General features: G+C 47.5%; 1 long non-coding RNA gene across 2 annotated transcripts; it reads left to right on the top strand.

Moving 5' to 3' along the window:
• Nucleotides 1-123093: 123093 nt before the first annotated feature.
• Nucleotides 123094-267050, top strand: LOC122202731. Of its 2 annotated transcripts, XR_006194850.1 has the most exons (7): nucleotides 123094-123332; nucleotides 155701-155795; nucleotides 256828-256926; nucleotides 257464-257506; nucleotides 263850-263994; nucleotides 265328-265440; nucleotides 266419-267050. It is a non-coding gene; the product is annotated as an uncharacterized LOC122202731 (long non-coding RNA). The 2 variants fall into 2 exon arrangements; XR_006194849.1 differs by lacking the exon at nucleotides 266419-267050 and having other exon boundaries at nucleotides 123096-123332; nucleotides 265328-265693.
• Nucleotides 267051-267403: the final 353 nt, after the last annotated feature.

Below are 267403 nucleotides of genomic sequence, written 5' to 3'. Positions count from 1 at the left end.
TTTATTTTTGAGACCGAGTGGGGGGGGGGTGGGGTGGGGGCAAGGAGAGAGAGGGAGACGCAGAATATGGGGCAGGCTCCAGGCTCTGAGCTGTCAGCACAGATCCTGACGTGGGGCTTGAACTCATGAACCGTGAGATCATGATCTGAGCTGAAGTCAGAGGCTTACCGGACTGAGCCACCCAGGCCCCCCCAGTTTTATTTTCCTTCTCATTCTCATTCTTCATCTGCTAGTGTTATGCTGATTTATATATTTGTTAAACCTATTCCTATCATTTTGATGTTATGACAAGGTAACAAATGATGAAATTAAGCAACGCCTTCATGGTTTTTGCTAGGAAAAAGCCAGAGGTAGTATAAAGAGGACAATGAATATATGTAGAAGCTTTAGATCCAGACTCCAAGCTCGGCCCAGCATTAACTGAGTGATCTTGGGAAGTAACTCAAGTCCTCTGAGCCTTAGTTTCCTTATTTGAAAATTAGGAATTATTAGAACCTATATTGTGGGATTATTGTGCGAATCAGAGATGATATTTAAAATTTATATAAGAGGGTGCTATAAATAGTATTTTTATCATTAATAATGTTCACTGATATTATGTATTATTATTCCTGCACTAAGATGCAGAAGTCTCTAACAATTACAATGTATCACCTTACTTTTGAACATTAAAGTGAATGACTTTCAAAAGACATGCATCAAAGATCATTTCATAATTTTCTAATAATAAATATCTTCTCATCTTACTTAAAATGGGTTTCTTCTTAAAGCAGTGAGTAGCTTTTAAGAAGTTTTTTTTTTTTTTGGCATTCTTTTTTTTTTTACATCCAAGTTAGTTAGCATCTAGTGCAACAATGATTTCAGGAGGAGATTCCTTAGTGCCCCTTACCCATTTAGCCCATCCCCCCTCCACACCCCCTCCAGTGACCCTCTGTTTGTTCTCCATATTTAAGAATCTCTTCTGTTTTGTCCCCCTCCCTGTTTTTATATTATTTTTGTTTCCCTTCCCTTATGTTCATCTGTTTTGTTTCTTAAAGTCCTCATATGAGTGAAGTCATATGATTTTTGTCTTTCTCTGACTAATTTCGCTTAGCATAATACCCTCTAGTTCCATCTACGTAGTTGCGAATGGCAAGATTTCATTCTTTTTGATTGCTGAGTAATACTCCATTGTATCTATCTATCTATCTATCTATAGATAGATAGATAGATAGATATAGATCACATTTTCTTTATCCAGTCATCCACCGATGGACATTTGGGCTCTTTCCATACTTTGGCTATTGTTGATAGTGCTGCTATAAACATGGGGGTGCCTGTGTCCCTTCAAAACAGCACACCTGTATCCCGTGGAGAAATGCCTAGTTGTGCAATTGCTGGGTCGTAGGGTAGTTCTATTTTTAGTTTTTTGAGGACTCTCCATACTGGTTTCCAGAGTGGCCGCACCAGCTTGCATTCCCACCAACAATGCAAAAGAGATCCTCTTTCTCCGCATCCTCACCAACATCTGTTGTTGCCTGAGTTGATAATGTGAGCCATTCTGACAGGTGTGGTATCTCATTGTGGTTTGAATTTGTATTTCCCAGATGATGAACGATGTTGAGCATCTTTTCATACATCTGTTAGCCATCTGGATGTCTTCTTTGGAGAAGTGTCTCTTCATGTCTTTTGCCCATTTCTTCACTGGATTATTTGTTTTTTGGGTGTTGAATTTGGTAAGTTCTTTATAGATTTTGGATACTAACCCTTTATCTGATATGTCATTTGCAAATATCTTCTCCCATTCTGTCGGTTGCCTTTTAGTTTTGCTGATTGTTTTCTCTGTGCAGAAGCTTTTTATCTTGATGAGGTCCCAATAGTTCATTTTTTGCCTTTGTTTCCCTTGCCTCTGGAGACGTGTTGAGTAAGAAGTTGCTGCGGCCAAGATCAAAGAGGTTTTTTCCTGCTTTCTCCTCGAGGATTTTGATGGTTTCCTGTCTTACATTTAGGTCTTTCATCCACTTTGAGTTTATTTTTGTGTATGGTGTAAGAAAGTGGTCCAGGTTCATTTTTTGCCTGTCACTGTTCAGTTTTCCCAGCACCACTTGCTGAAGAGACTGTCTTTATTCCACTGAATATTTTTCTTGCTTTGTCAAAGATTAGTTGGCCATACGCTTGTGGGTCCGTTTCTGGGTTCTCTATTTTGTTCCATTGATCTGAGTGTCTGTTTTTGTGCCAGTACCATACTGTCTTGATGATTACAGCTTTGTAGTATAGCTTGAAGTCTGGGATTGTGATGCCTCCTGCTTTAGTTTTCTTTTTCAAGATTGCTTTGGCTATTCGGGGTCTTTTCTGGTTCCATACAAATTTTAGGATTATTTGTTCTAGCTCTCTGAAGAATGCTGGTGTTACTTTGATAGGGATTGCATTGAATATGTAGATTGCTTTGGGTGGTATCGACATTTTAACAATATTTGTTCTTCCTATCCAGGAGCATGGAATCTTTTTCCATTTTTTTGTGTCTTCAATTTCTTTCATAAGCTTTCTATAGTTTTCAGTGTTTAGATTTTTCACCTCTTTGGTTATATCTATTCCTAGGTATTTTATGGTTTTTGGTGCATTGTAAATGGGATCGATTCCTTGATTTCTCTTTCTGTTGCTTCATTGCTGGTGTATAGGAATGCAACTGATTTCTGTGCATTGATTTTATATCAAGCAACTTTGCTGAATTCATGAATCAGTTCTAGCAGTCTTTTGGTGGAATCTTTAGGGTTTTCCATATAGAGTATCATGTCGTCTGTGAAGAGTGAAAGTTTGACCTCCTCCTGGCCGATTTGGATCCCTTTTATTTCTTTGTGTTGTCTGATTGCAGAGGCGAAGACTTCCAATACTATGTTGAATAACAGTGGCGAGAGTGGACATCCGTGTCTTGTTCCTGACCTTAGGGGGAAAGCTCTCAGTTTTTCCCCACTGAGGATGATATTAGCATTGGGTCTTTCTTATATGGCTTTTATGATCTCGAGGTATGCTCCTTCTATCCCTACTTTCTTGAGGGTTTTTATCAAGAAGGGATGTTGTATTTTGTCTACATCTACTGAGAGACTCATGTGATTCTTGTCCTTTCTTTTATTGATAACGATGAATCACATTGATTGTTTTGTGGATATTGAACAAGCCCTGCATCCCAGGTATAAATCCCACTTGGTCGTGGTGAATAATTTTCTAATGTATTACTGGATCTGGTTGGCTAATATCTTATTGAGGATTCTTGCATCTGTGTTCATCAGGGAAATTGGTCTACAGTTCTCCTTTTTAGTGGGGTCTTTGTCTGGTTTTGGAATCAAGGTAATGCTGGCTTCATAGAAAGAGTTTGGAAGTTTTCCTTCCATTTCCATGTTTTGGAACAGCTTCAAGAGAATAGGTGTTAACTCTTCCTTAAATGTTTGGTAGAATTCCCCTGGAAATCCATCTGGCCCTGGACTCTTGTTTTTGGGGAGACTTTGATTACTAATTCTATTTCTTTACTGGTTATGGGTCTGTTCAGATTTTCTATTTCTTCTGTTTCAGTTTTGGTAGTGTATATGTATGGAGTTTGTCCATTTCTTCCAGATTGCCCATTTTATTGGCATATAGTTTCTCATAATATTCTCTTATTATTGTTTAGGTAACAGGCCCTGCTCATCGTTTCATGTCTGTATGTTGGCTGCTCTTTGAGATAGTTGCCACCCGTACTCAGCTAGTACCCAGGAGTTTGCATGGTATAAAACGTGGCTGCCCCTTGGCAAAGACCGTGGATGGGCTGCCTTCTCTCCTATGGTGTTGTGAGCATGATAGCAATGTATTTGACAAATCTACCATAACACAAGAAGTTGAATGGAAAATTAATGGTTTGGGTTCCTTGAAGAGGTGACAGAGCATGGAACCAAGAGCACAGAGAACTTGATTTGGACTGAAACAAGAGGAGACCTTATTTTCCAAGAGAAGATTGGAGGGATGGACGCACAGGTTGATAAATTTTCTTGGTTTAGCAGGAGGGAATTGATGGATTTCAAGCTGATGGCCTCAGTTTCCTCAATGACTTAGGACGCAAGACTAAAGAGATGGGACAGTAGGATTTAGGTCTTCAGAATATGGAAATGGCTTGGATTTACAACTGAGAGGAATGGGAAACACAGAAAGTTAGGTGGTCAGCTCTGGGAATCCAACAGAGCGTAGAAGACTTGAATTGCTTGCGGTAGTGCAATTTTATCCAGAAGTGGACGTTGCCTGTTGTGTCTCCCAGAGTGGAAAAGAAAAAAGTTCAATTCTGTTGTTCTACATTATTCTAATTTGTCTTAAGCAGAACTTTTCTGGGACATCTGGATGACTCAGTGGGTTAAGTATCTGACTCTTGATTGCAGCTCAGGTCACGATCTCACAGTTCATGAGTTGGTTCAGGAGTTTGAGCCCCGCATCAGGCTCTGTGCTGACAGCATGGAGCCTGCTTGGGGTTCTCTTTCTCCCTTTCTGTCTGTTCTTCCCCACTCTCTCAATCTCTTTCTCTCTCAAAATAAATATATAAAATTTAAAAAACGTAGAGCTTTTCTAATCCATCCATTATATTAAAGAATACGGTATTTTTCCCAGATTATTCATAGGATTTCTAAAATAGTCATTCCACTTTTAAGATTGCATGATGTCAAATATAGTATTTTAAGTTACATCTATAATGTTTTTAAAAAAGGTTCCTAAAGAAGATGGCTTTCTGATGCAGAAACAATAAAGAAAGGAAAAGGGTAAATACTATGGGGGGAAGGGTAGACTGTCTGTGTAAGCATAGAAAGTATCGATTAAAAAAATGGTTTCTGGGGGCGCCTGGGTGGCTCAGTCAGTTAAGCGACTGACTCTTGGTTATGGCTCAGGTCCTGATCTCAGGGTTCATGAGTTCAAGCCTGCATCAGGCTCCGTGCTGACAGTGTGGAGCCTGCTTGGTATTCTCTCCCTCTCTCTGCCCCTCCTCCATTTGTGCTGTCTCTTCCGCTCTCAAAATAAATAAATAAACTTAAAAAAAATTTAAACCGTGGTTTCTGAAATTAGGCTTTCTGGTTTTCAAATTCCAGCTGCATCACTTAATATCTGTGAGATCTGGAGCAAGTTAAACTGTTGCCTCAACTGAGGATAATATCTATATCATAGGGTTGTTGATAGGATTAAATGAAGCAGTTTACATAAAGATGTGCTATAGTTCCTGGCCCCAAATCAGTATGTAATGTTTACTGAGCACAATTAAGATGTTTCTTATTGTCGCTTTTCCTTTAGCCAAGTAAACTGACAATGGCCAGCTTGTCATAGATCTTTGTGATCTCACAACTACATTAAGCAACTAACTTCGTGCCTGTGCCAAGAAAGCTTTAACTCTCGTATCTTACTGCCCTGCTGTTTCACTTTTCCTTTCCTGGTCATTGATTTAGTGCTTATTTGTTTTTTATTGCAGTAGAAATAGCCAAGAGAAGAAGGGACCATATGTATGGATGGGGCTGGTACGATCCATGCTTCAACAGCAGTCCCTTCAACCTTGCTTGAATGTGGAGGTTCGATAGACCACCAGACTCCAGAGATAAACTACCTTGGCTTGAAAGGAATGCTATCATCACTGATAGCTGAGCACTATGTTGTTCACCAGCATATGAAAGCTACGCTGAATTGTTTAACAACGTTGTGTTTCAACTGATGAGTAGAAAACTTCAATGAACCATGCACAATAATAGAGGTGACCTTTTATTTTACATTCTCTATTATACCTTGCTATGGGAGTTATTTTGCAGTGACAAAAGTTCCCGTCTAGTGTCTTGACACATCTTAAGATTTTGATATTGGAAATTCTTCCTTCCCATCGAATGTTGGTTCTATATCCATTGAACTATTTTAAGTGTTTAAATTGCCAGTATTCTTTTTGTGCTTTGCTATTCACTTTCTGGTCCTGGTCTACAAGGATTTTCCTGTACATGCCAGTACTGTTGTTCAGAGACATCATTTCCTTGAGAAGTCCCCTCCAAAATGTCTTGTTATCCCATCACAAAGATGAATAATGTGTTCTAAATCCTGGTAAAAATTTCTCCTCTTCCTTGTGTTTTTCAAGAACAAGCATAGACAACGGCAATAATTTAAACATCTTATTTTTACCCGAAATGTTAGCTTTCCAAAATGGGAAGATCTCTTTGAGTGATTAGATCTTTAAGATAATTGGTTAGCTGACTTTAAAGCCATTGTTATTTCCTTATTCCCAAGAACAGAGAACTTTCAGAGAAAAGTTTATTAGTTCTTCTTTAATATATTAATAAGTTTCACGTTGTCTCACTGGCCCACACATGAACCAATCTTTCAGGTTTTGTCACTGTTTTCTTGTAACATAAACCCGTATTTCTTGGGTTGGGTTGCTTTGCCTATACTGTGTATCAGTAGGTGTTTCTAAGCTAGGAAAGCAGTGTAGGCATCTATGAACTCACATACTTGGTGGCAGCATTTTTAGTAAACAGGATAACTGCTCCAACTGAAGCAACCATTATGGTTCCATAAACAACACCCGTCATTCCCCCGCCTTTTTTGTCTTATATCTTGCACTGCCTTGTCTGATTCTGTACTCTAGGAGATAAAGCAGTTATTGCTAAATCATTCATTAGTTAATACCTTAGATGCAAGAGCCATGGTGAAAACTTGGTTGATTCTCAGATATTCATGCCTTGCATTAAGTAGACTGTCAGCAATTATTTGTTAAAAGGGTATAAGTATGAATGAATAAATGACATAGAGCAGACAGTATGGGAAGGTGAAATGTGGTAATAATATTGCTTTGTATTTATGCAATATAATTACCTTCCCAGCTATCCATGACATTGTGGATGTGGAAATCAAAACAAAGGTTAGGTGCCTTGTCTAAAGTCGTCTCATCTAACTAGTACTTAGTAGAACCAGTTCTGGAATGTTTCAGTGGAAAGAGCCATCTTTGTGTTTCTTTTCCTGACACCTACCCCATTCCTTACAAATGAACAGTGACCTCAAAAAGTGTCATTTGTAGGTGGGGCTAAAAGTATAAATATTGCATATAACGCTATAATAGTTACTATTAGTAAACCACTCAACATTCATTCTGCCTTTTTTCTTGGAATCAATGTGTGTACGTGTTCACCTTCAAGGAAGGTCACTCTGTCCCCACTTAAGGGAAGAGTCCTGATTGGTTTACACCAATCCTGGTAACTATATTGTTCTTGCCAGTTTTGGTTAAATAAAGAGCATGTCAGGTACCTGGGTGGCTTAGTCATTAGGTATCCGAATCTGACTTCAACTCAGATCATGATCTCACGGTTTGTGAGTCTGAGTCCCTCATGGGGGTGATCTCGAGCCATGCTTTGGGTGAGCTCATGCCCCACTTCAGGTGAACCCTGCTTCTCTCTCCCTCCCTCTCTCTCTCTGCCTCTCATAGGATTCTGTCTTTCTCTCTCCCTCTTTTTCTCTGCCCCTCACTCACTTGTGCCCTCTCTCTCTCTCTCTCTCTTTAAAAAAAAAAAAAAAAAAAAAGAACATGTCACTCAATTCTAGGCACTGAGATATGAAGGACCATCTACTGAGCAGTTTCTGAGAAAGTTGTTTTGGTTCTAAAAAAGATGAGTGATGGGGCAATAAACACTCAACACTTTATAGGATCAGTGGATTGGAGATCCTAATGACTCAAAGGAGTATTGCAGTTGGCACAGTTCAATATTCTGGAAGGAAAGGAGATGGTATTCAGTGAATGAAATGCCTAAAATGGGTATTTCAAAGATGGTGGAGTACTTCTTATTGATTAAATGAGACAGTTTAGAATATAAGATTAAGAAAACTTAGCCAAGGCAAGTTATAGAATACAATTCTTTTAGAATTAAGGAGATACAAACAAAGAAAAAAAAAAACAGGCCAAGAAATCCCGACTCAAAATTTTTCCTCCGGTTCCAAATTTCTGTTCCTGCAGGATTTAAGCCCCAGTAGATCCTCACCTTCTAAAAGTCTATGCACTTCTCCCTCTATGCACCTCAAATCCCAGCTCACTCAACAACTATTCCATGAAACTTATTTAAAAAAATTTATTTTACACCAACATTTTGTTTTTGATAGATTGGACTGATGGTTCGCAAAGACGAAAGAGATGGACAGCACCGAGATGCCAATAATTTTAAATATAATCTTAAAAAAAACCTTCATTCTTAAAGTGAGTGAGAACAGTATACATAAGGAAGAGGCAACTGCCCTGGTCATTGTCACACGCAGATGTAATGACGGGACCTGCCGCGGGCATCTTGCAAGCAGACAGGAGCCAGCTTGCAGACAAGACCAACACAGCAAGATGACACGGCCGAATGTGGACCCGAGCCCTTCGTGATACTGTGGAGCTGATCAAGTAACCCAGGAGTGTGCTTGCCGTGGGCGTCCTGGCGTCTAAGGTAATACCCATCTTTACTGTTTAAACTACCCTTTGTCTCATTATTCTCCGCAGAAAGTCTCCTAGTTGGTATAAGTGCCCATTAAGCCTCATTAGCCCCTTAGGTTAAACGTCCTGTTGTGCCTTTCTTGATCTTGCTGAAGTCACCTCTTGAGAATAAAAGCAAATCCCAGATGGTGACTTTCTGATCCCAGCTCCTTAGACCGAGGTCTCTCACTCAGAATGATCATGGTTTAGGAAGCATGAGAAGCACAGGGAAGAAGAGGAGGTGTGTGGGCGGTGACGGTAATCTGGGTCAGACAAGGTGAAGTGTGAAGGCTAAGCAGGAGATACAATTGAACCTCACAGAGAAGGCAACTCTCCCAAGCACAGCCCTAGAAAGCCAGTCCTAGGGACTTAGGAGCCACATCTCTGGGGAGAGTGGTGGAATCCACGTTACCGTACTGGCATCACTTAGATCCATGCTTTTCCCTCAAGGGGAGGAATCGTTGTTCATAGGATATCAGAGGACTCTTGTCATGCTTGTCTTCTTCAGAACCAGACCCAGTTATAAGGTGTTTCATGATGACATCACAGTCTAAAAATGAGAGGCTTGGTTTCAGTTTTTCCTGTAAATACCCAAGAGGCTCATGGCATTGGTCTCTCTCAGCTGGACACAAGTCTTAAGCGAATGGCCTAAACATCCAGTCTGGGGCTGTTCTCTCCCATGACCTTAATTAAGCCTTTTTTGAACATCTTCATAAAGACATGGTAATATTCTATTTGTTATATGAGAGCTGTTCATGTGGATTAAGCAGTAAATCTAACAAATAGGCTATTCTTTCTCTGATGGCACAGAGGTATTTATTTATTTTTATGTTTTAGGCATTTAAGGAAAAAATTAATTCCTGGATATGTTAAATTGAGTTTGAGGGAAAAAGTAACAATAATAAGGATTAGAGCAGAAATAGAGAATGAAAAAACAATACAATCAATGAAACCAAAAACTGTTTCTTTGGAAAGATGAACAAATTGACAAACCTTTAGTTAGATTAAGAAAGTAAAAAAAGAATACTTAAACTACTAAAATCAGAAGTGAACGAGGAGATATTACTACTGACTACGGCAATAAAAAAAACAGCATAAGAGAATACTAGGAATAGCTGTATACCAAATAAATTGTACATCCTGGAGGAAATGGACAAATGCCTAGAAACACTCAAACTACCAAAACTGGCTCAAGAAGAAATAGAAAATCGGAAAAGACCTTTAATAAGAAGATTAGATCAACAATCAAAAATCTCCCAACAAAAAACCAAAACCAAAAGCAAAACAGAACAAAAAAGTCTCCCAACAAAGAAAGGCCTATTAAATGAATAGAAGAGGAAAAAATACTTCTCAATTCCTTCCTTGAGGCTGGCATTACCCTGATATCAAAGTCTGACAAGACACTACAAGAAAAGAAAACTACAGACCACTATCCTTTACAAATATAGACACCAAAATCCTCAACAGATGCTAGCAAATGAAATTCAGCAGCATATAAAAAGGATTATACACCACGGCCAAGGGGGGATTTAGGCAATAGTGGTTCAGCATACAAAATCAATCACTACATTAATAGAACGAAGGTTGGGGAGAGCCACATGGTCATCTCAATTGATGTGGAAAAAGCACTTGAGGCGCCTGGTTGGCTCAGTCGGTTGAGCGTCTGACTTGAGCTCGGGTCATGATCTCACAGTTTTGGGTTCCAGCCCTGCATGGGGCTCTGTGCTGACAGCTCGGAACCTGGAGCCTGCTTCCGATTCTGTGTCTCCCTCTCTCTCTGCCCCTCCCCCACTCATGCTCTGTCTCCCTCTCCCTCTCTCTCTCTCTCTCTCTCTCTCTCTCTCTCTCTCTGTCTCTCTCTCAAATAAAAATGTTAAAAGAAAAAGCACTTGATGACATCCAACATCCCTTCATGATACAAATATTCAGTAAACTAGGAATAGAAGAGAACCTTCTCAGCATGATAAAGGCTGTATATAAAAAACCTACAGCTAACATCATACCCAATGGGAAAGGATAGAAAGCTTTTCCTCTAATCCTGGGAACAAGACAAGAATGCCTGTTTTTGCCACTTCTGTTCAACATAGTGTTGGCAGTTCCAGAGCAATTAGACAAGAAAAAAGAAATAAAGTACACCCAAATTGGAAATGAAGAAGAAAAACTGCCTATATCACAGATTATATAAATGTAGAAAACATTAAGAATTCATGCAAATATGCATACATACTCCCCCACATACTCCTTTTAGAGCTAATTAATGAATTCAGCAAAATTGAAGGCTACAAAATGACACAGAAATCAACTGAATTTTTATATACTAGCAATGGAAAATCTGAAAAGGAAATTAAGACAATTCCATTTGCAATAACAGCCAAAAGAATGAAATACTTAGGAATAAATTTAACCAATGAGAGGCACAAAACTTCTATACTGAAAACTATAAAACATTGCTTAAAGAATTAGAGAAACCGATGGGGTTAAGATTGCAAAGCAGCATGGAGCCTTTAAGTTTGTCTTATTCCTGAAACTCAGATCACCACCAAATCACTTTGAACACATAGGAAATTGATCTGAGGATTAAAACAACAGTCTGCATAGCGTGAGCCGCAGAACTCGGTACGTACACAGTGTGGAGAGGTAAACTGAGGGAGGCAAAAGTCATGGAAGATAGGGAGCTATTTTCACAGAGAGAGAAAGAGAAAGGGAGAGAGTGAGGCATATGGAGATCATGCAAGAAAAGCACCGTCCCCCCTCCCCAAAAGTAGCTGGAGAGAAAGAGTGAAAACACTCACAGGGGACTGAACAAGAAATCTATTCCTAAACCACTGATGGGAAGAAAGGAGAGAGTTTCCATATCACCAGGATTCTACAAACAGTGGAACACAGAGTCTGAAGTTTTGGAGCTCAGTGCCTGGTGCTGTTCTAGTGAGGAAGTAGGGTGAATCCCCAGGAGCAGGCAGCAGGGTCTAAGAGGTCCACGTGCCACACAGGAGAAGTGGTTCCCCTGCTAGGAGGGCATTTGGTAGAGGCCCTATGGCCTCCCCACAGGCAAAGGTTCTAGCGGACCCTAGAGAGCACCCACGTTTGCTGGTATTGGGACAAAGACACCAGAGTGTGGTGAAAACTGGCGCTGGCTGTGTATTGTGGTTTGCCATTAATCTCTGCCACTGCAGGATCCCACAAATGTTTTCTGGGGCAAGCTTGCACCGGCCATTGCTCAGTGATACCCTCCCCCAGAGAGTTGGGGGTCCAACCCACAGGAGTCTCTGAAGTGTGGGGTTTTGAAACACAACCCGATCTGAGGCAAAACTCTGGAGGGAAGTGCTCCCTGGCAGGGGGATGGCTTGGACATAGACAGGGTAAGGGCGGGAGTGGATGGAAGCCTGAGACAAAGGAGGGATGTGTGATTGCGGGTCAATGAGACCACAAAGTTCCTGTGCCAGAGGCAGGGGAACCAGGTGAAGCCATTTCCACCTTTCCAGTGCATGCACATACATGCCACACTGATTCCACCCCAGTAAGCAGTGCCACCCAGTGGAGAACAGAGCCGTTACACCAAATTGTGCCCAACTGCACCCTCCAAGCACATCCCACACAAGACCAGCACAAATCACTCCACCTGCTTAGTATGCGGACTATAGAGGGCTTCATAGTGTCAGTTTTAGGGGAAACTGGATGTAACTTCATTTGGGTTTCATTCTGTTTGCTGGTTAGCTTACTTGTTTGTTTCCTTTGCTTTTGTTTTTGCTTAAATTGTTTTCTTTCTTCTTTCTTTTCTTTCTCTTTCTTGAATATAGAAAGAAAATTTTGTTTTTATTTTTTAATTTTATTTTTTAAGTTTTTTATTATATTTCATTTTCTTTTTTTATTTTATTCTGTTTTATTATATACATTTTAAAAAATTTCTTACCCTTTTTTTCTTTCCTTTCCCTTTTTACTCTGTTCTATCAAACTTCTTTCAACAAGCAGACTAAACCACACCTAGGATCTAGCCTCCTTTATTTGATTTTTTGTGTTTTTTTTATTTAAAATTTTCTTTTTATTAATGTTTTTCTTCCCCTCAAATGACAAAATGAAGGAATTCACTCCAAAAGAAAGAACAGGAAGAAATGACAGCCAGGGACTTAACACAGACATAAGTAAGATGTCTGAACTAGAACTTAAAACCATGATGATAAGAATACTAGCTGGGGTTGAAAAAAAGCAAAGAAGACACCAGAGAATCCCTTTCGGCAGAGATAAAAATAAAACCTAGATAGGCAGAAATTAAAAAGGCTATAATCAAGATGCAATCTCAAATGTATGCCACGATGGCAAAGATGGATGAAGCAGAGCAGGGAATCAGCGATATAGAAGATAAAATTATGGAAAATAATGAAGCAGAAAAAAAAAAACAAAGGCAAAGGATCATGATACAAGACTTAGAGAACTCAGTGACTTATTAAAAAGGAATAACATCTGAATCAAAGGAGTCCCAGAAGATGAAGAGGACAGAACGTTTATGTGAGCAAAGTATAGCAGAAAACTCCCCTAATCTGGGGAAGGACACAGACATCAAGATCCAAGAAGCACAGAGAACTCCCATTAGATTCAATAAAAACCAAACATCACCAATGCATATCATAGTCAAATTCACCAAATACACAGACAAGGAAAGAATGATGAAAGCAGCAAGGGGAGAAAAGTCCTTAATGTATGAGGGAAGACAGATCAGGTTTGCAGCAGACCTATCCACAGAAACTTGGCAGGCCAGAAAGGAGTGGCAGGATATATTCAACATGCTGAATTAGAAAAATATGCAGCCAAGAATTCTTTATACAGCAAGGCTGTCATTCAAAATAGAAGGAGAGAAAAAGAGTTTCCCAGGCAAACAAAACTAAAGGAGTTTGTGACCACTAAACCGGCCCTGTAAGAAATTTTAAGGGGGACTTTTTGAGTAGAGAAAAGATCAAACAAAATGAGAAAGAGCAATAGCAACAAAGTCTAGAAAGGACCAGAGAACACCACCAGAAACACCCAACTCTACAGGCAACACAGTGGCACTAAGTTCATATCTTTCAGTACTCACCCTAAATGTCAGTGGACTTAAATGTTCCAATCAAAAGACATAGAGTATCAGAATGGATAAAAAATCAAGTACCATCTACATGCTGCTTACAAGAGACTCATTTTAGACCTAAAGACACCTGCAGATTGAAAGTAAGGGGATGGAGAACCATCTATCATGACAATGGTTGTCAAAGAAAAGCTGGAGTAGCCATACTTATATCAGACAAACTAGATTTTAAAATAAAGATTGTAACAATAAATGAAGAAGGTCATTATATCATAATTAAGGTGTCTATCCACCAAGAAGATGTAACAATTGTAAATATTTATGCTGCCAATGTGGGATCACACAAATATATAAACCAATTAAACACAAACATAAAGAAAGTCATTGATGATAATATCATAATAGTAGGGGACTTTAAGACACCACTTACAACAGTGGACAGATCATTGAAGCAGAAAATCAACAAGGAAACATTCTCTTTGAATGACACGCTGAACTGGATGGACTTAACAGATATGTTCAGAATGTTTCATCCTAAAGCACCAAGTACACATTCTTCTTAAGTGTACATGAAACATTCTCCAGAACAGATCACAAAATGGGTCACAAATCAGCTCTCAACACGTACAAAAAGATCGAGATCATACCTTGCATATTTTCAGACCACAACCCAGAAATGGACCCACAAACATATTGGCAAACTAATCTTTCATAAAGCAGAAAATAATATCCAATGGAAAAAAAGACAGTCTCTTCAGCAGATGGTGTTGGGAAAACTGGACAGCAATATACAGAAGAATGAACCTGGACCACTTTTTACACCATACACAAAAATAAGCTCCAAATGGATGAAAGACCTAAATTGGAGACAGGAAACCATAAAAATCCTAGATGAGAAAACAGGCAACAACCTCTTTGACCTCAGCTGCAGCAACTTCTTACTTGACATGTCTCCAGAGGCAAGAGAAAAATAAATTAGAGGCAAAAGCAAAAAATAAACTATTGGGACCCATCGAGATAAAAACTTCTGCACAGTGAAGGAAACAACCGACAAGAATGGGAGAAGGCAGCCGACAGAATGGGAGAAGATGTTTGCAAATGACATATCAGATAAAGGGTTAGTATCCAAAATCAATAAGGAACTTATCAAACTCAACACCAAAAAACCCAAATAATCCAGTGAAGAAATGGGCAAAAGACATGAATAGACACTTTTCCAAAGAAGAAATCCAGATGGCCAAGAGACACATGAAAATATGCTCAACATCACTCATCATCAGGGAAATACAAATCAAAACCACAACGAGATACCACCTCATACCTGTCAGAATGGCTAAAGTTAACTCAGGCAACAACAGGTGTAGGCAAAGATGTGGAGAAAGAGGAACTCTTTTGCACTGTTGGTGGGCATGCAAACTGGTGCAGCCACTCTGGAAAATAATATGGAGGTTCCTCAAAAAGTTAAAAATGGAACTATGCTACAACCCAGCAATTGCACTTCTAGGTATTTATCCAAGAGATACAGGAATGTTGTTTTGAAGGGACACGTGCACCCCAATGTTTACAGCAGCACTATTGACAACAGCCAAAGTATGGAAAGAGCCCAAATGTCCATCAATAGATGAGTGGATAAAGAGTATGTGGTATATATACACAATGAGATATTACTTGGTGGTCAACAAGAATGAAATCCCTTCATTTGCAACAACATGAATGGAACTAGAGTGTATTATGCTAAGCAAAATAAGTCAGAGAAAGACAAATATATGATTTCACTCATATGTGGAACTTAAGAAACAAAATAGATGAACATAGGGGAAGGGAAACAAAAATAAGATAAAAACAGAGACAAACCATGAGAAACTCTTAAATGCAGAGAACAAACTGAGGATTGCTAGTGGGGTGTTGGGTGGGGGGATGGTCTGAATGGGCGATGGACATTGAGGAGGGCACTTGTTGGGATGAGCACTGGGTGTTGTACGTAAGTGATGAATCATTAAATTCTATTCCTGAAATATGTTAACTAACTTGGATTTAAATTTTACAAAAAGAATAAAGTAAAAAAAAAAACAAACTAGAGAAACCTAAATAAATGGAAAGGCATCATGTGTTCATAGATTTGGAAGACTTAGTATTGTTAAGATGACAATATTACCCAGAGTGATATGCATATTTGGTGCAGTCACTATCAAAGTCCCAACAATCCTTTTGCAGAAATGGAGAAGCCCGTCCTAAATTCTGGGTCAAGGGACCCAGAATAGCCAAAACAATCTGAAAAAGAACAGAGTTATAGCACTCACACTTCCTAGTATCAATACTTACTACAAAGCTATCATACTCCAAACCATGTGACCCTGGCATAAGGAAGACATACAAACCAATGGACTCGAGAGAACTGAGAACTCAGAAATAACCCTCAAATCTATGATCAATTGATTTTCGGGAAAGTAGCTAAGACCATTCAGTGAGGAAAGGACAGTCCTTTACCAAATGGTGCTGGGGTATCCACATTCAAAAGTATGAAGTTGGACCCTTTCTTTGCACCATGTACAAATATGAACTCAAAATGGATCAAAGACCTAAATTTAAAAGCTATAAAATTTAAAAATTAAACACTATAAAACTCTTAGAGAAAAAACATAGGAAAAAGTCTTTATGAACTGAGGTTTGGCAATGGTTTCTTAAATATGAAACCAAAATTACAAGTGACAAAGAATAGATAATTTGGACTTCGTCAAAATTAAAAACTTTTGTACAAAAAGAGCACCTTTAAGAGAATAAAAAGACAACCCGTTGAATGGGAGAAAATACTTGCTAACCCTAACCCTAAGGGACAAATATCCAAAATATGTAGAGAATCCTTTAACTCAACAAGAATACAAAGGACTTAATTTTTTAAATGGGCAAAGGACTTGCATAGACATTTCCCTCCCAAAAGATATACAGATGGCCAATAAGCATGTGAAAAGATGCAAATCAAAACCACAATGAGATATCACTTCACACCTATTAGAATGGCTAAAATTAACACAAACTAGGGTTGGTTAAAATGTGGAGAAAGTAGAGCTCTAGTCCATCACTTGTGGGTGTGGGGAAATAGGTTTGAGAATTCCTTATACTTACATAAATGTGTTAAGAAAGTTTAGGGCAGAAAGTCACTGCCACAAGGTGAAAGTGCCCGAGGTTACCTAGCGAGATATTGTAATGGGATCATGGGTAACCTGTTATATCACCTGCAGGAAATTACTTTCCATCTGATGCCAATATACTATTGTGCTTTGATCACAAACTCCTCTTGCCCCCCAGATCCTTTGCTTCCTACACACACAAGTTAATGATTACTGTCTGATTGTTTTCTGAACGTTCACCACGTGTGTAAGGTCTTGTTTTCTTCACATTCACCACATGGGTAATATCTTGAGAGCCCAATAAATACAGAGATGAAACCCCTCTTCAGGGCTCTTGTCTCCTCCTGGACATTTGCCTCTGTCGTATTCAATTCTGCATCTATTCTCTTGATGGACAAGAGAGAACTCCAGACTCATAGTCTGTGACAGTGGGAATGTGAAATGGAACAGCTGCTGTGGAAAACAGTTTGGCAATTCCTCAAAAAGTTAAACATCGGATTACCTTATCATCCAGCAATTCCATTCCTAGGTATGTATCCAGAAACAAGGACTTAAACCGATACTGACATCACAATATTCATAGCAGCATTAGTCATAATAGTCAAAAGGGGAAAACAACCCAAATGTCATCAACAGATAGATGGGTAAACAAATGTGGTATTATATATACAACAGAATATTATTCAGCAATAAAAAGAACAAAGTACTTACACATGCTACAACATATTGGATCCTGAAAACATTATGTTAAATAAAACAAACTAGAAGGAAAGGACAACTATCATAATGTACCACTTAAATATCTAAAACAGGCAAATTCATAGAGACAGAAGTAGATTCAAGATTTCTAGGGGCTGGGAGGAGGAGGGAATGGCAGTTAGTGTTTAATGGGTACAGGGTTTCTGTTTGGGGCGATGAGAGGGTTTTAGAGATAGATAGTGGTGATGGTTACATGACATTGTAAGTAATAATAATAATAATGCCATTAAATTGTACACTTAAAAATGTTTAAAATGGCAAAATTTATGTTTTGTATATATATAGAGAAACATATACATTTTCTGATATATATAGAAACATATACATTTTCTTACAATATCGATTATATATATATATATATATATATATATATATATATAATCACAATAAAAAAAGTTTGGGGATGCCTCGGTAGCTCAGTTGGTTAAGCATCTGACTTCGGCTCAGGTCATGATCTCACGGCTCGTGAGTTCGAGCCCTGTGTCAGGCTTTGTGCCAACAGCTCAGAGCCTGGAGCCTGCTTCATATTCTGTTTCCCTCTCTCTCTATCTCTTCCCCAGTCATGCTCTCTCTCTTGTCTCTCAAAAATAAACAAACATTAAAAAAAAAAAAAAAAGCTTGTCTTTTAAGTTGGTGAGTACATTGTTTGGGAGTACGAAATAACTCACCCAGAGGACAAATATCATAATAGCTGTTTGCTTCTCGATTTATCCTGATTACACAGAATACATATTTGCCGTGAAATTGTAGTATGCTATTGTATCAAAACATTGATAATTAACCAAAATAGAAAAAATATATTGAATCAGCAATGGCATTATTTTTATCAACTGGTTGCATCTAAAGAAAAGCAAACTTTATTAGTGAAAAATGAGAAAATAGAAAGTTTTGTGTATATTCTGGGGAAATTTAAGGGCAGTTTCCAGAAGGTTAAATAGCCTGATTTATTTTATTTTATTTTATTTTATTTTATTTTATTTTATTTTATTTTATTATAATTTACTTATTTTTTTAATTTACATCCAAGTTAGCATATAGTGCAACAGTGATTTCAGGAGTAGATTCCTTAATGCCCCTTACCCATTTAGCCCATCCCCTCTCTCACAACCCCTCCAGCAACCCTCTGTTTATTCTCTATATTTAGAGTCTCTTATGCTTTGTCTCCTCCTTTTTTTATATAATTTTTGCTTCCTTTCCCTTATGTTCATCTGTTTTGTACCTTAAATTCCTCCTATGAGTGAAGTCATAGGATATTTCTGTTTCTCTGACTAACTTTGCTCATTGTAATACCCTCTAGTTTCATCCATGTAGTTGCAAATGGCAAGATTTCATTCTTTTTGGTTGCCGAGTAATACTCCATTGTGTGTATATATATGTATGTACACATATATATGTATATGTATATATATACATATACATATATATATATATGCATGCCACGTCTTCTTTGTCCATTCATCCATCGATGGACATTTGGGCTCTTTCCATACTTTGGCTATTGTCGATAGTGCTGCTGTAAACACTGGGGTACGTGTGAAATGGCCCGATTATTTTAAATGACTGTGATAGTCTAAATAATAGCCCCAATCATATCCACATCCAAATCCCCGGAACCTGTAAATATGTTACCTTACACGGCAAGAGGGACTTTGCAGTTGTGGTTAAGTTAAGGGAAGATTGTCCTGAATTATCTGGTGTAACCAGGTAATCACAAGGGTCCTTCTAAGTGGAGGCAGGAGGGTCAGAGTGAAGAAAGATGAGATGAGACAACGGCCATGGCAGAGAAGGTGATGTGATGGCAGACACAGAGGCCAGAGTGATGCGGGGCCACACGCCAAGGAATGTGGGTGGCCTCTAGAAGCCAGCCAGAACAGGCAAGGAAGTGGGTCCTCCCTCTAGAACCTCCGCAAGGAAAGCTGCCCGTGGATCCATTTACACTTCTGATCCCTAGACCTGTACGATAATAAACTTGTGTTATTTTAAGCCACTAAGTGTGTCATAATTTGTTACAGCAGCCACACGATTAGTACGAGGACAGATTTTACTTCCAAAGTCATTGTTGCTTTTTCAAGGAACAGTTTTATCACAAGCACAATTTTTATATCACTCAGTTAAGATCATGGGTTTAGGAAGGACTGTTACCCTTGTTGAAGATAGTCCTGGAGATAATTCTACCATTTACAGTGCATTTGCCAACAAAGCATTGTGCTAAAAGCTTTGCATGCTTTATTTTAAAAGTCCTTACCACCTTTTCAGGTAGGTACTATTATCTCCTTTTATAGATGAGAAAAAAGTCTCTCACAAGGTAAAATTATTTAAGATCATACAGTAGTGGTGTAACTGAGCGTGCACTAAAAGAGAATAGACAGGAGCTCAGCTTTTTCTGCTTCTGGTGTAGATTAAAGACAGTTGTTACCAGTAAGGGAATGGAAGTCTGGGAGAAGAGAAAGAAGATGGAAAGAGATGTTGGGTTGGGCAGTTCCATGAATTCAGCATAGCATGGCTGTGGTTCACACGGGGAGATTAGGAAAGCAGGAAGCAACCAGCCGTATGTTGGGCATTTGAAAGTCAAATATTCACATACCTTAGATGTTCTCAAAAGAAAGATCCATTTTCTTACAATTTCTAGAAATAGAATGTTCTTGGTATTAAAACTACATAATGACATCGTTACATGGTACATTAGGCACAAGTGTTACTTGTTGAAGCTTTTTGTAATTGTTGCTGTTCATGTAATTGGAATATATATGTTTTGCAAACAACAGAAAACCTAGAGGACCTTCTTTGTTGTTGTTTTTTTTAGTGTAATTAATTGTCAAATTGGCTAACATACAGTGTGTACAGTGTGCTCTTGGTTTTGGAGGTATATTCCCGTGGTTCATTGCTTACATGCAACATCCAGTGCTCATCCCAACAAGTGCTGTCCTCAGTGCCCGTCATCCGTTTTCCCTTCTCCCCCACCCCTCCATCCACCCTCAGTTTGTTCTCTGTATCTAAGAGTCTCTTATGGTTTGCCTCCCTCCCTCTCTGTAACGATTATTCCCCTTCCCCTCCCCCATGGTCTTCTGTTAAGTTTCTCAAGATCCATATATGATTGAAAACATGTGATATCTGTCTTTCTCCAACTGACTTATTTCACTTAGCATAATACCTTCCACTTCCATCCACATTGCTGCAAATGGCATGATTTCATTCTTTCTCGCTGCCAAGTAGTATTCCATTGTATGTATAAACCTCATCTTCTTTATCCATTTATCAGTTGATGGACATTTGATAGTTCTGCTATAAACATTGGGGTACATGTGCCCCTATGAATCAGCAATCCTGTATTCTTTGGATAAATTCCTAGTAGTGCCATTATTGGGTCGTAGGGTAGACCTATTTTTAATTTTTTGAGGAACCTTCACACTGTTTTTCAGAGCGGCTGCACCAGCTTGTATTCCCACCAACAATGCAAGAGGGTTCCCGTTTCTACACACCCTCACCAACATTTGTTTTTTCCTGAATTGTTAATTTTAGCCACTCTCACTGGTGTGAGGTAGTATCTCAATGTGGTTTTGATTTGTATTTCCCTGATGAGGAGTGTCATTGAGCATCTTTTCATGTGTCTGTTGGCATCTAGATGTCTTCTTTGGAAGTTTCTATACATGTCTTCTGCCCATTTCTTCACTGGATTATTTGTTTTTCAGGTGTTGAGTTTGGTAAGTTCTTTATGGATTTTGGATATGAACCCTTTATCTGATACATCATTTGCAAATATCTTTTCCCCTTCCATCGGTTGCCTTTTAGTATTGTTGATTGTTTCCTTTGCAGTGCAGAAGCTTTTTATCTTGATGAGATCCCAATAGTTCATTTTTGCTTTTAATTCCCTTGCCTCTGGAGACATGTTGAATAAGAAATTGCTGCGGCTGAGGTCAAAGAGGTTGTTGCCTGCTTTCTCCTCTAGGGTTTTGATGGTTTCCTGTCTCACATATCCATTTTGAGTTTATTTTTGTGTATGGTGTAAGAAAAGTGGTCTAGTTTCATTTTACTGCATGTTGCTGTCCAGTTCTCTCAACACCATTTGCTAAAGAGACTGTCTTTTTTTTCCATTGGATACTCTTTCCTGCTTTGTCAAAGATGAGTTGGCCATACATTTGTGGGTCCAGTTCTGGGTTCTCTATTCTATTCCATTGGTCTATGTGTCTGTTTTTGTGCCAATACCATGCTGTATTAATGACTACAGTGTTGTAGTAGAGGCTAAAGTCTGGGATTGTGATGCCCCCGCTTTGGTTTTCTTCTTCAATATTACTTTGGTTATTCGGGGTCTTTTGTGGTTCCATACAAATTTTAGGATTGTTTATTCTAGCTTTGAGAAGAATGTTGGTGCAATTTTGATTGGGATTACATTGAATGTGTAGATTGCTTTGGGTAGTATTGACATTTTAACAATATCTATTCTTCTAATCCATGAGCATGGAATGTTTTTCCATTTCTTTGTGTCTTCTTCAGTTTCCTTCATAAGTTTTCTATAGTTTTCAGCATACAGATCTTTTACATCTTTGGTTAGGTTTATTCCCAGGTATTTTATGGTTTTTGGTGCAATTGTAAATGAGACTGATTTCTTGATTTCTCTATTTGTTGCTTCATTATTGGTGTTTAGAAATGCAACCAATTTCTGTACATAGATTTTGTACCCTGCGACTTTGCTGAATTCATGTATCAGTTCTAGCAGACTTTTGGTGGAGTCTTTTGGGTTTTCCATGTAGAGTATCACGTCCTCTGGAAAAAGTGAAACTTTGACTTCATCTTTGCCAATTTCGATGCCATTTATTTCATTTTGTTGTCTGATTGCTGATGCTAGGAATTCCAACACTATGTTAAACAACAGTAGTGAGAGTGGACATCCCTGTTGTGTTTCTGATCTCAGGGGGAAAGCTGTCCATTTTTCCCCATGAAGATGTTATTAGCTGTGGACTTTTCATAAATGGCTTTTATAATGTTTAAGTATGTTCCTTCTATCCCGACTTTCTATCCCGTTTTTATTAAGAAAGGATGCTGTGTTTTGTCAAATGCTTTTTCTGAATCTATTGACAGGATCATATGGTTCTTATCTGTTCTTTTATTAACGTGATGTATCACATTGATTGATTTGCAAATATTGAACCAGCCCTGCAGCCCAGGAATGAATCCCACTTGATCATGGTGAATAATTCTTTTTACATGCTGTTAAATTCGATTTGCTACTGTCTTGTTGAGAATTTTTGCATCCATTGCATCAGGGGTATTGGCCTGTAATTCTCCTTTTTGTGGAGTCTCTGTCTGATTTCGGAATCAAGGTAATGCTGACCTTGTAGAATGAGTTTGGAAGTTTTCCATCTGTTTCTATTTTTTGTAGCAGCTTGAGAAGGATAGGTATTAACTACTTTAAATGTCTGGTAGAATTCTCCTGGGAAGTCATCTGACCTAGGACTCTTATTTGTTGGGAGATTTTGATAACTGATTCAATTTCTTCACTAGTTATGGGTCTGTTCAAATTTTCTATTTCTTCCCATTTGAGTCTTGGTAGTGTGTGGGTGTCTAGGAATTTGTCCATTTCTTCCAGGTTGTCCAGTTTGTTGGCATATAATTTTTCATAGTATTATCTGATAATTGCTTGTTTTTCTGAAGGATTGGTTGTGGTAAGCCCATTTTTATTCATGATTTTATGTGTTTGGGTTAGAGGATATTCTTGGAAGTGAGAAGCAGTGATGCTTATAATGCTGCTTTATATATGAATACAATGAAACATTTTTTTAACAAATTCAAAAATTTTAAAGAGAGTGGATAAAAAATATTTGATGATTTGGGATGTAGATGAGGGATGGCTGGCTGCACGTGCACACACACACACACATATATATATGTATGTATATGTGTATATATATATATGTATGTATATGTATATATGTATGTATGCATTTTCTAAATTTTATTTTTTTTAATTTATATTCAAATTAATTAGCATATAGTGCAACAATGATTTCAGGAGTAGATTCCTTAATGCCCCTTACCCATTTAGCACATTCCCCCCTCCCACAACCCCTCCAGTAACCCTCTGTTCTCCATATTTAAGAGTCTCTTCTGTTTTGTCCCCTTCCCTGTTTTTATATTATTTTTGCTTCCCTTTCCTTATGTTTATCTGTTTTGTCTCTTAAAATCTTCATGTGAGTGAAGTCATATGATATATATAAAGACATATGTCTTTCTCTGACTAATTTCACTTAGCATAATACCATCCACATAGTTGCAAATGGCACGATTTTATTCTTTTTGATTGCCGAGTAATACTCCATTGTGTATCTATATTACATCTTCTTTATCCATTCATCCATTGATAGACACTTGGGCTCTTTCCATACTTTGGCTATTGTTGATAGTGCTGCTATAAATATTGGGGTGCATATGTCCTTTGAAACAGCACACCTGTATCCCTTGGATAAATACCTAATAGTGCAATTGCTGGGATGTAGGGTAGTTCTATTTTTAATTTTTTGAGGAACCTCCATACTGTTTTCCAGAGTGGCTGCACCGGCTTGCATTCCCACCAACAATGCAAAAGAGATCCTCTCTCTCCACATCCTCGCCAACATCTGTTGTTACCTGAGTTGTTAATGTGAGCCATTCTGACAGGAGTAAGGTGGTATCTCATTGTGGTTTTGATTTGCATTTCCCTGATGATGAGTGATGTGGAGCATTTTTTCATGCGTCGGTTGGCCATCTGGATGTCTTCTTTGGAGAAGTGTCTATTCATGTCTTTTGCCCATTGCTTCACTGGATTATTTGTTTTTTGGGTGTTGAGTTTGATAAGTTCTTTATAGATTTTGGATACTAACCCTTTATCTAATATGTTGTTTGCAAATATCTTCTCCCATTCTGTCAGTTGCCTTTTAGTTTTGCTGATTGTTTCCTTCGCTGTGCAGAAGCTTTTTATTTTGATGAGGTCCCGATAGTTCATTTTTGCTTTTGTTTCCCTTTCCTCCGGAGACACGTTGAGTAAGAAGTTGCTGTGACCACGATCAAAGAGGTTTTTGCCTGCTTTCTCCTCAAGGATTTTGATGGCTTCTCTTCTTACATTTAGGTCTTTCATCCATTTTGAGTTTATTTTTTTGTGTATGGTGTAAGAAAGCGGTCTAGGTTCATTCTTCTGCATGTCGCTGTCCAGTTTTCCAGCACCACTTGCTGAAGAGACTGTCTTTATTCCATTGGATATTCCTTCCTGCTTTGTCAAAGATTAGTTGGCCATACATTTGTGGGTCCATTTCTAGGTTCTATATTCTGCTCCATTGATCTGAGTGTCTCTTCTTATGCCATGTTTGTTTGTTTGTTTTAAAGAAAAAGGCCCTTTCTTGATTCTTAAAGTTTGGACTGTTGACTCCAATGGAGTTTCTGCCCTCAGGTCAAATCCCAGGGATAAGAAGAATTGTGAGGCATCTGACCAAACAAAGAAAAGATAAAGTTATTATAGGATTTGGGGTAAGAGTAGAATTTGAGGGACATCTAAATGAAGCAGCATTTGGGTAGACTGAAAGCAGATCAGAGGTCGACATCAGGTCTGAGAAGGATCCACAGTCCTATTTCCATGGAAACTACAAAGTTAAGATAGATGCAGAGTGGTATATCCAGAACCCCCTTATCTTAAGCTCTGTACCTGGGTTGGGAATCTAATTTGATTCTCTGTGTCAAAGTGTCTTAGAATCTCCAGACAGAGTGGGATATTTTATTCTTAATGTAAAGTTTCAAATACCAAAGCTTCTAATAGTCTATAGTTTTAGAGAACAGAGTTTTTTTTAACAAGTCAGAAGACAGTAATCACTCAACAAAGACGTTGTTATGACACTTGTCCTTGGGAGAAATAGCATGTTCTTGGGAGAAGTTGCTTCCTGTAAACTTTGTGGCTGGCTTTATCCATGTATAGTATTCCAGCCAGGTAAGTGATGGAAGTGATTTTCACTATCTAAGCCCCTGCTAATGCTTAGCATAAAAGAGATAACCAGCCACGAGAGTGGAAAAGAACTTCCCAGGCAGGAAAGGGCAAGTGTGAAGGTTATGAACTGGAAAAGATCTTAACACATTCAAGAACCTATAAGCTAATACAATAGTAACACAGCAAATAATTAGAAATGAGATGGGAGAGATAGGCAGGGGTCAGATCTTGCAGGACGCTGTTAGCTTTATTAAGGATTTTGCATTGTATCAATGAGCAAAGAAACCATTAAAGGGATCTAATCGGAGAAATTACCTAACCTTGTCTTTCTAAGACGGAGAATGCATAGTGGAGGCAACTGGTGGAAGCTGGTGAAGACAGTGGTTTTTATTCAGGTGACAGCAGTAAAGGACACATATGGAGAGATTCGAGATCTGGGGAGAGCTAAGCTAAAAGGTCTTAGTGAGAGTTTGAATGTGTAGAAAAGGAAGAGGGAGGAGTTAGGAATAGTTTCCAAGTTCTGGCTGGAATATCCGAGTGGAAGGTGGTGTCATTAACAAAGATGTGGAAGGACGGGCTTCAAGGCAGTATTGACATGGCAGAGCGAGCACAGCTCTCTCTGTCTTCCATGTGTGTGACGTTCAAGTCAGGATGGCACGAAGGCACTTGGATGTATGCATTTGGGGCTCAGAAGAGACGTTCAAGTTGTTGATAAATATAGTCTTAAGCGTCTCTATTTGAGGCCATGAAAAAAAGAAAGTAATGTTTGTTTGTTTGTTTGTTTGTTTGTTTGTTTAAAAAGAGAGAGATTCAGGACAAAGCTTGGAAAAACTACCAAATCCAGAGTTGGTCAGAAGGAGAAGAGCCAGGAAGGATGTTCTAGCATCATGAAAATGGCCAAATTCATTTATCAAAAGCTTACTTTGATGCTTTGGTACTATCTCAACTGTACCTGTCATTGGTTTCTTAGATGAATAAAAAATTGAGACAGATCCTGACCCAGCTTCTGTTTCTATCCACTGTTCCACATTATCTGTATTCATTTTTACTTAGGCATTTCCTTTCCTGAAATTCCTGTGACTAAAGCCAGTACAGGTTTATTTATTTGTGAAGAGCTTGAAAAAATGCAGGCATGCATGTGACATGTTATCACAGCACCAAAGAGATGGTTTAAATTTTATTTTAATTGTATGTTCTACCTACAGCATTTACCTGGGAATCCCCAGATGCAATATATATTTTTCACGCTTCTGATCCTGTGCTCATGCTGTTCCCTCTGATTTGAACGCCCTATCTTCCCTGTTTTTGACCAACCAAGTCGTACTGAACTCCTACAACCCAGCCCCAGTGCCATTCTCTTCTCTGAGCTGTTTGCTGTTCTAACAGGCAGAATGAAGCACTCCCCCTCTATACCCCTCCCATCTTCAGCTTATCCTATCAGTAGAGACCTTGTCATATTTCATTTTGACAAGTATAGACAGGTATAGATCTCTCTGTCACTCTCATTAGACTGTGAGGCTCTTAAAGGAAGCAACCATATGTTACTCAACTTGACATCTGTGATACTGAGAACAACGCTCCTTGAATTTAGTCGCATGTAGTTGGGGGTGACATGGCAAAAGATACCGTGGATGTACCTCTTTCAAGTTCAGATAAATGTTGTGACATATGCAAACAAAATATTCAGCTGAGTTTTTAACTTTAAATCCTATTTTGGCTTGTACAGCATGTAAGTTACATATATATATGCATACTTCTCCAGGGCTTGGAACATGCTGTTTCCTGCCTGCCATATGCCTCTCTCTTTCCGCTCCCACAATTCCACCGCACCTTCCAATTTTAGTTTCAACCAAACTTCATCAAAGAAACTTTCAACGAACGTCTCTCTCCACCTCCAGGTAGCTTGCTCAGGTTGTGAGGTCTGCTGCCACCCTACACTCTCATTTTTATTTAAAAAAAAAAATTCTTTTATCTGTTTATTAATTTTTTTAAATTTAAATTCAAATTAGTTAACATGCGGTGTAGTCTTGGCTTCAGGAGTAGAACCCAGTGATTCATCTCTTACATAGGACCCCCAATGCTCATCCCGAAAAGTACCCTCCTTAATGCCCATCACCCATTTAACCCCCCCCCACCAACCTCCCCTCCAGCAACCCTCAGTTTATATTGAGAGAGAGAGAGAGAGAGAGCGCAGGTGCACTAAGGGGGGAGGGGCAGAGAGGGAGAGAAAGAGAATCCCAACAGGCTTTGCTCAGCGCAGAGCCCAATTCAGGGTTTAATCCCACGAACCACGAGAACATGACCTGAGCCGAAATCAAGAGTCAGAAGCACAACTGACTGAGCCACCCAGGCACCCCTGCACTCTCATCTTTAACACACTTCATCTTTTAGTTACGCAGTGAATATTGCTTTATCTCTAAGACTGAAAACTCCAAGAGGGTAGGGAGAAAATCTCTATCTTTTTTTTCCCCTGTGAGGCAGGGAGGGAGGGCAGATTTCTAAATTTTTTTGAAAGTGGACGAAAGAAACCAAATAAAATAACAAGCTCCCTGTACCATCACTCAGCCGTAGTAATCATGAACTCATAGCCAGTGCTATCTCTGCTGCACCCCTACCCATCCCCCACACCTTTATATTATCTTGAAGGAAGTCTCAGACATCATATGATTTTATTTGCAAATATTTCAGTATGTTTGAGAAAGCACTCCTTTTTATAACATAACCACAATGCTACTGTCACACCTAGAAATGAATTAAACAGCTTTAATATCATCAAGTATCCCGGAAGAATTTAAATTTCTAATTATCTCATCATTTTTAAAATGTGCTTTCTGGACTCTGGATATAAACAAGGTTCAACATCTTGAACTTAGTTCATAGTCCAAAGACATTAGCTTTTTAGCTTTTTTAAGCTACAGAGTCACCCTCTTTTTTTTTCTTTTTCTTTTTTTTTTATTAAAAAATTTTTTTGTGTGTTTATTCATTTTTGAAAGGCAGAGAGAGACAGAGCACAAGCAGTGGTGGGGCGGAGAGAGAGGGGGACACAGAATCTGAAGCAGACTCCAGGCTCTGAGCTGTCAGCACAAAGCCTGACACGGGGGCTCAAACTCACAGACCTCGAGATCATGACCTGAGCTGAAGTCAACCGACTGAGCCACCCAGGCGCCCCTTTTTTCCTTTTTGTTTCATATATTTGTACTTGTAGTGTAAACACTACTTTTTTTTTTAAACAAGTTAAAAAAAGATTTGGGTATATGCCCAAATCTTAATCCAGTCCTGGTCATAGTATTTATTTTGGTAAATATGGTATTTGATGAGTGGATGGATGGTTAAAAATGGGGTTCATGAATGAGAAATCCAGAGAAGAGATACCAAAAGAAGTAAAACTTAATAGCAGTCTGATTTCTATGATCTCATATTTCTGTAGTCTCCTCTGAATGTTGAAACTTATTTGATATACAACAAATACATGATTTTGAGGTAAATAGTATCATTCTTTGAAAATATCTAAGAATTTAATTCACCTTTGAATTCTTGTGTCACTTCATTTTAACTACTTCTGCTGGATAAAAATGGCCATTCAAGCAACAGAATGAAGGCAGCCTAAAAAGGGTTTTTATTGTTTAATAAAATTTACTAACCCCCCCCCCCCACTTAAGAAACTGTCATTAGTAGACCATGCAGCCCCCATTTTACTATTGTTGGATGTATCAACTGCTCATGCAGGGCCTGATGAGAACACTGCAGCCTTTAATGCAATCAGATTCCTTGGTAAGGCATCATATCTTCTTACCAGGTGCTGACACTACAGAAAGGGGAAAGGAAGCCCAACAGGGACTCAACATAGACAACGATATTATTGAAAACAGAGCAACTACTGGAAGAAGGAATTCTCAGTCAACAACAGAGAAACCTGAAACAAAAGTTCAACTTAACGCTTAGTTCACATTGTTAAAAACAAGACAACAGGACCAAAATGGAGTCACTTATGGTAAGCCCATGTCATCACACCAAGACTTAATTACAGTTTTGATCTCCCCCAGAAATGGAATCTTAAACCAATGAGTCACTAATCACCTGATAGCACTAGTGAAGAAGTCTGCCTGAGAGACTCCTCTGATCCCCTAAAGAAAAGTGACTGTGCCCCAGCCAGTCCACTTCCTGCTAGTATAACTTTCTTGTTACTGCTCCCTTCCAGCTATAAAAGTCTTTTATTTTGTACAGCCTCTCACAGCTCTTCCCTGTCTGCTAAACAGGATGCTGCCCATTTCGTGAATCACTGAATAAAGCCAAGAAGATCTTTAAAATTTAAAATTTACTCAGTTGAATTTTGTTTCTTAACAACATTAACTAATGAGCACAGAAATGAAACTATTTTCCCGGAGATAATATCAACAGTACCTTTAAAGTTTATTATTATAACATGTTATAAAGTGAGAAGTAAAAGTCTTCCTCTCTGGAGCCACCCCCATTCAGATTTCCAGAGGTAAAGCCACTGTTTCTTATATATCCAGCCATTTGCTATTAGAAGGCAAACGTGTGTCTCTGTATATATCCATATGTGTGTATGTATATATCCATGTATGCATGTACACACATATGTATACACATGTGTATATACATGTATATACATGGATGCATGGATATATACACACATATGGACATACATGTATATATGTACACACGTGTTTATACATACACACAGGATCAAACTAAACTAATTCTCCTTTACCATATTATTATTTTTTATCCATAAATGTATCATAGGTATTTTTCCATGGGAACATGTATAGTCTCATTCTTTTCAATGGTTCCATAGCATTTCGTCGTGTCTGGTTGTACCATAATTTATTTCACCAGTCCCCTCACGATGGCGTTTAGACGTGTTTCTGTTACACACCACCTCCTTTCCCGGTACACGATGCTGCCGTGGTCAGACCTACTGTGTGTAAACTTATGTGTAGGGTGAGTTCCTGAAAGTGAATTTCTAGGCTAAAAGATGTTGTGCTGTCAACAGATGTCACCCAGTGGTTCTCTGAAGATGCTATGCCAGTTCACACGACCACCACAGCTTATGAGACTGCTTTATTTCCCCTCCCTCTGGCCAACACTGAGCACCATCCATCTTTCTAAGTTTTGCCTGTTTGAACGATGAAAAATGGTTTCCCGCTGCTGCCTTTTGTTTTGTTCACAAGTGTCAGCGTGGGGAAAATCTTAGTGACTGAGAAAACCATACACCGCTAAGTAGGGTGCAAGAACAGAATGTGTTACAGTGGAACCACCAGTGTGAACCATAAAAAGAAATCTTTTGTTTAAATTATGTATTATTTATTTATAAATATTTATTCTGGAGAGAGAGAAAGAGAGCAGGGGAGGAGCAGAGAAAGAGGGAGACAGAGAATCTGAAGCAGACTCCACACGGTCAGCACAGAGCCTGATGTGGGGCTTGAACTCAGGAACCGTGAGATCGCGACCAGAGCCAAAATCAAGAGTCAGACCCTTAACCAATCGAGCCACCCAGGCGCCCCGGAAGAATTCTCTGTTGTGGTAGTTCTGAGCACCACAGAAACAGCCCTTTTGCTCACCACCACCGCTTATGTTACACATAAGCTGCAGCTCATATCCGGATCTGTAACATCATTCTCTACTAGAAGAAACCAAGGCACCTGAGGATATTTAATTTAATATCCCAGGGCAGGAAGCAATCAGGAGGCATCCAGAAATTCCTATGTTGTTGTTGTTGATGTTGTTTTTCTAGGAAGACAGGGTGTTCTCAAGATCTTTAGAGGCAATTCTAAAAAGCCAAGAGGCAATTTAAGGGGGTTCCTTATCACCTAGTTAGGCCAATTTGATCATAAAAAATTATAATAATTATGTCGAATTGGAACTCATTGAGTTTTTAAAGGACCAAGAGTTTATAAAACTAATGTGCAAAAGGAAAATTTATACAAGGTATAAAAATGATCATTGTAATACATAAAAAAGTAAATAAATTATGTTTAGCCTTATTTTAGTAAGTAGGATATTGTTTATTATACAATATATAATTTAATGTTAATTAGATCTATTTTTATTAAGTTTATCCATTCACAAGGAAGAGGTTAAGTTCCTGCTTCTGTCTGTATGGACAGAGAGGGTGAACCAATGTTTATGAATTTTTTCCAACAGTTCTGAAAAAAAAAAACTGTATCGAGGAAGGGCTGATCAACAAGGAGGGTCTCTCTGGGGAACAGGAGGTAATAGCTGATTAGCACCTCTAGGCATACACAGTAATCATGTAAACGAGAGTCCAATGGTGTGTTTGAAGATGTGCTTCGAGATGACAAATTGGACACATGCCCCCCCAAAACCTAACTGCATACACTCATTTTCCCATCTTGCGGGTAATATAACATTTAACTGACCCTATAATTATAATGAGGTACCGATAAGACATACATAAGTTTCTAGTGACACCAACAGACTATGTCAATATATCATTATGAAAGGATAAAAATTAGGTGCTGCCAGCCCACAGAGCCCCTCAATTCCAGTAAAAACACCAAGTTTTCTAAAATTTAAATCTATGCGTATGAAATGTATTAAGGATAGCGTGGCAGGCTGAATAATGATTTCTCAAGATGCCCATGTCCTAATCCTCCAGATTCTGTGAATTTCACCTGGTATGGCAAAAGGGATTTTGCAGAAGGATTAAGAACCTTAAGATGGGAGACCGTTCTGGATGTTCTGAATAGGCTGATGTCAGCACAGCACTCCTTGTGTAGGATGGTCAAAGGCGGAGTCCAAGCCAGAGGAGAAGGTGGTGGGATGCTGGGAGCAGAAAATGGAGCATTGTGCTTTCCAGACAGAGGCAGGGGCCGCAGACAGAGGAATACGGGAGCCACCAGAAGCTGAAAAAAGTCAAGGAAATGGATTCTCTTGTCAGCACCTCCAGAAAGAACCTGCCCTGACGATGCCTTGATGTTAGCTCCTTGTGAAAGTGATTTCAGACTTCTGAAGTCCAGAACTGGCGGGGAACAAATTTTTGTTGTTTTGAACCACTAAGTTTGTGACAATTTGTTACAGCCTCAATAAGGAACTAACAGATAGGTTTTGGGGAAAAAAAATCCCATGATGTGATAGGTGAAACTCGGTAATAAAAATCTAATTACAAGTGGTACAAATGTGAATTACCTGCTCATGGGTCTCCTGTTCTGATCCCAGTTCAACCCCTCCTCCGAAAAATTTCAATCCCGTCAGCAACGCAGGAGTCGCCACCTTCGCTTGACCGAGATGGCATTCTTTTCCTCTTGGGTCATGGAAGATCACTAGAACCCAAGATGCGCAAGAAATAAAGAAATAGATTGGTGGTCGACACAGATGAGCACAGAGGGAAGGCTATGTGAAGATCCGCAGAGAAGACAGCCATCAGCAAACCAGAGAGTCCCTAGAAGAAACCAGCACAGCTAACCCCTTGGTCTTGAACTTCCAGCCTCCAGATCTGTGAGAAGAGACATTTCTGTTGTTTAAGCAGCATCGAAAAAGAAAGTACGCTGGGTCCTTAAAGTACCTAGTCAGTGGTATGTTTTATGGCAATCCTGGCAAATGAATATAAGTATCTATTGAAAATTAATGTTTATTAAATCATGAAACGATTACCATTCCTCTAAATATCTCTTACTACTTATATAATGATACATTAAAGCATAAGGATTCAAGAAATATTTTTTCTGCTGCAAACTTAACATTTCAACTTATTATTTTTTTTAATGTTTATTTGTTTATTTTGACAAGGAGAAAGAGTGTGTGAATAGACAAGGGGCAGAGCGAGAGGGAGAGAGCTACCAAGCAGGGGCTTGAACTCACAAACCGTGAGATCCTGACCTGAGCCGAACTCAAGGGTAGGATGCTTAACCGACTGAGCCACCCAGGCTGCCCCCTAACTTAACATTTCAAACCATTTAAAGTCACAAACACGATGTGTTACATTACACCTTAAGAGGCAAAAAGAGGGGGCGTCTGGGTGGCTCAGTCGGTTAAGCGACCGACTTCGGCTCAGGTCACGATCTTGCGGTCTGTGAGTTCGAGCCCCGCGTCGGGCTCTGTGCTGACTGCTCAGAGCCTGGAGCCTGTTTCAGATTCTGTGTCTCCCTCTCTCTCTGACCCTTCCCCGTTCATGCTCTGTCTCTCTCTGTCTCAAAAATAAATAAACGTTAAAAAAAAATTAAAAAAAAAAAGAAGCAAAAAGAGGAAGAATACACAAAGATTACCTATTTGAGAACAAAAGTATTTTCAAGAATGATTATATCACAGAATTAATGTTTGTCTTATTATTGCTCATATTCCCATTCTTATTAATTTCTCAAGATCAAAGTTTTCCTCATCTTGGCGCCTTTGGTCCACCATCGTGATGTGTGTGGTTACGTGTTCCTCGCCATGTCTCCTCACGAGACTTTCAGGATCAAGCGATTCCTGGCCAGGAAACAAATACAGAATCGTCCGAGTGGATTCAGATGAAAACTGGTGAGGTACAACTCCAAGACGAGGTATTGGAGAAGACCCAAGCTGGGTCGATAAGGGATCACACGTGAGATGGCACACGTATTTATGCTGCATGCAAGTCGCCTGCTCGCGTCCTATCACTCTCTGAACATCACTACTACCTGAACAGTAGATAGACACGTTTTTATCGGCAAAGTGATTTTGTTCTGCTTCTATGCTTCTGCACCAGTAGGTTGGTTCAGTAATAAACAGGTGAGACCTTTGGTTGAAAAAAAGATTTTTTTGCCTATCTTGGGTTCTAGTAGTCTTAAGAAATTCCATACACATAAAGTCTTCTGACTCTCTTCTTCATTTTTGTTAATGTTTCATTGATTACGTTTTAAAATTTGTGTGTTGGCTTTGTGCTACAAGGCATTTCCTTCATTATTTTTCCACGTAATTAATTTTTTTCCTGTAGTGCTTTTATTCCCCCCAGGTTTTCTACCGAATTTTTGAAATTTGAAATCATGTATTAAGTTTCAGGAATTATTTTGTGCTCTCTAATTCTTTCTCCCTGAGAGTTCTTGTTACATTTCGGTTGGAGAGCTCTTCTGTTTCTTCTGTTATTTCCGTATCAATGTGAGTCATCTGAGTGTCAAGTCAAAATCCTTTTTTTCAAACTGTTAGGTTCTCTTAAATGAGCAGAGATGCCTTTAACACAGAACACTCCATGAAAAATACTGTAGAGGTATTCTTCTCTCCTAACTGGCAGCAAATTGATTTATAAGATAGGAGCTCTCATGAGAAGTGTGATAAGGATACACCCTCTGTTCTCAAGTTTCTCTAGGGCGTTTCTCTCTTTCATGTCTCACTCCTTCCACTCTCTCACTTCTAGTCCCTAGAATCACCTTCAAATAACGTGTCTGGTCGCAGGTCCTCCTTGTTGAATGCTGTGCTTTAGGGTAAACCCAAACTAAGACACTTACCACATATTAAATTCGATTCTGAACAAGAAGTAATAGTGGGAACATTTTTGGTTAAAAACAGTCTTCTCCAGCTTCCCTCAAACTACACCCTCAAGGCAGCTGCATATTGCATGCAGATATGAGTCTGTTATCACCTTCTCATGAGCTTTCATAGTGAGATGACCTGGGCTGGAGATGTTCCTGTTCCGTGGCCCCTGTAGTGAGTGTATGTGATAGGATGTAATGCCTAAACTAGGAAGCTTATTTTAAAAGTTCTCTCATAATTTTTATTATCACCTTTAAAATGATATGGAAAACCTAGATAATGTGTCACTTTTGTTCAGTCTACCTCGAGCTGCACATCTGGTAAATTGACTGATTTCAGTAGCAGGTCTAGATGGATGGAAAGATCAGGCACAGATCCCACCTGGACAAGTAAGAGTCAATTCACTTGGAGGACACAGAGGGAAGTCAACACAACTAAAATACGTGGTCAGCTTTCCAAAACAGACCCAAGACATGCAGCTTCCTGGTCCCAAATGCCTCCCCAGAGGATGTATACTTGCAGATGATAACGCCTGTTTAGTGAGGGTCCTATAAGATGTTCTGGAAGCAGAGAAGTCTCCTCAAGTGTAGTGTCACATACATACACGTACGTACGTATGTATGTACATACATACGATGCAAAATGTAATTGCAGGGTGCAGGGTCTTTAGGCATGAACAAAGCCCTCCTCCATCACTCTCACTTTCTCCGGTCTAGTACAGGTGGAACTCACCCCTGGGGAAACACAGCAAGGGTCAGTTTTCCAGGCCTTTCCAAGAGGCATTTGGGCAAGTAGTTAGACCAACTATAGGGCTTGGCTTGAATGGGTTTTCATAGCAGCCTGCATTTACCTCTGTAGTGCTTAGCACGAGTAGACGTTAAGCTCTGTGAGCGCAGGGGTTTTTATGTTTTGTGCATTGCTGTATCTCCAGTGCCCAGGACAATGCCTGACACATGATAGAACCTCAATAAATATTTGTTGATAAATAAATGAATGAGTTAGAGATTATATATCTAATGCCTCTGTCCTTCCCTAGATCATAAACTCTACAAAATGAGGGATCTCTTACCTTGTTCACTTCTGTATCTAACAGTGCACCTAACATAGTACCTGCTTCACAAAAGATGTTGCATAAATTGTTGATAAGTTAGTGAATGTCTGCGTGAATGAAATTTGGTAAAACCCATTCAGCTAAGATTGAACTAAAAAATAATTACATATTCTTGTCTCAAGACCCCCTTGAAGGTAAACATCTTGGGCTAAATAATCATTCAGTAATATGTCTTCTCAGCTTCTGGGACAAAACGTTTTGTTTACCTCAACACTTTATCTCAACTGTTTATCTCAGTCTTGCCTTTCCAGAGAAAATGATTTTCTCTCTTGGATTATTCCAAAATACGTAGGAATATACATGTTTCCTTTCTGCCTCCTCCTTTTATAGATTAGTGTTGACTTTAAAATTTTTTATTGATAGTTTAAAATTTATAATGGGAAGGAAAATACTGACAAGGTCTCTGGCTCTGGTAATAAGTATTACCGATAACTCAAAAAATAAAGCTTTTCTACATTACATCAAAATTCATCTCTTGGAAAATGATACAATATGGTTGACCGGAGATGAGGTAATTTTTCAATTCATTTGGTTGATGCATATTTCATGATCATAATATTCCTAAAATTAAATCTGGATACATAACAACTTGGAGCACCTTAATGCTGAGCCTTATTACTTGGGTGAGTCCCTTTTTATCAAACTGGAACTGTAAAAGTATTAAATATCATTTATGCTCAAGATGTAACACATCAATGGCTTACTTTCTGTCATTGATTTTCATAATACATCCTTCATGAAAAATATTACCAAAAGTGTTTACCACAAAAGTGAGTGAAACTTGAAGACAGGGAAAATTAATAGAATTAAAAAGAAAGTACTCAGAGGATGGGAGCCATTGATTCAAAAAGACTAGATAAAGGATTTATAGAAGCATCTTATAATGTTCAATTATTGGATCTTGGTAAAAATTCATTCTGCCTATGTATAAAGAAGTGGTTGAATTATTCACAAAGAAATAGTCTGAGATATGAGTGAAGTTGGAGGTCAATATGGGCATTCCAGGGCAAGAGTATTAAGTCCTCTAGAGGAGAAGTGCAGGGTAGTTTCACAGAGAAGAGCCAGAGTATACTTCATTGTTGTTGAGGACTTCCTGTAAAATAGATTGCATTTATGATCCTATCTCTCACCTCCGAAACATGCCAAAGATATACAGAGCATATATTATGAGTATAAATTTCCAAAGAGTGGGGAGCCTGGGTGACTCAGTCAGTTAAGCATCCAACTCTTGGTTTTGGCTTGGGTGATGATCTCACGGTTCATGAGTTTGAGCCCTGCATCAGGCTCTGCGCTGTTGGTACAGAGCCTGCTCGGGACTCTCTCTCCCTCTCTCTCTGCCCCTCCCCCACGTGCACTCTCTCTCTCTAAATAAATAAACTTTTGAAAAATTTATAAATTTCAAAAGAGAGGGATACTACAACCCCTTTAGTAACCCGTAGGTGTATCCGACTTTTCTCTTGTCTTCATTACACTTCTGAAATGTCTTGAATTCCTGTTCTCCTTATCCTTTCATTGCCGCGGACCCCATCACCTTCCCCAGAGACTATGCAGGTAGCTTCCTAAATGGGGTCCTTGTACCCAGGTCTTCCTCTCTTCAGTATGTCTTCTATCTTGCTGCTCTTTACGTCCCTAAGTAAATAGCAAATCATGCAACCACCTACTTACAAATGTTTTATGGCACACCACTGTTTATTTTCTTAAAGTCCCAAAATGCTTAATTCATCTTTTTTTTTTTTTAATTTTTTTTTCAACGTTTTTTATTTATTTTTGGGACAGAGAGAGACAGAGCATGAACGGGGGAGGGGCAGAGAGAGAGGGAGACACAGAATCGGAAGCAGGCTCCAGGCTCCGAGCCATCAGCCCAGAGCCTAACGCGGGGCTCGAACTCATGGACCGCGAGATCGTGACCTGGCTGATGTCGGACGCTTAACCGACTGCGCCACCCAGGCGCCCTGCTTAATTCATCTTTTGATCTGACCTAGCCAACTCTTCCAGCTTCACTCAGTAACCGACACCGCCCCCTGCCAAGGTTGAAAGAGGCAACATTCCTTAAACACATGACGTGTCATGTTGTCATGTTGTCAAGGCATTACCACTCCTTCCACCAGAAACGCCCTCCTTCCAACTCCTTCCTCTCTTCTTTGCTTGCAGAGATTTGGCTGTTCTTTCACAGCATCTTAAATGTCATCTCCTCTGTGAAGCTTTCTCAGGTCCCCATCCTCAAAAGGGACCGTTATTTCTTCTTGACAGTGATGACTCTTAGTTTAAATTCTATCAGAGCACTTAGCAGTGTGAATGTAAATGAGAAATAGCCTCTGTAACTCTTGGGTTGAATAAGGAATGCAACAGAATCATAGGTTTATTACCTTTTTATGTATGAGAGGAGAAGAAGGACATTATGAAGCTCTTCATGCTTAGCTAAGCTTTCATGCGTAGAAATATTGCAAGCATTTATCCTTTTTAGAAAAGAGAGATCAATTTAAGTGTTGTTCCTCGAGCAAGAAATTATTACAGAAGCCAGGCAGTCAGAATGACAGAATTCTAGTAATTATAAGGTTCTTTTCACAGGATATAGCAATACACTCAGCAGTCCAGGTGTCTTTGAAAGACTTTTCTGTTAAACCAAAGAAGATTAGAATAAGATTACATAGTTTTTATGCAAGTGTTCACATTGGGTAAGAGACTAAGAGTGATAATTTTGTGAATGGCCTGAATTCTCTACTTTATCACAACTGGCTTTACAGTATGGAATGATATATGTTCTTCTGCACATCTAAGGGAATATTTTCTTCTCTTTCTGAGATCGTTTATTTTAAGACTTATTTTTATTATATTTTATTTTTATTTATTTTTAGAGAGAAAAAGAGAAAGTGCATGCATATGCAAGCGAGCTGGGGGTGGGGCAGAGGAGAGGGAGAGAGAGCATCCCAAGCAGTTCCTGCGCTGTTAGCACAGAGCCCGACGTGGGACTCTATCTCACAACTGTGAGATCATGACCTGAGCTGAAATCAAGAGTCGAATGCTTAACTAACTGAGCCACCCAGGTGCCCCTCTTTCTGAGATTCTTATCACAAGAGGCATTCTCAAAGCTATTTGATTAGAGAATAGAGTATGCTTGAGAGTCTTAAACTTTACAGTATGGCAAAGAAAAGAGCAGGGCAGATGTTTGACAAATGGAATATAATGTTTGACAAATGGAACATCTGTTCCCTATGGAGTTAGAACTCAGTAAAGATTTGTCCTTAACATTGTTTAACCTTGTACTTCCATCCCTAGCATAAAGAGGCTGTTTGAATATTTGAATTGACTGAAATGTACCCTTGTTTGTCAAAGGGGAAGGAAAATATAATCATCCTGTTATTCAAGTCTCCAATGCAGTACATGATTTACAGAGAGCAGTTCAAACACTGATCCAAAGTGAGTATATAGCACATTTTCCTATGATTTGCCAGGAACTCAGGGAACAGAATTCAAGAGACTTCATTCTAACTCTGTTAATGTTTTCCTCTTAGTTCAGCAGGATTTATCATGTTCAAGAAGATGCTAGATTAAAGAGTAAAAAGCGGCCAATCTATGCATTCAGATTTCTTTATTCCTTTGTGAACACTGCCTTTCTTTGGCACCCACATATACCCGCTGAGTTCAGGGAACTTGCTTGAGTCTGGAGCCTCCCAATTTAGAATCTTTACCAGCCCAAGGTAGCATCCCAAACCTAAACTCTTTTTATGTATCAGAACTTACTGATTTTTTTCCAGTTTTCCCAGGGTTCTGCCAGCTGACTGCCTAGTATGATCAGTTGAGCAAATGCTGCTGTTTATCTCAGGTAACATTTGCGTTTGTGCTGAGGTCCATTAAATGATTCACGTGGGACATGTCAGGATCAGTAGAGACATTTTATGTTGGCGGGGCAGGGGGTGGGGGGAAGATGTCCTGGGATCCTTAAAATCTCAGCTTCTTAGTCTCCTCTTTAGTCTGGACTTGCTTGAAATTTCCATCAACTCAAGGCCTGAAGAGGAAACATCTTTCCCTTTTCTTAGAATTTCTTTTTGTAGGCATCAGCAGCAATGATGGAGTCCCTGTAATCTTTTTTTCATCAACCACACATAGGTAGCTCATACGTCGACTTTCCACTGTAAACACTCCCATGATCAGGCTGTGAAGGGCCTGGTTACTGTCAGCACTTAGCAAGCTCAACCCAGTCAGCCCCCAGACATCAGCTCCAAAAAATAATTTATAGGTGACAAGGCAGCAGGGGAAGTGAATCCAATCTGGAAATTTTCTATTTCCATTGTGAGAACACCCCTGGACAAATAATGTAACAGTACTCTGCACTTACAGGAGGGGGCCGTCCGGTATGAAACTCCATTATCTCAGCAAGTTACACACGAATAGTGCAGATGGATAGATGGTCCTTTAATGATGGCTGAATCCTACCTTCCAAACCATACACAGTCTACACGGAATGTGGGGGTGAGAGAGGTCCTTCGTTCTCTTCAACCTGCCCTTGAAGGGCAGCTGCTATAGTCTCTGAAGGTCCCTCATTCCCTTCGTACCATTCCCATCCTCCCTCCCCTCTCTTCACAGCCCCTGAGATCCTTAAAGCTAGTGATTCTCCATGTATACTCTGCGTTAGAATCTCCTAAGAAGTTTTCCAAAGGTATGGATACTACGCCCCACTCCCAGAGGGTCTGATTCATTTGGTCTGGGATGAGGTCTGGGACATGCTTTTTCTCCTCCTCCTTCTCCTTCTCCCTTTTCCTCCTTCTCCTCCTTCTCCAATCTCCTGTCTCCCTTCTCCTTCTCCTCCTTCTCCCATCTCCCGTCTCCTTTCTCCTTCTCCTCCTTCTCCTCCTTCTCCTCCTTCTCCTCCTTCTCCTCCTTCTCCTCCTTCTCCTCCTTCTCCTCCTCTCCTCCTTCTCCTCCTTCTCCTCCTCCTCCTCCTCTCCTCCTCCTCCTCTCCTCCTTCTCCTCCTCCTCCTCCTTTTCCTTCTCCTTCTCTCCCTTCTTCTATTTCTTTTTTTCCCCTTAAAAGTACCCCAGGGCAGTGCACAGTCCAGTTTGAGAACAGTCACCTCTTCTGTTCCTCTCACCCAGGGTTTCCCTCTTTCTCCAGTGAACCCTCCAATCACTCGATTCTATCAGGGGCCTCTCTGGGTAGAGTGAGAGTCACTGGAAACTGGGAGTGGATTTCTCGTTTTAACTAGACAGAACTGCTCTTGCCATTTCTTCTCCTCATTTTTATGCTGGAACAGCCACTCTCTCCTCCACCACTTTGAATTATTCGCCCAAATGTGCCCTTTTATTACTCTTGTTCCGTGCATGTAGGCAATAGCCTTTGAATTTGATCCTGCACCAACTTGACACGCATCTTTCTGGGCCAAGAAAACCTGCCTTCATTTAGCCCTTTGTAATTATCCCAGGGATTTCAACAAGGTACCATTGACTTTCTACTCTATAATTAAGAAATGGAAGGGCCAGCAGCAATACGAAGTTTGCTTGTTTATATGTTTATACATGCCTGAATTTTAATTACTATCTTTGTAGCCTTTGGATTGGCCCTTCAAATCAGAGTTTAATTTGTAAATGCTTTTCTGATGCTCTCCAGATGTCCCCACTAAGTCGTCAGCAGCATCCTTTTGGAATCTAAAAAATGGAGGCATTTCTTCAGCTCTAATCTTACCTTTGTGGTCGTTACTGCTGAATGCTTCCTGCTGCTTTCATTTGCTGAATTTAACTTAAATCCAAGCTGGGTTTCGTTTTAGCCCTGCCGTCCGAATCAAGCCCGGGCTAATCTGTTGAAGTAGTGTCCTACTGGCTCAAGAAGAGAATTGCTAGACGCAAGCTGGAAAAACAGAACACTCGTGTTCATTGTAGCCATCAGGAAGAGGCTCTTTTCTATTTGCTTTCTATCATAAAGTAATATACTATATCTTGGGCCAAAGCTTTAAATTAAAATAAAATAAAACCCTCTGAGTTTTACATTTGGAAATCCACAACTGAGTCTGCTGGGATAGGTTTTGGGGACAGGTGGTGGAGGAAATCCTGTGGCTGGTCCTAAGTGGCTTTGGGCCAGCTACTTTGCCTCTCTAAGCCTTGGTTTCCTCATCTGTAAAACGGGCTAATATTAGCTCTCTTGCAGGATTGTTGGGACAGATAAGTGAGATAAGGAATACTTGGCATTTAGTAAGATAAATAAGTAGAAACTAATGTTCTTGTTTATATCCAGAAATAACAACGTGTGAGTTCATAGCAAAAACTTTACAATATATGCACCTGTCCTATACATCAAAGGCATTTTTGCCTAAAAGCACAAAGCTCCAAATACTAGTACAGTTCTAAAACCCAAGCCGCAAAACAAAAGCAAGGGAACATGTCCATATAGCTCTGACCTTTTATCTGTTTCTGGGAGATACCCAATCTCCTTCTCACCTCACGAGTGTGATTTCCTTTCTCTTCAGCCTGGAAAGCTCTTACTCAAGCTGTTCAGATGGCTGACTTCTCATCTTTTAGGTGTCAGCTTAATGTCACCTCCTGAGACAGGCCCTTCCTGATCACCTCAGCTAAATAAGGCTCTCCCTTCCACTAGCCCCTGTTAGAGTGCCTGTTTATTTCCTTCAGGGACCCTGTTGCAACCTGTATTGCTTTCCTTGTTTGTTGACTGGTTTGCTATCAGCCTCTCCCACTAAGACCGAGGGCCATGTCGGTGCTATGGAACATTGAAGAGCCACTCCCTAGGACCAGTCGAATGGCCAATAAATACTTGTTGAAACAATCAACTAATAAACATTGTCCAAGTCCCCCATTTCATAGATGAAGAAGCTGAGGTTAAAACATGATGAATGGCACTGAAATTGTAGGAAAGCCAAACCTCTAAGAGTCATTCGAGGGCCCTTGCCAGGGTGTTAAATCCTGTGTCCCAGACAGTGCCACCATTATATCCATTACCTCTCCCTTTCTCGACTCGTACTCTGCCCACTTGATCCAGTGCCCTTGGGATCCACTCCAGACTCGTTCTCTGGGTTCCTGCTGGTATACATCAGCCAGATCCTGCAGCTCCTTTGCCTCACGTTCCTCTCTTCCCTTAGCAAACCCTGCACGTCTGCATTTGACTCATACTAAAATGTGATCCTAGAACTGGCTGGTGGCCAGGAGAGAAGGGGGCGAATTCTGAGCAGGGCCAGCATTATTTGGTAAGATACTCGATTCATTGGAACCTTCTGTACACTTGTCAAGCAAGGAGAAGTTCTTCTATCTTCCAACAAGGGAGTGGGCCACCTCTGTAGGTCCAGAGGGCTTGGGGAAAACTGGGTGATTAAGGTCCTTGAGTATCTAACAGGGTCCGTGCTCCATGCCTCACAGCCCCTCTCCTTTCCTGTGGGGCCCCAACTCTGTCAAAGGGATTTGCCAAGGCAGAGGATTCACCTTCTCTGAAGTTCTGCCACTCTTCATGAAGGCTCACCTCTGGTTTCAGGTCCGTCATCCCTCTGGTTGCCAGTGAAGAGGGCCTCTTTGAGAGCTGCCGGTGAGGCCCTTTGACTCCCACATTTGGGTTTCAGTTGGTGCTTGATAAAACTGCTCCTGTCATCTACACTGCTCAGTACATCAGGAAAGATGTAAAAATCAATGCCAAACAACGTCTTAATCTATCCATTATGTGCCTTTACCAGGAACACTCTGAGCAGTTCTAGGAGAATGCCTCCCCTTGAAAGAATAAAGATCTATGATGTGAAAAATAAAATATTCGTCATTGTAAATTTGTTAATGAGAAATGATGAAGAGAGATGTGTACTTAGGGTCTAAGACCCCCTAGACGAATTGAATGAAGATTATAGGCTACAGAGGAGAGCTCCGGAGACGGGGTTTAACAATGAAAGGAATATGAATTGTTTTAGAGATACCATGACTTGAAACTATGGGAAATGTGTCCACCAGAAGACAAGGACGGACACGAATGAAATACGTTGCTTTCAGGATGACAAATGTCCAATTCAGAGAATATCTCCATCCAGAACAAGGAAACTGCTTGACCTGAAGATGGCTTCCTGGAAGACTGGAGGTCCGGGGCCTTTTATCTCAAAGGAGCTGGGAGAGATAGCTCCAGAGTTAGATTAAATGTAGGTGTCAGGATGACTTAGATGAAATGAAACTGAGAGTCATACCTATAAAACTCCTAAGTGCATATTAATTTTCACCAAGCTAATGTGAAGGATGAGGTAATGTTTGCAATGATCTGTGCTTTACTTGCAACCACGGAATGTGGTACGTTGTGTATTCTGGGCTGGACCCTTGAGGCTACGAGGCTAACAACGTTGGGAAGAGGGGAAGGTTGGAGAGAAAGGGACGTGGGAAGTCCTAAAGTTTGGGGATCTTTGGTTGCATGCTGGGATGTGCATGAAGTAATGAGCATTGGTGTTAAGAGCATGGAGCTTCACAGGGCCATCAGCACTCAGCACTAGATAGGTGCCCGTCGCAAGAGCTCACTGAGGGTTTCCGCCCCGACACAACAGCAGGACAATTGTCATGCTCAGAATAGCTTTCCTTCTGCACTTAAGGGGATCTTTTATGGAAGAAGATTCTGAAGGAGAGGCAAAAGAGAAAAGATTATGTCTTGGATGTTTGGAAGGAGAACTCCAGCCAACATCCCACAAAGCCCTGTGCAATCTCAGTACCACCAGCCTCTACGCCAGTGGTGGAAAGTTACCTAAGGGGTGGGAGCAGCTCAGGCTACTAGTTTAAGGTATTATCATCACTATCTCTCTCTTTTTTAAATTTTTAAAAATGTTTTATTGTTTTTGAGGCGGGGGGAGGGGCAGAGAGAGAGGGACACATGGAATCCAGAGCAGGATCCAGGCTCTGAGTTGTCAGCACAGAGCCCGACACGAGGCTCAAACCCATGAGCGGTGAGATCCTGACCTGAGCTGAAGTTGGACGCTCGACCGACTGAGCCGCCCAGGTGCCCCCACTATGATCTTTATTTCCTCTTATCCGCAGGCATCCTGGGAAGGACAGTCGTGGCCACCATCCTCCACCTAAGCGAAATGACGAGGGCGATTGGAACTGGCTTTGTGGACAGCCCGTATGCTGGGACTCACCGATGAGAAAGGTAGAGATCTGAGGGCGTGATCGAAATCTAGACAGCTGCGGAGAGAGTACACAAGGAGACACCCCCTTCTGCTTACCAAACCCTGGAATAATGAGACGAAGGGGCATCCCTAGAAGTTTGAAAAAAATGTTTGAGTATATGAAATGAGAGCAGTAAACTTAGAAACTCCTTACTCCAAGTAGTAGTGCAGGCTGGAAATATCTAGAAGTCTGTATTTACTTAGACTGTGAGGAAAGTGCTGGGAATGAAGTCACGAGGCTTATTGTCCGAACGGGAAGATAAATGTGAAACAATCCCCAAAGTAATTAGCTTAGTTTTGGGAAATCAGAAAAAGTAAATAAAAAAAAAAAAACCATGGTGATAAGAAAGAAAGTCTTTTTAAAATATAACAACATCCCGAATACGTAAATACTGATTTCCTTATTAAAGGTTTTACTGCCTTCAGTTTTCTCTGCACTTTCCAGGCTTACCAGAAATAAGATGTGTGTGAACTTTTCAGATTGAAAACATGCTTCAATATAGATTTATCGCTTATCATGTCCCTTTCTTCCCTGAGAATGGTGATTATCAGGCAAGGAATTTAGGACAAAGGAGTTAGAAAATATTTATGAGACTAAGGAACAAAACTCCTATTCCAATTTCAAGGTTTCTTTTAAAAATTTTTTTTTAATTAAAAATTTTTTAATGTTTATTTATTTTTGAGAGAGAGAGACAGAGTATGAGTGGGGGAGAGATAGAGATAGAGGGAGACAGAGAATTGGAGCAGACTCCAGGCTCAGAGCTGTCAGCACAGAGCCTGCTGCGGGTCTTGAACTTATGGACCTCGAGATCATGACCTGAGCCAAAGTCAGAGGCTTCCCGGACTGAGCCACCCAAGCACCCCATATATGTATGTTGTTTAATTTACATCCAAGTGAGTTAACATATAGTGTAATAATGATTTCAGGAGTAGAATTTAGTGATTCATCACTTACATATAACACCCAATGCTTATCCCAACCAATGCCCTCCTTAATGCCGGTCACCCATTTACCCCATCGCCCCCACCCCACTAACACCCCTCCAGCAACCCTCAGTTTGATCTCTGTATTTAAGAGTCTCATGGGGCGCTTGGGTGGCTCAGTTGGTTGAGCGTCCATCTTCTGCTTAGGTCATTATCTCATGGTTAGTGAGTTTGAGGCCTGCATCAGGCTCCATGCTGTCAGCACAGAACCCACTTTGGATCTTCTGTCCCTCTCTATCTCTCTGCCCCTCTCCCACCCATTCTCTCTCTCTCTCTCTCTCTCCCCCCCACCTCAAAAATAAATAAACATTAAAAGAGTCTCTTAGGGTTTGCCTCCCTCTCTGTTTTTATCTTACTTTTGCTCCCTTTCCCCTATGTTCATTTGTTTTGCTTCGTAAGTTCCACATATGAGTGAAATCATATGATACTTGTCTTTCTCTGCCAGATTTATTTCACTTAGCATAATATCCTCTAGTTCCATCCACATTGTTGCAAATGGCAAGATTTCATTCTTTTTGATGCCGAGTAATACACACACACACACACACACACACACACATATATATATATATATATATATATATATATATATATATATACACACACACACACACACACACATACATACATACCACATCTTCTTTATCCATTCATCAGTTGATGGACATTTGGGCTCTTTCCATACTTTGGCTAATGTTGATAGTGATGCTATAAACCCTGGGGTGCATGTGCCCCTTCGAATCAGCATTTTTGTATCCTTTAGGTAAATCCCTAGTGATGCAATTGCTGGGTGATAGGGTAGTTTCCATTTTTAATTTTTTGAGGAACCTCTATACTATTTTCCAGAGGGGCTGCACCATTTTTCATTCCCACCAACAGTGCAAAAGGGTTCCTTTTTCCACATCCTTGGAAACATCTGTTTTTTCTAAGGTGTTAATTGTAGCCATTCTGACAGGTATGAGGTGTTATTTCATTTTGTTTTGGATTTGTATTTCCTAGATGATGAACGATGTTGAGCATCTTTTCATGCGTCTGTTAGCCATCTGGATGTCTTCTTTGGAGAAGTGTCTATTCATGTTTTTTGCCCATTTCTTCACTAGATTATTCCTTTTTTTGGTGTTGAGTTTGATACTAACCCTTTATCTGATATGTCATTTGCAAATATCTTCTCCCATTCTGTTGGTTGCCTTTTAGTTTTGCTGATTGTTCCCTTTTCTGTGCAGAAGCTTTTTATCTTGATGAGGTCCCGATAGTTCATTTTTGCTTTTGTTTCTCTTGCCTCTGCAAACATGTCAAGTAAGAAGTTGCTGCGGCTGAGGTCAAAGAGGTTGTTGCCTGTTTTCTCCTCTAGAATTTTGATGGTTTTCTGTCTGACATTTAGGTCTTTCATCCATTTTGAGGTTATTTTTGTGTATGGTGTAAGAAAGTGGTCCAGATTCATTCTTCTGCATGTCTCTGTCCAATTTTCCCAATACCACTTGCTGTGGAGACTGTCTTTTTTCCATCAGATATTCTTTCCTGCTTTGTCAAAGATTAGTTGGCCATATATTTATGGGTCCATTTCTGGGTTCTCTATTCTGTTCCACTGATCTGAGTGTCTGTTTTAGTGCCAGTACCATACTGTCTTGATGATTACAGCTTTGTAATACATCCTGAAGCCCGGAATTATGATGCCTCCCACTTTGGTTTTCTTTTTTAGGACTGCATTGGCTATTCGGGGTCTTTTCTGGTTCCATACACATTTTAGGATTGTTTGTTCTAGTTCTGTGAAGAATGCTGGTGTTATTTTGATAGGATTGCATTGAATACTTACATTGCTTTGGGTAGTATTGACTTTTTTTTTTTTCAGAGGGAGGGCACAAGTGAGTGAGGGGAGAGAGAGAGAGACAGAGAGACAGAGAGAGACAGAGAGAGATGGAGAGAATCCCATGAGTGGCAGAGGGAAAGAAAAAGATGGAGAGAGAAGTGGGGCTCCAGCTCACCTGATACAGGGCTCAAACTCAAAAACTGTGAGATCATGACCTGAGCCAGATGCTTAACCAACTGAGCCACCCAGGTGCCCCTATTATCGACATTTTAGCAATATTTATTCTTCCAGTCCATGAGCATGGGATGTTTTTACATTTCTTTGTGTCCTCTTCAGTTTTTTTCATAAGATTTCTATAGTTTTCAGTGTATAGATCTTTTACCTCTTTGGTTAGGTTTATTCCTAAGTATTTTATGGTTTTCGGTGCAGTTGAAAATGGGATCGATTCCTTGATTTCCCTTTCTGCTGCTTCATTATTAGTGTATAGAAATGCAACTGATTTCTGTACATTGAATTATGTCCTGTGACTTTGCTGAATTCATGGGTCCGTTCTAGTAGTTTTTTGCTACAGTTGTTTGGTTTTCCATGTGCAGTATCATGTTGTCTGCGAAGAGTAGAAGTTTGACTTCCTCCTTGCCTATCTGGATGCCTTTTATTTCTTGTTTTTTTTTTTCAATATATGAAATTTATTGTCAAATTGGTTTCCATACAACACCCAACGCTCATCCCAAAAGGTGCCCTCCTCAATGCACATCACCCACCCTCCCCTCCCTCCCACCCCCCATCAACCCTCAGTTTGTTCTCCGTTTTTAAGGGTCTCTTGGATGCTTTTATTTCTTTGTGTTGTCTGATTGCTGAGGCTAGGACTTCCAATATTATGTCGAATAACAGTGGTGAGAGTGGACATCCCTGTCTTGTTCCTGAGCTTAGGGGGAAAGTTCTCAGTTTTTCCCCATTGAGGATGATATTAGCGGTGGGTCTTTTGTATGTGGCCGTTATGATCTTGAGGTATGATCCTTCTATCTCTACTTTCCTGAGGTTTTTTATCAAGAAAGGATGCTGTATTTTGTCAAATGCTTTTTCTGCATCTATTGAGAGGATCACATGGATTTTATTCTTTCTTTTATTAACGTGGTATATCACGTTGATTGAATTTGCAGATACTGAACCAACCCTGCATCCCAGGAATAAATTCCACTTGATCGTGGTGGAATTATTTTAACATAGTGTTGGATCCGGTTGGCTAGTATCTTGTTGAGAATTTTGCATCCATGTTCATCAGGGAAACTGGTCTTCAGTCCTCCTTTTTTAGTGGGGTCTTTGTTTGGTTTTGGAATCAAGGTAATGCTGGCCTCGTAGAATGAGTTTGGAAGTTTTCCTTCCATTTCCATTTTTGGAACAGCTTCAAAAGAATAGGTGTTAACTCTTCTTTAAATGTTTGGTAGAATTCCCCTGGAAAGCCATCCAGCCCTGGACTCTGGTTTGTTGGGATCAAGGCTTCATTATAAGCGTTTAAACACAGTTAATGATGAGTTAGTGCTGTCTATAAAACCAAAGATGCTGCTTACTTGGCTAGACCCAATCAATATATGTTTACTGTTCTTTTAGCTTTGCTTCATGTACACAGGCACTTTATTTCTTACAAGAAATCAATGTCTGGAACCAAAAAAATAACTGTGAAATGGTTTTATTTGAATCAGCCTTTTCTCATTATTGAACATTTCATATGAATAAATTAATCTTTATGCACATGATGATGACCTATCTGAAATAGCTTCCCAATTCTTTAAAATGTCAAAGGCATTTCCTAGCATAAAAAATACTAAAGGCATTTTGCTATCACATGGTTTATTAGTAGACTGGGAAAATCAATCTTATCCTAAGCAAAAGCAGAAATATTATTAGCTGAATCAAGAAAAGTGTGACATTTTGCCCGTGAACTCTTTTTCTTCCAATAATGTATCTATTTTGGGAAATCATAAGACTGGAGCAAGACAAAAATGTGGGAGGATATTAGGCTTCTCTAACTAGCTATTGTTAAGTGTTAGGAAATGAATGTAGCTTTTATCTGTGACTTTTTCAAGATCCATATGAAAAGAAAGTAATATGTGAAATAAAAATGCTATGCCCATTATTAATAGCAACCGTCCGTCTTACAGAGAGTGACTAGGAGTGTCACTCATGGCAGTTAGTTAGGGGAGAGACCGGATGTACCTGGCTCCCCCTCCGGTGCTCGCTTCCTGTTCTCGCTCTAAACCGCACGCAGTGTGCAGCACACCACCTGCGGACGCCCCAAAGGTTCTGCTGGGAGCCCAAGAATGTGAAAAATTTAAGGGGAGCCTGGGTGGCTCTGTCAGTTAAGCATCCGACTTTGGCTCATGATCTCGTGGTCCGTGAGTTCGAGCCCCACGCTGGGTGCTGTGCTGACAACTCGGAGCCTGGAGCCTGTTTCAGATTCTGTGTCTCCCTTGCTCTCTGCCCCTCCCCCACTCACACTCTGTCTCTCTCTCTCTCAAAAATAAGTAAACATTTTAAAAAATGTGGAAAACTTAAGGGCTGATGCCCCCAATTCGCCCCTCACCCTCAAACTTGCTTCGCCTCTAGTTCTAGGATAAATGAGTTTATTTTGAGCCTTAATTCGCTAGGACAGAAGGCCTTCTGTTTTTGTTTTCTCACGCTGAACATATTTACCAAGTTTCTTGTGTTGGAGAGCCTGACCCTATTGCATACTGCCTTTCTGTCCCAGCAAAAGAGCTTTTCCATTGTGGAGGGAGCTGTCGTGCCACATTTCATACAGCGTCGGGGACAATTCTGAGCGTCTGGGATTTGTTTCCGTAGGTGTTCGGCTTTGTGTGTGTGCTTGCTTGCATGCACGTAGAAAACAGAAAATCTAGATTCAAAGAAAAGTGCTGACAGTGTTTAAAGTGCCTCTTTCTGAGGACTGAGATTGCTTTCAGTATGTTCCTCTTTATTTTCTGGAGGTTTTGCAGTAAGCATACCGTATTTCATGGTGAGGGGGAAAAAAAGCTATTTCCCTCAAAATGATTGAGCATTTTGTATGAGCATAGTACTGTGCTAAGTAATCTGGGAAGTAAAAAGAACAGACTTCCTTCCACTTAAAGCCTTTAACAAGACATAAATCAGTTGATGTACTATGTGATCGTCTTTTTATTGCCTGTTCCGTGTCAGATAACTCATTTTACTTCATGCGCTCTATTCTCCCTTAATCCAGTCATACAGAAAATGTGTAAGTTCACTTGATGGTACGTTATTATTCAGTAATTTCAGATGATGTTGGTGACAAACGTGGCAATACATATTTTATAGTAGCAGATCACAAACACAAGATAAACACGGGCAGAAAAAAAGGTATGCGTAACACAGAAAGCAGTCTAGATAGTGATAATTGTTTCCTACCTTTTAAATTGACTATTAAGAGCATGTATCCTTCTCATAATGAGAGAAAAATTAACTTTTAATGATTTTAATAAATTGATCACCCAAGAACAATTTTGTCCTAGCTTTGGGGCACTGGTACACAGTGTGATGGACATTTAGTGAAAAGGGAGACCAGGGGCGCCCGGGTTGGTTGAAAAGGGAGACCAGGGGCGCCAGTTGGTTGAGTGTCTGACCCTTGATTTCACTCAGGTCACGATCAGGGTTGTGGGATTGAGCCCCCAGTCGGGCTCCATACTCAGTGTGGATAATAAATAATTTTATTTCTCTAAAATAAAATTTAAAAAATTTAAAAATTAAAAAAATAAAAGAGAAACCTGTGTGAGACAGTGAAGCCGGAAGAGGCTTCACAAAGCAACATAGGGTGCGGTCCCTGGGTGGCTCAGTTGGTTAAGCGTCGACTTGGTTAAGCATCTGACTTCAGCTTAAGTCATGATCTCAGGGTTTGTGAGTTCAAGCCCCGCATCAGGCTCTGTGCTGACAGCTAGGAGCCTGGAGCCTGTTTCGGATTCTGTGTCTCCCTCTCTCTCTGCCCCTCCCCCACTCACATTCTGTCTCTCTCTCTCAAAAATAAATAAACATTAAAATAAAAATTAAACCGGGGAGTGTTATGCTAAGTGAAATAAGTCATACAGAGAAAGACAGATACCATATGTTTTCACTCTTATATGGATCCTGAGAAACTTAACAGAAGACCATGGGGGAGGGGAAGGAAAAAAAAAGTTAGAGAGGGAGGGAGCCACACCATAAGAGACTCTTAAAAACTGAGTATAGACTGAGGGTTGATGGGGGGTTGGAGGGAGGGGAAAGTGGGTGATGGGCATTGAGGAGGGCACCTGTTGGGATGAGCACTGGGTGTTGTATGGAGACCAGTTTGACAATAAATTTCATTAAAAAATAATAATTTAAAAAAATAAATAAAAAATAAAAATTTAAAAAGCAACATAGGGCTCCCTGAGTACTTCAGAGGAAGGGTGAGATTCCAGAAGGATACGGAGAGAGGAGATCCTAGAAAGAGCTTGCACAACAGCAATTAGACCTGGGCCGTCTGTGAAATAGGATAATAGCAACTTGCGCATACAGTGGCTGTTTGGATTAAGCAAGGTGGTGCACCCATCATCATCTGGGCAAGAGACACTCAGGAAATATTAGCCAGCATGATGATGGTGACAGTGAGGAGAGAGAGGAGAGGGACTCGAGAGAGAGTCCAAAAGAATGAACGGCAAACCTGGTGATAGTCTGCTTCCTTGAATGGAAATAAGAATGCCAAATCGTTGGAGAATAGGAAGCTGGAGGCACCGTAAGGATGTCCTGAAGGAAAGGGACGGAGCAGCAAGAAACTGAAAGCAGTTTCATCCCCAGGACGGAAGGCCATCGGGACTGCTCGTTCTCTCCAGGACTTCGTACGGGCGCCAGGCCTGGGGGTAAGAATGTTTCATCTGGCGCCGGATGTAGTCGTGACCCGGTATGGAATGCAGGTGGATGACTGTGCAGATGCCAAATACTATGTCGTGTGTGCTTGCTCTTGTTAGACAATTTGCAAAAATAAAAGAGGCTTGAGCCAAGGGACTGATGCTTCAGCTCCTGGAGAGTCTTGGCCCCCTGCTTTTCCAGTTTTTTTTTTTTAGTTTTCTTTTTTCTTTTTTAAAATTTACATCCAAGTTAGTTAGCATCTAGGGCAATAATGATTTCAGGAGTAGATTCCTTACTGCCCCTTCCCCATTTAGCCCATCCCTCTTCCCACACCCCCTCCCGTAACCCTCAGTTTGTTCTCCATATTTATGAGTCTCTTCTCTTTTGTCCCCCTCCCTGTTTTTATATTATTTTTGTTTCCCTTCCCTTATGTTCATCTGTTTTGTCTCTTGAAGTCCTCATAGGAGTGAAGTCATAGGATTTTTGTCTTTCTCTGACTAATTTCACTTAGCATAATGCCCTCCAGTTCCATCCACAGCTTTTACAGTTCTCACCGCACCTTTGGGACCTGTCTCTCTACACCAAATAGACCTTTGTTTTTTCTTCTCTCGGATATCAGAAGGAACGCGCCCGAGCCAGAACCGTAGCTGGTGTGCAGGGAAAGTAATGGGTCAAGTTTCGGACATTTGGTATTAAAATTTTAGTGGGATATTTATCGAATAGTAGTAAATAACTATGAAATCTTGTGGGGGTGCCTGGACCACAGGGTTAGATCTGGGAACGGTCTGCACAAAAGCAAGCATTGGTTTTGGTTGCCTTGAGCCTTGGTGTGGTTTAAGGTAGGAGAGGGGACGAGAAGCCAGCTCAGGAGGCAGAGGGAGAGTGGTCAGCGGGATGCAGAATACAGCAAGATGGAGCCGGCACCAGGGACGCAGGAGAGGCAAGATGGTCTCTAATGTCCTCCACTGTTCAGGCAGAGGAGTCTGGGGGGAGTTGAGTCGATGCGAGAGAAGCCACCAGCCCTACACTAATTGTGCCACCACCGCGTCCTGCCACCCCTGTTCTTGCATCCAGTTGCAGGACCCGGTGATGGAACCTCTGTTCACTTTGCTGGTCTGCTCAAAGGGATGCCCTGACTGGGAACTTGATCGCTGAAGGCCAAATGCTGGGGGCCATTACATCACTTACCCCTGAAGCACTGTATGTAGGTCAGCAGTTAGATTCGAGAGAAGAAGTTCAGAGTCACTTAGGCAGGAGGCCTCGCGAGTCAACCGAATACGAATGAGGGAAACGTAGAGCTCAATTCTCAAAGAAGCAAACGGAAGCCTCCATCCAGGTCTTTTCCCTTTCCACTGCTTTGTCGTTTAGGGATTGAGAAGCTGAGTTGGGTAAAAGGTTGTGTAGAAAATGAAAAAGGAAGCTAGAGACGTGGTGGAGAGACAGGATCTTCTATAGCCCCCAAAGCCCAGCCGCGGTACTGTTTTTCAGGCACTTTCCCTGTCCCAGACACTCTGCTGACTTTTCAGACACTAACTGATGTGACCCTCACAGAAGCCCCGAGGCGGTAGTCTCATCAGCCTAATCGCTGCTGAGGAGGCAGGTGAGGGGCCCAGCGGCTTGCTCAAGGTCTCCTAACGGGAGCAGCCCAGGCAGCACGTGTGTCGGGGGGGCGGTCCTGCCGCATACAGTGGCTCTCTCACTGTGCCTCACCGCCTCTCGGTGCCGTGGCCTCAAAACCACCTCAAAAGGAAACCACCTGCCTCCTGGGAAGCGGAGAATGATCCGCAAGATGGCTGCCACCAAAAAGTATGAAAGTTAAAAATTAGCCAGAAATAAGAGGAATAAACTACTGACACAGTAGTGGATTACTCTCAAAAGTATTATGCTCAATGACATATCTGATAGAAGGTTAGTATCCCAAACATATAAACCACTTATCAAACTCAATACCCCCAAAATGAATAATCCAATTAAGAAATGGACAGAAGGCATGAGTAGGCATTTCTCCAAAGAAGACATACAGATGGCCAACAGACCCATGAAAAGATGTTCAAAATCACTCATCAGGGAAATACAGATCAAGACCACACTGAGATATCACCTCACACCTGTCAGAGTGGCTAAAATCAACAACTCAAGAGACAACGGGTGTTGGCAAGGATACGGAGAAAGGGGAACTGTCGTGCCCTGTTGGTAGGAATGCAGACTGGTGCAGCCACTCTGGAAAGCAGTATGGAGGCTCCTCAAAAAATTAAAAATAGAATTACCTTATGATCCAGTAATTGCACTATTAGGTATTTGCTCCCAAAATACAAAAATACTAATTCAAAGGGATACGTGCACCCTGATGTTTATAGCAGCATTATCTGCCATAGCCAAGTTATGGAAATGGCCCAAGTGTCCACTGACTGATGAATGGATAAAGAAGAAATTATGTATATAATGGAATATTACTTGGCCATGAAAAGAATGAAATCTTGCTATTTCTGGCGATGTGGATGGAGCAGGAGAGTATTATGCTAAGTGAAATGAATCAGTCGGAGAAAGACAAATACCACAGGATTTCACTCCCGTGGAATTTAAGAAACAAAACAAACAAGCGTAATGGGAAAAAAGCGAGAAGTAAGCCAAGAAACAAACTCTTAACTGTGGAGAATAAACCGATGGTCACCAGAGGGCAGGGGGTGGGGTGCTGATTTGCTGTAACGAGCACCGGGTGATGTATGGAAGTGTTGAATCACTGTTTGTACACCTGAAAGTAATATTACACTGTATGTTAACTAGCTGGAATTTAAATTAAAAAAAAAATTTTAAGTATTATGCTAAGTGAAATAAGCCAGACACAGAAGACGTCACATAGGATCCCATTTATGTAAATTCTTGAAAGGCAAATTCTAGAAAAAGCAAGACGATAATGACAGAAAGCAGGATCGCTGGTTGCCTGGGGCTGGAAGGGGACTAGGGAACCGACTTTTTAAAAAGAAAGAACTTTTTATCATGATGGAAAATTCTACATCATGGGTGTCATGGGGGTAACTCGACTTTGTCAAAGCCCATGCAACTGTGCAGCTGAAATGGGTGAATTTTATTGTGTTAAGATATGTGTCAATCAAACGCACCACAAAAAGTTCCATTTCTTTTCGTGAATGTTCTCAAAGAAGTGTTACCTTTAAGTTTTGTGTTTATTAAGTGTTGTCTGTTTTAGTAAAGAAGAATGTTTTCATAACGGAGAATTATCATTTGGAAACTACAGTGGTGCTTCTGGGGGCAATTTACAATCAAAAGTGATCAAGTGAACACAGCAAGAGCAGACTAACCGCACACAAATGTAACTGTCTACGGTCTCCTGGTGGCAGCAATGTAGGATTTCACTTGATGAATTCATTCAGCAAATGTTCATTGTGTCGAACAATTTAAAGCTGCCATTTTTGTAGGTCAAACCTGGTCATCTGTTAGCAATTCCAAATGGTTCAGTCTAATAGAAAGCACCTTCTGTGTGCTCAGGTAATATCCTGGGAGCTGCGGGGGATATAGTGTTACGTGAGAAGGACCAAAGTTCCAGCCTTGCATTCTTGCTTGCATTTCTGGTCGCCCAAGACATGAATGAGCAGAGAGACAAGATAACAAAATCATTCCAAACTGTGATAGAAAGAAGGACGAAATGATTGGCCCCTCACTTGGGGTGAGGCGAAGGCCACTTTGGAAAAGATCAGAAAAGCTGAGATCATGACATGGAACATCAGGGGAAGGTCGGTTTAGGTAAAAGGAACAGCAAGGTGAGCGACCTTAAGGTGGGGTGGGCACACACGGGGGCTGGGCTGAGTGAGGAGTTGTTATTACTGTAGTTCGAAAAGGAAGCAGAAGTGAACCCTGCAGGGCCTCGAGGGCTTGGAGAAGGAGGATGGGTTCTATTCAGATTTGGGGAAAGTCACGGACGGACAGCCTTTTACCAAAAGGGCTAAGGTGATGCAGTTTGTGTTTTAAAATAGAGCTTTGCGGGCAAAGGAAATAAACATGCCATACCTCGATTGTGGTGGTTACAGGACTGTCTACATTTGTCGCAAGTCACTGAATGTAAACGATAAAAGGTGAATTAATTGGTGAGCTTTACTCTATGTCGATTACACCTTCATAAACCTAGCCCCCCAAAATAAGACAACTCTGAGCTCAAGCACTAAGAATGGTTTCTCTGGAAAATGTTTATGGGAGGGGTTTTGGGTTTGGGATTGTTTGTTTTTGGTGACATTGTTTCTTGATCACTTTGCCCCCTTAAACTCTGCGCATGTATGATTTTTAGTAGAAGATCACATTTAGAAAAGAGAACTCTGGCTACTGGATGGAGAAAAGATAATAAGACAGAGTCAAAGATCATAGACACACAGGGAGGCTGTTTAGGGGACTGTGGCAAGAGATCATCGTGGCTGAGCCTGGGGTGGTGACGGTAAAAGCAGGCGATGGAGAGAGCATAAACAGTCTAGTTCCGCTGGATTGGATGTGGGCAGAGGGAATAAGGAAATGGAAACGGAGGACGACTTTTAGGGTGGGGATGTCAGCACGGATGAGGCAGGGTTGGCAAGAGGGAGCCGTTCAATCAAGGTTTTTGGACTTTTAAATATTTTGAAATGCCTATTGTTTATCTGAGTGAAGGTGTGAAGAAGGCACTTGGCCATATGAGCCCGCAGCAGAGGGAAGAGAGGACAGGGCTCGGGCTCATCAGTGCCCCGTGGTATCTCCAGCCCTGGGCCTGGTCGAGGTCAAAGGACAAGGGAAAGGCTGGAAATAGAGCAAAGCAGAGGGCCCTGGAGCACTCCAGATTTGGAGCTTGGGTAGCAAGGCGGAGATAGCCGGGCAGGGGAGCACTACATGGCCCGCTCCCAAGAAGGGTGTATATTTAACCCTTTGAGTGTTGAATGTGTGCATCTGTGCGGGCTGCCACACAAAATACCAGAGACCGGGGGGCTTAAACAACAGACACTTCTGTCCTCAGAGTTTGAAGGCTGGGATTCTCAGATCAGGGTGCCAGTGTGGTAGGTTCCTGGTGAGATCTTTCTTCCTGGCTTGCAGATGGCTGCCTTCTTCCTGTGTCCTCCCATGGTGCAGACAGACAGGCAGACGGGAGAGAGACACAGAGAGAGAATGAAGAGTAAGTGAGAGATTTCTCCCTCTTATGAGGCCAAAGTCCTCTCAGATTAGGGCCCTGCTCTTCTGAGCTCATTTAACCTTAATTATCTCTCAAGGACCTTACCTCCAGGTACAGTCACAGTGGAGGTTAGGGCTTCAATATATGAACCGGGGGAGGAGACACAGTTCAGTCCGCAGACACCTGTACGTGGACATCATGGTGACCTAGAGTACAAACCATGGCCACAGTCTTGTCACGTGGCCAAACTGCAAAATGATGACCTCGCTGTGAGCCTCCAGCTGTTGCAACAGTGCAGTGGCCCATCATCCAAAGCCTCCCCGCCCTCCACAGCATGCTTGTAATAAGTGAGGACACTAATGACAACAACAACATTGATGATGACATTTGTTGTTTGACCACTGTGTGTCCGGTACTGTTGTCATAAGCACTTTGGCAATTGAGTAGCTCAGCCTATCCTCACAAGCCTTTGAGGTAGATATTTTATTTACAGCCAAGGGGGCACAGGCCCCAAGAAGTTAAATAACTTGCTCAAGGTCACAATGTTAATAAGTGGCAGGAAAGGGCTCCACGTCCTGCCGCCTGGCTTTAACCGTCTGGGCTATTCACCACTGTTCTAGCTCTGACTTTAAGGGTCCGCTTAACATTTACTTAGATTCCATGGAGTCACTGGGGCTGGGTTTAGCAAGTATCTTCTCGTGTTCAGCTCTGTCATCTCTGAGAGTTCAACATGTGGCAAAATTCAGATCAAAGAAGTCACTGGGCATTTTGATGTCAGAAACCACAAGGCCATTAAATTTCATGGGGGATATATTCGTGTCCTAGGGCTTCTGTAATAAAGTCCCTGAAACTGGATGGTTGGGAGTCTGAACTCAAGGTGTCAGCAGACGCATGTTCCTCTGAAATCTGTAGGGGAATCCTTCCTATCTTCTTAGCATCTGGTAATTTGCCAACAACCCACATTGGCCACTTAGCCAACACTGACACAGAGTACACGTGTAAGAAGGTGTTTCTTGACTTGTGGCTACGCAACTCCAGTCTCTGCCTTTATTGTCACATGGCAGTCTTCGCATGATGCCTTCATATAAGGACATCAGTCATACTGAATTAAGAGCCCACCCTTCTCCAGAATGACCTCATCCTTTTTATTGAGATAGAATTGACATATAACATCATATTAGTTTCAGGTATACAACATGATCAAATATTTGAATATGCTGAGAAACGATCACCATGACAGATCCGGTTAACATCCATACCATACATGGTGACAATTTTTTTCCCCTTATGATGAGAACCCTTAAGATTTGCCTTCTCAGCAACTTTCAAATATACAATACAGTCTTATTAACTATAATCACCAGCACGGTGATTACATCCCCATGACTTATTTATTTTATAACTGGAAGTTATACCTTTTGATTCCTTTCACCCATTTCACCCATCCCCCATTCCATTGCCTCTGGTGACCCACCAGTCTGTTCTCTGTATCAGTTCAGGTTTATTTGTTTTTTTTATTTTTCAGATTCACATATAAGTGAGATCATACATACATATACATATACATATACATATACATATACATATACCTGTAAATATTTTCCTTATTCGTTTCCTTTCCACATTTCACATCTTCTTTATCCATTCGCCCATCAGTGGACACTTAGCTTGCTTCAATACTTGAGCTGTTATAAATTGCTGGATCATATAGTATTTCTATTTTTCTTTTTCTGAGGAACCTCTGTACTATATTCCACAGTGGCCGCACCAATTTACATTCCCACCAGCAAGACACAAATGTTCCCTTTTCTCCACATCCTCACCAATATTTGTTATTTCTAGTCCTTTTGATAATAGTCATTCTAATAGGTACCAGGTGATATATCATCGTGTCAATTTGTATTTTCCTGATGATTAGTGAAGTCGAACACCTTTTCTTGTATGTGTTAGCCATCTGTATGTCTTCTTTGGAAAAAATGTTTATTCAGATCCTCTGCCCATTTTTAAGTTGGATTGTTTGGGATTTTTTTTTTTTTTTTTTTGCTATTGAATTGTATGAATCCTTTATATATTTTATAAATTAACCCCTTGTCAGATATATGATTTGCAAATATTTTCTCCCATGTGGTTGTTGCCTTCTCATTTTGTTGGTGGTCTTCTTTGCTGTGCAGAAGCTTTTTAGTTTAATATAGTTCCACTTGTTTATTTTTGCTTTTGTTCCTCTGCTTTTAGTGTCAGATCCAAACAATCATCGACAAAATTGACATCAAGGAGCTTTACCACCTATGTTTTCCTCTGGGGGTCTTATGGCTTCAGGTCGTATGTTCAAGTCTTTAATATATTTTGAGTTAATTTCTGTGTGTCGTGTAAGGTAGTCTAGTTTCATTCTTCTGCAGGTGGCCGTCCAGTTTCCCAACAGCATTTTTTGAAGAGACTGTCCTTTCCCCGTTGTATATGTTGGGTACTTTGTTGTAAATTAACTGACCACATATGCATGAGTTTATTTCTGGGCTCTCTATTCTGTTTCATTGACCTATGTGTGTCTGGCTTTATGCCAATACCGCACTGTTTTGATGACTATAGTTTTGCAATATAGTTTAAAATCTAGAAGCATGATGCCTCTAGCTTTCCTTCTTTCTCAAGACTGCTGTGGCTAGTTAGGGTCTTTTGTGGTTCCAAACAAATTTTGGGATTTTTGTTCTATTTCTGTGAAAAATGCCATGGAAATTTTGATAGGGATTGCATTAAATGTGTAGATTGCTTTGGGTAGTATAGACATTTTAACAATATTAATGATTCCAATCCATGAGCACAGAGTATCTTTCCATTTATTTGTGGTATGACTTCATCTTAATTTAACTGATTACATCTTTAACAGCCCTATTTCCAAATAAGGTCACATTCTGAATATTGGGAGTTAGGACTTCAACATTTCTCTCTCTCTCTCTCTCTCTCTCTCTCTCTCTCACTCACTCACTCTCTCTCTTTTGGTGGGAGTTACATAATTCAACCCAAACAGGGGCTATGTAGATAGAGTTTAAAATCTTAAGAATAAGTATCTCTCTGCAAATCTTTAATGCACAATCCCCACTTTCTCAATCTAACATCCCTAGAAAAACTTCCTGACAGCAAAGTTCCTTCCTCAGGCTTAAGGATTCTCAGTACCAGATGTTAAGTCCTCTAGAAAATCTGCAAATGGCAGAGGAAAAATGCAAAGAAAAAATAAAGTTCTCAAGTGCAACTAGCTTCTACTCTAAATTAAAGCAACGTCAGAATTTTTTCCAAGTCCTCTGACTTCAAAAATACCAACAAACACTGTTCATAGTGTTGGGTTCTATCATTTCTCTTAATTTTTTACATTCTGGAAGTTGAACTATAAAGCCACATGCTAATTACATAACAGTATTCTCTGTTAATAAGTGTTTTGAGCAGTTTTGCCACCTCAAAGTAATCCAATGAAGATTTAACGTAGGGTGGCCTTTCAAATGAACACAGAAAAGATGGATTGTTTAATAAATGGTACAGGGACACTTGGCTAACCATTTGGGAAAAAGTAAAGTTAGATGCCTACTTCATACATTAAACTTACATAAAATTGAATTATAGAAAATTTTTCATTTTTTTATTTAACTTTCCTAAAAGTTTATTTATTTATTTCTGGGGGAGAGAGAGAGAGAGAGAGAGAGAGAGAGAGAGAGAGAGAGAGAGAGAGAGAGAGAATCCCAAGCAGGCTGTGCACTGCCAGCACAGAGCCTGACCCTGGAACCGTGAGATCGTGACCTGAGCTGAAACCAAGAGCCAGACGCTTAACTGATGGAGTCACCCAGGTGCCCAGAATTATAGATGAATTTTTAAAATTACACAAGGTAAATCACAAAATAACTGAGAAAATAGAAGGGACTATTCACTATATTTTGAATTGGAAAGTTTTGCTAATTATAAGCGCCAAGAGATAATCCATAAAAATGGGGCACCTGGGTGGCTCCGTTAAGCATCCAACTTCCGCTCACCTCACAGTCTCACAGTTGGTGAGTCTGAGCCCCACATCAGGCTCTCTGCTGTCAGCAAAGAGCCTGCTTCAGATCCTCGGTTCCCCCTCTTTCTGCCCCTCCCTCGCTCTTTCTCTCTATCAAAAATAAATAAACAACTACTAAAAAAGATATAATCCACAAAAAGAGATATGAATCAGTTTAAATACATAAAAGTGTAAAACTTACTTGTGTATATAAAAAACAGCATAACAACATGGGGGAGAAGGTATGTACTGTATATGACGGATACGTTTATATTTTTCGTGCAAAAACACAAATTGCTAACAAATTCATTCTCCAAAAAAAGATAGCAGAATTTTAAAAAGCAACCCACAGAAGAAGAAATACAGCCATTAAACATATGAAAAGATGCTTGTTCTCATTTAAGACCAGTTACATAGGATCTCTAAGGCTTCTTTCATTCAGTGCGAACACAGCATGATTCTGAATATAGAGTATTCATTTGGTACATTTTTGCATAGATTTGCTCTTGAACTCACCTTCCAGTGCAGAATATTTTAATCTCCAATACAAAGTTTAATAAAATCACTTACATCTCATTTACCATATTTCTGTTAGAAAAATCTGGATCTTTTCAAACCCAACGTTATTAGAATCTCTTGGTTGCGTAAGCCGAAATGCCAATTCAAACTTGCTTAAGAAAAAGATTCAGCAGATGTCTACCACCTCCACACGTTCCTACACCCTTAATCTCCCTGTGTTTTGAAACTCCAAATGAGCTTTCTCCAAAATGTAAGGGCAAATTGACCTAATTCTTCTCTCCCTCTGAGTGGAGGGCGGTCAACTTCTCACACTTAACAAGTAGAACAGCTTTGAGTAGAAAAGGCCTGAGGGCCTGCCATGGCCTCCAGAGATTTACCAGTAATTTAACCTTTCATATCTGGAAGTTTCTAGAAGAGAATCCCCTTCCTGGCTAAAACCCTAATTGCATCTCTCTGAAGCACCTTAGAGACAACAACCATGTGTTTAGAATGACTTCAGTCAGGCCATGTGAACCAATAAATTACATTGTTCACTTATTCGCTTGCCTTGGGTTTCCATCCTTTAAGGCCAGATGGCTCTAACTTAGGGTACTTCTCTGTGGTTCATCCTGTCCCTTATCTTCTGAGCTACTGTCCTCGACTCTCTTGGGAGTGTGACTCTGCGTGTGTGTGTTGGGGGTGGGGGGTTGTGTGTGTGTGCATACTTAAGGGTTTTCAAACGGTTTCAATAACAACAAAGAAGCTGGTTGGTTGTTTCAAAAATTCATTTCTCACTTCCAAAGAAGTGAGATATATTTCAAACACACGCACACACTTCATTTCTGTCGGGCCCGATGATCCATGGATTCACACGGACACTGTCCATTCCTTTCCTTTCTGGTGTTCAGTATAGACACTGCCCTGGTCAGGGGTGGGAGCAGCTCAGCTGGGTGCTTCCGCCTCAGACTCTCCCTTGAGGCTGCAGTCGGTAGCGCCAGGACTGCAGTCCTCTGGAGGTTTAACCCCACGGAAGGGTTTCCTTCCGGGCTCATTTCCACGGCTGCTGGCGGTCCTCAGTTCCTCACTACCTGCGTTTCCACAGGCTGCCTCACCACATGGCCGCCAGTTCCCCCAGTGGGAGCAAGGTGAGAACAAAGAGTAAGCATTCACCGGCGAGACAGAAGCCACAGTCTTTTAGAAACCTAATTGCAGAAGTGCCATTCCATCATTTCTGTCACATCCATGTTTTAGAGATGACTCACGAAGTCTAGCCTGCACCCAGGAAAGGGGAATTAAGCCCCTTTAGGGAGGAGTATCAAAGAATTTGTGCGTATATTTTTAAAACTACCACACGGTATTGGAGGTAAACCGACTTCCCCAGAGAATCTGAGTCCTTTCTAAAGTACCATGATCCTTTGCCAAAGGCTTGCCTCAGGAGTGCTAAGATGGGAAGGAGGGTAAATGAGAGAACCCAGTAGGGGTGGGGAGGGAAGATCCAGGCAGAGGACAGATCCCCCTGTCATGCACCTGCATCACAACACACCTGAAGCCACCTGTAACAGTTTTAAGTAAGAAAAGGGCTAAGAACCTTAACCTTCTACAATGGGAATCAGAGAGCCCCTAATACCACAATTCGACAAGGCAGAAGTGAAACACAGACATGGGGTTATAGTAGGTGGGAGAGTGGCAAGCATGTGATTGCCTACAGTTGCAAAGCAACCTCATCTGGCCAGCGGCATAAACAGGAAGGTGGTGGGCTTTTAATTCCAGAAAAAGTGCAGTTCCAGAGGAGTGGACATGACCTCAGCTCAGCTGCTCACTCCCTCCATCACCTGGGACCCTGGGGGGTAGAGTCCTGCCTCATTTTCATCCATGTCCTCCGTTCCTTAAGTACCCCAACCTACCAGAACTGCCCTCCGAATTCCCTCAACAGTATTTATACGTAGCACTCAGTGGGTGGTTAACCAAATATGTTCTGATCAACGGTTTTATTTTTTAATGGTTTTAACATCACAATTATTTTGTCATTTGTGAACGCCATTTACAGGCAGCTCCCGTCTTTAGGTGCTTTGAGTTCATGACTTTTTCACTAGACCAGTGGTTCTCAACCTTGGCTACACATTAGAATCAACTAGAAATTTCTTCCCATTCCAGGATTTGATGCAAATTAAAAGAGAATAGTGAACCAGTTTCAATAACTAAGAGTTAACAGATTTTGCTAAGTAATATTTCCTTAGTGGGAAGCTAAGATTGAAAATCATCATTTCAGAATCTCTCTACTCAAAGTGTGCCCTGTGTACCAACAGCAACCTTATCACCTGTGAGCTTCTTAGAAATGCAGAATTTCAGGCTTCACCTCTGAATCAGAATCTGCATTTTAACAAGGTTCCCCGGGTGGGTGGTTCATACGCACATAAAAGTTTTTGTTTTGTTTTTTATCCATTCATTTTATTATGAAAGATTTCACTCAAATAGGAAAACATATAAATAAACCTCCACGTGGCTGACATTTTCCCCATATCTTAAGATGAAGACTACAATGAAAAGCACAAAGAAACAATTGAGACACCACCCCCCCCCCACACACACACTTTGTGGTCTTTCTGGAATCTGTTCCTCTGCTTTCCATCCCAGAGCTGAGGTTGTTCTGAAATCTCCTATCCAAGTTTTTACATCTTCATTGCCTCTTTTCCTATTGCTCTGTGCTTCTGAACATTACATCTGCATTATTTTTCTATAATTACTAATTTGTGTGTTCATTTCACATTCTGTGTAGGGAGTATCCATTCTGACAGGTGTAATTCAAATTCATTTATTCAACTGTAGTGTCATATTGCATTTGTGAATATACCACCCACTGTGTCATATATTATGCATTTTAAATTAACTGCCCCCAAATTCAAATAGTTTTCCATTTTCACTGTTACTGTGTTGAAATAAACATTTTATCCTGGTTTCTTTGTGCACTTGTGAAAGTGTGTCTACAGGGCATGTATCTGCAAGTAGATTTCAACGTTAACAATTTTATTAAACCCTACTCCAAAACCACTGTGCTAATAAATAAAACCACCACATCCCAACATCCTGACCAGCACTTAACATTGTCCACGTTTTTTTTTTCCCCTGATTTGGAATAAGTGATGATTGATTTGTGTTTCTGTGGTTATAAGTATGATTGATAAATATGTGTTGGTTTAGTTGTCCGTTAACTTTTGCTTTTCTGTCAAATAATCAAATTCTTTGTCCATTTTTTAACATGTAATTATCTAAAGCTAAAAAATTTCATCTAAGTAGTGATTTGTCTGTATTACGCAAATTTTTATATGTTGTGTTTTCATTTTTATTTGGTTAAAAACAATGTCTAATAGGGGCACCTGGCTGGCCCAGTCAGTGGCTTTTTTTTTTTTTAGTATTTATTTTAATGTTTATTATATTTGAAAGAGAGAGAGACAGAGTGCAAGCCTGGGAGGTGCAGAGAGAGGGGAAGACACAGAATCGGAAGCAGGCTCAAGGCTCTGAGCTGTCAGCACAGAGCTCAAAGTGGGGCTGGAACTCACGAACTGTGAGATCATGACCTGAGCTGAAGCTGGGTGCTTAACTGACTCAGCCACCCAGGAGCCCCTTTTTGTATACCTTCTTTGAAAAAAAAAACGTATTTAGGTCCTTTATCTGTTTCTTAATGGGGTTATTTGATTTTTTGCAATTGAGTTTATGAGTTCCTTATATCTTTTGGATATTAACCCCTTATTCAATATATAGTTTGCAAATATTTTCTCCCATTCTGTAGGTTGCGTTTGAATTCTGTTAATTGTTTGCTGTGTGGAAACCTTGTAGTTTGATGCGATTCCACTTGCCTATTTTTGCTGTTGTTGCCTTTGCTTTTGGTGTCATATCAAAAAAATCATAGCCCAGACCAAGGTCAAGCAGCTTTTTCTCTATGCTTTCTTTCAGAAGTCTTGTGCTTCAGATTTTACATTTAAGTCTGTAATCCATTTTCAGTTGCTATTTGCATATGGTGTGAGGTGAGGATCCAATATTATCCTTCTGCATGTGGATACCCAGTTTTTCTAATACCACTTTTTGAAGAGACTATCCAGCTTTGTAATACATTTTGAAATCAGAAAGTCTGTCGGTTTGCAAGCTCCTCAGGAGCTTTCCAGGTACTGGTACTCATACCCTGAGTACTCATCATCTGAAACTGGTACTCATACTCAGAGGCCAGGGAGAGACCAAAGGCAGACCACTGCAGATGGATAAGGTGGCAGGTTTTCATGAGCAAGAGAACTTACATAGGAGGCTTGTCTTGGGAGTTACAAGATGAGTAGATCTCTGCACCTACTCACCGGATCTCAGGTGTTTATGTAGAGGCTGTAACTGGGTTCAGTCACAAACACCATCCACATGATCTCAGCATCACACCCACTATCTCAACGCTCTGTCATTGAGGCAACCTCAAATGATAGTTGGGATCCCTAGTTCGTGGCCCCAGACTCCCTTGGCCGTTGCCTTGAGCAGTGTTGAAAACATACAGAACACGCCTTTACTACACTAACCAAGTCGCTGCACTTCAGAGGCAGTCTGGCATCCTTGACAACGTGTCATTCCACCAGGGCACTGCAGTGGTCACTCTTGATTAAAAGTCCTCCAAAACCCTCAAATTCCTACAGAGCCTTGTACCTCTTTCACATTGTTAGGGGTGGGATGGGCTTGCACCTTATCAATCATGGCTTCTGGGACAACAGGGGCCTTAGCAATGAAATAATTCCCAAAAACTTATGGCAGTGCCTGGACCTTGAATTTTCTGTGGGCTCACTGTTCGCCACCCCGCGCCCCCCCCCCACCCCCGCCCACAGATGTTCCAGGAAAGCTTGCAGGGTGTCCTGCAGCAGAGGCAAACCTTCACATGTTAACATTAGATCATCAGTGCAATGGGCCCATTTCACTGCTACGGGGAAGGGGGACAAGGACAGATGACATAGGGTAGGGTTGTGCAGGTAACCTTGGGGAAGCACTTGAAAAGTTTATTATTGTCCCTCCCATGTGAAAGCAAATTGATCTTAGTTATCAGAAACCTGACAAAGTCTTTCCTGTGAATTTTCTCGAAGCCTTTTTCAGGAACAATTTTTTTTACCAAAGGATCAGAGGAAACCAATATCTATATGCAAACAACAAAAGACTTTTTTTAAAAGGCCATAGTTAAATATCTGATGAGAGTTCATTATAATGCAATTATTCTTCTTGCTCAAGATCACCTTGTATATTTGGGGTCTTTTGGTTACATATCAATCCTATGATTTTTTTTTTTCTTTTATCGTAAAGAATGCCTTTGGGATTTTGCTAGGGATTGCATTTAATCTGTAGATGACATTGGGTAATATGGACATTTCATGAGTACTAATTCTTCCAAGGCATGAACACAGGATATCTTTGCATTTGTCTGTGACCTTTAATTTCCTTCCTCAGTGTTTTATAATTTTCAGTGTACAGGTCTTTCACCTCTTTGGTTAAGTTTATCCCTAAGTATTTTATTCTTTTGTTACTGCTGTGAATAAAATTGTTTTCTTAATTTCCTTTTCAGATAGTTTACTGTTTGTGTTTAGAAATGTGGCTGAGTTTTGTGTATTGATTTTTGTATCCTGCAATGTTACTGAACTCACTTATTAGTTCTAACAGGGTTTTTTTGTTATTGAGTCTTTTGGGTTGTATACTATATGGTCATGTCATCTGCAGAAATAATTTTACTTCTTCCTTTCTGATTTGGATGTCTTTTATTTTCATTTTCTTGCTTCATTGCTCTCGCGAGGACTTCCAGCACTGTGTTGAACAGAAGTGGTAAGAGTGGGTGGGCATCCTTGCTTTGTACCTGATCCCAGAGGGAAAGGTTTCTGTTTTCCTCTGTAGATTACGATGTTAGCTGTGGGCTTCTCGTAGATGTTCTTTATAGTATTGAGGAAAGCTCTTCCTACACCTATTTTGTTGAGAATTTTAAACATGAATTGATATTGAACTTTGTCAGATGCTTTTTCTGCGTCTATTGAGATGATCATATACGCTTTTACTTTCATTTTGTTATTGCGGTGTATCATGTTGATTCATTTGCATATGTTGAACCATCCCTTGCATCCCAGGGATAAGTCCCATTTGGTCATGGTGTTTGGTCTTTCTAATGTGCTGTTTAATTTTATTTGCTAGACTTTTGTTGAGGATTTTGCATTTATGCTCATCAGGGATATTTGCCTGTCATCTTCGTTTCTTGGATTGTCTTTGTTTGGTTTGAATATTAGGATGATGCTGGCCTCATAAAATTAGTTTGGAAATGTTCCCTCTTCTTCCAGTTTTTGGAAAAATTTGGGAAGGATGGGTATTAATTCTTCTTTGAATGTTTGGCAGAATTCACGTGTGATGCCCCATCTGATTTAGGCCTTGTCTTTATTGGGACGTTTTTCACTATTGAGTTAATCTCCTTATTTGTTATTGGTCTATTCAGGGTTTACATTTCTTCTTTTTTGTTCAAAAGTGTATTTAAATTCTAGTTAGTTAACATACGGTGAAATATTGGTTTCAGCAGTAAAATTCAGTGATTTGTCACTTACATACAACACCCAATGCTCATCATAACAGGCACCTTCCTTGATCCCCATCACCTATCTAGCCCATCTCCCAACCACCTCCCTCCATCTACCCTCAGTTTATTTTCTATCTTTAAGAGTCTCTCACGGTTTGTTTCCCTCTCTCTTTTTCCCCCTCCCATATGTTCATTTGTTTTGTTTCTTAAAGTCCACATGAGTGAAATCATACGGTATTTGTCTTTCTCTGACTGACTTATTTTGCTTAGCATAATACTTTCTAGTTCCATTCACGTTGTTGCAAATGGCAAGATTTGATTTTTTTGATGGCTCAGTAATATTCCAGTGTGTGTGTGTGTGTGTGTGTGTGTGTGTGTGTGTGTGTGTGTATCACTTCTTTATCCATTCACCAGTTGACAGACATTTGGGCTCTCTCCAAAGCTTGGCTATTGTTGATAGCCGTGTACCCCTTCAAATCTGTATTTTTGTACCTTTTGGGTAAATACCTAGTAGTGCAATTGCTGGATCATAGGGTAGTTCTATTTTTAACTTTTTGAGGAGCCTCCATACTGTTTTCCACAGTGGCTGCACCAGCTTGCATTCCCACCAGCAGTGCCAAAGAGATCCTCTTTCTCCGCATCCTCGCCAACATCTGTTGTTGCCGGAGTTGTTAATGTTAGCTATTCTGACAGGTGTGAGGTGGTATCTCACCGTGGTTTTGATTTGTATTTCCCTGATGATGAGTGATGTTGAGCATCTTTTCATGTGTCTGTTAGCCATCTGGATGTCTTCTTTGGAAAAATGTCTATTTGTGTCTTCTGCCCATTTCTTAACTGGACTATTTGTTTTTTGGGTGTTGAGTTTGATAAGTTCTTTATAGATTTTGGATACTGACGCTTTATCTGATATGTCATTTGTAATTATTTTCTACCATTCCATAAGCTGTTTTTAGTTTTGTTGATTGTTTCCTTTGCTGGGCAGAAGCTTTTTATTTTGATGAGGTCCCAACAGTTTATTTTTGCTTTTGTTTCCCTTGCCTCTGGAGATGTGTCTAGTAAGAAGTTGCTCTGGCCAAGGTCAAAGAGGTTACTTCCTGTGTTCTTCTCTAGAATTTTGATGGTTTCCTGTCTTACATTTAGGTCTTTCATCCATTTTTAGTTTATTTTTGTATGTGGTGTAAGAAAGTGGTCCAGTTTCATTTTTCTGCATGTTGCCATCCAGTTTTCCCAACACCATTTGTTGAAGAGACTGTCTTACTTCCATTGGATATTTTTTCCTGCCTTGTCAAAGATTAGTTGCCCATATGGTTGTGAGTCCACTTCTGGGTTTCCTATTCAGTTCCATTCATCTATATGTCTGTTTTTGTGCCAGCACCATACTGTCTTGATGACTACAGATTTGTAACATAGCTTAAAATCCAGAATCATGATGCCTCCAGTTTTGTTTTTCTTTTTCAGGATTGCTTTGGCTATTCAGGGTGTTTTGTGGTTCCATACAAACTTTAGGATTGTTTGTTCTAGCTCTGTGAAAAATGCTGGTGGTATTTTGATGGAGACTGCCTTAAATGTGTAGATTGCTTTGGGTAGTACAGACATTTTAACAATGTTTGTTCTTGCAATCTGTGAGGATGGAATGCTTTTCCATTTCTTTGTGTTCTTTTCAATCTCTTGCATAAAAGTTTTATAGTTTTCGGAGTACAGATCGTTTACCTCTTTGGTTAGGTTTATTCCAAGGTATCTAATTGTTTTTGGTGCAGTTGCAAATGGGATTGATTCCTTGATTTCTTTTTCTACTGGTTTGTTATTGGGGTACAGAAATGCAACCAATTTCTGTACATTGATTTTATATCCTATGACTTTGCTGAATTTATGTAGTAGTTCTAGTGACTTTTTGGTGGAATCTTCCAGGTTTTCTATATAGAGTATCGTGATCTGCACATAGTGAAAGTTTGACTTCTTCCTTGTCATGGTGGATGCCTTTTATTTATTTTTGTTATTTGATTGCTGAGGTTAAGATTTCCAAAACTATGTTAAATAGTAATGGTGGGAGTGGACATCCTTGTCTTGTTCTTGCCCATCGGGGAATGCTTTCAATTCATCCACAGTGAGGATGATATTAGCTGTGGGTCTTTCATATATGACTTCTATGATGTTGAGGTATGTTCCTCTGTCCCTACTTTGTTGAGGGTTTTTATTAAGAATAGATGCTATATTTTGTCAAATGCTTATTTTACATTTATTGAAAGGATCATATGGTTCTTCTCCTTTCTTTTATTAATGTGGTGTATCACTTTGATTGATTTGTGGATATTGAACCAGTCCTGGAGTCCAGGGATAAACCCCACTTGATCGTGGTGAATAATTCTTTTAATGTACTGTTGAATTCTATATGGTGTGTCTTGGTTTTTTTAATTTTTATTAAAAAAATTTTTTTAACGTTTATTTATTATTGAGAGAGAGAGAGAGCGCGCGCGCACACACACACACACACACACACACACACACACACACACGCATGAGTGGGGGAGGGGCAGAGAAAGAGAGGAAGACGGAATCTGAAGTAGGCTCCAGGCTCTGAGCTGTCAGCACAGAGCCTGACGCGGGGCTTGAATTCACGAACTGTGAGATCGTGACCTGAGCCGAAGTTGGATGCTTAACCGACTGAGCCACCCAGGCGCCCCTAATTTTTATTTAAGTGAGAGGAACACGCAAACGTGTGAGCAGGGGAAGGGGCAGAGGGAGAGAGAGAAACTTAAGCAGGCTTCACACTCAGCATGGAGCTCGATGCAAGGCTCGATCCCTCGACCCTATGGGATCATGTCCTGAGCCAAAATTAAGAGTCAGACACTCAACCAGCTGAGCTATCCAGGCACCCCATCGATTTGCTGGTTTCTTGTTGAGAATTTTTGCATTTACGTTCATCAGGGATGTTGACCTGTAATTCTCCTTTTTTAGTGGGTTCTTTGTCTGGTTTCAGAATCAAGGTAATGCTGACCTTATAGAATGAGTTTGGAAGTTTTCCTTCTGTTTCTATTTTTTGGAACAGTTTGAGAAGAATAGGTACTAACTGTTCTTTAGATGTCTGGTAGAATTCCCCCTAGGAAGCCATCTGGCCCTGGACTTTTGTTTGTTGGGAGATTTTTTATTACTGTTTGAATTTCTTTTCTGGTTATGGGTATGTTCAAATTTTCTATTTCTTCCTGTTTCATTTTCATAGTTTGTATGTTTCTAGGAATTTATCATTTCTTTCAGGGTACCCAGTTTGTTGGCATATAATTTTTCATAATATTCTCTTATAATTGTCTTTCTGTGGTGTTGGGTGTGATCTCTCCCCTTTCATATGTGATTTTATCCATTTGAGTCCTTTCTCTTTTATTTTTGATAAATCCGGCTAGGGGTTTATCAATTTTGTTAATTCTTTCAAAGAACCAGCTCTTAGTTTCATTGATCTGTTATATTGTGGGTTTTTTTTGTATTTGTTTCTATATCATTTATTTCTGATGTAATCTTTATTATTTCTCTTCTGCTCGTTTTAGGTTTTATTTGTTGTTCCTTTTCTAGCTCCTTTAGGTATAAGGTTAGGTTGTGCATTTAAAACCTTTCTTGCTTCTTGAGGTAGGCCTGAATTGCAATATACTTCCTTCTTAGGACTGCCTTTGCTGCATCCCAAAGGGTTTGGACTGTCATGCTTTCATTTTCATTTGCTTCCATGTACTTTTACATTTCCTCTTTAATTTCCTGGTTAACCCATTCATTCTTTAGTAGGATGTTCTTTACTCCAAGTATTTGTAGTCTTTCCAAATTTTTTCTTGTGGTAGGTTTCATAGCGTTGTGGTCTGAAAATATGTGTGGTATTATCTCAATCTTTTGGTACTTGTTGATGGCTGATTTGTGACCCAGTATGTGATGTATTCTCGAGAATATTCTGTGTGCACTTGTATTCTGCTGATTTAGGGTGGAATGTTCTGAATATATTTAAGTCCATCCAGTCCAGTGTGTCATTCAAAGTGGTTGTTTCCTTGTTGATTTTCTGCTTAAGTGATCTGTCCATTGTTGTAAGTGGGATGTTAAAGTCCCCTACTATTATTGTATCATTGTCAGTGAGATAAGTTTGTTATTGTTTTATATATTTGGGTTCTTCTAAGTTGGGGGCATAAATATTTATGATTGTTATATCTTCTTGATGGATAGACCCCTAAATTATGATACAATGCCTTCTTCATCTCTTGTTACAGTCTTTGGTTTAAAATCTAGTTTGTCTGATATAAGTATGGCTACTCTGGCTTTCTTTGGTGTGCATTAGCATGACAGATGTTTCTCCATCCCCTCATTTTCAATCTGCAGTTGTTTTTAGGTCTAAAATAGTCTCTTGTGGGCAGCATATAGATGGGTCTTTTTTTTTTTTTTTTTTTTTTTTATCCATTCTGATACCCTATCTCTTTTGACTTGAGCATTTAATCCACTTACATTCAGGGTGATTGTTGAAATCTGAGTTTAGTGCCTTGTGTTACCTATAAAGTTGGTATTTCTGGTGAAGTCCTCTAGTCCTTTCTAGTCTTTGTTGCTTTTGGTCTTTTTTCCCCCCACTGAAAGAGTCTCCCTTAATATTTCATGCAGGGCTGGTTTAGTGGTCACGAACCCCTTTAGTTTTTGTTTGTCTGAGAAACTCTTTATCTCTCCTTTTCTGAACGGCAGCCTTGCTGGATAGAGTATTCTTGGCTGCATATTTTTCCCACTCAACATTCCCATGTTGAATATATCCTGCCACTGAATTCTGGCTAGCAAGTTTCTGTGGATGGATCTTCTGCAAGTCTGATGTCTTCCCTTTTAGGTTAAGGACTTTTATTCCTTTGATGCTTCCAAGATTCTTTCCTTATCTGAGTATTTTGTGAATTTGACTATGATATGCCTTGGTGATGGCCGCCTTTTGTTGAATTTAATGGGAGTTCTCTGTGCTTGGATTTTCATGTCTATATCCTTTCCCAGATTAAGGATGTTTTCAGCTATAATTTGCTCACATAAACCTTCTGTCCCTTTATCTCTCTTCATCTTCTGGGACTCCTATGATATGAATGTTATTCCACTTTAATAAGTCGTTGGTTCTCTAAGTCTGCCTTCATGATCCATGACTTTTGTTTCCCTCTTTTTTTCAGCTTCATTATTTTCCATAATTTTATCTTTTATATCACTGATTCATTCCTCTGATTCATCCATCCTCACTGTAATGGCATCTATTTGGGTTTGCATCTTGGTTATAGCATTTTTAATTTTGGCCTGACTAGATTTTAGCTCTTATATCTCTGCAGTAAGGGAGTCTCTAGTGTCTTCTATGTTTTTTTTTTCAAGTCTAGCTAGAATCCTTATAATTGTTGTTTTAAATTCTAGTTCAGACATCTCACTTATATCCATATTGATTAGATCCCTGGCTGTCGTTTCTTCTTGTTCTTTCTTTTGGAGTGAATTCCTCCATCTTGTCATTTTGGAGGAAAAAATAATAAAATAAAATAAAAAATTTTTAACTAAAAAAATCAAATAAAGGAAGCTAGATCCTAGGTGTGTTTTGGTCTGCTTGTTAAGAGAAGCTTTATAGAAAAAAAAGAAGAAAAAAAGAGAAAAAATTTAAAATTAAATAAATGAAGTGAAATGAAATAAAACAAGATTAAAAAATTTGCTCTTTCTGGGGCGCCTGGGTGGCGCAGTCGGTTAAGCGTCCGACTTCAGCCAGGTCACGATCTCGCGGTCCGTGCGTTCGAGCCCCGCGTCGGGCTCTGGGCTGATGGCTCGGAGCCTGGAGCCTGTTTCCGATTCTGTGTCTCCCTCTCTCTCTGCCCCTCCCCCGTTCATGCTCTGTCTCTCTCTGTCCCAAAAATAAATAAAAACGTTGAAAAAAAAAAATTTAAAAAAATTAAAAAAAAAAAAAATTTGCTCTTTCTATATCCAAGAAAAAAACCAAAAACAAAATTAGAAGCAAAAGAAACAAAAAACACAAAGGAAGCCAGATCCAGTTTTCCCAACAGCTGAAACTTTGCAGCAGTCTATGGTCATTAGACTAAGCTTGTGGAAGGGATTTGTGCTGGTCTTTTGGGGGAGGGGCCTGCTGCTCTGATTCTCAGGCAGATTGCCCTAGTAGAGATGTGCCTAGAGGGTGCAGGGGGTGGGCATTATGTAACAGCTCTGTTCTCCACTTGATGGCACTATTTAGCTAACTGAGGGTGATCTGTGCTTGTGGGCTAATGGTGAAAATGGCTTCACCCCAGTCTCTAGTCTCTGGAGCAGGAAGTTCATGCTCTCACAGACACATGATCAATCACCCCTCTTGTGTCCCCAGCTTCTGTCAGCTCCCTACCTTCCTCCTGTCTGTGTCTGAGCTATCCCTTACCAGGTGGTGCTGCCCTCCTGAATTTTATCTCAGGATTGGCCATGTTTCAAAACCCCACACTACAGAGGCCCCAATGGCTTGGACCCATGCTCATCCTCTGGGGGAGGGTTTTGCCTTGCTGTGGCTGGTACTGGCTTCTCCCAGAAAATGGTCGCCGACCCAGCACTGAGTTTATGGTAAATCACAACACATGGCCAGTGTCAGGGTTTGCTGCCCTCAGCCAGCATCTTTGTTTCTATATGGGTGAACATAGTGGCTTGATGATGCCCACCGGGTCTTTTGTCCTTGGAGAGACTGTATCATCTCTACCAAAGGCACTCCAAGCAGGAGAACCTCTTCTCCCCTTGTGACCCAGGGGATCTTCAGACTGCACTGCTGGCTTCAGGGTTCCACCTTGCTTCCTCACCAGAGCACCTCCAGGTACTGAGCTCTGAAACTTCAGACTCTGTGCTGTGCCTTTTGTAACAAACTGACAGTAGTAGAACCTTCTTTTTTGCCCTGTCAAATGGTTTTGGGGAACAATTTTCTTGTACAGAACGTTGCATGTGTTTTCACTCTTTCTCTTTTTCCCTCTAGCTACTTTCAGGGAAAGTGTTATTCCTGCTTGAACTCCATGCACTGCTCACTCTCTGCCTCTCTCTTTCTCTGTTCTGTGGAAAGGGCTCCCTCCCCTCCTCGGCACCTTGGCTCTTCTCTCCCACAATTCACCTCTTCATACCCCGTACCTGCCATGTTCTTTCCCTTAAATTATGCAGATTGTTCTGTTAATCCTCAGATTGATTTCCAGGTGTTCAAAGTGGTTTGATGTTGATCTAGCTGTGTTCCAGGGATGAGATAAGACCAGGGTCCCCTTACTACTCTGCCATCTTAACTCTTCCCTACTATTTCTTCTTGGTTCAGTTTCCGTAGGTTGTATGTTTCTGGGAATTTGTCCATTCCTTTCACATTATCCAATTTAGTGGTGTATAATTGTTCATAATAGTCCTTTATGATCCTTTTTATTTCTGAGGCATCCATTGTTATGTCTCACCTTTCATTTGTGATTTTGAGTCTTTTTCTCTTTTTTTTTCTTAGTCTAGCTAAGGGTTTGTCTATTTTGTTTAAAAGACCAACTCTTAGTTTTGTTGATTTTTTTTCCTATTGTTTTTCAATTCTCTAATTTATTTCTGTCTAGTATTTATTATTTCATTCTATCTGCTAACTTGGGCTTATTTGTTGTTCTTCTTGAGGTATAAACTTAGGTTGTTCATTTAGTAACCTTTCTTCTTTTTTAATGTAGGTGCTTATTATTATAAACTTCCATTTTTGTACTAGTTTTGCTGCATCTCATAAGTTTTGTTTTGTTGTGTTTTCATTTTTGTTTGTCTCAAGATATCTTTTAAATTAACTTTTGATATCCTCTTTGATCCAAAGGTTGTTCAAGAGTGTGTTGTTTAGTTTCCATGTATTTGTGAATTTTCCTTTTTTTGTTTTTTTTTTTGGCTGCCATTCATTTCTAGTTATTCCATTATAGTCAGAAAAGATATTTTGGGGGGTACCTGGGTGGCTCAGTCGGTTGGGCGTCCAACTTCAGCTCGGGTCATGATCTCGTTGTCTGTGAGTTCAGGCCCTGCATTGGGCTCTGTGGTGACAGCTCAGAGCCTGGAGTCTGCTTCAGATTCTGTGTCTCCCTCTCTCTCTGCCCCTCCCCCATGCATACTCTGTCTCTCTCTCTCTGTCAAAAATAAATAAACATTTAAAAAAAATTTTTTTTAAATAAAAGATATTTGGGATAATTTTCATCTTAAATTTTTAAGACTGTGCTATGACTTAACATGTGATCTATCCTGGAGAATGCTCCATGTGTGCTTGGGCAGAATATGTGTTCTTCTGTTGTTGTGTGGAACATTCTGTTTCTGTTAGGTCCATTTGGTATATAGTGTTGTTCAAATCACCTGTTACTTTTTAAATTGTCTATCTGAATGGTCTATCCATTGTTGAAAATGGTGTACTGAAATCATCTACTAGCCTGATATTACTGTCAATTTCCCTTCAGATCTGTCATTGTTTGCTTTATATATTTAGATGCTCTGATGTTGGGTGTGCATATATTTGTTATTGTATTTTTCTTTTGTATTGGACTTTTATCATTACATAATGACTTTATTTGTCTCTAGAGACAGTTTTTGACTTAAAGTTTATTTTGTCTCAGTATAGCCACCTCTGCTTTCTTTTGGTTTCCATTTGCATGAAGTATCTTTTTCCATCCCTTCGCTTTCAGCCAATGTGTGTCTTTAAATCTAGAGTGAGTATCTTGTAGACATTTTCACAATGGTTCTTGGGTTTTAATTCATTAAGCTGCTGTATCCCTTTTGATTTGGGACTTTAATCCATTTACATTTAAAGTAATTTTTTTAATGTTTATTTATTTTTGAGACAGAGAGAGACAGAGCATGAATGGGGGAGGGTCACAGAGAAAGGGAGACACAGAATCTGAAACAGGCTCCAGGTTCTGAGCCGTCAGCACAGAGCCCGACGTGGGGCTTGAACTCATGGACCGCGAGATCATGATCTGAGCCGAAGTCGGACGCTTAACTGACTGAGCCACCCAGGCGCCCCTAAAGTAACTTTTTAAAATGTTTATTTATTTTGAGGAGAGAAAGCATGTGCGTGCAAGCAAGTGGGAGAGGAACAGAGAGAGGGACAGAATCCCAAGCAGGCTCCAAGATGCCAGCCCAGAGCCTGATGCAGGGCTTGAGTTCCTGACATGAGATGATAACCTGAGCCAAAGTCAAGAATCAGGCTCAACTGGCTCAGCCACTCAGGCACTCTTAAAGTGATTATTGATATGTGAGGACTTACTTTTGCCATTTTGTTAATTTTTTTTCTATTTTGCATTTGCTTTGTCTCTTTGCTCCTCTCTTGCTGTCTTCCTTTGTCTTCTAATGAATTTTTGTAGTGATTTGAAAATCTTTTGTGTATCTATCATAGTTTTTTTTCTTTGTAATTAGTTTGAAGATTGCATAAAATATCTTTTGGTTATAACCATCTATTTTAGTTTGCATAAACATTAATTTTGATTGCATACAAAAACGCTACATTTTCAATCCCCTTCCCCATCTTTATGTCCTTGGAGTCAGCCTTTACTTCTTTTTATACTGTGTATACATTAACACATTTTTATTTTTTAATCTTTATATTAGTTAAAATAATTTATTATAACCCTTACTGTGTTTCATTATTTTTCATTTGTCTATATATGTACCTTTACCAGTTAGATTCATGCTTTTATATGCTTTTGTATTGCTGTTTAGCATGTTTTTTGCTTCAAGTTGAAGAATTCCTTTAAGCATTTCTTGTAAGACAAATATAATAGCAGTTTTTGTCTGGAAAGATGCTACCTCTCCTTCAATTTTAATGGAAAATTCTCCTGGTATAGTATTCTTGGTTGGCAATTTTTTTCTTTCAGTGCTTTGAATATATGGTCCTACTCTCTTCTGGCCTGCAAGGTGTCTGCTGAGAAGTCCACTCAGTCGTAATGCAGTGGGGTGAGGATGCTTTTATATGTGATGAGTCTTTTTTCTCTTGCTGTTTTCAGAATTCTCTCTTTGTCGTATCTTGACATTTTGGATATACAGTATCATGGTGTAGTCTTTTTATAATGATCCTGTTTAGAATCATTTGAAGTTCATGAATCTGGAATCCATTTCCAAAGTGTTGCCTAGCTGGTTAGTCAGTAGAGCATGTGATTCTTGGTCTTAGAATCCATATCCCTCCCAAAATTTGAAACAATTGCAGCCATTTTCTTTTTTTTTTTTTTAAATTTTTTTTTTTTAACGTTTATTTATTTTTGAGACAGAGAGAGACAGAGCATGAACAGGGGAGGGTCAGAGAGAGAGAGGGAGACACAGAATCTGAAACAGGCTCCGGGCTCTGAGCCGTCAGCACAGAGCCGGACGCGGGGCTTGAACTCAGGGACCGCGAGATCATGACCTGAGCTGAAGTCGGCCGTCTAACCGACTGAGCCACCCAGGCGCCCCCAGCCATTTTCTTTAAATGAATTTTTTGCCCCTTTCTCTCTCCCTCTTCTCCTGGGACTGGCATAAAAGATATATATATTTATTCATTTGATGGTGTCTTGTAAATCTGATAGGCTTTTCTCACTCTTACTATTTTTTTTCTTTTTCCTCCTCTTACTGGGTAACTTCAAATTATCTGTCTTTGAGTTTGTAGATTCTTTCTCCTCCTTCATTGAATCTGTTGTTGAAGTTTTCTGCTGTATTTTTCATTTTATTCACTGTATTCTTCATATCCAGAATTTCTATTTGGTACTATTTTGTGATTTCTATCTCTTTTGAACTTCTCGTTTTGTTCATGTAGTGTTTTTCTGATTTTTTTGAACTTTCTGTGTTTTCTTGTGGCTTGCTGAACTTCTTTAAAACAACTATTTTGAATTGTTTGTAGATATCTATTTCTTTGGGGTTGGCTACTGGAGACTTAGTCTGTTCCTTTTGGTTTTTATTTCCTTGATTATTTTTGTGTTCCTTAGAAGGAACTACAGCCTCGCATTGATCTCTGCACATTTGAAGGAACAGTCACCTCTTCCAGATTTTCTGGACTGGTTTCAGTGGGGGAAAAACTTCTTCACCTTTGCATGGGTGTGAGGAAGCCAGCTAAGTAGGGTGTGGCAGCTCTGCTTCAGGGAGCACAGTGGTGTCGACCCCAAGAAGCTCTGTCAGCTGAGGCCAACATCAGCAAAGAGTGGGGGTCCTCAGTGGCAAAGGTTGTAAGTGTCCACAGCAGTGGTGAGCATTGCTGGTATCCTCCATGGCAAAGGCTGCTGGGGTCCACTTGCTTAACTTTTCCCCTGCAGGAGGTTGTGACCAAGGGTATTCCTCTTGGTGCTGAGAGGTACTGGGCTGGGGGAATGGGGTAACATAGGTAAGATGCTTCCTATACTTTTCTATGTAGCCATCCTCTGTTTTTGTGCTCCATTGAGTTGCTGCTGCTTTTTATTTGTACTCCAGAGGTCTCTCAGAACTATTTTCGTGGTGGGTAGTTCATAAATCATTGTTTTTGTAGGGAGACCAGGGCTGGGATCTCCTCATCTGCCATCTTGCTGATCATTAAATGATGTCCCCGTTAAAGTTCAAGAAGCATTAATTTAGGCCTTCCCCTTACCTGTCTCTTATCACTCTGCATAATTTTGAGCTTCCTAGCTAGTGGCAGATGAGGGTACTGGCAGATTACAGCCTCAAAGTCCAACCAGGATCAGTGGGACATATTCACTTATTCATTCCACAAATATCTTTTCAGATGGGAGACTCATGTCTATGGTTGCACACACTGTCTACTGCAAAGACTGTCACATCTAAGGAAATGCCATTCCCATCGTACATTTGTGATTTTCTTGCTACAGTTTTCTAGCAGATGGCAGTACAGTATCTTGTTCTAACAAAATCAATACATGTAACAAATTTCCGCCAGGTGGACATAAAGTGTCTTGAGGAAGGGGTAGCATTTTCTATTCAAGTGTGCCCTGTGGGTGAGAGGTCCTGTGAATGAGAGCAAGGACCTGGACCTGGGGGAACAGCTGCAAATCAGAGAAGCCAACCGATTAAAGAAATATTTTTCATTTAATATGATTCTTGTTAGTTTTTGTGCAAAGTAATGCTTTTTAAAATTTAGTATATATGGCATACTTTATTCCCATTGCATAAGACATCACCTATGACTTTACTGTCTAATACTATTACATCTTGTCTTTTTCCCTTCATCTTGGAGCACGAGCCCTAATTACAATGCTTTCTATGGGGAAGATTTTAGCCACTTTCAAGTTTTGCGCTTTGTGGCATAGTATACAAATACACTTTGTAACAAAAGTGAGAGGAATATGGTTTTTCTGAATATTTCATAATTCCTATCGCCAAGTGCCTTGGACATGGACAGTATAAACTCAATCAATGTTTTTTTTTATATTTTCAATTATTAAAATACAGCTTTCTCTTTTTAAGTTCTTGGCCCCTAATGGGATTCTCCGACCTGGTTGCACGTTGTGGTGCTGAGGTGCCGTGTTGAGTGGTCTGTGAACCAGGATCATAGGCATCACCTGAGCTTGTTAGAAAATCAGACTCTTGGGCTCCACTCCAAACCCACTGAATCCGAATCCTCAGGTGATTCTCGGGCATCTGAGAATCACCGTCCAGGCCTTGCTGGCTTGGGGAGCAACCTCAGGTCATCTCAACAATTTGAACCAAAGTTCACGAGGTCATTGGCACCCAGCTACCTAACACCAGACCACAGCCCCTTTCCAAACACACACCCAGTGTCTCCGAGGGGGTATTCACAAGTGTAGACTCAGCGCCGGGGTGGTGACTTGACTTCTCCCTCAACATCCCCCCAGAATGGTCTTTGGTAATGATGCTTATTTTGAAGTTACATCAAAGAGAGTGGGGAGGAATGCATTTGTTCACCTTTGCAATTTCTGACTGAAGATGCTTTTAGTGTAATCCCTGCCTATTTGTTTCCCTTTGTGTTTCTTCCTGTCCCTCACATGCCTCCAATCTTATCTCAGAATCCCAAGAAGAGTCAAGGAGGAGACCCAGCAGCCCAGGGTTAGAAGAAATGATTATGCCCCTGTGTGCAATGATAGATACCACCACAGAAGGCAACACGCCTGCTCTCCCACCCCCTCCCAATGGGATGTGGACATCACTATCCCTCTTGACCATTGTGCCAGCGGCCACTTTGCTACACCTCCAACCTTGCTGATGTGGCTCACCCTGGGCCACTGCTGGCCCAAACCCCCCTCTGACCACTGTCCTCATGGTTAGTCCCATCTACTTTGGACCTTGGCCATGACTTTCACTGTTTTAGATTGCTATGTGGAGGTCTCCAAGGTCACTACCTACATTGTGGTTCTTAAGCCAAATGCTTATGCCCACGTAGTTGCTGGTGTCCTCAGGTAATCCAGGGCAATGCTCTGGGCCACTACTAGGTGTCCCTTTGAACTTTCTGTCTTCCATGCTGGCATCTCCAGTCTTCTTCACGCTGCAGATACATGTCTTCCCAGAAAGGCAAATGGGAGAGGACATGAACTTAAGCAGAAATTAGACAAAGGCAAAGGGCTTGGGAGCAGGGATAATTTCCCTGAGAGTTTCCCAGGAAATGGAGCGTCCTGGTTATACTCAAGCATGGAGCAGATAGTAGACTAGAAAAAGCAGAGTAACAGGAGTTAGAAAACATAGTGTCTTGTCCTCATTCCCTGTGTGACCTGGGGAAAGTCACTCTCAGACTCCCAATTTCCCCCTTTACAAAACGAGGGTAAAAAATATTTGCATAACCCATCTCCAAGCTCTGGTTAAGTTCAATGGAGTAATATTTGGAAAGCGGCTTTGAAATATGTAAGATGTATTCTTGTATAAATAATATACAGCATCATGATAAGAAAAACGGTGGCCTGTGCCCAAAATTGGCCTTAGAAATATCACACTTGGCCACCTGATAGGACTTGTGAGTTTTTGCTGTATATTATAAGGTCAAGAGTAAACTTGAAAACCAATAGTACGTTAGAAAGCAATACATGGCTGATACCTTATGGGGGAAACTGAGGACATAGAGAAAGAAAAAGGTGTTTATTACGGGGGGCGGGGAAGCATCCTGTTCTAAAAAATACAATAACAGAATATCCACATTTTATTTTCTCAAACATCTACGCATTTGTTCAGACCCTAAGTGCAGGAGGTTCTTGCATTTCATCATGTACCTTTCAGTCTACATAGATTTGTGGTAAAGTGAGTACGATATATACAGTATAATGGCTTTGTTGAGTTGGTTACATTAGCCGAAGGCATTTTTCAGTCTGTCATTACAGTTCATTTCCCAACATTTCTTAGCTGTATTGACTCTTTCATCAATTCCTCTTCAGCTCTGCCAGTCACCATTCCTTTCCTCTGATCCCTTTTCAATTTCCTATCGAAAGCATTCCAAAATAATCACTGTAAAAGTTGGAGAGAGATGATGCACCTCTTTCAGTGGCTATGAACCTTGCAGACTCATTCTCAGCACCTAGAGCACGGAGCGGAAATTCATAACTCGAGAGTGCCTTGGTGCTTAAGCATGCAGAACAGATGTTTCCTTTCCCGAGTTTTCCAATTTATTATACCTGATGTCTCTATCCGTGTGGGGGCTTGCTGCTTTGGGGACCAGGCCTTCCCACTTCCCCCAGCGAGCCGATGTCCGCAAATGGGGGCCATTGAATCAGCTTCTCTTTACCTCCAGAGAGGAGGTTTTTGAATGCTGTTTGTTATCATACAAGCACATGGGAGGGAGGGAAAGGGTCACACTCCTGTACTTCCCACCTCTGCACATGCCATTCCCCTACCTGGAATGCACTGAGGTGGATTCACCTGCCCCGGCAGGCACAGCCTGCCACATTTCACATTTCACAGGCACAATTTCTCATCTTTTGTGAAATTGATGAAGGCAACTTAGAGCGATCGCGCTGTCTCCAAAAGGCTCAGCGGTATCTGTTGGTGTCATCATTTTCTGTGTCATCATCAGCAACACAGAAGAGAGAAAGGTGGTGCTGAGCAGGGAAGTAATATTATCTCCACCTCTCCCTGTTGTATAGCAGGTCCCGTGCTCACAGACACTGTTCTTTTTGCTCGTTGCCACGTCTCACAATGGCTGGAACAGTGCCTTTCGTACGATCGATGTTTTAAAAAAGATTACTAGGTGACATAAAATAGCCTTCTCATGGGGCGCCTGGGTGGCTCGGTCGGTTGGGCGTCCGACTTCAGCTCAGGTCACGATCTCGCGGTCCGTGGGTTCGAGCCCCGCATCGGGCTCTGGGCTGATGGCTCAGAGCCTGGAGCCTGCTTCTGATTCTGTGTCTCCCTCTCTCTCTGCCCCCTCCCCCGTTCGTGCTCTGTCTCTCTCTGTCTCAAAAATAAATAAACATTAAAAAAATTTAAAAAAAAAATAGCCTTCTCACTAGCAAACCTAACTTTGCCCTTGCATTAGGGCTAAAAGGGAGGGAGAAGAAGAAATGAAAAAATGGACATCAATCCTGAAAGTTACGGGGGCAAAGGAAGGTGAAGAGAAAAGTTGGCATTGTCAGAATAGCACAAAAAGATGAAGCACATAATCTTCAGGTCTGAAGGTCGAGTTTCTCTTCTGGTCTAGACGTTCACACACCTCGGCTTCTCTTACGCCTCTTTCCTCCCTACAAGGATTCTCCAAACAACCCTGAATAAATCTTCTAATTTCACATGCTTAAGAATGTCCAAACCAGTGAATCTCAGCCACGGCCAATGGAGGGTGGGGTGGGCAACTGACATAACCCTGAGTGGAAAGCAATTTGTCGGCGATATCAGGGGTTCCAACAATATTCGTACCCATCATCTCAGTAATTCCACTTCCGGTCCATGCTGATGAAAAAAATCCCAAATCTGAACAAAGATGTATGCCCCTAAAGTTTTCACTACAGCTTTCTCTGTCCAGAAATAGGAACACTCCCACAGCAGGGGAAGAGGTGCCTAAATAATAACACAAGCCCCCTGCTGGAATGTTTATTAAAAAGTTATTTTAAATTGTGTTTTATAGGCATTTCAGCCTGTTCTGTTAAAATCGGCACACAATAAAGTTGACTTTTTGTGTACACAGTCCTGTGAATTCTGGCATCTATACAGATTGGTGTACCCACCAACAAGATCAAGGTAAGAAACAGTTCCACCCTCCCCAAACACTGCCTTTGCCATTCCTGTGTCGTGCGTCCTGCCCTCACCCCCAAAGTCCTGGCAGCCGGGACTCCATGCTCTGAAGCTGTTTTCTGTGCTTACAGTTTTGTCTTTTCAGGAGCATTTCAAAGAAATGGAATCATCAGTCATGCGTTGATCTTTGGGGACTGGCTCCTTTTGCTTAGCATGTCTTTGGGGCTCACCAACACCCTCGTGCGTGTCCATAGCTCTTTTCTTTTTCGTCGCTGAGTGGTATTCCGCCGTATGCTGGTTTGGCCATTTACCCACTGCGGGGCATCTGGGTTGTTGCCAGTGTTTGGTGATGCACGGGGCCGCCATATACACTCGTGTGCAGGATTTTGTGCGCCCGTCACTGTTTATTTCCCTAGGAGTAGGATGTCTGGGTCATGTGATGTTAACCGTATAAGAGATGATCAACCTGTTTTTTCAAAAGCACGAAGGCAAAGAGCTTTTGTTATGAATGAGACAGTAGGAAACGAAATTGTATGCACAGCATAAGAATAGGAAGAAGTTGGAAGGAAGTACATCATACTGGTAGAAAGTGGCTGTGTTGATGTTAAGCCTACTTAAGTCGGCAGGCTTGTCTTTCCTCTTTTCTTCGTAAACTGTGTGGTTCCTGATGTCGCCAAGCCGTGAGTAAAAACATCGCGTTGACACACGAATTTGCAATCACTGGAACCCCAGTGCTCAGAGGCCCCACCCCTCTGCTGACTGTACACATCCAGTCGTGTCCAGAGAAGCCCTTGCTGGTTTTCTCTTGTAAGAGCAGAGCCACAGAGTCAGAACAGCTCCACGGATCTCTGAAGCTGGTCTGCCTGATGCTTGAGGCTCTGCTCCCTGACCCTGTGTTGCCCATCATGCTGTGCTTCTTGCAGCTTCTTCAGAACCACACCCTCTGGTGTTCTCTTTCACCTTGGCCACCCGGAGAGCTCCCGCCTCTTCTCTGATGGCTCCTGGTGGCACCCGTCCTGGCATTGTCCACAGGCACAGGGAGGCGAGGCAGGGGTGGGAAGGACACATCCACGACTGCTCCTTCTGACTGCTGTCTCGCTGCCACCGCAGACTGCAGCCTCACCCACGGTGTTTTCTGTCAGGAGCTGATGACTGTCCCCTATTTCGGCCTCCAGGAGAAGCCCAAGGCTACCAGGCAGGTCTGCTTTTGAGTGAAGCCTGCTGTGGGCCTGGGGCAAGTGCCCTGCCACAGGACCCCTCACCCCTGCTGGAATCACCAGACACACTCAGGGTCCAGCAGGTGGCGGCGGCCGGGCACTCTCAGTGCACACAGCAGACCTCCAGGGGGCAGTGTGGCCTCACACCCAGGCTGGTCTGTGCGCACTTCCCTTCACTCTGTCCTGACCCCGCCAAATGACCCCGCACCAGTGTTTTCCAAGTGCGCACTACCTTCATAATCAGAAAACTAGTAAATCCCTAATACGCTAAAGACAGCAGGGAGCTATTTCAACGTCAAAATAACCAAAACGCTCACTCATGGAAGGCATTGCCTAAAAGGTAAAAATAGCCTCTGTTGCCAGTCTACTTTCTAGATCATCGCCTTCTCTGTTAACCGTGCTTATGCCTCAGAGCCCGAAGTTGTGTGTCCTTTAGTTAGCTTGCGAGATCATATGGCTCTTGGTTTTGATTTTCCATATTTCAGATAGCACTGGCCATGTGTTTGTTGGTTTTTAAGATTTTAATTTTTTAGTAACCTCTACACCCACCGGTGGGGCTGGAACCCATCGACCCCAAGATCAAGAGTCGCGTGCTCTACCGACCGAGCCAGCCGAGCGCCCCTGACCACTTGTTTTTTCCTAAAATAATTTCAGTAGCATTTGCTAAGTTTCTCAGCGGAAACGGGGTAACTCCTCTTCCCTCTCTGTTGTATGGAAATAGCAGAGAACTAATGAGACAGATATTAGTCTTAGTCCATAGAACACCTACATATAAATGCAAACTGTTCTAGGGGCTCCTGGGTGGCTCAGTCGGTTAAACGTCCGACTTCAGCTCAGGTCACGATCTCGCGGTCCGTGAGTTCGAACCCCGCGTCGGGCTCTGGGCTGATGGCTCAGAGCTTGGAGCCTGCTTCCGATTCTGTGTCTCCCTCTCTCTCTGCCCCTGCCCCGTTCATGCTCTCTCTGTCTCAAAAATAAATAAAACGTTAAAAAAAAATTTTTTTTTTAAATGCAAACTGTTCTAAGAAGTGGGAAGATGCTGCTGCCAGTTTATACGTCCGAGGGCAGGAGTTTTGCGTCTTTTGAGTTGGGCTTTTGGACCTGGGCCAGAGCACCCGTTCTCTCTCTCCCTGTGAGGCCCCCTAGTGAGAAGGGGGTGTGCAGACCTGTCCGATGTGTGGCCAGGGAGAAACAGTCTGTCCGGATTTATGAGTTGGAAATAAAGATTACCAAGCTGTGCCAGATTCTTAGATGGAAACCCACCCCAGCAGAAGAAAACTTTGCTCATTCACCAGATATCTAGCAAGTGCCCTGTAGTTACCAAACACTATTCCAGCTGCTAGGGATAAAGTAAAAACCTGCACAGACAGAATTCCTTTTCTCACGGAGTTCACATTTTGCGCACGGGGCGGGAGATAGCCACAAGGAAAAATAAGTATAAAGAGGATCATCTTGAGGGTTAAAAGAGGGTAGAGGCTGACTTGTGGGGGCCCCTTTACACTGGGGGTTTGCAGAAGTCCTCTTTGAGGAATGGTAATGAAGTGGAGATCTCAATGATAAAGAGATGGCCTTGAGAAGATGGGGGTGGGGTTGGGGGAACTGTCTAGAGAAAGGAACACCAGGTATACAAAGGCCAGAACTAACTGAGTGGGTTCAGGAAACAAAAGAAGGCAAGAGTGGCTGGAATATAGCCGCCAAGGCTGAAGATCAAGTCAGAAAGTTAGGTAAAAGTCTGGTTAAGTCATAGTCTTGTAGCCCGAGGTAAGGAATTTGAATTTTATTTTACTGCAGTGAAGGATGCGTAAGATTTCAGACAGAGGAGTGAAATGATCTGTACAGGTTTTTAAAAATCACTCTGGGGGCGTCTGGGTGGCTCAGTCGGTTAAGCGTCCGACTTTGACTCAGGTCATGATCTCGTGGTTCACGAGTTCAAGCCCTGCAGCAGGCTCTGTGCTGGGGCTCTGTGCTCTGTGCTCTCAGAGCCTGGAGCCTGCTTCGGATTCTGTCTCCTTCTCTCTCTGCCCCTCCCCATCTTGTGCTCTGTCTCTCTCTCTCAAAAATAAATAAAACGTTAAAAAAATAATAAAAAGTATTAAAACCACTCTGACTGCCATGAGGAGGGCGACAGGGAGCATCTAGGCAGCGGTCACAACCACCAAGGCCAGCGATCATGAAGGTATAGACCAGGCATGTAGCAGTGGAGATGGGGGGAAGGGGACGGAGTTACTACATCTTCTGGAGATGGAGTTGTTGAGATTAGTTGATTTATTAGACGTACACGGTGGCGGGATGGTGGGTGGAGGGGAGGGGTGTGGTTCCAAGGACTGCGTCTTCTTCTAGCTTTTTATTCGGAACAACTAAAAAAGAGGTAGTTGTGGACTGAGGAGAGCATATTGCGGGGAGGAAATTGATGGTGTTGAAGATGTGGGCGTACACACCAGGCCCGCGGGGGACTTGAGGCCTGTCCCTCGGCACAGCTGGCTGGGAGGGCGACCTGAGCAAGCGGTCTGGCCCAGAGCTGTATCTGGAAGGGGCCGTCCGGGGCCGGGTTGGAGATCTAAGGTCAGCAACCTGTCACACCAACTGAGAAATGTCTGTGCGGGTGATTGATACCTCAGCATTCAGGAGTAGCTTCTCCAAGTGGCTAAGTTCCAAGTACGCAGCCCCCACTCATTTGCTCCCCACTCCTTGGCAGAGCCTTCTGATGTCGTTAAACTACTGAAAAGCTGTATTTTACATATACTCACGCGAATTGAGAACACACCTGTAATGTGGATTCTAAATATTCATTGAAAAATGTTTTAATGTGTATTTATTTTTGAGAGAGAGACAGAGCATGAGCAGGGGAGGGGCAGAGAGAGAGAGGGAGACAGAGGCACCCCTCTAAATATTTATTTTAATATTTCAACATTACCGGAACTTAAATATTCTGAAGCTTTGGGTTTCCATAGAGAGCGCACATGTGTTTAAAAATAAGTCTGAGATGGGGGTGCCTGGGTGGCTCAGTCAGTTGAGTGTCTGACTTCAGCTCACGTCATGATGTCGCAGTTTGTGGGTTCGAGCCCCGCGTCGGGCTCCGTGCTGACGGCCCGGAGCCTGGAGCCTGCTTCGGATTCTGTGGCTCCCTCTCTCTCTGCCCCTCCGCTGCTCACGCTCTGTCTCTCAAAAATAAATAAATGTTAAAAAAAATAATAAAAAATAAAATAATTCTGAGATGAAGGTTAAAAAACGGTAAAGCTGTAAACAGCTCTTACAGGCATAATATTTTCACTCCTCGATACCTTAAAATGTAAATAAATGCTTTATCTTGTCTGACTCTAAAGCTGGAGGATTTTGAGTATTTTGAAGAGATTTGAATTGATATGTTTACTCACAGAGATCCTGAGTAATCATAGTCCCTAATCATACTCACCCCTGTTTCATTATTGTGAGTGGTTTTGTTAATCATCAAAAAGATCCTTTTAGCAGAAAAGAGCTACCACAGCTTTGGGCTCCTTTTGGGGAATTAGACCTTCCCACTTTGTCAAGCTCTTTCCATATTGGTGTCTGTAGGGAGGGTCCTATTCTCCCAGGAGCTGAGGGGTCTGTAGTTATGCGCCTGAAGGGGTGGAAGGTTCAGGAACATGAGGGTTGGACCCAGCAACCAGAACCTTACAACATATCGGAAATTGCCCCAAGTCAATACCCAGGGGGTGCGTGTCTGGGCTCACCTTCATCTCCTGCTTCTTTCCCCAGGGTTGGCCTGTCATGGGGGAGGGAACTGTGGAAAGTGACTGAATGGTGAAATTTGGAAGTATATTCTTAGTCCTGCATTCCGTTTGAGCAGCCTGAGCATGGCGTGAGGAAACCCTTCTTATGAAATATGCGTTAAGTACAGAACATCGCTGAGAAGCTCTGATCAAGGACCGTCCCATATGACCACGGTCTCCGGGGCTCCCTGCTAACTGGTCCCCGTTAATCTCTCTACCTTTGCTCCCAACCGTTCTCTGTGCCCTAGGCGCTCTGGCCTGCCTCCCTGTTTTTACTCAAAACCAGACATGCTTTACCTTGGGGCCTCTGCATACGCTGGTTGTCTGCCTAGACCACTCTCTCCCTGTATCTGTGCACCTTCTTCCCTTACATCCTTTAAATCTTGGCCCCAACATCACTTTTGAAACCCTGCCTACCCATACAAACCCCCTTTAATAGTGCAAACTTCCCTCCGCCATCCACACTCGCCTTCCCCGTTATGCAGCTGTTTTCTTTTCAACGCATCGATCACCTTCTTACATGTTACATCATGTACTTATGTGTCATATTTATTGTTTGTCGTCTAGACCCTCCCATTCGAACACAGTTCCACAAAAGCTGGGGTGTTTGATTCTCTGTTTGTTCACTGCTGACTCCCCTGGGCCTGCAGGAGTGGCTGACACATAGTAGGTTTGTGATAATCATTGTAGGTGAAATGGCAGAACATAGCACAGCCCTTCCGGCACTGCCTGCCTGCTGCCAGTCCGTGCTCGGTGTGACAGCACTTGGCCTCAACCCCAGCCCCTGCTCGACCCCCACTTAGCGTCCACGCCACCCCTGCTCCCCGTGACCCCGCCCTGCCACACAACTCCTCAGCTTGTCTGCGGCTGAAAGCCTTCAAGTCCCAAAGCCCTCCTCACCCTTGGCTTGCTCCCTGCCTCTGGCTCCCGTCCGAATCCCTGCAGGTGCCTCCTTTTTTTTCCGCTCGGCCACACTCCCCTGGGAAACCAGGCTGTGTCCCCAGTCTCCCCCAGCCCACCCCTGCCTCATTCCCCTGCAAAGACGAACTCTTTCTCCTGGGAAGATTTTTCTGCCGGCCATTAGAGAGGAGTGGGCCTGGGATAATAAAAACAACCAACAAGCAATTTAAAAAGTCGTGCATTCTTATAAAATTTTCACAGTTGGGGGCACCTGGGTGGTTCAGTCGGTTAAGCATCTGACTTCAGTTTAGGTTGCGATCTTGCGGTTAGTGAGTTCAAACCCTGCGTCGGGCTCTGTGCTGACAGCTCAGAGCCTGGAGCCTGCTTCAGATTCTGCGTCTCCTTCTCTCTCTGCTCCTCCCCCACTTGTGCTCTGTCAACTCCCTCTCTCTCTCTCTCTCTCAAAAATAAATAAACATTAGAAAAAATTTTCACAGTTATGTTTCTTGACTCATTTTGTGAGATGTTTACATAGAATCATCAGTTTTCCTTATTTACATTTTGGAGAAAAATATTTTCTTTTTTTTTTTTTTTTTTTAATTTTTTTTTCAACGTTTTTTATTTATTTTTGGGACAGAGAGAGACAGAACATGAATGGGGGAGGGGCAGAGAGAGAGGGAGACACAGAATCGGAAACAGGCTCCAGGCTCCGAGCCATCAGCCCAGAGCCCGACGCGGGGCTCGAACTCACGGACCGCGAGATCGTGACCTGGCTGAAGTCGGACGCTCAACCGACTGCGCCACCCAGGCGCCCCGAGAAAAATATTTTCAAGATTTAGCAGTTATATAAAATTGTAATAAAAACATTCATTGAGCAAGTACTACATATTTGGTGCCATAATGCGTCTCTGTACAAATTACCTGATTTAATCCTCACCCCAACTCAGTGAGGTTGATCCTTTCAGTCTCATTTTATAGAGGAGAAAACTGAGGCCCAGAGAAGTCACACCGTTCCCCAGGTTACACAGCAAGCTTTATCATGTAGTTATCAACCACTGTAAAATATCTCTGATACAGGAGAGAGGCTGAGAGGTAGGTGCTCTTTTCTAAAACTTCCTTTATTTTCAGCGGCTGGTGCCATATGTTGATCCGTTGAACAAATATTTTATTAAGTATCTTCAATGTGACAGGTCGTGGTCTAGTCACTGGGGAGACAGAGGTGGGCAAAACAAACAAGGCCCTTGCATTCCTAGAACGTACGTTTTCTTTTTAAAATCCAGTTCCTGGCAATATGTATCAATAGACCTTAAAATCCAGATTTCCTCCTCTGTCTGAAAAGAGAGCATTCTTGTGAAACCCTTTGTAAGCCAAAAGGGCCTAAAGCAAAGAAACAATTACCATTTACTGAAAGTGAAACTTTTCTTCAGCTTAGCCAAAAAACGTGAACACTAGATGTTGGTCTTTTTAAAAAGGGAAGGGACATAAAGCAAACTTTTGGATAGCAAGGAAAACCTGTCGATGTGAACTGTAACCAGGAATCTCATTTCTAAAACTGAAAGTAATCTCAAATAGGTACAAATAATTTGATAGATGTTTACCAGAGCACGATTTGTAAAGGAAACAACAGATATGTCCAATAGCAGGGAAATGATTAGGTCAACGGTGGTACATCCAGACACTGGAATATAATAGTCATTCATGACAAGGTTTTCAGAAGTTTCTATATTATGAACAAATGCTTAAATCATAATGTTAAATCAGAAAAGCAAGCTAGAAAACAATGTGTTTAGGATGCTCTTACATATGTAAAATAATATGTATGGGACATTATTTCGATACATTTGGGTAAATAATAAATATGAATATGAAATAATATGAATATTATGAAACAAATATGAAATTAGCACGTTTGTAGGTCAAAGGGATCAAATATCAGCAATTTCACAATGTAAAAAACACCCAAAAGCAAATAAGCCAAAATATTAACAGTGACTACTTCTCGATGGTGAGGTTCATCAGCAATTTTCATTCCCTTCCTTACACTTCTCGGCATTTTTCAGCTTTCACAATATACATACATGACTTTTCTAGTAAAAACGTTATTGTAGGGGTGCCTCAGGTGGCTCAGTCAGTGAAGTGTCTGACATCCGTTCCAGTCACTATCTCCCGGTTTGTGAGTTCGAGCCTCGCGTCAGGCTCTGTGCTGACAGCCCGGAGCCTGCTTCCGATTCTGCGTCTCCCTCTCTCTGCCCCTCCCGGGCTCGCACTCTGTCTCTCAAAGATGAATAAACATTAAAAAATAAAAACATTATTGTAAAACCAAAAGAGAGCAAATGTTTCCCTTTCGGCCACTGAACGAAATCGTAATGCCAAACACACCGTGGCCCGGTACCTGCAAACCCTCGTGTCGGTCACTGCAACAAACGGAGGGGTGGACTGTAACTCCGTTTTATGCCCGGGGCACATACGACAACAGAGATCCGGCCCAGAACGGTATTTCAGGACAGCGGTCTGAAGCAGGGAGCTGACGCACACAACACAGATAGCAGACTGTCCACGCTTCATGGTCATGGGAAACGACTATTTCATGCTGACTGCCTTGGAAACAGGTTCCTAGGACCCGCCTCATAACATCTCCAAGAAAGCCACCTGAATTTCTCATTTACCATCTCAAGCCTCCAAAGCATTTTTGAAAGAAAAAAAAAAAAAGTATGTATTTAGAACCAAAAGAAAAATATGTTATAAAGTTTTAGGTCTTGAGGACAATGGGGACAAATTTGATATGGTGGAAGGAGGGTGTCTTTTTTTGTGGGGATGACCCGAAATTACTTATCAATCCTTCATCAGTCGGTGCTGCTTTACAATCCCGTCTGTTAAAGTAGGAACGCTGGGAAATTAAATGTTTAAGGAAAATAGGCCATCCTTTTCAAAATTCATTATAACTTCTCCTTTTATGCCTATACTTTGAACTCTGTAAATTATACGCAATATACATTTTAGTGAGTGCCAGCTGCTACGTGGAGACTAGGTATAGCCTAGTGAACAAGAGAGACAGACACACATACAAATACATGCAAAATTATCCATTGTGCGAAGTGAGATCAAAGCAAAGAACAGGATGCTGTAAGAAAGATTGGGGGGCGGGGGCTGCGCCTGGATGGTCTAGTCAGCTCAGGTCATGATCTCACGGTTTGGCGAGTTCGAGCCCCGTGTGGGGCTCTGTGCTGACAGCTCGGAGCCTGGAGCCCGTTTCGGATTCTGTGTCTCCCTCTCTCTCTGCCCCTCCCTGCCCCTCCCCAACTCTGACTCTCTCTCTCTCTCTCTCTCTCTCTCTCTCTCTCTCAAAAAAAAGTAAACATTAAAAAAAAGAGAAAGAAAGAAAGAAAGAAAGAAAGAAAGAAAGAAAGAAAGAAAGAAAGTAAAAGAATTAGACCGGGAAGAACTCAGAATCTAGCACAGGACGGTCTCTCCGAGGAAGGGACACTCAAGCAGGAGGATGGGGAAAGGAAAAGCTTCCCGGTGCATTAAGAAGAGAGGTAGGAAGGCCATGACCCAATGAAAAAGAGCTAGAGGTTTTGAAGGAAGGTGAGTCTGCCTAGAATTTTCTTGAGGAAGGCAGAGAGTCATCAAATGGTATTGGTGGCTAAGCCTGGGCCCCTGACCAAGGAGTGTACGGGTCCTGCTCAGGTTTTTTCCAAAGTAGAAGAGAAATCTGCTCAAGTGTTTTAAACAGAGAATGGTATAACTAGATAGGCATATTTAAAACATCATTCCAGGGGCACCTGGGTGGCTCAGTGGGTTAAACTTCCGACTTCGGCTCAGGTCACGATCTCACGGTTTGTGAGTTCGAGCCCTGCGTCGGGCTCTGGGCTGACAGCTCGGAGCCTGGAGCCTGGAGAGGCAGAGAGAGAGGGAGACACAGAATCCGAAGCAGGCTCCGGGCTGAGCCCCACGTGGGGCTCGAACTCATGAACCATGAGATCGTGACCCGAGCTGAAGTCAGACACTTACCTGACTGAGCCACCCAGGCGCCCCCATTGTTTTGTTTTTAAAAACCCACCTCGTGTCTGTGTGGAGAAGGGACTGAAGAGGAGAGCAGTGGTGTGGAAAGGTCAGCGAAGAACCTTCGCTGGAGACCCACTGAGTGGCAGTGGAGCCCCAATCAGGGTCGCGGGCGAATGCAGGGCACTTACTGCCGTGTGAAAGAACGGGGCCTCCTGGGAGGGAGTTCTCAGGACCCTCTGACCCCCCGCCCCTTTGCTCTGGGCCCTTTGACAGTCCTGTGAAGCCCACAGGCTCCTCCATCCATGTGTCAGGGAGACGACAACCTACTTTTGCTCTCTAGGCGTTTTCCACTGGCTCTGAAAATTCAACTGACACAAGACAGGTTAACAGGAGAAAAGCACACACGCTCATTCAATATGAATTTTGTGTGACACGGGAGCCATCAGAAGGGATGGAGACCCAAAGAAGCAGCTCGAATTGAACACTTACATACTGAGGTTGACAAAGGGTAGTAGCTTGTGAAAATGTGGCAAGGAAGGGGGCTGGGCCGGGGCAGTTCCTAGTGGGGAAGGAGCTCCGAAGATAAGGCTGAGTTGTTTGTGTGGTTTCTCTTGACTTCGGCTTTCGGTCCCTGGTGACCAAAGTGTTACTTTTCTCCTGGTACAGGCAGGACCTCTTCCATTTCGGAGGAAGAAAAGGGGGAAGTCAGACACTCCTTCTTCTTTAAAAAAAAAAAAAAATTAATGTTTATTTTTGAGAGGGAGAGACAGAGACAGAGCACCAGCAGGGGAGGGGCAGGGAGAGAGGGAGACACAGAATCTGAAGCAGGCTTCAGGCTCCGAGCTGTCAGCCCAGAGCCTGACGTGGAGCTCGAACTCACGAACTTCGAGATCACGACCTGAGCGCAAGTCGGACGCTTAACCAGCTGAGCCACCCAGGCGCCCCCAGAGACTCCTTCTTGCACTTCTGAAGTGCCTTGAGCTAAAAACAACCCTTATACCAAAGCCGCATATTTTGGAGTGACCTATCCTGCCAACCTTTGCATACATAAAATGAGATGTATGGGATGACTGAGAAACCAATTATATCAAAATACAGTTATCAGAATATGAAGAACAAATTTTCATAGAGTAAAATATGTCTTTATTAACGTATTAAGTGACAAGATCCAGCAGTCTAATAACTACCGTAATGTCGAAATGGGGATGAGCATATATAATATTTCAAGATATCTGCAACAGCTCTGATGTGAAAATATCGGTGACTTGGTGACTGCCACAGCCCGGGTTCCCTCAAAGGCAGAATCTAAGCTGGAGACTGGCGTTCAGGAGGGTCACTAGTGAGTGTACCTGGGGTGGGAGGGGGGAAGGGAAGGGAAGGGAAGAGGAGGGAGGAAAGGAAAAGGAACGGAAGTCCAGAGCTATCTTGAATCAGAGGAGGGGCCAAGCCCTACGTGTCCCAGCATTGATCGATCATTGGATAGAAGCAGTCCCAGGGAATCTGGTGACTCAGGGTGAGGTGACTCCCCACAGCTAAAGCCATCCCCAAGAGGCTGATGGCTGAGGCACTCTGCCAACAGTTTTCCAAGCACCGGGGGGGGGGGGGGGGGGTCGGGGGGAGAAATCTTTGCTCCTGGGAGAGAACCCGAGCAGCACGTCCTAACGTGCATCACAGTTGCTATGGTGCTTTGTGGTCTACGTTCATTCCCAAGGAAAATCATGAATTTCAGTCAAACGTTAGTGAAAATGAACATACCAATTTTTATACTCCTTCCAAGTTCACGGGACCCCACACGAACCACAGGTGAGGACCAATTTCAAATGAGAAGCGAGCCCCGTAGTCAGAGGCACCGGTCAGCCTCCGTTGTTCCGTGAAACAGAGTGAGGCTGTCTTCTGCTGAAGGCAATAAGGACCCTGTTTTCCAGAGCGAGAATAATGCCCATTCACGAAGAAAGTCGGACGCAAGAGAGTCCCCAGTCCCAGAGAGAAAGACACAGAGACGGATGTAGCTGCCTGAGTTTGTCTCAGAGTTCCAGATTTTAGTCCCCCATGACAGCAAATCACACCTCCAGGTCTTGGCGTCCAAGAAAACCCCCGTAGGTTTTTAAGGGCTTAATTTTCTTTTAGAGCAGTTTTTGGTTCACAGCAAAATTGAAAGGAAGGTATTGAGATCTTCCATAAATACCCTGCCCGCCACATGCCCGGCCTCCGCCATTATCAACATCACTCACCAGAGCGGTCCGTTTGTTACAGTTGATGAGCCTACGTTGCCAAATCCTAACCACCCAAAGCTCATAGTTTGCATGATGGTTCACGCTTGGGGTTGTACATTCTGTAGCCTTGGACAAATGTATAATGACATATATCCATCATTACGGTGTCATACAGGATGTTTTCAATTCCCTAAAAATCCTCTGTGCTCCCCTGATCATCCCTCCCCACTAACTGTTGATCTTTTTACTGTCTTCATAGTTTCGCCTTTTCTGGCGTGTCATATAGTTGGAATCATACAGTATGTAGCCTTTCCAGATTGCCTTCTTTCCCTTGGTAGTGTGCATTTAAGATTCCTCCATGTACTGGGGTACCCGGGGGCTCCGTCGGCTGAGCATCTGACTTCGGCTCAGGTCATGATCTCCCAGTTTGTGGGTTTGAGCTCCGCATCGGGCTCTGTGCTGACAGGTCAGAGCCTGGAGCCTGCTTCGGATTCTGTGTCTCCCTCTCTCTCTGCTCCTCCCCATCCCTGCCCTGTTTGTGCTCTCTCTCTCTCTCTCTCAAAAATAAGCATTAAAAAAACTTGTTTAAAGGATTCCTCCACGTGTTTTTTAAAAACAGTATTTTTTTAAATGTTTATTTATTTTTGACAGAGAGAGACAGAACATGAGCGGGGGAGGGGCAGAGAGAGAGGGAGACACAGAATACGAAGCAGGTTCCAGGCTCTGAGTTGGCAGCACAGAGTCCGAGGCGGGGCTCGAACTCACCGCAAGGTCATGACCTTAGCCGAATTCGAATGCTTAACCGTCTGAGCCACCCAGGCGCCCCCCTCCGTGTGTTTTCATGGCTTGGTAGCTGCTCTCTTTTTAGCATCCCTGTATCTTTATAATGAATTTTTCCCTCTAGTTTAAGTAGATGTCTGCTGCTTCCAAGGTAAAGTGCCCTGTAGAAGACAAAGAGATACTTTTGACAGCTCCCCACTTTCCCAGTTCTTGGAATCTGCAGGAATTCGGCCCGAGCAACATCTAGCAACAAATGTGGAGTCAGGAATCGGTCAAGCATCTGCCGGCACCCAGGTGTGTCAAGAAGGCTCAGATCTCCACGAAAACATTGGCTTTCTCGTTGGAGGTCCTTGCCATGTTCTGTAACCGCTTCCGAAAACAGCTTCGACGTTTTGATGATCGCCATGCTTTAAAACGGGAAGAAAAGTAACCATTATAGTTTCTAATCTGACGGAGCAAGGCAGGCAATCATGAAATGGCATTCATCTAGATAGCAGTCTATGTTTTTAAAATCCAAAGGCTGTCGATAATGTGATCTGTATCCTTTGCTATTATGATGACATATAGCATATAAAACATTAAGCCTGTCTAATATTTAATTCATTTCAATCGTACCAGTCTGTCAAGATACAATAAATCAACAAAGAAGTCTACCAACAGCTCCACCCCCAAATATTCCCTATTGAACAGCCCTTAGCTTTTTCTCTGTATTCATGAAACTTGAAAAATGCCCCTAAATTAGCATAGCTATTCACACATTATTTCCAGCACCAACAAAGAAATGCCATTGTAACAGTTGCTGAGTACATTTTTATGCAAAATTGATGTTAGTGACAGATTTTCAAGCATGTAATTTGTCTCCACACGTGTGTCATTTTATTTGTAAAAACTCCGGGGACAAAAAACCGGAGTTTCAAGAAATTTATTTTGTCTCCCGGCAGGTTAGAATTGATGTAAAATAATCGACCGGTAGAATTGTGTGCTGGCCTCTTACACTCAGAGTTATGGTATTGTTATAGAGCGGAAACGAAAGACATTTCCTCCCGGATCCCCTTTCTCTCTAGTATGAGGCGAAGCCCCCTCCCCCCACCTCCACCTCTAGGAAGAAGTGAAGAACGGGCATGCCAAATGACACACACTTGGGTCTTCATTTCATTATTTGATGGGATGAAGTAACACCTCATAAATGGGATCGAGTTCCTTACCAAAACATCACGCTGCCAACCCACTTCTCCCCCTGCAGCCTTTGAAAAGAGACTATTATAAATAAACAGCGGAGTCGCCTGATTGTAGGGTCTGAGGGGGAATGCCTTCCATGGCCCGCTTTTAGCCTCCCCCAGCAGACACCCAGTTCCTTCCCAACATTTCAACCCCAGACTCTGTCCTTGGCACCAAAGACCTAATAAGCACTAAATAATGTCCCTTGAGGGACTCACTGTCAAGTATGAAAAAAGATTATTCAGGAAACAAAGGGTTAAAACTTTTAGTGGTTGTGACCGCACAAGAGTGTGGTGTAGGCAGCCTCTGGCCAAAGAGGACAGGGCCGCCATCTTTGGCCAGAGGAATGGGAGAAAGGAGGTGCAGAACCCAAGGGCATGTAGTTGGTGAAAAAGAAAGCAGGAAGTAGGGCAACAATGAGTTGTCCAACTTCCCTTGATTGTGTACTCTCTCTTGTGAAGAGAACAACAGTCCCTCACGCCAATCAAAATGTGTTTGCTCTTGAGGCAGCTTTTCTCGGTGTCTTGAGGGGAGCTAGGAGACCAGGGGGTGCTCGGGCCATTTAATTCATGCCTCTGCCAGAGCTTTAGCCAGAGATCTGGAAGTCTACAAGCTCTTTCCTTTTGTGCTGGAAACAAACTTGTTGTAAACTTTTGGAAACTTTACATTGACTGTATACTATATCGTTTACTGATTTCTTCACCGGTCAAATGGGAATAACAAGGCTTTCTGTCTCACAGCGTTGTTGTAAAGTTAAAGTTTATAGATACAGATATATAAACTTACAATGGGGCTTGTAGATAGTAAACTCTCTTATGTGTTAGTGATTTTGTTATAACTGACTTTAATTTTAGTTTTAAACCATCACAATTACTGTGTGGTGGAATGTTCCATCAGTCTACGTCTGCAGTGAGCGTTGTGTTCATGTTTGCATTAATGAACACTACGGGGACCGACATTTCTGCACCACGTTCCTTACAGCCCACATAGTGGGTTTTATCACCATTACCGATGCACTAGTCATGCCCATGTCAAAACTCTTCTTCCTTTGCTCGGCTGAAGGTATCGATCTCCAAAGCATATTCTACTGTGGTGCTTTTCAAACTTCTTGTCTATGAAATTAATGTAAAGGGTCTAAACCAGCATTTTGAAAAAAGCGATATAGAAAGGAGAAGTCAGATTGCATCACACGTAGTACGTAAGTTGTGTTTTGTGCAACTTCGGGTTCGTTCCGCGTGTCCATACGTCCAGGGTCGCATTCTCTGTACGGGGTCGCAGTCAAAGAGCTTTGAAAGCCACGGACTCGATGACCTGTTAGTATCTGATATCAGGGCCCAGGTTGGCCTCCTACTCAAGGCAGCACTTTTATTAAGTCCTTTCAACCCCTGGACCTTAATAGCCTCGTCTGTAAAATGAGGGAAGGTCTCTTTCAAACTCTACTTAGTATGTGAAGGAAAAGAAGCCAGACACAAAAAGACAGACATACTGTGTGATTCCACTTATATGAGGTATAAGAGGCAAGACACGTACAACTCATGTAAGTGTACCTAGAATAGGCCAGTTCCTAGAGACGGAAAGGAGACTAGTGGTTCAAGGGGCTCTGACTGAAGATGGGTGGGGCGGTTGTTGTGTAGTGGGTAGAGAATTTCTGTTTGGGATGATGAACAGGCTCTGGAAACGGATTATGGTGACAGTTACTATTACACATGTCCTTTATGTGACTTAATGTACACTTAAAAATGGTAAGTCTTCTGTCATGTGTATTTTACCACAATAAAAGAATGTCCACACGCCCTATTCACCCCCTACTTCGTAGAGAAGTGTCCAGAGACAAGTCAAGCTTTCTAAGCCCCATGTTTCTGGTACTCAGGAGTCATTGCTCTAAAAGCACCATGATTTATGGAGTTTCTTTTTCCTAGATTTTTCAAGGGTCTTTCCTTGGGCTGCCTGGGTGGCTTAGTCAGTTAAGTTTCCAACTTTGGCTCAGGTCATGATCTCGCAGTTCGTGAGTTAGAACCCAACGTCGGGCTCTGTGCTGGCAGCTCGGAGCCTGGAGGCTGCTTCAGATTCTGTGTCTCCCTCTCTCTCTCTCTCTGCCCCTCCCCCTTTCATGCTCTGTTTCTCACTCTCAAAAATAAATAAACTTAAAAACAAATAAATAAAGGGTCTCTCCTCTCCGTCTCTTGTTTGACATTACATCTGCTTTTGTCCCACTCTCATGATGCTTCCCTGCTCCGAGCCCCAATGTCCCCTCTTTCTCTCCTAAAGATCACCCAAGTCCTGCTTTGTTCTCGAGTTTCTACACCAAAGCTTTTCAAATTTCTGATTCAGGGGCAGGGCCCAAGAGTCTGCATTTTTTTTTAATTAAAAAAATTTTTTAAAATATTTATTCATTTCTGACAGAGAGAGAGATAGACAGACAGAGTGCAAGCAGGGGAGGGTCAGAGAGAGAGGGAGACACAGAGGCTCCAGGCTCCAGGCTCCGAGCTGTCAGCACAGAGCCTGATATGGGGCTCGAGCTCACGAACTGCGAGATGGTGACCTGAGCCGAAGTCAGGCGTTCAACCAACTGAGCCACCCAGGTGCCCCAAGAGTCTGCATTTCTAACATTCCCTCAGGTGACAGCAGCACGGCTGCCCCGGCTGCACACTCGAGTCACCTGCAGACCTCCCCCCACATACATACAGCCCCCTTCTCAGACCTCAGCTGCCCTTGTTCTTCACACATGGCTTCTGCTAGGACTGCTCTGGTCCCCTTGCCTCTCTCCACACACAGTGTGATCCTCCCTGCCTTTGTCGGCTCATTCCTTCTGCCTGGAACACTCTTTTCTCGGTCACCTGAATGTCTCACCACTTACTTCCCACACGTCTTTGCTTCCTTCTCCGTGTGGCCTTCCCTGACCATCCTGTTTGACACTCACCCCCAGCACCCCCCCTTTCCGGCTCGCCTTTTCTCTCTCATACTCATCCCCGTCAGCATGCTTTGTATCCCTCTTTTCAGTGGACCCCTGGCTCTTTCCCTCCGTCAGACTACACGTCCATGAGAACAGAGACCCTGGTCTGTTTTTATCCCCCGATCCCTCCCCAGCACCTAGCACGTAGTCCCTGGCACGTAACATGCATTTTTTTTTTAAGAATTCAATTATTTATTACCTTTTAACTTCTCCTTTTTTTGTAGGCTAAGCCCCTAAAACCCAAACGCTTGGGTTGTTTTCTCAGCCTTGTCTGTAGGCTGAGCTCGCTTGTAACCGTGTGTGACGGCCGGTGCTGGGCTTTCTGATCTCCTCATTCATTTCTACGCCGTCCTTCCTGGCGACTTTGCTCCTGGACCCTTCCTTTTCTGCCTGTGGACAGTGCAGCCTCCTCTGGGAGGAATGAGCCCATTTAAGGTTCTCATCTGCAGTAAGGCGGCTTACTGGGTAGATGGTCTCCAGACCCTGGAGATACTTAGTGCGCAATCCCGGCCAGAACGACGTAACAGACCGGACGGGGACTTTGAAAGTCTGAATCTATTGGCCAGCACACAATTCAGAAATACCAGATGGGGCTGGGTGTGAACAAAGGCATTTATCGCTCACGGCTCTGGAAGGCGACATCCCAGGCACCATCAGATTCCGTGTGTGCTGGGGACCTGCTTCCTGGTTCACAGACAACTGTGTCTCCTCTGGCTCTCCATGGCAGAAGCCGCTAACACAGCTCTCTGGAGTCTCTTGTATAAGGGCTCGGATCCCACTCTTGAGAACCCCTCCCTCATGGCCTAATCACCTCCCAAGGCCTTACCTCCTCGCGGCCTCATGTTGTGCGTTAGGACTCTTACCCAGAAATTTGAGGGGGCTCAGATACGTGTGGTCCACAACATGACTAACGACTAATGGATTTATCGGTATCTTCCCCTATCTCGGTCTGGGATCCGGGGAGAGAATTTTGTCTAGTTGACCAGGAATTCTATAAAACAGGTAGGAGATTCTGGTATAAAGTTTTCTCTTCCTGCTCACTAAGGATCTGTCTCAGGAAGTCGTTTGTGGAGCAAGGACGATTGTGAAATTCTTCCTCTCTCTCCTTTTTAAGGAAACTGGGGAAACCCCTCAGCCCAGTGTGGCCAGGAGGATGGGTCTCTGTTGGGATATTTTCTGGTCTGCTATTCTCCCCCGGTCATTCTTACTTTCGTGTTACGGACATGATCCAGGCTGGCGTTTCCCACCTGCCGGGGGCCGCCCGTCCCTGCCCGCTCCCAGCTCACTCTCTGGAGGGCCTGTGCTCTGAGAGGTGCCAGCCGCCCTCCTTCTCTGCCTCGCCCTCGAGCACGTCCTCTGTGGCTCTGCACTACCCTTGTTGTACTTGGGCTACTCCTGGCGTTGGGGGTAGGGGTTCACAGTGACTTCCAGACTGGGTACAGAGGAGTGTTCTCTGCTGGAGGTGGGGGACGGCTGGGGGGCTCAGTCGCTTGAGCAGGACTCTTGATTTCAGTTCCGGTCATGATCTCACAGTTTGTGAGTTCAAACCCCACGTCGGGCCGGGGATCCTCTCTCTCCCTCTCTCTCTGCTCCTCTCCCCTGCTCATGTTTTCTCCCTCTCAAAATAAATAAACTTAAAACAAAAAATGGAAATGTTCTCTGCTGGGCAGGGGAGATGCCTGGGGGGTGGAGGGTCTGAGGGCACTGCACGGATATCTCCTTTAGGAAGGACTGAGTCTCCTTAGGATTTCTTCTCCCAGCTGCTGGGAGATGCCTCGGCTGAAGAGTCCCTGGCCCAAGGTCGTGCCTGCTGGAGGCCCGCGTCCCGTAGCTGACAGACTAGGGGCATGAAGATTCCGCCCTCCAGCCCTTAGTCAGGTCACCACTGAAGGCTCAGCCCATTTTCAAAACTCCCCCCAGGATCCGCGGAGGCTTTATTTGACAATGAGTCTCACGTGGACTTCTGTCTGCCCCGTGGGTTGAGTCCCCTGCCCTGCCCTCCCACCCTCCACCCTCCATCTCAGAGCTGGCTCCCTGGGGACCTCAGCGCCGCATTCCTGCCATTACACATCCTCCGCCATCTCTCAGCGAGAGCCTCTCGTGTCTCGTGAGGGATCCTCCTCCCACAGCTTCCCCGGCAAGAGTCCTGGGAAACGGAGGGTCTGGGCAGCTACTCCAGAAAGAGACTCGGGCAGAGGGGAAGCAAGGCCAAGTTCAGTGTGGGACCAGGGGCTTGAGCTCTGGGGAGTGGTCTCAGGTGGCAATCCGTGGGCTAGAACCAAGGCGGAGGTGGGGGTGGAAATAGCAATATTAATCTTGGGGCCCAGAAAGACAGGAGGGGAGAGGGTGAGGTTGGAGGGGGGCGATTTGGAGTCCAGAGGTCTGGTCAGTGGTTAGATATAGAGACAACCAATTAGTCAAGTTAGACAACATTTACACACACACACACACACACACACACACACACACACACACACACACCCTGCTACCTTGGGAGAAAGCAATGAGCTTAAGGAACACTATACATTTGAATTAGTTCCCCTTTCCAAGCCATTACTCTGCAGAATGACAGATAACTTTCTTATTAAAAATTCCCCGATAGATTACTCGAACTCGTTCTCCGTCACACCCATTACATACGGGCAACACATCTCCAGGAAACCCAGTGGAAACACAAGCTATAAATAGGACATCTATATTTATGAGTGCAGGAAAGAAGTGTCAGCCAATGTCAGGAAGCAAGAAGAGGGGTGGCAAGGTCCCGGAGAAGGGGCAGTGAGAGGGGAGTCCTGTGACTCTGCTCAGTTCCTTCAGGCCTAGAAAATTCGCATTTTGGGTAAGTTCAGTAGAGGCCGCTGCTCCGGTAGAGAGGAGAAAAATCATCTCGTTTCCTTGGATGCAATCTGTCCCGTTTACGATTCCGAACCGGTCGAATGTTTGCGTATACAATTCTGACGCCCTGTCCTCACGTGTGCATATGCATCCAGAGTGTAGCATTTACAGCAAATGCTAGTGGGGGCCTCTTCAATGGTCACCTTCCCAGGTCATTCTTAGTTCATGCAGTGGCTTGTCACCTACAAGGATCTTGATTTCTCTCTTGCTGTTTCCTCCCAGGACAAGAGGCTTTTGAGTGAGCCCCACAGTAATGGCCGTCACCATCACCTGCTCTGTCCCCTGTGCTTGTGAGCGCTGAGCACCACATCCAGAAATGCCGTGGTTAGTGCTTTGTCTGCCTCCATGTGTTATAGATGCGTGTTATGTATTGTATAATAAAGTATATATGTATATTTATAGACCTTATTATGTATATCGTATATAGATGCCATAGTATTATGAATAATAATACACAGGCAGGAAATAAAGTCAGTCAATCCCTAAAAGGCTGCTGTTTTAGTTTACTAAGGCTGCTGTAACAAATTACCATAGACTGGGTGGCCTTAACGGTAGAATTGTGGCCCAGGAGGGTTTGGCTCCTGGGGAGAGCCCTCTTCCTGGCTTGGTAACGAGCTGCCGTCTCGCTGTGTCCTCGCATGAAGGAGACATAGAAATCTTTCTCTCTTCCTCTTCTTTATTTTTTTAAGTTTATTTATTCACTTGCTTTTGAGAGAGAGCGAGAGGAGGGGAAGGGCAGAGAGAGAGAGGGAGAGAGGGAATCCCAAGCAGGTTCTGCGCCGACAGCGTGTGGGGCTCGAACTCACGAACCGTGAGATCATGACCTGAGCTGAAATCAAGAGTCAGATGCTCGTCTGACTGAACCACCCCGAGCGCCCCTCTCTCTTCCTCTTCTTGTAAGGCTCCCAATCCTATCGGATTAGGGCTCCCCCTAAGCCCTCGTTTAACCTTATTACCTCCCAAATGCCCTGTTTCCAAGTATAGTCGCTTTGGGGGTTAGAACTTCAACATACAAATTTTGGGAGACACAGTTCAATCCGTAGCAACTGCTAAATACAAAGGGGCTAAATACCTAGATGTGCCAATTATGGCAAAACACAAGCACCGTCACATATGTCCGTCAGGTGCAACACCCGTTATCCATTAGTCTAATAGTAACATGTTAAAAAAAAAAACAAACAAACACCAAAACCCTTGTGTTTCTTTCTAGAACGACGGAAGATTCTCAGCCACCAGGTAGTTTCCAAAGAAAAATTTTTTTTTCCTTTTTTGTTTTCCAACTTTCAAAAAAATTTCAGACCTACAGACAAGTGGAAAGAATAATACACACATTTACATCCTTGCCATTTTGGCACATTCCCTCACATCCCAGTCACAGCCTCTCAGCTTGGGATGTAACTCAAAGGCCATTTGAGTCACCCATCACCTCTGACACACACTCAGTCTAGACGGGCCATCCGGCCTCCGCTTCTAGATCTCTGGTGATGGGGAACTAGACTCTTTGAGCCAGCCCCTTCTGTTTTTAGAGGCCTCTGCTTGTGTCTGAGTTTATGCTTAGAATAAACTGAGATCTGGCCCTCCGTGGCTTCCTCAGTTGCGCTTTATTTAACTCTAGCCAGACAGACTAATTCTAGTTCCCTTCTCATGTGACAGCCTGAAAATGTTTGACGGGAGCGGAGCTCCTGGCCTCTTCCTTACTGGGAGGGAAAACGGTCCACCCCGATGCCTTATTTGGAGCCGTAAGGAGTCCTTACTTGCTTGGGTAGGGGGTACACGCATTCACACACAGTCACTCGAAGTTGACTAGACAATGAGGCTTCCTTATCTCCTCTAACGGGTGGGATTTTCCACGTTGGGCCTGCCAGGTAACTGAGTCTCTTTGGGGTATGCAGACATTGGGAGTCCCCAAGACCACCCTCAGTTTCAATAATTCACCCCAAGATTCACAGAACTCAGTGAGCGCTGTTTGACTCACAATTATGGTTCATTACAGCAAAGGGTTACAGAGTAAAGGTGGCCACGGGAAGCAATGCCTGAAGCCAAGGCCCAGAGCGTTCCAAGCACAGAGCTTCTGGTGTCTTCCCCCGGTTGAGAGTCTGACGGCACTGCCTCCTCCCGGCACCGAGTGTGACCATAGGCAGAGGGTTGCCGGGCAGGGGAGCTCACTCGAGGCTCGGGGTCCGGAGTTTTCCCTGGGGCTCCGTCGCGCAGCTCTGGTCGACCGCCTGCACGACGTCAGCTTCCGGCCCCTGCAGAGGCTGGGCTGATAGGGTGGCCCAGAGCCCCCTCACGAATCACACTGTTAGAACGGGCGACGCTAAGGCTCCCAGATGGACAAAGACACTCTTATCAGGCAGGACATTCCAAGGGCTCAGAGATTATCTCCCAGGACAAAGGCCAGACTTCTTTCCGGGCGGAATTCACTTTCCCACCAAGGGCGGATGAGTCATCTTTCCTGTTTCTTCCCCGCCCGTTTCCACCGGTCTGCAGTCCTCTGCCGGCAGGCGTGTGGGCCGGCAGACCCCACAGTGACACGGTGCACGGGGCTGCCCCGTCCCTGCCTCCGCTTTGGGGTGGCTGACCCTACCAGGCCTCCCCAAGGTCAGCGTGGCTCGCTCCGACTCACCCCACCGGCTCTGCTGGGCCCGCAGATCCCGCCAGTCTAGGCGGCCCTCTCTCCCTGTCTCCTGGCCTAGGCATCTGCCCTTCAGCCTTGAGGTCGGGTCACCTCACACCTCACGGCAGAGGCCCTACCTTAGCAGGCCCTGAGGCCACCGGTTCTGTCACCTACCTTGTGGTCTCCCACAGGAGGCCGTGGGAGCTTCTGGGGCCCTTCCGTGCCCCTCATCAGCCAGCCAGCGCAGGCTTGGGAGGGGGCGCACCGGCCCCCCCTCTGCTGAACGGTGCCCCCATCTGTCCATCTCCGCCGTGCTGTGGTGTCCCAGGGAGCTCTCTGCTTGGCGTTCTCTGCTCAGAAGGACTGGGCCACTGTCCCCTTTGCTTCCCTCTTTCCCCCTCTTCCAGACTGTGCCCCGGGCAGGACAGGCCCCCTTGGTTGTCTTTTTGCCTTCTTGCCTTCGGTTATTTTCCCCACCGCCCACCGCCCACCGCCCACCGGGCCAGAAGGAAGGACTTCCTTTACGTGGGGTTTTCCTCTCTCCTGGTCGAGGATTCCCTCGGGCTCTGCTACCTGAGTGGCTGCGGGGGAAGTAGACTTACAACTTAAAAGAAAGAAAACTATTTTCAAAACATTACCTATATTACACCTGTGTAAAGAGCTGGACAGCCGTGAAAGCCTGGGGCCCACAGAGAGCGGGGAAGCCGTCCTCTCTCACCCTCCTTCCCGCCTTCCTCAGGGCTGAAGGGCCCACAGAAGCTGAACAACTTCAAGGGCGTGGGTTTGGAAATGGAAGGGGTTCGCGATTCCCTAGCCTGTCAATTTCCACGGCAATGCGGATAGCTGCCATTTACGTCAACACGAGATGCCCTGTGTTGTGCTAACGTTAGCCCTCCCCAAAGCCCGATCATCACCCCCATCTTGCTGACGAGAAAACCGAGGCTCGGGGAAGTCATTTGTCCCACGTCTCACAGCTGGTGAGTGCTGTGTGCAGGGGTTTAAACCCAGCACCATCTGACTGCGGAGATCTGCACTAATTAACCATTCCCCTCAACTGCCTTTCGGTGAGGCTTTTCCCGTTTCTGGCTTCCTCCTTACTGCCTTACGAAGGCATTCGGTAAAGCACAACTTTATGCTTAGTTGCATGCACTGTTTTGCAAACTTCCAAGGATTCCCCTGATGATAGAGTGGTGGCATTTAAAACCCGCTCGGGGGTTGGCAAGCATCCCCCCACATCCTGCTGGGATTACTGAGGGAATCAGCCGCTTGGGACTCTACCTTCCTAATCGGCTCTTAAGGGAACTTGTAATGAACCTAATTGGAAGCATTACTTGATTCCCTGCAGGATTATTTTACATAAACCAGCAGCAGGAAAGGTACTAAAATCAATAAATGAGAGAGAGAGAGAGAGAGAGTTGAAAATGTACAGCTAAAGTCAGGATGGCAGGCTGCAGGTAGGACACTGACCTTGTAGCTCAGGAGGACAGTCTGGGGCACCTTTTAAAAAAAATGTTTATTTATTTTTGAGAGAGAGTGTGTGTGCCTACGCAAGCAGGAGAGGGGCAGAGAAGAGAGAATCCCAGGCAGGCTTCATGCTGTCAGTGCAGAGCCCAGTGTGGGGCTCGAACTCATGAACCATGAGATCATGACCTGAGCCGAAATGCAGTCGGACGCTTAACCGACTGAGCCACGCAGGCGGCCCTTGTGTACCTTGCGATAACCTGCTATAGGTGCAAAAGAAATTTATGACTTGGATATGGGAACTCTGGACACGGGTTTTTCCTTTCAACATTTGATAAGCTAAGTTGTGGGAATTTCTGTGCGTGTTGATTAAAAAAGTGCGGGGCACTTGGCTATGCGACCGTGATCTTGACTGTCCTGGGGCTTCATTCGGTTATTCACTCACCCATTAAAGAGTTGAGCTGGGCCTGAAGGGTTGGGGAGGATTGTGACAGGTGGAGATGTTGGGGCTGGACACGGGTGGCGTCAATAGTGAGACGAGACCTAAGGATGGGGACATCCGGCTTCTGTTTGGGGCAGGAAGGGTTGTCTCCTGCAGCCAGAATTTCAGAAGGAGGAAAGAAAGAGAGAGATAAAGCCAGAAGACTAGACCAGGATCAAATTGCGTAAAATGATGATTGCTAAGGGCCCAGGAGCAGCGCTCAGTGGGAGCCCCCAGCAGCCCCAGAAAGGCAAAACAGCGGAGGCTCTGCGCGTGGGCGGGAGGCCCTTCCGTCAGCCCCTGCCTCCTGGCGCTCCCACCATGTGAGTCTTGCCGGTCCCTCCTGGTGAGTTTCCACCGTCCACCAGAGGGGTATGTTTGGTCTTCTCCTTCTCTCTCCCCCTTCGTGACGAGTCTTGACAATGTCTTTTCGTTCACTGGTTTGGGTTAACACTTCTGGGGAGGTGATTCTCAGACAGCAATGTTGTGGGGGTCATGGGAGCGGTGGCCAGATGCCCGCCACAAGGGATGACTCAGAAGCACAGGGGGTGACCGGCAGTGGAGAGAGGACAGAGGACGTGGGTCTTCAAACCGTCCTGGGGTCGGCAGTCTAGGAGGAAGCCAAGCCTGGAGGAGGGTGTGAAGTCACGGGGCGCTACGAGGAGGTGATTCATGTCTGTCCCAAGTTAGGGAGAAGGCACCAAGAGTTGAAATGTAGTAAATGACCAGGTTAAAAGTCTTGGCCAAATAGCCTGCAGCTACTCAAAATCAACTCCCTTAATACCTCGCACATCCGAAGGTCTCTGCCTCTGAGGGATAAGAGATGCTCAGTTCCTTCTAAGATAGCATTTTCTTAAAGCAGAAACAATACAAACCTGAAACCCATTTCGTCATGGGCTTAAGAAGTCGTTCGTCCGGAAGTTCCGTCTGTGTGAAATCAAATGTGCGAGTGACTGAATTGTTAAGCGAGCTTTTCCTCCCATCGGTGTCTAATCCGTGTCTCAGTGCCTCCATGGAGTCTCTGAGCTCCGGGGCCCCTCGTTTCTGACTCGTTCATTCCAGGCGGTGGCCTGAGTAGCAACTTTCTTTCTCTTTTTAAAAATATGGAGACCAGTCTGTTTTCATTTTTAATATTCTGAATTCATTTCTTGTCCTTTTGGCACAACAGGGCATTTGTATAATAATTTCTTTGTTTCTCTTTAAGAAGCAAGTATATGTAATGGGTATTTTTTTTTTTTTTCCAGGCCACGCTGACCAGGAGTCTAAACAAATCCACTGACTCAATGTTTTTCTAACTCACTTTCTTCAGGGTTTGACTGTTCCTTTTTAAGGGCAACAGTCACCATTATTATTATTATTTTAAGAATATAAAGATAAGCCTTAAACTATAAATATCTTTGGGAGGGGGTTCATCAAAAAATGAACATCCCTTTTAAGGCACGAATAAACAACATCTAACAGATCCCTTTCTAAAGGGAAGATTTGAAAGGGGGGGATACCAGCTGGGAAAAGGAGAGGAGGAGTAGAAAGGGAGGCTTATAGCACCTGAGTGGCTCCCAGAAAACTGGGGAACCACAAACCAATCTAGAACCACTTCCCGGTTTTGCTCAGGGCTGTCCGAGTTAAAGATTCACCTTAAAATCAGGTGCGTTGCTCTCCGTTTTCCTTTCTTTAAGTTTGAAATCCAAGTTGGATATCTTCACTAAGTGGGATGCTCTTTTGTTTTCACTGTTGTACACGGACAAAGCTCTATAAATGGTCTGCCAGTGAATTGGAATAAATTGAGTTTAAACTGATTTTTAGGGATATTATAAAATGTGTTGACTGCTTTGAAAAGAACAAAAGCAACTCTGAACAATGGCTGTTAGAAGCAGCCGAGATGGTGGAAAATTGCTTTATTGCTTTATTTAAAAAAACACAACACTCATTGACAAAGAAATGTTTCCTTTCAAAAATGGAAACTCTATCATAGATGTAGTGCTATGCACAGCTAGTTGTTCCTAAAATATACTGAACTGTTAGCAAATTCATTAATTAGGGTCCTGTATGTAGCAACATCTGTTTAAAGTGACACTTCTTCTATTCTTCACTGCGTATTTCATAAGATGCACACTTCTGTCCTTTCATTGCACAAGCATGGAATCAATTACAGTCTTGAAATTCCCCACCAGAGGTCTAATTTAGGTGACTGCTGAGACAAACGTGCTTCAGAACTCAGCCACAACGGAATCCTGAGTTTGTAACAGAGACTCCTTACAGCAGGATACTATCTCGGGTGATAGGTACTGGAATGACCCGTATCTCCAGGCAACTGGGGTCTTCTCACAGACCCTAGGCGGAGACTGAGTGCTAACAGAACTGACGCAGTGCGGCTCACCTGACGTTTAACAGAATGTTTTGATTGGCCTGTTTCCAGAGGACCAATGATCCAAACACCTGCTATGCTAATTGTTGTGGGGCACCTTGGACAGTAAGTACAATCACCCGTGTAAATAAAGCCTGTTTGTCGACCCTGGCCACAAGTATTTTAAAGCTAATGCCTAAATTCCTCCCTCAAAGGTTCTGATTTAATTGGTCTGGGATGCAGCCTGGACCTGGGATTTTTTTATAGGCTCCCGTGTAGTTGAAAGAAGCAGCCAAGGTTGTGAATTTCAAAGGCTGATAGCTTCACAGATCTGGCCGTGACTCCATAGCAGCTGGCAGTTTCCTCTTATGCCTAATGATTCCATTTCAGGTAGCCAGAGAGTGGTGATGTTTTCATAGGAAATAGATACCCAGATTTGAACCCTCCTTGGCCTCGCTGAAATGTGTATTTGTGAGAGTGGCCTCCCCGGCCTGAGTACTTTTTATATCTCCTCAGGTGGTTCTGAGATACAGCCAGGCTTGCAGATTCCTGCTTTGGAAGGTCTCTAGACTCAGCCAGGAGACACTCTTTCAACGAGGATAGCTGAAGAAGCTACGTGTGATTATGCATCAAAGCATTTCATTTAAAAATTGAATTTTTAGGGGTGCCTGGGTGGCTCGGTCGGTTAAGCGTCCGACTTCGGCTCAGGTCATGATCTCACGGTCCGTGGGTTCGAGCCCCGCGTCGGGCTCTGTGCTGACCGCACAGAGCCTGGAGCCTGTTTCAGATTCTGTGTCTCCCTCTCTCTGTGACCCTCCCCCATTCATGCTCTGTCTCTCTCTGTCTCAAAAATAAATAAACATTAAAAAAAATTAAAAAAAAAATGGAATTTTTAGTAACAGTTCGATTATCATTGCTATGACACATCTAATCGGTTCTAGTTAGACTAGGCTTCTCGGTCTAACTTACAGTACCTGGGAGTATAGCCTAGTACCTCGGCAAATTGTACCGAGGTAAAAGAAAAGTGGCATTATGAATGTATTTGGATTTATGTTTTTAAATTTTTTTGTTTTTTTATATTAAATATAATTTATTGTCGAATCGGTTTCCATACGACACTCAGTGCTCATCCCAACAGGTGCCCTCCTCCATGCGCATCACCCACTTTCGAATGTATTTGGATTTAACAATTTTCTTACCTAAACATCGAAAGTCTGTCACCAGTACCAGAATTTCTTTTCAGTGGTTGTAGGGTGTACTTTTTTCGGGTTACTCTAGGCTGCTCATCTGAGTGCAATTGTTACTTCCCTGGTTAGAATCCACCCTTTGTTATTACTGAGGACTTCCTCCTTGGTGTCTCCCCTACTGGAGAAATTACTATTTTTTCTCAACTGAGGCTATACCTCACCTGCTCTTCTGCGCCTTTGGTCCTGACCATTCTTTCGGTGTTGGGGTAGAGGGCCCTTCATGGTCTTTTCATTGTCGCCCCGTCTGCAGTTAGACTTCTCTTTCAGTTAACTCCCTTTTGATTTGTGGCTCAATTTCATTCATAGCCTGCTCTTGGTTAAGACGGTGATTCATTATTGAAGGATTGCAGACTATCTTTACTTCTAAATTTGTTTCCAGATGCTTCTTATGGAAGCAAACTGTGCTTTGGAAAACATCGATTGCTCAAAGTTGTCATTCATTGCTGAGGCTACAGCTCTTTTTTGGTATGGGTAACAGTCAGGAGCAAAGAACCTTGTGCATAAAACGCACCGTTTGGATGAAGGAATAGCAAATATTTAAGGCCAACAATTTTTTTCTAAGATCGTAAACCTTCTACATCCATTATTCTACATTATATTACCTAGTTCTTCAGTATTCTTTCTTTCTTCCAGTAGACATTTTGTAAGAGCTTGGACAAGATGCAACGGATCTAGATGTCGGGGGGGGGGGGGTCAAAGGTGGATAAAATGCAGCCTAACTTGACAATAAGGATCGTGTCTTGGATTATGTCTCATGTGTAGAGGATCAATGGATGTTTTTGAGTGATGAATGATAAACAGCAAAGCAAGAACATGAAATGGTGAAAAATGGCCACCTCCATTTTGGATGATATCAAGGTTCAGAAAGACCTCTTAAAAATTGAACTTCTGTTTGGGGAAAGATGGAGTAGACTTACTTTTTCCTATTCCTGCAACGAAGTACAACTAAAACCCCTGGATATTACATATAAAATAAACATGAGCCTCCGAAAGGTTGAAAGTAGAAAGTAGACCGAAGGCACAACAAGGTAGTTGGTCACCTGGCTTATCTTTTATCCCATACATTCCATCCCTGGAGGTGAAGAAGCTGGCATCCCAGAAATGCCAATGAGCCCAGACATATAGAGCCCCAATGAAATAAAGCCCCTGCTCTCTTTAGCCAAAAAAAACTAGAAAAGAGGCAAATAGAATTCAGCAACATATATGATAATTCTATAGCATGGCCAGGTGGGGGTTATCCCAGTGATACAAGGCTGATTCAGTATTTGAAAATTAGGCTACATAATTTATCATATTAATAGACTTATGAAAAAAACACAAATAATCGTATCAATCAATGGATGCAGAAAGATTTTGACAAACTTAACAGCCATGTCATGATTTAAAAAAAAAAAAATCAGACATTATACTTACTGGTGAGATCAGGAATTGAGTCAGGGTGTCCACTGTCACCATTCTTATTCAGCATATTACTGGAAGTTCTAGCCAGTGCAATAAGACAGGAAAAAGAAATAAAAAGCATACAGATGAGAGAGGAAAAAATAAAATGATCCCTATTTGTAGATTACATGATTGTCTACATAGAAAATCCCAAGGAATCTGGGAAAAAACTCCTATAGCTAATAAGTGAGCTCAAAAGAAAAAGAAAAAACCCACCATACCAGATGGACACACAAATATCAACTGTATTTCTATATATTAGCAATGAGCATATGGCCACTGAAATTAAAAATGTATTACTCTTTGTAATCATTCAAAAAAAGGAGAATACTCCGATGTAAAAATCTATATGTAAAACATCTACAGGACTTGTAAGCTGACAATTAAGTAACGTTGATGAACGATATCAAAGAAGATCTCAATAAATGGAAAGAGGTCATAGATTGGAAGACCCAATATAGTAAAGATATCAATTCTCCCAAATTAACATACAGTTTTAATGCGATTCCTATAAAATCCCTGTAAGATTTTTTTATAGGTATGGACAACATTATTCTAAAATTCATACGGAAAAGCAAAGGAAATACAATAGCTGAAACAATTTGAAAAGGAAGAGTGAAGTGAAAGGAACCAGTCTAACTAGTTTCAAGACTTATTATGTAGCTACTATAGTCAAGACTCTATGATACTGTCTGAGGAAGTAGAAATGTAGACTGAGAGAACAGAACAGAAAACCCAGAGTTCGGCTCACACAGATATGCACAACTGATGTTTTGACACAGGTGCAAAAGAAATCCAATGGAGAAAAGAGTGCCTTCTCAACAAATGGTATTGAGCAGTCCATAGGCAAAAGAGTGAAACCTGACGTGAGACTCATACTTTATACAAAAATTGACTCAAAATGATTCATAGATTTAACTGTAAAACACAAAACTATCAAACTTTTAGTAAAACACAGAGGAGACAATCTTAGTGACCTAAGACTAGGCAAACAGTTCTTAGGCTTGACCCCAAAAGTATGATTTCTAACAGGAAAAACGGACACATTGGACTTCATCACCATTACAGACTTTTTGCCCTACAAAAGACTCCGTTAAGAGGATGAAAAAACAAGTTCACAAGTGAGAAAACTTGTTTTCTAACAAGCAGACAAAAACATATTCAGCCTCATTAGCCATTAGGGAAATACAAATGAAAACCACAACAAGATATTGCCACACACCTATCAAAGTGGCTTAAATACAAAATAGTGACATTACATGCTGCTGAGAATGAGGACGAGCTGGGCTACTCACACGTTGCTGGTGGGAATGTAAAAAGGTGAGCCACTCTGGAAAAGGTTTGATAGGTTCTTTATGTCTGATAGTTCCTACAGGTTACTACCATACAACCTAGCAATGACACCACTGGGCATTAATCCCACAGAAACATGTACACAAATGTTTGTAACAGCTCTATTCATCATCTCCAAGTGCTGGAAACAACCCAGATGTCCTTCGGTGTATGAACAGTTAAACACACTGTGGAACGCCCATACCAGGCGATATCACCACTCAGCACAAAAGGGAGCAAATTGTTGATACGTGCAACAATGTGTATGAATCGCTAGGCAACTATGCTTACAGGGAAAAAATGCAATCCCAAAGGGTTAAATACTATATTTTTCCATTTAAATAACATTGTTGAAGTGGTAAGATTCTAGAAGCAGAGAATAGTGAGAACAGCGGTCAGTAGGAGTCAAGGAGTTGGGGAATATGAGGGAGTGGACATTGGTATAAAACGGCAGCTGGAGGGATCTTGACGATGCTAAAAATATTCTGTATCCTGACTGTATCAATGTCAATATCCTGCTTGCCATGCTGCACTCTAGTTTTGCAAGATGTTGTCATTGAAGAAAACTGGACAAAGCGTACATGAGATCACCCTGTATGGTTTCTTACGCATTCATGTGAATCTACAGTTCTTTCAAGATTAAAAAGTTTAATAATCGTAATTAAAAAATCCAAATCTTGGGGTGCCTGGGTGGCTCAGTCGGTTAAGCGTCCAACTTCGGCTCAGGTCACGATCTCACGGTTTGTGGGTTTGAGCCCCATGTTGGGCCTTGTGCTGACAGCTCAGAGCCTGGAGCCTGCTTCGGATTCTGTGTCTCCCTCTCTCTCTGCCCCTCCCCTGCTCGTGCTCTGTCTCTCTCTTCCTCTCAAAACGGAATAAACGTTAAAAATTTTTTTAAAAAGCTTCACCATTATGGTACGGTAAACTCAAAATGCTTCATGGTGCTTGATGAAGACTTGTCTGGTCTGGCCCAGTGATTTCCGACCCTGGCAGCTTGTGAGAATTACGTATGAAGCTTATAAAGAATACTGATGCCTGAGCATTACTCCAGCTAATTAGATCAGGATCTCTGTGGGGTAACTAGATAATTAGTATTTTCTTTGATCACCGGTCACTACAGACCATAGGCTCCATGAAGCCTGTTTTTGCTCTCCATTGTAGGGCTAGCTCCTCAGTGTCTGTCCCCTGGGACATGCTCAGTTCATATATGCAAAATCAGAGGTGCTCGGTACACATGTGCGGTGAGAGGTGCCGGGTACACGTGTGCAGGGTGAGAGGTGCTCAGTACTTATATACGAGGGGGGAGGTGCTCAGAATGTATATGGGAGGTGAGAGGTGCTCAGTACTTATATGCGAGGTGGGAGGTGCTCAGTATGTATATGGGAGGTGAGAGGTGCTCAGTAGGTACATGCAGGGTGGGAGGTGCTCAGTACATACATGCAGCGTGGGAGGTGCTCAGTACTTACAAGCGAAGTGGGAGGTGCTCAGTACTTATATGCAAGGTGGGAGGTGCTCAGTATGTATATGGGAGGTGAGAGGTGCTCAGTAGGTACATGCAGGGTGGGAGGTGCTCAGTACTTAAATGCGAGGTGGGAGGTGCTCAGGACATATATGCAAGGTGGGAGGTGCTTAGTACATACATGCGGGGTGGGAGGTGCTCAGGATGTATATGGGAGGTGAGAGGTGCTCAGTACTTACATGCGAGGTGGGAGGTGCTCAGTACTTGTATGAAAGGTGGGAGGTGCTCAGTATGTACATGCAGGATGGGAGGTGCTCAGTACTTATAGGCGAGGTGGGAGGTGCTCAGTACATACATGCGAGGTGGGAGGTGCTCAGTACGTACGTGCGGTGTGGGAGGTGCTCAGTAGGTACATGCGAGGTGGGAGGTGCTCCGTACCCACATGTGAAGTGAATGAGTAGAGGGCAAGTAGAAGGGTCCTCCTCCCCTCTTTTGCTGCCTCCCTGAACCCATGAAAGAAGAGAAAGAGGGGATAAGGTGCCTTCTCTGGTGTCCTTTTCATCCCTCCAGCGCGTCGTTACAAAATTGCGTTAGGGTCACAGCACAGCTCCAAGAGAGATCCACCCCATATCTGGAAATGATGACGGTGCCTCCTTCTTCACAATCAACAAATTCAATGAAAGTGAGACAGAAGCTGACAAGGAGGCTGAAATGACACATCATCTTACTCATGCAGGAATAACAGAAAACATTTTAAATGCAGCTAAAAAAAAAAAAAAATCAAGTCACTGACAAAGAAATGAAAACAATTTGCTGAGTTTTGTCCTTTTCATTTCCCCCTCCCACGAAGCCTCCTCAAGTCCAGACGCGATCATTGATTATGTATGTCCTGCCTCCTTTACCTCCGTGGTCTCCTTAAATCATTCTCCAAACCCAGCCCCTCTCCTGCTCTCTCTCTCTCTCTCTCAAAAATAAACATTAAAAAAAAAAAAAAAAAAAAAAAAAGAATTATCTGGCCCCAAACATCCACAGAGCTGAGGTTAAGAAACCCTGGTCCAGATCTGGCTGTGCAGGATTTAGTAATTCTTATGTCAGATCTCTCCGGCCATGTCCTGGAGTGTCATAGTATTTTAGTGTTCCTGGGTGTCAGTTTGACAGAGAGAATGTCTCCTACTTGCTGTGCTGTAAAGGTACGAGGAGAAGAATTTTGATATGCTCCTTTGAAATCTCATAACACATGAGAGGTGCTGTTGAGAAAAAGCCTGTCCTCGATTTGACACCTCTGAAGACTTCAGGCAGGATCTATGAAATTCAGGTGATCGACCTCCCTAAATCTCCCCTTCTTCAGTGCGGGAGACATATTTTTGTCTTGAGCCTCAAATTGTTCTGGGCATCCGGGACATGTCTGTAGAGGGGAGTCGGAGGAGGTGAACAAGCCTGTATTTGTTACTTTGTGTACGACAGCTGTTACTGGAGTCCTTGCATTCAGAAGGAAGCCGGTTGCTAAATCCAACAATGCACATTTGTACCATCTAGACAACATCTCGTGTTTTTCATGATGTGTATCTCTCATGAACTATAAAGCATTTAACAGTCGTATGTTCTTATTAAAGACCTAATTAATGCCCACGGTACTCATGGGGAGCAAAGAGGAGGTGGGTCATATTATTCCCTCTTTAAGAAGTGGTCATTAAGCCTGGAGTCGCACACTGATTATTTGAAGAGTACGTTGTATCTCTCGACAAGGAGCTGGGTCTGTCAGCCGCTGCGGGCACTGATTCATCAGATCCTGATTAGCGTCCAGTCATAAATGTCGAATTTCAAAATCCTTTTTAAATGTACACAGCAGATTGTGAAGGGTGGTTGCTAATCAGAGAAGGACAGCACAGCAAAGACATTTCCATTCCTAGGAGTTTACCCTTTTTAAACAAACATGCAGCAACAGAAAAGTAAAAGGGGGGAAGAGTATAGATTACGGTTCAGTAGACACTTATTATGGGCTACGTGCATGGCACCAAGTCCCGGGCTAGATACCGCGGAAGATGAAATATAAATGTATATCCTCGATGTGTCATTTACTATGTAAGTTGGAGACTCGAGACAGTCTGTAAAAACAGAGAACTGTACAAGTCATAATGTAACAGGTACACGTGCCAAAACGTGTGTATAGGAAGCTTCGGTGTCCTGGAAAACAAGAGAGGCTTTTATGAAAAAGGTAGAATTGGGGAGGAGCCTGGAAACAGTGACAGGAGGGGTTCAAGTGGACAGAAGGAATCTGGGGAAATAGGATTCGACTAGACAAAAGGGTTAGTGAATATAGGTGGGGTCATTCTTTGTACTTTCTGGAAGAGAAAGAAACTTAGCAGCTCTCAAGTGGTCGTTTCCTGATGGGTGAACAGAAGGCAAAAAAGCCAGAGGGTAAGGGGACAGAATAAACACGTGTTCAGGAGACAGAGGTGGAAGACTTCCTGAGTTCCTGTTACACCCGGATCCCTGGCTCCATCTCTGCCTGAATCTCAGATGCAAACAAAATCCAGTAGTTTGTTGACCAATAGCAGAACCTAAGCCTTCACTGAGTCCAGGATTCCCAGCCGTGGGCAAAGAAATGGGGACACAGGCTTGAGACTTCCCGGGTCTAAGCCCCAAGGCACCAAACCTTGGCATCAGCTTGGTCATCTGAAGCTGGCTTTTCCTGTCAGCCTTGGTTTGGAAACCAGACTGTGGGGTGGCCAGATGAGTTTAAGGACCTTTTTGTTTTCCTTCTTAACGTTTATGTATCATTTTTGAGAAAGTGGGGGAGAAGGGAAGAGAGAGGGAGACAGAGAATCCAAATAGGCTCCCTGCTCAGCACAGAGCCTTGATGTGGAGCTTGATTGGATGCCACCAACCTCAATGTCATCACTTGCGTGGAAACCAAGAGTCTGTCACCGCCAACTGACCCACCCAGGCGCCCCCAAGGCCAGATGAGTTTAAAGGGCTGAGGGGGCTCCCGAGGTCTCGTTCTTGGCACTCAGGCTTTATGGCTACAGATTCTTCCCACCAGACAAACTGCCATGGACACACAGGCTTCTCGCCAAGGTCACACCTTGCTTCTTGAACACGATTTGACTTGGACTGCAGTTTGCTGAGTGATGGCTAATACTTAATAGTTCAGTTGGACCCAACCACCATATTTTTAACCAACGAGGTTACCTTCTGAAGGTCACTCATCTGGAACTAGACCACCGACTTGAGAATAGTTGTTCTGGCACGCAAAGGGCCTTCCCCGGCGTTTGCTCTTAGTATTATTTTAAACATAGTTCAATGACAGATTGTGACTTGGAAGGGATTCATTTCTGTTTCAGTTGTCTTGACAACGATGTACGTTATGACATCTCATACGCTTGAGAATCCTAAGGTTTTACAACCAAGGAGTGTGTTGCTTATTACAATTCTGATAGAAAAAAATTCTTCAGGGCTGGTGGGCTGAAGACGATTATTTTTATTAAATCTTTTTTTGTGGGCGTCACAAAACAGGAGTCCCGGACGGCCTGCAACTCGCTTTAATTTCAGGGAGAGCCAACTCAAGGGTTTTGTCATGGCTCCACCCAGAGCTTACTTGTATTGCGTGGCCTTTGCGATTTCTTTTTACAGTTTTTAAAATTCTCACTCTTTCTCTGAAATATTTCTTGAAAACGGAATAAAGTGGGAATAGTTTTATACTTTGCTGTCCCCCATGTCTTTTACACAGTTCTTACAATTACTCTTGGAAGCCAATTTACAAAGAGACATTTTTATTAAGAAAAATTGCAAACATATAGAACATTAGGGAACAAAATTACAGTGAGCAAGCACTCTAGAAAAACCACTTATGATCGAGAACTGTTAATATCTTGCAAAGCTTAGTTTACCTTAACTTTTTTTTGGGGGGGGGGCGAAGGGGGTATTTTAAAGACTCCTTGACAGCACTCTACACCAGATGCTCACTTGAACCGTGTTTTGTTTTTTTTTGTTCTTCTCCCCCCCCCCCCCCCCCGGAAGTCCAAAGCTTATGGGATACTGCATAAATAGCACTTGTGAGAAACCGGCCATCAGCTCTCAGGCATTCCTGGAGTTTGGAAACAGTGACCTCACAAGCAAGCAAGGCCTCGGCCCCGCCTCTTAGGTGCAAACTGACGAAAGTTCTCAGCGGGGCCGCTCTGACTCCCGGAGGGGTGAGCACTCAGTGGGCACTCGAGCACGTCGAGCTCAGTTTCAGTTGCTCCCCTAAAGCCGCCCGTGACGGCGGCACCTTCTCAGCCTCCCTGGGAGGTGCAGGGCGGCGTCGAGGGGGGAGACGGAGCCAGCAGAGCCGGGCGCAGGGTGGGGGGCACCGGGGTGCATGCCCGACCGCTCCCGGGTTGAGGGGCCGCCTCCGGCTGGGCTCAAGCGAGGCGGTGACATGCCCCGCAACCCCCGGGAGAGCGGGGTCGCACCCGGGGGCTCGGCTCGGGCGGCCCAGCACCCCGCGCCGCTGACGGATTCTCGGGTGCTGATGCCGCTGCCCACGGGCCCCGGGGACCCCGCGTGCCCGCGGCGGGGCTCGCCGCCCGGGCTGTGCGCCCGCACGGACCGGGGCCCCGGCCCCAGCTTCCGCCTCGGGGAGGCAGAGCCCGCGCGCCCCCGCAGCCCGGCCGCGCGCCTTCGGCTCCGCGAGCCCACGGCCGAGCTGCGGGGCCGAGGCAGGGCCCGAGCCCAGGCCGGGAGGGCGTGGCGGGGAGGACGGCGCCCGCTCGCGCCCGCGGTCCGCCGGCCGGAACATGGCTGCCCCCAGCGCCGCGGACAGTCACGTGCCCAGGCGCTGCCGCCGCCGCCGCCGCGCGCCCCCTCCCGCGCTGGCCCAGGGGCCGACCCCGCGGCAGGCGCGGCCCCGGACGCCTGTCCGCCACGGGGGTGCCGCGAGGGCCGGCCGAGGACGGAGGGCCCCGCGCCGCAGGCCCCCTCTCCGCGTCGCCCGCCTCTCACCCGGGCGCGGGGGTCGGGCTCTCGGAGCCGGGGAAACCTTCCTGGGGGCGACCTGCGCCAGGTCGGGCTACTGGGCATGCGCGCTGCTCCCGTCCGAGTGCTGCCGGTGTCCGGGTTTTCCCGGCCCCTCGGAGCGGCGGCAGGGGCGGGGCTCGGGGCGGGGCGGCCGGGGTCAGGGTCCCCGCCCGGGGCCTGCGCGCCGCGGGCTTACCTCGCCCCCACGGGCTTCGCGGGGTGCCCGCGGGCGGCCTTATTGTTCGGGGCGGTGGGGGAGGGAGTAGTGAGAGCCCGCACAGAGGTGTGACTAGGGGTCGGAACGTAGGAGCCGCCCTTTCTTGTGATCAACCAGGGGTTCGTCTCGGGGTCGGGGGGACAGAATCTCCGGGTGGCTCGCAAACTCGTGTCCCCGAGCCCACCTGCGGAACGGCCGAGTTTGCGTTCCTTGGTCTGACCAGCTCCGGCTCCGCCCCAGGCAGTGTGCCCAGCCCGACCGTAAAACTCGGCTCCGTTCCGGTGTCACCGAGAGACACCCCCCCCCCCCCCCGCCCCCCCCCGGGCGCAGGCCGGGGCCCTTCCCCCGATTCCTGGAAAGTAAAGTAAGGGGCCACGCCCGCTGCCCCTCGGGGCGCAGCCTGGCCCGGGTCCCGCACGCGCCCGCACGGAGCCCGCCGACCCCGCCCGCCCGGCCCGCTCCCCCCGCCCCCCGGCCGCCGCGAACACCCGGAGCCGCGGATCGCGGCGCGCGGAGAGCCGGGCCGGCGCGGGCCGCGGACTGGGCATGCTCGGCAGCCCGGAGGCTCGCGGTGGCAAGTCGGAAGCGTTCGCACCAGCGAGGCAGCGGCCCGGCGGCGGCGGCGGCGGCCACGGGCAGGACGGAGCGGGCAGGGCCGGCCGGGGAAGGCTGCGGTCCCCTCGCGCACGGCGAGCCGGCCGGAGAGCGCGATCCCGCTGCGGAGCCCCGACGCTGCCCTGCCCCGGATTTTGGTGCGCGGCGGGGGGCTCGGAGAGCGGAATTCCGGCGGCAGCTGCGACTCCGGTGCAAGTGAGCCGCGGGGCGGGGGTGGGGTGGGAGCGGCGATCCCGGGGGGGCCGATGGGGAGCGGCGTGCGGGCGGCTCGGGGGCGAGGGGGCGTGAGTGCAGCCCGCGCGGACCCGCGCGCGCACCTGGCTGGCACTCCCCCCGCGCCACAGCTCCCGGGGGTGGGCGCGGGTCTCGGCCGGACGGGCTGCCCGCGGGGCTCCGGGACCCGGTGGGGGCGGCGAAGAAGGCGGGGGCGTCAGTGGGCGCCGTTCGGGGGTGCTGCGTGCGGGCTGGAAGGCTGCCTGTGTCGGGTTGGGGCGAGCCGAGGGTGGCGGGCCGGAAGGGCCGGGGGGCGAGGCGCCTCGTCCGGTGACCCGGCGGGGGTCCGGAGACCCACAGGGCCCGACCCCCAAATCACGGCCCCCACCCCCACGGCCCCGGGCGGCGGCGTGACAGATGGCACCTCGGGGCCCCGATCGCAGCGTTGGTCAGGCGCCCAGGGTTTCGGGGTCCCCCTCCCCCGCCGCGGCCCCTCGGTGCCCCCCGACTGCTTAACAGGTGGGATCCCCTCCCCTGCGGAGTGAGCTGCCGACCCCAGGCCGCAGAGCCGCCTGCAGGTTCGGGGGCGGCCCCCGCCGGCTGAGGGGGAACTGGCCAAGGCCTGGAGGAGTCGTCAGCGCAGCCGGGACTGGACAGTCCCTCCAGGACGCGGCTGTCCCCGCGAGCGAGGGGTCCCTGCGACCCCGAGGCGACTGGTCAAGGGCAGGGCGGCGACGGCGTGTGGACCCAGGCGGGGGCTTGCGGCCGCCGGCGGGCCGGGCTGGGCGTCCTGGTGCAGCCAAAGGATTCAGGCTGGCGCGTTCTGGTTAACGCCTGTTTCCCTCCCGGGAGCCGCGAGTGTAAGTCGTGGCCGGAGGGAGTGAAAGGGATCCGTGCCGGCGCTGCTCAGATGTTTCTTTTCACCTTCAAGCAGAGCCGACTTCGGCGGCGCACGCCTAGGAAACCTGGAGCGAAGGCTGCTTTGTGAAAGGGAAGTTTATTTTCCGTGCTGGGGGTCGGCCCGCTGTTTTAGCTCCCTTGACATTTCCCTTCCTGGACCTTTCCAGCTGTTTGGACAGGTTACTTTTCTCTCGGATGACGGGGTGTTTCTGGTTGGCTGCCTGGCCGTGGAGCGGTGCGCCTGTCAGGGTGTGCCGTGAGCCACCCCCCCCCCCCCCCCCGTCCCGGTCCCGGTCCCGCGGGGAGGACTCGGTGGGCAGAAAGAGGGGAGAGGCGCTGGGGACGTCGCAGGTCGGTGGGAGTTGCCGGGGAGGCCGCCCCAACAACACCAGGGGGGCTGGCAGCCGCGTGGGCCTGTGCTGGAGGGGACGGGGCTGCGCGTCTCATTGGTTGGGTAGGATGTCCGCGGGAGAAGCCGGGCGGAGGATGGGTCCCTGTCTGGCCAGTGCTCCAAGGGAAGCCCGGGGATGTTTGGTGATTCAGCAGGTGGCAGCCTTCCAGCTCCGAAGCCCTGCCTTGGCCGAGCCAGCGAGCCAGCCGGCAGCGGCAGCAGCTCGTGCCCTCCCGTTGCAGGCTCCAGCTTTGAGGGAACCTCCCCCCCAGCAGCTCTGCTTGCCTTATCTTGCTTTGGGTCTGGAGGCCCTGATCTTTTGGTTTTCTTCACGGTTTCTCTTCTTGGAGGCCTTGCGGCTCCGTGACCTGCTGGCTAGCAGGAGGCGGCAGCTGGCACCTTGCACAGTTTAAGTAGCTAGTTATTCTGCAGAAAATGATAGCAATATGTAAAGCAGGGAGTCAGTCTTTTCCTTCTATTTCTGCTTCAGGCTAGAAATTTACATTTTTAATAAAATGGTAAGATACATTTCTGTAGCTGTTCCGTGCTCCTAGTAAGCTATTGAAAATATCAGTAAAAATTTTTTTAAAAAAGAAATTAACATAAGGGATGGATTAAGCTGACATTAAAGGGACACAGTTATTAACACAGTATCTTATTCCTTCGAAGATCCCAAGCATCTTGCACAGTGTCTAACTTGTCGCTGCCTGATAAATGCTTATTCAGCTGGAATTAAAAAAAAAACAACAACCCATAACAGAGGCTTGTCATTAAGTTTTGGCACTTAAAGAACTTTGTTTTCTTTCTATTTTGTTTAAATGTTTATTTGTTTTAGAGACAGAGAGAGAGAGAGAGAGAGAGAGAGAGAGAGAGAGACACGGACGGAACGCAAGTGGGGTAGGGGCAGAGAGAGAGGGAGACACAGAATCCCAAGCAGGCTCCAGGCTCCAAACTGTCAAGCACAGAGCCTGATGTGGGGCTCAAACCCACGGTGTGTTGGTGGGGGAGGGGGGGGTCACTGAGCCACCCAGGTGCCCCGAGAACTTTGTTTTCATAAGTCGGAATTGCCTTCGTTGACCATAGTCACTCAATTTTACCTTGAAAACTCCACGCTTTTCCTTTTTTTTCCCTAGTCAAGTCCGTTAATTTTCAAATTGTGGCAGATCCTGTATTCTGCTGGAAAAATAGGCACAGGCTTTGCTCACACATCTCGTGAAGATCTAAAGGACCCCTACATACTGCTATCATACGTTTCTTAAAAAACTGAAATGTACCCCCGCGGCGTATCCAATATGCTTTATGCATGAAACTTTATTTTACGCGAAGCATTTCAGGAAGACTCTCTAGAATTCCTAAACCTTTACTCACCATTGAAAAGTGCTGCTATGGAAAGGACAAAACCGTGCTGGGGGACTAAAGATTCTGGATTGTTGGCGCAGGGGTACGATCTCCCCGGGCTTTTGGGGGAGGCGGGCGTGTTGGGCCAGCTCAGGCTTATGCTGCTTTTTTACTTTCCTGTGCTTCTTCCTCCAGTTGTCCATCCGGTTCTTTCCCTGAAGTCACACATTCCTGGCAGGGGCTTGCTTGCTTAAAGCCACTGCCAGAGCATCTTTTGCATTGTCTCACATAAAGTCAGTCAGGGATGATCTTTATTCTGATTGTTCCCTCTGCATTTCCACCGCTTTGTGTGGCCGAGCTGTTCTGTGGCCCTTGGGCAGAGCTGCGCCCAGTGTGCCCTTGAGGGGAGCAGGACAGATCATGGATGGCTTTTTCTTTGCCTTTTCTTGATGGTAGCTATAACCAGTGTCTTTGGAAGAACTGTTCATGGCATGCCTGGTCCTGAAGGTTGTGGCCTTTCAGTGACAGGCTCTTGGTCAGCAGTATAAAGGGTCATTTATCCAGAATCGTGGCCGCAAAGTTTGTCACTTGCCAAGTTAGTCTGTCACCATCTGGATGTGGGAGCTGGGAAGCCCAGGGAGGTGCGGGAAGGGACGGGGAAGAAAGGGGGAGAGGAGGGTTGTGGGCCCTGAACGAGGCTTGGGCTCTGGTTCCAGTGGAACAGAAGTGCGTGCTCATCAAGTGTGGCTGAGTCGTGGAGGCTTTTTACCTTCACAAAGAAGCTGCTCCCTGCTTCCCCCGCAGAGACACCCACACACGGAGGGAAGACACAGGTGTGGACACACACCCCCGTTGCCGAAAGCCGACCGCTCAGCCCTGTTGAGCAGCGAATATGCCAAAGAGGGGACTCCAGGGCCCGGTAGCCGGCTGGGTTCTGGGGGCCGATGCCGTAGAAAGATTCCCCCTCCCCCTCCGAGTGGAAACCCCTGGGGGCTTCCCCTGAGGCCACCATTGTGTGGACCTTCTTCCCTGCTTTTCCACCTTCCGGCCTTTCTCAGTTGTTGGCACTGGACTCTCTCCTGGGTGAAGTGGCTTTCTCCTATTTTTTCCCTTCATGTCTCCTCGCAGCGCCTCCCCGCCACAGGAGCGTCCTCTCCCGGGTGTGTCCTTGTCGAAGATGTTATTTTGTGCGTGTGTCTTCAGCTGACAGGAGCGGGGCCGTGCGCTGTCGATTTCATCTGGTGTCTTTTTCATTCAACGTGAGCCTTTTTATTAGGGCGATGTTCAGACATTTACAAAAGCCAGAAGAATTTCATTCGGCGCTTTGTCGGTGAGATCTGTGTTCGTGTTTGGCTTGGCTGGTGCTTTGCTGTCATTCGCATGCCCTGCCCGCAAGCATTCGCTCGTTTTTTTACTCTTTGCCCTGGCGGGGGACACGCAGCCCGCTCTCCTCCACTCGAGCAAAGCTGTGATGAACATCCTGTATGCTCTCTTTAAAAGATGCAGGTGACAGCCTCTGGAGGGTGGTGGCTCTCAAAGTCCACACCCAGCAGCAGCAGCATCACTTGGCCGCTGCTAGAAATGCAGATTCTCAGGCCCCAACCTAGGCCGGAATCGGAAACCCCTGGGGGCAGACACCGTCAACTGGGGCTTTGACCTGCAGGTCTGGAGATTGTGATACTAGGGAAAGTCTGAGACCCTCTGCCGCGAGGGCGGGTACGTGAGTGCGTGCGGGAGGGGAACGACCGGGTGAAAGAGAATGGCACACCTGTTTTTACTACGTGCTGCCCAGTTGTTCTCCAGGGGCTGAGCTGGTGACCCCCCTGCCCCCATCCGCCATGTGGGTGCCAGACGGTTCCTGATCCCCCACTTCCTTGACAGGGTTCCTTTTAGCCTTCTTTCTAATCTTACCAGTATTGGGGGGCCACGGCGTGGGATCTCGTCATTTCACTGGGTAGTTGTGTAATTTCTTCGTGAATTTGAGCATCTTTTAATATATCTGTTAGGCTATTAGTGTTTGTTTAACCAGCTGTGGTCGGTTTCTCTGGTGTTGATTTGCAGCTGCTTCTTGCCTAGTCTCGACTTGCTGCCTGCCTATCCACTTTGTCAGGGGTCACTTTCAGAAGTTTTTGTTTTGATGTAGCCCATTCCTTTTTGCCCTCTGGGGGTCCTTACCCCAGGGTCGCAGAGATATTCTGTATTTTCTTCTATCAGCTTCCTACTTTTATGTTTCACAGTCAGGCCTTTCATTTGTTTGAGGTCTATCTTAACATATGGCATAAAAACGGAATCCAGTAGTATTTTTTGCCTTTCCCATTTTGTGAGCCAGTGTTTCCCACGTTATTAAATACTGTGTTTTTTCCCCTCAACATTTTAACGGGAGAATGTGGAGCCACCTGTGTCATACTTGGGGTTCCCGCATGCGCACACAAGCCTATTTTTAAAACTTTATTGAATGAGAATTTACACATGGCAAACTATACCCAAAGTGCGCGATTCGATGAGTTTTGGCAGATGTGCATATCCGTGAGACTCGTGCAGTCCAGAGCATTTCCATCACTCCCAGCTTCCTGTGGGTCCCTTGCAGTCCAGCCCCCACCGTGTCCCCAGACGCAGGCAACCACTGATCTTCCTGCCACTGTGGCTTAGTGGTTGTATCTTCTAGAACTTTATATAGATGGAACCCTAGAGTGGTACTTTTTTGTGGATGGCCCCCTTCAACTTAGCACACTGATTTTTAAAAATCTTTTTTTAAGCTGCGGCAACATAAATATACCTTAAAATGTACCATTTTAAACCATTTAACCATTTTACCGTTAGGTGGCATTTCGCACATTCCCGGTGTTGTGCACCTGTCACTGCTGTCCACCTTCAGACCTTTTGGTCACCCCACGCTGAAACTCTGTTCCCATCAAACTCAGCATAAGGGTTTTGAGATTCTTCACAGAGGTCTGTTTTGGGGTGTTCTAGTCTATACCGGTCACGTATCTGTTTCTTTGCCAGGGTTTTAGAGTTTTGCAGTGTCACACATGGCAGGGTGAGCCTCTCCTTGGCTCTTGTATCTTGGGCCTTGCTTATCTGTGGACCTCTGTTCTTCCATATATGCTCTGGAACGTTCGTCAAGTTCTTGACCAAGTCCTGGCAATGGGACTCGCCTCATGGCGAGAAGTGGCACATGTTGTATCTTAATACTGTAATTCTATCCATGAACATGGTTATCTCCTCTTTTATAAACGACTTCTTAATAGAATTTAAAATTTTCTGTCATGGTGATTTTTTCCCCCAAAGGTAATCTGTTGCTTGGAGGGCAGTCCCTTAGTCTCAACGTTTCATGGGGGCAGAGTCCGGGCTTTTGGGATGGATCTTGTTTCAGTCTCCATTCTCCATTCAGCAGCCTTGAGTGATGTGAGTGGGTCAGTCACCTCAGTCTTCTTGAGGAAGGAAGAGTCCCTGGGGATCTCTCCTCGACCTAGACCCCTGACAGCCTTCCCCTGGGGCTTCAGAGGCGTGCAAGGGAATAATGTGGGAGATGCAGGCTTGCAGATTTTGAAACAGAGTTGCTGTTCAGTGAATGTTGTGTGAGACGTCCCCTGAAGCTGGCTTTAAATAGGTACACTGAGTACTTTCGTCCTACTTCTTAGGGACTGGTAACCAAGAAGTGTCAGGAAAGCAAAGTGAATCAGCGACCAGTGAACGGGGCAACACCACGCTCCTGGTCTACACACGCAGAGCCCAGATTCCACCTGGTTTTGTGGGTTTCACAGAAACTGTGGTTACTTCCAGAGACTTTGGCCGTCCCGTGGGGGAGAAAGGATGAGAGAACTCTGGGTCACGGATGGTGGAGAATCAGGGGTGAGGCGGTGTGTGGGGGCGTTGGGGGAAGAGAGAAGGGCTGTGCTGTGAGTTTTGACTTGACTCGGCTAGAATCGGATCAGAGGGGAGGGAAGGACGGGGACCCCAAGCGTGCTTCGCCAGCGTTTCTGTCCAGGGCTTGGAGGGCCTGGCATCGAGCCCCACGGCGGTGGGTTTTGTGCCTATGTTTACGTGTCTCAGAATCACTGCTTTGGGGAACGTGGTACCCAGTGGCCGGTGGACGCTTAGCTAACTAGCAGCTTTCTGTCAGCGAGCGGAGCGGTGTGGGTGCAGATCGTGGCTTTACCGTATGTGGCCTGGTGTGATATCAGCAGACCCCTCACAGCGTCCTGATGGCGTAGATTATGACTTGTCGGGCGCCTGGTGCCCGGCCCAAGTTGATCACAAGGTAGATGTTAGCTTCTCTAAACGACTCCTTTTGTTACTATCTGTTTCGTTCGTCCCGTATCTCCCCTGAGGTAGGTCTGCCCTCGTGCCCGGAGTTGGGTGGCTTCCGTCCAGAAGGACTGTCGGAGGCACGGTTTTGTAGCCTGGACTTCCTCTGTTGACTGCCAGGCTTGCACGGCTTGTAGACACCTCTACACTGGAGCCAGGTGCTGTCTGTGTGGGTCCCACGTGACCTGCATCAGGGCTCTGGAGCCGAGTGGATGGAAGTCAGGGGGCCGTTAGACCTTTTGGCAAAGGTGTGTTCATCCTGGGGACTCACATCTGTTGAGGCCTAACCGCGTGGCCAGGGACCGTCGAAGCCCTTGACCTCGTGACCGTCGAAGCCCTTGACCCCATCTCCTGGGAGATGGACATTATTATCCCTTTTTACAGAGGAGGGCAGTGGGGCACAAGTAATTTGCCCATCAGAGTGGGAGGAATGCCGTTTAAGGAGCTTCATGTCTGGGGCTGTTGCCAGCTGGTAAAAATGGCCAGAGTGGCCATGGTGGGTAGCCATGATGATCACGTGAGAGTTGAGACACACAGGGTAGCCCAGCGGAGCAGTCCCATGACCTCGGAGGTTTATCAGCCTACACAGAAGATTCCCAAATTTCGGTGTGTGTTAGAATCACCTGGGGGCTTCCTGGAAACAGCCCGGCACCTTCTGTGCCTGACGTGTTCCCGAGTGACGCTGATGCCGTTGGCCTGGGGACCTCTCTTGGACAACCCCTGCTGTCAGAGAGGGGCCGGCTGTCCTGCGCCCCCGTTACAGGCAGGTGGGGAGATCGCAGATTCCGACATTTTAAATGCTTTCCACGTCGTGCAGCAAAGACTGAACTCACATGGTCCTGTGTATCTAGGCCAGCAGAGGGGTGTCTGAGCCCGTGCAGAGTAGACGTTGGCTTTCTGTCCTAGTGCGTGTTTCTGACGTGGCCAAAATGGGTGATGACCCAGGGTGGAGAGAAAACCCCGGGAGGGCAAGTCAAGACTCGGGAGAAGCGTGAAGCGCCGTGTCGCGTGTCCCATGTTCGGGAGATGCCCTGACGTGCTGTTACTGTGTTGTCTCCCCCCCCCCCCCCCCGCCCCCCTTCGCTCCCTGCCGTGGGCACGCGAAGGCTTTGTGTCCATCATTTGTCCCTTGGGGAAAATTTAGGCACAGACAAATTAAAAGTGTATGAAGATACATATCCTGATGGTGGAGAGACAGAAGATAATCTTATTTGACCGGACTGATTGTGTATCTGCGTCCAGCTGTGTGAGGTCAGGGAGCCACCCTGTGTCCGTGCTCCGTGTGGCCCCCACATGTCCACAAGGCGGGGGGACTGCTGTTTTTACAGCAGAAGTTTTCTTTTTGCAAGCGAGGCTGCATTTCCTCTGTCAGAACAACGTTGCACATACAACCGTGGAATGAGAAATTGTTAGATTTGAAAGATTTTATTAGGAAATTGGGGCTCTGATTGTAACTCAGAGAACACATAAGTAAATCGTATTTGGGAAGACGACTTTGCCCGAGCTAGTTGTCCGGGCTCTGCTGGGGGCCGGAACCTCCTTGAGCCTGGAGACCCACAGAGGAGCGAGCTGTGGTCTGGGGTCCCTGAGGGCTCAGTGCGGGGACAGACACGCGGACTGATCAGTGCCATCCGCAGGAGGTGCCCCCAGGAGGCGGTGGGGGGAGGGGCCCCTGCTCTGGCCTCCCTGTGCTCGGCACAGGGGGAAGGTAACCCAGACTGTAGGGTAGTGCACACAGCACCAGACATGGTGGGGTTGGGTTTTCTTTTCTTTTTTTGTCTTGTTTCTGGGGCTTCTGTGTTCCGTGCGGGACCTCCGGCAGCAGGGAGGGGTGTGGGAGGAAGGGTGCTGCGTGGTCAGCCGGCCAAGGGGAATCAGACACCGAGTGGCACTTCGCAAGCACGTAGCAAGTCATAGTGGCACTTGACAGCTTGTCTTTAGAAAATGTGGGCGCATTTTATGGGGCACCTGGGGGCTCAGTGGCTTGAATGTCTGACTCTGGGTTTCAGCTCAGGTCGTGATATTACGGTTCGTTGGTTTGAGCCCCACATTGGGCTCTGTGCTGGCAGCTTGGAGCCTGCCCTCTTCTCTCTCCCTCCCTCTCTCTCTCTGCCCCTCCCCCTTTAAATAAATAAACTTAAAAAAAAAAAAAAAATGTGGCTGAGTTTTAGCTATCTGCTGGAATGTAAAACCTGGAGAAGATTAACGGTTTCTATCCAAGGCACATCAGCGTTTTAGAGTGTCTTTATTAGAAATGAGGGTTTATTTGATAAGCCCACAGTTTTTGGCAGAGTTCTAAATTCCACTTTCAGTGTGTTTTCTTTGGTTTGCGTTTCTCATTTACGTCGCCCTCGCCTTCTCCCCTTTCCCCTCCCCACTTCCCCAGTCCCCTTGCAGGGGGACCTGCAGGCCAGACCTCGACCTGCCAGCCCGGGCTTCCTGGCCTGAACAGAGAGCTTGGCCTGGCCGAGCCTGGTCATCTGGTCCCAGGTTGCACGACCCCGGAAACACTGGCTCGAGAACCCCACCCCAGCCAACGTTTGTTATCCTGTTAAGAGAAGAGAACCTTACTTCAGTGCCGCCTTCCCCGGTCCCGTGTAGTTGTGTGTCTGAACCACTATACGGAGACAGCAGTGAGTGCCGGACTCCGTGGCTGTGCCCCGCGCTGCCCTGGCCCCCAGTGTCTCTGAAAGGTACTGGCGTACTGTGTGCAGCCCCGGAGGGCAGGGCCGCGGTCCTGAGTCCCAGAGGGGGGTGGGTGGAGACTGTCCTGCCAGGCCAGGTGGCCGGAGTTCCCCAGAGCCGCAGGCTCAGTGAATTCCCAGGGGGGGAGGAGTACCGTCCTGCGGGTAGGGTGGGGAGCAGAGCGTCCTGAGTCGTGGGGGTGGCAGCGGAGGCCAGAGAGGTGGCTGGGGGGTTGGGGAGCTGACAGTTTGGGCGGCAGCCTGAATTGGGGTGGGGTGCGCTTGGGGCCCCGGAGAAGTGGAGCCGGCCCCTCCTGAGGGCCACAGAGGGCATGGCAGGCCACCGTGCAGGAGGAGAAGCCTTGGGACCAAAAGGGCATCACGAGAAGCACGCTGTGGGACAGTCCGTGGCCTCCAGCTGGAGCGGAGCCGCTGCCCTGGTCACCCGAGACACAGCCAGTGGGGATGGGGTGACTGGCCGCCTGGACACATCTGTGGGGCCATCGGATGTTCCTGAGCCACCGTGTGCTGGTGCCCGACCGAGGGGCCTTGCGGTGACGAGAACTGGGAAAGACAAGGACCCGGAGCCTGGATTCTGAGAGCGTTGGGGGAGTGACAGGGTGGTGGACTGGGGTGGAAGGCCTGTCGGGGCACAGTCGCTCGTGTGAGATGGGATTCGCGGCTTCTGCGTCACGATGTGGTCAGGTGAGCACTCTGGGTGTGTGCCTGTGGCGGTCCGTTTTCCTGGGACAGGGCAGCAGAAGCTGACCCGGACGGTGCTCTCTGACAGAGGGGGTGCGCCTTCCTTCTGCCCACCGGGTGCTGTCGCCCTGACACGGTCATCTGTGCCCAGCCTGGTGGCCATGGACCATTGATTTTTCACCACGTGGACCATTGTCCTTTGGCTTGTGTTTCTTCCGGATCTGATCCCAGAGCCTGACCGGTCCCCGCCGGCCGTTAGCTGAGCCTGCTTACCCTGAGATCCCAAGTGCACAGAGTGTTCTGTGTTTGTCATCATCTTTTTTTTTTTTTTTTAAGTTTATTTATTTTGAGAGAGACAATAAGAGCGGGGGAGGGGCAGAGAGAGGGAGAGAGATTCCCAAGCAGGCTTCACACAGTCAGCTCAGAGACCCACCCGGGGCTTGAACTCATGAGCTGTGAGATCATGACCAGGCCCGAGGTCGGGAGTCGGGCGCTCAACCGACCGAGCCCCCAGGTGCCCCGTGGAAATCTTCACAGGTGGCCTCGGGGTGTGGCTGGAGCCCTCCCAATCCTGGATAGCAGCTTAGCATCCTGGACAAGGCTAAGGACGGGTGCGAACACACCGGTCTCTGCCCATGTGGAGCTTTCCAGGTAGTGGGTTATGCGCAGTGATGGAATCGGTGACCGTGCAGTGGGCTCTGTGCTCAGGCCCAGCCTGCCCAGCGCTTCTTCGCGGCCCTGCCAGCCTTAGGCAGGCTGGGAATTTCACATTTGTTTCATGGCCGCTGTTTGTGTAGCGACACCTGAATCCCTTTGAAAGGCCTACAGAGTTACCAGCCATTGTGCGGGCCGCGTTCCAAGTTTCCACGGGGCCCTGGACGTGGCTTGCTTTCCTCTCCACTGATTATAGAAGCGGGGGCAGGGTGGTGGGGACTCACGGGGGCTTCTCGAGCCCCATTTTGATCATTTGGTGAAGGCCCTGGGAGCGGCCCCAGGCTCTTACTGGGGTCCATGCAAAGGTTTCGTGAAGCCGCCGAAAAAGTACTTAGCATTTTGGGTGTGTGCATTTTTCTGGGGAGAGGGCTAAAGCTTTCATTAAATCCACCAGGAAGATCTCTGAAAGGTCCACTGTTTGGTTTTTTTTTAATGTTTATTTATTTTAGAGACTAACAGAGCACAAGCGGGAGAGGGGCAGAGAGAGCTGGAGACAGAATCTGAAGCAGGAGGCAGGCTCTGAGTCGTCAGCACAGAGCCTGACGTCAGGAACTGGTGAACCATTAGATCATGACCTGAGCCAAGGCGACACTTAAACAACTGAGCCACCCAGGTGCCCCTGAAAGGTCCACTTTTAAGAAAGTGGATAAAAAGGTACAGTTGTATGATTGAGCATCTTTATCACTGCCCTTCCTCTCGTTAGAGGGGCTGGTGAGAAGGGACCAGCTAAGGTGGGGGTGAACACATGCCGGGAGCCTCTTTGTGGTCATAGGGGACGTGACGTTTCTGTGTCTTAGGGGTGGGACCCGGGGCAGTTATTCCTCTGAGGAAATGAGAGAAGCAAAGTGACAGCTGGTGTCAGGGAGGACCAGCCCCCTTAGAGGGAGAAGGGGGCTCATCTCGGTGGAGCCACAGGAGAGCGGGAACAGAGCCTGGAACAGGGACTGGTGCCTCTGAGGGGCACCAAAAATGGGTCTGTGGATGTCAGAGGCATCTGTTTTAGGGGAGTCCTCCGAGAAGTCCTGGTCGTTCACGCGAGCTGGTGACGGTTGCCCTTCGAGATAAGGGCATGCAGGGTGGCTTCTAAGCGGGACGGCACGGATGCCTCCCTGCTGTTTGATCCGGCAGTCCTCCTTCCAGGAGTGTATTCTGAGAAATACTCGAGACCCCCGTTCGTCCCAGCTGCGGACCGTAGCGAAAAGTTGGAAGCCAAATAGCCGAGGATGGGGGGGGGGGGGGGGGGGGGGGGTGGGGAATTCGGCAGAACGGACGGTGTGCGCCTGCGCAGTGCAGCACGTGCCGCCCTTGGCTGCGATACCCAAAGGTGTGCGCTTCTTCTGGGGAAAACCCGCCGCGCGCAGGTGCCGCCTGGTGGCCGCTCGGGGCCGGTGACCCGGCACTGAGCCCGCGGACGCCGCCCCTGCCCTCAGCAGGCCTCTTGTCTGCCCGGCGGTAGGTTAGCTTTCCTACGTGCTCGTAGGGGGACGATGGACGGAACGGCCTCCTAGCCGGCCTCCGTGCGGTCGGTCCTCTGTCTACCCGTTGTTAGCTGCAGCCGGCGCCCGGGACCGCCGGCTTTCTGGAAGGTCGGAAGTCAGTCACGGAGGTGTCTTCCTGATGATGGCCCGCTGTTAGCCCGCCCCCCCCCCCCAGGCTCCGCCGTGCTGTCTGTGGACCTCGCTCGCCAGCTCGCCTGGCGTCCCCTCTTGTTCACTGTCCCGTCTTGGGCCCCTGACGCACCGTCGTCCGGTGTTTGCAGCCTCGTGGAGCTGCGCTCTGTTCTTAAAATTGCTCTGTTTTAAGCCCTTTGTGGGAGGCTGGCGGAGTCTGGGTGTCCTGCCTTCCCGTGGCATTTTTCCCGACAGGCAACAGCCACGGCCACTGCTGTCACCCAGGGATGGCTGTTCCACGCGGACCTGTGGTAAGAACTAGTGTGCAGTTCCCGTGGCCGACCACACCGGGCTGCAGTGGTCAGTCCCTTCAGGTGAGGCCGCTCACCGTGGTCTTTGGGAGTGTGGCTGGCTGTCACGGGGCCCAGGCAAAGCGGAGGGGTGTCGGCCGGGTCTGGCAGCTGCTAGAAGGTACTGCGTTCTTTGCTGGCCTCAGTGAGCAAGGCTGAGTGAGGCTCTAGGTCCACAGACGGGGAGGCGTGGGCTCTGCCCTCGGGAGCACTCCAGGGAGGAAGGCCGAATGGGGCGCTGGGCGCAGGGACCCCGGGGGTTTGGCTGGCCCATTCTGGAAGAAGGTCACTAGGCGGGCAGGTGTGTGAGGGCATGGATGCAAGATGGGCCACGGCCACCAGGGCCACTGAATGCCCCCCCCCCCCCCCCCCCCCCCCAGAGTCTGGCTACTGCAGGCTTTTCTGCATTGGCCTTAAAAAAATGTTTTTTTAGTGTGTATTTACTTTTGAGAGAGAGAGAGAGAGAGAGAGACAGTGAGAGCCAGCGCAGGAATGGGGGAGGGGCAGAGAGAGAGGGAGACACAGAATCCGAAGCAGCCTCCAGAACCGAGCTGTCAGCACAGAGCCCGACGCGGGGCTCGAACCCACGAACTATGAGACGATGACCTGAGTCAAAGTTGGACGCTTAACAGAGAGCCCCCCAGGGGCCCCCATTTGCCTTTTAACCCAGGTTTGGTTTTCCTTTACAAAACCTTTTTCCTTCCTTCTCCTTCTCCTCCTCCTCCTCCTCCCACCCCCCGTCCCTCACTGACCTTTCTTCATTTAGAAAATACGTAAGCAAAAACAACATCATTATTCATAATCTGTCACCCGTCGATAGCCACTGTTGTCATTTGGGCGTCCATCCCTTCCGTCAGCTTTATACAAATACTGGGTGTGCGCTGAACGAACCTTTTGGCCGAGTGCCAGCAGACGGGGTGTTAAAAGGACCTGTTTTGCCAAAATGAAATCTCAAGTGTTCTGGAATTGGCTTCTGGCACGCAAGTAGAGATCTGAAATTTTATGGAAATCGTTACAGTGTTAAGATTGTAACAGCACCGTGGCACAGGAAAGTTAATTTCTTAGCACGTGGCTTGTGTTCAGGGTTGTGAACGTTTGTGGTGCAGGGTAGGTAACGACTCAATGGGGCGGAGGGGCCGCGGGGCTGTATTTGTTTTTCAGTCATTCTTACTGTTTGGGCCTGCCGTCAGTGTCACACACGAGGAGGGGAAGCTCGTGTCCGGCTTGCTAAACTTTTGTCACGTCACGGCCTCCTCTTCCACCCCTGGACCTGACGCTTTCCGTGGTGACGATGTCACGGGTTGTTGGGGCGGCCCCTCCCCCCAGCGCTCTGCAGTGCTTGACAAAGAGTGGATCTGGACGGTCTCAGGGCACAAGTGACATCGCCGCCTTCGTGCAGACTTTTTCCTGGAACCGTACGCGGCTGCTGCCTTCACACGGCCAGTGGGGAGAAAACCGCGTCGTTAAGCCTTGGCTCTGGAAGCGTGGCGTGGAGAGCTGCAATTGGCTTTCAAGATACCCAAGCTGTTTTGCAAATCTCCCGTCTGCATCTCGACTTCCACTGCCCGCCCGCCGGTGTCAGCGTCTTCCCTGGAGACGAATGACAGGAGAGTCTGTGCACAGGTGGCATGTGAGACATACCTGCTCGCTCGAGACACCTCGGTTTCGAGCTACGGATGCCATGAAGTCAGTGAGCTTGGCCTTTGATACCGTCAGTAAGCATGCTGCGACGACTCCGCTCCCTGCAGAACACCGTGTCAGGATTTTACTCACGCAGCCTCTGGCATCAGGTCATAACCAGCCATCCCGTCCTGCCTTTGAGCATCTCGGTACATCTCTGGAACGTGCTAGGTACATAAGTACTTACGTGAGTCGTAAGTACGCGTCACGTAGTTTGGGTTTGGGTGGGCGAGATTTTTTATTCTAAGACTCCCTGGGAACGGGCGCCTGGGTGGCTCAGTCGGTTGGTTAAACATCAGCCTTTCTTTTTTTTTTTTTAATTATTTTTTTAACGTTTATTTATTTTCGAGGCAGAGAGAGAGCATGAACAGGGGAGGGTCAGAGAAAGAGGGAGACACAGAATCTGAAACAGGCTCCGGGCTCTGAGCTGTCAGCACAGAGCCTGACGCGGGGCTCGAGCTCACGGACCGTGAGATCACGACCTGAGCCGAAGTCGGATGCTTAACCGACTGAGCCACCCAGGCGCCCCAACATCAGCCTTTCGATTTTGGCTCAGGTCATGATCTTATGGCTCATGGGTTCGAGCCCCACATCGGGCTCTGCACAGACAGTGCAGAGCCTGCTGGGAATTCTCCTTCCCTCTTTCTCTGCCCCTCCCCCTTGCTCACGCTCCCTCCCTCTCTCTCTGTCTCTCAAAATAGATGAACGTAGAAAAAAAGATTCACTGGGAATGCTCACCAGCATTTGGAAGGAATCTTCCGATATTACCAGTAAATACTGGAATGGTGTGCCTGGTTCACCTTCCTGATGTTGCCATGCGGAGTGGTGAGGTCAGTGGTCATACACCAGCTCGGGGATCCCGGGAACACCACTGGAAGACGCATTCTGCCCTTTGGCCTTCCAGATAGAAACCAAAGATCGGGTTTTGGCCAAGTGTGGAAACTGAAGACAGCTTTGGTGGATCCTTAAATATACAGAGCAGTATATATTTTATCTGTATAGGCTTCAAGCATAACGTTTCTAAGATGTGACTGAGAATGTTCCAAATCTATAATTGCTTTGAAAGAGTACAAACATCTTTTATTTATTTTGTTTTAATTATCGTAAATGTACATGACATAACATTTACCACCTTAGCCATTTTTAAGTGCACAGTTCAGCGGCATGAAGTATGTTCGCTTTTGTACGCAGCCGTCGGCCTCGCCACCGTCCGCCCCCAGGACATCTTTGTCTCGGTGACTTGAGACTCTGCGCGCAGCAAACACTGGCTCTCCATTCTTCCCCCCCCCCCCCCCCCCCCGGCCCCTGGCCACTACTCTTGACTTTCTCCGTCTGCGATTTTGGCCTCGCTCGGGACCTCGTACACGTGGAACCTGTGGTTCCCTTTCACTTGGCGTGATGGTTTTAAGGGTCAGCTGTGTCGTGGCAGACGTCAGCGTTCCTTTCCTTGGGAAGGGTGACCCATACTCCACATGTGCACATAGCAAACTCATTCATCTCGTCGCGGCCCCTTGGGTTGCGTCTGTGTTTTGGCTGTTGTGAATAATGCTGCTATCAGTGTGTTTGAGGCCAACGTCTTTAAATAGGCTTTTTTTTTTTTTTTTTTTTTTTTTAAATAAGGAAAAACGTAAGCCTTCTCGTCATCAGTTTTACCGTCGAGCTGCTACATTACGTTTGGGCAAGGAAATGCCTGCCTCCTGGACCCATGCCACCAAGTCCTTTCAACAGTGTTTAGCTGACGCGTTCGTATTTGCCTGAGGTCAAGAGAGCAGTTTCACAGAAGTGGGGGGGTCCCCGACTTACAATGTTTTGACTTCTGGATGATGTGAAGGTGACGGAGAAACCGTACTTGGAATTCTGGGTTTGGATCTGTTCCCCGGGGCTGGCGAGATTCAGCACGATCCTCTCCCGCGATGGGGCCGCAGCCTCCAGGCAGCCCGCCGTCCCGAGGGTCCACGACCGACACGCTGACGACCATCCCGCACCCGCACGGCCGTCCCGGTTCTCACCGCAGCACAGCTCTCCGTCAGTCACATGAGGCCGTCGGCACAGTGTTATCTGACGGGCTCTGTGTTACGTGGGTCTGTGCACCTGCCAGCTAATGGAAGTGTGCTGAGCACGGCTGGGCTGAGCGACAAGGTTAGAGGCTTAAGGGTGTTGTCAACTTCGGTCAGGCTTATTGGGGCGTAACCCCCGTCAGTTGAGGAAGAAGAGTCCCTGAGAGCAGTCTTGCCGGTGAACCTGGCGGCAGCCGTTAGTGAGGCCTGTCTGCGTTCTTGGGAAAGAGCCTGCTGTCTTCCTGTCTTCCGCGGCCATCGGTCCCTCCCGTGGGCGCTCAGGAGGGAGACCCGGCTGTGGCCCCGGGCCCCCAGCTCAGCCTGTCGGCCGTGGCCAGCACAGTCCTCGGCAGCCCTTTCTGGACTGCAGGTAATGATTTATTTCTTCAAGCACTCTGCTCGGCCGTGAGCCTGTCTCTGGCAGCCCAGGGGTTTCTGTGTGGGCCCAGCTGTCCGGGAGGGGGCTGGGCTGTCACCGTGTGCTCCCGGCACACGCTGGGGACTTACATGCGTATGCCTTCCTGAATCCGTGTGGTTGGGGAGGCCGGATAGAGGACACGGAGCAGCGGCCGGTCCCCCTGCCCCGTTCGGGGGTCCCCTGGCCGGGGCGCACCATCATCCTGCGGCGACACGTTGCGCACTGGTTTTGTTTTCGCAGAGACCCGGGAGATTGAGGTTGGCTTCCTGTTTGTGGTGAGAGAAAGGATCTGTGTACCTTTCTAGGCTTGATAAGAATCAAATATGACTAACCGTGGAATCAACAGCGTCACTCAGGTCTGTTTGCCCGCCTTTTCTGAGGGCGCGGATGTGTCTGAAGAGGGCGGCCCATCCTGGAGTTCACGGACTGCGCCGTGGACTTCGTGTTTCTAGTGAAGTCTGTTTTCCTGCCAGAGGATCTCTCTGTTGTTCGGTCATTTTTTAGCATCTGCCTCGGTCTTTTTTACTGATGGACGTGTGTGTGGGTTGCACACTTGTGGGGTGGGTTTAAGAGGAGGCCTTGATTTAAATAGGCGACGTGGAACAGATTACCTGCGTGTTTGATACTCAGTCACACAGTTTACGGATGTAGTCGGTCACTTTGGCAATCAGTCAAGCGTTCTGCTCCAAAGCATGACCGTAACGCCGTCTGAGTTAAGTTTTTGGTTCAACGAGCCAGATACCGTCAGCGATACGTCTGTGGGAGAAACGATAATTGGGGTCCTTTTGTACCGTTGGCACTTTGAGCGCAGCCGACTCCTGCAGCGCCTCAGATACCTGCGCACACGGCTGCCGCTTCACGGGTGACGGCCGGACGCGGGCGGGGTCTCTGCGCCTCGGCATCCGCTGCAAGCCCTGGTTGTGGTGGCGAGAACGTGGCCGAGGTGCGGCGCTCCTGCCCGCGTGTCCCCTGATGGACCGCTGACACCCGGTGGTGGGTGTCTTTGCCCCTGCTGGGGAAGAGCGGCCCCCGCCCTCAGGGAGGTGAAGATCAGAAGAGGAACCGCAGGGCGGAAGCTTCCAGACTGTTTACGTGCACGGGGTGTGCACTCCCGCTCTCTGCCCAGCCGCTTTCATCCGCACCTTCCCTGAACTCTCCACTGAGATGGCCGCCCGACCTCCTGCTCCTCCTCCTCCTCCTCCTCCTCTTCCTCCTCGTCCTCCTCCTCTTCCTCCTCCTCTTCCTCCTCCTCTTCCTCTTCTTCTTCCTCCTCTTCATCCTCCTCTTCCTCCTCCTCTAGGAGGAGGACCTCCTTTTCCTCTTCCTCCTCTTCCTCCTCCTCTTCCTCCTCCTCTTCCTCCTCTTCCTCCTCTTCCTCCTCCTCCTCCTCCTCCTCCTCTTCCTCCTCTTCCTCCTCTTCCTCCTCTTCCTCCTCTTCCTCCTCCTCTTCCTCCTCCTCTTCCTCCTCCTCTTCCTCCTCCTCTTCCTCCTCTTCCTCCTCTTCCTCCTCCTCCTCCTCCTCCTCTTCCTCCTCCTCCTCTTCCTCCTCCTCTTCCTCCTCCTCTTCCTCCTCCTCCTCTTCCTCCTCCTCCTCTTCCTCTTCCTCCTCCTCCTCTTCCTCTTCCTCCTCCTCTTCCTCCTCTTCCTCTTCTTCCTCCTCTTCCTTCTCCTCTTCATCCTCCTCTTCCTCCTCCTCTAGGAGGAGGACCTCCTTTTCCTCTTCCTCCTCTTTTTCCTCCTCTTTTTCTTCCTCTTCCTCCTCCTCCTCCTCCTCCTCCTCTTCCTCCTCCTCCTCGTCCTCTTCCTCCTCCTCCTCCTCCTCCTCCCCTTCTTCCTCCCCCTCCTCCTCCATGGAACCACCCTCCTTTCACTGCCTCTTCCCTCCTTGGGTCTTCCAGCTTCTCTTCTCTTCCCGAGGGTTCCTTCTTGGCCTCCTTCCTTGGCACCTGTGCCCAACTCATACGTGTAAATGTCCCCCGAGGCTCTCCCCTCCGCCCTGGTGATGTGCACGCTCACGCAAAGGGAGCCGGCCCCTCTCTTTGAGGTGCGGTCCTGTGGGGAAGTGGGGTCCGGCTGGGAGGGGGCTCTGATTAATTGCTTGGTTTTCATTCAGAAAGTTCCTTACCGTCTGGGCGGCACGGTCGGAGGGGTGTAGCCCCTAAAAGTTAAAAACTTAGACCGTGTGGGGTCAGTGGTGGGCGAGGTACACAGCATCTCCCATTGGAGACGTAGAACTCTAGGGTCAGAAATACCGGTGTTGGTGAAATGCGACCTGTCCCGATGATCCGTGCTCCATTTCCAGGATGGTTACGGTGACTCCTGCTGGGATGAACGCCAGCATGTATTTCAAGTCTTATGCTGCTCTTGGTGTTTGGAAATTCAGTAAATACTAAAACCTCAGCCTGCTCACACACACCCCAGCCTGTCCCGTTCGTCTGTCTCCGTGTAGAACACAAGTTTTGCACACAGGTTTGCTGTCAGTTACATCTTTAAGGTCCCTTCAAATGATTCGGCTGTTCAGTTTGAAATTTTGTGCAGTATTTCTGTCTACAGAGGATGGCACAATTTTCTTTACCGCTCAGTTTTCTTTGTTGCCTTGAGTTAACCTTTGGAGGTGCTGTTTCTGACACTGTAGATCTTAACCGTGTGATTTCTTGGACTTTTTTGTTTCTTAATTTACGGAACTGCCCAGCGGTGATTTTGTCGGCTTTGCTCATTTGCGGAGCGCGGAAGTTCCTGGGTGGTGTGTGAGGGAACACGAGGTGTGCCGGGTGGTACGCGTCACAGCCACGGAAATAAAACCAAGGCTTGTGATTGTTGGCGAGGTGGGTGAGGGTGTCTGCACTTCTGCACTGCCGGCCACCAGCCAGGGGATGTTGGTCAAGGTACTCGCATTGTGTGACTGTTGATTTCCTCACCTATAAAATGGGGACAGTAATGCCCGTTGTACCGATTTGTAAACCATTTGTGCGTAAATGCCCAGCGCGCGCTCGGCGTAAAGTGAATGGGAGTGGCTGTTCCCGGGGCTTCCTTTGGAAGTGGTTGTGGGGGCACCTGTGTGGCTCCATCATGGAGCATCCGACTCGTGATTTCAGCTCAGGTCATGATCTCATGGTTGTGGGTTCGAGCCCCACGTTGGGCTCTCTGTTGATGGTGTGGAGCTTGCTTGGGATTCTCTCTCTCTCAAAAAGCAAAAACAAAAACAAAAACACGTGGTTGTGGGGCACCTGGCTGGCTTCATCGGTGGAGTATGTGACTCTTGATCTTGGGGTCATGAATTTGAGCCCCATGCTGGGAGTAGAGTTTACTTAAAAAAGAAAATCTCTTCCTTTATTAAAAGAAAAAGAAAGCGGTTATGTCTTTGTGTTATTTTCTTCCATTGTTTAGCATTACAGAGGATACGGTGGTAGAAAGAGGGAAGTCTTGACTCACTTGAAAACCTCATTCTATTTTTTGATTGCATTCATATCGTCTAAATCTGTGTGTTGCCATCTTTTGTTCTGGTCGCTTTTTCAGTGCTGGAGCACGATGCTAAAAACAAAATAGATCACAGTAAGATTTTCTCTGTCTTGAGCCTGTGAGAACCAATGAGAGTGACCAGCCAGGTCTTTGCTCCCGGAGTGGTGGCTTTACGTTTCTTTCTTTCTCATTTTTGAATGTTTTTATTACGAAATATTTTAAACATTTAGAGAAATGTAGAGAATAAGGTAACGAACATACATACCCAGCCCTCAGTTTTATCAAATATTTTGTCTATTTGGTTTGTGTGTGTGTGTGTGTGTGTGTGTGTGTGTGTGTATGTATGAATTTTTTTTTTTCTTTTTTTTTTAAATTTTTTTTTTTCAACGTTTTTTTATTTATTTTTTGGGACAGAGAGAGACAGAGCATGAACGGGGGAGGGGCAGAGAGAGAGGGAGACACAGAATCGGAAACAGGCTCCAGGCTCCGAGCCATCAGCCCAGAGCCTGACGCGGGGCTCGAACTCACGGACCGCGAGATCGTGACCTGGCTGAAGTCGGACGCTTAACCGACTGCGCCACCCAGGCGCCCCTGAATTTTTTTTTTTCAAGCAGATGTCCCATCTCCATGGGAGCATATGTTCCGGGGCTGCGCTGTCCTCTCTGGTGCCCAGGACAGTTCTTGGGGAGTGGCAGGCTCCACGTAAACACTGTGTGTCCTTCTCCAGTGGCCTCCCCTCCCCACTTCTCCCTAAGGTGACATCATCACAGATAGCCAGCCATGGAGGACGGGAAGGAATCCTGGCTGGGTTCAGCCAGTGACGCAAATGTGAGCTAAACACGGGCTGCCGTCAGGGGACTTTGAATGCCCTGACACAGGGTGCGGCAGACGAATTCAAAAGGGTCCCCTGTGGAAACCAGGACCCTCTCACTGCGTGTGCAGAGCCATAGACGTGGTCTTCGGGATGAACTAGACAAAGTGGAGATGGGGCCGGGACAGGCGAGCCGGAGCTCAGCCGTGGGGACGGTGTCCCTGGGATTAGAAGTAGGTAGTTCATCAGGAGGGAGCAGCAAGAGAAGAGCCAGACCACTGAGCCCTAAGTGTATAGATGAGCAGTAGTAGGCCCTGAATGTAGCACTAGAACATCCTAGAAGAAAAGCTGACATTTCAGAAGCGGGCCATCCTGGGTTCAAGTCTAGTTCCTCTCTTTCTGGCTGTGTGGCCCGGAGTAAGCCACCTGCCCTCTCTGATGTGAGGTCCATTCCTGCTTTGGCTACCAAGAACTTAAGAGCGTGGAATTGCGTTTTCACCGGGACATGGCACTGTTTTCAGAGCTTCTCTTGCCCACGCGGGTCAGACGTGTGCGCAGCGGGCTCACCTTGCCCAGCACACGTGCCCTCCCTCCGGCGTCTTGTGAAAAGACCGTCCTCTCTTCAGTCATCAGGGCAGATCCCGGGACCACCCTCAGTTCCTTTTCCATTACCCCCGTGCCCTGCCAGTCACCAAAGAAAGGTCATGTGGTGTCTGTCTTACCTCTCGCACGCGCACCCCGTCCTGCCTGGATTGGCTGTAGCTGTCCGCTTCTGCCCTCCCTCCACTCCCTCCGTCCACTCTCCCTCCCGACGGCTGCCCAGTACCCTTCCCACGGTGGCCTGCCCAAGCGTGCTCCTGTGCCCCCAGGACAAGTCCTGCGTGCCGTGTGTGTACCTCAAGTGTCTGTGCTTTGTCCTTGTCCCCATCAGCCACCCTGCCCCTGCCCTGCTGGCTCTTCGCTGCCGGGCTCTGTGCCCGCGCGAATGCCTTCCGCTGCCCTCGTCTGTTTCGCCTTCCTCTGCCGCGTGCGCCCCGTCGGCCGCCTGGGCCTCGCTCCTTCCCCCAGGCTCACCGAGTGGGCTGCCCGCGGGCGCAGCCTGGGCTGTGAACCGACCCTCATCCTTCCTAGCGCCTCGCGTGGCGTCTCACTCCGGGCGGCCCTCGGGAAGCACGAGGAGAACGTCAGCGGGTAAGAGAGGGCGTCTCGATCCTTCCGAGACCGCCTGTGTGCCCGTGCCCCGTCCAGCCTGCTCGGGGGCCCGGCTGTGCTGGAGGAGGAGCGTTTGGTCGACGTGGAAGAGGCAGCTGGGGTGGGAGCGAAGGGGAACCTCGAGCCGAGCAGGGGAGGCGGTGGCAGCGGGAGAGACGGACTTAGGGCCCGGTCCCTGCCCTCGTGGCTCCTCTTCCGTAGCCGGCACAAGCGGCTTGTGTCCGACGGCTGTGTCCACATGTCCTGCTCCACGAGGAGAACTGGCAGAGGGAGTGACGTCGGAGAAGGCTTCCCTGTAGGAACGGGGCAGGAACGCCACTCACTGCCCCAGTCTCCCTTCCGTCCTGGTCAAGCGCCCAGCCTGGCAGGTGTCCCTGGGGCGCTGATGCACCTTCCGGGGCCCGCCCTGCGCGCGGAGGCAAGCCGTAGTTCAGTGGCCACGTCGGGAGTCTCTGGCCCCAGGCTCGCTCTCTGCCTCGCGAGCGAACAGGGGGACAGGGGTACAGTCTTAGTCATTGTCCGTCTTATTCATTCCGTTCCGTTGAATCCTTTGGACGGGAACCGGTTCCTTCCCTTCCAGAACTCTGGAGTCTGTGTCAACCTCCTCAGGACCAGAAGATGGCTCACCAGCTCTCAGCAGCCATGTTCTGAACTTCCAGGATTTTCTACATGTTGAAAATTGCTGCCTCTGAGGCGGGTTCCTGAAGGGAGACTCTCCCTCCGTGTATTATTAGATTCTCGGCGCCTAGCAGCAAAGATGCGGCCAGACTGACACTGGGAATGCAGAGGTTCCATATCCTGACGTGGAAAGGCAAAACAGGACACCAGCTAGAGACACCCCTGCGGCTAGTGACTTGTCTGGGACAGCCCCTCACCGCACGGGGCACTGGGGAACCTGTCTGGTCTCGATTGTCCTCACCTCCTCGACTCAGCCCTCCAGCGTTTGATCCTTGACGTGTCCCGCCTCTCTGTCCGCAACCTCTCTGTACCCCGGTCCCGCCCCCCAGCCCCGCCGTCCCACCTTTCTGTCCCCCAGTCCTGCCTCCCTGCCCCCTCCCTAGGAAACCGCTCTTGTCTTGGCTTCTGTCGTGGGAGAGGGGGGTGTTCTGCTCCTGTTCCCGTCTTTCCCCCGCAGCTGGCTCTTTCCCCACCGTCGCTCTGCCGTCCACACACATCAGTGGTTTTCACCCTATTTTGTTCCCTGATGGCATTGGTGCGGGAGCCTGGCTGTTTTCCATACCTGGCGATTTCTGCTTATTTGCCTGCTGTCTCCCCAGCAGGCAAATGTGGCTTGAGGACAAACTGACCTTAGAATGTTTGTAGTGGGAAAGGGTCTTCACGACCATTTGCTTTGTTGTCTCGCTTTAGGATTGGGTAAACTGAGGCTCAGGGAGTTGATGTGGCTTGTATCATTTGACGCTGTCATCCTTTGATGAAATCAGACCAGAAACCAAGGTTCTTGACCCCCTGTACCTTGTAGAGCCTCTGTGTTGATTCTCCTGTACCCTTACTGTTAACCTTGGCCCTCACACATCCCTCCACCCCCAGAGCAGAGGTCAAATATCCGTTCACCCAGACCTACCAAGTTTTTATATGATTAAAAATTTTTATTCAATTTTTTAAAAAGTTTACCAGCAGTAAAAATCACTTTTTTGGAGGATATGGTTCTGTGAGTTTTAACGCATGCATCGATTCACGGAACCACCACCACGAAGAGCGTGAGGGACGATCCATCACTTCTCAGATTCCCTGGTGCTGCCTCTTTGTGGTCAGACCCTCCCCATCCACAACGCCCAACAACGCCGACCTGTTCTTTGTTGCTATCGTTTTCCCTTTTCTGGAATACCCTGTAAAGTGGGTTGTGTCGACTATACTCTTTGAGACTGACTTCTTTCCCTTAGCATAGTACATTTGAGAGGCATCCATGATGTGTGCGTCAACGGTCTGTCCCTTTTTTATTACTAAGCAGCGTTCTGCTGTGTGGACGTACCACAGTCGTGTCTTCCCCCATTTGCCCGTTGCATTGCCACCGCAAATGCACGAGCGTCCTGGCCGGCGTGATATTGCTGCTTTTAAACATGTAGTCATTCTGGCAGGTATGTAGTAGTATCTCACTGTGATTTTAATGTGCATTTCCCTAACGATCGGTGAGGTTGGATATGCTTTCATGGCTTATCTGCCTTTCTTCTGCCTGTTGGGTGTATCTGTCCGTCTTCTGTCTGTCGTGCTGTTTGCTACACCCATTGTCATTATCATCACCCTATTCCGGGTCACAATTGTGCCAGGTTTTTTTATACCTCAGCATATTCTAGAGGTCAAGGCGCTGAGCTAGGAGCTCTGTATACGTAATCTCATTTTATCCTTATAAAATCCTCGTGAGATAAGTAGGGTTTTCTGTTTTTATGGAGGAGAAATATAGACCCCATGCTCAAGAGATACTTGTTGGATGCCTACCCAGTGCTTTGAGCCAGGCATTATACCCACCTACTAGTTCTGTGACTTTGGGCAAGTCATTTAATCTTTGAGTCAGTTTTCACATCTGTTAAATGGGGATCTAGCTCATGATATTTTCTCCCATGGTTATTGAGTGAGGGCTTCTTTTTTTTTTTTTTTTAACTTTTTAACATTTTTTTTTTTTTCAACGTTTTTTTATTTATTTTTTTTTGGGGACAGAGAGAGACAGACAGAGCATGAACGGGGGGAGGGGCAGAGAGAGGGAGACACAGAATCGGAAACAGGCTCCAGGCTCTGAGCCATCAGCCCAGAGCCCGACGCAGGGCTCGAACTCACGGACCGCGAGATCGTGACCTGGCTGAAGTCGGACGCTTAACCGACTGCGCCACCCAGACGCCCCTAACATTTATTTTTTTATTTTTGAGAGACGGAGCGTGAGTGGGGGAGGGGCGGAGGGAGGGAGGCACACAATCTGAAGCAGGCTCCAGGCTGCGAGCTGTCAGCACAGAGCCCGATGCGGGGCTTGAACTCATGAACCGGGAGATCATGACCTGAGCCAAAGTTGGACGCTTAATCGACGGAGCCCCCCAGGTGCCCCTCGGGTGAGGGTTTTGACGAAGAGTGTGGGGAACATACTCAGCAGAAGGTCTGGCCCAGGATGGGGCGCTTGGGGGGCTCAGTCGGTTGAGCAGCCGAATCTTGGTTTCGGCTCAGGTCATGATCTCCAGGTTTCGTGAGCTGGAGCCCCTTATCAGGCTCTGCACTGACAGCACAGGGCCTACTTGGGATTCTCTCTCTTTCTCTCACTCTCCCTCTCCTTCTCCCTCTCTCTCTGCCCCTCCTCCACTTGCACCACCTCGTTCGTCGTTCTCTCTCAAAATAAATAAACTTAAAAAAAAACAATCAGAGAAAAAGAAAAAGAAAAGAAGGCCTGGCCCCTGGCACTTGCTGAGAAAACATTAGCAGCGGCTGCTTCTGTTGTCTTAACACTTGTTACCATCATGCGGCTGTTTGCGGCCGTACTGGCCGCCTGCCTCTGGAAAACTGCCCCGCGGCGGGTCTCCTGCTCCACTCCAGATCAGGTATTAGAACCGACAGACGATGCAGCCTTTTCCTTTCATGGAACGTGTTTCTGGGTTTGCCCCGTGTGGCTTACTCATAGATGGCATCAGGTGGCCAACAAAGGTTTTGCCGGACGGACTACAGTGATGTGGTTACCACTGCTCCCTTACGTCCTCTCTGGGTAGAGAAAGGGCCAGCGACCGTGGAGCTTGCTGGGAGCTAGGCTGGAGGCCCTGTAGCTAAAGTCACTTTTCACGTGTTTTCTTTTTGTTTCCATTTTGCTATCTTTACTCCTATAATTTATCCAGTAGCATAAGTAACCAACCCATTAATTTTTTTAAATATTTATTTTGGGGGGAGAGTGCAAACAGGGGAGGGGTAGAGAGAGGGGGACAGAGGATCTGAAGAGGGCTCTGTGCTGATAGCCTGTGGGGCTCAAACTCAAGAACCGTGAGATCATGACCTGAGCCGAAGTCTGACGCTCAACCGATGGCACAACCCAGGTGCCTCCCAACCAATTAATTTGTTAACCTCTTAATATAGTTACAAACGTACAGATTTGGTCAACAGCACCTCGTACGTTAAATGACCTGATCTCGGGTGTGGCGGAAGCGCTGTGAGCGACAGTGCACGTAGTGTCGCCCGAGCCGTTTTTAATCTGTCACTTGCCAGCCATTTTACGAGGTTTTTCTTCATGGCCGGGTACTTTGGGGTGATGGCGAGGACACCGGAAAGACTTGGAAGACACGTTGCTATTTGAAGCGAGTGCCAGAGATTTCCTGCCGTCGGGAATAGAAAAGCCAAGCGAGCCCAGTGCTTGGTTCGATCCATTTCAGCCCCAGCACTTATGCTGAGGATGTCGAGCCCATCAAGGGTGGTCTGGTGGGCGAGGGTATTCTGTTCAGGGTGGGCCAGGAAGAGAAATGATGACGTTGGCAGAAAAAGTGGCCCAGCAGTGGCCTCATGGCAGTTGTCGGGCCACCCACGGTGGGGACGCGGGGCTGTGTGTGTGGGCGCGAGGGCGGGGGTGCCGCGGGTCCCCTGCTCTTTGTGGCCTGATCCTGGGGCGCTTTTCACCTTGTCCCGCCCGCGTCTGTGCCTCGTCTCATGTGCCTGTGGGTCTGTGTAGCTGTGTAGCCCTCACAGCAGCCCTTGGACGTCCAGGAGCCCCATTCTGCAGACGAGAACGCTGTGTGGACAGGCTGTGTGGGCCGCCCGGCGTAACCCCCGAGGAGGTGGTGCTGAGCCCCGCGGTTCTCTCTGTGCTCGGCCTCAGTCTCCCCGTCGTGCAGGCCTGGCAAACGCCTTCTCCTAGTGCGGCGTCTGTCCAGGACACGCGGTCAGCACCCGCCTGCCCCAGGCCTGGGATCAGGTACTTTTATTTGGTCAGGAGGGCCCATTATAGAAGGAGCACGGACTTTGACGTCTGAGACCAGGTTCATGTGGCGTCTCCCCCACTTTGTTTTGTTGTGTGTGTGTCCATGGGGTTCCTGAGACTCCAGAGCCTGAGCTTCCTCAGCCATACGGTGGGTGCGGTGCCTGTCAGGGCGGTGGGGGGGGAGGGGGGGTTAGGGAAACGCAGTAGAGCACGTGGCCAGGGCTGGGTGCCGTGTAGATGCCAAGTCACAGGTCGCTGCTACGATGGTGACCGTGGCAGGGCCTCTGGTGGTCTCGGGGATGGAGGAAGCTGCCCAGAGTAGCGTTTGGGTCTATGGATCCTGGAGTCAGTGGCCTGGGTTCGGGCCCTCGGCGTCCCACTCGCCAGCTCCGTGACTATGCTCAACTTGGCTGCTTTCTGCGCCTGAAGCTTTCTCCATCTGTAAAATGGGTGTATGAATAGTTCTACCTCATAGGAATAAACAAAGAAAACAGGTCAGAACTGTCAAGAGACTGAGTTGAAATGACCTGATTTTGGTCATCTAGTGCCATTGTTTTCAGTGACATGATGTGAGCCTCCTTGAGATTTACAGGAACATTTCTGCTCTCCTTCCTGACCACATTGAAAGAATGTGTCTCTCTCTCTCTCTCTCTCTCTCTCTCTTTTTGTATTTAATGCCAGTGGAAAAGTTTAAGAGCTTGTTTTTATTAGAAATACAAATAATTATTGTAAAATTTACTGTTGTCACCTAAGAAATTGAATTAGCTAAAGTAAAAGGGGTGTCTTTTCATATAAAGAGAACCTAAATATTTTTTTTTTTTTGTAGAGTCACCACACATAGCGTTAATTATGGGGAGTAACAATCTCATTTCTTAGGTGAAAATACTAGAAACATAATCAGCTCTCTGTTAAAAATCCAACACGAAGCCATTTCATTGAAATGATTGGAGTCTCCTGCTGTAATCTTGTTTTTATTTTTTTAAATGTTGTATTATTAATTATTGAGAGAGAGAGAGAGAGACAGAGCATGAGCAAGGGAGGATCCGAGAGAGAGAGACACAGAATCCGAAGCGGGCTCCAGGCTCTGAGCCTCAGCACAGAGCCCGACGTGGGGCTCGAACCCATGAATGTCGAGATCATGACCTGAGCTGAGGTCGGACACTTAACCGACTGAGCCACCCAGGCACCCCTCTCCTGCTGTAATCTTGAATTTGGCTGGGTTGCGTGTGAGTTAATTTTTTCCCTCTTTGAGATGATGGCAGCACGGTGGGACCCTAGATGTGCGTCCACCTGGAGGAAAGCCGTCTGTGGATGTCCTGTCTGGAAATCCAGTTTGACTTGTGCCCAAGGGCAGTGTCTGCTTCTGGCTGCATCTGCATCGTCCTTTGGGAGCCCGCACCGCTGTCCTGTGACTAATATGTTCCAGCCACCTGGGTCACTACTTCGGAGAGCTGTTTATTTGCGGTACTGATGCTGCAAACACGAAAAGCTTTCCCTTTTGTTGGTTGAGAGCTTTGCCGGTGATTAGCGAAACAAGCACGCCTGTGATTTGGGAGAGGCTGGAAAGGCGGCTGAAGAGCTCATTGTCCACGGGCGCGGTGGCGGGCAGTGTGGCATGGCCCAGGAGAGCTGACCATGCGTACGTGCTCTCGAGTCAGGTCCGTACCCTGGAGAAACTCGGTGCGCACCAGGGGACGAGCACTGGGGTGTAAATAGCATTATATTAGCAGAAGCTGACAAGTCCCCGGGTGACCCTCCATTGGAATAGAGCGGGAAGTTCACACAGTGGGAACTATACACACACACACACACACACACACAGACACACACACAGTGGTGAAAGTCAGCCATGGCCATGGGAGTTGACAACCTCAGAATTGGAATCTGAAGAGGCAAGTCTTAACACGTGAACTCGGTCTCACCTGTATTAGGCTTAAAAGCAGGCGAAATGCAAGAACACAGTGAGAACACACATGTGAAACCGTTAAGAGGAACAAAGAATCGGGGCTCTTGGTTGTCTGTGTGGGGATGGGGAGGGGAGGGAGTCCGGGGAGGGGCACACGGCGCTTCCATAAAACCCCCAAACCCGCACCGACGACGTTAGATACGTGGGGTTTGTTTCTAGTATTCTTTAGTCTGACGTAGGTTATTGTAGTGGTCAGCCCAGAACTTAGCAGCTAAGACACTGATCAGCGTTGATGACCTCCCAAGGCTTCTGTGTGGGCACGGTGTTGGGAGCAGCGTGGCCGGGTGGTTCTGACTTGGGGTCTCCGATCTGGTTGCCGGCAAGGGATCGGCTGAAGCAGCCGCCCTCGGAAAGCTCGACGGGGCTGGAGGTGATGCCGCTGGGCTGTTGGGGGAGGCTGGGTCCTCTTGGAGCACCGAGGGCCCTCGGGACACGGCAGCGGGTGTCCCTCCTGGGACAGAGTAGGGTGAGCTGGCCTTGACCCAGCCTTTCACCCCAGACTCCAGTGCCCCCAACTGGATGAAGGGATGTGCCCGTCAGTAGGAAGTAGGAAGAGGGTTAGGAAAGTCCCTTCCTTCTCTGCGTGGGAGGGGACCACACTCGAGCATGAGTACTGGAGACAGGACCCCTGGGGCCTTCTTGGAGGCTGGCTACTGTGGTTCTACACTTGTCAATATAGTTCACGGTGAAAAGCTTTTAGAGACCAACCAAATCAGTAAGCTTATTTTTCTCTAGTAATGGTGGGACATCCATTTAAATGACAGTGACTATTGGTGCTGAACGTGTTCTCCATCAGTGTGGGGATGGAGAGGTGTCTGTGCCGTGCACTGAGCAATGGTGGCAGTGCCCAGCAGGGAGGAGGGGACTTAGTCGCACGGATGCCCAGATGTGTGGTAGAGATGGGATTGCATGTGTCTAGATGTCCGTCTTCCTGTCCCTCGATTGGGTGGCAATCTGGGAGTCCTGATGTTGCAGAGAATTCCCTGGACTCAGGGCCATCAGCAGTGTCCTGGGTTCACTGTGACATTAAAGTCTCTGCCAGCCTCACACGTTCTCCCAAGACCCCCTTTAATGGGACAGCAGAGCCCGCCCCTCACTCCCCTCCCCTGCGAGCCAGGGTGTTGCTGGAGATGAACTGGATAAGTAAGGGTAGGAGTTTTAGCTTAAACATTCACGCAGTGATTACATTCTCGTAGTGCCTGTTTGTTTTAATATGAACAAGGTTTAAGTTACTGATTTGTTGGCTTACCTTTGAGTAAAGTTGGTATTCCCCAAGGAGAATGAGGTTTTTTCCTTCGGTTTTGGGTAGCTCTTGGCCGAACTTCCTGGAGAGTTTTCTGGGGTCCGGGCGCTCCACTGCATGAGGCATCGAGACCCCATCCCATCTCCTTCGTGGGGTACAGCGTCCTCGTGAGCAGGCGCTCCAGGCCCCGCGTGAGGAGGCCACTTGAAGCGGTTCTCGCGAGCGGAGACAGGGCTGCAAGGCAGGTGCGGGGCCCTGACTCGCTTTCCTTGGGCTCCTGTACGGGGCGCCTGGGACGCCGGTATCTGGTTGTGCTGCCGTCTCCAGCCTCGTGCTTGTTCAACACGTGGGTAGAAAAGCCTCCACACCAAGTGATAATTGCCTTTTCGTCGTGGCCAAGAGGAGAGTCACCAGGGGCGCCGTGTGATGCTTGTTTTACTTCCCTTGGCCAGCAGCTTGCTCTTTTGAGAAAAAAGGAAGGAAAAGAAAAAAAGGCATGTAATGTCCAAGTTACACTAAGGGTTATTGTGTTTACATTTTTTTTTTTTTAACGTTTATTTATTTTTGAGACAGAGAGAGACAGAGCATGAACGGGGGAGGGGCAGAGAGAGAGAGAGACACAGAATCGGAAGCAGGCTCCAGGCTCTGAGCAGTCAGCACAGAGCCCGACGCGGGGCTCGAACCCACGGACCGCGAGATCATGACCTGAGCTGAAGTCAGTCGCTCAACCGACTGAGCCACCCAGGCGCCCCTAGGGTTATTGTGTTTGAAAGAGAAGTGTAATTAGTGGTGATGGAACTGGTATAGGAACTGGTGTCATAATTAGAGCATTAATGGCACTATTAAGAGTGACTATTAATAGATACTCTCAGGAAACAAACCGCAGTGCACCCCCCCCCCCCCCCCCGCCAAAATGGTGCGTGGACGTGTTTGGCTGTTTGGCCTTGAGGTTGGTTTTCGGGAGGGCATGGGGGAGCCGGGGGGGTGGGGGGACGCACCTGGAGCTCGGGGGCAGAAGGTCTGAGAAGGGTTTCATCTCTGGTTGCACGTGCCCCTCGAACGTCGTCTGTGACATCAGCTGCCTCTGGAGAGTGGAGCTGGTAAACTGTGCCTTGGTCACAGGCCGCGGCAGGACGGCCCAGAACAGAGCGCGACTTACAGGCCGTGGCGCCACGTGTTCTGTCGCCGAGCGCGTGGAGGGTGGGGTCTCCCCCCGGGAGGCCCAGCAGTGGGGCCGGTTTGGGCTGTGCGTGAGGGCCTCGTGAGGTCTCCCAGGTCCCGGACTCTGGTCCTGGAGGCCCCGTGTTCTGCTCGGTGGCAGTTTGGGCTCCGTCACACGTAACCGCCCCGAAACCGATGTGACTTAAAGAAACTTCATCAGGAATCTCTCGGTCCCAGCAGCTCCCGGAGCGGGTGAGGCGGACGGTTGTCCCCCAGGTTCAGTACGTGGCGGGAGCGCTGTTTTCTCTTTCTGCCTTTCTCCTTCCTTAAAAACAGAGCAAAATTTGAGGCTAGAGGTTTGTCCTCCACGAAGAACATTTTCTCGAGTGAAACAGCATTTGTTTGATAAAAATTGTTGGTGGTGACGGCTGGTTCTCGCTTGTTCTTGGCAGGGCGAGGGCGGCATGCACAGTCCCTGCACGCGTCTCTGGGCACATTCGGCCATCTGCTTGTGATGAGGGGCAGGGCCGCGGCACCTGCTTGACAGGTGAGTGAAGATTTCTGTGCAGGTTTTTTATTACAACAATTTCAAACCTACGGTGGGAAGAACGTGCTGTGAGTTCCCGTGTCTCCACTGCCTGCATTTAACAATGTTAGTGTCTTGCCGCAGTGTGTGTGTGTGTGTGTGTGTGTGTGTGTATGTGTGTGCATGCTCGTACATTTTTCTGAAGCATGTGAAGTGAAAGTAAGTTGCAGGCATCATGACATTTTGTCCCACATTCTTAGGGATGTAGCTCCAAAAAATAAGGGTATTCTCCCCGAGAGGCATTTGAGAACATTCGTAAACTATGTGACATAGAATCATTTAATTGAACACGGTTATAATTTCGTATTAAAAGGTGTAATTTTGAATTTATGATCCCTTTATAGCCGATGTAAAGTCGTTGACTTATTTATTTATAGAGTTTATTTATTTTGAGAGAGTGAGAGTGGGAGAGGGAGAGAAAGAGGGAGAGAGAGAGAGAGAGAGAGAGAGAGAGAGAATGAGAATCCCAAGCAGGTTCCGTGATGTCAGCACAGAGCCTGGCGCAGGGCTCCAACCCACAAAGCCGTGAGATCGTGACCTGAGCCGAAATCAAGAGTCAGACGCTCAGCCAGTGGAGCCACCCAGGTGCCCTGAATGTGCTCAGAGGTCTTACTGGCTCTTTTGGCCTGAGTTCACAGACAGCGTGAAAAGCATGTGTGGTAATGTCAAGCAGAGGTTACGGTATTAAAATAATGTGTGAAGCATCCCGAGTGGCTCCCAGTGCCGTAGTTGGGCGACCTGCATCGCAACTTCACATGCGATCTTAAACACGCGTTCGGCTGTGACCGTAGCTGTGGGTGACGGCGCACGATGACCAGTCGCACGCGGTCCGTCGCTACAGCTCGCTGGTTCTGCGAGGCGGCTGCGGACTCTTCCACGATCTGATCTCAGCGGCCTTTTGTGTGTGGCGCCTTCTTCAAGCATTTCCTCGTGGGTGTCCGTGAGCCAGAGGTGTCCGTTGAGAGCGCCATTTTGGAGGAAGTCTGTTTAAGCGAGCCGTGCAGGGCAGTGGCGGTTCCTCGTGTTCCTGTTTCTTATTTGGAACAGAAAGCTGGTGACGGCAGTAAGGTTTCTTTGAAAGACACCGGCATTCTCAAGGAGCCGTGACTGGAATCGTGGGTATCTGGGAAGGATCTAGTGTGGGTTTTTGCTTTTTTGGCCCTGGCTAAGGCTTTGAAAGGATGAGGCCTGTGGCCAAAAGGCTTCGACAGATGGAGAAGAGAAAGGGGTCTGGGACCCTGTGTGGGGGCTGCAGTTAGCTCCGCCCCAGGGAAATGGTTTTTTAACCTGCAGTAGCAGATGCCGTCAGGAAGTGCACGTGTTGTCACGTACACAGCTCAGTAGAGCGTCACAAACTGAGCCCTCCCGTGAACCAGCTCCCAGATCGGGAAACGGGACATTTCCACCGCAGCCTCATGCCTCCTTCTGGACCCCGGACGCCGCCTCGCCCACGGGCGGCTACTCTCCTGACTTCAAAGAGCGTAAATTCGTTTTGCCTGTTTTTGTCTGTATGCGCGTCACACGTAACGCGGACTGACCCGCTTGGTGTCTGGCTTTTCCCATTCAGCGGCGCTTCAGAGAGAGTTCCAGATCGTTCTTGTCCTTGCTGTAGAGCGTCCCGTTGCCTCAGAAGGTGACCGTGCGTCCATTCCCCCAGGTGCAGGTACTTCTGGGGGGTTCCCCTGCTCAGAGTGTCCCCCCGACAGAATGGAGGACTAAACGAGGTTCAGTACTTGTGGCTACAGTGGGGACAGTCCTGGTTGTCCCTCCTGTGCCGCTGCTGCTGTTGCATGAAGGAGGAATCCAGGTAGCAGACACGGTGGGGAGAAGCCTGGGTGGTCTTTCAGCCCTTCTCGCGGGACTCACCACGTGCCTTTCCCCTCTGTTCCCTGCCTGCACATTTTCTCCACCCTCTTCTCTGCCATTATTCCCCTTTCCACAGCCCCTCCGAGGAGACTGTGCAGAATATATCCAACAGGAGGCAAGCCGTGAATAGTCCTCAGGTGTCGATAGTAGATGTTACATGAAGGGCAAGAGTGGGAAGTCACGGGCTCGCTCTTGAGCCCCGGGGTCTGGCTAAGGACTTACAGGTATGGGTGTGGCCACATCCCGGAAGCCAGGTGTGCTGTGGAATTTGGGGTGTAAGGTCAGAGGCTCTTACGGGCGGGCTCGTAGCAGGACGGGGATTAGCGGGGGGGAGGAGGGTTGTGCAGTGAGGGGGGATGGGCACCATGGACAGCGGGTGCATGTGCCCTGCCCGATGCTTGACCCGGCCAAACGTGTGGCTGAATTCAGCAAGCCCACCAATTTGGAACCTTTAGTGAATAGCACGTTCATTATAAGAGAGTGGTTCCTTTTATTTGTCCAGAGTAACCAGTGCTTTCTGGAGTTGCTTCCTTCATCAGAAAAGAATGTTGGAGACCACGGTGTATTATTCCCCCGCATTAGAGAGCTCCTTTTCTAAATGTTAGGGGAAACCTTCAGAGTTGTTACTCAATCAGATTTTGTGTTTAACTCCTGTATGCCGAAGGATCAATCTGTTTTTTTTTTTTTTTTTTAATTGGGTTTTTTGTGTGTGTGTGTGCATACTTACAATACACATGTAAATGGTTTTCTTCCTTTCTTTCTCTCTTTCGTTTGTTCATTCGTTCGTTTTTTCAACATTTCCCAAAATAAAAACAGCATTTTATAACCATAGATAAGCCCATGTTTCTGGGATGCCATCATTTTCAGCAACCTCCAGAAATAAATCCCTTCAAGTTAAATTGAAATTTTTCCTGAAGCCTTAACCTTTCACATTTTGTAACTAATTGGACAATTTAAATGTAATGTAACAATTTAAATTGGACAGTTTGAAAGCAGCCGTATCAAATCCATATCTGCAGTCCTACAAATTCAAGTTGACATTTCCTTTCAGGGAAATTTTAGCACTCCCGACAACCTCCCCACCCACATGAGAAAACTAGACAGGTCCTGGTGCGTGTTAATTAGGTAAGCAAAACTTCGTTAAATGGACATTTAAAGGTTCCTTCTTGTGAACCATTCCTTTCCAAGAAGTTGAAATTGCTGTGTTGTGTTGACTAAAAGGTCATGTTTCAGGGAAGGTCCAAGACTTCATTCATGGAGACAGGATCATAATTAGATGGGTAGAGATGTTGGCGGTTTAGCACCTGCTGGAGTAAATGGCGGGGGTGTGGGGGGGAACCTCTGTAATCTAAATTCTTGACCTCAGCTCTTCTTTACAGGTGGGCTCAGTCTTCTCGGTATTTGAGTTACTGGTTCAGCAGAAACGACGAAAAACAATAACTTTGTAGTCAGAATGTCACCCAACTGTATGTTGTTTACTTTATTGTAAATACTGGTAAACGGTGCTCAGTAAATAGCTTTATATTCCTTTAAAAAAACATGAAGTGGGGGACGCCTGGGTGGCTCAGTCGGTTAAGCGTCCGACTTCGGCTCAGGTCACGATCTCACGGTCCGTGAGTTCGAGCCCCGTGTCGGGCTCTGTGCTGACATCTCAGAGCCTGGAGCCTGCTTCCGATTCTGTGTCTCCCTCTCTCTGCCCCTCCCCTGCTCATGCTCCGTCTCTCTCTGTCTCAAAAATAAATAAAACGTTTAAAAAAAAAATTAAAAAAAACCATGAAGTGGCACCTTTGGGGGACGGGCTTATGACCAGATTTGGTTTTTGTAAATAAAGTTCTGTTCAAACACGGTCCTGCTCATTTGCATATGTTTTGTCTGTGGCTGCTTTTGTGCTGCAGCAGCAGAATTGAACGGTTGTGAAAGAGCCCCGTGGAGTGGCTGCAGCGGTGATTGTCTGGCCCAGAACACGGAACGCATTTACCATCTGGCCCTTTACAGAATGTTTGTCAACTCCTGCTTTACTTCATAAAAGCAAAGGCATGGTAGCAGTAACCTCTGTAGTCTTGAAATAGCCCGGGACCAGTAACTTTGATGTTAAAGCCTTTATTTATTCATTTACTTACCCAACAAGTATTTACAGAGAAGCTATTACATGTGAGGCACAAAACGGTGATTGTCAGACATGGTTCTTGCCCTTGTGGAACTTACGAGCCTCCTGTGAACTTGGAGGTCCTGTCCAGGATTGTGCTTTTCATACATCAGAGCAAAAACATGATATGGAAGTGCAGTTCCCAAATCCCCAATTTTAAACAAATATGTTGGTTACAGTTCTTTTTTTCATTTTATTTTTATTTTATTTTTTAAAATTTTCTTAATGTTTATTTATTTATTTATTTATTTATTAAAAAATTTTTAACGTTTATTCATTTTTTGAGACAGAGAGAGACAGAGAATGAACAGGGGAGGGTCAGAGAGAGGGAGACACAGAATCTGGAACAGGCTCCAGGCTCTGAGCTGTCAGCACGGAGCCCGACGCGGGGCTCGAACTCACGGACCGCGAGATCATGACCTGAGCTGAAGTCGGCCGCTTAACCGACTGAGCCACCCAGGCGCCCCTGTTTATTTATTTTTGAGAGAGAGAGAGAGACAGAGTGAGAGCAGGGGAGGCACAGAGAGAGAGGGAGACACGGAATCGGGAGCGGGCTCCAGGCTCCGAGCTGTCGGCACAGAGCCCGAAGTGGGGCTTGAACCCACAAACCGTGAGATCATGACCTGAGCTGAAGCCGGACACTTAACCGATTGAGCCACCCAGGCGCCTCAGTTCTTTCCTTTTTTAAAACAAATTTTTAAATATTTATTTATTTTGAGAGAGAGAGAGAGAGAGAGAGAGAGAGAGAGAGAGACTTAGTGGGGGAGGGTCAGAGAGAGAGAGAGAGAGAGAGAGAGAGAGAGAATCAATCCCAAGCAGGCTGCATGCTGTCCACGCAGCACGTGACGTGGGGCTCGATCTCACGAACGGTGAGGTCATGACTTGAGCCAAAGTCAAGAATTGGACGCTTAACCATCTGAGCCACCCAGGTGCCCCAAAATTCTCTTTTAGTTTTTTTTTTTAAGTAGGCTCCACACCCAGCACAGAGCCCAACTCTAGCCCTGAAATCATGACTGTGAGATCAAGACTTGAGCTGAGATCAAATCTCATGCTTAACCAACTGAGCCATGCAGATGTCCTGTTGGTTATATTTCCTAATTGTATAAATTTGATGAGCACTTACTCTCCATAATCTAATGGTTACTTCAGTTGTAAGCAAATGCAGCACGACGTACGTAGAAATGACTGTGTCAAAGGTCCTAACTGTTGACATGTGGTGACACCGGACCGTTGGAAGGCGGCATATCTGGATAAGGCTTGGACTTTGGCGTGCTTATCAAAGCAAGCCAAGCCGACCTCTGGTCTCCAGCTACTTGAATAATAAATAACGCACCTTGACAGAAAGAACCGCACACGAGGTAGTGAAGTCTGGAATGTAGTGTAACAGTGTCCGTTGGCCTGCTTATGTGTTTGCTCACGTGGGGTTGGAAAAGTTCGTCTTTTCTTAAATTTTTTTTTTTAACATTTATTTATTTTTGAGACAGAGAGCATGAACAGGGGAGGGTCAGAGAAAGAGGGAGACACAGAATCCAAAACAGGCTCCAGGCTCTGAGCTGTCAGCACAGAGCCCGACACGGGGCTTGAACCCACGGACCGCGAGATCATGACCTGAGCCGAAGTCGGATGCCTAACCAACTGAGCCACCCAGGTGCCCCTAAAGTTCGTCTTTTCTTAATCGGGGGCTGTAGTGGGCATTGTGATGGACTGAGACTGGTGAAACGGCTTTTAACATCGTTGTAACCCCGTTAGCATTTTCACGTGTGCTCGTATATGCTTTATGGGTGGAGCCTGGAGCTGTGAGTCGCTGCCCCTTTGTCACCCCACACTGCCCTCCAACACACAGAAGGGAAATGCCCTCGACTTACCTCCCCGTAAACCCCGTAAACCACCCCGTCGTGGCCCACAACATCCTTTAGGAAGTGAGGTTGAAGGTTCCTTTGGATGTTTTAGTTACAGGTGTTTAGCTGCGTGTAATAATCTACAGATGTGAGAATGCATGATGGTGTGGTAGTGTCTTCTCCTCACCTTAGGACACATCCGACATCGGGTGGGATGCTACGTGCAACCACTGGGGGGGCAGTGATGTGGGGGAGCGGTCTTTCCCTTGAAACTGGAGACTCGGGAGGGTCTGTCTGCAGGAACCGCAGAGAGGAAGGTCAGCAGGTGCGGGGTGGGGGTCAGCTTAATGAATGGGGGTCAAACTCTACACTGGTTTTGTTGCCAAAATTAATAAAGTTAAAGTATAGGGGCGCCTGGGTGGCTCAGTCGGTTGAGCCTCCAACTTCGGCTCAGGTCATGATCTCAAAAGTCGTGAGTTCGAGCCCCGCGTCGGACTCCGTGCTGACAGCTCAGAGCCTGGAGCCTGTTTCAGATGCTGTGTCTCCCTCCCTCTCTCTACCCCTCCCCCACTCGTGCTCTGTCTCTCTCTCCCCTTCAAAAAGAAATGAATATTAAAAAAACTTATAAGAAACTAAAGTTAAGGTGTAGTTACGAGGAAGAAAAGATACCCATTTACGTTTCCTGCTCTTGTGTTTAAAATGTCTTGACAAATTCATTGTAGTAATGAATGTAGTATTGAATGTAGTATTCTTCATTGTAGTAATTTTTTAATAGTGGTTCAGATTTAGGGATACACGAAACACGAGACTTGAGGAGATGGAGGGGAAGACATACCACGGGCGTTTCCCTCACACAGCTGGAAACCGTAGGCTCCATTAACTTCTTTGGGCAAAAATAAGGTTTTCTGAAACAAATTTGGTGATGGGCCAAATCACCCAATCTGTGGCATTAGAAAAACTGGATCTCTTCTGTTCTAATAATAGGGAGCGCTTTCTTCGGGAACTCCGGCCCGAGGAGCGTTTAATTTGTCAAGGCTAGCTAATTAGGATTGACGTCCTCAGTCTGTCAGCTTTTGCATCCAGAGAGGGAAAAGTACTAACGTGCCCGTGAACCTCGCTTGGTAGAGTGAAATGTGTGTCAGAAAGAGGATCAGCGTGATCAGGCTCATCACGGAGCCAGATACGTCCCGATGCGTCCTGACGCGTCTGCAGTTGTTGGGAGGCCGGGGGCTCTGGCAGCTCGGGGCCCACCCTGTTACGGTGATCAGCGGGACGCAAGCCACGTTCTTGACCCTCTGCCTCGCATGGGCCAGGCACTGGGGCCGGGGCGTGGGCCTGCCTGTCCTCACTGGGCCGTCCAGGTCGCATACTCCGTACTGACGGCCCGAGGTCAATGTCAGCCCAAGGAGGCAGCGTTGACTGGCAGCAGCCCTGCAGGGTTCCCTCCAGAAATCGGGTGCTTTCCCGGAACATCTTCGGCTGCTGGGATCGTCCTGATGATGGGGATGATGATGATGATGATACGTGTATCTTCGTATGGTTTGCATTAGGAGTGTTCTCTTGTTTGACCTGAGAGAGGCGTCCGGGAGGCGGGACGAAGATGTGGTTGAGAATGTGGGTTCAGTCATGAGCCACGTAAGATTCTGACAAATCACTTAACATCTCTGCGCCCCAGTCTCCTCAACGGTGCAGCGGAGATAAGGGGATCTACCCGATAGGGTTCTGGGAAGGCTTAAATTAATGGATATTTGCAGGGCACTGAGAGCAGTGCCTGATACATGCTGGTCTAACGCTCGTTATGTTGCTCATTTCTCTCTCTTTTTTAAATTGATATGTGTTTATTCTTAGAGCATGAGCGGGGGAGGGGCACAGAGAGAGGGAGCCACAGAATCCGAAGCAGGCTCCAGGCTCCGAGCTGTCAGCACAGAGCCCGACGCGGGCCTCGAACTCACGGACCGTGAGATCGTGACCTGAGCCGAAGTCGGACGCTCAACTGACTGGCCACCCAGACGCCCCTCGTTCTGTTGTTAATTTCGAAGATAGCCCTGCCAGCACAGCGTCCCCCTCATTTGATGGGTGAGGGTGTGGAAGTCCAGAGTCACACTGTAGTGTCACTGCTGTAGTCAGGCGTCCTGACTTCTTCCTGTTCCCACACTTGTCTCTGTCCCGATTATGGGGTGTGTGCAGGGAGCACAGAGGAGAATCTCCTACAGAGTAGCCTGTGGCTTGGAAGGACTGTTCCTGAGGGTGGCTGTGCCAGCGGGTCCGGCTTGCAGGTTGGTCTTGGGTCCCCGTACAGAGCGCCGCCACGTGGGTTTAGGGAGCATCTCTGCGAGGGGGTCCACGCCGGCATCGTTCACATGTTCGGGAAGGTCAGCCATATCTGGGGTGGGCCCTCACCCTGGAACGTTTGCCGACTGTTCCATCAGATCCAGTACTGGGCGCCTGCGTGGCTCAGTCAGTTGAGCATCCGACTCTTGGTTTCCTCTCAGGTCTTGATCTCCTGGTTTGTGGGTTCAGGCCGCGTGCGGGCTCTGCGCTGACAGCACGGAGCCTGCTTGGGATTCTCTCTCTCCCTCTCTTTCTGCCCCTCCCCAACTTGTGCGCTTGCCCCCCCCCCCCCACAAAAAAAATAAATAAACATTAAAAAGTAATCAGATCCAGTATTAGGAGCTTAGAGGAAACTAAGGTTTGTTTGGCCAGGAGGTGATTTCGACATGTGTGTGGCATAAAGACTGGTTTCTAGACTGTCTAGGGTTCCGTGTGGGTTCCGATGCTGTGTTTTCAGGCCTCCTCTGGGGTCCTGGAACGCGGCCCCCACAGGTAGGGCCAGACCCCTGTGCAGCCTACGTGCAAGGACCCCCTTACCTTTCCTGCACGCAGATTTTGTTTTTCTTGGACTTAGTAAGTGTCTTGTTTTAAAGGATCGGTGCCCTAGCCCCTAATGTGGCCTTCTACGTGAATCTCCTCACAATACGTGAAGACGTCGGGTATCGTGTCCGTGTTCTCTCGTGGACGCCATCTCCACTGGGGCGTCAGGCCCCGTCCCAGTGCAAACAGCACTGCCCCGGCCTGCTGTGTGCCACATCTTGTCATGGGCTCTGCCTTCAGATCGCTCTGGGGCTCCTTTGATCTGCCCCTGTACTGGCTTCCCTGTTTCCCTCATTTCATATCGTCTCCTGTCTTGGTTTACTCCCTTGGTTTGGCAGACCACATCTTCTGGAACCTTCCTAACAGATCACATGGGAGGTGAGACTCCTCTGAATTGCTTTATATCTGAGAACGTCACATTCGTATTTAATTTGCGGTCTGGCTGGGTGTAGAATTCCAGGGTGGGAATCTCTGAACCTCTGAACAGGCAAGGCTGGTGCTTTGTCCTCTGGTTTCTAGCGTTGATTGGACAAGCCTGACACCTTCTGATTCCTGGCCCCCTTGTCGGATGTGATTTTTCCTTTTCTCTCTGACTCTATCTTCTGCGTTCTGAAATTTCGTGATGATATTCCTTGGTGGGGGAGGGCCGCTGTTCACTTGTTCCGCTGAGATCCAAATGGGCGTTCAGGCTGGCAACTCATGTCCTTCGTTTTTAGAAATTTTCTTGAAGTATGTCATTATTGATTTCCCTCTGTCTTCTCTCTTCTTTCCTTCTGACGTGCCTGTTAGTGCGGACTTAGCCTTGGCTGTCTTGTCTTTGTTCTGGTTTCTCTTCGAATATTTTCTCAACTTTGCTTTTGAATCTTTGATTAAAGGTTTCATGTTTTACAGTTTTATTTTCTGACAGCTCTGTTTTTCATGGTGGCTGTTCTGTGAATGCTTCTGTTTTACAGAATCTTACTATTTCAGGACAGTATTTTCTCTTAGTCCTCTGAGGAGATCAATCATATGTTTTTTCCTTCTTTTTGAAGCTTTTTTTTTTCCCTGCATAATTTGTTATGTTGCTTTTTTCTCCACCCATTTCTGTCTTTCACATTAGATACTTCCTCTGTTTGCCTGATAGTCCTTGAGTGTCTGTTCATGTTTAAGAATGAGGCCTCACATTGGGGCGCCTGGGTGGCTCAGCTGTTAAAGCGTCTGACTTCAGCTCGGGTCATGATCTCGAGGTGTGGGTGTTCAAGCCCTGCGTCGGGCTCTGTACCGACAGCTCAGAGCCTGCACCCCTCCCTGCTCTTTCTCTCTCTCTCAAAAATAAATATTTTTTGAAAAGCCTTAATTATTCTTGTTTTGTGGTTTTAGAAGAGAGACAGACTGAGTATGTGTGTTCATTTCAGTGTCTTTAGCAGGAAGTCAACGTGGACCCCTTAAGCATCTCCAGGGCAGGGCCGGTCCGTCCACATTTGGTGGCAGGCCTGTGGTGGCGAGCGGTAACTGGCATTCTCTCATTTCTAAGGCGTGATATATATTTAGATTCTCTCAGCAGAGATGTTGGCTTTCTTGTTAACGCTGCCGCAGCCGCTGCCTCTTCTTAAAGGCTTTCATCTCAGATATAAAATACCAACAAACTTATAAATAATTGGGCTTTGAGACAAAAAATAAGAATCCTTAAAACAAAAAAAGCTCTTTATTGATGTTTCTGAAAGCAGTTTTCAGAGGGCAAGCGTATAATCCTTAGATTAAAATGCAGCTGACACGTTAAGCCTTCTTACAGGGAATGGGGATAATGGGCTTTAATGCCGTTTGTCCTTGACCACCCACAGAGGGCACTCCGCGGCCGGCCAGATAGACGCGCAAATCGGGCCCAGAGAGCGAGGCCGTGTTTGTGGTTTTGATCCCTAGTAAATGCTTCCCCAGGGCCTTCAAGCTCGGGCTGTCAGGTCGCCAGAGAGCGGCTGAAAAACACTGGGAAAAAAAGGAGCTTTAACTCTGCTAGCAGGTTTCTGCTGGGATTGGGCGGTTTTTAGGAGGGCAGTGTGGTTCTTTTAATACCGGCCAGCTGACCCTGGATCGCCGCCGGTGCGCTCCCGGGGACGCGTGCACTTGCTTGCCGTCCTCCCCGCGTGGGGGGCGCGTCCTCGGTCCTCCCTGCTCGCTGGAGCACGGCCCCTTCAGCGGAAGGCAGGCCTGCCCCGCCTGATAACCCGAGGGAGGGTCGCTCGGCCCCGGTGGCCGCCGGATGACGGAGTTCCGGCAGAGGGCCCTGCGCTGGCCGCCGACTTCGTCCCCGGAAGGGGAAGCGAGACGGACGGCTCTGCGTGTGCTGATTGCCGGGGGAGCCTGCCGACGTCCTGGTGCACTTCTGGGAGGGCCGTGTGTGGAACCGAGAGGCCGCTTTCCACGTGAGAGCTTGGGCTCGGTATTGCTCCCTCAGCCTTTGAGGAAATGGGATTCGTGGGCTTCCTGGGTTTGGAAAGTCACCGACTCTTCGTATTAAAGCCACGGACGGTCTGGGGGCAGTTTTCCTTCCTGTCCTGAGGTTGGACTAAAGCACCTAGGAAGCACCGTCCTGCAGCGATGCCGGGCTCTTTGTGCTCTTTAAAAACACGGAATGTCAGCGCATGGCGGCTTCTTGTAGGTGACAGTGCATCAGCCACTCCTGTCGTCCCTGCGCTCGTTCCCCGGCCCCCTCCGGGCCGTGTCCCCGTCTCGTACCGTGCGTGGTGCCGCGTGGATTCTGGGAGCCGCGTCTGTGACTTAGCGGGCGGGGGCCGCGGCTTGGGGTGCGGAGGGGACCGTGTGGACGGCGATGGGTCAGCTGACCGACATCCGGCCGACGTCTCCTGGGGTTTGTCATCCTCCTCAGTGACCAGACTTGATGCCTCTGCGACTCGTCCGCTTCGGAAGCTCTGGCCCGAGCGCGAGCGAAACATTTCCTTGGTGACCCTCCGCTTAACTGGAGTGCCCTGAAGCGCCTGGAAGACTTTTTTGTTTTAAATCCTGAGGGTCGGCAAAGGAAAACAAACCCTTGTTAAAAATCAAAAGCGGAACTGCAACTGTTCCTCGCAGAAAATACCCGTTCAGATCTTGGCCAGAGCTGGTCGGCTCCCAGGGCGTGAGGCCCCAGGTCTGTGCGGTGTTTGTAGGCCAGACCGAGAGTCAAGGAGGAAGCGAACTGTTCTCGTTTCCAGGCGATTTCGATTGTCTGCCCCCAGGGCGACCATCACGTAGGGTTCCGCTCTGAGGGCACTTGCGATGATACGTGTCCAGCACCTTCTCCCGGGAGACGTGGATCACCTGTGTGCGTTACAGTGTGATGGGCGGTGCCACGGAAAGTGAGTTCAATTCCCGAGATAGGTGATTCTTTTGTGTTTCAGAAAACACAGGAGACGGGCCGGAGCTCTGTCATTTGTGATTTCAGATTGTCACGAATAGGCCCCCTCATCTGGTTGAGAATTTTCGCTGCTGTGGAGAAACTTGCCCTTCAGACAGACTGTGAATGAAATACTCTATCCACTGTGGCCCCCCCTGCCGTTGGAGGCGGATGAGAAGAAAGAGTGGCGTTTATGGAATTCGTCTGTTCTGCTGGAAGGGGGTGTACCCTCCAGCTGCAGCTGGGGACTGCGGGGACGGAGTGACTGAGCGGCCCCGAGATCAGTGTACTGGCCGAGGGGCTCAGAGGCTGCTGGCTTCGCACACAAAACCCCAGCATCCGATGGCTCGTGTGGAGGCCACGGTTGTGACATCGGAGACGTCAGCTGTCGAGTCTGTGACGAGGGTGATCTGGCCGTGTTTCTGTTTAAAGAGGTGGGGACTCACCTGTGGGGCGATGTGTCCGTCCCCCACCTCCTCGTGGGCGTCTCCGGGGTCAGAAGCCGGGGCCAAATGAGCGCCGGCTGCTTGGCGAGCTTACTTACCAGCTGCCGCTCGGCTTTGCTTAGGAAAGCCTCTGGGGGTCCCACGCAGTCCCACGTGGGAGGTGTGACGTCCCTAGGAGTGGCACGAGGGCAGGGCCGGGAGCTGGGCTGGTAGGTAGCTCTCCCCAGGTAGCTCTGGGAAGATCTGAAGCCTGTGTTTTTAGAGATGAATGGTTAGACTTCCTTGCCTTATTTTTCTTTGGATTTTCTGTGGAACTCGGAAAAGATTCAGAAGGCATCGGAGTGTTTCTGCCCCTGCTGGGGCCGTGGCTTCCAAGGTCCAGTGGGTGTGCCCAGCAGCCGCTGGCAGTGCTGGCAGGGAGGGGCTCTCAGGAGAGCTTTCTGGAGAGTTCTGTGAGCATTCAGCACTCTGGGCTGCGTTCCACATTAATGATGGAGACAGGCACTGTGTTTCCCTGACATCCATAGTAAGAGAAGAGGGGGATGAGGAGAGGATAGGGCAAGAGAGTGTCCAGAACGTGGAGAAGACATCCACAACGTGTTTCTATTCCGTTCAGAAAGTCCGGGGTGCCCGGGTGGCTCGGTCGGTGAAGCAGCCAGCTCTTGGTTTCGGCCCAGGTCTGATCCCACGGTTCCTGAGATTGAGCCCCTAGTCGTGCTCCTCACTGAGCGTGGAGCCTGCTTAGGATTCTCTCTCTCCCTCTCAGAAAAAATAAAAATAAAACAAACAAACAAACAAACAAGTGAGCATCTCTCTGCAGTACTGTGTTTCCTTCTAATTTTAGCAAGGTCGTAGTCTTGGGTTTGGCAATGGAACCTGCTCATATATATACCTATCTGTACATACGTACGCCTATATATGTAAATATATATGTATATATTTTTGCCCCCCCCCGCCCCCCACCCCGCAAACCCAGTTTGCAGAGCAGACGACTGTGATGTTCTGAGAGTCCCTTCTGTCACCTGTCGCCACCCACCCCCTTTTCGGCCTTTAGAGTGCTGCGCAGCACGCTTGAATCCGGTGAATTCTGTCATTTTATGGGGAGGGGGCTGTGCATCTTGGCCTTTGTGATCTGCAAATGAGAACATTGGGGTGCAGGCGGGGGGAAGGGGCTCGCCCCTCCACCACCCCTCCTTCACCCGCTGGAAGAGGCTGCACAGACTTTGACTCCTGGGCTACTTGGGAACGCCATACGATGCGGTATCTAGAATCCTCGTTCGCGCATCTCGTCCCGCGGTGGGAGCTCCGGGAGCCGCCGTGTTTAGACGGGACGAAGGGCTGTGAGCCTTGGAAGAGGTGGCCTTCGCCCGCGCTCCTGGATTTGCACCGCGTAGCACGCTCAGCCGGCCGGCCGGTCTCTGCTGTGGTCCTGTTTCTAGTTGAAGAGCTGGCCGGCCGGCCCTTGCTCAGAACCTCTGCCAGATGCACGGTGGTGACATTTTCTCCCTCACTCTCCTGTGTGGCCGCTCAGTTGTTGTCAGCCCCACCTTCCGCGGGCGGTGCGAAAGAGCCTGGACAGGCCGGGGTATAGATCCCGGCTTCTTGGTGTGACCACGCGGAAGTTAGCTAGCCTTGTCCTTGTACATCGGAGACGTTGTTTGCTCCAGGGCTGTTTCAGGGATTAAGTGAGATTATACATACATATAGGTACATGTGTATATATGTGAGTTTTGTAGATGTTTTTGTCTCTGCTACATATGTGCACAGGTACATGAGCCCCGTGTATATATTGTGCTCAGCACAGTACCTGGCACGTATAGGATACACAGCAGACGTCATCGCACTGCTATATACATTGTTAGGCTCCCGTTCTACTCTGGCCCTGAGACGTGCAGGGCTCGCGCTCTGGCACATGTGCTGGGCTTGTTCAGTGCCCCCCGTGGACTACCCTCCCGGATGCACCAGCGCTTGCTGAAGAGAAGTGGAGAAGATACTGGGGGCATCGATTCTAGTTTGTTTTTCTTAGTTCTTATTCTTCAGACTCTTAACCCTTTGCTGTGACGCTCCCTTAAAATCTTGACTGTCAAAAGGGACATTTCCCTGGGGCGGGGAATGTGCCCCCTGGCAAAACGACCCCTTAAAGCTGTGTTTCTTTAAAGCTGTGTTTCTTTATCTCTTTACCTTTTCAGGTTTACTTTTCTCTCTGTAGGCCCTGAGAGAGAAAGGATTTGTTTATGAAACAAATGGAATTTACGAGGCAGCCATTGGTGGTTCCACTTTTGGTCAGTAATTTGATCAAAGTCTTGACCAGCAAGAGATAAGTGATGTTTGCAGTTGGACTTGATAAAATTCTGGCCAGAGGCAAAGACTGTTTTGTCCCCGAGCTTGTCTGGAAGGATCGAGGGCAGGAGCAGTTACTCCTACCTTTACTGACGTGGCACAGAACCGAGGGGCCCCCAGTACAAATGTTATTGGGACCCTAATGGGGAACTGTGGGTGCCGAGCGGTGGTGCATGGGCCTTGAGGGTTTCTCTCGTTTCACTCACTGGGCCTTCATTTTCACTTTTAAAAAGAATTTCATGTGTAATGCAGCGGCATTAGCTATACTTAAGGGTCCAGATTATGTTGAGTGTTTTCTGGATTATTAAAATAATAAGTTCAGAAGAGTTGAAGTCCAAAGGCACGCCCATTTCCTTCTAATCCCTAACACTGTAATGTTACCTGGGGCTCATAACAGATTGACTACAATCACTCTGTGATTTTCTGTGACTGAACTCTGGTTCTATTTTTTTGTTTTCTTTTTAAGTTCATTTATTTAGAGAGAGATAGGGAGAGCAGGGGAGGGGCACAGAGAGAGGGAGAGAGGGAATCCCAGGCAGGCTCCGTGCTGACACAGCAGAGCCCAGTGCGGGGCTCGAACTCATGAGCCATGAGATTCTGTCCTGAACCAAAGCCAAGAGTCAGACGCTTAACCGACTGAGCCACCCAGGTGCCCAAGATGCTTCTTGAGTGACTTTTTCTGCCAGTGAGAAAGGCTGGTTCAAACAATAAAGACCGTGAAGCGGTCCCTGACCTTCCTTCTGGGAAGGGGAGCCCGGGAATTCTAGAACAGTTTTCCGGTTTTCATGGCATCTGTTCCCTGGAGGCCCACAGTGTGCAGTGCCTCGTCAGTTTCGTAAAAACTGCCTTAAGAAACGTAGCCCTCAATTCCTAGGGCAGCCGTGGACAAGGTCGCTGCGTGGGGCGCATGGGGCGCCATCTTGGGCCTAGTCCCAGGCCCCGCTAGCAGCCCGCTGTGTGGGCACAGGCAGGCCTCGTCCAGGAGGCCCAGCCGCCACAGCGGCGGCCTCAGCGCTGACCCCGGGCCCTCTCGACTCCAGAGTCCATGCTGTTAACCGGTACGTTTTATCGCCTCCCAGCCAGAAATGAGCCAGCTTTTCTGCCCCAAGATCTCTGCTCCTTGTGAGGTCATGTGCCCCGGTGTCCCCGCATCCTCACTGTTCATCTCCACCCCCCCCCCCCCAACACCCAAACCTCGCATTCACGTCACTGCTACCCCCGCAGGCGCCCCAGGCTGCGAGCACTTCCTTGTTCCTGGCAAAGAAATCCCCCCCCTCAGCGCCTGGTAGATTACTCTCCCCTGTTCCCGGAGGAACACTCACAGTCCCACTGTGTGCTGAGGGTTGTTCAGGAAAGGGGCAGGAAGCTGAGGCTAGGAGTTCTGAGCGCGATGGGCGTGACGAGGCTGGCGGTGTGGCCTGGAGGGGGCCCAGTGGCTGGAGGCCCCGGGGTGGACAGCAGGGGGTCCTGGCGGCTCCCCCTGCCTCACACACACGGTCATTCTGCCCTCCGGTGTATTTGTTTCTTCCCTCATTGCTTTCTTCATTCACGCATCGTCCACGAGCTCGTGAGCAGCGTTATTTTCAAGCTCCTTTTGGGGCTGTGTAAGCCCCCAAAGTGTGAGGGCTTTCATCTGCTTCCTTTTAGTGGGAGGAAAAGGAAGTGTGGAAGAAATAGAAATACGTACATACCGCTGCTTAAAAATACTGGTACTTAAAAGTACCAGATGCTTTTTGCTCAGAAAATGAAGATGCTTGAGGTGTTCTAGAAATGTGATGGTCAAGGCAAAAGCGTTTGAAAGCTCTCGCCTGCTGTTCTCAGAGTGAACTGGACACACGTTCCCAGCCCCTTCCGCACACCCGAGAGGTGGGGCGTGAAGAAATGATGCCATTTCATCATTTCCTGGAAGGCAGACATTACGTGCAAAACGTAATGACGAAATAAGAGATACAGTAGTTTAGAAATTTAATGTTTCTGGAAAGTCTAACGTTCGGGGAACGTTTGAACCGGGAAAAGAGGTCTTCTCCCTTTTTTCCCCTATGGAAAAAGGAAACTTTGAAACATTTGAAAAAAGTGTTTGTTTTTTTAAATCCCACTTTATGATGCATCTGAAACGAGAAGCCCAGATTGGAGTGCCTTGGGGGGCCAGGCAGGTGACAAATGGGCGAAGCAGGTTGGATATTAAATAAAAGCAGAGCCTGGGCCCTCTGACCCAGCGGAAGGCCGCGTGTCCCTTAGAGCAGGAGCAGATTCTGCCGGAGTCCACTCTGCGTTGCCATATGGTGGCCCCTGTGTGGGGTGGGAGCCAGATCTCACATCTTCATAGAAATCCGGAGTTTTGAGTAACCGACGGAAAGCCTTAAATGACACCAGCACCCTGTGGGCCAAGCAGACCCCGTCTGTGGTTGCCTCTGGCCTGCAGACCATCTGCCTGCACGTGTGTGTGTGTGTGTGTGTGTGTGTGTGTGTGTGTGTGTTAGCAGAATATACTGTGTAGAACCCAGAGTACTCTCCTGGGTGTTGTGCATTTAAAAATGAAGTTTTCAGGGGGCACCTGGGTGGCTCAGTTGGTTGAGCATCTGACTCTTGGTTTCGGTTCAGGTCACGATCTCGCGTTTTGTGGGGTCGAGCCCCACGTCCGGCTCTGTGTTGACAGCGTGGGACCTGCTGTCTCTCTCTGCCCCTTCCTCCCTCGAAAGGAAGAAATAAACCTTCACAAAAAACAGATCACAATAAAGGTTTCAAGCATGGATCACAAGTGCATCAGGTGCATTTGAATTGTGCTGCCCGCGTTTGTCATGATTTCGGCTGCAGGTGCGCCGCCGTGTGCCCTGCGCACAGCAGACCTTTAACAAGGATTTGTTCGCTGCACGGAACGCGAAGGAGTTTAATAATCCACAGTCCTCTGGTTCCCGTGAATCCCAGAGAAATCGGAGAACAGGATAACACGAAGGAAATCGATCTGTGTTCTGGATGTGATAGAGCGAGCGTGTGTTTTCAGAAACGAAGGCGCCGTCACAGAGGTTAGGGTAAAAGCCGCGGAGGCACACACACGGTCAATCTCAGCTTTTGCCGTGTCAGTCTGAGCTCGGTCTCGTTTCCTGAGCGGTCGCTTCTCCGATTTCGCTTCTTTTGATGTTTATTAGCTTCTTACTTTTGTCTTCCTCTTGCACGTCTGAAAGCCAAAGGTTGTCAGAACTTCCCAGCCTCGGTCCACGTAGATAAGAACATCCAGCCGTTGTCAAAGGAGCTGGGTCGTCGGAACCGTAGCAAACGCTGTGCGGTGGGGCGAGCAAGCCACTGCCGTGCCGTAGACGCCCCGGTCGGGATGCACCTGCTGGTGCCAGCCAGGCCCTGGATGTAGTTCCCCCCCGTGCCCCTCGGCGATGTTCTTCTCCGTCCCTGTCCCTCTGTGCCACTCACTCCGGACTCAGAGTGCCGGGTGGGGGCATCTGAGTGTGCCCACATGGCTTCCTCCGGCTCCCGGGCCACCGGTGCTCAGCCCAGCCGTGGGGGAGGACACTGGAACACGGAGACGAGGTGCGGGACACCGCTGTGGGTCAACTCACGCATCCCGCCCCGAGGAAGAAGACGCTCGCCGCAGCTAGCCGGAGGCCCGGGAGCCACATGGCACGCCATTCCTGGGATGTGGCGCCTGTGGCAGAACGAGGCGTTCCCAGACATGGGGTTCCTCACTCGGGTCATGGTAGAGTTGAGATTTTAACCTGTTCATGCCTGACTCACAACGCACGCCCTTAACCCCTTCTTATCCAGACACGTCTTTCGCGTAACCTCACTGGCAGCATGCGGGGATCCGTTCCCCGAATCCAGCCCGAAGTGTGTGGCTTCCTTCTCAGTTCCAAGCAGACGTGGTGGAAGGCAGCACGTGGCACTGCCCTGTGGCAGGTGACACTGTGATCTGCTTTGCTGTAGCAGGATTCCTCAGTGTCCTCGAAGGTGGTTTCAGATACATAGGGAGTTAAAAAAATTGTTTTTAAGAATGTTTATTTATTTTTGAGAGAGACAGAGCATGAGTGGGGAAGGGGCAGAGAGAGGGGAGACGCAGAATCGGAAGCAGGCTCCGGGTTCCCAGCTGTCAGCACAGAGCCCAACGCGGGGTTCGAACCCACTGACTATGAGATCATGACCTGAGCCGAAGCCCGATGCTTAACCGACTGAACCGCGTGTATGGGTTTTATACAAGAGTCTTCCTCTGGTGTAGTTTTTAGAAAATGAGTTTTGTTTTTGTGCACTTAGCACCTACCTCTGGATGTCTGCTGTGTGCCAGACATTGTCCTAAGCCTTGGGGATACTGAGTTGAGTAACAGTTTCTGCCCTTCGGTGCTTGTTTTGGAGAGCAGAAAAGGGTAGGCGACCGTATATGAGCACCTTGCTCGTTTGCTAGAAAGCTGGCAGAAAGGTAACTGTAAAGGGCAAAAACCGTTGCAAGTCTGTCTAGGAAGAGAAGAAAATGGCTTATGCTAACCCCTTCCCACGCCCGTCATGAGCGAGGTGCCAGGGGGTGGGCGGAAGGTGCAGCTGGCCGGGGACAGGAGGGGGGCGCCCGCGGGAAAGGGCACTCAGGGCCAGGCCTATGTGTAGGAGCCTGTTTTAGTGATCTGCTTATCTGTGCTCGTTCGCTGCCACTTTATGGCATTTTTGCAAGGAGTAGAACCTTCTTTTATCATAATCCGTTAACTGCACATGATTCCCGGTCCCCCGTGTGCTCTTGTTCATTAAGTGGTGTCCTGGCCAGCACTGCATTCGACTTGCAGGATGTTGAGAGCCCTGCAGAGCAGTGACTCTTCCTGGGTGTGTGGCCGCCCCGGGGGATCATCGCGAGGTTCTGATGGTGCCACGTTCTGGTCGGCCCAGTGGCTGTCAGGGATGTGAGGCCCCAACAGTAAAAGCTAGGGCACTGGGCTTGCCGTAAAGTCAGACTCAGACTTCTAGAAAAACGGAACGGTTTCATTAAAGTATGCCAAGCAAAAATCCACCATCACCAGGTAAATACAGGTCACCACCACCCAGGGTAAGCAGTAGACATTTTCCAGCCCTCTAGAGGCACTTGTGCCCTTCTCACCTTTGACCCTCTCCCTTCCCCCCAAAAGTGAGCACAGCCCCGACTCACACACTGGTCATTTCTTTGTCGTGTGTATTTTCTGTCCCCACCCACCCCCTGGCCCTGCCCTGTGGGTCTCTATCTGCGTCCCGTTTCCTGGATCAGGAAAGCCAGCGTTCTGACATGCTCTCCCGGCTGCTGTAAACGTATGTGACCGGAACAGGAATGTGTATGGGTGCAAGGGGCTTGCGTCCTGCTCTTTGATGTCCAGTTGGACCAAAGGTTATTGCACTTGGCCTGAGGCCTGGGGTCTCACAGGGCTCTGGGTGGCACCTGCTTGTCTTCCAGGAGGGCCCCTTGGCCTCCTGTGGTCCTCTCCCGGCAGGTGCAGTGTCGGGGCTGGCCCGGGAGCCCTGGGAGCCGGCCTCAGTGCTGCCTGTGGCACCTGTCAGCACCTCTGTGCCGGATCGTACCTGAGAGTAATCGGAAACCTTGCGCCCACGGGTCCTGGTAACCGAAACCCCAGTAACTGTGGGCCTGATTGCATAGGAGGCCAGGTCCGTAAAAAGAGCCTCTCACGCAAGAGGATTGAAGTTGGTTTTCAGTGTCACGGTGTTTTGTAGAAGTTCATTTCTGCTATGGTGTAGAACCTTGTTTCACCGAATTAGGGGCTCATTTCAGTGGCCACCGGCCTGCCTGGCCTTCCTGCAGGTGCGGCGTGGGCACATGGCTGGACAGGGATGGAGAACGAGGGGTTCAGGTGCAGTGATGATCAGGGGCCCCACCTGCCCCGCGGGATTGCCACCCTGATGCCAGGAGGGACTGGCTGAAGCTGCCGAGGCTTCCTGGGCACAGGGAGAGCTGGAGCCCCCCTAACACGGGCCTTGGCAGTGACTGGTGAGAGCAGGGAGGTCTGTTCTGAGGGTGGAGCACTGGGAATCACGGATGGACGCACAAGGAAGGGGGCGGAGAAGTCCCCCCCCCCCCCCCCCCCCCCGCCATCTCCTAGGCAATATGGAGACCTCATTTAGGCTGTGATTTTGCTCTTGCAGCCTGTGCGCCCTGTGTTTGTCAGGCATGGTCTGCAGCCACCTGTGCAGACGAGAGGGGGAGGGGTTCGGGGCCGTGGTGGGACGTGTGTGCACATGTGCAAGCAGGTGTGTATGTAGGTGATGGTGTTTATCAGAAACCTAGCTTCCTGAGCCTCATACCAGACCCACTGAACCGTCACCTAGGGGTGCAGAGTCCAGAAATCTGCATTTTAATGAGACGGCTCAAGTTTGTGCACAGCCGGGTCCTAGAATCTCTGATCTAGAAAGTGGTCATTTCACGCAGGCATTCGGGCGAGGGTAGTTGGATTGGGAGAGACTGGGACTTTGAAAGAAGAGAGCGCGGGCCTCAGACTTGTTGCTCCGAAAAAAGAAATGCACGTGAACTAGGGTGTTTTTCACACCCCCTGTGCAAGAGTCTCAGATTTTAACTCGTCTTTTCGGGGAAATGTTCTGCCCCCAGATGAAGATGTGCTCCCTGGTGGCTCCGTGCAGGCTCTCTCTCCTGGTTCTGTCTGGATCCTCCGTGGTGGGGGAGGGTCCGTCAGACGTTAGTGGAGACCAGCTAGGGTGCCAGAAACCGGTTGTGGACATCTTTCCAGTCTCAGTTTTTCCAGAAGCAAAACCTGTCTCTGTCTTGCATCCATCCATCCACCTTTCAGTTCCTCCAATGACTTAGCTCTTCCTACATCGGCCGAGAGTGGGAAGGTCAAGAAGCGCTTGAAATGCCACGTGTATTTTTCGTTCATTTTAGGTTGACCTTTTTTTTCTTATTAAAGGCCGTGATTTCGCCTGGGTGGCTCAGTCTGTTGGGTGGCCGACTTCGGCTCAGGTCATGATCTCATGGTCCGTGGGTTTGAGCCCCGTGTTGGGCTCTGTGCTGACAGCTCAGAGCCTGGAGCCTGTTTTGGATTCTGTGTCTCCATCTCTCTGACCCTCCCCCGTTCATGCTCTGTCTCTCTCTGTCTCAAAAATAAATAAACGTTAAAAAAAAAAATAATAAAGGCCGTGATTTTGGTGTCCACACTAAATCTTTCAGTGTTGGGAGATCAGGGCTTTGTTATCTGTGAAGGGTACTGAGCAACGACAAAAAGCTGGCATGAATATGACGGACGAAGCACAGCTTATTCCTAGAATTCCAGCATCGCCGAGGGTCACGCTGGAAGGAATCCCACAAACCCCGTGATCCTGCGGCGTGCTGGACCCAGCCGGCCTGTGTTGTATTCTCACTGTGCTGTTTGGTGCCGGGTGAGTGACTTCGTGCCTCGGTTTCCTCCGCTGTGCGATGGGGCCGGTGATGGGTGTGGTCGCGGGGTCACGGTGAGTCGGCGTGTGTAGGATGCTTGACTGGTGCCCAGTGCCCAGTGAACACGCACCTGCCGTATCACAGGTGGAAAGGCAGACCCTGAGAGACCTCCATTTGCCAGAGGTCGTGTAACTGGTTGAAGCTTCAGAAAGCAGGCCTTTCCAGTCCTTGTTTTCTTTTATCCCTGTTGACTGGACCGGTGAACTGGTCCTTAAGACACTCTGGATTTAAAACGTTATGTCCGCCCGGTACGAGCACTGAAATGACGGATCGCTGCTTATCCTCAGTGCTGGGAGACTCTTCTGGAATCCTAAGGTGAATAACGAGACAGGAGCGGAAGGCCGTGCCCCGCAATGACCGCATCGTGTCAGAGGAGTGGAATTGCTCTGCGAAGGGTGCGGTGCTCTTAGGGTCGTCGTGGCCGGTGTGTCGCCGGGAGGCCCAGGCTGCCGGGGACGTGTGGACAGGACGTGCGGACTCCCGCTGCCGATCCCCCCTCCCTGCTGGCGTGGAGACCTGGCGGCTGTGTTGCTAGGGTCAGGAAGAAAAACCGTAAGACGATGCACACACACACGTGGACGTGACCATGTATGAATGCACGTGCTCATAACACACCGGGGGAAAGCCTGCAGGTCCCGCCGAGGAGCCGTGTTCTTGCTGGGCCCTGCTCCCTGCTTTCCTTCCTTTCTGCTTCAGCAGCTTCCCCTGTTTCGAGACGAGGTGTCAGATGCTTCTTCCTGTTTACACAGTCACTTGAAATTTCTTACAGTTTTGCATAGCAGAGAATGGATTTGTCTCAAAGATTTTCTTTTGAAGCAACGTCTCCACCTCAAACTCACAACCCTGAGATCAAGAGTCACACGCTCTACCGGCTGAGCCAGCCGGGCGCCCCAGGAGAAAATGGATTTTGATTTTAGGCACGTCCCAGCGGAGTGCCGTGCACGGTTTCCATTCGTGCTCCTGTGTGCCTCGTCAGCACCCGCTCCGGGCTGTGGCGTCTACGCAGAGCTCAGTACATGAAGCCTCATTCTCCTGCTGGTGAAAATCCGTCCTGTGCTCTTTGGGCAGCTCAGCCTGGGGAGAAGACCCGCTAAAATCCGATGACAACAGACGGTGAGGACGGGGCAGCGGTCTACGCGCAGACGGTCCTGTGTGACCTTGGACGGGTTCCTTACCTTCTCTGGGCTTTAGTCTAGCACCTACCTGTCTCATAGATCTTCCACATCCAGAGCCAGGCCGAGGTATTCAGCGCTTCCTCTTTCTCTGCCACCGCCGAGGCAGCCTGGGTGTCCCTTGTCGGTGACGGCCTTTGCGTGCGGGGTGGCAGGTGTGGCAGCCCACCCAAGGGGGGGGTGATCCCCCGGGCATGGGCGCCACAGCCCGGCTGGGTGCCTGGCGGGACCGGGCGGGCGGCGTGGGTATGGGGAGGCGGGTTTGGAGACCCATGCTGCTTGGAGGAGCAAAAGGCCATGTGTGGCGACTAAAACAGGATGTGGGGTCTTTGTCGTCCAACCCTTAGGGTTGTAGTAACAGGTCCTTGGCGTGTGGCGTTCGTCCCGCGGCGTGTTTTCCCGCCTCCCTCGGCACCGCGGTCTCTTTCCGGCCAGAATTCTCTTCTCCAGGTGCTGCCTGAAGGGAGCGGCGGGGGGCAGTGAGAGTGTCTCACCAATATGTACTTACACCAAAGCAGTGACTGTTGTAGGTCCAAGTCCTTAGAATTTCATGTGCCTGAATGGTGACAGATTCCAGTTCTCCAATTAGTCAGGAGAAGATGCCAGAAGACATTTTCCATCATGGTGTTTGGCTCATTCCAAGTTGTTTATCTGGGCTCTTTCAGGTATGCGATGTAAGCAGCTTGGAGTCACTTGTTTATTTTTTATGAAATTGATGGAGAAGCTTTCAGCGTGGGAATTCGACTTATTAGCACATGGGAGTGAAAGCTTATGTGCACCTTTTAATAAAATGTCCTTATAATTTAAAAAAGAAGCAGATAAACGGTAATAATAATGATGATGTTATTGGGAATTCATGGAACCATTAGTTCTTAAAAATTGCCAGTTTAGGCGCCTGGGTGGCTCAGTTAGTTAAGCATCTGACCTTGGCTCAGATCATGATCTCACGGTTCATGACTTCGATCCCCACGTCGGGCTCTCTGCTGTTAGTGCAAAGCCAGCTTCGGATCCTCTGTCCCCCTCACTTTGCCCCTCCCTCGCTTGTTCTCTGTCTCAAAAATGAATAAATATTAAAAAAACCTGCCCGTCATGCTCTGAAGTCCTTGGGTCCGGTTGAAGAAGCACGGGGCAGGAAACTGCGGTGGCCGCCAGTGTGGATCTGGAGCCAGAGTCTGGGTTTGAATCTGGCTCCAGCGCTTAGTAGCTGTATGACAAGTGGCTTAATTTCTCTGTGCCTCAGTTTCTTCATTTTCAAGATGGGAGGAGGTAATAACAGTACCTGTCTCTCCGCGTGGCCGTGAGGATTGGATGGGTGATCCCTCAAGTTGATGGGCAGGAGTGCTGTCTGGCACTTAGTAAGTCTATGCTGATGACTTCTGTGACCTTGAAAGCCACCAACTTCCACACTCTCCCTCCCTCTGTCTTGCCCTTTGTCGGTTGCCCGTGATCGGGATGAAGTTCCCTGTGGGTTCTCTGGTGAGCACAGGCACCGATTTCCGTTATTTGTGCAGCAAATAGCCTTGGAGGATAAAGATCGCATCTCAGGAGCAATGGGCGGGCCTGCTTACTGCCTGTTAGAAAAGATTTGGGCTCCCTGAGCTCACAGAAACTCATTTCCTCTTGACAGTGAAATTATTTTTCTGGTTGCTTTCATTTGGTTTTGCTGTTGAATTGTTTTTGTTTTGTCTTGCTAGTTTGGATTTTAGATCAAGGTGTGATTTCTACGACATTGACATCTTTTCTTTGCGTTTCTCCGGTTAAAGGACATTTTCCTCTTCAAAATGTTCTTTTCATTAAATACTTCTACAACATTTAAATCAGGTCTAGCAAAACAGGCTAATGGATTTACTTTATCTTTCTTAAAAATTTCCAGCATTCTTGCCACTCTTTACTCATTGGTATGGATATCTTAAAAAAAAAAAATGCTTAATGAGAAATACCATGCTTCTTACTATTTACAGAGACCCATTTGTATGGAATATTCAAACACTGGGAAACACTCTGAACATCATTGGGCAGTATTTGAACAATGTTGGCATTCGGATCTTCTAGCAAGATTAACGGCACCACATAGAACGGGATTTGAGTGTGGTCTGTATAGGTTATTCATACTGACTTTATTTGCGAGAGTGACTCGGCAGTGGCAGCAGGCAGGACTCTGAACACACATCTAGAACGTGGTGTCAGGTGCAGACGAGTCTGAGTGGTTGGACTGGGGTAGCTTCTCTCGCACACGCTCCTGGGCCAGTTCACGGAAATGTCGGTCTTCACCTTCACCTCCGCGCCTCAGCGTTTCCTACTCTTGCGTTGCACTTGCTGTTGAGTGGATTCCGTGTCGATTGCTAAGCAAGTAGGAGAATTGGAATACCTTCCTCTTATTTCTCCACTGATTTTTCTCAGGGTACCGACGATCTGTAAATTTCCCAGGAAGTTCTGGGAAGGAGGTAGGGCATAGAAGTCATTTCGCTCGCAACCAGCTCCCTGCGGTCGCTGTGGGCTGCGCAGCCCTGTGCGTCCACCTTCTCTGTTTGCAGCTGGGAGATACCCTCTGCTCACTGTACGGGGGCCACTCTGTTCGCCCTCCCTGTCCTCAGATGCACAGGCATGCGCTCCCCAGCTGCACCTGCTGTCCTCCCCGCCCAGAACACTCTTCCCCGGACATGTTGGTCCCCTCCCCTCCCCTCCCTGAGAACATGCTCACACATCCCTTTGGGAACGAGACCTTGGCTGACCCCTTCAGTAGAGCGGGCTGCGCTGGGACCGCCGGGCTGATCCTGGGGGCAGGGACCCGGTTGTGCCCCTGCTTTGTCCTCAGTGCCTGAACAGTGCCTGGTACCTATCTAACAAGGGCTCTGGAAGTATTTGTGGAGTGAGTGACTGAGACGCCTCCGGGGGTTTGGTGGGGAATGGCTGGGGGAGGGGAAGGATTGGTGACAGAGGATGAATCCGGGTGATTGCTGTGGTCTCTCTGAGGTTTGCTGAGAACCTAACCAAGGGCTTGGAGGCAGAAAGGGGCTCAAGAGACAGGGCGGCTAGGTTGTACTCCCGATGGATCTCACTTGAGATTGGAAGGGAAGGAGAAGGAAAGCAGTCTGGAATATTCCATGTCTGGCTTAGCAGTAGGTAGATGGTCTTCCCATTTAGCTGAGATGAAGAATACCAGAAAAAACCAAACACCTAAACATTTCTCTCATAAAGCAATTATATTAACAGAATAAGAGAACACCTTCTGTAATTTCTGTTCATCTGAAATACAGTTTCTCAAAGGCTCTAAGTGACCCTTGCTGAAATGCCGAGTTTGATTTGAGGTCAAGTTTCCTAAAATGTTTCCAAAGCTCGCCGCAGGGAGGCTTTGGCCTCTAGGGAGTTTATATCTTTAGATAGATTTTTCTGTATCTGGGAGCCAGGCCGGAGTTTCTGAAGGTCTGAATACTTAATTAGCTTTTCAGCACCTTGAGTCACTAACAGAATTCATAGTTTAAATATGAAGTTTACGGTTCTTCCTTTGCATACGTGTGTCCTTTTATAAGGATGGTCTCCGCAGCCGAGGCGTCGATCCTTTCTTCCCCTGGTGGCTGGCGTTGTCCAGGTGAGCGGCTTACTTGGGAGCCCAGGCCTGCCCTATTTCTTTCAGGCCTTGAGTCAGGAGGGTGGTGGACTTCATGAAAATCTGAGTTACCTCCACTTCCGTCCAGTATGCTGTGGGAATAGGTAGACTGTGACTGCGGAGTGAGTTCTAATTTAGTAAACTGGATGAGTTTCGAGTTCATCATTGAGTGATTCTGGATATTTGCCGACTAAAAAAACCCACAGAGTTGATAGGTGTGAGGTTCTTTACTGATTACAGTCCATCGCTTGGCTCTAAGATAATTTTATCTCCCTTCTCCCCTGCCACGTGGGAAGCTTTGCCTTTTATTTAGCTCAGCTCTTCTGGAAAGCAAACGTGGTGTGGTGCTGGTGACAGGTGCAGGGGCCGCCCCCCCCGGGAGGGGCTGGCTTCTTTCCTGTGTGGCTGGAGGTGTCCAGGACCTCCCCAGACCCCGTCCGTTGAGTGACAGGGGTTGGCCGGGAGCTCTCGCATCATCTCCCAGCATTGAGATTTTGTATGCTAACTCTCCATTTGGCCACAACCCCCCCCCCCCCCCCCCCCCCCCCGCCCCAAGAAACAAAACAGCAGATCTGAATGTACTATGGGGGAAGGAGGTCTCTGACATATTGTTGAGTGAAAAAAGCAACTCGTGGAACATTTTGTGTATCTAGAAAAAGGATACATAGAGATCTAATCTGGTAACAATCAGGGGAGGTAGAAGGGAAGGATTTCACTTCTTAATTAAGTTATACTCCTTGGAGCTAAATTTTGTGCAGCTATAGGACTTTTATCATCCCAGAAGCAAAGCAGCCAGGCGCTCAGTGGTTTTGTGATGCTCTGACTGGGCTGTGCTGGGGGGCAGCCCTGGAACCAGCTGAGGGTCCCGTCTGTCCAGGGGCTCCCGTGGCCCTGCTCCCCGTGGCCGCCACCAGCTGGGGCTGAGGGGTGGCCGTCCTCCTCAGGACGGGGCATGTACCCTCTGGGTTTTCAGACCCCCAGCTGTCACCATTTTTCTCCCATGCCCGCCGGCTTCAGTGGCATTTGGGTTTATGACCTCTATGTTAAAACTTAAAAATCATGGATGTTTTTTGTTAAAAAATCCCTAACATTAAAGTTTTCAGTAGCTTAAGCTTGCTGTTCCGAAGCAGCATCCTCAGGGAGCCCTCCGTGTGTCCCGGGGAGGTCTTTCCCCGATTGGGGCACGGGCCGGGCTGGCCGTGTGTGTTGACTGACGCGTGTGCTGGGTAACCGAGCGTGTGTCACTGCCAGGCGAGCGGCCTTCCCTCTTTCCTGCGTGTGGCCAGACGTGTGGGACTTACTTTGTGCCTTCCACAGCCCCCTGATTGGCGTGCTTTCCACTGTAACTTGTTCGCGTGACTCCTGCCTTGACGGCCCCCCGTGCCCGGGGCTGGACCGCGGGGGCCGTGGTCACTCCCACCGGCCACGCTCTGAGCTTCCTGCCGAGTCTCTGCTCTTCTGTGGAGGCTCCACGGCTGGTCTCTGCCGGCCGCCTCCTGGCCTTTGCTGCCGCTTTGTCACCGCATCTCCCAGACCGCTGTGGACTGGCGTGTAGGGGTGAGGCGGGGTGGGACGTTTGATGTTTGTGTGGACCTCACTCTGTTTTTATCCGTGCCTCACGTGACCTGGCAACTCTTGTTGTGCATCCTGCCGAAGTGAGGGAGATCTCTGTCCATCTGTCCTCTGCCCCTTACGCTGTGTTACAGGGAACCCTCACTACCTGGGACCGCCCCCACGAGTTAAGGTGGCTTCCTCCACCGGATCCTTTTTCTTCTGGGTGTCTGGTGGTGTCTTTTGTGAATACTGGGCTTCATGGTTCATCCTGCTTCACCAGGATTCTAGGGAATATATAGATTCGGTTATTCAGCCACGCTTTTTATGTTTTAACATTTTTTAAATGTTTATTCATTTTTGACAGAGAGAGACAGAGCCTGAGCGGGGCAGGGGTAGAGAGACAGGGAGACACAGAATGGGAAGCAGGCTCCCGGCTCCGAGCCGTCAGCACAGAGCCCAACGCGGGGCTCGAACTCATGAACCTTGAGATTGTGACCTGAGCCGAAGTCGGACGCTTAACCGACTGAGCTACCCAGGCGCCCCGCAGCCACACCTTTCTTAAGAAACTTTTTTTTTAATGTTTGTTTATTTTTGAGAGAGACCGAGGGAGAGTGCCTGTGTGCATGTGCGTGAGCAGGGGAGGGGCAGTGGGAGAGGGAGAGAGAGAGAATCCCAAGCAGCCTCCAGGCTCTGAGCTGTCAGAGCCCGGTGCAGGGCTCGAACCCACGAACTGTGAGATCATGACCCAAGCTGAAACCAAGAGTCGGACGCCTAACCGACTGAGCCACTCAGGTGCCCCTAAATCCTTGTATATTCTTAGGTCAGCTGTACCTTTGGCTCTTTTAAACTAATGGCCAATGAAGTACGTTGTCAATAAAGGAATAAAATACTAACTTTCCTAGGGCTACCTCTGTTTTACTAGAAGCCTCTTAAAGGCTGTAGGAGTCAGAGCTCTGAGTCTAGGCACCTTGTGAGCAGTGGTGACCCAGCATTTGTGATCAGACAGGTTGTGCCCAAGTAGGCTGGCTGTGCGGCAGGCGGTGGGTGCTCTGGTGACCCGTGGGGAGCGGTGGTAGATGAGGGGCCAGGAGGCCGGAGTCGCCCTGGGAGGACTTGCATTCATCAAGCCAAGACCTGTTGTCTCTGCTGTTTTCAGGTGCCTTGTTCTGTTGCCGTGCTGGGGCCACAGAGTGACCGTATCTGCTGCTCGGAGCATAACCAGACATTGAGAGGAAGATCAGTGAATTATTATTTAATAAGAAAATGGGCCTTTGTGGGCCTGACCGATACAGATCACCCGCACGAGAACACTGGCTTTAGGCATTTGAACGAGCGATGGGACGTGAATGCCTGACATTGGGCACGTGTCCTGGAGTCATTCCTTGTCATAATTTATCAAGTCGGATACCCAAAAGCTGTGACTCAGAGAGGCAAGCTGGAACATTTCCACCTGCCTTACCTTTGCCGAGATGATTTTCAAACGTCCTAAGCTAGAAATTGGGTTAAAGACGTGTAGTTTGTCAAACTGAGGGTGAAAGAGAGGACATTGGGCTTCTGGTGAAAGTGGATTTTTTTTTTTTTTTTTTGGCCTCTAAATAGCAATAATAGTGGTTTTGATGTAGCAAATGCTTATTATGGGTCAGGAGCTGCACTAAGTGCTTTTTGTAATTCACAAAGCCGCTCTGTATTCCCATTTTACGGGTGAGGCAGCTGGGTCACCGTGCGGAGAAACCTCCTGGCCAAGGCCGTGTCATGAAGGTAGCGAGTGTTGGAGCCGGCATTGGAAGCCAGGGCCTTTAACCTAGGTCCACAGTCCTACCCACCGACTTGCAGTGTTTCCTTAAGCGAAGGATGAAACCTCGTGGCGAGGCTGGTGGCGACCCAGTTGTGGGCCACGTGGAATGGGCTTCGTTTGAGGAACTGTAACGTCCACAAACAGCATCGCGCCCCCGACTGCTGTGTACTAGTCTCCCGTGGCTGCCGTAGCATGTTACCGCAAACGTGGTAGCTTAAACAACGTACCTTTGTTTTCGTGCAGTTCTAGAGGCCAGAACCCCCAAATCTGTTGTCTTGGCAGAGCTGTGCCCCCCGCCCCCCCGTGGGGGTTCCCCGAGAGAAGCTGTTGCTTGTTCGTGGTGGCTCTGCCCACATTCCGTGGTCTGTGGCTTCACTACCCCAGTCTGCCTTCTGGTCACGTTGCCTTTTCCTTAGTGTGGCGTCAGAGCATCCTCTGCTTCCTCCTTGTAAGGATACCTTTGGTGTCATCATTTGGGGCCCGTCCTGGTAATTTCCCCGTCTCAAGATCTTTAACTTATTTACACCTACAAAGTCCTTTTTTTTTTTTTTTTTTTGCCATTTGAGGCGGCATCCCAGATCGCAGCGATTAGGAGCTGGATAACCTTTGGGGGTGCGTTGTTCAACCCACCACGGTGACCAAGAGAGGAATTAGAACTTTCAGTCCACCTTGTAGGAATGTGCTTGATTTCAACAATTTCCTAATTGTTCCGCAGGACCCAGACGCTGAAAGTGTGGCAGAATTCCACAGCCAAACAGATTTGAGAGTTATTGTGTAAAATCTCCCTCTTCAGGAGATTCACCGTGTGCGGTGAAGGCCTGAAAATTCCGGGATGAAGATAGCTGCTTGAAGGGCTTTGATCGGGAAGGTGTCCTCTTCAGATTCGTGTGTTCCAAAGCTTCCCCTGGCACCTGTGTGGAGGATGGAGCGGGGAATACAACGACTAGGGAGGGCAGAGGCCCAGGATACAGGAGTGGAGGGAACAGAAGATGTTCTGGACTGCAGCCTGGGGTGGGTGGGGGGGTAGGGAGCTGAAGGAGCCCGGGGTAATCTTTTAAAATAAACTTAATTTTAGAATAGTTTCAGATTCAGACGAAGTTTGGGAAGATCGCCCAGGGAGCTCTCGCGTTCCCCGCATCCGGCTTCCACACGTAACCAGTGACCCAGCATTGACACGTGATCAGTTACTACAGCCGTGTTTCATTCACATTTCCGCAGCGCTCGCCTCACGTTCCTCTTCTGTTCCAGCAGCGCGTTCAGGAGGCCACGCCGCATTTGGTCGTCCCATAGGTCTCCTCGGGCTCCAAGGCTGTTGGCCCGTGGTCGCTTCTCGGACATTATTGGTCTTTGATGACCTTGATACTTTTGAGGAGAACTGGTCAGGTGTTTTGTAGACTGTCTCTCAGCCGGGATTCGTCTGATGATTCCCCCCTGTTGGATTGGGGTTTGGGGTTCCTGTGAGGATGACGGGGACCGCAGAAAGGAAACGCCGTGTTCGTCGTGTCCAGCATGTGACTCTCGGGGTCGATACTGACATTGCCCGCCTGGCTGAGACCGTGGCTGTTAGGTTTCTCCACCGTAAAATTACTTCTTTTTCCCTTTCCGCGTGCTACGCTGTGGAAGGAAGTCACCTCGAGGGGTAGGGAGTTTTGTTGCCCCTCCCTGAGGGCAGAGGGTCTATGTGAATTGTTTTGAATTCTTCTGCACAGATCTGTATACCCTCCCTCTTCATTCATTCAGTCCGTCAGTTACCTCAGCATGGATCCGTGGCCGTTTGAGTTACGCTTCGGGTTATAATCCAGGACCGTAGTATGTATTCTGTTTCTCACGTTGTCCCAGCTCTGGCATCGGCAGCTCTGTCGGGTGGCTCCTGTGCCCTTAGACACACTCCCATTGGCGTGTGGGTGTGCACAACACGTGCACTTTAGGGCTCTTTCTGGCCGCACGAGGTGCTTCGGACTCATCTTGCCTCTTTCCTGGTCCAGCCCCAGAATCAGCCAGTGGCCGAAGGAGCCACGGCCAGAGTTTATTTTGAAATTTGTGGCTTACAGGGCTGTCTACGTCCCTGTCTTCCGAACTCTTATCACTTGGATAGAGACGGGGGAGTGGCAGGACCTGACAGCTGGGTGTCTGTGTAGGGGTTGGGCAGAGGTCAAAGGTCTGTGCCAGGCGCACAGTCTTAGGGTCTCTTAGGTGCCCCTTTCAGGGTGGGAGAGTGGCGGCGTGCCTGGGGCTGGGGGGGCAGTAGCGGAGTGTGGCCGGCCAGAGTGCAGGGTTGGAAAGGAAGGGTATTAGGAAATTGGGTTGGGGCCAGATGTGCTGGTGTTGAAAACCGGGCCAGCTTTGGCAGGAGGGCAGTGTAAAAAAAGCCAATAAAAGCGGTGCTTTGGGATAATTAGCGTGGCAGCCACACACAGATCAGACAGAGGAACGGCATTTGTCGTTGCTTCCCTGGGAAAGTGCTGGAAGCGGGTGCCTGCAGGAATAGCGGGGCAAGGCAGGACCCGCGGGGACCGTCGTAGCTTGCCAGAGATTTCTGCGTGTACTGGTTTCTTCATAATGGGGGGCGGGAAACCGGAGGAATCGGTGACTAAGCAATTTGTTTGCTTACGAGCAGTGAACTTAATAAAACAAAGAAAGGTTGTCTTAAAACATCTGTGCTGCCCTGTAATTACTACCGCGGGTGGTGTCCTTGTCTCGGGGAAGAGTCAGGGTTGAATTGGCGCCCCGCCCACCGTGGGCTATCACACAGTGCAAGTGGATGGACCACGAGTGTTTAATTCAGTCCAGTCATTTCAGAATTACTTCCTGTTGAGCTGCCTGCTTGGACGCCCTTCGGTGGCAGTTGTATTTTTAAAATTCGTGGGGCCCCTGAGATGCTTCCTGGCAGAGAGGAGGCGCTCGCCGAGCACGCTTGTGTGCCGAGAACGATCCTGGGAGGACGCTCTTGCTTTTTCCCTGGGGCCTGGCATTTTGAACTTGAAATTTCGTTCGCTTACACCGAGGGAGAGAAATGTAATAAGGAAAACAAAGTCCCCAAACCGGTGGTGTGACCTGAACTTTTAAACCCACTCTTCCTCCTCCTGAAACTATTTTGGACACAAACACCGGTTCCGCTACGTAGAGTCCTGTTTTGTCATTTATCCAGCCGGCCTCCGATGTTGTGATTCGTGCATGTGGTTCCCTAGAAACCGTGAACGGGTGTCGTGTGCCTCGTGTCCACATCCGCCTTCTGTGAGAGTGAATTCACTCGGTCAACCAGAACGCCCTCCTCCGTGTGACCACGGGCACGCTCCTGTCACCCGGGAGCCTCGGGCAGGCCTGTTGCCGAACAGGGATCTCCTGCTTCGGGGTGGAAGCAACATTTCATTAAAGATTAGTTTGAAGTTATTTTTATCTGTGAAATGAGGATAAGAATACACACCTGGTGAGGTTCTTAGTGGGTGTGAGGGATAAGAAGCAAGTGCGTGTGTTCTAAGCAGGGTCTCTTGGTAGAATCTGCTTTCAAAAAGTCCCATCTCAGGGGCACCTGGGTGGCTCGGAAGGTTCAGCATCTTGCCTTTTTTTTTTTTTTTTTTTTTTTTTTTTTTTTTTTTTTAGTTTATTTATTTATTTTGGTAGCGAAAGCATGCGAGCCGCAGAGAGAAGGAGAGAGAATCCCGAACAGGCCCTGAGCTGTCAGCATAGAGCCCAACATGGGGCTCGAACCCGCGAACTGTGTGATCACGACCTGAGCCGAAGTCGGTCACTGAGCCGACTGAGCCACCCAGGCGCCACTCAGAGTCTGACTCTTGATTTCAGCTCAGGTCATGATTCCAGGGTCATAGGATCGAGCCCCATGCTCTGTGCTGAGCGTGGAGCCTGCTTAAGATTATCTCCCCCCCGTCTCTCTCTCTCTCTTTCCCTCCCTCCCCCTGCCCCCTCCACCACTCGTGTGCTCGCTCTCTCTGTCTACAAAAATAAAATAAAATAAAATAAAATAAAATAAAATAAAATAAAATAAAAATCCCATCTCAGCGGGTTTTACTGCAGTGGCTATGCCTTGTGTTTGTTGCTGTCTGGTGATTTTTTATTTTTTTAAGCGAGGAAACTTTTTCTGCAGCAGAAGCAAGAGAAAGGAGATCGTTGGGCTCCTGCCCGGCATGTAACCAGCAGAATCCCCCATCAGGGAATACACCGGCACCGCATTGTGAACTCGGTGCCTGTAGAGACCCGGAAAGAGAGGACATGTTGAGAGCATCGTGGGGGAGGGGGACACTGGGGGGGGGTCACTCTCTCTGTGCACCTGCACCGTTGGGGATTTCCAAGCGTGCCTGTGCAGAGAGGCCCCGGGAGGCCCTGTGGTGTGACTGCACTTCCTGCTAGGTCTGGGTCAATGTGTCCTACACGAGCTGCCGTGCCGTCCGCAAAGCCGGCCCCCTTTCCTTGATTGTACCCGTACTGCAAACATGCACCGGTTTCTCCCTAGAACGACGAAAGCCACCGGGGCGGGCCACACTCTGCTTCTCTTTTCCTCTTTTTCATAACTTAACGAAATTACTTACCAGGCTTGAGTTGGAGACGTAGCTAGTTTCAAGAGAATGCACACGCGAATGGCAGTAAACGGCAAGCGTTCTGTATTTCTTTTCGGGAAGGATGAAGGTGTCCCGATCCCTGGGGTTCAGGGTGTGTCTGGAAGGTGGTCCAGCACCAGCCTGGATGGACCCCGTTTACGCTGCCTGTTTTCCGCGCTCACTCCACCGTTTCGGAAGACTTGGTGCTCTAACACTGCAAGGTGGCGTTGTAGTTTATTGTGGCACGGAGGACGTATTTCACTTTCCCTTCTCCGGGCCTTCGTATTAGTCAGACCTGATACGTTGTCTGTGTGAGCTTTTCAGCGAATGCTTTTGATTTAGATTTTCCATGAAGGAAGCAACTGAACGTGAGCAAAAAGTCAGGTCAGTCGCTGCCGAAAGTCTGTCTGGCAGACGGAAGCACCCGCAGGTGCAGTGAAGAGGGCTCGCGGGCCGGCTCTCCTTCCCCAAAGCGAGACAGGGTCGCGGTGGATACGGCGGTGAGACACCTGTGCGCAGACACGTCCTGCGTGGGGCCCGGCTCCCCGGGTTTGTGACGCTGTCGGCCTGGCCTTCGGCTGCCTCCCCTGTGACATGGGGACCAGGAAAGTTACCCAGAGTCGCCGCAAAGAGTCATAGGTCCCTCCGCTAAGGTTCAGGGCCCTGGCATTCCGTGACTGTGGCCTGCTGTTGTTGTCTCTGCTGTCACGTCCCTGCAAGTCACGTCCGCACACCCGTGGAGAATAAGGACCCGTGTGGCAGTGCTGGCGGGACAGGGTGTTTGGGGGTGTCCCCCCCCAGAATTGCCTTTGGAGGCCGCGTAGTTGCATTCTTTAGGTGGTTCTGTCGCTCGAGCGAACCTGAGTTTGAAGTTTTTCTTTCATTTTTGTGTTTTAACCTTAGAACGCATTTGGAATCGAGTGAAAAGAAACATTTTGGTTTAAAGACTTACTCGTGGGGGGGGCGCCTGGGTGGCGCAGTCGGTTGAGCGTCCGACTTCAGCCAGGTCACGATCTCGCGGTCCGTGAGTTCGAGCCCCGCGTCAGGCTCTGGGCTGATGGCTCGGAGCCTGGAGCCTGTTTCCGATTCTGTGTCTCCCTCTCTCTCTGCCCCTCCCCCGTTCATGCTCTGTCTCTCTCTGTCCCAAAAATAAATAAAAAACGTTGGAAAAAAAAATTAAAAAAAAAAAATAAATAAATAAAGACTTACTCGTGGGGGCGTCTGGTCTGGGTGGCTCGGTCTCTTAAGCCTCCGACTCTTGGTTTCCGCTCAGGTCATGATCTTGTGGTTCGTGGGATCGAGCCCCACTTTGGGCTCTGTGCTGACAGTGTGGAGCCGGCTTGGGACCCTCTCTCTCTCGCTCTCTCTCTCTTTCTGCCCCTCCCCATTCACTCTCACTCTTGCTCTAAAATAAATAAAGTTAAAAAGAAAACAACTTGTAAAGTTGACTCGCAAACATGGTCTTTGGGTCCGAGTAGCTGAGTTTTGGGTTTTATCGCTCAGCTTTTTTTGGTCTTTGGCTTTGGAGCTTTGTGAGTCCCTGGTTCCCATACGCTCCCACCGAAGTGACCGCTCCGTGGTTATTCTGCCCTCCGGCCCCACCACCCACCCTGCCCGCTTCGCAAGCAAAGCCCTGGGTGCCTGGCGCTTCAAGGCCTCATTCACTCAGTGCTGGGACTGTTTTCTGCTTCGCTTGCAGATTTGTTTTCTACCCTAAACTTTTGTTCTAACGGTCAGTAATCTTTTACAGCTCGACATGTAACAGGTGTGCCCACTCCCCTTGGCCTTAGAAAATCACTTGACCGCAGGCCTGCTAGAGGCCGGCTGTGCGGACACCGTGTCCCGCCCCTTCCGCCTTCTTCCCCTCCCTCGACTCCCCGTGATGTGAGAATCCGCCCCCAACGTTAGGGTCACTCACAAGCGGGTTGCTGGCCCTGCTGCCCACTCCTTTGTTTTCTCGATGAGCACACTGCGGTGGGAACATCTGAGTTTGTCTAGAAATGTTCACGGCTCCGCGCAGCGTCTTGCTGTGGTGTCCAGAACAGTTGGGCTGTTGGTTCTACTCCCCGTCCTGCCTGGGCTGTGCTCCATCAGAGGTGGATGCCTGATGTCACTTGTCAGAACTGGCTCGGGAGTGAGCCCATAGACGTCGGGGGTGTGAGGGGGGCAGGGCCGGGTCTCGAGTGAGGGCATGGCTCTGCTCTGGAAAGCAGGCAGGCTTGCGTGCTAAACACAGTGAAAGCCGGTTGAGTAGAGAACCCCTCTCCCCCCTCACCCCCACCCCGCCGTGTGTCTGCACCTGGCAGTACGTTATAATTACCAAAGCGCCTGCGTGAATGGTTGCTGGGGAAAAAAAAACAAAAACCCAACTAACAAGCAAAAATTGGGACTTCCTGAATAATACGTATCATTGTGATATATTGAACTTGTAAGATAATATATGGCTTTTTATATTTTGTGCAATATGTATAACATGTATGTAATATAATTTTATATGTTATACACAATTACACGTTAATATGTCACATATGTAATACGTTACATATAGTACATTATAATCCCTATTTTATGTAAATATAAAACATGTTGACCCTCGAACACCATAAGGGGCCCCGACTCCTTACATGGTTGAAAATCTGCATATGACTTTTGACTCCCCTGAACTTAACTCCTGCCAGCTGAATGTTGACCAGAAGACTTACGAGTAACATAAACAGTTGATTGACACATATTTTGTATATGTCATGTATTTTGTATTCATACAATACAGTGAGCTAGAGAAAAGAAATCATAAGGGAGAGAAAATGCATTTTTGGTACTGTCCTGTACTTACTGAGAATCATCCACGTATAAGTGGACATGCGTGGTTCAAAGCCACGTTCAGCGGCCAACTGTATATGGTCTCGTATGTTTTATATATTCTGTACGTATCTTTTTTCTTGTAAACTTTCCTTTTTGGCACTCTGACTCACGTCACTCATAAATTCTCGCTCTCTTGACCTTTTGTGTTTTGTGGGCACGTAGGCATGTTTTCTGCTCCCAGCCCAGAGCGGCGATGTCAGAAAGTTCAGTTTTCCTTTTTTATCTCAGTCTCTCAGGTGTCCCATAACCCGTTAGGAAACAGATGTCTAAGAATGCACCAGCAGCAGCCCTTCAGAAAGGTCGCTTGTAAGCACAAGCGTGCGTCAGGTCTTTGTGAATTTTTAAAAGGCATCTTAAGGAGAATAATGAACACGCTTCCGGCCATTTGTAGACACACAGAGCCTGGAAGAGGCTGTTTACACACCTCTCCCGTGTGCCCTGCGAGTCTTTGAAGAGGGAAGGGCGGAAGTCGGCGGGTGTGGCTGACTGCCGTTCTCTTTCTGGAAGGCTCTGACTTGGCTGCTGAAACGTCCCAGCTGTGCCTTGAGAGTCTGATGGTGGAGGTGATGGCCGCGGGAGGATTTGCGGGTAGAGGGTGTGTGACCCGAAGCCTCTTCCACCGTTGGATGCTGGCACCTTGAGTTTTCGCTGTTAAACCCTGTGGGCAGGGAAAAACTTTCTAGAAACCGTCATTAAGGTGAAGAACTGCCAGTTTTAGTGTCTCCTTCCTAGGAGATTTGTATTTCATCGGAAAAGAAGACGTCAGCTCTAAGAATAAAAGTCCTTTTTCTAGGTGGGTAAGTCCTACAGTTTGGTTCCAGTTATGGCTTTCGGAGGCTGTACCCGGTCTCTTGAGTGAATTTGAGACGAGCCTTTTTCTCCCAAAACGGCCCAGAGTGGGCGGCTCAGCCTTTATTCAGTTGCAAGGTCCTGACCCCGCTCCTGGTCTTGTCCCCAGGGAGGGCAGGGGAGGGCAGCTCACAACAGCCCTGCACGCTTCCGGTGTGACGGATGACAGAGCAGAGCCGAGCTAGGTGCTCGTGGTCACGTGGTCAAGGGCCCGGCAAGGTTCAAGGCCACTGGGCAGGCAGAGCTCTCATTGGTGACGCGGAGGTGCGTGTGTATTAAATCTCCAAAGACCGACGAAATCCTGTCTGTGTGCCACACGTCACCAGGTGGGAGAGGGCAGAATCTTTAGGAAATATTTCTAATGGCAGGGATTTTCTCGTTGCTTGAAATAAATTGTTAGGAGAGGTAAAACACTTCACTAAATGCTGTGATTGAGGAAATCCGATTTACACGATCATGTCCCTGCACCCCTGGATTCTCACATCACCCCTTCTCTGCGGTCTCTGCCTCGGGTCGGTCCACTGCCTTGTGGAGCCTCCGTGCGACTGTGCCCCCAGCAGGTCGGCCAGGGTGCCGTCTGGGTCTTCTCCCTTTTGGGCTCACCCCGTATTCCTTCCGGGACCAAGCTGCTGTCGACTGCGCCTCCAGAGAGTGCCCCAGGCCCACCCGCTTCTCCCCTCCTGCTCGCTGTCCTCCTGGATCACCTGTTTCAGGACCGCCTGGCCGCTCCCTGCTCCCACAACTTATGAACCAGACTGTCAGGCCTGGAAATCTGCGTTTTAACCAGGCTGTTTGCGTTTTGAAGAAGTTCTAGGGGCATCTGGGTGGCTCATTCGGTTCAAGTGTCCAGCTTCAGCTCAAGTCATGATCTCACCGTCCATGAGTTCGAGCCCCACGTCAGGCTCTGTGCTGACAGCTCGGAGCCTGGAACCTGCTTCAGATTCTGTGTCTCCCCCTCTCTGTCCCTCCCCTGCTCACACTCTATTTCTCTCTCAAAAACGAATAAACACCAAAAGAAAATTGAAGAAAAATAAAGAAGTTCTAGAAGTTTGAGAAGCACAGCCCAGTCGATAGGTCACTAGTCAGTTTTCAACAGGATCTGTATCCGGTGGCTCATTGGCTGACCTTTCCGGTCTCACCTGAGCATGAAGATGACGTTGGAAAACCTGTCCCTGCCCACCCTGCACCGTAAGAGAGATTGATTGTGGCTGAGGTTGGACGGAGCCAGGGACCTTACTCAGCGGAGCCCAGCCGACCAACAAGAGGCCTTGTTCCCGCCCGTCTGGGAACAATGGCCCTTTGACTGCAGCTGCCTCGGAAGGGAGCAGGGCAGGGTGTTGGTGTCCTGGGTCCTGCGGGAAGGGCGGTGCTGCTGGCGGGGCTCTGTCGCAGCCCAGCCGGGGCAGGACGGCCGTGCCCTTCGCCCTCACCTTCATAAGACTCGCCCTGTGCTCCCGCCCTCCCTGGACGCCCGGAATGCAGGGGGGAATGCGGGCCCTGAACGGGAGGGCGGGAGCAGGAACAGTGTGGAAAAAGTCGGTGTTGCCAAATGGGTGGAAGTTGGGCCGCTTGCATTAGGTCGTGTGATCAGCTTCCAGCAGGGGAGGCCCGACGTGCTGATGAGACAGCCTTTCCTAGCACGCCGTGGTCCTGCGCTGGACCCCCGAGAAGTTGCCGGCCCCCCTGCCGTCCAGCTCGCTCTGTAGGTCCGGTTTTAGGTACTCACAGCTTGCCCCGCGCCGTCCCTTGTCCAGGCTTGTGTGGTCTCCTGCCACCTCCTGCGTGTTCACTCCGTCTCGCTGAGGACGGCAAGAGGCTCCCCGTGCGGGACGGTGTCACCCCTGCCCTGGTGTTCGGAAACCTGGGAGGACGTCTGTAGTTCTCGTGATGGCGACGGGGGCGGGGATGTTAGCATCCCGTGTTGTGAGCGTGTGGGATGCCGAGTGCCCCTAGGCTCGGGGACAGCCCCGCACACTGAAGGACCGTCCCCTGCGAGAACTTTGGAAGTGCGCTGGTCCAGTGCTTCCTTGAGAATGATACGTAATGATTCCCTGCGGCCTACTAGACACGGTGTGAGGCTGACCCTGAGCGGGGAAAGTAAACCCGTGGTTGAAGCCACCTTCCTGGGAGGCAGCTGTGCTCTGCGAGCGACTTGGCTGTTCTTCCGTGATCCTGCCGTGCAGCCTCGCCTTCCTGATGGCACAGTGTAGACAGAGTTAGGACCTAGAATAATCTGGAGACATTGCTGTAAACAACGAAACATGCTGCTGCCTGCCGTCCCACAGAATAAACAGCCTGATGCTGAGTAGGTTCAGTGTCACATCACGGGAGGGTGGGGACCCGGGACCCAGTGTCTCAGCACTGACACCATCCCGGTGATGGCTCTCAGTACCAGGAGGGCTTGAGATTTGGAGTTCTGGAACCTTCTGGAGTTCCCTTGTGGCCCACAAAGCTGCTTCGGAGAAATGAAGGGTCGGACAAGATCAAGACAGTGTTCTGGAATACTTGCTGATTCAGATCAGTCATTCGGTTAGAGGTGTTGGAGAAGTGACAGATAAAAATTGAGGAACATACAGGGGTGAACGGGCAGGGTGACTTGAGGTCTGACTTTGAAGGACTCAGACGTCACGCTAAGCCAGGGACCAACAAGGGGCGTTGATCCTGGAAAGGCATCCTTGGTGAACTAAGCATGTCCAGTAGACGATAGGATTTGACTATCTTAGGAACTAGGTAAGAATTAGTTTACCGGTAAGGGCAGCAGAAACGGGCCAGAAACTTGAGCCACAGAAGGTTGAGCGACACGCAAACTGAAATGGCGTAGCTGTCTTCCTCACGAGGTCTCCTGTGGCTGTGCCCAAGCCACGTGCCCATCCTGGGACTGAACCCGCTCCTCTAGGAGTATTTTTGTAAGGAAATGTGTAGAGCTGCGTCCAGAGATTTAGCTCTGAGGATGCTTAGCGAATGAACATTGTTTGAACGTTGGAAGCGACCCACATGGCCCCCAAAGGGGGTTGGATAAATAGGTCAGAATTCCTCTCTGTGGTGGAATGTGGTGTAACCATGACAACGATGTTGAAGAAGAGTATTGACGTGGTGGGACGATGTGTATGGAGAATAGCCTGTGCTAGAACATACAGGAACATATGTAACATTTTAGTAAAGAAACCGTGTAAACCTGGAGGGAAAATCCTGGAAAGGCATTAGTCAGAATGTGCACCTAGATCGTGGATGGTCTACAAGTAGCAAAACTCAAGGTACCTGGAACTCTTTCTCAGGGCCGTGAACACGTATAGTTATTTTTGCAATTAAAACAGTTTGATACAGTAAATAAAAACATGATCTCATGTATAAACTTTTATCCAAATATTTCAATACTTAGTCATTTTTTAAAACAGATACTATGAGATAGTTTTGATTTAAAAAAAAAATTTTTTTTAATGTTTATTTTTGAGAGGGAGAGAGAGGGGCAGAGCACGAATGGTGCAGCAGCAGAGAGAGAAGAAGACACAGAATCTGAAGCAGGCTCCAGGCTCCGAGCTGTCAGCGTAGAGCCCGATGTGGGGCTCGAACTCACGAACCTCGACATCGTGACCTGAGCTGAAGTCGGACGCTTAACCGACTGAGTCCCCCAGGTACCCCTATACTTAATCAATTTTAAGTCAAATATTCCTGGTATTTCAATTCTAAGAAGTTAGAATTAGAAGTTCACATCTTATTCTGGATTAGTTGATCTTAGGCACAAGGAAATGAGGGCTCTGATTACCAGGGATAAATGTGGGTGGGGGAGGGCTCGAGCCTGTCAACCTCAATATAGCCAGGTCTAATACATTAATACTAAAATCCTAACTTCAGTTGCCTACTTGTTCCCTGCTGAGACATTCTATACCCTTGTCTCGCCCTGGCCGGTGAACACCCACTGAGCCTCGGCTCGCCTCCCTTGCCCAGAAAGCGGCTGAATCAGAGGTTAGAGAGTCTCAGGGTACAGCACCGACTCTCCGATGAGTCAGGTTTCCGGCCGCAGACCTCGTCCACGGTGGGCTTCTGATTTGCAAAGGCGAGACCACAGAGCGGTATCAGTGACTCAGCCCATTAAGAACGTAGGTCTTGTTTTAAGCAAATACTTTGCAAGACCGTTTCTTAGAAGAAACCCTGCGGGACATTATTCTCAAGAGAAGGCTCAGTGGCGTTCGCAGGGACGGTGGAGGGACAGACAGGTTTGCACACGCACCAGCCTCTGGGCCCCCCCTCCCCCCATCTCACATTTAGTATGGCGAGGCTCCAGAAGCCGTGCCTGAAAGACAGCTTTTGGGTTTGGTAACCCAAACCCTGAGTTGACTAAATTTAGTTAGCTATGGATTCTGTGTTTCACGGAAGGATGTTTTTACATGAGGGGAAGCTGCGTCCGCGTGAGTCCAGGAGGCTCCTTATTTGGAGGAGCCTCCTTCCAGCCTGACTCAGGGCTGGGGCTCCTGTGGGCGAGGCACTCTGAGAAACCTGGAATCTTCTCCAGCCACGTGGGGGCATGCTCGTGGCTCTGGGAACATCGAAGTGAAGCTTGAGTTGACAGAGAAATAAGGGGTGCCCATCTGGGTTGGCGAGACGCACCCCGGGAAGATGCACGTAGTCCAAGATTCTGGTTTTGTTTTAAGAAAAATCTCAAATGACAAAGGTTGGCAGGAAATGCAGACTGATGTCAGTGCCTGTCCCCTTCTGTTTCCCTTTCTTGAACGTATATCACTATATGGAACCTCCTCCCCCAGAATTTTTTTAACAAAACGGTGGGTTTTTCAGGATTTCCAAGCTATTTCAACTCTGGGGCAGAGCCGGGTGGCTGCTGACAGGGTCAGCGTGCAGGGTCAGGGCCCCTGGCCCCCGTCCTGGACTCGGCTTCCTGAGCTGGAGGGACGGCTTTGGGGGACAGGGGGCTGGTGAGCCAGCGCCGGTCCCCGCGGCCTCAGGGGACACTGACTCATCCTGTGCCCAGCTGTGCCGCAGGTGCGTTCGGGCCCCGAGCTGATGCCTGCGGGGCCACCCTCCGTGGCTGCTGCTGTTCCGTTGGGGCCGAGGTCTGGGCCATTAAGACTTGTGGCTTCTTGGGCTCCATCGTAGGTCCCTGCTCTTGGGGGACCAGGGATGTAGAAAGATAATGTAGGGAAGAGGTATTTTCAGTAAAAGTTGTTCAGGCTTCTGCTAAAGAAGGCCGTCAACTTCTTAGGCTTTCTCAGCGTTAACCACTGAGATGTGTCCGTGACGAGGGTGGGAGGCCCACAGAAGAGCATGTGAGGATAACTCGGGCTGCGCGGGTGTCCTGGACGGGATCAGTGGCTTCCGGGATGCGCCTCAGAGGAAACCAGGCCTCCCCCCTGGGGGGGGGGCCCCAACCCCCTCCCAGGCTGGTCGCACAGCTTCAGGCTCCCTCCCTCCTTCTCTGCAGTCCCCACCTTGAGGCCTGGACACTCTGTCAAGCCTTCTGTTGGTGCTGGTGGAAGGAAGTGCCCCAGAATAGGGTTTTATCCAGGGAAGAAAAAGTTAAACTTAGGTCTGAATTCAGCACGAGCATTTCCACCAGATGAGACCCATTTGCAAAAGCAACAGAAAGAAGAATATTCTTGAAAAATAAAGTTTTAATTCCTCTTTTTTTAAGCGTTTGTTTTTGAGAGGGAGAGTGTGAAGGAGGGAGGGGCAAAGAGAGAGGGAGACAGAGGATATGATGCGGGGCTCGAACTCACGAACCTCGAGATCACGACCTGAGCGGAAGCCGGACACTTAGCCGAGGGAGCCACCCAGGCGCCCCAAATAAAGTGTTAATTGAAATGTGTCCCCCCCCCCCCCCCCCCCACCAAAGATCCCAGTCCAACCAAGTGGAGCCCATCCCCCACCCACGAGGGAGTTCCGGGCGAGGCTCTGAACTTGAGGGCGCGTCTTCATCCCTCCGGCAAGTCTCACCGGTGTGAATCTGGTCCCAAGTGAGGGTCAGAGGGAAGCGATACTTTGTCACCATCAGCCTTTCCGTTTTCTGCCTGACGGGAATGCTTAGAACCTCCCGTCACCGCTCGGCCGGCAGGAACCTTAGCGAGGGGCATCTGGTTTTGAAGATGCGGATGGGGGGGGGGTGCCGAGAGCGGGTGCAGGGTCCGCCGCGGGTGCTGGTGTCACGGCGTGGGTACACTCACGCAGAGTCCCAGGGAGCCCCCTCTTCCGGCACGCCCACACGCACAGCGGTGCAGGGGTGGAGAGGAGCTGGGAATGACATGCCAGGTGGCCTTCTTCCAGCAGACGGGACAGAGCCTCCCCCAGGGTGGCGGTTTCGGCTGCGGCGCCCCACACAGGCACCCCTTCCGGACTGAGGAACAGCCAGGGCACGGGCAAAAAAGACGGGGTGCTTTTTAAGATGATATTGTTTGTCGTGGCGGGTCTGGCTCGCTGGGCAGCGTCTGCGCCCCTGTGAGCTGGAGGCCGTCCCGGTCGCTGTGGACACAGGCGTGAGCAGGGAAGGCGCAGACACCCCACTGCCGTTTCGCCAGCTTACGTGGCCTGTTTTGCCAGGGCCTTGTGCGTGCGTGTGCGCATGTGTGCCTTGTGCGTGTGTGCACGCGCTCCTTGTAAGGATACTTTCGTGTTCTGCTTTCCTCATGTCGTATTCTATCTCCGTGATTCCTGCGGGGAGGTATTTCTTAAGGGCTGCGCGCTCTTCGCCCATGTGGCTATTTCCCGTTCCTAAAATCGTTTCCCTGTTGTTGATGTGTTAGGGACTTGTGCATTTCGTAGCGGTGAAGACAGTGAGGAACGTCCATGTGTCATGCTTTATCCCGATGTCTAATTATTTCCTTGAGGTCGATCTGAACTGGATCTGGACCCGGTGGCAGACACATTTTAAGGCTCTTGACATGTGGTGGTGACATGACTCCCTGTGGGGGAAGCGTTCCTTTTTACTGGATCCTCCTTAGGGCTGAGTACTTTTGTGTAAGGGCTGGTTTAAAAGGAAAATTTCACATTGGTTCCATTTACGTTCTTTTAGTACCGGTGACACTGAGTCGGTGGTGTCCCTTTTGGCAGGCCATTGTTAGCATGCCCGGTGCTTTGTTTTAACTTTTTAGTTATGCAAATGACCCATGAGTCCATCCCATGAAAGATTTAAATACCACAGACAAAGTCCCCATGGACCATGGTCTCCCCCCATACCCTTGTTGGCCCCACTTACGGTTGGAGGTCTTTGGAGACCTTTGACTATGTGTGTGCACATGTGTGTAGATAGATAGATGGGTACTTAGTAGAGTAGCGTTTTAAAAACTAATATTTTAAATATGTAGAGGGTGCAGTTTGTGGTTTTAAACGTTTTTAATTCATCACGGAAGTCTTTTTTTAATTAAATTAATTGATTTTGAGAGAGAGAGAGAGAGCATGAGCAGGGGAGGGGCAGAGAGAGAGGGGGAGAGAGAGAGAGAGAGAGAGAGAACCAGGGTTCACCCAACGCGGGACTTGAACCCACGAACCGTGAGATCATGACCTGAGCTGAAGTCAGATGCTTAACCGACTGAGCCGCCCAGGCGCCCCCGGTTCCATCACAGTTTTAAAAAGAATGTAAGCCTAAAGTGGAATAAAAGGATTTCTTGGAGGAAATTCTCTCTACTTAGTTTTTACCGTCTTACCTTGTCAAAGATCCCAGTGTGATTCTAATATTTGCCGAATGTTTCTGTTCCTAGAACGTGACGCGGAGGCTCACTCGTCTCCTTACGACACCCTGTTTCCAGTGCAGGCAAGCCCCGTGTGTCTTTTCTGATGCCGCGGGTGCATCTGGGCCCCGGGCCGTTTATTGGTGGTGGATTGTGTGTTCACCAGCCGACTGGGAGCTCCTCAGACTCCCTGCCGAGCAGACCGTCCCAGCACCTCCCTCCTTGCTCGGGACCTCCCGACTGTACCCGGTGAGCAGAAGTTCTCAGTGACCCCTACGCGGAAGGAAATCAGTAATTGGTCCGTCCCACGGGCGGAGCAGGTGCAGAAACTCCGAACCTGAACAATGTAGCAGCAAGAACAGATGGACGGAGTTGTCTGAGGTTCAAGACATGAGGGCTGTCTTCCAGGGGATGAATTTCGGGGAGAGTTGAGGAGGCCACCTGTAAACCAAAGCTGTAGCGTTTTCAGGGCTTCACAGAATAATTCAAGGTGCTGCAGAGGTTAACTATGCATGCGGATGTGTAAACGATTCAGTCCCAAACCTGATTTTGGCCTCAGAATCTGGGTTGGAATCCTGGCTCCACCATCCACAGCTGGTTTCTTAACCTTTCCCTCTGACCCTCGTTGTCTTTATCTGTAAGATGTGGGGAATTGTGCCTGCCTTACCTCGCGGTCGCTAGGACCAAGCCGATGTCTGGCACATCGCAGGTGCTCAGTCAGTGGGGATGGGGGGCGGGGATTGTTACAGGTGCCTGGGACACCCTCAGAAGTTTCACTCAAGCCGTGGCTGGCAGTGTAAGGGAGCAAAGCGTCTTTTCCTTCTACACTGATTCCCATTCCAGGTTCTCAGCTGGGGCTCCTGTACCAAAAGACAGATTAACAGGAGAAAAACGGTGTTTTAACATGTGCACCTCACGTATACATGGGAGAATCCCAGGCAACGGTAACTCAAACAGGTGGCTAGAATTCGGGCGTACGTAGCATCTTCGGCTCAAATAAAGCAAACTGTGGAGGCCGGGTGGTGGGGACGTGATCAGGAAAAGTACAGCAAACTAGGGGGAAGGTTGCTTCTCGGTCAGGAAGAGTCTTTCTCGACTCCTCTTTTCCTCTCTTCAGCCTTCTCTTCCTGGTACCGAGAGGAACGCCCTCGTGAATGGAGGTTTCTCTTGTGACTGTAAACTTCCCTCGCAAAGCGGTAGCTTCTCCCCTGTTGTCTGAACTGCTTCCGTGTCTACCGGGTCTCAGAATAATTGGCTCACCGTGGCCCCTATGCCAAAGAGGCAGAAGTGGGGTGACCCTTTCTGGTCTTCCACAGTCCAGCAGCAGCACACAAGAGAAAGAAGTCAGATCTTTGGGCAGGGACAAGTGGATCCCAGCAGCTCCCTTGTGGGGCAGCTGGTGAGATAAGCACATTGGGAGCTTGGCAGCTCGCAGACCTAGTTTGAACGACATTGCAGGGATTTGGGAAGGCCTGCCCTGTGCACGGCGTGGTGGCTGACCCTTACCCCTGCCTCAGTAGCCGTCCAGCTGATAGCCCCGTGGAAGTGGCATCTTGGGGATGCTGGTCTGCCAGACTCTTGTCCCATTTTTATTGAGCATCCCGCACTGAGTGCCTCCAGACGACCACAATGGCATTTCGTGCCGTAGGCTTCTAAGTTTCTCTGTGACGACTGGGATTGGCTAGGGATACGAGGATAAGGGAGTTTATAAGGATAAGCAGGTACACAAAGCATGGCTCTTTCCCCAAACAAACAGAATACCTTGTTACTATTAAGGGAACAAAAACCGAGAAAGGAGCTGAAGGTATAAACCGGTAGCCCGTGCACATGCCTTTTAGAATACGAAATCACGTCACGCGCACACTTCAGGGGCGGCTGTTCCCCTTCCGGGTAGGTGGGGGACCAGGGATGTTCGTTGATGAGTGACCGACGGGGTCCACGGGTGGCAGGGCTGACGTTCAACCCGCGCCTGCTGCAGCCAAGTGGGGTCGGGGCTCTCGGAGCAGTGGAATCGTTGTGGAGATTTTGGAACACCTGTCGTTTCAGTTATTTCTGGGATTTTGTGTCAAAGAGCACATTCAGATGGTTTTTCCTGGAAGGTCTTGTTTTGGGGACCAAGCCCTACAGCACAAGCAGTGTGTTCTCATCCTCTTACTTAATGCTTTTAAACTTGATGGAAGGAAAAGGCATTTTCCCCTGTATTACCAGTGCCTCCGTGAGCGCCATCTCGGAGACACACTTTAATGTTATGTTTGCAGCTTTTATTTAGCAAAGATGTAAGAAACCCCATGACAGTGTTTCTATGTGTATTGTACAAGCCGTTGTTTAAAAAACAAAACAGAGGATTCTGTTTCTCAGTTCTTAGGGGGAAAAGCCCTCTTCTGTTCTCCTTTGATCAGAGTTATGTGGCCTGCCCCATTTTCTGTTTAGCTCTTGGCCATCAGAGATTTCAAACTGGTAATATTCAAGCACAACAACAGCATGATCTTGTGGTTGGAAAATCAACTTCTTTTTAAAAAAATTTTTTTAATGTTTTTGTTTCAAAAAAATTTTTAAGACAGACAGAGCATGAGTGGGGAGGGGCGGATAGAGAGGGAGACACAGACTCCGAAGCAGGCTCCAGGCTCCGAGCTGTCAGCAGAGAGCCCGACGTGGGGCTCGAACTCACGAGCTGTGAGATCATGACCCGAGCCGAAGCTGGACGGGGCACCAACTCACAAACCGCGAGATCATGACCTGAGTCGGGAGCTTAACCGACTGAGCCACCCAGGCTCCCCTCAACTTCTTTTTTTTAAATGTTGTGACTTTACATCTGTGCCTGTTCCTTCCAAGTGCACCTGCGTCCTGCTTGGATAACGGAGAGCACTGGAATACCTTAATAAATGAACATCTAATGAGAGCGTCATTCATTCCTTTGCCTTGTCTCTTGAAGACTTCTGGGCGGAGAATTACATGCAGTTTCAATCGGCCGGAAGGAGCCCGGGGGTCTCGAAGCAAACACCAGGCCTGGAGAATTGTGCCACGGCTCAGACGCCGTGCGGTGTTCCGCGGGGCAGGGTGGTGACCGAGGAGCTTGCTGGCTGTCTGAGGCACGGAGCGTGTCGATGGCCTGGGCCGCTGTTCACTTGCGAGAAAGGAATGAGCCTGGGCCTGGGCGAGCAAATGGCCCGGGGCCTGGGCAAGAGAGGGGCTGCGTCAGGGCCCCCCGCCCCGGTGCCCGGCTGCCCCTGCTTCTGCTCGGCTGAAAGCAGGCCTTGTGCTGCACGGCCGCGTGTCCAGTGAGGCCGTGAGTGGCCCCGCCTGGCCCCCCTCGTCGGCTGCGTCCCCACAAGTCTGCCAGTGCGCCTCACACGTGATCCGTGTCTCCGAAAGGGCAGATTAGAAGACGTGTTGCAGGCCAGGAAGGATTTCAGGATATGGGCCGATAGCTTGGATGGTCAAAAAGGACGGGAGGTGTTTTTTTGTCCCCAAAGTGAGATATGTGTTTGTTTCCCGTGAACTCTGAAAAGCGATGGAGGGTCACACGTTTCCCTGTCACGTTTCTGAGAGCCGTGTGGCTCCGGAATGCAGCCACGCTCCCTGGGGCAGCCCCGCCCGCCCCTCCTCTGCAGGCCTGCGAGATGCCGGGCGGGGACAGGCGGCCGCACCTTCTGGAGGCCTGTGGCACCCTCGTGTGGTACCGCGGACTCGGTGGTGGCCGAAGCGTGGACTCTCGTCTCAGGGGCGGGGTCCCTGTTGGGCAGTAGACTGTTGGAAGCACACTCGGGTCCTAGGATTTACATGGTGAACTCTCTTGCTGTCCTTTGTTTTCCGTGACCTCAGGTGACACATGGAAACCATCAGTAAGAAAGCGGGACAGTCATAGACGGGGCTGTTTGTCACGACGGTGCTCCGCTGTAAGTAAACTAGGAGAGTTGCTCTGGGTTCCCTTCTCCTTCCGCACCCACTGTCACCACACCCGTGCTTTGTGGTGCGCCCTTGACGTCACCAGCGTCCCAGCTCTGGAGCCCGTGGTGTGGACGTCCAGTCGCTTTGGGATAACCGTAGCTAGTTGCAAACGACCCCCCTCTGACCGTGTTCCAAGAGACATTTTGACTAAACTAGACGGCCGGATGACGTGTGTATGGAGCACGTCACTTTGATGGGACGTGTCATGCCCTTCTGGCGGTCCGGGCGTCTCCAGAGCCCAGAGTGGGCCGTTGGCGTGAGACCTAGGCTGCGCCGCGTGTCGCCATGTGAAGTCCCGGTTGGCGTCGGGGAGGTGCTTTGCGGGACGGCCGTGTCTGACCCCGAGGTTATGTCCCTGCTCGCCTCACTGGGGACTCACTTTGAAGCAACAGTCTGTGCTTTTTATTGGTCGGGTGACGTGCGCCCCTCTCTGTACCCCTTAGCGGCTCAGAATCCTCACCCGCGGAGTCGGGGTCACTCGAGGAGCCTCCGAGTGGTTTTGAAGATTGAGGAGCCTCCGTAAAGGGCCTGTCACAGGACCAAGAGCAGAGCAGGCCCCCCGCACACGACAGCTACTCTCACTCTTAACCATTCCTCAGCGTTTGGAAACACACATTTGTAATTCTTAATCGCGGGTTGTGCTTACTGATATTTTAATGAATCCTAAATGTGGTTTAAATCCCTCCGATCGCATTCTTCTTGGTCTCTAGACTGATGCCGTCTGCTTGTTGGTGTTTGCTCATCTGCCTGAGGACTGATGAGTCTTGATGGAAAACTCTCATGGCAGCTGCAATTATTTTTATTTATTTCTTTACTTGCCTATTTTTTAAGTTTTTAACTACATCATCTCGATACCCGGTGTGGGGCTCGAACTCACAACCCTGAGGTCAGGACTCGTGTGCTCTCCTGAGCCGGCCAGGCGCCCCCGTCTGTTTACCTATTATTTTTATTATTGTTTTATAGGTATAGTCTTGGGTGGTGGGCACTGGGACGAAGGTCTGTCCGTAAGTCACCTCATTTAATCCTGACAAGGACAATGCTGGTCAGGTCACTTGTCGACGGCCGCACTGGAGGTCTGTGTGATTGGGGCCCAGGGGCTCAGCCTGCCTCTTTCCCTCTGGCGTGTGCACAAGGGCCTTGTGGGCCGCCCCCAGTCCGGCCCCCTGTACTTAGATGCAGCGTTGTGTAGCTAAAGGGGATAATAAATACTACTTACGCTAAAGGGTCACTGTGGGGATTGAAAGAGTACACACTCTTTCACCCAGGGGCGCCTGGGTGGCTCAGTCTGTTGGGCATCCGACTTCGGCTTAGGTCATGATCTCGAGGTCCGTGAGTTCAAGCCCCGCGTCGGGCTCTGTGCTGACAGCTCGGGGCCTGGAGCCTGCTTTGGATTCTGTGTCTCCCTCTCTCTCTGCCCTTCCCCCATTCATTCTCTCTCTCTCTCTCTCTCTCTCTCTCTCTCTCTCTCTCTCAGTAATAAATAAACATTAAATAAAAATTTTAAGGAAAGAGCACACACACACACACATGTGCACACACGTGTGTACTTGGTGCTTAGGATGGTGATTGGCCCATCTTGAGTACTCTGCAAGTGTGCGTGGCTAGTGACGAGATGTGGAGCATAGCTGTGGGCCCGCCCCAGTGTTCCACACGTGACAGATACTCTGGGAAGCTCTGTGGAGGGAGTGGCTGGTATGGGTGGGCTGAATGGCTGGACGCACGGCCGGTTTTCTTTTGTTGACATAAACCGTGTTGGCTCTCGTAGAATCAAGTGCTTGCTTCAATTCAGCGCAGGCTAAATATTGTGCGAGTAGCTTCTCGAATCCTTCCAGGAGACTCAACGAGGCAGGTGCTGCCCCATTTTATGGATACCGAGTGTTCGTGCATTTTAATGTAATCCCTGTAGTGAAGGAGTTGGACTTGAGAATGGGACACGGGGTGGGAATCCTACACCCTGGCAGAGCTGGGCTTCCCCCTCAGGTCTCTCTGGGTGACTTCGTTTTAGGGAAGCACGCAGTGAACAGCGTGTGGTCTGTATTACCACAGCTTCCTTGAGGCGGAATCGTGAACACCTGTCCTACTTGAACTCCAGTATGGGAGCCCCACGTATTGTTAGTTGAAGACCAGTCATGTGGTGGGTATGCAGACTCCATCTTCGTAGTTACAGATTCTTGCTTTTGGGAAAATCTTCATACGGAAGCCCAAATTCTCATCCTTCAGGTTAAGACCGTTTTTTCTCTCAGTCTGGTGGGAATGGAAGAATGGCCGTCCGTCGCTCTTAGTGGGCTAACGCTTAAAATGATGTCGAATGGTGGCATCTTCCCCTCTTCCTCGTCCCTAGGTTAAACTTTCCCTGTGGGTTTTGCACTTGGGTTAGGTGTCAGGGAGCTTTACACTTCTCCTTTGATCCTCCTCCATAAAAGAAAAATTTTTCCCCAGACGTGTAAGCCCTTAGATGTCTTTGACCCCGGCCGATATTTATGATGACAAAGTCAAGGTCTGCAGCACCAGGAAGGGTAGCCTGGTGAGGTGATGGGCTGTCCCAAAATGGTCATCCTTCCTGACTTACTCTTCGTGGGACTGTCCTCGGCGTTCCTGTTCACACCTCCTCCCTTAGCGCAGGTCCATGTCTGAGGCCAGAAGTGGACACGGGGTCAGTGATGTGGGGGCCCGATGGCGCACGACAGGACTTTTGCCTCCTCTCTAGTCCTTGCTTGGGGGCCGTTTGTAGAGAAGAGCCTGTTGGTTCTACAGTGTGAGAAGTTCCTGAGAAGGGGGTTGATTTAATTATACAGAATTCCCGATTCTTCCCTGAGAGGTCCTGTTCGTCTTTGAGCCAACACGCCATTTTTTTTTGTCCCTAGTGAGACAACCTTCCCTACTTCCCCCACTGCTTTTAAACCTTTCTTGCTGAGCCATGTGTCTATTCTTGGTTTATAGAAATTGCTTGTGACCCCGTCTTGAGGAAATATTTCGGTCTTTGTTAGGACGTTAGTCTGTGAGCACCCTCATGACGAACTGTCCTCTCAGGAGTTCCGGGGACATTCTCCCATCTAGTGTCACAGGGTCACCCTCTCTTGTCATTGTGGGCCTTTCCCCAGAAACACCAGTCACGCTGTTCGTTTCTCCATTACATACGTTATTCGCTGTTGGTGATGGTGAGCCTCTGAGCTCTTCGGGTCTCCCACTTGCCAGCAGTGTGGCATTCGGGCCACTGCTGGGCCACCATGCATGTAGGTTCATCTGAGGAGGGACCGTTCGCAGTGTCCGCGTTGCGGACCTAGTGTGGGCACCCAGGGACGTGACGCATGTTAGGTGCCCAAAGCTTAGCACGTAGTAACCGCTCAGTACAAGTGGGCACAGACGCCGTGAGAATAGTGAGTTCAGGGCACTAACCTGGCTTCGAGTGGGGATCTTGAAAAATTCCCCAAGGTTGTCTCAGGCCTCCTGAGAGGGAGGGAAGGGTGTCTCCGAAGGGGGATGTCTGTGGGGTGTCTGTGATGGGTGTAGGGCGTTGGGACATGCAGTGGAAAGCCAGGCAGGGCACAGATGGTGGAGACCCCGGGGGCTCTGATCCCGCTCCTGGGGACTGGGGGTCGCAGAGAATTGGCACTTGATGGGGTGCTGGGCACCTCCTGACCGGAGGAGACAGAATGCAGATTTGAGAGTCGTGGCGGGATGGGGCTGCCTGGATGGTGCAAGGACAAGCGACGCCGGGGCGGGGCGGCGTGGAGCCCGGGAAAGGAGAGGGGCTCGCCAGGCTTTGGCGCGCATATTCGTTTTGAGAAAATGAGTTGGCCGGGCTGCGGTGTGGATTTCTAGTAAGGAGAACATCTGCTCGAGAAGTAGAGGGCGTCCCGCTTTCCCACCTGGCACGCTTTGGAGCGCTATGTGTGCACCTGCGTGCCCTGGGCACCGAACTCCTGGCTCGTGTGGGGAAGGGCCCGTCTCCATTTTCCCGTGACGGCAAGTCCTCTTTTCTCCGGTTGGTGCTGAAGATGCTACTCTTCCTTGCTGATTTCCTTTTGATGAACTTTGCATGTGGGGTTGCAGAGTTCTCTTTTATTTTGTCTCTCCAGCTAGGTTTTTCTCATGATCTGTTCACCCGTGGTTACAAGGGGGAACGTAAGTGTGTCAGAACGTGATTTCCGCCGAGAGGAGTCTCCTCCCCACCCCTGGGCACACACACGTAAACGAGGAAGATGAAGGGCAGTCTGGCGGTCTGGTGGTCTGGATGGTTTCCTTAGGCCACCAGAACAGGGGTCGTGCAGACCAGCGCATGTGCCCGTCCGAGTGAAGGGCAGCCGGCCATCTGAAGAGATGGTCACCTCCCAGATGGGATAGAGACACTTCTCCGTCATCTTGCTGACGAGATGCCCGACTGTCAGCCTCTCGGTTGCCTCGGCCTTGCAGGGAAAGTAAACATGTGCGCTTCTAAGAAACAGATTGTGAGAAGGATTAGAGTTTCTTCGAAATGTTTAAATAAAGAGCGTTTACTGTATGCTCAAAGTGTCTCGATTCTTCACCCTTCCGTAGAGCAGCCCGCGCTCCTGAAGCATCGCTGAACGTTGAGGCCGTAAAGAGGGAAAGGAGTGCTGGGTCCTGGAGCCTGGAAAAGCGGACCGCACAAGGCAGTTGTCACCCGCCACTGGACAGTGGCAGCCAGCCCTGTGGTCCCTGAGAGGAGCGAGGACCCCTGTTTGCCCTGGTGTCTACCTGAGCGCCCCCAATGGTGGTGCGGCCCTGGCACGGTGTGGGGGGCTTGCAGCGTCGGGGCTGCTGCTGAAGCTGGAATGTACACGGCCCGGCACTGGAAGGGGCGCCATGGAGGCGCCCAGAGGCTGGGGTGTACCTTCGGGCAGGGTGAGACCCCGCAGAGAGCAGGCACCGCCAGGCGGGGAGCAGGTGGCCATACGAAGTACTTAGCACTGAGTCCCCGTGGACTTCTGCAGTACTGAGGGAAGTGGAGGGTTCTGGCCCGGCTGGGGTGGAGAGCCTCGCCGGGTGCCTTAGTGACTCTGGTGACACAGCAGGAAGACACAGATCCAGACGAGGAGCCACATGCAAGGGCTAAGGACGTGGCTCCAACGGACCCATCTCGGCCCGGCCCCCTGGGAGCCGGAGGGTCTGCCAGTAAGTCGGCTGCCCTCTGGGCCAACATGATGACTTAGAAGCCCGCAGAGAGGCGGACGCGTGGCTCGTGTGGACTCGGGGAACGGTCAGTGCGAATGGTGCCTGCGCCCGCCTCGCCCGACGGGCCGGGACCCTGGGCAGCGGCTACAGGCAGAGCGGAGACAGGGCAGGCACAAGATGAGCCCAGGGCCCGCTCCTTTAGTGTCATAAAGTAAGGGAACGAAAGTGAAGAGTGTAAGAAAAAACGGGGAGGGCCACGCTGCGAAGAGGAAGGAGCTGAGATAGAGGGGTGCCCGGTGGCCGAGCGCCAGGACAGTCGCGTACGGTGGCAAGTTACAACCTGCGCGATAAAAAGGGTGGATTAGTATCGAAAACGTAGAACTTCGTGTGTGCGCACCGACCACACGCGGACAAGCAGACGAGCAAGCAGCGTGGGCTGCTGAGTAACGGAGGGTCATGTGCAGGGCGCTGGGGTTGGAAGATGCAACGAGTTGCCGCCATTTTAGTGAAGTTCACACCAGGCCCGGGTCAGCCGCGGATGGAAACCCAGGGGCAGGTTTTGATGAGGGACAAGCTATTTCCATGGTCTTAGAGGATCTCCTCACTTACTAGTTTCAAGAGAAAAAATAATTTTTTACTGGAGAAATTGGGCCACACTCTGCCTGGGTGACCAGAATGAATAATGCCAAGGAGGGGCGGGTGGGCCTCGTGTGCCATCAGGTGCGACACCTGGAGGAGAAGACATCACCTCTGTGGTTCCTGGCTGATCGTGCATGACCGGGATTGAATCACGGGGACATGGCCGACAAGTCCGTGTGGAAGCGCCTTGTTAATATGAAAGGTGTGGAGGACTCTATTCTCCCAAACTGTGAATGCCATAAAAGACAAAAGCAAGCCGTGTGTTTCAGAATAATGGTGGCTAAATGCTGTACTTGACCCTGGGCTGGATCCTGAACTGGAGGGAAAAGAAACGCCATAAAGCACCATTATGGGGTTAATGGAATATGGCGGTAGGTTAAGGTAGCGTGTCCATCTTTAAATTTGCTGAGAGCGATAACATTATGGTTTTATCGGACCATCCCCATTCTTAAGGAGATTCTGAAGCGTTTCGAGGTAAAGCGTCAAGATCATGGCACCTCTCTCCAGGTGGCTCAGAGGAAACAGCGTTGAGTGAGCGTGTGAGTCTGTGGAGGGTGAGTGACGAGGGACACGGGAGAAACGTTAGCGGTAGGTGAATCTGACGTAAAGCATACGTGGTGTTCTTTGTGCTGTTAACTATTCCAGAATTTTTCTGTGAGCTTGAAATTATTTCCAAATAAAAAGTTAAAAAAGTGAAAAGAAGCCCAGCAGGTATAGCCATCCATGACTTAAAAGAGAACTCGGGAACAAGATGCATGCATCTCTTAACTATGTTGGTGTGGATTTTCTACCTTTCGAGTTGTCCACGGGAAATAAGCATTGAATCCTATGGCAGTCACTCTGTCACCCAGTAGGCAAAGCCATTTCTGTGTCTGTTGGGTGAGAAAGCCTATGCAGTGCAAGGAGAAAGAATACTACGTTTGTCCCCGCCCCCCCCCCCCCCCCCCAGCCGACTCTGCCCCTCCCCCATCCTATTATCTGGTGTCGCAGAAGAGGGTTGGAATGAGGAGTCATAGAGGTGGTTCAGGAACGGTCATGGGAGCATCAGTTGCTGCATTTAAAATAATACTTGTCGGGGCGCCTGGGTGGCCCAGTCGGTTAAGCGTCTGACGCTTGGTTTCAGCTCAGGTCATGACCTCACGGTTTATGGGATCAAGGCCCACGTTAGGCTCTGCTCTGACAGTGTGGAGCCTGCTTGGGATGCTCTCTCTCTCTCTCTCTCTCTCTCCCTCTCTCGCTCTCTGGCCTTCCCCACACTGTGCTTGCTCTCTCAAAATAAATAAACAAACTTAAAATAAGATAGAATAATATTTGCCAATTCTCAAAATCTTACGGCGCAAATGAGGAAATGCATGCAAAAGGTGTTTGTAAATAATGTTTCTTCTAAAAACATTCAATTGCTCTTCATAGTTTTGGTTAAAGATGAGAAACGGCTTAGACTGGAGATTGGTGGAGGGTTTCCTTACTTTGGGTGGCCCCTTTTCCTTTTAAATGTCGAGATTGATGGCACAAGGGAGTTTCTTTCCCCAGCGGACCCTTCGGTTCCTTCTGGTCACCTCCTTTCTCATTTCCTGCCCTTATTGTTGCAGGCAGAGCTCCAGTGACTGGAGAGCTGTGGATCTTCTAGATTTCAGGATCAGTGAAGCCAGAGCATAGCAGAGGGTGTACGAAAGGTAGCACATAAGTCACTCAGCCTTCCATCCGCTTCCAAACATGTCACGGATCTGAAGTTCCCCACAGTTGTTCCTGCTTTGTCCTGAGATTGTATTTGTGGCTCGGGTGCTTGGAGGGGTCATCCGGGCCTTCGAGGTCCCCAGCTCGAAATCAGCCAGGGCAAGGCCAGCCTGGTTTGGGGAAGGAGGGAAAAAGGATCCGAGAGGTCAGCCCCCTCCTTGGCCCAGGAAAGCAGCACGGGCCAGGGTGGTGGAAATGTATAAAAGAGAGGGCACGAGGATCGTAGACGGAAAATGGCGCTGTGAGACCTGAAGTCGTGTAATGATCGTAATGATCGAGGACATTGAAAAGGAAGAAGGGCCATCTGGCATAAGGAAAATCTCTACTTGAGTCTAAGCCATTTTTCACCTTTAACTAAAACTACCAATAGTTTAATTGTAGAGGAAATTATTAGGGAAGGTTCCAGGGGCGGGGCGTGGAGGGCCTAGGGAGCGATTTGGGGCCAGGCCTTTTCCTGTATTCTGGAATTGGTTTCGATTGAGGCTCTTTATCCTGGAAGACTGTGCTTCCCTGGTGTGCCCTCTCCCATGGAGCTGGACAGCCTGGGGCAGCGCCACTCGGAGCGTCAGCCTGACGTGACCCGCGCACCATTTCTCTTGTTGAGAAGGTCTTTCCCAAGAGTGAGTGTCACCTGCACGGAACCACATGCTTCGTGTTGGTAGTTGATTTCCACTCTGGGACGTAATTACCACGTCTGTGCGTACCCGCAGAGAGTATATTGGTTAGTGTCGCTTGTTTTAAGGCTGGGTTAGAGCGCTCCGTTGCACGTAGCATTCCGCAAGCTGCATTTACTCAGTTGTGTTGTTAAGATTCTGTTGCTGCACGTGATGGTAGTAAATTATTTTTTATGGTCAAGTAAAATTTTTCTTGTAAGCATCCATCCCATTTTATCTGCTGCTCCATTTCCTTCCACAGTTTTGTGTTTTGCTGCCGTTCTAGGGGGTAGGAGATAGTATATCATTCTGGTCTTAATTTGCGTTTTCCTGATCAGTAGTGAGGTTGGGCATCTTTCTTTCTAGTATCCTTTGGAGAACAGAGTTTGTGATGTTGATGTAGACAGAATTTTCAATCTTTTGTTGTATAGTTAATGTACTTTTGTTTCTGTTTCTGGTTTTGTTGTGTTGTTGTTGTTGTTTGAAATATAGTCTAATATGTGTTTGGTTCATTTGCATTGCTAATCTTTATTTATTGTTTTGGATTGAAGTTTTTGTTGATTTGCATTCTCATTCAATGGTTTTTTTCTCTGCTGGTTTGGGACGCATCATGTTCCCGTTCTTCTGTGATTTCCCTGGAAGTACATCGCGCATGTATTACAGTTTTGGAGCCGATCAGCGGTTAAGGTGTTTTCATCTCCTCTCAGAACGGCACAAAACTCGTAGGACACCTAGAAAAGAGTGTCTTCTGTTCTCATGCGTTCCTTTCCATATTAGAGTTCTGCATTTCACCATACACATCAGACCGTGGTTGCCGTTTGGAGATGATATTTAACTTTCTCTGTCTCCCATGTCTTGCTTCCCTTCCCTTCTTCCATCCTGTTCCTTTCCTCAGGGGAGCTACACCTTCTTCAGCGCTGTCTTCCCTTAGGATCACTCCGCGGCAGCATCTCTCGACTTTGGGCTGTGTGACAGTGTGTTTCCTTCACTCGCCCAAGTCTCGGCTGACGGTTGTGGCCTCACAGCTTTGTGAACCTGCCGCCCGTCGTCCCAAGGCTTTCATCGTTACTGTTAGGAGATCTGCTGTTCATCTTCCACCTGCCATTCTTTGGTGAATGACTTGGCCTATTTCGAGATCATTTATTCGTCTCTGGGCCTTGTGGTTTCCCTGCAGTGTGTTTGTGTGCGGCTTTCTGGCTTTTATCTTCGTGGTGTTTGCTCTGGGTCCCGTATGTGGATTCATGCCACTTGTTGGCTCTGAGAATTTCCCAGCTATTAATGCCCTGAATACGGTTTCTCCCCCGCTCTCTCTGTTTGCTCCTTCTGGTTTTGATAAGTAGACGTTAGAGCTGCTCTTTTTATTCTTCGTGTCTTTTAATTCATAATTGGTATTTTCTTCCTTGTCCTTTTCTGTTTGATGCTAGTTAATTTCTTAAGATTTAGCTTCCAGTACAGTAATTTTCTCTTCAACTGTGTTGAATCTTTTATTTAACCCAGCCTTTGAGTTTTTAATTTCAGTGATTATATTTCTTCATTTTTAAAAGCTCCATTTCTGCTTCAGATCTGCCTGAATATATTTTGATGGTCTCTTTTTTGCTGGCTCATTTTTTTTATTACTCCATTTTTCCTGTCTTTAAACAACACCAAGCAGAGTTGTTTCATATTCTGCATTTGATAATGCCAGTATCTGAAGTCTTTGATAGTGTAACTCTGTGGCTTGTTGTCTAGTCCATGGTGAGTTTTGTGTGCTAATATCTGTTGGGCAATTATATGTCAGAATCCTGAGGTCTTACTTCCTGAAACTTGAGTTTGTCTGTCCTAGGAGCCAGGAGGGTGCTACAGAGTCAGGATCACTTTTGTTCCCTTTGGGAATCCCGGTTCCAGGTTGGGTTGTCCCACTCTGCGGAAAGCTGAGGGTCCAGATGCCCCATCCCGTTCCTGGCATTCACGTGGCCTCTAGGGTCGCTCCTCCTCTCTTCTTTGCTCAGGTTTCTGTGCACCATCCCTGCCATATCTCCCTGGTATTTGTTTCTCTACCTGGAGCTGGCCAGTGTATTAAAAAGTATTCTTAGGGGCGCCAGGGTGGCTCAGTCGGCTGGGTGTCCGACCGTTGGTTTTGGCTCAGGTCATGATCTCGTGGTTTGTGGGTTTGAGCCCCACGTCGGGTTCCGTGCTGGTAGAGCGGAGCCTGTTTGGGATTCTATCTCTCCCTCTCTCTCTGCCATTCCCTGCCCCCCTCAAAAGTAAATAAATAAACTTTAAAAAGTATTCTTTAAAATAATCTAAGCACCCGGGTGGCTCAGGCAGTTAAGCGTCAGACTTCAGCTCAGGTCATGATCTCACGGTTTGGGAGTTTGAGCCCATCTTCAGGCTCTGTGCCGTCAGCTCAGAACCTGCTTCAGAGCCTCTGTTCCCCTCTCTCTCTGCCCCTCCCCTGCTTGCATTCTCTCTCTTTCTCTCTCTCTCTCTCTCTCTCTCTCTCTCTCTCAAAAATAGACATTAAAAAGGTAATTTATCCAGAATCTAATTATAGCATAGCAGAAGGGCCCTACAAACACCTAGCCCACCATAATTTCTAAATTTGCAGTACCCAAGTGATATTTTAAAATTCATGTTCTATATGTGCCCTTTACCAATTTTCTTAGACAGTTAGAACTTTACCTGGTATATGATTTTATTTCACCCACAGCTGGGAAAAGAACACAGTAGCAATCTTCTTGAAAGCTTGCTAAATTGTATCTATATTCATATCACGTACTATGTCCTTAAACTTGTGCCTGTTTTTTTTTTTTTTTTTTTTAGTTAATCTACTAATTCTAATTAATCTACTAATATTTACTTCCTGAGAAAGTCAAATCACTACTTTTGGAATAACTCGTAAGTATTGTCAGTACTCCTTGATTCTGCTCTATTTTTCTGTTTATCCGGAATCCTAGGTATAAAAGATTTAGCTGTTGATCTCTGCCTGTGGATGCCTTCCTTCCTCAGGCGGCGTGCAGAACACATGTGTTTACTGTTGTGAGTTAGAGGCATCCGGTCCACAAACTGCCTGTCCCTATGTTGTACATCCCCTTTAATAGGCCTAGAAACAGCATGAAGTTTTTGTTTTTGTTTTTGTTTTTTTAATTTTTTGGTTTTTTTAATGTTTAGTTCTGAGAGAGAGACAGAGCACAAGCAGGGGAGGGGCAGAGAGAGAGGGAGACACAGAATCCGAGGCAGGCTCCAGGCTCCAAGCTGTCAGCACAGAGCCTGACGTGGGGCTCGAACCCACGAACTGTGAGATCATGACCTGAGCCGAAGTCGGGCACCCAACCGACTGAGCCAACCCAGGCACCCCCAGCATGAAGTTTTTGATCTATGAGATGTTAAGTTGCCTTGGGCTTTGGCACATGAAAACATGTTTTATTTCAAAACAGATGGTAAGTGATGTTCATCACAAAGATAGCTTTGTGATGAACGTGATATGTGAGGCGTGTCTAGTGTGCAGAATCTTTATGCTTCATAGGTTACGACAGGACTTTTGCAGCGCTAATGTAATCATAGAAAAGGCAGGCACAGAAAACCTTCCCAGGAAATGCGGAGCTCTGTGGCTAGAGAGTCTCTGAAGGATTGCCTGTTGCCGGCTCCCTACTTTCACTTGGAAAATAGACGCATCTGATCATCCTGTGGCTTCTCCTCCCTTGGACAGCAGTTACTTCTTCTGTCTCCTCATGTCGTGGGTTACGGTTGGCTGTCTGCTCACGCACTGCTGATGGTTTTCGCTTTCCAAATGGTTTGGTTAGCCGAGCACTCCAGAAGCTTCTCTGGGGAGCCAGGAAGGAGGTGAAGAAGAACTGGAGAAGCTTGCTTCCCGGGGAAGCCCTGGCCAGCCTCCCAGGCCGGGGAGCTGCTGTCCTGGAGCACACACTGCCTGAGCAGCCGTCCCCCAGCTCTGTTGTTCCTGTGCCCCGTCAGTCGTTTCGTAAAGCAGTAACTGGCCCTTCAAGCTACCCCCTTCTCTTCTTTTTCTGCAAATAGGTGTCCCTTTGCAGGCCGAGATTTGGATCGTTAACATGATTTTTTTTTAAATGGTTTTCATGTTTATTTATTTTTGAGAGAGAGACAGAGAGAGAGAGCACAAGATGGGGAGGGGCAGAGAGAGAGGAAGACAGAGAATCCGAAGCAGGCTCCAGGCTCTGAGCTGTCAGCATAGAGCCGGACGCAGGGCTCAAACCTGCAAACTGCGAGATCGTGATCTGAGCCAAAGTGGGACATTCAACTGACTGAGCCACCCAGGCACCGCTCGTCAGCATAAGTTTAACATACTTCACTCGAATGCAGTTTCTTGCTGCAAAGTCGTGATTCTGGTCCTGTCAAAATGATGCTGACAGACAGCCCAAGCAGGCGGGCTTTCTCATGTCCCTTATAGTTAGGGTGTTAAAAACGGGGCTTGGCAGCCATTATCAAGACGAGTGACCGTAGGTCTGAGTCTGGTCAGCAGGCCCCGTTGGGTTTGCTGCTTGTGCCCTGGCTCTCCTGACCTCGGTCCTGACTGAGCTTCTCTCGTCCAGGAATGGCTGGCTTCTCGTCTCTCTGACTCAGCACCAGGACACTGGCCATTTGTAACATTTTCCTCCTTTCCCACATGAGGTAGTGAACGTGTCTGTTTCTAAATACGGTTTTGAAAAGCAGGATTATTTTAAGTACCTCCTTCTCTAACTTGTGCTCTCTCCTGCTCAGCAGATTCACACCTGAGTGCTTGTTAGCAGACCCTTTGTTTGATGCCTACGGAAATGCCCACAGAATAATTTTCATTTGCCTTTTTCTCAGTCAGGGTGTTCAGGGGTTGGCAGTATGACATAGTGGGAACTGTACCGGGTTCATCGGTAGCTAGACAACCTGAGTTCAGGGTGAAGTTCTCTTCACGGTCTGTACGACTGGTTAATCACGTAGCTCTTCTGGGTTTTATTTTCCTACCTAATAATTAGTCTGTTCACATGCTAGAGCAGTAGTTCCCAAAAGTTTTGCTCTTAAGAAATGCTTTCTTATCTTAAATATTATTGAGGACCCCACAGAGCTCTGCTTGTGTGGGTTTATATCTAGCATTTTTTTCTTTTTACATTTGTTTATTTTTGAGAGACAGGGAGACAGAGCATACGTGGGGAGGGGCAGAGAGAGAGGGAGACACAGAATCCAAAGCAGGCTCCAGGCTCCGAGCTGTCAGCACAGAGCCTGACACGGGGCTCGAACCCACTAACCGCGAGATCATGACCTGAGCCGAAGTCGGACACCTAGCCGACTGAGCCACCCCTATATCTAGCATTTTACAGTTGGCAGAAAGATGGCCCCCAAAGATGTCCCCATCCTAATACCGAGAACTCGTGACCTTATCACACTATATGGCAAAAGAGACTGCCGGTATGGTTAAGATCGGGATCTTGAGATGAGGGTCTTGGGGATTATCCAGTGGGCCCTGTGCAATCACAGCGGTCCTTACAAGAAGGCAACAGGAGGGTGAGAGCCAGAGAAGGAATTACGAGATGACAGGAGAGATGGAAATGATGTCCTTGCTGGAAGGGAGGGGCGCAGGCGGCCTCCAGAAAAGGCCAGGCACACGTTGTCCCCCCTAGCGCTTCAGAAGGAGCTCAGCCCTGCCATACCTTCACTCTGACCCCCACACGACTGACTCAGTTTTAGACTCGTGACCTCCAGAACTGTAAATTTATCTGTGGTATTTTAAGCCACCATGAAATCAGTTTAAATTTAAGTTTAAAATATTTACATTTTATTGTCACTATGAAAATAGTTTTGGCCTCACGGATTACTTACAAGGGTGCGGATCTCCCAAGGACCCCCAGACCCACCCTGGGGTCTGCCACGTTAGAATGCAGCCCCCTGGCCACAGCCAGCTGCACGAGACTGGCATTCGAATGCTGGAATCCAGTTAACCAAGTGGGGGTTCTGTTATGAAGTAAGAAAGGGCGAATGGTCTCAAGGGGCACATAGCGTTCAGATTCTTATTATGTCAGAGTCTGATGCACGTGGTAGGTAGTCTCCGGAACGTTGGTTTCCCTTCTCCTTGCCAGGAAAAACGGGCATTTCGCTTGGACGGCGTCGCTTAGAAATACCTGTGACGGAACACGATGGGATGTAGGCAGAGGCCATGTCCCTGAATTGCCATGAATCGCATTTTTAGCATTTGTCGAGAAATTATGTAAGGTATCTTTTGTGTGGTGCTCACAGGCGATGTCTTTCTGATGTTTGGGTCTTTGGAACTTAACAATAAGCTTCCTTTCCTTGGGTAGGAGGGAAGATGGAATTGAGATGAGATTCAGACCGGCTTTGATTCCTAGTTGCCCTTTGTGGGTTTGAATATACAGCGGGCGTGACATTCCCTCCGGGTCACTTTGTCCACACTCCCTGCTGATCCGGGGCAGCACCCCGTGGCTGAAGAATGACCTAGGTCCAGTTTGCGATGTGAGAGAGCACTTAGGAATATTCGTGCTAAGAAGCTTATATTTATAAAAGATGGGTATAGGGACACCTGGGGGGCTCAGTCAGTTGAGCGTCTGACTCTTGATTTCGGCCCAGGTCATGATGCCAGGGTCGTGGGATCGAGCTCCGTGGCAGGCTCTGCGCTGAGTGTGGAGCCTGCTTGGGATTCTCTCTCTCTGCCCTTCCCCCGCTCACGTGCTCGCTTGCTCTCTCTCTTAAAAAAAATGTATATAAATGCAGTAGAACAGTTGGGGCTTACGTGGCTTAGTTTTGAGCTTAATATGGCTCACTATCAATGTCAGGGATTGATGACTGTGTTTAATGCATTCTTAGAGCTATCCTCTTTAAATCAATTCTGGTAAAACGTTGTGGCTGAGTGACAGCCTGGGAGACACTTTAACATCGTAACGTATAGTCCTGAACCAAAATTCTGGCCCGACGGTGGGAGCAGCTCCTGTGTCTTCCACACCTTCGTGTCTGGCCCCCAAACGAACCGGCTGGGAAGGGGAGTTTCGGGCTGGGGGTGGTGGAGAGGCAGCGCGGGAGGTCACTTTACGGCCCGGAGCACCTGTCGGGGGCAGGAGCACTTGTTTGGGAGCCGTACCAGCAGGGGTGCTTCGGGGGCCAGAGGGTCACGTCAGTGCCGACCTTTCTGCACTGGAGCCAAGAAGGGTGCTTTTACTTGCTTGCTGTGTCTCCCGGAGGCCGCTGAAAACCACCTGGCACTTGCTGGTTTCTGCTCTGCCTCGTGGCAGACCATGTTACCAGCACGTGGGGTCCTTCTCGGTGGAGCCCTTGGTGAAAACAGAGGGAGCGAGAGCGCTTTGGCTGGATTTGAACTTGCTGGACCCGAGACCGGCAGGCACCTTGCATCGGGTGGCTTGGTGTTTTTAGTGACCAGCATCGCGATGGTAGCATTTGTCACCCGTATGTGTGCACGACAGGAAAAGTGTAAGTGAAACCAGTGGAAGAGTGTCCCTGTTGGTGTCGGAACATGTTTGAGACCGTTATTCCCCGGGGGCGCTCTGCTCCCCGCCAGCCGTCTTCCACAAGGGTTTGACTGGCTCTTCCAGAAGCAAAGTGTGTCCTCCCCTCTTCCTTTCAGGGAGTCAACGGCCGTGACCACCGTCACCCTGGCCTGCTGATCGGTGGCGAGGGTCAACAAGGTGCGGGTTAAGAGAAAGCCATGGTCAAAAGCCATGTGGTATTTTATTGCAACAGCTTGTGGTTTTGAAAACAAGGGCTGGAGTACTTTTCTGATACTTTCAAGTAATTGCAATACAATTATGATTGCAACACAATTCGCATTTCGGTTTGGGAGTCTCTACATTAATCAGGAAACGTGAACAAGGTCTATGTGTCAGACGCCGGACCGGTTCAAGGCCAAGAGCGGGGTCTTAGTCTCTCCCCAGCGGTTCAGCGGGCTTGGGGGGGCTGCCCTAGGAGCTGGCCTGGGCGCTGGGTCAGGGTGGTGGCCAGCCTTCACACCACGGTCCTCGCTGCCCGCACAGGGGGCTCCCGGGCTGCTTTGGGAACAGTATGTGACGGTGGTTGAGGAAAGGTTAGGGTCTGTCTGGAAGGAGGCAGAGGAATGGTCAGCGAGTGAGCTGTTTTCTGTCTCTCATCTCTTACGATCTCCTAGCCCGGCGTCCACAGCCTCTGTGGCGAGGGCTTGCTTCTTTTTGGACTCCCGGTCAAACGTCCTCAGAAACGAAGTCGTGGACACGGTGCCTGACCCCCGCCTCCCCCCCGATTCTAGCTGCGGTTTTCCCGGCAGGTGCCAGGCTGGTCCAGTGCCAAGCTCTCCTTCTGCCCTCTGTCCTGACCCCGTCCTCAGACCAGCCGGCATCCTGCTGCTATATTTAGCTCCTGTGCAGTGGGGTTCTGGAAGTTGACCAGCCGCCTCACGCCTCGGATCGGTCTTTCCGGTGAGACCCCGCTGTGTCGGTCCAGGCGCCCAGATCCCGCCCGTGCGCACCGTCCTCTGAGAGCTGTGCCTTAAATATTCACACAGCGTTTACTGACCACCTACTGTGTGCAGAGAGCCGGGGTGCAGACACTGGGAGGTGCGGACAAGAATCAGACCGTTGGGGCTCTTGGCATAGAAGCGGGGGCGAAACGCGGGATCCCAGCATTAGAGGTGCCTTCCGACAAAAGCGGGAGCAGGCTAGCGGAGGATTCAGGCGGGAGGGAGCAGCTCTGCCCTGACAGACGCGTCCGCGTGGGCTCCCCCTCTCCCCCCGCCCCTGCCAGCCGCAGGCCAGTGGCCGGGGGGTCACTACGCGCCCCTTCCCGGTGGGATTTCATCGTGCCTCGTCCACAGCAGCTCACACCTCTGTAACTACAGGCCCTGTCCTGGTGGAATCTGACTCTGTGGCAGGTGGTTGGAAAGAAGTTTTGGAGGCTGTAGGTATCTCTCTGGTGACATCCCGCGGGCGGTTGCCGGTTCTGTATCTTCTGGGCCGCGCTCCGACCTAAGGAGAAGGTGGGCAGTCCTGAGCCCCGGAGGCCGGGCTGTTTGCTTACTCAGTGCTCAGGGTCAGGTACTCAGATGCCCGGCTCGTGCGGCGAGGCCTCAAATACGGCGTCTGAGGAGGAGCGTAGACGGCCCATTAGACGGGCCAGTCTAAAACCAGATGGCGTTTGAATTTTCAGTGTCCTCTTGACTTTTGGTTCGTGGATAGTACTGGTCACAGTTTGCAGTTGTGCGTGCACGACAGTATCTCCCTGCTCTGAGTTGTCTTAGAGGCGGGAGCTGTTGCTGTCCTGTTGACCGTTGGATCTGTATCGCCCACCCTGGGCTTGGCGTATCGTACAGAAGGGACAGGACAGACACACATCCGAAACGTGAACTTCTCCATCAACAGCACACAGCTGCCTGAGAATAGATAACTGACTTTTAATTTGGTCAAGAGAAAGGTCAAAAAGAGTCCTCGTCATTTACCAGAGCCCTTCCAGCAGACAATGGTAAGAAAACCAAAAGGGTCTTTTCTTATTCATTCATTCATTCATTCATTCAATGGGAGAGCACCAGCAGGGGAGGGGCAGATGGAAGGGGACAGAGGATCTGAAGGTGGCTCTGCGCTGACAGGCTGACAGCAGCAGGCCTGACGCAGGGCTCGCACTCACGAACCGTGAGATCATGACCTGAGCCGAAGTCAGACGCTCAACCGACTGAGCCACGAGGCGCCCCAACAAGGTCTTTACAAAATGCGAGCCTTGAAGGAACAGATTTCTATCCTGATTGTGGTAGTGGTTATAGGAACCCATCCCTGTGACAAAATATTACAGAACCGTATGCAAACAGAAACGGCCCATAACCACTGACAAGTAAACACAAATGAGACCTGGGAAAGGTCTGCAGCTGAGCTCATAGCACGGTGGCCATGTCCGGTTCCCCCTGCTGGTAAGTGTATTGCGGTCACGTAAGATGGGGGGGCTTGATGAGGGACGCACGGGAACTCGCCTGTCTGCAGCTTCTCCCGGAGTCTAAAATTATTTCAAAATCCAAAGTTAAAAGAAAGACACAGTGGCATACCACTTGGTGCCTCTTTTTTTTTTCAACGTTTATTTATTTATTTATTTATTTATTTATTTATTTATTTATTTATTTTTGGGACAGAGAGAGACAGAGCATGAACGGGGGAGGGGCAGAGAGAGAGGGAGACACAGAATCTGAAACAGGCTCCAGGCTCCGAGCCATCAGCCCAGAGCCTGACGCGGGGCTCGAACTCACGGACCGCGAGATCGTGACCTGGCTGAAGTCGGACGCTTAACCGACTGCGCCACCCAGGCGCCCCCCACTTGGTGCCTCTTACGACGGCTGAAACCCGCACAAGACCACACCGGATAGTCACGAGTCCCCACGAAGGAGGCAGAGCTCCAGGTGGAAATGTAGAGTGCCGCAGCCACCCCGGAACACGGGGAGGTGGTTTCCCCGCCAGGTCCGGCATCTGCTTGCCGTGGAGGCCACCAGTTCCACTCCCAGGCAGTTACCCAAGAGAAGTGAAAACCTCGGGTCACACAAAGACCCGCCGGCTGGCCTCTCTAACAGCTTTAGCCGTAACTGCCCCAAACTGGGAAGAACTAAATCTCCCTTGGACGAGCTAATGGATGGATGAGCGGATCTATCAGTGGAGTACTCCTCAACGGAAACAGGGAACAAGCACCGTTACTTGAATAAATGTCACACGCGTTATGTTTTGTGAAAGAAGCCAGGCTCCAAAAGGTACATTCTATATGACTCTGAAGGGCCCGTGACGTGCTGGGGACGGCTGAAATGGGTCAGAAGACAGACCAGGGATTGCATGGGGGCCAGGGAAGATTGACTTTACAAAGGGCATATGGAACTTTCTGGAATGAATGAAATGTTCTGTATCTTGACGGGGGAGGTGATGACATGGCTGTATGGTGTGGTCAAAATTCGGAGAGCTGTCACAAAAGCAGATGAGTTACTGCATAAATTATACCCTAATAAATCGAACTTTGAGATGAAAACACCACCAGCAACAAACATAACTAATTAACAACGTGGTTTGGTTTGACACCCGTGTGTGCCCGCCCCTTGTTTGGGATTGGATGTGGGCTTGTCCTCAGTTACACAGGCATCTCATTCATACGGGGGAGTGTCGCCTCTCCAGGACTCTGGTCTCTAACGGAGCAGCCGTGATGACCCTCCTGTACAGGTGGGGGCTCTAGTATTTGTTAAACAGGGGGATCCAAACAGGAGCTTCTGCAGGAACTTTAGCGGAGGGGGTCAGAGGCGGTCATTACTGTGTGAGCATTTAACCAGGTGTCCCTCTGTCTCCTCTCCTGACTCCTTTGCCATTAAAAGTATCAGTAATAGAGCAGACTTGGGGTTTTAGAAAGTTCTGTCAGCCATAACCGCTGTGCTGCGATCCCTCCCTCAGTGGATTATAAAATGTCCTGTCGTGTTTGATGTGCTGGGAGGTGGGGGGGTGTTCTCACGGGTGACAGCCAGTGGCCTGATTTAAATGTAACTCACAAATGTTTACGGCTGGAACTGGAAGATACAGACTGGAAAATGGAAACCCCGGAGCCCCGAAGCAGGGTCTGTTGGTGATCAACAGCCTTCATGAATCAAAGTCAAAAGTCGATTTTGAAAGGAGACTTAAACTCTGAACTCCTGGCTGTGATTTGTGGGACGGACAGATAACGCCTGCTGAAGCAGATCTGGGGATACCGTGTGTGGGATTACAGCTGTCTGTTCCCACACCAGACTCCTCGTTCATTCAGAACTGGCTCTTTCCTAGATTGGTTTGGAATTCGTGCAGTCCGGCAACCGTTTCTGTCGGGCAAGCCCTGACTAGTCATCAACCACATATCCTGCCTGTCGGCACAGGCCGTGTTCTCGGGGAGCCCCGCGTCCAACAGGGTCCGCCAGGCCCTGCGCAGCCCCGTGAATCCGGCCCCCGGGACGAGGCCCAGACTGGAGAGGTGACGTGAGGTGGGCCTCCGAGTGGAAGTAGAATTCGGTCTGCTGTGGAAAAGAGAAAGCTGAGGTCGTTCAGGCAGAAGGAGCTGAGTGCTATGTGGAAGCTTTTTTTTTTTTTCCCCTTAATTTTTTTTCCCCAATATTATGGGGAAACATGAAAGCTTTTGTGGTCAGGGGATCACCTGGCAAAGAATGTCTTTCCTCCCTCCCCACCTACATGAGAGTTAAAATAAAAACATCACGTATGCGGTAAAAGACAAAAAATCATAAGTCACGTACCCCCTCTTTCTCCTCTGTATCCGTTTCTATTGCTGTTGTACGTAATCACCACAACATCTGTGTCGTGAAGCCTGAATTTATTCTCTTGTGCTTCTGTGGATCAGAAGCCCGACATGGGTCTCGCTGGGTGAAAACACCATGTCACAGGCTTTGGGCCTCGACCACCTTCTGCCCCTTTTCTTTAGTTTGTGGCCTCTTCCTCCGTCTTGTCCGTGACCATTCCTCTGTCGTCAAATCCAGGAAGGGGTCTCTGATTTTAAGGACCCATGCGATTAGATTGGGCCCCACTGGGTAGGCCTGGGTTCTCATCCTGGCTTACTGTCCTCAGTTGGCCCCATCTGCAAAGCCACGTAAACTAATACATTTACAGGTTCCCGGCATCAGGGTGTGGACTTGGGGGCCGTTGTTTTGCCCACCATATCCTGCCACCTTTATTCTTTCCCCCCACCCCTCCCACTGGTAAAATATTTGGACACCAAAGCTAGTATATATAATTAGATTGTGTTTTTTATCCGTTTGATCATAGCATGTCAAGTTTTACACCTTAAAGTTCTTTCCTTTTGTCAGCACCCACTGTTAGTATTCCATAGTATTCTACTTAGCAGGTGTGGCTTTTTTTTGAAGGTCACAAACAGTGCTGGAGTGACCCTCATCAGACGTATATCTTCACGAGCTTTTCCACATGTGTCCATAGGGAAGATATACTGAATTGCTGAATAAGAGTCCATATGGGTTGTTTTTTAAAAATTTTTAATGTTTATTTATTTTTGAGAGGGAGAGAGGGAGCAGAGGAGGGGCAGAGAGAGAGGGAGACACAGAATCCGAAGCAGGCTCCAGGCTCTGAGCTGTCAGCACAGAGCCCGATGAGGGACTCAAACTCACGAACCGTGAGATCGTGACCTGAGCCAAAGTCGGATGCTTAACTGACTGAGCCACCCTGGTGCCCCTCTATTGGGTTGTTAGTTCTGAAAGAAGAATTTGAGAGGTCAGGAAAAGGGAAGAGGAATGTTCGTAGTGAAGAAAGGAGGCACTTTGACAGCATCACGGAAGGAAGCAAGTGTCAGCTTATGGTTTAGTTTGTGCCATTTCTGGGCCCGAGAGGCGACTCCCTGTTTTCCATGTGCTGTCCCGCCAGGGCGAGGTGATGCTAACCTGTTAGGTGAGGAGGAAAGGGAGGAGTTGAGGCAGTCCCCGGACCGCCTCCCGCATGCCTGCACTGGGGCCACCGTCAGCGTCAGGGACACTGGGGACCACTTCTGTCCCCTACATCTGGGTCCTCAAGCGTGGTCTGCAGAACGGTGGGTCTTTTACTTCTCTTAGCTTGTCGAGATCCTTACATGTTTGAGGTGCTCTTACATACGTCCTCACATGATTTTTACTTAAAACCGCACAGGATGAGTGACTGGTTTATTTATTTAAGAAACTCTCCACCCGACATGGAGCTCGAACTCACACCCTCAGGGCCAAGAGCCACATACTCGACCGACTAGGCCTGCCGACTGGCCTTAAGTAGAGCATCTCTGCAGAGCACCCTCGGGGACGAAGCCCGAGGTAGCCGGGTGCCGTGGCTGCGTGGCTGGGGTGGGGAGTGGGGGTCACCCCCGAAGGGCCCTGTTGTGGGCTGCAGGAGCCCCGGTCAGAACAGAAGTTCTCCTGGGCACGGCTGCTCTGGGCTGTTAGCGTGTTGGGCTCGAAGCCCCTGGGGCTGGCACGAGGCCACGTCAGGCTGTCTCTCCAGATGGCGCTGAGCGCACACGACTGGTGGCCGGTGAGCGGGGTCATTGTGGCAGGCTCGTGGCCGTTCGCTGATTTTTGGGGGGAGTGGCAGGTATTCGGATTCTGCAGTAAACTGAGTTGGGGACAGGTGACAGGTGACTCCCACGGCCCCTCCCTCTCGTACAGAAGCCATTGTGCGTGCAAACCTCTGTTGATGGCCACTCAGGGCGAGCGGGGTTCCGTGGAGAAGCGTCGGGCCGCCCACCGCGTACCTGGGCCCGGGGCCTTGGTGCTGGAGGGCTCCCGCCGCCCAGAAGGGCCGCCTGTGTGGGCCCAGAGCCGGTGCAGCTGCGAGGACGGCGACGGGGTCCTTCCGTTTGGCTCCGGCTCCTCTGCAGAAGCCGCCTTAGCGTCTTCGTGACGTCACAGAGTTCCTTAGGACGGCTTGACACGGAGCCTGGGCCCGGGAGTGTCCCCGAGGGCACCTGCGAGGGGGGGGTGCCCTGACCGGTGGCCAAGTGACCTGGGGCCACTGGCTGCCTCTGTCTGGGCCTGCGAGCCGGGCTTGGGCTCCTCAGCCGCGTGATGCACCTGGTACGGTAACACCGTGTGCCGGTTAACAGGCTCTGCGGGGATCTGGAGGCTGACATCTGCTTGTGGCTCATGAGCGGGTGCGTCCCTTCTCCACCCCCGACCACGTGGGCTCAGCCCGTGGTGCGGTTGCACAGTGAGGTCCGTTACTTGGGGGCCCGTGAGAGTAACGCCTCCGTTTGTGGGGCGTCCTCCCACGTAGTTCTTGAGCTCTGCTGTTTTTAGGGCACCGGCTGCAAAAGCGAGATCGCCTGATGTGGTCCTTGCCGCCGTGGAGACGGCCGGGGTTGGTCGGGAGCTTCTGACTCGAGGGAGCGGTGCTTTAACCTCGGGAAGTGCGGGTGCGGGAGGTGCGTGCTGTAGGGGCTGCAGGGTGGGGGTCGGAATGGCACCTGGCAGTGACTGTTAGCTGGAGGTCTGCGGGGTGACAGGGAGGGTACGCTGGGGGGATGGGGAAGGGACCCCCGCAAAGACCCCAGGGCAGAAAGGAGCTAGGTTTGTTGGAGAGGCTGGAAGAAGGCTAGCGAGCCTCTGGGACCGAGGCGTGGGGATGATCAGGGAGGTAAGCGGGCCTGGACGTGGAGGGTCCACATTTCACTGCAGAGCAGTGGGAAGCATGGAGCTCTTTAGAGAAGGCCGGGATACGGCTCCATGTGCCTTTTATAAAGAGGACTGTGGCTTCCTACCGAATAGACGTGGGGTCTGGAGCCGGAAGGACGTGGGGAGACGGGCGTTCAGCTTCTGCAGTCATCCAGGCTTGTGATGATGCCAAGGCCGTGTGCTGCTCAGGTGTGACCAGCCATGGATATGAAGGAGGTGCGTCCACGGGACCCCCCCCCCCCCCACCCCCCCGATTGACTGGCTGGGGCTGCGGAGAGGCCGGGAGAAGGGTGAAGGCATCTGGGCAGAGAGGAAACCAGGGGGATTTGTGGTTTGGATGCAGGACACTCTCCTTGCCCTTTGGGGGTACGGTCCCCCTGGATCTTGTGTGGCTTTGCTCCCCATCTCCCTCAGGGCTCTGCTCAGAGGGCCCCTTACCTGGGGCCACGTGTGGGACCACGGCAGCCACCCCTGTCCCGCCCCTGCTGTCTGGCTCGCTGGGCCGTGCAGGCTGGCAGACTGACTGTCGTTTTCTTAGTGTTTACCCTCTGGGAGGATATGAGCTTCTGGAGGGTGGGGCTTTCGCCGGGTCCGTTCTGGATGTGTCCATGGCACCTGCAATGCGGCCTGCATATGAAGGCCCTCAGTAAGAACTCGATGAATGAATGGTGACTTTGATTTGCGTTCTGGTTTTTGTACTCTTCCCAAACTTGATCGACTTGCAGTTAACCTGAGACTAGAAAGAGGAGAAGAGGAGGGCTCTGGGGACACCGTACTGTTCATTTGACATCGCATGACTTTTTTTTTTTTTTTAATTCAGTGTTAGGTTAGATATGATTAAAAAAAAGCAACCATGAAAGTGTTTGAATATCACATATTTTTTTGTGCTTTACTAGTGAGTTGGAAACCTCTAGCTCTCCATCTGATATATTGTTCAGATCTAGGGGCTGAAGCTCAGCACGCTGCAGAGTCTTGAAGCCGCTTACTAGTTTTTCTCGGAGGGTCGGTGGCCCTTTGGCCTCTTTTATCCTTTTTGGGACAGGTGTGGAGGCTGAGATCAAGACTCCCAGGAAGAGAAATGGGACGAAAACCGCCTCTGAGAGATGTTGGTGGATCTCTGGGTCTCCGCACAGCCTGTAATTTGAAAGGACTAATAGTTCAAAATGTTTTTCTAAATCTTTTTGAGTCTTGGGGAGTAAATCAGCTGCCATCCCTTGTGACAGAGGAGCAGGGTCTATGCTGTGGAACAGCCGGCAGTGATAGGGAGTGGTTTCCAGTGTAGCCGCTGGAGCCTGAACACCCCGCCTCCTGCCCCGTCACCCACTGGTTGCATAACCGTGCACAAGTCACGTAACCCCTTCCTTTAAAATGGGCATTACCAAAATCGCATTATTATTTGAGGGGTTAGGAGAAGACAAACACTCATCGTTGCCGCCATTTATAAGCTACCGTACTTGATACTCTTGCCAAGTGGGATTTAAAGGTAAAACTGCCTTAAAGAGACTGAGGTGTTACAGGGTATCCTTGGCCCAATCCGGTGTTCCCCAAACTTGCCCGAGCGTAAGGATCTCCTTGGGGTGCTTGTTAAGTCGAGATTCTCAGGCACCACCCAGGCTTGCTGAGTCAGGTCTCCAGAGGCGGGGCCTGGGAATCTTGTGAGGTGGGCAGGGTGGTGACACAGCGGGATTTTGTGAGCCTGTCCTTGGTTGCAAAATTCTGCCTGGGGGATTCCAGATACGTGTTTCGGCTTGTCAGGTTGTGTCCTGATTTCTAGACAGGAAAGATGGTCAGTGTTCAGATGGGCCATCTCATTCAGAATCTTCCTTAATCAGAGAAGATAGAACGTGCTTCTGGGTTCCCAGGACCACGAGAGGATGTCGAGTTACAAAACAGTGTAGTGTTGGTGTAACTTACTCAGCTTTCTTGGCCTTCTTTCTTTCTTTCTTTGTAAAACCCATAAGACCTTCATAACCTGCTGTGATAAATACGTACAGCAGCAACACGGTCAATATACCCTGACAGCCCTCCGGCCTCAGCGTCTCTGTGGCCTCGGTCAGTCCCGGCTGTCAGAGGGACAGTGACCGTGGAACAGTGTTTGCACACGGAGGTGACCCCCAGGCTCTGTTCATTGGTGGCCAAGCCAGCAGCTTTGTTCTTTCCTCCTCTGAGGGCTGGGAACCAGGAAAGAACGTTTCACTCGACTGCACTTAGGACAGCGTGTTCTTAGCTGTTCTGGAAAAACAGCGTTCGGTTGTTTTCACACAAGCCCGCAAGTTCATTTCCCCACCCTGCCGGGGCGGTCGCTAATCATTTCCCTGTCAGTAACAGAGGCAGACGAGCATCTACAAGTTTTACACAGAGGGCCGCGCCTTCCGCAGGCCGCGCCTACTGTCATTCCCAGTAAGGTGGCGTTTCCCAATTCAGCTGGGGCTGGGGCAGTGGGGGGTGGTTCTCTCCCAGGATTCTGTGAAATCTTGAAAAATTTCTCTGGCGGCCATCGTTTGTATGGGTCACGACTTCGTACTGGTGCTTGAGTTTGTTTTATTTCAGGTTGGACTTACCTGTTTGCGGGTCTGTCTGTATTATCGTGGGAGAAACTGATTTGTGCTGAGAGTCTTACTTGGATGATAAGTTCATTTTCACACCTGTGCCAAATCAACCTGCTCTCGGGAGCTGTTGTTAAGGCCACGAAGTCGACACGTGTTTATATGGTTGCATCTTGGTCGCTTACTTAGGAAAAGCTTGTGACGTCTTGAGGGCATCTCCCGGGATACACTTAAAGTCAAGGATCTGGAGATTGAAAGACATTTTTCTTCTTCTTTTCCTCCTGCCCTAGAGTTCTCAGGTGACAAAATTTTGTATGCGCCCAGTATGAAGTAGCAGAATCCCAGAATTTTAGTGACTTTGGAAACCGCTCCTTAGGCAGATGTGCAGTGTGAAATGTGGGCAGACAGCTGTGGCTCTGGTCAGGCCCAAAGGACTAAACCTTCCGGGTGGAAAGGGCCGGAGGTGGGTCGGTCTACAGAGTGTGATCGCCTCTCTGTTGTGGAGGGAGAAGCAGGAAGCAGGTCTTCAGTGGGGGCTGTCCCCTCACCCCCCTGGGGACTAGGGGTGCTCCTGGGCCTGCAGCGTTCCTTCCCAGCCACTCCTGCTGGCCGGGCTTCCTTTTCCTTTCCTCGTTTGTAAGTCATCTGTGTGTGTGGGCAGCCGGAGTTGGAAGTTCAGAGTCATCTTTCACGGGCAGCGGAGAAGATTGCCCAGGTGCGCAGTTCTGCTCAGTCATGGCCGCCGACGGAGTCAGGCATTTCTAACTCTCGTATTTAGTTCTGCAAAATAAAGACACAGTCTCTGTCCACAAAGCGAGCCCTCTGCCCCAAGAAACAAATTTGAGAAAACCCCATAGCCCAATTCCTCCCTTCCTGGAGGAAACGTACGTACGTACATCCAGCAGAAATGGATGATGAAGCAAAACGTGTGCTTTTAATTTCACTAAATACTCGTGCTTAAAATTGTAATTGTTTATGTACTTATGTGTAATTACCTAAAAAATTAGTCCTAAGATTTTTTTTTGGTTAAGCTTCTAGTGGTACCATAGGTTTGAACATCTCACCACATCCTCTGACCTCTTTGAAAGCAGGGTTCCTATTTCAGCCTTTTTCAGAAACTCCTGTGGCACCAGATGCAGGACAGAGCATCTCACAGATTTTAGAATAATTTTTTTTTTTTTTTAATTTTTTTTTTCAACGTTTATTTATTTTTTGGGACAGAGAGAGACAGAGCATGAACGGGGGAGGGACAGAGAGAGAGGGAGACACAGAATCGGAAACAGGCTCCAGGCTCCGAGCCATCAGCCCAGAGCCTGACGCGGGGCTCGAACTCACGGACCGTGAGATCGTGACCTGGCTGAAGTCGGACGCTTAACCGACTGCGCCACCCAGGCGCCCCTAGAATAATTTTTTTAATGTTTATTTATTTTTGAGAGAGAGAGAGAGAGAGAGGGAGCATGAGCGGGGGAGGGGCAGAGAGAGAGGGAGACACAGAATCCAAAGCAGGCTCCAGGCTCCCAGCTGTCAGCACAGAGCCCGACTCGGGACTCGAACTCACAAACCGTGAGATCATGACCTGAGCCGAAGTCGGACGCTTCAGTGCCCGAGCCTCCCCGACGCCCTCATGAGGTCTCACAAACAGCTTGTTGACTTACACTGCACCAGGCTTCCCTGGATCTGTGCAGGTGAAATTCTGTGCTATTTGGTTGTGGGCATTCACGTATTCATGATATTCAGTTACAAGCTGTTTTAGCTCAAGAAATGCCTGCTAATTTCTCTCATCCTGTGTGTGAATTGTGGAATTACCTCTGCAAATTAATTTCCTTAATTAACCCAGAAAAGAGGGAAGAAAATCAAACATGTTTGATTAAGTGCTCTGCCTAGGATAATTTGAAAACACATAACCAAGTACCTTTGTCATACAATACAAAATTTTGTATAAAAATGATGTATAAAACATGGAATTGTAAATAGCTGCTACTTAATTTTCAGATAATTTAGGACGCTGTTTTCATCTGTGTTAGAATGGTAGGGTTTGTAGGTGGGATTCCTTCCCTCCGTCCCATCCTCAGCATTGAAGGCGCGTCTTGGGAGGTGCCGTGATGGACGAGGGAGAGGAGCTCCCCGAAGCGCGAGCAGGGGCGCAGGAGGGGCCTCGGCAGGGCACGTCTGGGGGGAAGCGCAGGCGTCACTGCCAGAGCACAGGTCACAAGGGAGGAAGAGAAGACATGAATGTGGCAAGGGTGGGGTACCTGTGAAGTCCCTGGATGTCTGCAGAGAAGGCTTGACGTACTCTTTGTGTTTTAAGCAGGGAGCGACGAGGTACAGTTTCTGCTTTGGGAAGATCGCTCCTGCAGCGTGTTGGGTAGGTAGAGGACTGAGATCCCAGCAGCAGCCCTCCCTGTGCCTATCTTTGCTTTGTTTCCTTGGAAGCACTTGTCACCAGAGCACAAAGAATATCTTTACTTACTGGCCGTGCCTTGCCTTTCGTAAGCCTCAAGGGCAGGGATGTCTGTCTTCCCACTGTGGAATCTCCAGTATCGCCATAGCGCCTGGCAAGGAACAGGTGCTCAGCAGGTATTTATTAACCAATCCGTTGCATAAGTCAGTTTCTGAAATCAAAGTATGTCACTGTTCTCCCCACAAATTTAATAATTGATTTAGCAAGTATCAGTTCAGTGTGGAACCTGCAACATCCCAAATGAGGGATCAAAGTTAACATCTCCAGTAAGGGATGGTGAGTGGCCTGTGTCCCTGGATGTGATGCTCTCATGTCACACCCCAGCCAAGAATGCGGCATTTGACTGTGATCCTGAAGAAACCCAGAGACACCCCACGGGAAGGATATTCTCTGAAACAACTGGTCAAACTGGTCAGCATCACCCTGGGGGCTATCCTAGAACCCATTAAAGAAAGAGCTCTTCGGACAATGGACCAATGAAAGATGAAATGTGACATACCCGTTCACCTTCCTTATTGAAGTTAGAAAGCAATTGAAAGGATTTTGACGTAACAGTGGTTGAAACAATTTTCTGGTGAAACCTGGACTACTTAACCTCAAAAGAGGCCTTCTCCAGGGCTTCCCCGTGTTTCCAGCCACTTCTTTGGGTTCCCCGGAGAAAGAGGTTCGTTAGCGTGAGCTGACGTTAGCCAAGCTGGAGAGATGCAGACAGTCTAGAAACCTGAAGCCAGTGACATAATTAAAGTTGTGGAGTGTTAATTTTACGTGAATGTTCCTCTGTGCGTCGAAATTTTAAGGAGTACTTGAAATGCATTGTAATGCCATCGGGATCCAAATCAGAAGCCCTGTGAGATCAAAGGTGTTCGTAACTGTAAAGTGCTCAGAAAATCACCCGGTACACACATACACGTAAGGGCTTACAAGTGTTGTTTCTTTTTTTAAGTTTAAAAAAAATCTTTTTAAGTTTTATTTATTTATTTTGAGAAGGGGAGAGAGAGAGAGAGAGAGAGAGAGAGAGAGAGAATCCCAAGCAGGCTCCACTCTGCCACCGCAGACCCTGATGCGGGGCTCGAACTCGCAAGCGGTGAGATCATGACCTGAGCCCAAACCGGGAGTCAGATGCTTAACCACCTCTGCCACCCAGGCGCCCGTCTACAGGTATTTTCAATGGTGCATTAGCATCCTTTTAATTTCACTTTTTTTTTTTTAATGTTTATTTATGTCTTGAGAAAGAGACACAGAGAGTGAGCAGGGGAGGGGCAGAGAGAGAGGGAGTCACAGAATCCGAAGCAGGGTCCAGGCTCCCAGCTGCCAGCACAGAGCCCGACGCGAGGCTCGAACCCACAGACCGTGAGATCATGACCTGAGCCGAAGTCCAACGCTTAACCGACTGAGCCACCCAGGCGCCCCTCATTTAACTTTTATTTTTAAGTCCACTTCCATGTATTTGATTTGCTTGGCTGTGAAGTCGGCTTCGGGTTCCCAAGTGCTTTATGCTTCCCTGGTAAATCCATAGAAACAGAGCTGACCGGCAGCAGCTACTTGGGGGGAGTTTGGGTAAAAGATTTCTGTCTTCCCCTCACGTTCCGTGAATGCACACGAGATGCCAGATGAAGGAGCCAAGTGAAGGGGCCCCAGCGAGGCCTCAGCAGAGCGAGCCGTTTCTTTCCGACGGGGCGTGACTTAGGCAGAGCCACACGTCTGAGAGACAGGCATCTGACGCTGACTCTTTCTCCCCCGAGAGAACAGAGGAAAACAGTCTCGGCTCACAGTGTGCTCTACCTTTCTGCTTTAACTAGGTTGAATATAACTTGAAGTGTGTGACAAGTTCTTGTTACCACTTCAGCGACAGCTTTGAGGCTTGCGGGGGAGGCGTGTAAATTGCACGGCGCACTGACGCCTGCATCGCGGAGGAGAGGCTCTGTGCGGAGACGGTGCTGAACGTGGGACCCTTCCGTGATTTACCTCTTCGTGGTGCTCCGGTAGTCACGCAGCACCTCCCCCACCTCCTCGTCACCTGTCATTCTTTCAGAGCTCATGGGGTGCCAGGCGCAGGCTGGAATGTGATTCTCCCGACAGCTTCCAGAAACGAGAGTTTCATGGATGAGTGATCTATGAGCTCGAGTTCATTAACCGGTAAACTGAGGTTTACAAAAGGCACGGTACCAGTCTCAGAAGCTGGCGTTTTCAGATTTTGAATACAGGGTGACTTTGTGTCAAGAGTTCTCTCTTTTTGGTTTTTTGGTTGTGGTTTTGTTGTTGTTGTTTTGTTTTCTGTTTTTTGTTTTTCTTTTTTTACTCTTAGCTGCTCTATGAAAATTACCTGTCGTAATATGAATATTTAGCGTACTCACGAGAGGCAGGTTTGCTAACATCCTTAACTGACCTCACAGGTGAGAGGCGAGACAAAAATTTAATTCAGTTAACCAGTTTTAAAGTTTGAAAAATAAAGGGTTGCCATTAGGATGGCCACTATAAAAACAAGAACAGCAATAATGCCCAGAAAATGTAAATGCTGATGAGGCTGTGGACAAATTGGACCTTATACCCTGGTGGAGATGGGAATTGGGCGCAGCCTCTCCTACAAAGGTCTGGTGGTTCCTCCGGGAATGAAAAATACGCTCCTGAGAATTGAAAGCGGACCCTTTCAGAGAGCTTTGCTCACCCAAGTTCATGGTAGCGTTTCTCACAACAGCCCAGAGGTAGAGGCAACCCAGGTGTCCCTCTGTGGATGCGTGGTTACACCAAGTGTGATGCGTACACACGGTCGAATCTTATTCAGCCTGACAAAGGAAGGAAGTGCTGCCACCTGCCTCAAGGTGAGTGGGCTCGAACACAGCATGGGGTGCAGTGAGACAGTCACGCAAGGACAGATCCGGTCTGCCTCCACTTGTGCGAGACCCTGAAGCAGACACATTCACAGACACAGAAGGTGGGATGCGGCTTCCAGGGGCTGTGGGGAGAGGGTGGGTGGTTCCTGTCCAGTGGCTACAGACTTTCAGTTTGGGATGACAGAAAAGTCCGGATGTGGTCATGGTGGTGATTGTATACTACTACGAATATATTTTTTTTTAATAAAAATTTTTTTTTTTTTATTATTTTGAGAGAGAGAGAGAGAGAGAGCGCGTGTATGTGCACATGTGAGCAGGGGACCGGTAGAGGGAGGGAGAGAGCGAATTCCAAGCAGTATCCGTGTTCAGCATGGAGCCCACCGTGGGGCTCGATTCCATGCCCCTGGATCATGACCTGAGCCAAAATCAGGAGTCAGATGTTTAACTGACTGAGCTACCCAGACGTCCCAACACTGTGAATATTCCTTGTTGTTGTTGTTGTTGTTTTTTAAGTTTATTATTTTGAGAAGAGAGCGCGAAAGCTGAGCGGTGTTGGATGGTAGGTGGATGGATCATGTGGTCTGAAGCGGTCAGTGGAAGGACGCGGAATTTGATACGCGGTAACCTTTCGGTTTATCTTCCGGAACCTCACTGGCGCCCCTCAGCTTTGTGCAGAGGAGTTGCACGTGAGGCCGCCCTGGAGCTGGGTCGTCGTGTTCCCCGCATCCACGTGGTTATGGGTTGCACGGACTGTAACGCTTGGAGAGGTTTGGAGAGGTGGGGTCGGGGGTTGCTTGCCGGTTGGCCGCTGTCTGAGCTGTCGCCCCGCAGCTCCTGGCAGGGTGGTGGCGAGGGGCGCTCACGCTCCAGCAAGGAACGGCTCTTATCAGGCATCCTCCTGTTCGTAAGAGTGAAAAGCTCAACGAAGGAGTAGTGGGGGCATCCGGCAGAGGCTTCTACCCTACCTTGGTGGTGGGGGTGGACCCAGAGTTAATGATCGTTGGTGCAGCCTGGAGAGGCTGGTGCTGAAGCTTCTGGACTCGGTTCTGTGATAACAGCAGGGTGCTGTTGGAGGCACAAAGCAGGGGGGTGGTTAACCAGGGTGACTTCACCCTTCCCCACCTTTAAGGTCACTTTGGCTCCTGAGAAGAAGCTAGTGTGGAATTAGGGAGACCAGCGAGGAGGCCACCACAGGGCCGTGTGAGAAGGTGGTGGTAATTGATGACCCTAGCTGACATGCAGGAGAGTGCCCCGTGTGCCGAGAGCCTTACCTGCCCCATCCTCACTGCGGCTCTGGGAGCTGGAGGTAGGTGGCATTACGGGGACCAACTTGCAGATGGAGACCTCCCGGAGCGGAGAGGCTGAGCGGTTGAGCTGAGGTCATGCACTTGCACGGTTCCAGAATGGAGGGCGGGCCTCGGTGCTGGCAGGAGGGAGCTGTTTTTATTGTCCGAAAGCCATGTGATCACCAGGTATGTGGTCTAGGAAGGTCTGGGGGCGGCCGATTGCCTTGAAACCGGGGTCCAGGAGCCATGTGGCTGCTGTGGCCACACCTGGTCCTTCTTGGGCGAGGTGACACCTGTCCATATCGATGGGGTTGGCCTGAGTTAGTTGAGGACTGGGCCAGCCGGGGCATTTGCTCGTGCTGTGCTCCCGGGTCCCCGCTTTTCCGGACAGTGGTGGTGGCGGTGGGAGGGCAGAGGGCGTGGTGTGATTCTGTGTAGTACGTAGGTGCTCTGTCGATGTCTGGTGAGGTGAGCAGTTCCGCCAGCCCCCCTCCCCCGCCTCCCTCCCTGCCCCCCCCCCCCCCCCCCAGACATTCGGCCGGGAGAGAGAGAGCAGCAGACAACCAGCAGAGTGCTTTTTGTGATGTTTACTTGAGGCTAGACGTTGTGTTTGGTGCTGTGACCTGCTTGACAGTAAGGAGGCGGGACATTTAGGGCCATTAAAGAACTATTCATAGCAGAGTACAAAAACAAACTTTTCGGACATTTTGTGGGCCTGTTTTCTGCAAGTATCTGTGGAACGTATGTGCCTCCTCCAGTAGAGTTTAGGAAAGGTGGTTAGCAGTTTTGTAGGGAAGCGAGGAAGTGTAATTGCTGCTTCATTTTTAAAATTCTGCCTGCCTTGGTCATGCTTGTCATCTAATACGTTGGGTTCATATCAAAGGGAAACTGGGAGATAGGGACCGTCTATCTATCTACCTATCTATGTGACACTACTACGTCTATCTTTTACTTAAAAAAAGTTGTTTCTTTTTTTATTGGCAAATGAAACATACGCACGTGCCTCACAAAAATTTCCTACGCCACACAGAAGGATCTAGAAAGTGAAAAGCCTCCCCTGCTTCCGCGAGCCGGTTTCAGCTCTCTTGGTTCTTCCACGCGTGCCATGCAAATACAAACACGGACTGCGTACAAGGTCCACGCTGTTCCATGCCTCGCACTTTTCACTGGGCGGCACTCCTGGGAGGTGCTTATGGATCAGCACACATAAGTCTATCCCATCCGTTGTACTGGCTGCATAGTTGCGGTGTATGGAATGACTGGATGTATTTAACCCCCGCCCCCCATTTATGCTTTACAAACATACGCAGAGGTATGCCCTTCGTCATTGCACACATGCCTGAGTATATCTCTAGAGAAAACTTCTCCGTCAAAGGACGTGTCCGTGGAAAATCTTGGGATGCTTGCTCTTGGGCTTGGGAGAGCCAGAATTTGAGCATCTGTTGGGTGCATGGCCAGATGTCCTCTAGAATTCAGCTTGATTAACATGGTTTCCATCCTGACAGCAACTGTGAAACAGAGCCGATTAAATACAAGGCAGCTCTTTAACCATTTTCTCCTAAAAGGAAGGTATTTCAAGCACGTGTGATTTCCGGCAAGTACAGTCTACTCATTAATTAAGTCCCTCCCTTGGCAGATACGGCACGATCCTGACTCTGAGCACCCAGCACCCCGTTAAAATCCCAGAACCTTAAGCTACCACGATGGGCTTGGAATGGGGTTCACTCACTCCGTGGACGAGGGACTTTATGCTTCCGAACGCCGGAGATGTGCCGAGTGTCTGTGCAAAGTGAGACACTCTTTTGTCTGCTTAGGCTCCTGAGGTGTTTACAATTTGTTGCCACCAGAGGACTGTGTTGCTGCTCTGTTTGTCATCGGCACTTGGGTGTTCCCAGTCCATGGGACATTTTTCTGCCAGCTTCATGCGTGTTAGCCTCTGGCAGGGCGGGCCGTAAGCTCATTAATAGCTCTGCACGTCTGCAAGGTCATTTGCAGACGCATCCAGCATCTTCCCAAAGCTAAATCTTACAGGGTGTGAGCATGTCCGAAGAAACGGGTACTGGCATGTCGTAGCTGTTTGGTGTTTCTGCATTTAACCTGGAGTTTGGAAGCTGGGCTTTGCCATTTAATCCTCTAGACTATTAATTATATTGTGGGGCGTACCTGGAAACCTCTGCATGTACTGCACCTCGTTAATCAATGCCATTTGTATGTCTTTTTTTTTTTTTTTTTTTAAACAAGACAGAACACTAGTTTGCAGGTTCGTTTTGAGAGACCATTTGCTGAAATGTCAATATCAGTAATGAGTAGGCCCCTCTGGTCTGTTACTAATGGTTCTCGTCACCGGTGATCAGAGACGGGAGTACTTGCTGAGCTTTTGAAAGTGTGTGCCTGGTTCTCCTGTTGGTTGTGGGTGGCCGTGGAGTTGGGAGCGCCTGTTGAACACCTATCGCTAATTAGCCCTGCTCTAATAATAACGTAGCTAACGTGCATTGAGCCTCTGCTCATCAAAACTCTGCCACTTTTTTGCCCGAATTTTATGGATGAGGAGACTGGAGAGGGTAAGTGGATTCATCGGGGTTCACAGTCTGCAGGTGTAGGGCCAGGATGTGAACGTGGGCAGTTCCTTCCAGCCCACGCCACGGTCTCACACAAAGAACCCTGTGAGGCGAATAGTAATATTTCCAGTTTACCTTTGAGAAACTCGAGGCCCGGAATTAAATGGCTTAACCGTAGGTCATTAAAGGGCACACAGCTCATGAGAAACCCTGTGGTCTGAAATCCAGATTCCTCCCTGTTGCTCACGGTTGTTATTTAAGGCGGGACCTCATATGTGGGCCTGTCCCACATACTTGAAAACATCTGGCTTCTCTGGACCCCACTTGCCCGATGCCGGCAGGAACCCCCATGACTGTGCCATCCAAGAATGCCCCCACCTATTTCTGATGTCTTCTACTAGACGTCATATTTACATGTGTTAATTTTCAACTTGTCTCATACCATTATACTACATTGCGTCCCGTGGCAATTTTTTAATCAACAGTAATCAACCCCGACTCTTGCTTATAATTTGGGATAGTTAGAATAATTGTAAGTGCAAATCATTTCAGTACCGAATCAGAGATGAGAGCTAGCATCTCACCTGGCTTCCTGTGTCACAGGTTAAACACACGCGCCCACACACGCCCAGAGGCACCGAGATGGCAGGAAAGACTTTTTCAAAGACATTTCAAAAAATGCACATGTGCACATTTCTGCACATTAGCAGGTTGCTTCGGGCAAATTCACCGAGCTGTGTTTGAGTTCTAGTGAGTGAGTTTTGACCTTTTCAAGGGAGACATGGCGGGGGGTGGGAGTGGGGGTGGTGTCATTGAGTTGGAACAGCACAGTGTGGAACCATGGGACAAATCCTCAGCTGTTTGGGAGAAGTCATTTCAAACAGGGTCTTCCTTTTAAAGAGTTTAAGGACGCCAACACATGAGGGGCTTCTGCTGAGACTTGTCACTTTGACCGTAGCGGGTGTTTGCGGAGGCTGCCCCAGAATTTAAGTAGAATATGCACTAATCCTGACGGGAACCATTTCTGGTAAATGAAAAATGGTATTGTTTGAAGACACACACTCGTTCGGAAAATTTTTTGTATGCCTCTCGTGTGGCCGATACAGTTTTAAGTTCTGTAGATGAACTGGGTATAGATTTTGCCTGTTGTTGATGGTAAACAATTATTTTCATGCCCTTCCTGTATCCTCAGTACAAGGTAATTTTAAAACATGACTTGCCGACCTCCACTTAGGTCACTAGACAGCTGTAGTACTCACTGTGTAGGACAGGGTTAGAGATTAGTTCTGGCAAATGTACCCTCTGTTTGCCTGACAGTATTGCCCTCATTCATTTAATAGTAAGCGGGTGCCCGGGTGGTTCAATCAGTTGAGCATCTGAGCTCAGGTCGCGATCCCAGGGTTGTGAGATCGAGTCCCGTGTTGGATTCCACACTGAGCATGGAGCCTGCTTGAGATTCTCTCTCCCTTTCCCCCCCCTCTTCCTCTCTCCCCCTCTGCCCTCCCCCCACTCACATGCGCGTGTGTGTGTGGGTGAGTGCGAGTGTGTGCTCTCTCTCAAGTTAAAATAGTATGCCTATAGAATATGAAATGTAGTTTTTTGAGAACATATTTAATGAAGAAGTTGATTCATTATTCAGGGAAGGTCATCAGATAATTCTATCTTTTTAAAAAAGCGTCTTTGGGGCGCCTGGGTGGCGCAGTCGGTTAAGCGTCCGACTTCAGCCAGGTCACGATCTCACGGTCCGTGAGTTCGAGCCCCGCGTCAGGCTCTGGGCTGATGGCTCGGAGCCTGGAGCCTGTTTCCGATTCTGTGTCTCCCTCTCTCTCTGCCCCTCCCCCATTCATGCTCTGTCTCTCTCTGTCCCAAAAATAAATAAAAAAAATAAAAAAAAATAAAAAAAAAAAAAAAGCGTCTTTAATCTCATGGAGTTGATTTGGCCTCAAATTTGGATCACGGTTGAAACCATCAACAAAACAAAATGACCGCCTGCTGGGTGGGAGAAGATATTTGCAAATCATACATCCAATAAAGGGTTGATAGCCAAAATATATAAAGAACTTACACAACTTAATGTCAAAAGACAAATAGCCTGATTACAAGGTGAGTGGAGGACTTGAATAGACATGTTTTTCCCCAAAGAAGACGTACAGATGGCCAATAGACACATGAAAAGATGCTTAAAATCACCCACCAGTCATCAGGGAAATGGAAATCAAAACTCCAGTGATATATCCCCTCACACCTGTTAGAATGGCTAGTATCGAAAAGACAAAAATAACAAATGTTGTTGAGGATGTTGAGAAAAGGGAACCCTCATTACGCTGTAGGTGGGAACGGAAATGGCGCAAAGTTCTTCAAAAAATTAAAACTCGAACTACCGTGCTATCTGGCAATTCCCCTTCTGGGTATTTATCTGAAGAAAATGCAAACACCAATTGGAAGGGATACATGCGCCCCTTTGTTGACTACAGCATTATTTACAATTATTTGTAATTATTTACAATAGCCAAGTGCCTGTCAGCAAACGAATGGATAGAGAAGATGTGGTACGTATGTGTACATGCGTGCACGTGCACACACAGAGCAATATCACTCAGCCACAAAAAAAAAAAAAAAAGAAAAGAAATCTTGTCATTTGCTTACAGTGTGGATAGATCTAGAGAATATGATACTAAGTGAAATAAGTCAAAGACACTGTATGATTTCACTTATATGTGGAATCTAAAACAAAACAGCTGAAGAGACAGGAAAATGGAAACAGACCCCCAGATGCAAGAAATAAATTGTCGATTACCCAGGGGGGGCGGCCGGGGGATGGGAGAAATCGGTGAAAGTGATTAAGAGGTACAAACTGCCAGGCAAAAATTAAGTCATGGGGTATAATGTACAGTGTAGAGAATACAGTCAATAATACTGTAATAACTTTGTATGATGACAGATGGTAACTAGAGTTATTGTGGGGATCATTTTATAATATATAAAAACGTTGAATCACTGTGATATACACCTGAAAATGATAGGATAGTGTGTGTCACTTATCCTTCTATAAAAGAAAAAACAGCAAAAAACTTGGACTGTGGCTAATCAGTCAAGCCGCAGAACCCGAGGAAACTGATAAATCCAGAAATGCCTTTTGATGAATGACGGGAAGGAATTTGCAGGTGTTGGAGTAAACCTTCTCCAGACGCCCTTACATGAATTTGGAGGTGTTGAGGGATATGCATTTCTTACTGACTGTGGGAAAGAAAAGTTGATTGAAACCGTTGATACTGACCTTTCATCACTACTTCATAACTTGGAGAGGTTGTTTTGAAATCCCCCAAGTCTTAGTAAGAGGAAAATAATCTTCCTCCTCCACCTCTTCATATGGCGACTGGGAGTGTTTGAATCACTAACTCCCTTTGCAGGCACTTCAGCTGAGAGCTGTTTTATGTCTGTCTTGCTTTCATAAGGGAAAGACCGCTGATTAAAAAGCTTGGTATTAGAGAACGCTTAAAAAATCAACAAAACAACAGATTTAGGGCATCTCTTGGGGTGGTTCATCCTGATATGCGTGCGTATTTATTTGCACCTGTAGCAGTGACATATTATGGCTAAAGATATTCTTAATGATGACCTTGACTCACAAAGATCCTGTGAAATTTGGCTGGGGGGGGGGGGGGAGGGGTTTTGTTAAACAAAAAATCAAGAAATAACCCAAGAAGTATATTTAAAGGTGTTTAGGATACAGTGTGAATGAAAACAAGTTACAAAATGGTATGCATACATGTCCTGCATTTGGTAAAACCAACCATGTTTTCCAAAATATGAGTAACTGTTACAAGAAAATAAATGTGGGGACTCCTGGGTGGCTTAGTAGGTTGAGTGCCAGCTCTTGATTTCAGCTCAGGTCATGATCCCAGGGTCATAGGATCCGGCCCTGTGTTGGGCTCTGCAGTGGGCAGGTTGCCTACTTAAGACTCTCACTCTCTTTCCCTTTGCCCCCGTCCCCTGCTCTCTTTCAAATAAATAAATAAATAAATAAAGTTAAAAAAAACAAATGTTATCAGAAGTTGGGGGAAAACTCTTAATTCCCCACAAAGCAGTGAATTGACCATCTCTCCAAATGGGGGGGGGGGGGGCGCAAAGATGTTGAATATTTTAATAGTGGAAAACGTGTTTATATGACATGAAAAATGATAATGAAACTGAGCATTTCATCCTATACTTATAAAATGAATGAAATTATGAGATAAGTACATAATATATATAAAGTATATAAAACGTACAAAAATATGCAAGAAATACACAAGAATTATACAGAAAGGTAAAAACCTTTTATTTCACACTATATATACATTAGTGGACTAAACAAATATTCCTGTCCTCCTGCAAAAGGATTGGAAATAAAAATTTCAAAGTGGTTAAGTGCTTCTGATGGAGGACTAAGATTATTGGCCATTTTTCTTGTCTGTGCATACTTTTATTTTCTCATATCATTCTAAGTACATCTAGTATTTTTTCAAACGGGGAGAGTTCGAAAAACTGTAATATATTACAGAGAGATTTTCACTTACTAAAAGAGGAAAAATTCAACCCAGAAAAATCACTTTTCTTTTATCTGGGCAGCAAAGTCTCATTATGTTGTTTCATAACTGAGCCATTTGAGGATTTTTGTTTTAACCTGGACCTCCTAAGGAAGCCGATGCTTTGTAGCCTCTGGTTGTTAGGACTTGAATGATATAAACTTAAATTTTTTTTTTAATGTTTGTTTATTTTTGAGAGAGAGAGACAGAGTGCAAGCAGGGGAGGGGCAGAGAGAGAGAGGGAGACACAGAACCTGAAGCAGGCTCAAGGCTCTTGAACTGTCAGCACAGAGCCGGACGCGGGGCCCGAACCCACGAACCGTGAGATCGTGACCGGAGCCGAAGTCAGACGCTTAGCCGACTGAGCCACCCAGGCGCCCCTAAATGATACAAGCTTAAGACATGAGGGCAGTGAGCGAGTGGAGTGGCTCCACAGGTGCTCAGGTTACCCTTGGGGGGGGTGAGACCCCCGCTGTCTCTGTACGTGGCTGGCCTGGATGGACACCTGGCTCTTGGCGGAGGAATACAGACACTCGGTGGAAGAAACTCAAGAGCCAAGCTAAGTGAATCGTTGTCACTAGGATATGGATTGCGGGATGTAGTCTTTGGAGTTCGGAGAAACAAGAGATGGTGTGTTACGGTAGCCTTTTCTTGGAGAATCCCTGTCTTCATTAGCGTTTTCAAGGTTCCGAGAAATTCTGGAGCAGGGAGACAAAGGTCATTGCCTCCACAGAAGGGTTTTTAGTGGGATTCCACTGACATCCGGGGAGTGGAGAGCTCGGCAGATGCATCCTGGAAGGGAAGAGTAGGCACTGAAGAGAAGGAGGAGATCTTCCTGGTCAGGGGGGGTACCTGAGTCGGTACCTGGTCGGTATAGATCTGGGAGTAACATGAACCTTCTGAGTTCTCGAAACCTAAGGATGCAGTGTCCACAGGGCCGGGTTTTCGTGTGCAGTAACTTTAAATGGTTTCCTGAACACGTTGTGGTCACCTTGAAAAGTGTGTTTAAAACACATGCCGTAAATTACATAAATAAATTCCTGTTTTAAGTCTTAGTAGGGAGACTTGTTACTTGCAGGAATCTTTGTGATTTCTACTGTGTAAATACTTAGTGTAATGTATTTTCATGCATCAGGTTAATTTATATTGAGAAACTATTGATTTTTGGTTTAGAAAATTGAGTGGTATTTAGAAAAATGAGTGGTAGAATTAACCTTCTTCTCACTGTTTCTATAAAGTGGAAACATTTGGCCCTGTTTTCCGCTTGATGTCTGTAGTTCTTATTTAAAGAAGTCATACGAAGTGATGGGTAGAGAACCCCAGACCCCTGTTTTGGGAAGTTGAAAGGTTCTGAGAATTTAAAAACTCCTGCCTACACGTATGTGCCTTGCTTTGCTAAGTTAGGTGTGTAGCTCTTTAGCTCAGAAAATGTAAGCACAAGGGCAACAGATTAGAACCAAGATTATGACTTTTTTCCTGAAAAAATGGGGTTGCTTCACCTCCTAGGTTATGTGTTCTACTTGTCTTCATTGCACAGCTCTATTTTTAGCTATGGTTTTGCACACACACACCCCACCTGCTATATGCATTTACTTGGATTTTGTTTATATCATCTCTCTTAGAAGAGCATGCACGGTCTGCATCTACGTAACTGGAGTTCAAGGCTCTGCGTCAGTTGTCACGTACTGATGTACCGGGAATGACACTGCTGTCATGGCCTTGACGTTTGTATGTTACCACCTATATCACTATGAATTGTGAGGATCTGGCTCCCAAATTGCATGGACCAGTTAATTCATAGCCTAGTGGGTTGTATTGTTACCAGTTGCTGTGAATACTTTTCTAGAGGTCTATAATGGAGCGATTTTTAAAATGGATCGTCACTGCTGAAGAATAATTTTCAAAAAGCTAAAAATGTGTTTCATGTAGATAGTAAACGAACATATGTCATTGGTTTTATTTAACGCAGGAGGGAATTAAAAGAAAATTTGAGAAACTGGAAAAAAGGAATTACTGAAGTGATTTTATTAATGGATAACAAAACTAGTTAGAAAAACAGTACAGTGTACCGTTTGGGGTTATCTTTTCTTCCAGGCAGAAATCAGACCTTATGTGCATTGCTCTAGGTCAGATTATCTGGAACTACTCAGAGTTTCACAGGGTTGTGAAAGAGAGTCGGTCAAAGGTTTGCGCCCTGTTGACTTGGATGGCCCTCGGCAGGCCCACTGGGTGATGTCTGGTGTGCCGTTGAAGGGGCACAATGGGATGTATTTTGCTCCTTTCAAAGTCTTGAATAGTTTTTGTGACATTTTTAAAACAGTTTATTCATTTTGAGAAAGAGAGAGAGAGAGAGAGAGATGGGGAGAGGGAGAGAGAGAGAGAGGATCCCAAGCCGGCCCCACACTGTCAGTGCAGAGCCCAGCATGCGGCTCAACGCAGGGCTCAATCTCAGGAACCATGAGATCATGACCCAAGCCGAAACCAAGAGTCAAATGCTTAATCGACTGAGCCACCCAGGCCCCCCTTGCTGACATCATTTTAAAAATACTTTTTGAGGGGCGCCTGGGTGGCTCAGTCGGTTAAGCGTCCGACTTCAGCCAGGTCACGATCTCGCGGTCCGTGAGTTCGAGCCCCGCGTCAGGCTCTGGGCTGATGGCTCGGAGCCTGTTTCCGATTCTGTCTCCCTCTCTCTCCGCCCCTCCCCCGTTCATGCTCTGTCTCTCTCTGTCCCAAAAATAAATAAAAAACGTTGAAAAAAACAAAAATAAAAATAAAAATACTTTTTGAGCAGTTTCATTGCTTGAATGCTTACAGTTTTAGACCCTGAGACAAACGCTCTTCTAATTTGTTAAGACCTGTGTGACAAGAATATATGAGACAGGTATTTGCATTTACCGTGTCTGGTTTTGTTACCAGGTACCCCCACCCCTACCCCACCCAAGTGGGATACTGAAAATATGGTTAAGGTAGCACTATTTCTCATCTAAATATTTTGTCTAAGGACTGAGTAGATAGTACGCTCCCTCTGCTTCTTAGATCGTTTACGGGAGAGGTGGGGCATCCTAGCACTGTGCATTGTAAATGAAAACCAGAGCAACTGCAAACGTGAGAGGCACGAGAAATTCCAATACTCTTCGTACACACAGCCACAATGGGGCAGCCTGGAAAGTGGCACATTTTAGGAACTTTTATAGAAAAAGTTACGTATGGAATCGGATGAGAATCCATCGTTGGACAGCTCAGGTAATCGAGAGCATTTCCGCCATCGCCCCAGATGCCTCATGAGGAGTCATCCTTAGTCTGAAAGGGGTGTGGTGACGGCCAGGTGCCACCTGTGCGCAGGGCGCACGCGCAGACAGGAATGCAGAGCCCCTCCCGCGAACTGGCCTCATTTTCTAGCCGAAGAAACCTTGGGTCCAGAGGAGAGAGGAAGCCGCACTTCCTGGAGAACGTGGCCCCCGACTGCTTGCTACGTCATGTGAGCTGTTCAATCTAAGGGAGGGTGGCTTCGGGACGCCTGGGTGGCTCAGGCAGTTAAACATCCGACCCAATTTCAGTTCAGGTCATGATCTCAGGGGTGATGGGATCAAGCCCCGGGTCTGGCTCTGCACTGATGGTGTGCAACCTGCTTCGGATTCTCTCTCTCTCTCTCTCTGTGCCCCCCTGCCCCCACTTGTGCTCTCTTGGCCTCTCAAAATAAATAAACTTAAAAAACTAATAAGGTGGTTATCCTTCACCCACAGGTGTACGTGGTAGGTCCCCACATAAAGGTTCACCTAGGTTGCTTTCCGGGGTTCCCTCTTGGGGAAAACCGGGTGGGGCTGCCTCAGGGAAGGTACCCGGAGGGGGGAATGTAGGCGTAGCTCCCCCAGAGTCCGGGTTAGGAAATGGCCCAGGTTCAGCTCCCACTTCCCACGACGGACTGGGCCCCCCGGTCGCTGGCCCTGACTCTCCGGGGCCTTCTCACCCTGACGGTGGCAGGCAGCTTCCCCTAGGGCTTCTGGAGTCCCGATTTTGAGGCGGAGAATCCGATTGGCTGGCCCCGTCCTCGTAGGTTCTTGGCCAGCCTGTGAATGGCTGCCTTCCGATCAGGTGTTCCTGCAGGCCCAATCCGCGGCGGCTGTGTGGCTGCACCTGGGTCACGTGGCGGAGCCCCCGGAAGTAGGAGGGGCTGGGCGGGTCCGCTGACGTGTGTCCGCTCGCGTCAGGTGTGAGCAAAGCGGTAGGTTTTGGGCCAGGAGCGTGTCCAGTGATGCGCTTTGGAACTGGGTTTAAGAATTTCATCTGTTTCTCTGTCCGAGTGAATTTGGGGCCTTCTTCTATTCGTTTTCAGTAAATTTTTCCTCTTTTAGGACCGGGAAAGACCGCCTTGGTGACTGGCAGCGTGTGTTGTGGTAGTTTGGTTTGCCATTTCACGCTGAGTTTTCTCTGGAAGCCCTAATGTGACTTCAGAGTACGTAAAAAGGAAGTCAGAAAGTTCTCATTGTTCTGAGGTCCTTGAATTTTCACTAAATATTTATTCTTCGCAATATCTAAAAGGAAACAGGGTTCAAAAGGCAAGGCATTTGGATTAGTTTTTAAGGAACATCTATGGGGCTGCTGGCGTGCGTGCCCTGTGTTTGGGATGCGGATGCTGGGGGGCCTTCCGAGGACCCAGAGCGTCCTGGAGGACCAGCCCCGGGGGATCCGTGATGTGCAGGATGAGGACGGAAATCATCCTGGAGCCTGGAGGGAGTGAGAGGGGTTTACTGACGGTATAGACGGAGCCCCCGGGAGACTCAGGAAGGAGCAGGGGTCTCGTCTTTGTTTGGGGTGTGGCATCCAGGAACTGGTCAGAACAAAGGCGAGGGCCCGCGTGTTACTCCTCGGAGCCAGGGTCCCCGCGTGGGGACGGACGTCCAGCTCCGTGGTCTGGAATTGCCCTGGGATGGCTTCTCTCCTGGTCCTTCCTGGGACGTTATCTATTGTAGAGCAGTCATTGACTCCGTGTCCCTTACAGGGAGGACACGCACTGTTTGCACCGTGCAGCGTGTGTGACGTCGGGGTGCCGATCCTGGCAGGAATGTAAGCAGGGGAAGGAGCAGAAGCGGATTTTTAGGGGGCCCTCTGGTTTCCCTATCTCAGTATGACGTAACCGAAGCTTAGGAGACCTTCTGACTGGTTGGGGAGATAGTGTTTCAGACGGATGCTACTTGGGACTACAGTAGATGAGACATCCCTTCGGTTGTAAGAAACGATTACAGCTTCTGGGCGCCTGGGTGGCTCAGTCTGTTGAGTGTCAGACTCTTCATGGTTTGTGGGATTGAGCCCCCGAGTCTGGCTCTGCATTGACAGCGTGGAGCCTGCTTGGGATTCTCCCTCTCTCTCTCTCTCTCTCTTGTCCCTCTCCCATGAGATCGCTCCCTCTCAAAATAAATAAACATTAAAAAAAAATAATAAAGGGTTATAGCTTTTGATCCTCCTGTAATTAAACCATATTTTGGTAGTGACATAAGACTGTGTAAAGATGGCTTTAATGAAAGGTAAATTATAACACAGCGTGAGGTGAAAGTAAGTCTCAATCCAGAATTTATTGGGTGCGCATGTGGTATTTTGAGAAAATGTTTTTGGTAAGTAAAAGGCCACGTGGAAAATTCCTCTCTTATTGTAAACACGTTTATTTCCGTCGTTCTTTCGAAGCCGGGCGGTGGGCATGATGGACGGTGAGGGCAGCCGGGGAGGGAAGGACCTTAGAGACCCACAGGATCACACAGCTCACGACGAATAAGGCTTCTGACGGTGGGTAAGACTCCAGTTTTGAAAACGATGACTAAGTGTGGAGAGGAGAGGTGGGCGAACTGATCGGACGAGTCTGATTTGATGGAATGGGTAGGGGAAGACATGGTGGGATCTTGTGGATGATCGATCACCCAAGTCTGCCCTGGGTACCGAGAGCGGGAGGCGCACGGAGAAAGTGTGGCTCTTGCCTGCAAGGGGCCGTAACTATCAGCATTATTATTTTTAATGTGTATATTTGACACACACACACACACACAGAGCGTACAACCGAGGGAGGGGCAGCGAGAGGGGGACCCAGAATCCGAAGCAGGCTCCAGGCTCCGAGCTGTCGGCACAGAGCCCGACGCGGGGCTCGAACCCACGAACCGTGACATCATGACCTGAGCTGAAGTCAGACATTTAACCGAATGAGCTACCCAAGGACACCTTATTTTTTTAAATGTTTACTTATTTTTTTTTTTTTAATTTTTTTTTTCAACGTTTTTTATTTATTTTTGGGACAGAGAGAGACAGAGCACGAACGGGGGAGGGGCAGAGAGAGAGGGAGACACAGAATCGGAAACAGGCTCCAGGCTCCGAGCCATCAGCCCAGAGCCTGACGCGGGGCTCGAACTCACGGACCGCGAGATCGTGACCTGGCTGAAGTCGGACGCTTAACCGACTGCGCCACCCAGGCGCCCCAATGTTTACTTATTTTTGAGAGAGAGAGAGAGAGTGTGAGCAGGGGAAGGACAGAGAGAGAGAGGGAGACACAAAACCCGAAGCAGGCTCCAGGCTCCCAGCTGTCAGCAGAGAGCCCGACATGGGGCTTGAACTCAGGAACCGTGAGATCATGACCTGAGCCAAAGACACTCAACCGACTGAGCCACCCAGGCACCCTAGGGAGCTGCAATTAAGAACATCTGAGGAAGGTTATATTGGCACAAACGTGGGTAGAGTTTTAGTAACAACCAGACCCCGCTCTGGTAAAGCAGGGCGGGCACTGCGGGCAGGGCCGTGGATAACAGGACCCACGATGATAGAAGGTTCTTCCAAATGTGAATGTCCCGGCACAAGTTGTAGGTGCCCGACACTCTTCTGGGCAGCCTTCTAAAGGGAAAATAGGGATAGATTTTATATTTGGGGAGGGGGCCAGGGTATCTGAAGATTCAATTAGAATAAAGAGATACTTTTGTTTGCAGGACCCTTTTCTGGGTCCCTTCTGCTCTCGTTCCCATTGGTAAAAAAGGACAAGACATTGGCCAGGCGGACGGCTGGTTTCCGGGATTAAAATGAAATCCATAAAATGTCCAGGAAAGGCGCCTGGCCCGCGGTGGGGAAGCGCTTGGGTTCGTTGATGTTATTTACCTCCTTGGTCTCGCTGACCACCCATGAATGTCAGTACTGGTTTGGGTTTTCCTTCTGGCTGGACTGCGAGCTCCTTCCGGGAAGCCGCTCGCACATCTGTGTGGTCCCGGGCAGTAAGCGCTTGCTGAATGAAGGGACGAAGTGCCTTTTCTTTCCTCCTTCTTCTGCGGGAGGCACTGGCCACCTCTTTGGGGAAGGGGAGAGGGGCGGTGGCGGGCATGAGGTCACACTCAGGTCTTCGGGGATTAGCCTCTAGGTGGTCACCGTTCACTGCGCAGAGTACAGTTGCTTTCGCTCTTTATCACCTTTGGGAATGACTAGTACCTTGTATTTCTCTGAAAATGTTTGCACCCCCCCAAATGCTCTCCTTCCTCGCCCACATTTTAGTGGGCTGCAGTGTGTAAACCTGTCCTTTCCTTCCAGATGAACCTGTTCCTCCAAATTCCTCTATTTAAATGCACCTTCTAGAAGAGAGGGATGAGCAAAGCCTTCTGAGAGGCAGGATAGTGAATGGGTGATTTTTTTTTTTTATAGTTTGTGTTTTCTTTTACACCCCAGTGAGCAGCTCAGAGAAAGAGCTGGGACTTTCCAAGAGACTCATGATGTCCTGCATGTTGAAGCAGGGGTGGAGGACGAGGGGCTGGGAGTAGGCGTTCAGTTCGCCCTTGGCGCGAAGTCTTTAAATCTGGAAACGGTGGGGATGCTGTGCAGCGAGGGGCAGATGAAGGCTTTCCCGGGGTGTAATCCTGCGTTGTTCTCTCTGGCGAAGAGGGTGATGCCAGCCGCCAGCAGAAGGACGCCTGTGGTATCAGCAGGGGCACGTTGCACCGTCTGGTCACCGTGAACTTGATGCGGTGCCTGGGGCCCGGCAACCCGCCCTTGAATCCCTCCCCCATGAGAGACCGCAAAGGCTCTTCTCCAAGCAGAGGACAGAAAGAAACTGTTCAATTAAACTGTGTTTGTTGAGACTTAGATGCTAGGAAGAAGGTACTAACTCTGTACTTCGGGTTTTGTAGTCTCAAACTAAGGTCTCACGTGCGTTTGTTGTTCATGAGTGAGAATGAGAAAAATTTCAGTGGTTCTTACTGTTCTAATGAAGTGTAATTTTCATAGAAAAATTTAATAAAAACGGAAAAATATAAGTTAATCTGGTGGTCTTATGGTCTCTCCATATCATTCGTGTCTAATCACGCATCATCTTCCCCTCCTAGAAGAAAAAACTGAATTGTATGTAATTACAGAGTTTCGGACCGAGTTGCCCACAGCCAAGCGTGCCCGCTGTGGTGTCTGTGTCTTGCGTCCATGGGGGACAGCGGCAGCCGATCTCAGCACTGTTGTCCTATGGGGCCGCCTCCCCCTCGCAATCTGTCAGGCTGCACCCCCCCGCCCCCCGATCGAGGAGGAAATGGTAAACTCTGGAAGGATTGGCTCTTCAAATACAAACCTGTAAAGTGGGCGTTCATGCCTTGCTGGGTTTCACGAACTTGAATCTTTTCCTTTCTCAGCCTTGCCTCTTAACGCTCGTTCCTTTGTACCCTTCGAGCCCCCAGCTCCACTGCGGTTTTTCTCGAGAGGAAGTCAGTGATAGTAAACACTAAACCCTTAGCAGGCTGAGCGTTGCTGCACAGAATTACTGCGCATAAGGGAAGGATACCTCCTTCTGTCCTCTCTCCTCCCGTTATCTGTCTGTATGCCACCGGGCTAATGACTGCGAAGGTTCCTGTCTTACCGTACTCGGTCTCAACTGAACGTGTAGAGCCACCACAGCCTTATCCGTGTAATTTGGATAATTTCTTCCCCTGGATGCTTGACTGTGCAAGGTGAGCACACTTCCCTGGGACACAAGTCCCAGAAGGAACTCCCCCCTTAGTTTCTAACCAGCAGGTGTCTGTTGTGGAATCAGACCTTCAGCGTTTGCTGAGTACTCCCTGTGCCAGATCCCATGTCCGCCGGTCCCCAGAGAGCTCTCAGCCGCTTTCACCATTCTCTCCTCTCTAAAAAGAGTCCATCCAGATCTATTTTTGTTTCTGTCCTCAAGCCACTCGCCATCAACACATTAGCCCATCTACCAGGAGGAAGGCATGCCAATACCCTTTACTCAGGGCGAATCAAAAGCAATTTGAAACCGGGAACTTGTGAAAGGATCGTGAAATGATTTTGGAATGGAAAATCCAAAAATCACAGGTTGGGCGCTTTCATCACAGAGCCAGGCCCATCCTGTGTCTTTGGTGTCCCGTAGTATTGGCGGGAACCTTTTCCTACTTCCTCACCGCGTGACCTTGGACGGGTTTGCAACCTTGGACAAGTTACACAATCGCTCTGGGCCCAGTGTCTGCCTCTGATCCGCCGGGGATCCTCAAGCCTCCCCCCTTTGCAGGGTTCTCATTAGATTAAATGTACAGGCATCAAATTAATTTGCACGTCACGTCTGACAGTCGTAGTTACTGTCATTGACGTTATTTTGCATTTACCAGTGAGGATGCAGGAAGGCTTTTTTAATGACATGCCTTTTGGTGAGTCCCTCACGTATAGTCTTCTATCCAGTCTTTTTGGATATTTTATTTCCTCTCCCTCTTCACGTAGCAGAACAGGCAGTTGTGGTTTTGAGCCATGTTCCCTGCTTTTTGAAAGCACTTATGATTGAATTAAATATTCATGCAGGTAGGGCATGTCATTTGAAGGCGGCATTATCATTGTATCCTCGATAATTGTCTCATGGCAATTTGCCTCTGCATCTATGACTTTTTCTGACGGACATCATGTTCTTTTGATTCCCCTGCTGCAGTGGGAAAAGCCCGCAGCGCATGAAAGAAATTAACACGACAGAACATTACCCCTCGTGAAGTGTACGGGTTTCTTTCGAAACGTCTCCTTTGAGGTACAGAAAGATAAGTGGGCCTCCTTTGCGAGTGACGGAACTATTCAGCCTTCTGGTACTTCAGAAGACTTCTGGGGACCCCGAGTTACTTGATTCTTTTCCTTTAAGTGATTCATGAGCAGGGGCCTCCCAATATATTCCGTATCTAGTTAGAATGGCCTCTTTTCTGGGAACATTTTCCTTTTGGTTTTTGGTGTCTCTGGCCCTCCACAGAAGCCGTAAAGAGGAAGAGTCTGGCTTCACCTAAGTGCGTAGCTTGGGGTATCACACTTACCCGCCCTGAGACCCGGTGCCCTCCTCTGTCTGCAGGCTTCATAGCCTTTGGAAGATCAAATGAGATCTGCATCAGTACCTTAGTCTAGCTTCTGGCACAAACTAGAAGCTGTTACCTGTATTTTTATAGGTGTCTTTGCAGCTATAAAAGGAGGTCCCAGGGCGCCTGGGTGGCTCGGTTGGTAAAGCATCCGATTCTGGCTCAGGTCATGATCTCACAGTTCGTGAGTTCAAGCCCCGCCTCAGGCTCTGTGCTGACAGCTCGGAGCCTGGAGCCTGCTTTGGATTCTGTGTCTCCCTCTCTCTCTCTGCCGCTCCTCCGCTCGCTCTCTGTATCTCTTTCAAAAATAATTAAACATTGAAAGAAAAGGAGGTCCAAACTCACCCCCCTCCCCGCCCCTTTTCCTCATGTCACCCCCAGCAGGACATTTGTCTTGGACAAATGGGAAGGCCCTTCCCTTTCTATTTATATCATAAAACAACTTCTCTGCCCTACAGTCTCTGGGGGGCTGGACGTTGACCTCAGACAACTATCCAGGCAGCCAGAACAGCATCCTTAGACCCGTCCCCATCTTTCTGAGAGAATATCTCCTTGTAGTCAGTGACTACTTGTCTCTCTTCCTAAAGCATTTTATTTTGGTCCAGGTACGGGGATTCGTGGATTCCCAGACAGATGCCTGGAGAAGAGTCCTTTGTCCCACAGGTGAAACTAACATGTGGTATTTGAAGTCAGGGCCGCGGCGACCTTGAGAGTGGTGGCCGCACATGTGTTTGCTTTAGGTGAATTAAGTGAGCACCTCAGGATTTCTGTGCTTTTCTGCATGCATGCATCGTCTTGATGCAAATGTTAGTTTCTTACAAAGGTAACTTTTCCCTCTTTCTGCAGGTACCTAACTCACGTATGAATTGGAAGGGTGATACTTCATTTTTAGTGGAGAAAGTCTTCAATGAAATGAAATGAGGAAGCGAGTCTGAGGCTTTAAGGGTATGTGGGTGGAAGGCTACTTATCAGCTATTCGTTCGCGCACAGTTGGTTTGTACACGACCTGTACACACGGTCCGCTCAGCCTGCTGGTGGTCGCACTTAGTGAAGATGAACATTTAAACGCGTTGCCACCCTTTTACTCTATAGTCGTAATTCTCCTAGTTTGAACAGTGTTCTTTTTTGTGTGTTTATCCTTCTCCGTATCACCAATGAGCAATTATCTGCCTGACGAGAGAAGAGACAGTTTATAAAAAGTGTCTGATTTTACGACTCCAGCTGTACCATTGGGTGTGCTTGGGGTACAGACTTGCATTAGCTTTGGGGTTTACGTGCTTCCTTCTATCAGGCTTTGCCTAATGAAGTTCACTCTGTATTCTGTGACAGCCAGAAATTAGCTGGGAAGTAGGGAAGAACGAGTTGTGCTATGGATAGAGAACAAGAAGTGAGCAGTAGTTACCCTGCATTTGAGGCGGTTTTTCTTCTAAGCAGTTTAGCACGCAAAGGATGCCTTTTAATTCGCTTCTTATTTTCTCCTAGATTGGAAGGAAGACTGATGCAGAAAGATACCAACATGGTTCAGGTAAATGGATTTTTAATTTCTTTGTGTACCTTTTCTGCTTGGTTTATATTTCCCATGTTTTCCCACCGAGAAGAACTCAAAAAACTATTTTTGTGGTCAACCTGACATAGAAGGAATGTTTTGGGTGTAAAGAGGTAATAGTCAAACGCATATTTATACCATTTAATTAATTTAGTTACACGTGTATATTTAGTAATTGTATATTTACATCAAACAGCAGTAGAACTAATGTTTTTTTCCTACCTCAGAGTAACTTTCTTCCAACTCTTTCCATACACATCTGTTGTCACTGTCTCTGTCATAAGTCACGTTTTTGAAGCCTCCAGAACAGGCCACCGTTTATTGGTCTGCAGTGCAGTGTATTTGGAGTCCCTGTGTGTGATGCTGTAATTGGAAGGTTTACTCCAAGCTGTAAGTAACTGTTTGCCCAATGTTAGGACAGTTGCTGGTTCCGTTTTTTCTGTGTCGATGAACATCGGAGGTCTCCACTATGTAACAGTTTGTAGGTTCGCTCTGTTAAATACACTTTCCTTCTTTCTTCCTTGCATCTACTCGTTCATTCGTTTTATTTATCTTGACGTAATTACATGCACATTGTTTACAATTAGAATAATAATCGTAACAGCCACCCCTCTTGTTCTTAGACTGTCATTATCCTTTGCCCCTGTTCAACTCCTTTACTCCTTATTCTCTCGTTTGCTATTTTTTTTAAATTTTTTTTTTAACGTTTTATTTATTTTTGAGACAGGGAGAGACAGAGCATGAACAGGGGAGGGTCAGAGAGAGGGAGACACAGAATCTGAAGCAGGCTCCAGGCTCCGAGCTGTCAGCACAGAGCCCGATGTGGGGCTCGAACTCACGGACCGCGAGATCATGACCTCAGCCGAAGCCGGCTGGTTAACCGACTGAGCCACCCAGGCGCCCCTCTCGTTTGCTATTTCTAAACAACACATCGTATGCTTGAAGTGCCATTTACTGATTTCTTTTAAAATTTTAGACTTCTACAGATGGATATCCCGCTGAGGATTTAGCTCTCGTGTGTAACCCTTTACCCTCGGTGCACACCTGCTCTTCCCGTCTCCGTTTTGTGGCTCCCGTCTCGTTACAGTGTGTGGATAAAGAAATATTTAACGTTTACTTGATTATGACTGTATTTGCCTGTGACTGAGCTTTGTGATATTTATGTTGAAACGTCTCGGGCTGTTCTGCTTCCCAGTTGGCTGTGCGTGAACAGTTTTATTTCTCTGGAAAACGTTTGACTCTTTTCTCTATCCCCCAAACTCTGAAATTTCCAACTGGGATGTAGGTCGTAGGATCTTTTGATGTCAGTGGTCCTTTCAATCCTGAGGCTCATTTCCTTCAGTTTGGACAATTTTCTTGTACTATTTCTTGGATAATTTCCTTTCTACTCTTGTTTTTTTTTTTTTTTTTTTTTCTTTTAGTTAGATATTTGGGCCCTGTGGTTTGATTCTCTTATTTTATTATGTTTTTCTTTTCTTTTTTCCTTTTTTTTTTTCTGAACTATTTCCTGTCTCTTTGTGTTTTTGTTCTACTTTCTGAGAGATTTTCTTAGGGTTATTGGACTTTTAATTTCTGCCAGCATGTTTGTGATTCCACACTTGATTTTTATTGGTCTCTGAATATTTTATTTTAAAAAATAGAATGCTGTTCCTGTTTTATGGGACTAGGAACGGTTTGGGGAAAAGATCTGGGGTTCTAATTACCCCCCTCTTCTTTCTTTCCTTCCTTCCTTCCTTCCTCCCTCCCTCCCTCCCTCCCTCCCTCTTGCTTGCTTCCTAGCTTAAAACAAAATTTATTTTACCTTTTAGTTCTGTAGGTGAGAAGTCTGATGGGTCTCACCGGGCCTCAGTTAAGGTGTCTACAGGCCTTCCTGGCGGCTCCAGAGGGGAATGTGCTCCTGAGCGTTTTCTCGCTTCTGGAGGCCCCCTTCCAGGTGGGGGCCTCTTTACAGGAGCAGTAGCAGGTCAAATACACCTCGTACTGCATTACTCTGACCTCTTCTGCCTCCCTCTGTCACATTTTAGCACCCTTATGATTACATTGGACCCACCTAGATCATCCAGGATTATCTCCCCCCACTTTTTTCATTATGGTAAAAAACACAAAGTTTGCTATATTAACCATTTTTAAGGACATGGTACAACAGTGTTAACTACATTGACGTTGTTATGCAACAGCCCTCTAGAACTTTTTCATCTTACAAAACTGAAACCTTGTACCCATCGGTACAGTTCCCCTTTTCTCCCTGCCCAGGCCTCAGGCAGCCACTCGTCCTCTCCCTATTTCTAAGAGTCTGACGGCTCCAGATGCCTCATGTGGGTGGAACCTTCCAGTATTTGTCTTTGAGTGACAGGCTTATCTTACTTAGCATGATGTCCTCAATTCCTTTCCTGTTATAACCTGTGACAGGATTGCTTCATTTTTTTAAGACTGAATAATATAGCATTTTATGTCTGTCACACTTTGTCTTTATCCATTCATCTGCTGATGGACATTTAGGTTGCCTCCACCTCTTGGCTGTTGTGAATAGTGCTGTGGTGAACGTGGGTGTGCAAATACCTTTTTTCAAAAATTATTTTATTTTTTATTAAAAATTTTTTTTCCATTTTTAATTCAACACAGCACACAGCGTTATATTAGTTTCAGGTGTACAATGTGGTGAGTCAACAGTTCTGTACGTTACTCAGTGCTCATCGTGATAAGTGTCCTCTTACTCCCCTTTGCCTGTTTCCCCCATCCCCACCCACCTCCCCTCTGGTGACCATCAGTGTGTTCTCTGTAGTTAATGAAGAGTGTGTTTGTTCGTCTCTTTTTCTTTGTTCACTTGTTTAGTTTCTTAAATTCTACATATGAGTGAAATCATATGGTATTTGTCTTTCTCTGACCGTTTCACTTAGCATTATACTCTCCAGCTCCATCCGTGTTGTTGCAAATGGCAAGATTGCATTCTTTTTCACGGCTAAATAATATTCCAGTACACACACACACACACACACACACACACCCCATATCTTCTTTATCCATTCATCCGTCAGTGGACACTTGGGCTGCTTCCATAGTTTGGCTCTTGTAAATAATGCTGCTGTAAACATAACAGTGCATGTATCCTTTCCACCTAGTGTTTTTGTATTTGGGGGGCAAATACCCAGTAGTGCGATTCCTGGATCATACGGTAGTTGTGTTTTTAATTTTTTGAGGAACTCCCGTACTCTTTCCACAGTGGCTGCGCCGGTTTGCACTCCCACCAACAGTGCACAGGGTTCCTTTCTCTGCACATCCTCGCCAGCACCTGTTGTTTCTCGTGTTGTTGATTTAGCCATTCTGACAGCCATCTGTGTGATGGTAGCTCAGGGGGTGTTGATTTTCATTTCCCTGATGCTGAGCGATGCCGAGCATCCTTTTATACTCTTGTTCACCGTCTCTGTATCTTTTCGGGAGAAACGTCTGTTCAAGTTCTTGGCCCGTTTGTTTTTTTTTTAATTGGGTTATTTGTTTTGGGGGTTAACTTGTAGGAATTCTTAATATACTCTGTGTACTAACCCTATTATGGTATACGTAGTTTGAAAATATTTTCTTCCTTTTCATTGGCTGCCTTTTTACTGATTGTTTCCTTTGCCAGGCAGCGTTTTTAGGTTTCACGTTGTCCCATTTGTCTATTTTTGCTTTTGTTGCCTGCACTTTTTGGTGTCCCACACAGTTAATCATTGCCAAATCCAGTGTCCTGAAGCGTCCCCCCGGTGCTTTCTTCTAGGAGTTTTATTGTGTCGGGTCTTATGTGTAGGCCTTGAATCCATACGCATGGTGTCCAGTAAGGGTCTAACTACTCCTGATGCAGACTTCTCCCCTGCCCCTCATTTTAACCCCTTCCCCTCTCCCGCCCAGGAGCCACCGCCCTCGTTCCTGAGCCTCTCGGGAGCGGTCAGCGGGCTTTTGTTTCCTGCCCGGGCAGTGAGCTTCCTGCTCCGCTCTGCTCAGCAGTCACATCTCTTGTCTGCTCCAATATTCTTTTCTGTTCTTGTTGTCCTTTGGGATTTTTCTCTTTTTTTCTCTCGTTACTGTAATTTTAATGGGGATTTAGTGGGAAGCAGAGATCAACGGCCCTATTCCCTTGGCCATCTATCACTCCCCAAATCCAGATTGACTTTTAAAATGATATTTAAAAGACTTTTAAAAAATGTTATCTCGTAAATGCTATTGTTAGGTTATACCTCCAAAAAAAAAGAAAAAAAAAAAGGTTCAATCTACTCTCCTTTGTTTCCTTTTTGTTAAAATGTCTAAGGCTAGCATTAATTGAAGTAATCTTCCCAAACGTTTTTAAATTCAGAATAAACAGATTTTTGTTCATAACGTGAGGTCTCGAATGTAAGATGATACCATTTCCTGAGGTATAGTTTTCTTATGGGGCGAAAATCCTTGATTTATTTTTAGGTGTATACACCGTATGTTGGTATGATCAGGAGACGGTGTTCTTTAATGTAAATGTATTTTACTCGGATGCATCCATTGAACACCTGTAAGCCGAGGTAATGGCAAGCCTAATTTTTATTTGTTTTTCTAGTTAGTTTGTGACAGCACCTTTCTTTGTGACCGTATGCACGTTCCTCGACTTACAGGGGGGGTTACATCACGGTAAACCCATTGTAAGTTGAAAATATCGTTAAGTCGAATATGCATTTGATACGCCTAACATACTGAACATAGCTTCGTCCAGCCCGCCTTGAATGTGCTTATTTAAAACACTCGTGTGTGCCTACAACTGGGAAGAATCCTCTAGCACAAAGCCTATTTTATAAGAACGTGTTGAATAACTCATGTAAGTTATTCAGTGTCGAACTGAAAATGAACAGCAGAAGGGTTGTGTGGGTACAGAATGGTTGTAAGTTCCCCTCGCAGCTCGTGGCTGCCTGGGCGCTGAGGCTCGATGCCACCTTGGCACCCGAGAGAGCATTCTACCACACATCACTAGACCAGGCAGAGGGCAGAATTCAAAGTATGGTTTCTACTGAACATGTATTGCTTTGGCACCACGATAAAGTGAAAAACACCGGAACTTAAGCAACCCAGCAGCCATCCGCATTTGGTTATGTACAGGTGTAGCACTATTTCTTACTATTTCGTGACGGGATAAAGAGAGGTTAGACTGGGCACCGCCTGCTGTGAGTAGGTTCTCAGGGCTGTTAAGAGTGGTTTCTTTTGTTCCAGCAACTGTTTGCTCACATAGTTAATTCTGTTGAGAAGTTCAAGATTTCAGCTACCCTGCTTGCTGCATGGTCCTAGGATTATTATCCTTGGGTCCAGGGATGGGCTTCAAAAGGTTTAAGGTCTTTTTGAAAATTTGGTATTAGAATAGGCTTCGCTTTCATTAGCTGGTCAGTGGTGCAGGGCTCATGTGATCCTGCAAAGGGTCGAGGACCCACTTTTAATAGATTGTTCTAGAGAGAAAAAAATAGAATGCCACTGATTAAATTAAATACGATTACAATAAGATGCCGTGTTGCTAGCTGCCATTGGATTGCACATCCTTTCATGGGGAAGTGCAAATGACTGTAAATGAGGGACCGAATGAAGAATGCTCTTTGTCCTTTGTCAGATGCAAAACATCTCCAGCTTCCTGGTTATGCAAAAGCCCCGCTACACATGTGTAACCAGAAGAGGGGGCATTTAGGAGAGTCATGTTTTCGCCTCAGAGCAATGAGCCCCCTTTTAATCTACCGGTAAAGAGGGTAACTTAGTAGTTACCCTTTGTTTTCATCCCGAAGCTGCTGCAGTTAATTTGTGAAAATCAGTTATTTGTTGACAATTAAAAATGTAGATAAATATATAAAAGGAGAGATGCGTGTATGACATAAAGAGTTGCAGAGTTTAGTTTTCAATTAAGAAAAGATGGGGGATGGGGGGAGTGTGGCGCCCGAGTGGCTCAGTTGGTTAAGCGTCTGACTCTTGATTTCAGCTCAGGTCATGATCTCGTGGTTCGTGAGTTCGAGCCCCACATCAGGCTCTGCACTGACAGAACAGAGCCTGCTTGGGATCCACTCTCTCCCTCTCTCTCTGCCCCTCTCCCCCAAATAAATAAACTAAAAAAAAACAAAAGATGGGGTTTAATATTATATATGCTCATGGCACGCACAAAAAACTCTAAAAAAAGAGAAAGAAGAGGGTAGGAGTTTAGGGAAGGTCAGTTGTGAATTTTTTGTTTCCGATCTAATACTTTAATGTTTTTACTGATAGTGACGTAGACTGGATTTGTAAGGTGTCTTTCAGCTCGAGAGTCTTATGGTTCCATTTTCAAAGTGGTTAAGCTTAAGTTGCTCCTTGATTCTAGGTACATCACTGAGATTTTGGGGGTTGCACGAAAGCGTCCGGTTGGGCGAGTTCTGAAAGAAGAGACAAGGCCCTGCCCGAGGAAGCCTACCTGAGAGTAACTGCAAAGGAGCCTGTCAGTAGCTACAGAACAGCAGCAGTTGGAGGTACGTCACAGCCAGAGTTGGGGTCTGGCCTCCTGTGCTTGGTCTCTGGAAGGGAGGCTGTTCTTAGGACAGGGCCTCACTCAGCTTCTGGCCTCAAATGCAACTTGACTGAGTAGGGGGATGTTGCTCTGATCTCCTCCTTGAGCAGCTCTGACTGGGGCCCTTCCTGTTGCCCGGAGGACAAGAAAGACCATAAGGGCAACATGCAACTCCGGGCAGATGCAAGTGATAACACATTTCTGGCCAGAGACCTCCCTGCCTTTTATTGTGGGAACACGGAAGCCAGTTTCAAAGCTCAGTGTCCTTTGGACCAGCTCTTACTTACTGGCTTTACTCTTACCCTGAAGGGACATCAAGGCTGTATCTGATTGGGTAGTGGCTGCATCAAGTTGACTGATGCCCTGTTGGTCATGAACTTTGACCTGCCTTGACACCCTCCTCCCCCACAGTTATGTTGTTAAGTGGTTACCTTATTTCCTTGCTTGTTGCCTTTAATTCTTATCTCTTCAGTAATGTTTATAGTCAAGGTCAGGGTCACCCATTATTTCATATCCTGTGACCTTCAGTGGCTGTGTGGCTTTTGACGCACTCGCTCTTTTATTGTGGAATAGCCCAAGTCACGTCATGTGTCACGTTGATCCTTCAAGGATCTTTGTTTTTGTTTTTATTTTCTGTAGTGGAAACGTTTTGTTTTTATTTTGGGTACTGTCAGCGCAAAGCCCGCCGTGGGGCTCGATCTCACAAACTGTGAGACGGTGACCTGAGCCAAGATCGAGAGGCGAATGCTCAGCCGGCTGAGCCACCCCAGCAGCCCTGGGTTTTCTTTTGATCTACCAATGTAGAACACAGCAGACGTGCCTGGGCCAGGTATTTTACATCTTTGGTCCTCACACTGTCCTGGGAATATTAAGCAAGTCCCATTTTCCAGATGAGGATACCGAGGTTCCAAGTGGTTCAGTAACTGGCCGGCTGTTTCCCACCGCATACCTGGCAGAAACCGCATTTGGCAGTAGGTCTGTCTGTCTGTCCGTCTGCTACTCCACGACGCGGAGACAGTGTACCATGCCATCCCCCTTCTTGAGGCAGGATTTGACCAATAGCCTGATGCTTGTGGAAATCGTCCGCTCTCCTTTGTCCACCATCGTTTGCTACTTGTTCCCAACGCATGGCACGCTTACTTGGCTTATAGCTATGTTTGCGACATGTAAGGAGCAGAGTGAAGTTTAGCGTTTTTCAACGGTTACTGTTTCATAATTTTATTGAGGATGTATTCCTGGTATGAGACATTATTAAACATGCCCCTTTTGAAACATAGGCTCTCACGCCTTCACAGGTCAGTTCAGAGTTGACCGTGAGGCCAGTAGAGGAGGTGGGAGTGGACTTCATCGTTCTGACGCAGCCCTGTCGTGTCTGTGGCATCGTGTCACCGTCACCTGGACCCTTCCGGTACACAGTTAGGGAAGATGACACAGGAGAGAGATGCTGTTCTGCCAGAAGTCCTGGCTTGGTTCACAGAGGCTGGTCTGCAACCCACATCCTTTAAAATGTAGACCGTCTGTTCAGGTGCTCAGTGTTGGCCGAGTGGTCACATCAGCGTGTACAGCTGGGACGTTGTCCTGAAGGATGGGAGTCTTAAGTTTGAGTCTGTTTAAGAATAAATGGAATCTACGTGGTTTTTTTTGTTGTTGTTGTTTTTTCAATAGTGGGCTACATGATTTGAAAATCTGTGTATTTGGGCTTCTGAAATATTTTTAATTTGATTAGTAGATGCTGTATAGACCCAGAAATGTTTTATTTTATTTTATTTTTTTATTTATTTTGAGAGAGAGTGCGTGCACGTGAGTGGGGAAGGGGCAGAGAGAGAGAGAATCCCAGGCGGGCTCCACACTGTGTTGGAACCCGATGCAGGGCTTGAACCCATGAACCGTGAGACCGTGACCTGAGCTGACACTTCACCGACTGAGCCACCCAGGCGCCCCCGACCCATACTTAAAATCTTCACTAAAAGCCTGGGAGGTGGCTGGGAGGTGGGTGTGGTCTACCTTCTTTGAGAGGCGAACCAGCCCAGGCAGTGACCTTGTGAAACCTACCTGCCCCTCCCATCAGAGACTGGGGGAGCCCTTACTCCCAACTCCATACAGGTCTGATTTCACAGACTGATTTTGACAATTACCCATCCTGGCTGATTACACACAACGGTGACGTTTAGACTGCGGATGCGTCCAGGAACTTCTTTATGCTTTGCATCAAAGGCAGTCTACTAACAAACAGTTAAATAAGCCTCATCGCCACAGTGGGGAAGCCTTCTAGATGGGGCTGGTGCGTCCCTGGTGAGACTGGGTCATGTGGTTTTCCGGGACCGCCCGGCCCTTGAGAACTGGGCGCATGTGTCACACGTGCTCCAGCCGCACGTGTTTCCTACAGGCCTTCTGCGCTGCGGTGGCAACCGGTTCCACTCCCCTGCGCAGCTGCTTCCAAAGTACTTGGGCCACACAAGCACACAGGTAAGGGCCACGTTTTATAGGAATCTCAAAACCTACAAAATATGCACACCTCGAAATTTCAGGTATGCGGTGTCAGTGTCACTATAAGTGAAATTCCTTTTTGTTTCTAAATGTATTTTTCCCCTGGTACTACATCGATAAGCTCAAATAACAAAATTCAAACCACCACGCAGAGGTAGGCACCAAGAGATAATATTTCGATGCTTCCAGATTTTAGCCCTAGGAGTGAGTAGATTTATTAAAAAGAACAGAATTAGAACAATAGTGTTCTGGATCCATTTTTATTTATGGCTTCAGTGTTTTCCCCATGGTTTAAAATTTTCTTTTGCAACATGCTAAAAAGGGGCTGAAAAGTATTCTGTGTGGGTAATACCAGAAGTGATCCCATCCTGTTACTTGATAGACCTAATCCTTTTTCAGTTCAGTTAGTACCTCTCCAAATCAGGCCACGGTGATGGGAGAGTATTAAAATAAACATAATTGCCAAAAGGTTTCCTGCGTCCTATAAAATAACTAATGATGGTTAAGTCTAGGGGATGAGGGGTGCCTGGGTGGCTCAGTCGGTTGAGCATCCAGCTTCAGCTGAGGGTCATGATCTCGCAGTTCGTGGGTTCGAGCCCCACATCGGGCTCTGTGCTGACAGCTCGGAGCCTGGGGCCTGCTTCGGATTCCGTGTCTTCCTCTTTCTCTCTGTCCCGCCCCCCTCTCAAGCTCTGTCTCTCTTTTCTCTCAAAAATAAATAAACATTAAAAAAAAAAAAAAAAAAGACTCAGGGATGAGAAGACCCAGATGACTTCTGCTGCCACATTGTGCAATGAACACGACTTGTAGATTTCCCAGTACAAATGCCATGCATGAAGGGAACACTGGGAATTCTCTTCTGACCCGGACGCTTTGCAGCCTGC

This window comes from Panthera leo, chromosome D2, assembly GCF_018350215.1.
Source record: "Panthera leo isolate Ple1 chromosome D2, P.leo_Ple1_pat1.1, whole genome shotgun sequence".
In the NCBI taxonomy this organism is placed as follows: Eukaryota; Metazoa; Chordata; class Mammalia; order Carnivora; family Felidae; genus Panthera; species Panthera leo.
This window is presented reverse-complemented; position numbering and strand designations above follow the sequence as displayed.